General features: G+C 39.1%; 6 protein-coding genes across 22 annotated transcripts; 1 reads left to right on the top strand and 5 right to left on the bottom strand.

Moving 5' to 3' along the window:
• Positions 1-622: 622 nt before the first annotated feature.
• Positions 623-5,524, bottom strand: elp6 (elongator acetyltransferase complex subunit 6). Its single transcript, XM_012879120.3, has 7 exons — positions 5,250-5,524; positions 5,001-5,079; positions 4,843-4,913; positions 4,598-4,722; positions 1,985-2,192; positions 1,721-1,882; positions 623-1,062 (listed from the first exon to the last, which is right to left on the bottom strand). Exons 1-7 carry the CDS (start codon positions 5,301-5,303, stop codon positions 937-939), a joined length of 825 nt encoding a protein of 274 aa, XP_012734574.2. The 5' UTR covers positions 5,304-5,524; the 3' UTR covers positions 623-936.
• Positions 5,525-27,785: 22,261 nt separating this feature from the next.
• cspg5a (chondroitin sulfate proteoglycan 5a) lies at positions 27,786-109,481 on the bottom strand. Of its 10 annotated transcripts, none has more exons than XM_036135376.1 (7): positions 108,953-109,481; positions 79,466-80,414; positions 51,744-51,932; positions 41,918-42,074; positions 38,630-38,686; positions 31,623-31,724; positions 28,415-28,503 (listed from the first exon to the last, which is right to left on the bottom strand). In XM_036135376.1, exons 1-6 carry the CDS (start codon positions 109,047-109,049, stop codon positions 31,638-31,640), a joined length of 1,536 nt encoding a protein of 511 aa, XP_035991269.1. In that variant the 5' UTR covers positions 109,050-109,481; the 3' UTR covers positions 28,415-28,503; positions 31,623-31,637. The 10 variants fall into 10 exon arrangements, with proteins under 10 accessions (XP_035991263.1, XP_035991267.1, XP_035991264.1 ...); XM_036135380.1 differs by having other exon boundaries at positions 41,996-42,074; positions 108,953-109,479; XM_036135370.1 differs by lacking the exon at positions 31,623-31,724 and having other exon boundaries at positions 27,786-28,503; positions 108,953-109,480.
• A 19,533-nt stretch (positions 109,482-129,014) lies between these two features.
• On the bottom strand, positions 129,015-157,667 carry smarcc1a (SWI/SNF related, matrix associated, actin dependent regulator of chromatin, subfamily c, member 1a). 6 transcript variants are annotated; one of them, XM_036135364.1, is made up of 28 exons: positions 157,416-157,667; positions 154,174-154,293; positions 153,982-154,067; positions 153,596-153,677; positions 153,394-153,486; positions 153,211-153,280; positions 151,961-152,030; positions 151,675-151,750; positions 150,629-150,754; positions 149,915-150,033; positions 148,791-148,921; positions 145,967-146,026; positions 145,801-145,838; positions 145,422-145,540; positions 144,481-144,552; positions 144,252-144,365; positions 143,956-144,109; positions 143,744-143,851; positions 143,586-143,651; positions 143,170-143,428; positions 142,042-142,203; positions 140,954-141,009; positions 138,551-138,707; positions 138,178-138,353; positions 137,941-138,075; positions 132,593-132,947; positions 131,467-131,592; positions 129,015-130,181 (listed from the first exon to the last, which is right to left on the bottom strand). In XM_036135364.1, the coding sequence occupies exons 1-28, from the start codon at positions 157,599-157,601 to the stop codon at positions 130,090-130,092; spliced, it is 3,408 nt and encodes a 1,135-aa protein (XP_035991257.1). In that variant the 5' UTR covers positions 157,602-157,667; the 3' UTR covers positions 129,015-130,089. The 6 variants fall into 6 exon arrangements, with proteins under 6 accessions (XP_035991257.1, XP_035991258.1, XP_035991259.1 ...); XM_036135365.1 differs by having other exon boundaries at positions 143,586-143,648; XM_036135366.1 differs by having other exon boundaries at positions 149,915-150,009.
• An 18,069-nt stretch (positions 157,668-175,736) lies between these two features.
• LOC118562672 (macrophage mannose receptor 1-like) lies at positions 175,737-185,728 on the bottom strand. 3 transcript variants are annotated; one of them, XR_004930736.1, is made up of 7 exons: positions 185,642-185,725; positions 181,096-181,169; positions 178,398-178,433; positions 177,894-178,265; positions 176,959-177,175; positions 176,651-176,748; positions 175,737-176,546 (listed from the first exon to the last, which is right to left on the bottom strand). XR_004930736.1 is itself a non-coding variant. In XM_036135362.1 (7 exons), the coding sequence occupies exons 3-7, from the start codon at positions 178,429-178,431 to the stop codon at positions 176,439-176,441; spliced, it is 957 nt and encodes a 318-aa protein (XP_035991255.1). In that variant the 5' UTR covers positions 178,432-178,433; positions 181,096-181,169; positions 185,642-185,725; the 3' UTR covers positions 175,737-176,438. The 3 variants fall into 3 exon arrangements, 2 of the variants coding, with proteins under 2 accessions (XP_035991255.1, XP_035991256.1); XM_036135362.1 differs by having other exon boundaries at positions 176,831-177,175; XM_036135363.1 differs by lacking the exon at positions 181,096-181,169 and having other exon boundaries at positions 176,831-177,175; positions 185,642-185,728.
• pkdc (protein kinase-like domain containing) lies at positions 185,462-190,044 on the top strand. The gene is made up of 2 exons (XM_012857717.3): positions 185,462-186,044; positions 188,142-190,044. The coding sequence occupies exons 1-2, from the start codon at positions 185,674-185,676 to the stop codon at positions 188,731-188,733; spliced, it is 963 nt and encodes a 320-aa protein (XP_012713171.1). The 5' UTR covers positions 185,462-185,673; the 3' UTR covers positions 188,734-190,044.
• Positions 190,045-197,000: 6,956 nt separating this feature from the next.
• LOC118562671 (C-type lectin BML-2-like) lies at positions 197,001-203,645 on the bottom strand. The gene is made up of 4 exons (XM_036135361.1): positions 203,600-203,645; positions 197,544-197,888; positions 197,352-197,449; positions 197,001-197,247 (listed from the first exon to the last, which is right to left on the bottom strand). Exons 2-4 carry the CDS (start codon positions 197,842-197,844, stop codon positions 197,140-197,142), a joined length of 507 nt encoding a protein of 168 aa, XP_035991254.1. The 5' UTR covers positions 197,845-197,888; positions 203,600-203,645; the 3' UTR covers positions 197,001-197,139.
• Between the last annotated feature and the right edge of the window lie 6,727 nt (positions 203,646-210,372).

Raw genomic sequence — 210,372 nt, 5'->3', positions numbered from 1 at the left:
TTTAGCTGAAAGATGGAGAATTTATCTCGTTCCGCTCCAGGTTGATGCTGGTGTTTTTCTTCTGCGTCTCAATGTTATGGACAGTTTTTTATTTGATTAAAAATATTATGTTCCATTGTAAAGCATTACGTGGAAAAGCATTAATACTGCATGCATTTTTTTTGGCAGGAAATCAGAAACACACAAACATGCAGTTGAAATACAGGATCGTCTCGCTATCCAAGCCGCCAGATCACCAGTTCAGACCAATCTGAACGACACTTTGGAGTTTACCTTACTGCTGTCAGCCTGCTTCTTTTATAGTTATCTACGTAGACGTTACTAACAAGGAGCAATTACGTACAATTTCATAGTTGGTTTTTGTAAAGCTTACTGGATAACTATTTGAGTTACGCGTCACCTTTAATGACTCGGTGCTGAAAGGGCTTAAAGGAACTACTTCTGCCCAAATTCAGACCGTGAAATAAAGTGGCAACCAGTTAGTCAGTTGAAATTATGTCTTTTAACTCATAATACATTGTGTAAAAAAGTTTAAAAAACATTTTTCCTAACCAGACATAAATTAATTTCAGGTATACTTTTAAAAACATTGGTGAAAAAAAAAAAACTTGAACAGCTTTTCTTTTTTTTTGCTTTTGGAAGCAACAAGACTTTCAGAATTTGATGGTACATGTTTGCAAACCTTGTCAATACAAAAAAATTTTTTTTTTTTCAAGTAACTAAGCACTGGCTTCTACAGAAATCTGTGTTGTGTTCAGATAAATCCAACAACACAGCCATCTGGAACCAGACCGCCAGCTGAATAACCCAGGTAACATCCTGCAGGCAAAGTGAATCATCCTACTAGACTAAAGTCAGCACAGAGGCGAAGGTTCAGTCAAATCTGTAATGTCTCCGGATTTTGAAAAGTCCATGCAAAGAAAATGAATGGAGGGGTTAAAGAACAGCACTGGATGTCCCGCGGGGAAAAAACGACGCTCCTTTATCATGAACTTTATACTGAAAGAGGTTTCTCTGCGTGTGAGGTCCATCGCCTTGTCGCCTCTTCCAACAAACCTCCACCTGGAAAACAAGGAGCAGAGTTACTCTTTTGCATAAGCTGAGACAAGAGATATTTGGCAGAAAACTACTTTCTGATGTTTAAAAAAATGCAGCAACCAAAAGGTTTCTGGGGTTATTCATTAGCTTCTGAAGATATTTCACTTCTCCAGTCCTGACGGGTTACAGGTCAGAGGATTTTTAGACCAGAGGTGCAGAAAAACAACAATTCAAGACAATATAGGCCCAGCTACATCTTTGTTTAGCATTGCAGTGTTTATTTGCTGCAGTATATTCAGAAACCTGACAGATTAAAATAAACTAACCCTGCAATAACTGGAAAAAAAATTTTATTTTGTTTTTTTTTAAGCAATGCACTCTTTTTAGCCATTAATTGAAAGCATAGATAGAAAAAGCTAACTGTTTATTAAAGGCAGACATTTGTAAATCACCACGTTTTGAATACGAAACATGCAAGGAGGCATAAACTGGTCTCATTAGTACCATAGATGTTCATTGTTTTAATGGAGTTTTATAGGAATATATCTCTAAATGAGCAGAAAGTAAGACGAGTTTTTATGTTATTTATCATCTGTTGCTCAGAAACAGACAGATTTAGAAAGTGTGATTTGAAAAAACAAAAACAAACATCAAAGAATGAAAAGTATCCTCAGTCACTCACCTGGCCATGTATGTCCTTGCAGTAGCCAGTGGGAAGACCCTGCACATGAAGATTTAGACTACACTGGTGCGTCAGGCCCTTCAGGAGCGCCTCGGCTCCTTCCTCTCCATCCTCCTCCTCCTCCTCTTCCCCGTTACAGCGCACCAACATCACCATGTTCCCCTGCAGTGACAGAGACGGGACGACACGTTCACTTATGGCGACATTCACCAGAAACGTGCTGAATGAGTGACTGGAGACAAAAACGGTCCTAAAAAGCCAAACCTTCATCTGGGAGCAGACTGCAGCTCTGCAGTAATGGCTGAAGTCCAGAACGGCTCCAGCGTCGACGCCCAGACTCAGCAGCACGCTGACGTCGTCCACCAGCAGCACAGGTGGGCCCCACTCCTCCGCTCCGTCCTCCGCGCGGCCTGAGCCGACCGCACAGGAGCGGACAAACTCGTACAGGCTGCGCAGGCCGACAGGAGGGTCCCTGGAGTCAGAAGGTGATGGAGTAAAAGCAGGGCGGCCGTAACAGTAATGATGAAAATCGTTTGATTATTAGTACGACGGGGGCTTTGGCTAGCAGCGCCTCTGCATGTCTCTCCCATAGAAAGTACTCATGGCTCAGTGCTCCTGTGTCTCTTTACCACAGTTACATCGTCTGTTCTTTTCTCACTAAATAACTCCCAGACTAATTTCAGGTCAGTCCTGGTGGGGCGTTTGTTCACACTGTAGGTCTGGATGATTTGATTGAATTTGACTTTGTAAACTGCCTTGAGGTGACGCGTGTTGTTAACTGGCGCTATACAAGAATTCGGTTGAATTGAAGCCGTACATTTCCTCAGGATTGTGGCAAAGTCAGAAGCCCCATGCAAATGCTTCGGCTTCCTCGCATATTTGACTTTTTACATTAAAAGATCAACAGAATTTGACTTCACTGTGTCGTAACAAGGACTGAACTGCACTGTGGGTAACAGGAATCTGGCTATAAGACTGGATTATACGAGAAAGGATTGGGGCTGCACGGTTTTGCCAAAAATCTAAATCGCGATTTATTTAAACCATAACAGATATTTAATTTGGACTTTTCTCTGCATTAACCACAAGCAGCAAAAATGTCCTACAGATAGAGCTGTCACGATAATCCATAAATCAATTAATCACACAATAAATTATAATCACATAATTAAAATGATTGCGATAATTTGTATGCATGCTTTCTTTTCTTTTTTTACCCTTGTGTTTCCCTCTCCTCTTTATGAGACTGGATAAGGAAATGTTTCAGTACGATGCATCTACTCACCACTTCCTGTTTCCTCAGCTTAAGAGGAGTTAAATCTTGTTTCAGGTGGGCACATGCTAAACGTTTAGCAGGAGAGCCAGAGAAACGCTAGTTAGAAAAGAAAATGGAGCTGATGTCCAGGCTGAACACAACCGCTGCAGTGAGGAAGTATTTTGGATTTAAGGCAAACGATGGCGGCCAACCGCTTGATCTTTCTGAGCCGTTACGTCAAGACGATATACGTGCGTTACTATGGCATTATCATGTTAGTTGAATAGAAAAGCCTCCAAATGACCATATTATGGTTCATCACAATCATTTTTAGGAAGATTTATCGGGCAGCAAAATGTATTATCGTGACAGGCCTACCTGTAGATAAAGTAGTTTGTTGACAAGGACTATTTAAAACAAGAAAGGTTACTGTTTTTATTAATCAGAATATTATTATTCAAGATAATAGCTTGTTGAGTTGGACATCAATCCTTGTTGAACATAAAGTGCAACCAACAAACACGTCTATGCATTAAACAGTTTTACCGCTACTTAATGCTGTGGTGAGATTCCTGAAAGTTTCTGGTTAAAAAATTATTGACTATATAAACTCTAAAACAAATAATAGAATTAGATTATCTCACTGCTGTAACTCTCTTCCCTTCCACGTAGAGGCAAACTCACTTTAAACACATTATGACACCTAGAGGAGACATCTGATCCATTAATTGTTACATAGCCAAAAACTGCAGAACCTCTGCGATTTTGAAGTTGTGTTTATTTTTTATTGCGATTAGATTGCAAATGTGATTAATTGTCCAGTCCTAGAAAGCATTGGACTCCAGTGAATTGATTATCAATACGATTTGTTTGTCTGGGAAACTACCTTCGTTACGTTCCAAAAAAAGTAAAAAACATAAACAACTGGACTTGTTTTCTGTAGTTTGAAGATGTTTCGCTTCCTATCCAGGAAGCTTTCTTTTTTGGATAGGAAGTAGGGCTGGACGATATAGAATAAAAGCATATCGATAAAATAGAAACCATATTGATCGATATTGATAATTATCAAAACAATTCAAAATATACATTTTAAGTGCAGCCCCTGGCCATTAAATGCTGTTGCTTAATGACCTATTTTTAAATAAATGGATTCAAACAAAACCCTTTCTTCTATCAACTTTTTACAAAAACTGTAAGTCTTAAAAGAAGAAAAAAGAACATGTGCTCTCTGAACTCTATGAAGGCTGATAGAGCTTTCCTGCGTTTATGATTGGTTGGCAGGGTGTGATTACTGTATTATTAACCTACATAGGCTAGAATGCACTGTTCTTTTATTTTACTTTTTATTGACCCGTTTTTTTATATTGAACCATACGTCTATCGATCGATATATATCGTTATTTAATTACTGTCCAGCCCTAATATGAAGTGAAACGTCTTCAAACTACGAAAAACAAGTCCAGTTGTTTTGATTTTTACTTTTTTTTTGGAATGACAATGACCTGGATGACTGAGAATATTCACCAGCGTAGCTTTGTTACGAACTGGCAGTCTGTAAATAAACTGTAACAATTTATTTTATTTCTTTGTTGGGGGGCAGGGGGATATTTTGACTACCGTACCTGAGAAAGTTCATGGCTTGGCTTTCTGTGTTGTCTGCTTGTGGGATCAGAACAGACAGAGACTCCTTCAGTCCCTCCATGAAAACCAGCTGACCTTTCTCCTTTGCCTGCGTTAAACTGACACCCTGGGAGCAAAAAACAAACAAATGCATTTAAATAAACAACCAAACAGCCATTCCTGCCATTGTCAACTTCACACCTGTAGAATGATGTAGTATGAAGCACTAAAGGGGGCAGGAACTCACCAGCCTTTGACTCACTGCGCTGTAGTGGCGAAAGGACTGCACCAAGCCCAGAAAAATCACTTTGCATCGCGCTAGATCATAAACACAGACAAATTAATGATGAAATGTGGGTCAGATCATCCATTTTTTTTAGTCTACTAACAGATTTCATAACTTACAGCGCAGGTAGAAAGAAAGGAAGTGATGAATAAGGAAAGACGCGTCGCTCTGTCGATCAGAAACCAGGATAAATTCTCCCTGTTGAAGAGCAGAAACAGGACTAAATGAAGAAGCCAGGACAACAGCGACGTTGCTCCTGGCATCTGGACAAGTTACCGCAATTTTAAAGGACAGCCGTCGTTGCTAATATTTCCAAAACATTTAACACTCTGAGGCAATGTTTGAGGTTAGAAACGACACATTCTTACCGGCGTGACGGAGTCAGGAGAGGAGCTGAGGATGCTGTTGAGCTCGGTGAACATGGCTGACCTCCCCAGCTAAACCCAACTAGCGACGCAAGCTAAGCGGCTCCAAAGACGACGTCAAGCTATCATATCAAACTCACGTTCAGAGACTTAAAAATGACTCTCCCTGTCATTCACCTGCTACAAAAACGTGTAAATGGTGCAAAGCTTTCCTATCTGCTAGCAGAAGGACGCCAGAGAGCGTGCGCGTGAAAGATGGGTTTATTACAAACAGGACTGCTCACTCGCGGTCTTCTTCTTCTTCTTCTTCTTTTGATCGTGAAAGTAGTTACAGGATCAATAGCCGAGCATAATTATGTAAGAGTTATTTATATTATACTATACATTGAAATAAAAGTAAACATGGAAAAGCTAAGATGACATATTCTGAATCATGCGTTGCTCTGAAACAAAAAAAGTGACATTTGTGTCAAATATCTTCTCTTTCTGCACCAGGACCAATTAAAATATGTAATCACTCAACCAAAAACATCCACTAACAATCCCAAAATCTTAATCACAATAATGTACAATTATTGTGATCTAATTATAAATTGATTTTTTTACATTTGGTGCGTAAGGAAAAAAATCTTTGTCAGGATTTGATTTCAGAAAATAAAAATAAAAAATAGCCTGGAGCTGTGGCGGAGTGGTTGTAGCACAGTTCTGTCTTTATAGACGATCTTCGTAGACACATTGCAGCTTCTTCGTTTTCCTTCGCTGGTATGCGGTTGTGGACAGCGCCCTCTACTGACGTAAACAGATAAGAGCCCTGGTTAAAGTGCTGCAAAACAGACAATGCCATGTTGTTTTCAACCAGCAGATGGCGGTGTGTAGCTTTGAGATAAGGGTATTAGGGAATATGGAAACGCATTTGAAATTATTACTTTTATTACTATTGTTAGTTTTTAGTTTTATTTATTTATTTTTACATACTAGTGTCAGCTTAAAGTTATGGTGGTAATGTTTAATACTTTTACGATTGCATGTTCCACTTCAGTCATCTGCTTGTTGCTGAATAATCGGCGGTGATAGAAAAAAAAAAAAAAAAAACAGCAGCTAATGATGAGGATGGCAGGCGTCAAAGCCAAAACAAAGCAAAGATGGCAGAAGAACCCTGGTAGCGCAGATAATAGCAAGAGTAAAAAAAAAAAAAAAAAAACTAAGACTGTGCAGTTTATCCGTCTGAAACACAAAAACAACTTTTGTCATATATCAAAAAAGCATCAAAAACAAACCCAGCTCACCTTGAAGACAATAGTATAATTTTATTTGCTGGTGGAAAATGTTTGAGAACAGTTCATGGCACCACCACGGGGATCTAAGATGAATGATGCAGAATAATCCACTAATTTCTAAGCGACATCCCATTTGTAAAGGCTTTCTGCATCACTTAAAGCCTTTGTTTTTAATAAATAGAGGTTTCTATTAGGGCTGGAAGATATAGAAAAAAAAGCATATCGATAAAGAAGAAATCATATTGATCGATATCGATAATTACCTAATCAAAATATACATTTTAAGTGCAGCCCTGGTCATTTTATGCTGTTGCTTAATGACTTATTTTTAAATAAATGGATTCAAACAATTCTTTATTCAACCAACTTTTTATGAAAACTAAGTGTTGAAAAAGAAAAAAAAGAACACGTGCTCTCTGAACTGTTGATGGAGCTTTTTCTGGGTTTGTGATTGCTTGGGAGGATGTAATGACTGTAGTATTAACCAACATGATAGGCTAGAATGCACTGTTCTTTTATTTAACTTTTTATTGACCCCTGGTTTTTATATTGAACCATACGTCTATCGATCGATATATATTGTTATTGAATTATCGTCCAGCCCTAGTTTCCATTGTTCTTTAGACGTCCATAGGCAAAACCCAAGCGTGGTCAATTTAAGAGCAGTAAAACTAGTACTTGCTCTCAGATACTGTACTCCTCTCACACTTGACAATCTACTCGCTTCTAAACCGCTAAACAAAATGCTCTGGTTTCGAATCCTGCTTCTTCGGCTTTAACGTCCTCTGCCCGTTAGTAAACCCTTGGCACTCAGATTTGTTCTCTCGAGTGAGAGTGGCCCAATATCTGGGAGTAAAAATATAGAATCCAGCTATTAAACTGAAAATTTACAAGCTTCAAATATGGCAGAAATGAACTTAACGTCAAACACCAGTTTTTGAGAAGTACATAAAATCCTCACCACACTCAACAGAGTCCAATTTATTTTAGTTTGTCTGTTTACAGGACAATGCTGAAGACATCCAAACGTGAGAAAAATATTAAAATCACACAAAAAGCAATAAAAGCAGCAACATATGTTCAACATTTTTAACTCATCACGGTTGGAGCTTAGAACCAGAATGTTCAAGCACAAAAAGCCCTGTAAACAACAACAGACGACACAGATGAAAATAAAAACAAGTATTTTAGTTTCCAACGTCCACAATGTGAGCTTGCAGGTGAACAACAGCGAAAAATGCTTGTTTTCCTGAGGCAGAAGCTTGAAGAACATAAAATGTGCAAAGCTCAATTTTTAATTGTGTTTAAAAAACAAAAAAACGTAATCCTGTTTTTTTTATATTCAAAACAAAATTAGCATCTGCAAAATGTTATTTCATAATGTGTACATTTGTTTCAAAACAGAAAGTTTCAAAGCAGTTTTTTTACTCGCTTTCCATTTTGGAGGAAATGTTAGTTTTGTTTCATAAGACAAAGCTTAAAACTACCATTTGTTCTAATTGGTCAGATGAGCTTATTTAGGACAGATCATCGTGGTTGTTTGAAATGTGTAGTACCTCCAGCTGTCTGTGGAGGCAGTAGAGCACAAGAAGCCCGTTGAGGAGTATCAACAAATGTCCTGATTTTATGGATGACTCTAAGCTCCTCAGAATCATCCTCCATCTTAATCCACCACAATGACAGCATATCAAAGCATAGCAGTTTTTCTCTCTTAATTGCAGCATTCTTCCTCATGTTAAAGTCCATCTTAAAGCAACAAAACACAACCAGATCACTTTTTACTAACCTGCCAGGTCAGGTGGCAGGAAGGGGTCCATTTGTCAGAGGTTGCAGGGGTATATTGTCCAAGGTTTGGTCTGCGGGAGCCCGTTGAACACAGAGGCCGGCAGTGACCGAGTACTTATGGGGCGGGAAACGGAGCAGGGAGGAGAAGGAGGGTACAAGTCGTCCTCCCACCTTATAACTCGAGTTCTGCTGCTGGGTCCGTTTGCGGTCTTAGTTCTCGGCCCGTTTGGAACGCGGGGCTTGGCTTTCGGCACCCTGTAGAGGTAGACATCGTATTTTGCCAAAGGTCTCCCAGAGGATTTGAACTCGGACTTCTTGCCGAGGTGGAGCTCCAAGTCGATGGTCACCTTACAGCGCGAGAGGAGAACGCTTCAGTAAACCGACAGATGTACACAGATGCATGCGACTGATAAACAAACACACCCTGCTCCACATGTTGTGGCGTCCCTGGTGAAGGTGTGTGGAAAGCACAACCTCAGTCTGAAAATTTTATGTAAAATCCAACCTTCAATTTCAGAAAAAACTAAAATAAATTCCCACTTTAAGGAATAATTACCTTTACCAAAACCACTGATGCCACCTCCTAGAGAACAAAAGTTACCTAAACATCTCAAACATTGATACGCTTACTCTCCTTTTTTTAAAAAAAAAAGTGTTATTGAGCCTTTAATTAGTATTCTTCAAAATCAGAAAGACAGGAGAACAAGACCATTCAAGGCAGACATGTTATGATCTTGAAAAGTGAGAACAGCTTATATAGAAACATGTAATCTCCTAAACTTGTCCAAATCTATGTTTAGAGCAATTATTAAAAGAAAAAAACTTTGACTATAAGAACACTGAACAGAGTTTCACGTTTATATCTCACTCGGCACATTGCAGACGATGAAAAGGGAGGTAAGGGAGTTACTTGGATTTTGTCCAACTCCATTAGGACTTTAACTGAAACCAAGTACTTTGGTCAGATTAAGTTAGAGTCATTTAAGAGACCTGACTATAAGAAATCTACATATATATGTATATATATATATATATAATTTTAAATAATAAATTTTCTGGAAAAAAACTCCAATTGTGGATGGGTTCATTAAAACTAACATTGATTTTCCATGCATGTCTGGAGGACAGACCTTTATCAACTATATTTGGGATAATTGTGATTAAGGAAAAACATTATATCTGATGTATTATGTAATAATTTTTCAGAGAAGGATGTGATGAAAATATGCGTAGCATGCAGAAACAAGGAAATAAACTTCTCAATTGTCATGTTGCAACATGTTTGTACATCATATCTGAAGTTATACAGCTCTGTGGCTGTAGATTGAGGATTGGGGGTCCAAAGTGTGGACAAGGGGCCACATGTGGCCCTGAGAACAATTGTTACACAACACTGAACTAAACAATCACTTTTTATTCTGAATAAATTATATAAAAACCTTTTTTAAATAAATGATTTGCCACTTATGTAAATACGATTTAGTTTTTCTCAAGCCCCTGAACAATAAAGTAATTTTTCTGTCTTTAACTGTAGTTAAAACGCTGTGCTGAAAAAGCAAAGGTTGTTCAAAAACATACGTTGATCATCAATTTCTAATACTAATGTTTAATCCCTAAGACTGCTAGCAGTCTCAGGGATTGTGCAGGAAAGTAATTCTGCAGTATTTAGCTGTATTTAAAACACTGAAGTTTGTTCAAAGCACATGTTGTCGTTCCATTTCTGACTCTGTTCAGCTTTTATCGCCGTCTTCTCACAGCAAAGAACGGGACAGAAGACCCCGAAACTGTGCAGTGAAGGGATTTCCAGTAGTACGCATAATTCAAGCAAAATGATGACGTAAAAGCATTGCTTGTTCATAAACATGTGCTGTAACAGGTTTCCACATTTTGTTTGAGAAACAGCAGCATCAATGAAATCACATTTACATCTTAAGATTCAAAAACTGGGTTAGTGCCGTTAAATAGAAGTGTACCTAAATTTAAACTAATTGGCATTGCAATATTAAAACAACAATCTCTGTTTTAATTAAGGAGCTGATTGGTTGCAAAAACACTGCTAATATATTTTTTTTCAAATTTTGGTCGATAAGCACACGTATTATGTATGATGGTTGTTAGGTTAATATCCCAAGGGGTAAAAAAAAAAAAGCCTAAAGAAGGAAAACAGACAAGCAAAGCAAAGGCATGTTTCTGGGGGACTTTTTATTGTGTGACACCGGTGGGACTCCCTAAGCCTCAGACAAGCAGAGGGCAAAGGTGATCAACCTGGAAGATTCCATTGGTGCAACAAATGTGACTTTTCTCTAATTATCGAATGTTATTGTGTGTTACTGGAGCAAAGGGGTTACAAAAAATAGAGACTTTGAAATATCTGAGATTGATCATTTCTAAATTTCTTTAATTTTAATTTTGAAAAAATTACAACTTGCTTTAAACTTGACGTATTTTGTAGCAAATTGTTTAAATTAGATTTGTTTGAAATTACTACTGGAAAATAGTTTGAACTTTGGATTTGGCATGTTGAAGTTTAAGTGGTAAATGTTAGTTTTCTTTCTTTTATGGTTATCAACCCGATATTGCCTTCAGTAAATCTAAAGCTGAAAAGGAAAGACAAGGAGTCGTCCTGTGCGTTCTTCCAGGTTGATCCTTTTTGAACTTTGGTGCAGGGGGAGAATAAAGAACCTGACAATGGTCCATTTGCATGTTTCATTAAAAAGTAATGTGGTGGTAATTTGTGCCCAAATCTGCACAGCTTTTGGCTGTTGGGGGACCATCTCAGGAAGCAATGCAGGCTTACCACTGCAGCCGAAGATGAAATTAAGAAAAAAAAAAGTATTTTTCTAAATACATCAGGACAGAATTTGGTCACCAGGAGCCTTGTTATCCTCTTAAATCAGAGCGCATATTGTTTCTGCTGAGGCGAGCAGTTTGGTACCGCCGGTTTCAGCTCTCTGAAGCCATTGCCATCACTCTGCCCTGTTACCAAACCGGTGACTCGCACACATGTAAGACAGGAGGCTGGGAGAGATGGGGGGGGGGGGGGTACTCTGCCCTGAACCGGTAATGTATCACCAGATTTCCATCAGAATGGACGCCAGAGGCTCCCGTTCTGATCAGCAGCATTCCTCAGAGCCTCATTAGTAAACTAGACGATGCCAGAATGATTCATTTAGACTCATGTGGGAGTGAAGGTGGGGGTAGTTCAAGAGAAAAGAACAATCTCCTGCAGCAGCCCCCCTTCACTGGTTTATCTTCTGGTTTCAGTATCTGCCTTTCATCTAAATCTGCAAATCAGACGTGTGCCGCCATAAAGACGCGGTCGTGCAAGAATACAAGGCAAATTCAAGTGCTGCGTTTTGACTTAATTCCCACACGAGTGCATTTTGCATGTGTGAATACGTGTGTCTGTGAGTGTGTGCACCTCCTGCACGGACCACCGGCTGTTTCAGCCAATCACGGCAGCCACTTTGGCACCCTAACGCCGTCATTCCACCGCACCGTCGGCCAATCACTGGCTGCGGCTGAATCCCAGGTCCCATCTGGCTCCAGTCAGGGCATTAGAGAAAAATATAATCTTCACACGCCTTCAACACGTCTGTCTCTTTTCCTGTTTCCCTCTCACACACTTTAGTCTCACACTGCATCTTTTGTTTTATGAAAAAAGAAAAAGAAAAATGGAGTCGCAATGGGAAGGCATGCGAGAAAGACCCAAACGAGGTAAATGTGGAAATTGAAGGCTTAATTGAGGGGGAAAAAAATGCATCAGTCACGGAAAGATGGGATAAATGTATTCAGAATATCCAGAGCAATCATGGTAAGACCCAGATCAGGAGTATCCAAGCTAGTCCCTGAGAGCCAGGAGCCTGCAACAGGATGCGTCCTTTCTCCAACATGCCTGAATTTCCCCAGCTGCCCGTCCTTCAGAATGGCACAGTCCTGGTAATGAGACATTCACTGGAATCAGGCGTGTTGGAGAAGAGACGCAGCTAAAAGTTGCAGGATAGTAGCTCCAAAAGACTTAAGCATCCCTGATATAGATGTTTTTTTCTTTTCTGTTGCTCTGATGTGCAAACTTTAAGCGTCAGCGCGGAGAAAGGATGTCTGTCTTTGACAGCTGGACAGGAACCCCTAATTTTAGATGTTAATTCAGACTAGATCACTCTGACCAGTGCATATCATCCACAAATGGGTTTCCCGTCCACAATTATTATGGATACTCAAGTACACCTAAGTTTTAACTCAGCATCTTTACAAATAGAAAGCTATTCTCATTCTTTTGGCAGGTATTCTAGTTTTTAAACACTGGATTTAGCAGATATTATTTTTTAGAGATGGAACAAATGGTCCTCTGATCCTACACTTAAAAGTCGACTGACAATCAACCATACCATTAATTCACACATTTGTGTCATCGCTCTTACATTACTGTATTTACTAGTTTGTATTAAGCTTCACGCCTCCATTTCATATTCCTCTATTTAATCCGCTCACACCAAGCAGCAGCCTCTAACGACCCAGGGCAGGGGCAGTGTCTCCGATTTAAGGCTGTTTGCTTTTCGCAATGACCCGGAAAATTTTGAATTTGCAAAGGCATTCCTTATAGAGTTCAAGATCCACTTTAAAATGACCACGCTAAAATATAGAGCACTAAACAACCAGGCCCTAGATTACTCATGTAATCTTCTTATAAAATATACCGCTGCCCGTTCCCTTCGTTCCGTGGCTCAGGTTCTGTTAGTTGTTCCACGCACCAGATTAAAGACAAAAGGGGATCGAGGCTTTCAGTCCACGGCACCAAGGCTGTGGAAAAGTCTACATCTGCAGCTACACCTAGTTGACTCTGTGGACCCTTTTAAGAACCTTTATTTATGCGGGTATTCTCACTGAGATCCAAGATCTAATTTTCAAGACAGACCTTTTTGTTAAAACAAACAAAAAAAAGAAACAACACCACCGAACACCATCAGCTCCATATTTTATAGAAACATTATACTGCAATGAAAAATAAACGTAAAACGTAAAGTAAATGGGTACAAAAGTGGTTATGGTTATGAACTGAAAGTAGTAAAGACTGATATGGGGATGCAAATTTGTGAGGGTAAATTAACCTGGAGCCATTTGTTTATTAGTTTGTGTCACATGTGCTTTTTTTTGTCATGAATACAAAATATAAGATCCTCTAAGAATGGCTGCATGGTTGTTTCTCCTGCAAAATTAATCTAGAAAGAAAGAAACTACATACTGAGCACAAATAAATTAATGTATAAACTGGAATTAACATAGATTAAGGTGAAGTTTTCAATGTCCTTGCTTTACAAATTGCTTTCTATCTAATGTTCTCGACTGTTTTCATATCACAGTCTCAAGTAGGTTATCTTAGTTTCCAAATTATAATGGACGACACTCATTATGTCCAGGTTCAGAATGTTCTGAACATTTCAGAGTATTTTTTCATACCCCTTCAAAGATTTGGGTTCCTGTGAAAACATGCTGTATATCATTCAAAAAGATTAAAAAAATAATTAAGAAATACTTAAATATCTGTAAAACAATGAAAAATATTCCAGAAACAAAACAAAAAAAAAAACTAGCCTCAGCATCTTTAGGGATGCAAAGTTGGAAATCCTGCAAAAAGTATGTAGATTATTGTGACTTATGTTGAATCTTTCTGTCATGCAATATCATCATCCTGATTACTAAGAACCATCAGTTTATATCAGATAAAATTTGTCGTAGGGACCAAAATCTAAAATCTAACCCGTGTTATGATGAGGGCGGTTCTGCATGATAAGCTGGATTAGGGTGATTGGAGATTGAATGACGCCGTGTTGGGCCTGAAATGGAGTTGGGAGCAGTTTTAATTCTCTGATAGCCTCCAGTATATTACTAGATGACAATAAAGCTCTGTGAGACTTCTAATCTGCTTGGTCTGTCCATTTGTAATCGAGTGGCCGTGTGTGTCTGACGGCACAGGAGGACGGAGGTTGCAGAGTTTAGATTCAACATGATGGCTTCAAACTGGGTTTCCATGGAGATGATGCTGAGTGTCTAAAAATGCACACAAATCGCTGCCAAGAGCCGAGAAGCAAACGAGAAAACAAGAAGAAAAGTGGAGTAAGAGGGATGCGGAGCTTGAAAGCTTTGCATAAACTTCAAAACATTCTCATGCATGCGACATGTTCCGTTTGTGCTGCAATAAATGTCGATCAATGCATTCCTGACATCCTTAATATGGATATTTCTACATATCCTTTTAGTTATCTCTAACTAAAACCTGAAAATAATTGGTGTGCATCCATGCATCATTCTGCAAAGCTGCATTTAAGGAAGGATATTTATTACCTTTACACATTGTACTGGTAGTGTATGTCCTACACTACTGAACACCATCCATCCAACTGAGGGCTTTGAATTAGTTTTTTAGGGATATAGTTTTATGTAGCTATTTATACAGGTGATTGTTGGCATGCATTGGTGATGATTGACCCACTGGATGGAAGAAGGTATCACAGCTAAAATCCATGTGATTTTCTAGAGCTCCAGTCTCAAACTGAAGGCCCGTGGGCCAAATCCGGACCCTCAAGGCAATTTATCCGGCCCTCGAGAGCCAAAAAAGGCATATCATGTCACAAAGTAGAGGCATATATCTTTTTAAATTGTATAAAGTGGTTAAAACTGCGCCTCCTGTCGTGAATGTTTTTTTTTAACTGTGTAGTAACAGCATCCTGCCACTAGATGTCAGTTTTCCCACAACACATTAAACAAAACACAGAAATGTCCAAAAAGAGAAAAAGTGATGCAGAATGATGAGAGTTTAAAGTGTAACTCACCCCAATATCAACTTTTTTTTTGCAGATAACCTGTATAAACTGGGCCTGAGGGTGCTACTTTTATGTTACTGTGCATTTTTTAAATATATTTCTACATGAACTGAAATGAAATCAGTAGTGTCATCTATACCGGTGCAACAGGCTCTTTTAATGACATCATGATACCAGACTGGCCAAATGTAGAAATTAGTTTGACACCCCTGTTCTAGAGGTGTAAAAGTCTGAGCTGGGCAGAGTTTATCCTCTCTGCCCGCAGCTCTCCACAGGCTGCATCGGGGAGGACATGCACACGAACACTGGGATCTCCCTGGCAGAGTAAACGACTGCATCTATGAAGGAACCTTGGATCAAAACAAATAATGTCTGCTGTTTGCGTACCGACTGGCTTTAATACCAAGTACAGGCCTAGAAAACGGCAATTTAAATGGCTTATTTCATTGGGTTTTGCTTTTTTATTTGTGGTGCTTAACTGCTTGAACGCCAACAGGCATCTGAGTGTGATGCACAAACGTGTTAGGGTTTGTTTTCCTTTTATTTCCACTCACTGTCCTGCATGAAATTATGTCTGCACAATCATCATAAACGTGCTAAAATGCGTGTCCATTGTCCTAGCTAAAGCGCTGCCAATGTTTATATAACATATTTGCTTCGTTTACTACGGTGCCTTGCAAAAGTATTCACCCCCCTTTGGCATTTCTCATGTTTTGTTGCCTCACAACCTGTAATTTGAATGCGTTGTGTGAGAGCTTGCACCATTTCATTTACAGAACACGCTTACAACTTTGAAGGTGTGGTACTTTAAAAGAGGACTACATGCCAGAAAGTGTACATAACTATTAACCCCCACAGTACTTTGTAGAACAGCTAGAGCTGCACGCAGCTTTTGTTAAGCCTCTATGAGCTCTCTCCATCTTAGCAGTGGGATTTTTGCCCATTCCTCTACGCCAAACAGCTCCAGTTCTTTAATGCTGGAGGGTTTTCACTTATGAACAGCAATCTTCAACTCTAACCACAGATTCTCAATAGGATTGAGGTCTGGACTTTGACTAGGCCATTCCAAGACCTTTAAATGTTTTCCATTAAACCACTCAAGTGTTCCTTTGCCGTAATATTTTGGGTCATTGTCCCGATAGAAGTTGAAACTACAACCTAGTCTGAAATCACAGGAATACTGACAAAGGTTTTTTTCAAGAACATCCCTGTATTTAGCACCATGAATTATTATTTTGACTTGGACCAGTGTGGCAGCTGATGCTGCTAAAATAAACACCCCACAGCATGATGCTGCTGCCACCATGTTTCACTGTGTTATTGCGGATGATGTGTTGGGTTTGTGCCAGACATGCCGTTTTCCTTGGTGGCCAAAGAGGTCACATTTAGTCTCATCTGACCAGATCACCTTCCTCCATACATCTGGGGAGGCACTACATGCCTTCTGGCAAACTCAACATGTCCCTTTCTCAATATGGATGTTTTTCCATATCCAGTATGGAACACCTCAGATACTTCTCAAGAACTTTGTCCCTGACTTGTTTGGAGAGTTCCTTGGTCTTCATGGTGTGCTGCAGCCTCTGGGGTCGTTCAGAAAAGTTGTGTTCATACTGACAGATTGTGCGACACTCATTTCACTAATATGCAACTTTTCAATGCATTAGGTTTCACCATAACTTTCTAGACGTAAGGGGGAGGATACACATGCACATACCATTTTATTTATATATATTTTCATCATTTCACTTCACCAACTTGGACTATTTTGTGCAGCTCCATCACATAAAAAGAAGTAAATAAATTACAGGGCAGAATATAACAAAAATAGGCATAAAGTCAAGGGGATGAATACTTTTGCAATGCACTGTACGTATTCTGTTTGCACTGTGTATGAACTTTTATACATACATTAATATTGGTATTAGTGGTACCTATAGGTGCATGTGGGACTTGGGTTACTAACTAGCGCTGCAGCTGCTATTTCCTTTGTCATCAAGCTGAGTCAATAATTGTGGACTGGATATCATCACACCTCCCGTCCGTCGGCCAAATTGTGATTCTATATCCGTTTTAAGCCGGCATATTGGTAATCTATCCCTGTGATGGCTAGTTCAGAGTAGCCACCACTTTAGTATCGACAATAAAAAGCCGCCACATTAAAAGTTTGTTTGCTAATGCGTCATTTGTTGGCAGTGCTGTGAAAATGACACTGATTGTGCATTCCAGCAGTGAATAACGTCAATCTTTCCAGTCTCTTATTCTTTTATTCGTTTTCAGGAACGATGCTGACCGAGTTAAAGCAGGTGAGGGTGAGGTTTTCATCACTGGTAGCACATTTCACCTGTTGTGTAAATTTAGGCAGAAAAGATTTTAAGCTGGTCCGGTTAATCAAAAGGGACAACAGATGATGGTTGAAATGCCACATCTGGCCAGCAGTGACCGTTCTCCGCTGCTTTGAAGGGCCAGTAACAACCCATGGAGCTTTGCATAGCAGAGCTTATCAAAATAGAGCAGAAAACTAATTTAAACATAGAACATGGAAGATCTTAGTTGTTATGTTGTTATGTTATGAAATTATGAAATTCCTATTCAACTCTTTTATTGGTTTAAGAGCTAATTTGGTCTCAAACCAATTCCTCGAAACAAACATCTGTACTTGAACATGCATATTTACACTGAGCAGTGATTTCACTGCATAGATTTATTGGTTATAGGTTTATTCTTATTTTTTGTTACAACTCCCCCCCCCCCCCACACACCCCCGCTTCATTAGTTTTTGTTATTATTTTCATTTTGTTTAATAGTTTAGTTAAATGTTCCTGGTCCAGTTAAAGAGTTTGGGGACTAAAGTAATTAAACTTGAAGTTGAAGTATTTTATTAATATTGCATTTTGAATAGAAGCTGTTTGTATTTATTCTGGATTTGTATGCAGGTCTTGAGAATGCTAGAATGCACATTCACTAGAAAATTGAATTTTAAAATACTGCTGTTTGTTTTCAAAGCTTTGACCGGCCTGGCCCCTTCCGAGATGCTCTTAGATTATATCCCTGACAAGCCTTTAATGCAGGGGTGTCAAACATACGGATCCGGCCCGCCGAACAATTTAGTCCGGCCCTGTGGCTAAATGCATTATCAATTTTTTTTTCCAGTGTCCTGTCTGGCAATGTGGCAATAAGATACCACAAAGAGCTCATCAAATTTGACTTTCACAAGTGGAGCAGTACTGCTTTTGCCATAGTGCTCCGCTTGATTTATGAATGTGAATAGTTTTACTATGATTCATGCGGGGAATATCTCAAATGATATGGACACTACAATGGGATAGCAGGAGAGGAAAGGAAAAAAAAAAAGAAAAGGTGAAAGAAAGAGGAGATAAAAGGAGGAGAATGATAAAACAATTATTGAAAAAACATGTACTTGGTTTAATTGAAAATATGCAGTTCCTTTATTGTCCACGAGGGGCGCTGTGTTTTAATTAGCAGATTAAGCTTCAGGTGTGAAAAAATTCAAATCATTTCTTAATTTTTATCTGTTTGATGTATTTTGTCATGCAGGACAGTGTTCTTAAGTTCCAAAAAATGTGAATAAATGTTTTTCAACATTGTATAATCACTGTGATCAGTTCTTATGCATAATGCACAAATAATTGTTTAACTGAGTAAAAGTATAGTTGAAATTGCACATACTTTTCTTAAAAACGCTGAGGTTATTCATAATATATTGTGTAAAAGTGAAATTAATTTAATATAAAAATCTACAACAAGTCCACTTTTTTATTAGTTCTATTTAATCTTGCAATGAGTTTACTCGTGTGGCCCTCTTGAGATCAGATTAAGCTGTATGCGGCCCCTAAACTGAAATGAGTTTGACACCCCTGCTTTAATGTCTTCTAAGTGTCTCCTTGTTATATCCAGAATAAGCTGTAGATCAGCTCTTTGCTTCTTTAGTCATTACAGTCTTGTCCTCTTAAATTCTCTTTCACAATGCCTCGGATCAGTTTAGACAAAGTCTAGCGTTAAAAGCAAACTCAAAAAAATACTTTTTTTTTTTTTTACTTTTGTCATGCTTTTATTGGTTGTTTTGGGAACTTTTATGCTCTGTATCTTTTTTTCATTTCTATTTTTGTGGTACCCTATCCCCATCCATCCATCCATCTTCCAACACGCTTTATCCCTGCTTGGGGTCACGAGGGTTGCTGGTGCTGATCTCCAGCTGTCAACGGGCGAGAGGCGATTCCTTGGACATGTCGCCAGTCTATTGGAGGGCAACACAGAGACAAACAACCATTCACACACACACTCACACCTAAGGAGAATTTAGAGAGGCCAATTAACCTAATAGTCATGTTTTTGGACTGTGGGAGGAGTACCCGGAGAGAACCAACGCATGCACAGGGAGAACATGAAAACTCCATGCAGAAAGGCCCAGGGTAGGACTCAAACCCAGGACCTTCTTGCTACATGTGCCACCCACTTCTCCACAGCGCAACCCCGCCCTATCCCCTTTATCTTTTACCCATTTCTACTTTGTTCACATCCTGATTTTGTGAGATCTTACATTCAGGCTGATAACGAACAGAACAAACTTTTCACATTGATTGCTGCCGTTGGTCACTTAACCTTTTGCCTTTCTCTTGCAAACAATCCGTGCTGACAACAAGGCAAAATTTCGCCCAGTTCGCTTCACTGCGTCATCAAATAGGAGCAGTGTCTATCAGCTCGCTGGTTCCTCTTGTCTGTTCAACTTACCATGGCGAACATGGATCATACCAAGCAAGTCACTGTGCTTGGCGTGTTTGGCGAGTACCACCACGGTCGCTTCCAGCTGTACTTCTGTCCGTCCAGGACCTGCTGCCCCACGTCTGGGGAGGGATCACCCTCCGGGAAACCAACTACATGTGCGCTATCCCTGCTGGAGAGCACCTGTCCATCTGTCTTCCGTATGGAAGTCCATTTCCACCAATCTGATAAAAAAAATAGCTAAGTCTTTTAAACTTTTTTTTTCATCCGAATGACGGAAATGGGCTTCCATACTTCGATCAGTGAATCAATCAATGCTAAATAAAAATCTAATCTAACTGTACTGTCTAAATATGTCTTAAATAAACTTTCGTTTCACGTCCACCGTGCATTTTGCATTTTCGCTTCGCTCTATTTGCCCAATTTGCATTACACTCAAAACTCGTCGCTTGTATCGCCAACTCTTAATTCACTCCTCATCGTGTCTTTACGTAGGGATAACAAGTAAATCAATTGCTCCATTCACCTTGTTCGTGTTCTGTGTGAACGCGCCTTAAAGATATAGTGGATGAATTATCTTTGGCTTTGAGTTCTGAGGGGATCATCTTATCCACTAGTTGTCCCACATGCAAATCATTCTGACGCGCTCACATAACACCAATGTGTGCGTGCTTGTTCCTTGCTAATTTCCTCTTGCTCGCTGCGCACTTCGAGTGTTTATGTATCCGGTTAGCTTCAGGTTCAGACGTTCATTGTAGCTCCGCTGCTCTCACCGCATACTTTGCACATGGCTGAGAGCTGCAAGAACCAAACTGTCTTACAACTTTATGAGAAGAAGAGCAAATATAGGAATAAGACCAGAGCATCTTCGGAGGATTCTTTCACGTGATTCTTCCTCCCTTGTGGATGTGCAGTGATTCAAAAAGGGGCTTGGGCGTTTCTTACCCACATTTAAAGAAGAATCGTCCACTCTACCATTAAATCTCTATTTACTTGCTTTTATTTTGCTTCAATTGTTGTTTCAGGATGTATTTGTTTTTCTTCTGTTGTTGTATGAAATGGGCCCTATAAATAACACTGACTTGGATTGACTTGACTTGGCTTGAGTCCTCCAACTCTTGTTCCAAACAACAACGACGCCTAAACAGACAGGTATTCATAAAACAATAAACAAATTGCCTTCACTTGGTAATTTTGATCAAAATTACTTAAGTTTGTTAATAATTCCCCTGACCCTAGTCATTCATAGCCAAGCCAAACCAATTGTTGCACAACACCTCTATGAACAGGAACACGGGGAGGATAGCACCGCCCCCACTCCGTCTCACTTCACCCTGTTGGTAATATAATGCCCACTTGTTGCCATGGTGTCCTGTGTAACGTCTGGCTTCACTCATTTCAATTCAGCGGACTCTCTTTTAGCGTTATTATGTGTGCGTTTCAACTTGTGCAGTCATGTCCCAGCTTCAGAAATGTGCATGCGTGTTTGTGTAACAGACTAAAAGGAAATAAAGAGGATGATAGTCGTTGCTGTTGCTGCCTTTCAAGCCAGTGTACTGCTGTTTGCTATTCTGTATTCATAAAAAAAACGTCTTTTATTTTATCTTTTAGGGTCTGAAATGCTCTCTGAACCCCCTGTCTATTTATCCAAAGAAAAGGAAGGGCACCCAGACCTTCCCCCACCCTTCATCCATTACTCCGCCACCCTGGGAAGAATCCGCCACAATGCTGTTGTTCAGCCCGTTACATTCACGCTGAACCAAAGGAGAAAGGCGACAAAAGGCTGCAGGCACTGCGCCCTCAGCTGCCTGAGACACATTCATTACTGTTTATCAGCTCGGGAAGAATGTGCATGTGTTTCTGGGAACCGATTTGTGATTTAAGGAACATTTTTAAAGACACAAGGCTTGTATTTGGAGCTGAAACACAAACTTGAGACTTAGACTTGGGCTGTCAAGGCAAGTTAACCTAAAACAGCTCTGATGCAAAATTACTCAGAAGGTCTGGTGACAAGGCTGCAAAAAACTTAATTTACCTTAAAAAAACATTTTAATATCCTAGAAAAGGGAATAATGAAGAGCTGCTTCATCTTGGTCTTATGTTGAAGGTCTTGAGGTGTGACTTCAGCTAATCTTGGACTTGAGACTTGACTCAACTTAGATGGGATTTAGATAAAATCTGGCCTTTTCTAATAAGATTTGAGGCTCAGTTTAATTTTTTTTTTTAATGAACCCTAATGAACAATCTTCTGATCTAGGCTGACCTACTTTTCTGTTGTGTAGTTACTCTGGGCACAATTTACCAGTTCCAATTCTCAGGTGTGATGCCTCGCTTCTTCATTTCTCCTGTAAATGATCATCTATGACTGACTGCTAAAAGCAAACTGCATGATGGTTTCCTAAAATGCCGATTGCACAAACCACCACGCCTTCGAAATCAGAGTAACAAACCTGTTCGCTCTATCCTATAAAAACAACTAACGTGGATTTTACTCATGGTGCCTGGAGATTTGTCTCCTGCAGGTAAGGTATGAAGTCATTCAGGCAGAACCTTGCTTCAAAAATCCAGAACTGCTCTTTGAAACATTTTTGAGCAAAAAGCATATTTTAGTCAATTATAATGTGACTTCCAAGAGTGTTGGCCCAACATCTACATCTAACGTGCAGGATATAGTTAATAGCACACTACAATAAAGCCTTCTTCTTCAGAGCAAGTGTTGAATGCAAAAAAAAAGAAAAAAAAGTTGAACTCCTGAACTCCTCTACCAGTAAAAGGGTTCAAAACAACCCACTTGTTTTAATTTTCATACACATTCTGTACTATATGCCAACTTTTTTTGTTATATTTTGTGTACTCCGTATACAAGTTTGAGTATAGTGTTCTTAATTCCCACAATGATAAAGTGCAAATATGATTTCAGATAATTTTATATGTTTAATAACAGCAAATTTAAATCATTAATGTAATATTTTTTGCTAAAGCATCTTTGGCAGCAATGGCAGACTCAGGTCTCCCTGGGTATCACCACAGCAGGGGTCACCAATCTTTTAAAAGTTGAGAGTAGAGACAGCGCTGACTTGTGAACTAGAAGAGTCAGAGCTCACCTGTAATATAAACATGTTTTTACTGCATTTATCATTTTAAATCTATGTAAACACAAGTACGATTGAAAAGGAAGAGCAACTAAATAAAATTGTATTTTAGATGCAGCTCACTGCTATTTTTTTAACAGGCTCAAGGGCACCACTTATAGTTTTTGCGGGCCACCTGGTGCCTGACCTACAGACTATATATATGTTTTTTTTGTTGCATTTTCTCTTAATCTTCCCTGCACATCCTCCCAAGCTCAGTCAGACTGAATGGGTGACACTGGTAGACAGCCATTTTTTAGGCATTTAAAGAGTTGTCCAATTAGTCTAAGTGTGTGCTCTGAATGGGCCACTCAAGGACATTCAAAGTCTCCACTCCTTTGTTATCTTGGCTGTCTGATTTAATTCATCATACCGTTGGAGGATGAATCGTGTGAAGTCCAGAGCCCTCTGGAGCAGGTTATTTTTTAAAGAATCCTCCTTTACTGAGGTCTTCACACGTGGATTAGCCGAATCTCTGCAGAAGAAACAAATGTCCCCAAAGCATGATTCTGATCCTTCACAGTTGGCAAGGTGATGAGCAGAGCCTGTTTTTCTCCAGATCTGAAACTCAATGGGCCAAAACGTTTAGTTTTGATTTCACCAGACAAGGGAATTGTATTTCTCGGGTCTGACAGTCTCTGTTGTAAGTTTTCACAAAAGTTTATGCTAGCTTCCATGAGCCTTTTAGCGATGAGGTGCTTCCCTCTAGTCACTCTACAATAAAACGTTGATTAGTTGATTTCATTTGAAAATGTCGACCTTCTGGGTGGTTCTCCTATTTAGAGTAGGAAACAGTGGAATCTGGCTAAGTGACTATTGTGTTCTTGGGCACCTCTCTGACCAAGGCCCTTCTTCCTAGACAATTGGTTTGGCAGCCAGATTTGTTGGCTTCAAAAGTTTTCCACTTAATAATTGAAAACCCAGTACTTCTTTGGGATGTTCACGGCTGCCAACGTTGTTTTGTACCCTTCCCCTCATATGTGCTTTGACAAAATCCCATCTCAGTGGTCTATAGGATGATAATGGGAGAAATCAGATTTACTCCTGACTGTCATAAGAAAGTGTTCCTCCTTTACATACCTTTGGAGTATAGTTTGAAAAAGAAAACAATACACAAATTAGTTTTGTATAATGACAACGCATTGTATAAAGAGTATTGTGTATATAATAAAGCAACAAAATGAGGTGAAACCAAAGAGCTTCAAACGCTTTCTGGTTTCATGATAGTAAAGTACAGTAGTAGTCAATTATGATGTCAAAGTTAGAAAAGGCTCACGTAGGAGCACTTGAATCTAAGTGTTAGCAATCATGTTCAATTTCTGCAAATACATTGACATAAATGTGACTCACTGAAACCTAAAATTGCAAAAGTTGAAACTCATTCGAACAGATTTCAGACTTCCAAGCTTATCTCAAATGGTCCAACCATGCTGGATTTCAGTTGTTTCTGCAGATTTGAGATACATTTGAGATACAATTTTAACATGACCTGAACTGACATGTTCCTGCTTGGATCCTAGATTTAGGGAAATATTGGCATTGTTTTTTTTATGAGAAAAAGAGCTTAGATTGAACTTGAAAAAAATCTTAAAAGGCCTGATGCATGATAAAAAATCTTGCAGACTGCTAGCGCTGTCCTGTTTTGTGCTGACTCAAGCACTTTTATAACATTTTTCGACCTTCTAACTTGAGTCTTAAAATAACCTGAGTCACAACATTCTTCCAAAACGAGACATACAGAAAAAAATTGCTTAATTTATATTGTACAATTACTGGTTTATTACCTAAACTTGATCAACACACATTTTTTCTACTTTACATGACTGTAATTTTTGTTCAGTTTATGTCTGCAACCAACGCCTACAGAAACTGTAAACCACCTGATAATGTAGTGACTTTTTAAGACCGTCAGCTACAGATGTATTTTTCATCTCATGCTGTTTTTACACCAAATAGCACTCCAAGTAGCCTTAATTTGCAGGCAGGAGCATGTCAGCCAGAGTGTGTCCCACTGGAACCAGCGGAAGCATCCTCAGAGGCATGAAACATGCAGGAGCAGCAGACTGGTTGCTCGTCTTCCTTGTCATGATTTATGAGCTGTAAGGAAAGTAAAGGTTCGCAAATGGTAGATCTCACGGCCACATCATCAGCTAACGGTCTTTTTTATTTTCATACATGTTTCTGAGGGAATATGAGCGCAGATTCTGCTTTGACATTTACGTTACCAAGACTTGCTGTCAAGGCCAAAGCGTAGTGTGTTAAATGTTTCCAGGATTTTTCTCCTTTTTTCAGTCTTTTTTTTTTTAAATTTCTGCTGTCTAAGCCCAAAACAACTCACCCTTGAGAGGGCTGTCTTTATCGCACCATTGCTCCCACATTCAGAGTTGCTGTTGCATCAAAAATACTAACAAAACCTTAGATATTTAATTGGATCTTAATATTCTTACCTCACACCATATCTTCATGTTTAACCTTTCCATATGACTTATGTGAATTTTATGGAGCACAGTAAGCAGACTATAATGCTAAAGTCCTAACCTAGTGTGTAATTTACCCGGGAGCTTTTAGTCAGGGTCATACTTTCAAAAGTTCCCTTTTTATGTGGAATAGTTCAGATTTCCGATATTACCCAGTTCTGTAACTTTGATAAGGATGACCTTTGTGGAGAATTAACACATTCATTCAGTGATACAGTCTGATTAACTGAGTGATATTATACTTTAAAGACTTTAAAGAAACAGTTTATTTTCAAACCATGCTGCAGGTAGAGTGTTGGCCTGGGGGCTAGAGCATTGTGCTTGGGTCTTGGAGTTTCCGGGTACAACTCCCAGACTGCTATTCTGGGTCCCTGAGCAAGACTCTTAGAATGGTTCCCTGGTGCTGCACAGTGGCAGCCCACTGCTCCCCAAAGGGATGGGTTAAATTTTATAGGAATGTTTGTTGCAGTGACATTAAAGATGGTCATTATTTTATGCCTTAAAACTATAGATATGTAATCAAAACATTCATCACCTTTTCTTTTTTCAGCAGTTATTGTTATAGTGGTGCAACTTTAAATTAAATTACTTGAGACTTTCAAAATCAATTTCCTGTTGGCTGTTGATTTTTTTTCAGGGGCAAAGATAATGCTAAATCTCTTGTAATTTCATGTGGCAGCAGTAATGTTGCACTCTATACTATGCTATACTATACTATGCTGTGTTATACTATACTATACTATGCTATACTATGCTATAATATACTATACTATGCTATGCTATACTATGCTGTGCTATGCTATACTATACTATGCCATACTATGCTATACTATGCTATACTATGCTATACTATACGGTGCTATACTACACTATGCTATACAAAGCTATGCAATACTATGCTATGCTATACTATGCTATATTATACTATGCTATAATATACTATACTATCCCATATTATACTATACTATACTATAATATACTATACTATGCTATGCAATACTATGCTGTGCTATGCTATACTATACTATGCAATACTATGCTATACTATGCTATACTATACGGTGCTATACTACACTATGCTATACAAAGCTATGCAATACTATGCTATGCAATACTATGCTATATTATACTATGCTATAATATACTATACTATCCCATATTATACTATACTATGCTATAATATACTATGATATACTACACTATGCTATACTATACTATGCTATACTATACTATGTTATGCCATATTATGCTATACTATACTATGTTATGCCATACTATACTATGCTATACTATGCTATACTGTATTATGCTATGCTATACTATACTATGCTATACTATTTCTCTATTTTTCTAATTTACTAAATTACATGCTTTACTATGTGATGGTCTGTTACTTAAAATCCCAATCAAATGTTTTCCATTTTGTGCCTGCAAGGCAACAAAAGAAGTGCAAAAGTGTAGGATTTCTTTGCAAGGCACTGCATGTCAATGAGCTGGTTGTCAGTCATCGTGCGCCCTGTGATGGACTGCTGATACTGTCCAGAGCATGCCCTGCTGGAAATAAGAACCAGCCCCCATGCATCCCTGAACAGAAATAACAGAAAATTGATGGCTGTAGTAAATTATAATCGGGAAATAAAACAGAATTCACTATAAATCTGCATGAAACAGCAATGAACTCCCTCTTTAGCAAAGGAATGAACGGAGTGTGTTTAACTTTTGGCTGCGTTTGTGTCAGCATTAAGGCACGTGTAGGACAAGGACTTAAGAAGCTGCGTTCAATGCCATGCAGAAGAGAGAGCGTTGGGTTTGCAGGTGAGGAGAAAAGGGGAGGCGACACGGAGGAAAACACAGGAACCAGAGAGGTCATGTTAAAAAGGTTTATTTCGACAACTGTCTGAGTTTCATTTGTTTATTCTCTGTTTGAAGTCCCAAAAAAGTACAAAAAAAAAAAAAAAACAAGTACATCAAAGGATTAGAAATCACATCAATGAAAACCAAGACACATTGTGTTGCTTCTTTTAAATCAATCCGAGCAAATGTTTTTTTTTTTCCCCAATATTTATACATACTCACTGGATTAGTCAGACAAACATCAAAACCTCTCAGTAGCATTAACGTTTTTTTTTTTTGTTTGATTTTCTTTTTTACAACAACGTTTTCTGTACGTTTTAAACTTCTGTATGATTTCTCTCTTTTTACAAAATACACCAATGCAGGCAGGGAAAAGGGAAGCCATATGTGTGTGTGTGTGTGTGTGTGTGTGTGTGAGAGAGACAGTGTTCACATGAAAGCGTGTTTTTATGTCTTGGGAGCTTTTCACAGGATGTTTCTGCCTCTAACGTCTGTGTGCGCATGTGTACAGGTACCACAGACAGGAAAAAGTTAAAGCAACAAGGAGAGGGCGGGACTGCGCAACAGGGGCATGACTGAATGTAAGGGGTAGAGGAGGGATGGGGGGGTTAAAAGGGAGCTGTGGGGCAAAGCAGATCGGGGTGGGGGCATTCTTTAGCGTGGGCAGTGACGGGGCGGCAGATCTGGTGCAGGTTTCTTTTTTTTGTCGTTTTTTTTGTTTTTGCAGCGACTGGAGGCTGCCGGTGGCAGTGGTGCCGTGTTGGAAACAGTTGCAGACTGAGTTGGTTGGCTGGTGTGTTGGCAGGCTGGTTGGTTGGTTGGTTGGTTGACCGGTTAGGCGCGCTCGGCAGCGGGCGAACAGAGAGAAGCTGGGGGGAACGGGGGGGCGTCTGCTTCATTCCCGTTGCCGGCACACCTTGTCGTTTTTCTGTGTTTCGTTGTCAGGTTGCTGGGGGGGCTGTTGGTTTTTTTTGTTTTGTTTTTTTCCGCGCTTTGCTTTGTTTTCACATCATGTTGTTCTGCAGTGAGTTTACCTCCGAGGAGTTCTCCTCGCCCAGGACCTTGTGGTTCTCGTGTTTGGGGGTCAGAGAGTTGTGGATGTTGAGGGAGTCGTCCTCCTTGGGCGGAGCCTTCACCGGGTCCTCCAGCTTGTTCTGGGACTGAGGATCATCCTACATAAGAGCGGGTAGTGGTGGAGGGATGGGGGGGGAGGGGGGAGTAGAAAGCACAGTTAGAAGGGCAAAAAAACAGATGATGCATTAAAATTCAGCTGCAAATCTGACCCTGACGGTTAGTAGCAACCTTTGCTTCTAGTTTTTTTAAAGCCCTCTATAACATCTTCAGCTAAAGGCAATAATCTCTTTTTTTCCCCAAAAGCTCTAAGCAGTGAACAGTAGACAGTTGCAGCTCATATTGAGTGCCAACCTGTTGAACCAAAATAGATTTTAGACTTAGAGAACTCAAGTACGGTTTTGACTTATGCGATTACGCATCTGCTCATGTGTTCAGTTTGACACTAATCAAAGGCAATGTTTGCGATAAAAAGAATCTGATGTCCAAAAATCAAAATAGGAAAGAAAACTAAAGCACAAACTCTACGTCCTTAAAGCTTAAACCTAGCTTAATTTCCCTAAACAACATATACCAAACCGCCTATTTTCAAATAGTTTTAATTGTTTAAGTCTAATATTCCAGTTTTTCAGGTAGTTATTGAAATAAAAAAAAGAAATTAAAAAACTTTACACGGTGGCAGAGATGTTGACAGGAACTTTTTTTTCTGGCAAATGTCTAGTCTCAGGTCTTTAAGTCACATTCAAGTCTAAAGTCTCTAAAAATTGACATTAAATTTTTTTTTTATCAAACACACAAGTTCTAGTGCACAGCTAACCCCACATGGGCTTTTGGTTAGGAATCCAAACCTGTACTGTCTATCCTTTGGCCACAACATGAACATTTAATAATTTTAGGTCAATCTTTCATTATTATCTATAGTTATCTTTTAATCTATAAACATTTAATTTGCTGCCGTTGCTGTTGTTAAAAACTGCCACATAATTGTTTCGCTGAATGAACACATTGATTATTGTCTCTTATGTGCATTTGTCATCCTTTCCTTATGTTCTCCTGTAAGTGTTTTAGCACTTTAAGCCTAACATTGCTAACAATAAGAAATTGTTTTTAATGTTTTGTCTGGTGAAATGAAGGTTCATTTAAGTTATTTTGAAAATGAATCGAATGTAAACGTAATTTATATTTATCCTTATGCAAATATAAATATAAATTAACAGCTCTATCAGAAAGAGAGAAACCTATCATTGTTGAACTTCTTAATGAACTAAAAACCGTGTTCTGGACAATCAGATCCACAGATTTATTATTTTACAGATGCTGAAAGCTATCAAGTTTAATCTCTAAAGAGTGTTTAGCGCAAAAACTTGTTCACAGCCCCTAATGTAGCCGCCTCTCACCCAATGACCGCTGGAGACAGGCACCAGCTCAACATCTGCAGAAATTAACCAACCTTATTCTGTCACATTAAACGCAGATGCAGTCTGTAGCTCACATACCGGCTTCCTTCAAGTGTCTAAGTCAAGTCTCAAGTCTTTTTTTTTTTATTTGTTGCGACTTAAGTGCAACTAGAGTCGAAGCCTTAAACTCAACTCTGCTTGAAATTTAATCCCAATCAGCTGTCCCGTAGTTTAGCATTTTAACACTGATAAACGTGTAAATACTGACCTAACACACTAAATTAAACATTTAAAATCAGATAAAGACATATAGTCAAAATATCCCACTCATAATATGGAACATACAATCTGAGGATTCGTGTGGCGTCTACTTTCTTAAATAAATAGCGAATTAAAAGGTTTCTGAGTACTCTGAGATGCTTAGAAAGCTTGAGATTACCTTTTATCTAAAGCTGAACGAAATACATTTTGAAGGGACACAGGGGTAAATACTCAAATATTGATGGCTTAATTCTCTAAAGCTTCCTTCACAGTTTATTGTAATAAATATGGTCTGTCTTTTTAATGTTTTTTAAAATAGATATTGGGGACATTACATAATCCAATTTGTTTTTAATGGTAGCTGACAGATTTCAGCTACTAATTGTTAGCTAACAGGTTTACAAATAGTGGCCAATGGAAAACTAAAACTCAAAAAAGTAAAACTGTTAGAAGTGGCGTCGTCAACACCACTTCTATTTAACCTCCGGATTCCAGTATTTAAACGCAAAATCCACACAGGGCAGTTTATTTGTTTCTATGGGCATAACGAACGTTTAAGCGTTTTCTTAATATTAGCTATTTGTTTTATTATGCTAGCCTTTAACAAATAATGAAAGCAACACATCACCAGAGGTTAAAGAGAAATCCTAACAGAAAATTTTGCTTTTGGTGACGCAGAGCATATAAATTTGTAAATCTAGTAATCCTACAACAAAAACAGCTTTTGGGTGTTGCTGATATGGAGCAGTTAGCTCATGACAGCCAAAACAAAACAAAAAACAAGTCAGAAATAATTAACAACAGCAGCTAATTTAGTGATCTGAATGGTCCATTGTTTTAAAATCACCATGCTCAGCTGGCATTACGCATCGGTGAAGAGACATTGCGCGGAGCTGCATGAGCGACAGCAATCCCCCACCAGGCAACCCAGAAAGCACATGCACATCCACATGCAGGAAGAGAAAACAATGCACCCCGTAAACAGTGATGGTCGCTCATGCAGAACACCTTCAGTCTCCGCTGTCCTTTCACCGTTTGAGCGTAAAAAACAAACAGTCCTCCCAAAGCTTATTTTCAATGTGCACCACCATCATACATACCCAAGCAGTTGCTGGAGGGGGAAACATTGTGCTTTAGTTGTTTCAGTTTAAGTCGTCTGCATTTAATTAAGGTCAGGAGGGAAAAATTGATTATAGAGTCCATTGGAGCGCTGTTTTCCAGCCTCTTAGCCCCATTAATTTTGCACGGCTTTATTGACTTGGCTGCACCGAGGCTTTCCAGGCCGTCAGTCTGCACCTCTTTGTCACAATAGCAACCACACTGGAGAGTGTCCACCCACCCACACACACACACACACACACACACACACACACACACACACACACACACACACACACACACAAGCACGCAACCAGAGTATGGTCAGATATAGATGCTCTCGTTCACACACGCAATAAAGTCCAGACCCTGAGGTCTGTGCCTTTTGCAGACCCTCCCTAATTGAATGTTTGCATTTGAACTCAATGGTACTTTCAGAGAGGAAGAGCAGTGAGAGGATTTACCCGATGGCTGTTGGCCTAGATAGTAACTTCAGGCAGGACGTGTGGGTATGTCACTTCCATGGTTACGGGATAGGGGCCCTCTGTCCTCCCGTCAGCATGAAACTGGAAAATGTTTTTGTGTTTGTTGGATTTCATTGTCGTTGTGCATGGGTGGAAGGGTGCGGGCAGTGGGTGGGAGCACAGAGTCACGAGGACTTTTGTGTGGGAGTAAACTTTTGGGGGAGAGTGGGAACAGATATAAACAGGGTTCTGATGATGAAGATGATGATGATGGAGGCACATGGACGGTTCTTGATGTCCTTTCGTCAAGTCTGGGACTGTATGCTGTTTGGTGTACAGTACAGCCCAAGCATGAACAGACTGCCTTCGAGTTAACGTACATTTAGCGATCAACATGATTAGCTTCAGGTGCCATGGGTTAGGACTATTTGCTCTGGTGGTTTCTAAGCTTTTTAAACTGTTGCTTTGTCTTGGAAGTTACTGGAATATCTAAGGACATTTATACCGATTATTAGCTACTGCTTTATATGGTTGTGAATTTAACAGAATCCTACAAAATGAAAACATTTTTATAACCTCAGATGATAATCTCCTCCAAAAAATAAATTACTGACCATCCAGATATATCCAATAATACTACGAATAGAAATAAGTCTGTTGTGCAATGTACGTTTGGTAATTGTTGTATAATAAGCATCTCAATCAGAAACAAATTAATACACAATGTTCCAAACCTTTCTTTTGAAATAGCAATGTTTTGGTGCTTAATAGCAAATAATAGTTTGCATTAAGTTATGCACGTGTTTAAAAGCAACATTTTTAGAGGACCTTTTCTGTCATGTTTCGGTCACAGTTTCTTTCTATTAAGACTATTGGTAAAATACAGCTTATTTCACCGCACAGATACGTATGAAAGTCCCGAAACAGCACAAAATATTACCAGTAAACATGTGATTTGACTAGAGACTATTCTGGGATTTGTTGTCATTAAAGTATTTTTTTTTTTTTTTGTGCAGACATGGAAAATGTTAAAGTTTTAGGATATTATTATGTCTAAAGGCTATAACTGGACATTGCAACCAAATGAAAATTGGTAGAAAAAACAGAGTAAATTGTATGATTTTTTTTTGTGTGTGTGTGTGAATACTATAATAACATTAAATACTGATGAAAAATGCTTTGGACAGCACGTCCATTCAGATGTTAATTGGTCCTTCTGATTAGAGGAAAACAATATTAATTCTTATTTGCGTGCAACCCTCCTGCAAAAAAAAAAAAAAAAAAAAAAAAAGATTTTCTTAATTGTTGTAGAATGTATGCTGAAGCGACAAATTTGTCAATATTCCAACACGAAATAGATGTTGGTGCTTTAACACTCACTACTCACATTTAAGACCCGTGTTTTCCTCTAATCATGTCAGTGGATCATTCAATTTAAGCACCGAAAAACATGGTCAGGTGTAAGCATTAATTACTTACTAGGTTATTTTGGGGAAAAGTGTTTAACAAGACTACGTTTGGCTTTCTACTGTCATCCTTTTAAGTTGTTGCAGTAAAGTTTTGGGTATCACTAAAGATTTTGATAAAGTGATTGCTTTTGGAGCAAACGAGCCAATTCCATTTATTTCACACAGCATTGTGGAATAGGTGATAATTTTCTCCAAGCTTTTCTCAGAAGGTTCAACCTTGCTTTGCATTCACAAAAGCATCTGCAAAGAGAACTAGGAATCTTTTCAAGGTAAGTCAAAAGCTTATGTTTGTCATGCTCCTGAGGTGTTTTAAATTTCTTTTATGTCTCTTTCTTTCTCTACCGTTCAGGTTCTCTAGCTGAAGTAATTTTTGTTTATTTATTTTTGGTTCTTTAATTCATTTTTTGTTCTTTGTATATTTTATATTAGCTCTGTTTTCTTTCCTGTTTTTGATGCTTCTCAGATTCTGCTCATTATTCTCCTCCCCTCAGTTCCTCTGCCTGCAATAAGCTCGGCTGTTCTTCATTCCCCACCAGATTAGTATCACCTGTGTCAACATGCCTTTCTCCACTCTTCCCTCTGTATATAAGCTGTCCGGTCTTCATTGTTCAGTTGCTGGATTCTTCCGTAGGCTCTTTTAATTCACCTCATCACACTGCCCTGTTCTCCAATTATCTCCTCGACCATTGGTCAGTTTGCTTTTGAATCGTTCATTAAATCCTTGTTATTGTCATATGTGACTTATGAGTTCCTACCTGCACGATGGTCCTGCTAAAGTAAAAAAAAAAGGCAGTGTTGTTACTTAGCTTATTTCACCAGGCACAGTTCCAAGTGTTTTTAAATTGTGTCACTCTCTGATTGATGCAATATAAATCCCTTTACTATGTGAAAAGCTTCTGATGTTGTTAACTGATTCGAGTCGATACTCTCTAAATATCTTCACAGCTTTGAAGGAGAGTACAGAATATTTTTTTCAGGCAAAGGAAAGACATTATGTCCTCAATTAAAAGCTTGTATGTTTGTAGCTGCTACTCGCTTTGATCATGCTGGATGTGTTGGCTAAATCTGGGTAAATTTTTGTGCAGCCAAGGTGAATTAATTACTCATGGTCTATGGGTATGCGTCTGTCTCTGTATTTTCCTACCTTGTTGGTGTTTACAGAGTAAATGTTTGCCTGTCAGTGTGTGCATGGCTTCCTTAGCAGACCAGAGACCAGCCTTTATTTAATAAAGGGTTTGTGATTGTTTAACTGGCACAGCATGATCAGACATTCATGGATGTTTGGGACGTGACAAGGACTCCTGTCTTTGAGGATAACAAAAAATAGTTCAGAAGGATTTAAGTTTACTGTAAACCCCAGGTCAGCTAAACTGTGATAAGTCAACAAGAGCCAATACAGTCGATGGAAATCCTCTTAAAAATGACTGCCGACTCTGCCTGGGAAACGTGTTTCCTGCGCTGAATTTATTTACCGTTGACAGAAAACAATTCCCTTCCACCGTTTGCTGCAGAGGGAAGGATGCGGCTGCACTTGGCTGAATTAGTTTGAGGGGAAGATTGGGGACAAGTGGGTTCAATCCACCACCATGAATGAAACACAAAGCTTTCAATTACAGCAGAGAAACGACTGCTGTTTACGGCAAGCCGCAGAAAACAAGGACCTCGTCTTCACCTTCTCAGTAAACAGTCCTTTTCGTAAAAGGCTGTTTTCTTCCAATAAAAGTTGGGTGTGTGTTTTGTGTCTGGAGTGGAGCAGTGATGGGGTCAATGACTTCTTTCAGCACGGCTGATGGTTAAACCCGAATTAAGGGCAGGTCCACATCGTTCTAGCTCTTTTTGTGCAGAAACAAATTTTTGCAAGTTGGTTTTCTATCTCTAAATTGGAAGGGATACTTATACCAAAACCTATTCTCTTTATTTTCACAAATAAAGTTCAAGTTTTAAAGGGCCAGTGGACCAGGTTGGTGGCTATAGCGGTTGAGTCGTCACCTCATATAAAGAGGTTAATGGTCCTCGATGCAATCATCTGGGATTCCACTCCCAACCTGCATGTATTTCTCCTCTTCTATCTCTCTCTTTGCCTATTTGCTGTCAGAAAATACTGTGAATAAAGGCCACTAACATAAAAAAGAGTGTTTTAGAGATTATTCAGTGTAAAATAATGAAGTATTTAAAATTTTGGAATTAGTGATCTTTAAAAGCACACTAGTCCATTAAAAAAGGTAAATGTCCTTTAAAGCAGCACCGTGTAAGTTTTGATTTAAGTATTGGCTTAATTTTAGATATATCAAATGGTTTTTCAGGTGAAATAGAGCACTTCGTGTGTACCGATGCTCAGTGCGGGCAGCCCTTCTTAAAAACTCACCTATTGAACTTGAACTTCGCCGTTCTAGGTTACGACTGTCTGAGTTCTGACAAAACGAAACAGACATGACACTTACCTGATCAGACATACTGTATTTTTGGTTCTCTGATGTAGGATTTAATCTAGACACGGATGAATGTGGCCTTGTCTTTACTAATAACTTGATGTCTTCTCAATCTGCTGGTCCAAAGTGGTCTGCTATCAGATTCCAAAACACGGAGGGAGACTGTTTAATTTAGTGACAGTGCAGTGTTGCCAGTGGCCTTAAGGGGCACTAAACCTGGAAGTTACAGGTCTAGTGCCCCAAGTGGCTAAAAGTTACACGGCGCTGCTTTAATTATAGAGCAAGCTTATTTATGCCATAAATATGCTTGCAAAGAGGTGAGGAAAATTTAACAATGACAGGGCCATGAAAAATCATGGAAATAACAAAAGCTTTTTATAGCTTTCTTTCATAAATTGTTGATGCATTACTTGTTCACATAACAATGATATTGCAACTGCAAATTTAGAAACTAATATATTATTCATGTAGAGTAGTCCTCTGAGTACATTGAGTCTCTATGTCCCAATCATAAACAGCATGCCCTGACTTGATGAGTTAAAACTGCTAGGAATTAAAAATTTTGGATGAATTTCTAATGTATTGGGCTAGATTATGTTTCTCCTTGTACTAAAACGCACCGGTCAGGTGTTTTTGCAAGCTGTAAGTAGAAACAAAAGCTCATGACCAGGTTTACGGTATCCAAATTGAAATAGCATAATTTTATCTAATATAGTTCCTATGATTTAAAGTCCTTTTAAAATCTGGGATGGCAGAGAAAGTGCTGGTGGGACCAGAGTTTTTATCTGGCTGATTGAAGCATGCAATAATACAGTAGTACCCCTATTCTACCTATTGGTGCAGCATATTGGCTGAAAGAGTACAACTTTGTTTTTTAAATTTGTTTTCCAGAGAGAATAATTTAAGTTGTTTGGAAATATTTCAGATGGTAAATTAAACACAGTTAGCCATTGCTGGGAAATTAGTGGCACTGATCCTCATTTTACTAAAAGCTGCAAAAGTCACACCAACCCATGACACTCTCATGACAAATAATAAATATTATAATAATAATTGGTATAATACAATATAATATAATAATAATCAATTATTTGTTTTGTTTTTTTGGGGGGTGGGGTGGAGTGAGGGGATTAATATATTGACAATAAGGCCAACGATTTTTTTTTTTACCTCACTGACCTTACGTTTATGCAGTTTTGGACAATTTAAATGAAACATTTATAGTGCATGCTTATTATTGCTCACACTAAACATTTCAAGAGTTTTAAACAAACTGTTACAACTTTGAGATTTATTTTCTGCTTCTGTATTTTCAGATGTAAACCTTCACACGGACTAGATATGAAAATATATCCTCAGCTAAATCTAACATATGCTAGTATTAGTCTTTGCATGTATTAAATAGCTATTATTATTATGTTATTTATTTTATGTGTGTGTGTGTGTGGCCATTACAAAGTGTGTGAAGGGGAACAGGGTATGCCAATTGTAATATAGCTGAAAACAAATAAGTTACATATACCTGCGTGGAAGACACATAAACACATTTTCTCACTGTCTGACAATAACTCCAACAAACATTTTCCTCTTTAAGTTCGGTTATTATTACCAAGATTATTGCTCTATGCTAAAAAACTTGAATAAAGGGGAAATCTAATCTTTCAGGGTTTTTTAAATCTTCACCTTCTGCAATGATCCTGTATTCCTTAGTAATTGGCGACTTAGGTCAGTCGTTAGGTGGTTCACCTTTTCAGCTCACGACTTTTCTATGAGACTGAGATCAGGGCTTTATGACAGCCGCTCCAAAACCTTCATTTAATTTAATTTAAATAAATAAAGTATTTTTTTAACTTGAATTTTCTTGTCCCTAAGCCATTTTGTAGCCAATGTGGCAGTATACCCAGGGTCATTATTGATTTGAAAGACACATTTATATCATCTTAAGATGTTGCCTCAATATTCCCGTGTATTGCTTTTCCTTCTGACCCAATCACCTCTTTGAAGTCTTTGAAGGACCCCATATGTGAAGCTGCGCTGTACTTCACTGTTGAGGCGGCATTCTTAAGCTTGCAGTCTTCACCCTTTTTCCTCCAAATCTAATCCCAGTCTTTTTTGCCACACACATTGATTTTATTTGCACCGGAAGGTTGGACATGTCTCCGAAAATCAAGTCTTTCTCCTGGTTTTCTTTTGAAAATTGCAATCTCTTTTTTCATGTGTTGCTTTTGGTGTAATTGATTTGTTGTCGCTACATGCCCTTTCGGCCCAGGTCTGTAATGACTCCCCTACCGGCTTCAGCCAGCATCTTATCAGGGTATTTTGCTGTTTTTCTGGAGTCGAAACGTAAAACTTTGCGCCAAAGCACCATCATGTCTGCGACACAGGACCTCTCTCCTTCCTGAACTGTCTGATCGCTGGACATTGCCGTGTTCAATCATGTAACTGAACAGATGAACGTGGCACCTGAGAGCATCTGGTAATTGTACCCAACGATAAACCAGACAGGGTTAAAACCAGATTGATTTGTATAGATGTTTTTTTTTCCATGATGCCACGGAAGGACGCCGTGTGTTCGGAGTGTTTCCGTGAAATATATCCAGAGCCGTGCCTCGATTTGACCCACACATTGTGAAGCTCACAAAGACAGGACGTCGTCATTTGGGATATTGCAAATGATTTAAAGGCAGAGTGCTCTTGTTGCATGTATACTTCTGGATTTGAAAAAAAAATAAGCAATAAATAAATGTCAATAAAATGAGCAAATAAAGCACGAAACTTGGTAATCCTAACTGACCTAAAACAGGAAAATTTAGTCGAATTTAATGCAGGCAGGAAAAAAATGTGTCTTTGTATATAGTGGATGTAAAAATCTGTCTTCAGCTTCACTGTTTAAATAAATGTGTTTGAACAAATCTATCTACTCTCTCAGTTCTAGCCTTTAAAATCTTATTTTCTTTCCTTTTTTTTTGTCTAGACTGGCTGAGGCTTGGACTGATCCACTGACGGTTGAGAGGGGGTGACTGACAGGGCCACAGTAACAATGAGAGAGCTGTTTGGGAGGGTGACAGGGGGGTCGGGACCGTCTGACATGTCTTAAATTTGGTCTTACCTCGCAGTCGGACTCCTCTTTGGTCTTACACTCCCAGGTGTATCTGCTCATGGTTTTCTGAGGGGAGGGGGACGGGGCAAAGGGTTATATTCCTCAAAAAACAACCGTACAAGCCATCCTTAGAAGAAAGACATATAGAGGGGGGGACGGAGAAAGACGGAGAGAGATTGAAGCGGACAGAAAGGAGGGAGAGAGGAGAGAGCCAACGGATCAGAGACGATTAAAAGAAGTGGAGAGGGAAACAGGAAGAGACAGAGATAAAATAGACAGAGAGCGTTGGAGACGGAGACCAACAGTAGGAGTAACTGGACTTCCTGTCCGATGTCAGCTGATATTCCCAGCTGGATTCAGCTCTGTTCCAGCACAGACTCTCTGGTGCTGCTTGGTAGTTAGTATGAACCTGAGCAGGTTGTAAACCATAGTGGCAAAGAGATGTTGTTAGAGAGAGTATTTTATGGCAGGGTGTTTTTTTTTTATGGTTAATTATGAAATGATATCTGTTGTGCCCATTTGTGTTTTTAAAACTGGATTGAATAGTAGTGGGGTATACTTATTTGGATGTTGTAATGAAGAGAATGTGTCCCCCTCCAGAACATACTGATGCTTGAGCTATCTGAAGAAACCCTAAATGGATAATTAAAATTTATTTGAAAGCAGGGTTGAGATTGAATCTTAACGTGATGCTCTTCCACTTTAGTCATCGAAACCATAAAATAGTTTCTAGGTTTTTCTTCAAATATTTTTCCTGAGACTATGTAAGGCTTTAGCTAAATGTAAAAAATACTGCATTAGGAGAATACATTTTATGTTAGACATTTGCTCTAAATTCTAAAGTTTTAAATTCATTCGTATGTAGAAAACCAGATTGAAAGCAGAAACCAATTATACTGAATGAATCATTTTTCTTGAACTAAGCCATCTCTACAATAGAGGTGACACATTCTGTAAATTTAGGAAAAACAAATATTGAAAGTGATTCTATCAAATTGAATTATTACCTGTTAGCTGTTGGATTGCCAGGCACACCCACTGGTTTTAGGAGATTAGTACATTATTTCATGTCAGTAAACAGGAAAAAAACTGGACAGCAAAGCTGCGTCAGGCCCCAACCCTGCTTCTTGATTGCTGGTGTGTTGCAGAATGATCTATTTTTTAATATTTATTTCATTACAAATAATAGAGAAGGCACCAGCACCCCTCACGACCCCAGTAGGGATAAAGCGTGTAGGAAAATGGATGGATAATAGACTTGCAAGACATTCTTCTCTGTTTTGTTTAACCACATGTAAATATGTGTTTGTCTAATTTTGTAAGGCACAATGTTGACACCTTTATTTATATTTTGGCATTAATATCACTGTATTGTAAATGCTAGTATGGAATTAGCTGCAGAAATAACCGATGCATGAGACAAAGGCTTCTCTGGCACAACACACAGCCCCAGAAATATCCCACAGGGCATCTTTGGAAGCTTACAATCAACTCATTTGCATACCACAAGTACTATTCAGTCCAGTGAATGAGCAGGGTTGTGAGTTGTAAAGTGACATGTTTTGAGATGTTATTAGAAAGCGATGACGGATTTGTTTTTCGTTTTTATTTTTTTATTTTGTGTTTTGGGATTTAATGTTTATGAGGGAAAAACAGCTTGTACTTTTAGTTAGAATGAATTGGTGAGACTCGTTTGCACGTAGAGCAACTACATTTAAAAGAAATGAGTTCAAAGCCTACAGCCTGGAGCTTAAAGGGGTGAACAAACTACTGAAAGAGCTGTGAGAGGGTGGTACCACATCCTGAAAATAAATAAGCTTGTTGCTAGTTAAAGAAAAACAAAAAACTCAGTTGTAGCACTACAGCAACCCATGCTGCGACAACTTTGGTGTTAGCACAACTAGCTACCCATGCTTCGGTTAGTCAGAAACCTGTCAGCTCTACTGCCGCCTTCAGGCAGCAGCAAGGCATTGCATCCCAGATGTTTATCCTGATGACCGTCACCATTTTCCTCAACTATCCACCACTTTTAGCTTACCTGTTAGGATATCACCCCTCTAGAATATATTTTTTTTGTTTCCATATTACTTATCCCTCCCTCTTTCCCTACCAACCTTCAGGATAAACAAGTCAAAAAGACATTTTAATAAAAAGTAAAACAAGAGGAGCTGCAGTGGCTGATATGGCCACTAGGTGGTGCATATTAGCGACAGAGCAGTCATGCCATGACATCAAGTACAGATGCAAAGAGGTGATAAGAGAGAGAGAGAGCAGGTTAGAAGGACAGAGAACAGGCAGGGTGCACAGCAAGGTGTCCTTTTATTTTATATTTTTGGTCAAACTTCAGCCAAGAAAATCATTAAGTCTTCAACCCGCCTGGTTTCTGTGGGGAATTGAACCCCTAACCCCTCTTTGGCTTGTTTTCCGCTAATTGTTCATTATTTAGTCGGATGATAGCCAAATAATACACACGGCTGGAGATATATCATTGTCAATTAACACTTTTCTTTTCAACAGCTCCTAAACTGTTAAAACTTAAGAACTGAGTTTCGTGGTGCTGGTCTTTTCACTCCTTCACCATTAACATTTTTGGTAATTTTGGACTAGAAATTGAGCCATCTGCCAGGCGGTGCACTCTGAAGGATCTTTGGGGACGTTTGGTTGAATTGACAAATTCATTAATTATCCAAGAGATGATTCCTTCAGATACCAGCAAAGGCTGAATGGATAGAGGAAAGCTTGCCCTGTTTTCCTCTTTCAACTTCTGTTACAGAAATATTGTTAGATCTTTAGAAAGCACAGGGTTAGGAGAAGGATCTACATTCTCTTGCAAACACTCCGCTGTTAGCAGCATAATTGTGCTAAATGCAAATATGAGACGCTAAAGCTGGTTTAACAAGTCAACTCAAACTAATTTTATGCTGTTTTTAAAACAAACTTTGGGATGTCCCCTCAGCACCTAATTAATGGCCACTCATGGGAAAAATAAATATTTTAAATGCTATTTAATCATTTAGGCAGGTCAGCGTTTTACAAGAACAGATTGGAAACAAATCTCTCATAATTAAAAAAAAAAAAAAAAGAAATATTCAGGAAGTAAAGAGACATGATTATCAGCGCTTGGCACTTGGACCCCGCCCATTCTCCCTCCTTCAAGCTCATAACACCTCAGAGTATCTGAGAATACTCATGCCCATGCATTTAGAGGGGGGGGGGGGGGGGGGGTTCCCGAGCAGGACTCGGGTTGGGAGGGAGATGCAGAAAAGGGGTGAGAGAGAGAGGCGAGAACCACGTTACCTGACAGATAATGTTATCATAGTAAGCCAATGCACGGGCATGAGGGACGTTAGGAGGGGTTTCGCACAGTTTCCTTACATTTGGGTGGGAGCCCTCAGCGATGGTGGACAACGAGAAATTATCATTGTGCTGCTCCGATGAAGGCCGGTACTTACTGTTGGGCGCCGGTGGGATGGAAGGGGGTCGAACAGAGGGAGAAACCAAAAAAAAAAGAAAAGAAAAAAAAAAGAAAAAGAAAACAGAAAAATTTAAGAGATTTGAGGTAGAGCCATGAGGAAAAACAAAAATAAGGAACATGTGAGATGTTTAGGCGGGGAAAAAAAACTCCAGACATTTGTAAAAGAGACAAATAATGAGCATAAGGACAGTAAAGCAAGGATACGAGAAGTTGTTAAGGAAGAGAGATGATGTGGATGTAAGATAAAATAATTAGATAGCAAAAAAACAAACAGAAAAAGGTTATGTGGGGTTGCAGTAGGGTAATGAGGGGATGCGGATAGTATCACATTGTGGAAAAGACGAGAAGAAAAGCATAGAAGGGGGTAAAAAAGCACAAAAGCAGCATCAGTTAGACAGCTCAACATGAAAAATGAGAAAACAAAACAGAAATAAACATTTATCTGTGATGCAACACACTGACAATAATATATTAACTGGTTCTAAACACATAAAGCAGACAACATAACCTCTCTTTTGCTATTTTATTTACTACACAAGTTACGGTTACTTTTCATGTCTTATGTCCTGAATCAGTATCTGTCTCTGCACAATGTTTTACACACAATTTCATATAAACACCTGTAAGACGTGGAGATGCTGTGGTTGCTTTCAGAAAGCTCAAAGCAGTGGCGTAATGTTATTTCGTTTAAATCAAACGGCCTTTCACAGTCACTGAGCTGAATTGGTCGCTGTCAAGAATAATTTCCATCCTGCAGCAAGGATCCATTAGCGATACAACATGACCAAAGGCTTTCTCGTGGAGAGGACAGTATGTAAGCAAACTCTGGCAGTTATAAGAGGAACATATAATTTGATTAGGTTTATTTATATAGCGCCAACTCACAACACATGTCATCTGAAGGCTCTTTACAAAGTCAGTTTAATTGGATCGTGCAGACAGATTGGTTAAAGCGTTTTCTGAGGAAACCCAGCAGATTGCATTGAGTCGTAGAGACTGACTTTGCAGCAATCCCTCATACCGAGGGTAATTTATGTGACATTGTTTTAGAACGAGCTGAATATTCAGCGGGGTGTTTTGTTCTGGTAATTGTTTGCGTAATTCGAAACGGAGATATCTATGTTGCATTTATGTGTATTTTTAGGGTGGCTCTCTGCAATGAACAGCCTCACCTTCTGCGCGTCTATAACCCACCTTCCAGTCTGAAAGCATCTTTTTTTTTTTGGTTTCCAATTGTTAAAATCCGACGCAGCTTCACAGAAAGTTTCCCTTCATCTCACTCTGAGAGGAACCATCTTCGGGAGTTCTCCGTTCGACAACGACAGACTGAACTCTTTGAGATTCGTTCTTCGTCACGACTTTCTCAAACCCAAAGAGAAGTTTGTCTCGGCGACAAAAATCAAAGGCTAACTTTGTTAAGAGCGACATCCGTTTTGTTTCTTTCTCTTTTCTCGCTGTCATTTGGCCCCTCATTCAAAAAAAGAAAAACAAACAACTACTACTGTGAACACTTGAAGGCACAGAGAAACATCAGCCACCCCCCCCCTTTTTTTCTCTGGCGTCTAGATACAACGTTGCTTTTCATCATTTCCACTTCCCTATCATGTGTAGAGCTAAGGAGACTGCGGTCGTCTCTGATCTGCCTGCAGAGCTTTCACGTTAGATTTAACCAATGAACTGTCAGGACTGTCACAGATTCAAACAGTGATGTGGGAGATGAGTACGCTTCCCATCCCCACTTCCAGATTTGGTTTCTCTATTGACTCCCTCTGAACAAATATCAGCTGATCATCCTGTACATAAAAGCGCTTACAATATATTTTTTACGTTTATTAAGATTCTTGGTCCATATGATGGCCACTTCTGCGGCCACACAGTCGGTAACCCCACAAACAACCACTTTTTCACTTTAGGTTTTCACACATACATATACTGCAGCATAAATACGTCGGTTTGTTAATTTTTATTCTGACAATATTGAAAGACGTTAGTTCCAATTGTAGTGCACACATTTGGTTAACTTTTGTATATTTAATTTTGTCACATACTTAACATTGGTTTGTGCTTCCTTTTCTGGTGTTGTGGGGAGTACCGTCACCTGGGCTGAAGCAGAGGACTTTTGCATAATCTTCCTTTTGTTTTCTTGATTAGGTAATTTTGTTTAGTTATTAGTCATTTAAGTTTAATCCTTAAACTAACTGTGTTTAGTTATCCCTCTTCCTCAGTGTGTCAGTCTGGTCTGACCAGCCGTTATTTAAGCCCTATTTGTTTGTTGTGTGTCAGGTCAGTTTGGTTTGTTTGAGCAGTTAGTTTGAGGTTTTATTTGTTTAACTTTGATTTTTTTTTTTTTTGCCTTGAGTTAGTTTCTTTATTTGACCTCTTTTTAAGGGCCCTATAATTATTGTTTGGAATTTTGTTACTTTGGGGAAATAAAACCCATTTTCTTAAAAAAATCACCACTGTGTGCTCATGCATGTCTGGCTCGGTCCCTCACAGTCCAGTTAAACAAAAAAAAAAAAACATAAAAAGTTGTGATAAACAGGCTTTTGAAACTTGAAGAGCAGTTTTTAATAACCTATACTACTCTATTATTTGTGTTACACCTCTTGCACAATGGATGAAGACCCCGGGTGCAGGAACCGCACATATCCCAACTGTGTTCTTCCTTAATATTCTCAACTAGAGCTGTACATTATTAAGGAAATATTACACCGTTGAATACTGATTGAGACTCATACAGATTTTCTTTTTTTTTTTTCTTCTTTACTTTTATCACAATGTTCACAAATTTCTCTGTGAGCTTCAGCATCTTGACCACTAAGTTCTGTTTTAGATGTGGGCATAAAAGACAGTAGAAATCAAGCGTGGCACATGTAATGTTACAGCTACCAAAAATGTTAATATTGCACTTAGGATTGGAATTTAATATATTACGCAGCTTTCTCAGTGCCCACTGAAACGCAATGCTTTGAGGCCCTCTGTCATAGATCTCCCGTTTTCTACCCAGGATTCCATCGTCATGCTTCATCATTCTGTTTTCTTATTCTCTTTTTAGTGTTGCAGCTGGGTCCTAACTCAGCTTTAAAGCTGCATTTAAACTGTTTTCCTGTCAAAAGATAAAGTTTTGTGTCTATCAAGAGCAAACCTTAAAACAGGGATAGTTTCGGAGCCCCGCCGGGATAAACAAGTTATGAAGCGGCTAAAAATTGTTGCAGAGTTGTCAGTTACTGTTATTATTTGTTGTTGCGTTTTAGGAGAAGATCTGTCACACTGTTTTAAATATTTTAAAGTGATGCTGAGTGCGTTATTATCCTGTTGGAACGCCCAAACGTGTCAGACTTTTCACCATCTAGCAAAATGAAATAAAATAACGAATAGTCCTTTTTTATTGTTTTATCTGCTTTATTACAAAAGTAGTGCTGGCACCAAAATAGTCCAACAGCATTATGAGGTTCTTAAGTAGCTCCTACAAACTTAAGTCTTGGTATTATGGTCAAATCCATCAAAATTAACAGCTGATATTTTCTAAAATGACCAAAAAACACCTGACCAAAAGGCACAGAGTCATTTCAGGGAGCAGCAAAGTCACTGTGGACAGTGATGCTGCTATCCCAGTGGTCTTCATCTTGTGAACTTTCTAACTTAATCTGAGGGTAGCCGGTTAAATCTGATAAACAAAACGTGGACACAGCTGGATGCTCCATGAGGGTTTTGGTCTAAAACATGCAGCAAACTACTTTTTAGGAGGCTCATGAATATTCTGGATTCACTTTCTGACAGCTCTGACCCGAACTCTGTTGAAAGTCTGTGTTACAAAGATGGAGAGTGTGGGAGTTTCAAGTATTCATGAGCCTTTTCAGCACCAAACGCTGAGATTTTCTCCCCATGGCTGCTCTCTCGTCTTCATCCTTCGATCCCTGTTTCCTTCCCTCACGCAACACTTTCTCTGTCACTCCCCCATCCTCATCCTGCCCTCCTTTCTCATCCATATCCCCTTCCTCTCCTGCCTCCTTCTCACTCCTTATCGATTTCTTAAAGCCCACCACTTGATGAGGCAGTGTTTTCCCTTTCATGCAGCACCCCGCCGCTCACACCCCTCAGGTTGCACAGCTGTATGTAGGTCAACCCCACCTCCTCCGCCCGTTTTCCCCGCTCCCCTCCCCTCCTCCTGTTCAGACTGCCCTACTTTCGGTTGGATCCACAGTCCCAATGACATCACCCTCTCTTTCCCTTTTTTTTTTTTTTTATTTCTGCAAGCCAGCATTACAGATGCTACTCACTGCACCACTTTTCCTCCTTACCACCGACTTTAATCTCCACCACAGCTAGCATGATATCCCCTCCCTGCGGTCCTAAAAACAAACCACGCAGCGTGGGAGATAGCGTGGAGGTCCCGGTCCTTTGGTTCCTATTTGCATCTCTCGGTCGCCGGGCTGCTGCTCATCCACATCAACAGCTCTGTTGCCACAGAGATCGGCATCAAAACACAAAATAACCTCTACCCACTCCTTTTTTATATTCAGTCCAGCCCTTCAATCTGTCCGTTCTTTCTCCTTTTCTTCTCCCGCTACCTTTCTGAAAGTTTTTTTTTCTTTAGTATAAAGGGCAACGCATAAGAAGCAGGGTTTTTTTTTTCTTTTGTAGCTTTCTGCAAAGGTTCTGAGGCTACAGCACAGTAAGGTGCCTTTTTGAATTAGCATTGCACCATAAATGTAGACTTTTGTCTAAAGCAGGGGTCTGCAACCTGCGGCTCCCGAGCCAAAAGTGGTTCTCTGGACCTTCCACAATGGCTCTTAATAACTTTGGCCAAAAATGATAAGGAACAATCTAATATTAGATAGAGATATAATAACAAATGTAGGTTTAAGACGTTTTTCCATTTTTATAGAATGATAACGATTTCCGCAACAGAATTGCAATAAAACCATCAGTAATATATAATAATCTGTATGTTTTGTTTTTGTCATTGGGTTTGAAGCTGTGCTTTTTGTTTTAACGTCATTTTCCAAAATATCACTGTCCCATTAAAGGAAATGTATCCATCCTCTTTGTGCAAAAGTTTTGTTTTTCTTTATTCTAAAGCTTGAAAATAGAAATATAACGGTTATTTAAAAACGACAACACATTTTCCAGAATATATATTTATCTAATATTATAAGTTGTCTTTTTTTTTTCAAAAGGTCGTGTGACATTTTTGACTCTAAACAAGTTTTATTGGGCAAGATTGCAGACCCCAGGTCTAAAGGAATTCCAGTTCTTTGAGATTTTTCTCATTTTCTTCACTTACAACCGCAAACTTTCATGGATTTTATTGAGATTTTATGTAATAGACCAACCAGTTGCTTAATTGTATCATGAAAGGAAATATATCTATGATTTTTATTTTTTTACGAATAGAAATCTTAACATTATCGCAGGAAATAAAATATAATCAGTGTAACTAACACGTCTTGTCCGCCTCTTTGCTTTTACCTCTAGAATAAGTCCAGCTGCAATCTGAGGGCCTCAGGGGTTTCTTAATAAACATTAATGAACAAACAAGGGACACATCAGACAGGAAATGGATAAAGTGGTGGATAGGTTTAAAGTAGGATAATGTTCTAAAAAAAGAAAGTATGCAAAGCTTCAGAAATCTAACGAACTAGGATGAGTAGCTCCAAACCAAGACATGGACGTCCTCCTAAAGTGTCAGAGCGCTCAGGGAGAACTTTGATCAGAGAAGAAACCAAAAAAGGAATGCTATATATAGCATAATAACATATAATATAGGTTCAGTATTTTAATACTCAGGCACTGCTTTGTGTATCACTTAAAATTCCCATAAACAAGCAATATACACGGAGATTTAAAAAGAAACGCATTTCCTGTCTTTACATTCTTACAGCTGAGCCCCTTAGTGCCTACATTTGTTCATTTAAAGAAATAAATTTGTGTTTTTGCTGTCAAGAAGATTATACATTGAATAGAGCACATACAGAATATTTTGTGGCACATGCATCTGCAGGCATTAAGTTGAGTTTTCTCCAGCTGAATGCAGCACAGGGTTAAGCAGTGTAGCCCCTCCCCCACTAGTAGCTGCCCATCGTTGGTCAGCTGGCTGAAAAAAGGCTACAATATTGTTCTCATTTTTACAGAAAACACCAATGTGGCTCCAGGTTGTCATAAGATAAGGATCTCACATCAGCCATGCCTAAAAGAGACTTGTTTTCTGCATATAAGGTGAAGAAAATGCTGAAAGGTTGTCTCCCAGAAAAAGTTATTTAAACAACAAGATAACTGCATTTTATGAAGGAGTTATTTCTTTATTTTATGCAATCTCTCTGGTGACAACAAGCAACATGTCCTTAATATATTTTTAATATAGGAACCTATATTAGAAATGCTGCTACTGTGCAGCAGTTCTGCTAACGTACACCCCCCCCCCTGTTCTTCTAAATTCACTTTCTGAAATCATAAAATATGCAGAAAGAAAGTAGCTCTTATCTCTGGTGCTTTTAAAGGAAATTCATAAGGAATATGGGTGATTAAATAACATAATGAAAATAATGTTTTAAATATATGACCCGACTTCAATATCTACCATAATAATTTCTAAAGAGCCGTTGCCTGATAATTTACAGAATCAGCTTTATCTCCTCACATGTCTTTTTGTCAGGCTGATTCTTACTCTCGCTGCAGCCCTTCCCACTTCCTCCTCCTTGTTTTTTCTCTAATCCACCGTCCCTTATGATTTATGACTTGTAATTTCATAATTGGATTGCTAAAAACAAATCTGTGCTTTTGTGATAAACTGTCTTTAGAGGCTTGCTGCTTTATGTGTAATGCAACATATTACTGATATAAAAACAACTGGGCTGTAGAATAAAAACACTTGCTTCTATGTATGTGTCCATGTTTTCAATGTTCGCATTTTATTATTTTATGTTAGATATGAGAACCACATCTATAGCCTCTGTGTTGCAGCTGGTTGAGTTTCTTCTTATTATTATTACTGAGGGTTGAATCTCAGCGCTTTAATACTTCGGACTCATTCTTTCATGGAAATATAGCGGTGAAAAGTTCCAGCAGTGGAGAATGAAAGTGCAACAGACTCCAGCAATCTCTCAGCCTAATATTTCTGCATTTCTATGAAGGACACGTTCATAGTTTGTTACATTCACTGCCTTTCTTTTATTTTTCAGACCAATTTTAAGATTTCTTTCTCTAACCTCAGTTAACTTCTGACCTTTGTTACAAAAGCGCCACAATGTCAGATTTCTTTTGGTGGTTTCATCTTTCCCAAACATAAAAATTAAGCACAGTTTTAATTGCAAATGCAGTGCAACATGCATTTTCAAGTCAGATCTTAAGACATGCAGTGGCTGCAGTCGAGGGTCCAATTCCTCGTTCGAAGCTCGAAAACAGACTAAAGTTCATTTTCTGTGACACATTAAAATTCATTCAACTCTGAGATAATTGCATTGACTGCAATCAAATTTGGGGAGGGGGGGGGGCAAAAATCTTTTGCATGTCACTAACGAGACAGACAATCTATTTTCACAATTAACCGTCTAAAAGGAGTGTCCCTGTTGATGGTTGTTAACTTTGGTTTCTGTTTGAGAGTAAAAGTAGAGAGGGCAATTAGACTTGCAAAAGAAATGAGTTGACATTCAGTTGATGTTTATGCTTTAATTTTTCCTGAGCCAAACAAACAGCTTTCAGGTTTAATCTTTGTCACAAATAAAGGAGCAAATTACTGCAGCTGAGAGGGAGTGAGGCTGATAATCGGCGATCACTTCAGTTTTATACTTATTTTCTGACCTACAATAAGAAGTGTGGGGCTAACAGGGTACATGAAAATAAACAATGATATCTGATTAAAGTTGTACCAACGTTTGTTTACTTCTTTATAATTAACATTTTATTCTGTGAAAATGAGTTTTCGTAAGTTATTTCAGATTCCCTAAAATAGTTTTTTAGTCACATTAAATTCAGTATTCATTATGATGCCCTCTAGTCTGATAGATACAAAGAGAAAGTAAAACATCATACGCTGATTTTTTTTTGGCTGAGTTACAGTGAAATGTCCGTCTAATCTGGACGTAGATCCTCCTCAACTTAATTACAACCAATTTATATTAAAAAAAATGCCGGCGTGTAAGTTTGCAGCAGCTACTCTAACTCCAGGAAAGGTGTGTCAGTGATCTATGACGCAGGGGCCTTTTTTTGTTTTGGGTGGAGATTGGGATAACCTTAAATGAAAGAAGATAACAGACAGCTTGTTGTAAAGTTAGATCTGCAAAGACGACTGGTGAGAAAGAGGCTGGGCAGCAGAGCCGTTAGCCAAACAAGTCTAAAGGCTGGTTCACACGGCAGGATTTCAGCTCGATTTTTGCCCCGATCTTCCCCTTCCAAGAGGCGCTGATTATCTGCGTGTCTCTTAAAATAATCCTAAGAGATATTCCTGCCATGTGTGGTGTGTTAAGAGCGATCGGGTTTACTCGTTAGAACGTCAGGACCGTGCCAACCTCAAATCAGGGATGTTCAAAATGTTGGACAAACGAGCATGCGGCCTGCTGGATCTGACGTGGAGCCAATCAGAAAGCGACGAGGGATTCCCCGAGAGAAAGAAAATCACCAACTCGCCTCTATTTCATGGTGCAGCAAACGTAGGGCTCCCGGCCACATTGTCTCCGTTTCTTTAACCAATGGCTTTTCTTTTTTTTAAATGTTTTTTCTCTGTGAAAATTAGTCCACAAACTATCGCCATTGTTCTTCCTGGTCGTCCATGTTTATTTACTCTGAACTCACGTTTGATCTTGAGAGGATTGGTAAGATTTCCTGTCTGATATCTGAATGATCTTAAGCCAAATCTGTTTGTGTGTGGTGCGTTGAGCTTGCCGTCTGACTGGACACCACTGACTGTACGAAAAAACATGTTTTATCTAAGATTTTGTTATCGTTACCTGTGATGTCTCTCAGGCTTTAAAATTTTGGCCCGACTATTTTAAAATCCTGCCGTATGAACCAGCCTTTAGCTAACCTGCGTGAAACAGCTGCATCTCTGAATTTCCTCTGCTAATGTTTACTTCCCATATGAAAATGCACATAGAATAAACACATGCAAGAAAAACACTGCTGTGTTTATTTTCTGCTGTCTCTGTAGTATAGTATCTGAATTTTGCTGGATAAACCAGCCGGGCTAACAGCAAACAAAGCCAGCTGGAGATACCGCTGGTCTGCTGCAAAACTCATATCCTGATTCTGTGCTGCATATCTGTACTAAAAGCTGACATTATTATAAAATAAAATGTATAATGGTTAGAGAAACTCAAACACTGTTGCCGTCTTGGGTAAAGTTGGGCCCACTAAAATGGTGAAAAGGATCTGTTGTTGATGCATCTGCTTATTCAATGCATTATATTTTAATAGCTTTAGGGTCTTTCTATCTGGGGGCAGGATAAGGAAGTGCATTTAAGTAATAGTAATAATGCAGTTTGAGCAATAGTAATAATAATGAAGGTTAAAGCCTGTTTGATTCATAGGCTCAAAACATGATACCAAACACAATTGACTGAAAACTCTTTAAATATCTAGGTACAAAAGGGGGGAAAAAGTCTTCATATCTTCTATTTTATCCTTTGTTAGAACCTTACAGCCTCATCTCACCTGCGCCTGCGCAACTTCTTGTTCTCCGTCTTGAGCACATGGAGCTTTTTGGCGAAGCAGACAACGATCATGAAGAGCAGCAAGACCACCAGAGCCGAGGCGCCCACGGCGAGGCACATCACCTGGAACTCGGTCACCACCGACTCGCAGCGCGCACCTTTGTGCCAAATGTAATCCTGGACATTGCACCTGAAACAAAGAAAGACATGGGGAGCATAAGAAAAGAGTAAGATGAAAGCAAAAGGTATAAATAAAAGACAAAAAGAACAAAGCAAAGTGGTCCAGATAGATTTAAGCATGTCCTTTGCACCTCTTTGTTTTATAGGTATGACTGTTCAAGTATTTTAATACTTGAACAGTATAATACTTAATAATTACACAGACACACACACAATATATATTATATATATATATATATATATATATATATATATATATATATATATATATAATATATATATATAATATATATATATATGTACATATATATACACATATATATATATATATATGTATATATATATATATATATATATATATATATATATATACACATATATATATATTAGGGCTGGGCAACGATTAAAATATTTAATCGCGATTAATCGCACTGATTAATCGCGATTAATCGCGATTAATCGCATTGTATTTACAAACTCCAAGAATGAATTCAAAAGTAGTGTAAAGAGCACTTTTATTTTAATGTTCTGCTGCCATATGAACAAAAGTGTTGTAACATTTGTAGCACTTATCAGTAACACATATTTAGTGTAAAGCTCAACTTAAACATGTAAAACAAAAAATAGCAATAATAATAAATTAAAGCTTATTGCCACTGACAGGGAATTCTCTTTATGGGGAAAAAATCTACCAAAAACAGGCAATTTCTGAGGTAACAGCAGGGAGCAGCATTACCATTTTATGTTCAATACCAAAGTTTAACTTGGCAGTGGTTCCAACTAACTTGTTTCTGTCATATTCCATGCTCGATATGCTTGCGTTTATTTGACGTTAACACGCGTTTTTTTGTTGTTGCTTTCTCGCGCGCATATAGTGAATGGCAGGGGGAAAACAGGCAAAAACACATGGATACTTTGAAACGAGAAGCGACTTCACCGACGGCGTCGATGCAGACCCCCCCCGCTCCGCTCCGCTCCGCTCCGCACAAAACTTGTTCCGGCCGCCAACTCACCGCCTCGCCTCGCCTAAGCTCGCTCGCGGTACCTGCGGGAAACACCGCCTTCCGCATGTCAGCTGTGTTTTTTTCCGGCCAGCACCTTTCTTCCTCTTTGAATCTGAGGCTGGGCTGACAGCGAGGTTATTGGCGCATTATCGCCACCTACTGTTCTGATTCAAACCCCTACACCGCAGCAACAGACCTTCACAAAATAAAAGCATGTGACCAACATGCGTTAACGCGCGTTAAAGAAAATATCGCCGTTAATAGTCTAATGAGTTAACGCGAAATTAACGCGTTAACTTGCCCAGCCCTAATATATATATATATATTTATTATCAAGGACACTTGAGTGTTGATACTAGTACTCATTTCAACCAGATCAAGAAGTAAATTTGCAATCAGGTGCTTGTAATAACAAATGCCTCATTATTTGGTCATTATGAGTATGACCACCGCAATAAAAAAAAACAAGATATTTGGCAGTTTGCTAGTCTGAAGAAAACACATATATATATATACACAATATACCAAGGCGAAACGACACAAGCTACAACCGTAGAGAAACAGTTATTGTGGTCCATCAGTTTGGATGAAAGGCCAAACTTTGGACGCTGCAAGCCTCAGTTAGCATATCAATTGGTAAAAGGACAGAACAATTGGAAACAGACCGAACAGGTATGCATGTCTGCAAGGGTTACCAGATAAAGAATATTGCAGCATGAATTAGGTTTGCTAATTCCCCCTCTGAATGAACCCTAAAATTTCTAGAAGCAAGCCCATTGGACAGATGAGACCAAAGTGAAGATGTTTGACCATAGTGCACATTATTTCAGCACAGAAACCTTATGCTAACTCTCAAACACGGTGGGGGAGGGCTCATGATTAGGTCCTATTCTGTAACCTCTGGACCTGCTCACTTTGCCATCACTGAGCTCTAAGTGAAGTTAACTGAGGTATTGTAGAGTCAAATGTGAGGCAATCTGTCGGAGAGACCGCCTGACGTTGAAACAAATTGTTATCAACAGAACGATGGTCTCAAACGCGGCAGCAAATCTACGACAGAATAGCTGTAAAATAAAAATAAAAACATGGTTCAAAGACCCAGTTAATGTGAAGAAGTCAACTTAAAATGCTGTGGTAGGACCATAAGACGGCAGAAAGAAACTAATCTCTGCAAACCCCAATGAACTGAAGCAATATAAAAAAAAAAGAGTTGGTCAAAATTCCTACTGGTTGTGTGAGAGACTGATAAAGTTATACAGAAAATGATTACTGAGAATCATATTTGCTAAAGGCGGTTCTACAGTCATCTGGTCACCCTGGTTAGGAATCCTGATGATTATCACACTGCTGTGATCTGTAGCTGCTTTGATGTAGCATAAAAAACCTTTTCACATGCTGGAGAAAAATATTATTTTAAGATTAAACATATTTAAATAAGCCTAGACTCTAAAAAGAGAATGTTGTAGCAACTTAAATCAATTGCTTCAATTGGTAGCAAGTAATTGAAATAAGTTTACCCAACTTAATTTACTTATTTGACAACTTATGAACTAAATAAAATGACTTGATTACTTGTTACCAACTGAAGCAATTCATTTTTTAGAGTGTACCTACAAAGTAATTCACTGCAGGAACTTTTGTCCATACGGTTTGATTAACGTCTGATCCAGAAAACATTAAGACTTTACTTTGCCTGGCTGGTAATGGAGAGTGAACTGGGAAAAAAAAACACCTGAGGAGATTTTCCAGCAGAGGCTTTCACTCACAAATGTGCACCCAAGCTGCTGTCGAAAACACTAAGCAAGAAAAGACGTTCATTGGATTTAACGCAACACACATGTTGATTCACACACAGACGCCATTTGAGTCCCGCGCTCCTTTCATAAGTGTGTGGTAGAGTACAGAGTTCGCCTGGGGACAGGAACCACAGAGGCAGATGGCTTTGTCCAGCCTCTGCTTCGTCATGAGAAACTATCTCAATACTTATACCAAAGCCCTACTGAGCAAGCTGCCCAATCTGTAAAATCCATGTAAGTGTGTGTAGATCGTAACGTCACAGTCTGCAGGACTAATGCCTTTTTGCGAGTACATTTGCTGGATTGTCTTCGACAAAGCTGTATCTGCCATTACATTTGTGATATTTTTTGTCTGTTCTTCCACAGAAAGTCTTCCTGGCAAAGTGCGTCCATGTTTAGCTGCATCTCTTTCCTGGAAAAAGCCAATGACGGAGTTACTGGTGTCAAAAGTCTGTACTTTTTTTTGTGTGCCACATTACAACTATGAGTATCACTTCATTTTATAGCCATTTTTTTAACAAACCTACACAAAGTAGTCCAATTTTGAAGAGGACAAACTATAATACATTGGGTTTAGATTTTTTATATCTATATCTATATATATCTATATATCTATATATATCTATATCTATCTATCGAGCGAGCGAGCGAGCTAGCAGGAGCGATCGAGCATCTAGCGATCGAGCTAGCGAGCTGAGCGAGCGAGAGAGAGAGAGAGAGAGAGAGAGAGAGAGAGATGAGAGAGAGCGATCGGAGGAGCGAGAGAGAGAGAGAGGGAGGGATATACATCTATCTATATATCTATCTATCGTATCTATCTATCTATCTATCTCTTATCTAGCTATCTATCTATCTATCTATCGATAATCTATCTATAGGAGATATATATATATATATATTATATATATATATCTATATATATATATATATATATAAAGCATTTGGTGTTGAATACAAAAGTGTGCATTTGTATTCAACACCAACTCTTTAATTTTAGGATCATACTTATCTGCAATTACAACTTGGGATGTTTTAAGGTATTTTCAATCAGCTTTAGCTTTAGAGATGGAATTTCTTTAAAATACCTCTGACTGGATGAATGGAAAGTGTCTGTGAATGTCAGTTTTGAATAACTGCCTCACACTGTCATTTGGATTTAGGTCTGAAATTTGGCCCATTTTAACACATGAATATTCTTTGACATAAGCTATTCCTTTGTAGCTGTGGCTTTTTGTTCAGGGCCCTTTTTCTTGTAGAAGGTGAACCTCCACCCCTGTATAGGGTCTTTTCTAGCCTCTAAAAGGTTTACTTTCAGGATTTCTTTGCATTAACCTCGTTCAATTTCAGCTTCCTCCTGCTACATGTTGATGTCCCGCTGGGCAAGGCACTTAACCCCAAGTTGCCTACTAACCTGCATGAATGTGAGCACATTTCTGAGTGCCATTGGGCAAATGTTGCTAAACTGTAATGCTGCGGTGAGAACAAACGCGATTTGAGTTTCAGGGGCGTCGCCTTCATATGCAAAGTCTATGACTGATGCTCATGCAGGCGTGTTGAGAGGACCTGTGGCATGTGTCACCCATCAAGTGTGCCGTGTTCTGAGATTCCAAGCGTCTGAATGTCCAAAGCGACAGACTAGAGTTGGAAAATCTGAACTTTTGCAGCTGGACACAGAGCATCAACCAATCAGAGATGTTTGACGTAGTGCCGCATTTTCTGATTGGACGGAAGGACCATGAAAAGCTGGGAAGTCGACAATGGAGGAAAAAACTGGTTGTTATTGTTTATACCCATCCTATTACCTACCTATGATAATCACTACAGAGACAGTAAAGGACCATGTCCGGAGGAGGATTAGCGAGGAAGTTGGCATCTCTGGTAAGTTATCAAACCATATACAATGGTGAATATTTCCCCGCATTTGAGGAAAAGAAGAGTGTAGCGTGTCAGACGAGTGTGTCCACACTTTGCTCAGAGCGCCAAAAAGCTCTGCACAAGCGTCCAAGTTGAGTTGTTGGACGCCTTTAAGATGCTCAAATCGCGTTCGGTCTGAATGCAGCATAAAGTGCTTCAATTGGTTGATATGAACAGATAAGCGATGTATAAATTTACTTTATTGTTTAGCAGGAGTTAGTTTTCTTGGGGAAGCCACTAAACTATTGCTGCCATTAACTCTGTCAACTGCTAGACCAAGGCTGCTCTGTCTGTCCTCTGCCTTCTCTGAATCTGACTAATTGATAGGCTCGTCCTGAGTTATTTGGATTGACGTGAATTTAATTTGGATCGAATTGGATTCAGGAAAAGGTCGGATTGCTCAGGGACCAATTTCTGCCGTCAGCAGAGGAGTTAAAGTGCCTGAAATGTCTTGTTCACTAATGGCAGGGTGGTCTCATCTGTCACAATGCGAAACCTGCTCCAGTCTGTTGCGGTAAAGAGAGGTGTAGCAAAACGTCTAATGCACATCTGCGGTGTTGTGATGCTGCTCGTGATCAAAAGAACAAAATCACTGAAAATAAAAATGACTGAAATGAGCTTTCTCTGTAGGGTCAGCCTTAGAAATAGGATTAGAAGCTCCATTATCGGCTCCTCCACTGCTTCTTAAGAACTCAGCTGAGGTGGTTCTGGTATCTGTTCTGGATCCCTCCCTTTGCAGGGCACCACATATAAGTCTTATTACTCCTAGTTCCAGCTGTGTAAATACAAAAAGAAATAAGTAATGGATTTATTGCTGAATTGTCTTAATGTGATTTCAAGTTCAAAAGAGTAAAAAAACTATTTAAGAGGCCAATCTCATGGAAAAAGTACTTGTTTGAGCTTTTAACTATGTTGTGATGCTTTTCCTTGATCAAAATCCTGCTCAAAGTAGATGGATTCATGCATGTCTGAGTAATCCTGATGAATTCTGCCCTCTGAGCAGCAGCAGCCCCTCCCTGTCCTGGAAAATGAGCGGTTCAATTAAGATGGCATTTTTCAACAGTATAAAAAAACCCACATTGATCTTAAAAATGAACAAAAAATATTTGCGCAGGATCAGAAAAGACAATATGGAGAGAATGTAACACATTCATCTCGATGTTTTCTTTGTAATACGTTTCAGATAACTTTTCGTATAGTTGTACCATAGATTTATTTGGTCTCTTGGCATTTTTTGGAGGTGTTGCAGCAATACGCAGGAGACAAGTTGTTGAATGTGTATTAAAAGCTGCGGGCTTTGATACATTAGTGATGCAACAGTCCACTAAGCATAAATAAATGCCTCCCAATTAATTCAATAACAATATATAATCGATCGATAGACGTATATTGATGATAGATAAAAGAGGGTCAATAAAAAGTTCAATAGAATAACAGTTTTCCTTCCTTATGCATTCTAGCCATGTAGGTTAATATTACATCCTCATTACATCCTCCCAACCAATCACAACGCAGACCCAGAAACCAAGCTCCGCCCCCTTCAAAGAGTTCAGAGAGCACACTTTTTTTTCTTTTTTCAAAACTTTCAGTTTTGGTAAAAAGTTGGTTGAATAAAGGGTTGAGTTTAAATTCAGTGTTTGTGTGTTCTGTATCTGAAAATAAGTCACTAAACAACAGTATAAAATGGCCAGGGCTGCACTTAAATTATATAATTATTGATATAGATTAATATGATTTTTATTTTATTGATATGCTTTGTATCTATATCGTCCAGTCCTACTCCCATATAAAAATGACATACCTAAATGCAAACAAGCCCAAAAACATTTTAAAAATAGAATGTTATGTCACAAATGTTAGATTTTTTTCCAATTTATTTAGAACTTTGACCAAATCAAATACAAGAATCTAGACAGCCTTGACCATAATGACTTCTTAAAAATATTTTTGTCACAATTTTCACTGATTTTACAGGTGAAACAGGGGGGGTTTCAAGTGAAAACTGAGCACTCTCTGCAATATTTCTCTGACAAAGGGTAAGGGTTATAGATCTGTAAAGAGAATGAAGAATTCAGGGTTTGCTGATCCTATGTGCCTTTTTCACATGCAAGCGCGTTCCCCTCACGCTTGGTTTCCTTCCTGAATATCCTTCTTTCATTTGCCAGCTGAGAGGAAACGCTGGCGAGGAGCCAGGAGACATTTTGAGTGTGTGGGCATGTGCGAGGAGACGAGAGCGGAGCGATGGAGCCTGATATCACATTTTCAAGGAGACTTCAGTGCACTCTACCTCTGAGTGTTTCTGTTTGTACAAAGGAAGAGGTTTATGTAAGCCGGCGGGCGGGAGGGGGAGAGTGGGGTAGGGAGGGAAATAAAAGGAGGAGAGAGGGATGCAGAAAGGACGAGGAGGGACGGTGATGTGCTGGTCACCACGGCAACGCAGCTGAGCGACAAACAGAGCAGACGTGGAGTTGACGTGTTGCGCCTTCACAGGCGAACGAGCCGAGCCAAAAATCATCCTCAGCATCCAGTTCAACATTCTTCTTCTGTCCTCTTCTCCTCGTTTCTCTAATCCTTCTCCTGCTGTTTGCCTTTTGGAACATTTACTTTCCTACTCACCGGCTCTTATTCTCCATCCCATTTCTCTCCTCATTCGTGCCAAAGAGCTCCAGCTGAATCACATTTTATGTTGTGCAGCCTAATATTTTTCCCCCTGTTCTTAGAAGTCCAAGGTGAACCTTGGGTCTGTATTATTACTAAAGTGAGGACGGTGGAGTCATCAGTGAACTTTATCGTCATTCCTTAATGACCCACGGTGCTTCTATTGACCAACCGTTACATAAAAGACATTGTTTGCAGTCATCTTTGCTGCAGGTAATTCTTATGATTCAATTCTGAAAGCTTCTTCAAGCCAGAGCAGGTGTAGCTTTAAAGATTTTCTTTATTTATTTAAATGTTGCCACTGCTGATGGAGCAGCACCAGCGCACGTGATGCCAGCGGGATCAATGAACGTATTCACTAAGTCGACGTAAATCAATAGTTACAACCTGGAGTGAGGAGGAGGAGGTCAATAAACAAATGGCTGCTCGTCATAAACAATGACGGGCAGCCATCCTTTCTTGCTTTTACCAACATTTTCCAGTAAAATTAATGTCTGTGTGGATTAACACTGAGCACACGTGGTATTATGCGAACATTTACTGCTTTACTGTACATTCTGGTCTTCCTGGGCGGCAACTTTTATCGCCAAGAATCACAGTTTTCACAATCTTTTTATTTCCCGTACACCTGGAAAGTTCAAATTCAAAGTATTTATTTGATCGTTAATGCATTAATTGTCTCTGCAGATCAGGCATCATAGCTGCCATGTTATTAATCCTTTCAACATCGTCCACTCTACCCTGTCTGCACCGCCGTGCTGGTCTCTCCTGCACATCCTCATATTGTGTTGTGTCATCATGCCACTGTCACAAAAACAGGATTCCTGGCTAATCCCCCACCTTGTGCCCTGCTGATTAAGGAGAACAGAGACATTTTTTGCAGCATTGCATGAAAACATTTTCAAAGAAACAATATCTGGTGTCCCAGTTAGAACAAAGGCAAACTTTTTGTTTTATTGATAGTATTTGTTCTTTCATTTTGCTCTAAATTGGTTAATTAGATGGTGAGCTGGGCTATATGACAAAGAACAGGCATGAAAAGGTATGTGTTTGTGTTTTGGACTAAAGTATTCAACACCTTAGAGTTAGGATTGTTCCTTTAAGAGCTATACTTAAAAATTTTGTATATACTTAAAATATATACAAAAAGAATTAAAATAAAAACATAAGTCTCTAGCCTTCATCTGGCCATTAAACACTTCCATTAAAAGCAGAGGTGAATTTATAGAGTTGTAAAACAGGTTTTATTAATATTTTTTAAATAAAGACAATTAGAGAGTTGACATTTTGAACTATTTTTCATGATTTGTAAGGTTATAGGAAAAAAACGCAGACAGGAACACAGAAGCCACATAATGAATTTAAGGATTGGATGAAAGAACAGACAGAAAACCTACACTGCAAAAAGGGAACTAAAAGTAAGTAAAATATTCTTGAAATTAGTGTATTTCTACTTGATTCGAGCAGGTAAAAAAAAGACTACTTGGCAATGTAATAAGATTTGTGCACTAAAACAGGAACAATTCATCTTGTTTCAGGTACAGGATATCTAATTATCTTATTTTAGGGGTAAAATACTCATTGTGTCATAATTTGGAGTTGATGCCTGCAGCAGGAGAGACGGTGTAATGATGAAAGTTTAATCGATAACTGACAACTTACACACTCATGTGACGGGGAGACAAACAGAGAATCCGGCCATGAGGAAACAGAAACCAGGAACTTAAATACGCTGGGAAGTAATCAACAGGATGAAAATCAGGTGAGCAACAATCAACAGAATATCAAATGGTTGGGGTGAAAACTGAGAAACTGACGATGGCACGAAACAGAAGTAAACTATACACAAAACTTAAACACTAACTGAAAGCACAACACAACACCTTGGGATCATGACAAAATAACTACATATCAAATTGGCTCATCGCTATTTTGATTTGTGCAATATTCCAGTCGTAAAAGGACTGCTTTCTGCTGTCTTATTTGTTTGCACATAAGAAAATACATTTCACTAAATAATCAGCTTACCACTTTTTCACTGTTAATACGTAGTTGAAAATTGCATGAAACTGTTAAAAAACATTGTTCTCTGCACCCACATTTAAAACCAGAGACTAAATTAGCGGACCGTGCCTTTATTGCTACTGTTGAACAGAGGTTCTGTAACTGTTGTCCGGAGGGAACAGAACCCCATTTGTCATGCCGCTGGTGCTTTCTGGACGTAGTGCATTGCACAGATCTACATTTTGGAAGGCTTGGGTCCTAAATTCTGTCAGTTTTGCACTAAAATAGTTTTTAAAAGATGCTACTTGCAGTTTTAGTCCATCTTATACGTCCGTCTCGATCTTTCCTTTCTGCCGTGAAATTGTGAGGAGTGAACATATAGATTAATATTTGCTTCATGGCCAATGAGGTGCTTGAATGTATGTGATTTAGTATGTGATCTTTTTTATTAATATTATTATTACAGGCAGTTAAAGATCTGGATAAAGCATCAAACCAGGTCTAGAATAGGAACTGATCCTGTGGGAAACCCTATTGAAGATCTGGACCCTTTAGAATTGTGACACCCTATTAATTGTAGAGCTTTCTCTTTGCTTTTTGCTTATTGATTAACTGTAGGAAAAGCAGTATTTCTTTAAAACATAAAGTAAGAACATAACAAAGTCTTAAGAAGGTGAATAGGGGAACAGCCCAACAGAAGGTAAGACCAAAACGAGCGGGATCCGAAATGACAGGCGAGGTTAAACAAGGGTGCTGAATATATTAGCATAAAGTCCGGATCTGCATAAGAAGTAGCACTATTTTTAAACATGTCCTACCTAAGGGTAATATTTTCCTATGCAAGGATTGCAAAGATGGAAGAAAAAAAAAACCTTTGTCAAGTATCCAGAACAGGCTGGGTGTGTGGCTGAAAGGCCAGCAGAGGACAGGAGAGACCCGGATTCTCCTAAAGAAAAAAATAAAAACTAAACAACATGAACAGGGATTCTGGCACTGAGATCCACATTTAACTTTCTGCTTCCAAATAAAGGGCAACTTTCTCATTCGCTAGGGGCTTTGGGAGGGAAAGGGAAACCACGGGTCGAGCTGAGGGAAGGATTAAAAAACTGGGATAGATTTTACAAGGTTGACAGAGAGGAGGAGGAAAGGCTGGAGTTGGATCTCATCTGATTGGACATTTAAACAAGACAGATGGAGCGTTTTAAGTTTTATTTTCACAAGAAGAGATGGGTCCGTGACTGAGTCAGAATGAGGTCAAACTTATGGGAAATAGCTACATGACTCGATTGGTTGCCATTGCAAAACCTCCTGGTTTTAGACTTTACATCACTGGGTGGAGGCCTCTCTGATGGAGCAGTGCATCATGGTTGGGGAGGACAAGGGAAAACATATCCAGTAAACATGAGTTAAATGTTACAGTTTTAATGGAATGAGAGAAAAAAACCCACAAACTCTTGGCAGATTAAGGCAAGCTGTTGATGATGGGGGCTTGAAAAGTCTGGATAAGGTAAATCAAATAAAAACCAAGATCGATATATTTCACGTCTTCTGGCTTTGCACCTGTTTTCTCTTAAAGGTACAGGCAGACTTAAAGGTAGGTGTGGGTTCAGACTACCTTATGGGGAATTTACATATTCCCTGTCAACTATGGTTGCACGTTGAAGGACACTGGCTTAAATTTGGAGCTCCTAATTTGCATTAAGGCAAGGTGAACTCGTGAGAGTCAAACAAGGACCCCTTCACTTCTGAAGAGTACAAACAAAACTTTTAAACATAGTTATTGACCTTAAATGAAGAGCATTTAGGGAGAAAAGCAGCAACACAGCAGCTTAAATAATATCATCGGATTTTGTTCTGCAGATGGCCCATGATAATCAAATTATCAACCAATCAGTCAGTTGTGCTTAACCCTTCAGTCTGAGAACTAAAAAAGGGGATTTAAAAGCAGGGCAACATATTTAGCAGTGCCCTGCCGGCATTGGAAGAATCCAACCAGTTTACTGATAATCGTGTTCAGTAGTTTTAAATTCATGAGTTGAAACCTTTCGTTTTCTAGGTGCAAATCATCACAAAAATCTACAAACTTAAAACGGTTTGCTTGCTTTCGAAGCCCATCAGCAGTGTCTTCTAAATGAGCGCTGCATTTGCAGCATTTACCCGAGCCTGGTGCGTACTTGCATGCAGTTTTTGACACCTGGTTAGCAGAATATAAACACCCACTTTGGCTGATTTCTGTTTGCTTGTCACAGTTACACGCCGTTTTCCTGCGGAGCCGTCTGTGCGACGCGGCTATATACCGTCGCTCCTGCTGTTTAATATGTGCCGAGGCTACTAATGACGCAAGTGACTCATTCAGCAGAGATCTGCCGATCCGACTGTACCCCAACCCTATTTGCATAAACCTCTGGATCCCTGGAGAGCAGTCACGACACCGTAAACTGCAAACTAATTACCGATGCACAGATGGGTCCCTTGTCACACTTAACTGCAACCATTCAGTGAAGCTGAAAGGGATGTTTCTCACGTAACTGCTCCGCTTGTGACCCTGACAAGAAGACAGTAAATCAGCTCGGCAGAAACTCAGTTTGCTCTTAGGAGGTTAAATACAAACATGAACTCCATATATTGCAACAGACAATCAAATATATGGTGATTGCATGGGCTTTGCCAATCAGGGGATAATTTATTTTGCAATCACTGGAAGAAATGTACGATGTTTGGGAAACACATTCGCAGCAGAGCCAGTTTCCCCCGTGATTTATGTCTCATCATAGCTTTATGTCATTTATTTGACTCCAATTATCACAGTTAATAGTTTAAACAACTGAGACACAGCCATTTAAAAGTGATGAGTCTCATGGAATCGAACTGAATATTTAAAAAATGTTATTTTTAAAAATTTTCCTCACTTATATCTTTTTCAGCTGTTCTTTCAACACTCATTGTGACCTTTAGGATCTTTTGTAATCTGTCTCAGACGGGGTACCTCTATGGAGCTAAATTGGGGCCAGAAGTTTTGTTAATTAAAAAATAATAAATTTAATTGGAAAAACTAAAACGTGAAACTGAAAACTTAATGTTTTGTATAAAATGTGTAAAAAAATACAATGAGAATCCGCCAACAGGCCAAATAACATCTCAGCATGCAGAATGGGAAGGGGTGATACTTGGAATAACTTTTATTTACAATTGTTGCGTGAGATCATATTTTACCATATTAATATTGCATGCACTGATACTGTGATGAAGTATATATTCGTGATATATTTATGGCCCTAAGTTTGACCTCTTATGTCAAAAATTAGAAATCAATCCACCCTGATACCTAATTTGCACTGTCTCTAGTAGTCCGTATTTCTTTTCACTGCGATAAACCAGAATATTACCATACTCTGTTATCACTAATTAACTAAAACAGACTCAAAACAAGAAAACTGATTAGAGGGATTCTAGCTAATGATCCTATAATGACTTGAGAGAAAACTGGACTAAGTGTTTCATGGGAGAAGTTCTCAAATACTTTTAAGATCAAATGTGGACATAGAGGTATGGGAGGCTCCCCTTGTGGTTGTCAGTGGTATTGCACTTTAACAGACTCGCTTTAGTTTGGAGCACAAATGATGTAGATCAAGAACTGCGTCTGTTAAAAATGTAAAAATGCCAGGTTTTTGTGATGAAAAAAGCAAAAATAAATTTAAACATTAAACACAAAAAAATTATTTGTTGAATCATATTTGGATTCAGTTTCAGCATTCAGGCTTCTGGAGTTAGCACGCAAGTAAGCAAACTTTATCTGTATAGCATCTTTCACAGATCAAAACCCACAAAGTGCTTTACCATAAAAACAACCATAAACAAGATAAAATCAATAAAATATCTGTAACATCATACAGCCTAAAACTAGGTAAAAGCTTCGCTGGTTTTTAAAGAATCAACAGAATCAAAACGAGGCAAAGATGGAGGCAACACCTTCCAAAGTTTTGGGGCTGCCACTCTAAAGGATTTATCCCTTCTGGTCATAAAACATGTTCATCTAACCATTAACAGCCGTTGACTGGAAGGTCTCAGACTGCGAGAAGAGCCTTAGGACTCTAAAGACCAGAGATTTGGGCTGGGGCTTGACCACTCATGGCTACAGAAGTAAATACAAAAACATGTTATATGAACTGTAAAATGTACCGGTAGCCAACGTAAGGAGATTAGAAGCTGGACTAAAGGGCTGTCTCTTTTGTGCGTTTGTTAAAAGCCTTTCAGCAGCTTTCTGAACTGACTAGAGATGGTCAAGATCCTTCTTATTCAAAGACAAAAAAGGTATTTATACAATCAAGACAAAATTAAATAAAAGCCCAAATAATCATCTCCATTTCAACGTTTGACACCAGAGTTTGAAGCTTAGAAAGATTTCTAAGCTGGAAAAAGCAGTTTCTGATTGATCCATGAGAATGGCACTCCATTCACACCTGCAACCAGTGAAACTGAATCTGAGTACCCTGGAATGAAGTTCAGTTGTCCTAGTAGGATTTTCCTCAGATCAAAAGCTCGCGTAGTTTTGGGAAAAGGTTATGAAGGATCAAAAGGATGTCATTCTATAAAAATCTTGGTCAGGAGAGAGGTCTGAAAAGAAAATCAGCATCATTGTACACCATGGCACAACGAGGGAGTGACTGGTAAATGAAGGAAGTATGGGACGACATTGTCATGACAAAAAAAAACAGACCTTTCTCCAAAGCCGATGAAAAGACGAGACCATAACTGGTGAGAGAGGCTGCCAAGAGGACAGTAGTATTACTGACCTGCAACAGTTTCCAATGAGTAGCGGTTGTGTTTCACATGAGACCGCACTCTGCTGTGTTCTCCGTTTGTCGAGGAGCAGGGTTGCAACCCGGGATGCTTTTAATCTGATGAAAATATCCACACCTGACTAAACTCTCCCAAAACGGTGCAGGAGTTATGAACTAATGAAACCAAAACTGAACTGTTGGGGTACAATTCCCAATGGCGTGCTGGAACAGACTCAACACTGCATGTTCACCAATAAGAAGTCGATACTGACAATGAAAGGTGGCGGTGGCAGGATATTGCGCTGACATCAGTTTTCTACTAAATGAACGTGGATTTTAACAAAGGGGATAATATCAAGAGCAGTTTCAGGCGCTAGTCTTTCTAATATCTGCTGGAAAGCTGGAGATCAAGAGAACCTTGAAGTTTTGGGGTTGCAATGGTAAATGGCTTGTACTTTGTCAAGTTCGACGTCACTAAAGCGCTTTACTCTACATTCACGCACACTTTCACACCCTGACAGTGGTGAGCTACGTTAGTAGCCACAGCTGCCCTGGGGCAGACTGACAGAGGCGAGGTTGACATACATCAATGCCATTGGTGGCACAACGACTGAGATAGTCGGAGCAGGGGATCTAACCGGCAACCCACTAATTGCAGGACGAGCACCCCTAACTTTGCCACTGTTGCCCATAAACCAATGCCAAGAGACGTTTTCACAGTCTAATACATTTGGAGAACATTAGGAAGACAGAGAGGGAAAATATTGTCAATTCAAGATGTGGTTTACTGACAGACTCCTAAATGCTGAGATCAAGCCAAAGGTTGCTTCTGCAAAGCACGGTTTTAGAGTTTTCATAAATCAGCTTTTCAGCTTTATTTATTTATTTTTTATTTTCTTATAATAGATTTTTGTTAAATACTTTATGTGGAAAAAGGTTTTTAAATGTTAATTTTTTATACCATAAAAACCTGGCATTTTTAACATGAGCTGCTCTGCCGCAAGACTCGGTCTGACGTTGTGCACAAAGTGTTTCTTATATCACCTGTGTCTCTTTCTACTGTCAAATAAATAAATAAATCTGGGGACAGTAAAAGTTGAGTTAAGTCAGTGGAAACGATTTTCATGCCCATACGAGCCAATAAAACATCAGTAAAACTGGGGAAAAATGTATTGAGGAAGATAAAGATTATGACTACTTTTCTAAATTCACAAAAATAGTACAAATTTTCTAATCAAATATTTTAGAGAAGTAATAATAAAGTGTTTAAAGAAAAGAAAATACAATTTGGCAGCAAAGATGAATCAGTCAATTACAGGCCGGGCGCTTTATACATTTATCTCGACAACACATTTTATGGCCTCTTAGTCTAAATACAGTAAAGTTTGGAAACTTTAAAGCATTAAATAGATATCTCTTTTTATAGAACCGATTCAAGATCTAATAAATTCCTTCAGCATCTGGTTTTGTTCTGTGGAAAGGAAAAAAAACAACAACAACACTCCAATAGTTTTTTTTTTTTTTTTTTTTTTTTTTTTTTTTTTTTTTTTTTTCCCAGTGTCCTGTCTAGCAAAGTGGCAATAAAAATTGATATCTTAATGCCAAATAGAGCTCGACAGATTTTACTTTCACAAGTGGAGCAAACAGCTTTCGCCATAATGCTCCGCTTGATTTGTGCGTGTAAATAGCTTTATTGTGATTCCTGCAGGGAGAATTTCAAATTATATGGACACTACAATGGGAAAGTAGGAGAGTAAAAGAAAACAAGAAGAGAAAAAAAAGAGAAAGAAGAGGTGAAAGAAAGAAGAGATAAAAGGAAGAGAATGATAAAACATTTCAAAACTATTGGAGTTTTATCACTCCAATAGTTTTGAAATGAATATACATCCGATGGAGATGACGTTCCGATTTCTCTTTCAAAATAAGAGAACAAAGCAGTCAGAGGTATTTAAAGCGGACAGAAAGCAGAGAGCTGACCTCATTAAAGCACAGCGACACAAAGCTGGGTGGAAAAGCAGCGAAGATCTGTTTTCACACGCAAAACAGGTTTACGATCTCAGCTGTGAAATTCAGAGTCAAAGCTTAGGTTGACCTGCAGAGAGGCACGCGAAGCCAAAAGTTAATTTGCGCAAATGTTTTTGTGTGTTGTCAGGGATGAAGTAAGTCCACAAGATCTGTCTTGGCAAAAACAAACGGTCCCTTAGCATGCGTGTTTGTGTATGAGAGCATGTGTGTGTGTGTGTGTGTGTGTGTGAGCCCTGGCCTACGCAGCAGCTGTAAATCTCCCCTGTGTTTGACCTCCGGCCTGGCTCCGCCCCTCGATGCTCTTTGACTTAAAAATTGATCTCTAATACACCCATAATCCCGCATGTGTTTTCATGGTGCAAACATGAAATCCAAAATGGACACAAACGGCTGTTGCTGCTCAAAGCTTTTCTTAATTACATCAAGCTGCAGGACGCACACACACACACACACACACACACACACACACACACACCAATAAATTCGACCTGGCTCGCCTGAGCCGTTTCCATGCTGGCAAGCATTAAGAGGTTCTGACTCATTCTCTCACTCGGTTTCTCCTCCACCTCCCCTTCTTCTCCTCTATCCACTTCTCACTCTGCTTCAGTACATCTCCTCACTTCTTGTTGATAACTTTATTTTCTGACGCTTGATTCGTCAGTATCGCTTTGCCTGCCTCGGTTTCTTTATGAAGAAGCGTCTGTTGTGTCAAAAAAAAAAAATTACCTCTTTGCAGGCACAAAGGATCCAAAAAAAAAACCCTTCATGTTTAACATAACTACTCAAACTGACTTTGGACCAGTGTTTTGGACTGTTTTGGTGAACAACAGGTGAATCAGATTACATAACTGCTCATTACGCAGACATAAAATAACCAAACTCCCACTTCATGGGACCTTCTCTGCCTTCAACACAATACAAATGCCTTCTCTGTGTCTTTCCATGCCACACGCCCTCTGTCGTCCCCTCCCTCGGCTTTCTCGTGTCTCTCTCCGAATATGGTCCTGATTTCTGCAGCGCCTGAGGTGGAAGCGGTTTATGACACTGTCAGATTGCATCTGTCTGAAGGGACAGCGGAGCCAGAGCCGGAGATGCCCCACATACTTTAAAGAATACGATCAAGTCGCGGTGTACTTGTATAAACCGACTGAAGTTGGGAAGCTAAAATGTTTTGCTAAAATGAAGTCTATGAAAATGGGGGTTTCAAAAAGGTGAACGTTTTAGTAGCTCTGAGAATGTCTTGCAACTCCAAATAGTGTCCAGTTGCAGGCTGGTAAGTTTATCTTCAGAGTTTTTAATAGTTGCTACACGTTCACAGCAGCCTCTCTAGCTCCAGGAAAATTATTGTTGTTATTAAAACTTTATTTATACAGTTAGTTTCTTTGAGACACAAGTTCTCATTTATAAAAAAGATCTGTTAGAATAAATCCGGTCGGTTACTTAGACTACAGTCATGTCTTGATGACATCCAAACCTGGATGACTTTACATTTCCTGCTTTTAAATCCTGATGAGACAGAAGTTGTCATCTTTGGACCAGAGTCTTTAAAAAATAAACTTCTTAATCAATCACTTAAAAAAACTTGGTGTTATTTTTGACCAGGACATGCAGTTCTTACTTCGAGGCTGGACTGTTTTAATTCTTTACTATCAGGAAGTCCACAAAATGCAGTTTGAAGCCTTCGGCTGATCCAAAACAGCAAGAGCTATTATGAAAATTAATAAGAGAGATCAAATTTCTCCTTTTCTAGCTTCCTGTTAAATCAAGAATAGAATTAAAATTTCTCCTTCTCATATATAAAGCCCTTACTAATCAAGATCCATCATACATCAGAGAGGCAGATGACCGTTTGCACTGAGCCTGGTTCTAGTTCTGCTGGAGGTTCTCCTCCCTGTTAAAGGGGAGTTTTCCTCTCCACTGTCGCTTCATGCATGCTCAGTATGAGGGATTGCTGCAAAGCCATCAACAATGCAGACGACTGTCCACTGTGGCTCTACGCTCTTTCAGGAGGAGTGAATGCTGCTTGGAGAGACTTGATGCAACCTGCTGGGTTTCCTTAGAGAGGAAACTTTCTGACCAATCTGTATAATATGATTGAATTTGACTTTGTAAAGTGACTAGAGATGACATGTGCTGTGAATTAGTGCTATATAGACCAATTTAAATTAAATTGAACGTAAAATCTAATTCAGAACAACGATACAAGACTTACTGAAATACAGTGGCATAATGTTTAGAACACTAAATAATTAAGAAGAAAATAAATATTTAAGCACAAGAACTTTATGACATTGTTTTAAATGAGTAATAAAATCAAACGTAGGTTCCATGCACACGATTCTGTGGAGTTAAGGATGGGTTTTGATTATCAGTAGAGGATAACGGATGGCTTTCTTATGGCGAGGTTGCTCAGAAGGTAACCAGGGGACAGAGTTAACTGAGTGAAGATGCACACAGCGCGGTGGGCTTGTAGCTGGAGGATAGCAGGCAGCCTGGAACTGAGCAGCATGGAGCAACTGCAAGGCTTTGTCTTCCTGCCAACATTCATTTAGATAACAGGCTGGTTTATTCACAGCTGCAGTTAACCACACAGCAGGCTCACTGCAAGCAGAAGACTGCCTGGTCCTTCCAGCTAGTAAATCCAGCTGGCTTTACTAGAGGTGTTGGGACCTGACATCTTTTCTCATCCAAATGACAAAGCATCCTGATGCTGCTGTGCGTATATGAGTTAAAATCCATCCATTGGAGCATCCGGCCGTTGATTACTGGGGAATTGCACTGATCTCTTGGGTTGGTCAAAAGCTTCTTCTGAACCAGGTGCTATTTACTCTCCTACATCTGAAGGAGTATGTTGCATCGTGACTATCCTCATGGCAAGAGTAATGCAATTTTTTTTAACTTTATTTTTAATTTATATGAAACTGAAATAAATTACTTGTTACTTTATAGGAAAAGGTGTTCAAGTTTTTAAATAAAAATAGATAATTTTCACACCGCATCACGTCTTCCTCTGAAATCAACTGGAATCCTCCCCAGAGAGCCCAACCTGCTGATTTTAATCTATTAAAAGTTAGGCCTGCTGTTTGAATGTTCGTCAAAAAAACAACAACATCTTGAACCTCAAGCTGCACTATTACTTGGAAATGGTGCAGATTTCTTGCATGAGGATAAAGTGTAAAAACTGTTGAGCCAACCTAAATTAGTTCATGTAGACTTCGTGCAGGGACTCATCCTGGCTTGCTTCCAGGGCAGCAGAATGTCACGCATCACTTCACTGACAATGCTCACAGTCAGCGTGAGTCCACTTTCACCCATTGCCCCCACCGTTTAGCCTTTACCCCCCGAGGTTTTGCACATTCATGCCAAGGGCTAATTCTGAACAGATGGCAAAGAACTAAAAAAAGAACAGTTATTGCAGATATGTATCTATAAAATGACATGTAGAAATTGTGGTTTATGTACTTGTATGCTGTAAGTTAATTCTGGCCTTAACATGTGTTGGTATCATGGATTCCTCGTTAATCTAATCAACTTAAAACAGTAAATTGTAGGAAATAAGTACACTGACCAGGCTATCTCTTAAAACTAATCAAATGGCATTTTACATAATGTTCATCGTCTACAAAACAAATAAACAGCCAGTTAATGGTTAGTTTGTTCCTAGGAGGTTAAATACAGACATTAACTCTTCATAGGGTGCATGCAGGGCCCTTACCTATGACAGGATAACTCTTTTTTTTTTTACCTCTAAATAAAAATTATAATGTCTGTGTGACAGATCAGCTGGAAAACCAGATTCCACCCAGATGTACGTCTCACAGGTTTGACAGGTTTATTTGGAAAAAAATAACAATATCACAATTAGCATTTTACATCCTGACTGAAACAATTGATCTTTTCTTTAGAGTCTGGAGTAATCTGACACAAATGCTTGTTATTAAATGGAACTGAATGTGTTCAAAGCCAACTCTGTAAAGTATCAAATGCATTCCTCTCCTGCCTATTTTAACTAGGGCTGCATCATGTTAGAAAAAATATTCAGAAAAAATTGTGATGGCAGGATAATTTGCGATAAATCCAGTTTCCTCACTGCTGCATTTTCAGCCCTATTTCCTATAAACTGTGTGATTTGTGTACGGTGTGGACATCTACTGCGGTGAGACTCCATCTAACAGGCTAAACATGTAATCGAAAGCAAAGTGTGAAGTTGAGATACTAGGAATATAGTAGCAAATGATAATTTAATGCAAACAATCCTTTGCAATATTAATATTGTGCACACTGATACTGATGACGATATATATATAACCCCGGCATATTGTGCAGCTCTATCTTTAACCTCTTATTTTATATTTTAGGCAACAAAAATCTGAAATCAGCCTAAACGGCTACTTAAGTTATAAGATCTCACGCAGTGTCTATTTATTTTCTCATTTTCCCGTAATTAACCAGAGTATAACCATTATCTGTTATTATCACCTAACTACCAGAACAGGCGACATAGAATCCTACCTAAAACTACTGGCTAAGGATAAGCGTAAATACCGCAAAATTGTTATTCACGCTGGCGGTAATGACACCCGGTCACGCCGATCAGAGGTCACCAAAGTTGGTGTTGCTTCGGTTTGTGAGTTTGCTAAAACTATGTCGGACTCTGTAATTTTCTCTGGTCCCCTGCCTGATCTGACCAGTGATGACATGTTTAGCCGCATGTCATCATTCAACCGCTGGTTGTCTAGGTGGTGTCCAGAAAACGACGTGGGCTACATTAATAACTGGAGAACTTTCTGGGGAAAACCTGGTCTGATCCGGAGAGACGGCATCCATCCTACTTTGGATGGTGCAGCTCTTCTTTCTAGGAATCTGGCCGGATTTATTAGTTCTCCTAAATGCTGACAACCCAGGGTCCAGACCAGGAAGCAGAGCCGTAGTTTAACACACCTCTCTGCAGCTTCTGTACTGTTACCTACCCATTATCCTATTGAGACGGTGTCTTTCCCACGGCCAAAACTTAACAGATCAAAAACTGATCTAAAAGGAACAAATCATAAAAACCTAATAAAAATCACTATGGTTCACCTTGAACCTAAAAATAAAATAATAAAATGTGGTCTATTAAATATAAGGTCTCTCCCTCCAAAGACTTTGTTAGTTAATGAATTGATTTCTGATAATCAGATTGATTTGTTTTGTCTCACAGAAACCTGGCTACAAGAGGACTACGTTAGTATAAATGAGTCAACCCCCTCCAGTTATTCAAATTTCCACATTCCCAGATCTGTGGGAAGAGGAGGAGGAGTGGCAACTATCTTTCAGTCTGATTTATTAATTAGTCCCAGGCCAACTAATAATTACAGTTCTTTTGAACATTTAACCCTCAGTTTCCCTCATCCAAACTGCAAAGCAATAAAACCTCTTCTGTTTGTTGTTTTGTATCGTCCACCAGGCCCTTACACTCAGTTTTTGGATGAGTTGTCAGATTTCTTATCTGATTTGGTATTAAACACTGATAAGGTTATTATAGTGGGTGATTTTAACATCCATGTTGACACTGAATGTGATAACCTTAGTGTAGCCTTTAAAACTATCCTAGATTCAATTGGTTTTGCTCAAAATGTGCATGAACCGACGCACTCTCGGCTCCATACTTTAGACCTTGTTCTGACATATGGCATTGATTGTGAAGAATTAACAGTATTCTCTCACAACCCTGTCCTGTCTGATCATTTTTTAATAACATTTGAGTTTAATCTAACTGAATTCTCCACCCCCAAAAGAGGGTTCCATTATAGTAGATTTTTATCGGATAATGCTGTATCAAAACTTAAAGAGTCTGTCCCCTTTTTAATATCCTCAGTATTGCAGAAATGCCCTGTAGATGGCAGCATTGCTGTTTCTTCCCATTCACAAATCTATACCTTTGCTAGCAATGTGACTTCCTCATTGCGTTCTGCATTAGACAATGTAGCTCCCTTGAAAAAGAAGGTGATTATTCACAGGAAGCTGGCTCCTTGGTTTAATTCAGAGCTGCGTTCCTTGAAGCACAATGTTAGGAAATTGGAGAGAAAATGGCGCTCTACACACCAAGAGGAATCCTACTTAATCTGGAGGGACAGACTATTGTTGTATAACAAGACCCTCCGCAGAGTTAGAGCAGCATATTTTTCATCATTAATTGAAGAGAATAAAAATAATCCTAGATTTCTCTTTAGTACAGTTGCCAAACTTACCCAGAGCCACAGCTCTGTTGATCCATCCATTCCCTTAGCTCTCAGTAGTAATGATTTTATGGGATTCTTCATAAATAAAATTGATGCCATTAAAAATAAAATAATTGGCATCCTCCCAAACATGATTACCTCGTCCTCAGTAAGTGAGGCAGCATTGGAGGAATCTTTAGAATCTGCGCAGTGTTTGAACTGTTTAGAAGCAGTAGAGCTTTCTGAGCTATCTAAAATTTTAGCTTCATCTAAACCTTCTACCTGTATGTTAGACCCAATCCCAACCAAGTTGTTTAAGGACATATTCCCTTTGATCAGTGGCACTATTTTAGACATGATTAATCTATCCTTAGTAAATGGATATGTACCACAGGTTTTGAAAGTAGCTGTTATTAAACCTTTACTTAAGAAACCTTCTCTTGATCAAGATGAGTTAGTAAATTACAGACCTATATCTAATCTTCTTTTCTTATCTAAAATTCTTGAGAAAGTAGTTGCTAATCAACTTTGTGAACATTTACAAAGTAATGACCTACTTGAGGAGTTTCAGTCAGGCTTCAGAGCTCATCATAGCACTGAAACAGCTCTGGTGAAGGTCACTAATGATATTCTCATGGCCTCAGATAATGGACTTGTGTCTATACTTGTCCTGTTAGATCTCAGTGCTGCGTTTGATACAGTTGATCACAATATTCTCCTACAAAGACTTGAACATACTGTAGGGATTAAGGGGAAAGCATTAGGCTGGTTTAAATCTTATCTGTCAGACAGATTCCAATTTGTTCATGTTAATAATAAATCTTCCTCAAACTCTAGGGTCACCTGTGGAGTACCACAGGGTTCAGTCCTTGGACCAATTCTCTTTACTATATATATGCTTCCGATAGGCAAAATTATCAGACAGCATGGGATTAATTTCCACTGTTATGCTGATGATACTCAGCTATATTTATCCATAAATCCTGATGAATCCAATCAATTACTTCGACTGCAGTCATGTCTTGATGACATCAAAAGCTGGATGACTTTAAATTTCCTGCATCTAAATTCTGACAAGACCGAAGTTTTAATCTTTGGGGCCAGAGTCCTCAAAAAATAAACTTCTTAACCAATCACTTAATCTGGGTGGCATTAACCTGGCCTCTGGTAATAAAGTAAAAAATCTTGGTGTTATTTTTGACCAAGACATGTCATTTAAATCCCATATTAAACAGGTTTCCAGAGTTTCCTTTTTTCACCTCCGGAATATCGCCAAAATTAGAAACATTCTGTCCAGGAGTGATGCTGAAAAACTGGTCCATGCATTTGTTACTTCAAGGCTGGACTATTGTAATTCTTTACTATCAGGAAGTCCACAAAATGCAGTTCGAAGTCTTCAGCTGATTCAAAATGCTGCGGCAAGAGTTCTGATGAAAATCAACAAGAGGGATCATATTTCTCCAATTTTAGCTTCCCTTCATTGGCTTCCTGTTAAATCAAGAATAGAATTTAAAATTCTTCTTCTAACGTATAAAGCCCTTCATAATCAAACTCCATCATATATCAGAGCTCTGATTACCCCGTATGTTCCTAACAGAGCACTTCGCTCTCAGACCGCAGGTCTGCTGGTGGTTCCTAGAGTCTCTAAAAGTAGAATGGGAGGCAGATCCTTTAGCTATCAGGCTCCTCTCCTGTGGAACCAACTCCCAGTTTTGGTCCGTGAGGCAGACACCGTGTCTACTTTTAAGACTAGGCTTAAAACTTTTCTTTTTGACAAAAATTATAACTAGTGACTCATGTTACTCTCAGCTACCTTTATAGTTTTACTGCTATAGGCTTAGGTTACTGGAGTATATCAGGATCTAATTTTCTCACTATATTGAGTTCTACTGTTCTTCAATTATGCATTATGTGTTGTCATTTCTGCTTTAACTTTATGTTCTCTCTCTTTTCTCTTCATAGTAGGTACACCTGGTCTGGCGTTCTGTTAACTGTGACATCATCCAGAGAAGACGGCTCACCCGCTACTACCATCTAATGTAGAACAGATTACTAGATCAATGTATGCTTCTGTGCTTTTTTGTTTCTCTTGTTGTGTCTCTGTTCTGTCTTCTGTAACCCCAGTCGGTCGAGGCAGATGACCGTTCATACTGAGCCCGGTTCTGCCGGAGGTTTTTTTTTCCCGTTAATGGGTGGTTTTTCTTCCCACTGTCGCTTCATGCTTGCTCAGTATGAGGGATTGCAGCAAAGCCATGTACAATGCAGATGACTCTTCCTGTGGCTCTACGGTTCCCCAGGAGTGAATGCTGCTTGTCGGGACTTTGATGCAATCAACTGGTTTCCTTATATAGGACATTTTTGACCAATCTGTATAATCTGACCCAATCTGTATAATATGATTGAACTTGACTTTGTAAAGTGCCTTGAGATGACATGTTTCATGATTTGGCGCTATATAAATAAAATTGAATTGAATTGAATTGAACTAAAACAAATACTTCGTCATTTTATTGTAAATTCTTGCTTAGCTGGCTAAAATCCACTCCTCTAATAAACCAACTTCTAAACGCTGTCTTTATAACTCAGAGACAACATAGAAGGCATTATTTTTGCAGCACAGTTTAAAGTGCGACACTTAATGTGTTTCTTTGTCTTTTTATGAAAGTTAATTCTTCAGTTTTACCTGGTATGTCTGCATTAAGCTGTATCTGAGAAAAAAAAAAGATTTGCATATAATTTGTATATCTACGGAGGGCACTGTACGTGTATCTCAATGCTCTAAAGGGTTATAGTGAGCTGCTTTCAGGTCAGTACACAATATTGCAAACATTTATCTCATTCTAACAAAGCAGCTTAAGAGCAGCTAAAAGTGCCAAAACACACAACACACACACGAAACAAATGAAAGTTAGAACTAAACCAAATGGAGGTGACAAAGCCAAGTCACGTGTAATCCTATGCGGACTCATGGCTTCATCCACAGAGGAGCGTATTGGTCCTCATCGGTGCCAGCGCTCCATTGACCCATATCTTGCTCTTGCCCAGAAGTCAAATGCCTCTCAGTGGCTCCCTGACTCACTCTTCATTGTTATTATCTGCTGAATGAGGCCTAAAAATACGCCTGAAATATCTTGATCACAGCGCTTAAACACAGGCAACCTTTTTTCATTTTTTTATTTTTCTGTGCAGATTAAAATTGTCATTCTCTGTTCATTTTTTCTAAAAATGACTTTCTGTATATTCTTTCATTTCAAACACAAATTAAACCGATACTGAATGTGAGAGTGTTGGATCCAGAGTTTATGTTTGCGCTGAAGTCTCTAAATTATTTATTTGATATATGTAGAAGGAAAACGTAGATCCATATGAGTGCTGTAGGTCATTCCACATGCGTTTAAGGCCACATCAGCCTGTCACAGTGAAACTACAGCTGTCAATAAATTCAACCATATACAGATCATACAATCTGTATGATCTGATTGAATTTGACTTTTGTAAAGTGCCTTGAGATGACATGTATTGTGAATTTTGAATTGTGAACTGAAATAAACTTGGACCTGACTGGCCAGACCGGTCAGTCCGGTTTTGAGTTTTTATGAGAATTATGTAGGCAGGGAGAACTAATTAATGTCTTTAGTATCGGTTTCAGTCTGGAAGCCATTTGCCGTTGTGCATAAATCTGCATGCCAATCTTTGCAGCTGCTCACTAATTGGAAATCTTCTTTTGATGACTGGTTGGTTCATCCATTTGATTATTATGGGGATTGCATGCTAAATCATTTTCTAAGCTGATAGGCCCCATTACTATCTTCTGTGATTATACGTACATGGTTCTGCATTTAAAACAAATATATTACATTTGGATAACTGGGTACTTATGAATTATTCAGTTTTATGCTTTCCTACCTGTTTTTTTTACAACATTTTTACCAATTATTATCCCAAGACAAAAGGTTTAATGCAAAATATTTTCTATTTTCTATTCGGTCACAGTCTGAGGAGTGGATTATGTTGGCACTCGAAAAAGCTGCATTTAGAAGGTTGTTTTGAATATCCCGACCTTCAAATAGCAGCAGTCCATTTAGAATGTCTTACCAGATATATCACATTTATTGATTTTCCTTAGAAGATTAGATCAATACAAAAAAAGAGTAACAGAAATCCAAGGTATGATGTATATGAAATAAAGTATGATAATCCTACTACACACATCTTAAAAATTATTCCAGAGAAAGAAAAATGTAAAAGCGAAGGTTTGGTGCAATCTAGAGACAAACTCAATGGTGATATCAATCAATTTCTAACCAAATGCTTAGAAGGTACGACTCTTCTTCCGTTAAATGCATATTCTGGACAGCAACCCTTCTTTAGTCACGACTCGAGTATTAGAAAACCCTCACAGCAGACATCACCTTCCCCCCAATCTGCCGCAGCTCTAATCTAGAATGTGTTGGACACAAATTGAGGCGGTTTGATCCACTCATTGTTAAACCCAAGCCTAACCCGTTACTGTGCTGTCTGGGGACTCATGTGCAGAAGAGGTGAAAACTGTCTCGGATCACAGCATATTTGTATAAAGGATTCAACTTTTGACCTGCACCTTGATTCATTGCTGCTGTGGCCCTGAAAAAAAAAGGCATCACAGGCGTTCATAAGAAATGCCTGTAAAGCAGGTCCTACTGTAACTGGACAGAAGTGTTCATGGACAAACCAGAAAATATCATCAATTTACTGATTACTTGAAGTCTGCAATTTAGTTCTGTGTATTTAATCTAAATTACTGTAAATAAAGTACGATTTATTGAGTGGCTGCACAGTGGTGCAATTGGTAGCACTGTTGCTTTGCAGCAAGAAGGTCCTGGGTTTAAATCCTGGCCTGGTTTGTTTCTGCATGGAGTTTGCATGCGTGGGTTTTCTCGGGATGCTCCAGCTGCCTCCCACAGTCCAAAAACGGGGCTGTTGGGTTGGGTCCAACCACGCACACAGACACTCCTAAAGGTCTTTAGGAGTGTCTGTGTGCGCGGTTGTTTGTCTTGTATATCTCTATGTTCTTCCATATATGAAATAGCTCCAAGAAGCCTTGGAGCTGATAAGACAAGCTGAGTTTTTAGTTCTTAATGCTTGTGCTTAAGAACCAATTAATGCTCTTTTTTTTTTTTACCTGCAGAAAATCTCCTCGCCATCCAGCTGGTAGCACTGTCCTCCGTTGAGGCAATAGTTGGGCTGAAGCTCACAGGCGGAGCGGCAGCTGCCGTTGATCATCTGGTAGCCCGGTCGGCACCCGTTGGGCGAGAGGTTTGGCGCCACGCCGGGATACGATTGGCCAGGGTTGAAGGATCCAGACCCCGGGACGCGGGGCCTGGAGCGAGCAGGAGATCCCGCAGCCTCCCTGAGGTCGTCGTCGGTCTCGTAAGCGTCGGTCGTAGTGCTGTAGCTGTACTGGTCAATAGTGGGAGTCATGCCGTCTTCGTAGGGCGTAAGGTAGTCGTAGTTGTCTGACATTGCCCAGGAGGTTACGTCACCACCCTGCAGCTGGTGGGGCAGAGATGACGGAGAGGGTGGGTCTAGGTCTAGGTCTCGCCCACGAGAGGATGGATCAAAGAAGTCCACGTGAAGGACCTCCGGGTTGGAGGGGTTGGTGGCAGCGACGGGCGTGGCGGTGGTGGTGGTAAGGTGGTCCAGGTCAACCATGGACGTCTCCTTGACATGGATCCAAGGTGGGTCGGTATGTGGCAGATGATCCTCCTCTTCATCCCCTCCTTCCTCTCCTTCAGCTGCGTCCTGTCTGCGTGGGATGCTAGGCAGCAGGAGGTCCGTCTCGGCCGAATCAGGGATGATCTGGGGCGTCGTTGCCGCTCTCACTTTCTCCACCGTGGGGAACACCGTCTCGGCAAACATGCCGCTGCTCTGATCGTCCTCCCTGTCGCCGCGCGGGACGCGGCCCGCCCTCTGGGTCACGGGGATGATGGGAGCAGAAGTCGCAGAGGCGCCCAGCCCAGCAACCGTGGCGACAGCATCGTCGAACTTAACGGGGCCAGCCTCCTCGGTGAGTGGAGAAGTTACGTTGACCTTATCGTCCGGCTCAGTAGCATTTATCCCAAGAACAGCCCCTGCAAAGAGAAGAAAAGGGTTTTGGTATAAATGAATTCTCTGAATTATTTATGGCTTTAGTGAGACCATAGAACTAAATTAGGACAACACAACAGCAAGACTTGTAACGATTTGTAAAGGCAACCAAATGTATGCTGTTTGAGTTTTTAAACTTATTCTAAGAAAGGTTTCATTGTCAAACACTGCTGTCTGCAGAACAGTAGCGCTGGATGTCAGCAGCATGGAACAAAAGCATGGCGTGGTTACATGTGCCTCACTTTCAATTATTCTTTTTAATTGTGTGGCAACTACAGACACATAGTGGCAGCTTTGGAAGAGGAATCTGATTCTGCTCTCGCCAGATACAAAATCTCGGCAGCTCGTCAGGTGGTCGGGGAGGGTTGGTCTGCTTGTCTTCTCCAGGGGGCTTCATCCATTTTTAATAGGAGAGAGACTTGAAAACACCCACGCTCTGTGCAGCGAACAAAGTCTGGCACCATCAAGCTGAAATATCGACAGACCCTCCACAATAAAAAGACGCTGGCGCGATTGCAGTGTTTGCCAAGTTAAATTTCCACTATAGTCAACCACATTATTTGTATCTTCACTGGTTAGAGATTCACTGAATCACTTCTTTTTTTTTAGCTAAATCGTCCCTGAGCAGTAGTGGGGCTGCTCAAAAACCCCAAAATTTTGTTATTTTCCAATCAGGTTCAAAGTTACCTGTTTTTATTATCAGTGGTGTTTTCAATGAAGTCACGGAAAGCTATGAGGTGTAAGAAGCTATTTACAAATGAATCTGCATTGTTTAGATCTAAACATGCATGCAGTTCTCTCAGGCTGCAAGTAGGCGGGAGTGAGAGAGCAGGAATTATACCAGATAACAGGAAGGCTGCATGGATTACAGCAAAGTTGAGCTTTGTTTTGCACTTCTGAGCTTTGAGCCCCTGTTCGCTATGTGGAAACTGCTAATATAAGATGCCAAACACAGTATATATTGTGAACAGCATAATCATGTTGAGTTTATTTTTTAAAAGAACATGTTTTACAGAAACTGCTCTATTTCACAGTAGCATGACATTATGTCTGGTCATAATGTAAGCAATTAATTAATCTTTCTTCTTATAGTTCATAAAGTGAAATCAGAATTAGGAAAAATAAGTATTGGCAGATCTAAGCTTTACAAAAATCAAAGCTCAGAAATTTGCCTCAAAATTAATCTTTATAATTAAGCTACACAAATGCAACCCTCATACCTTTGGACCCTAACTCTTGTCTAATAATAACTTTTATGGTTGTTCTCCTCTTTGAGAACTCAGTCAGATTTTCCCAGTAACCAAAAAAAGAGACAATTTTTGTCTCTTTTTTTGTAAATTTTTCTACACCGGGCATGTATACACTGTCTTTCTGGAGAATCTGAAAGATTATTAACGGAAATCTATTTCTTGTGAATGTCTGGTATGATTTCAAGACTCAATCAAGTATGTGTACGGCTGCTCTGTTCCAGTTTAATCAATACCAGAGTCATGGATGCCCGAAGTACATTCCTGCAGTTCATGAGCGGCGAATTAAAACCTTAACAGGCTGCCAGCTGTTGACAGAACCAAACACAGACACAAGCATGAACACGCTCATACCTAAAGTCAGTTTACAGTAAACAATTAATATAACATGCGTCTCTTTTGACCTTTTGGAACAAAACCAGAGAAACCTGACATGAGCAAAGCTAAGAACACGCAAACCGCAGAGCAAGATGAAGATCAGAAGCTCACCGAACATATTTCTGTTCAGTCATCTGTCATTTATAAAGCCGATCCTCAAACCACCAGCGAATGTTCAAACATCGTTGTATTCAGTAATGAACTTGGTAACAAATCGTGAAAAAAAATAAATAACATGTTTTCATCTGATCTGATTCTGGAAGCTAAATCTGAAATCTAAAAATTAAAAACAAAGCAATTCATAAAAAGAACTTTAAATAAAAATAAAAACTGTATATATCGGTAAAATGGTTTAAAATTAGAGAAAATTGTTCACGGTTGTTTGGTTGTAATTTTTTTAATTTCATTTATTCCTTATTAAATTAAAACCCTGATAAAAAAAAGTGTATATATCGGTAAAATGGTTTAAAATTAAAGAAAATTGTTCACGGTTGTTTGATTTTATTTTTTTCTTATTTCATTCAATCCTCATTTTAAAACACCTCCAGTCAAGCATCACCAGGGCTTTACTGCCTCATTGTTACTTCATGCTTTAAACTCTTGCGCATTAGAAAACCAACAGCGTGAGCTCAAGGCGTCTGGGGGATGAAACAAATTAAAATGACTCGATTGGCTGTATCCTCCAGTCGATTACTTCATCCGAAGGCGAACTGGTGGAACCCGTGCAAAAAGCAGCTTTAAGGTCGCTCCCTTTTCTGGATTAAAGGAATAATTCACTAATGTACTTGAACGGCGTGTATCTGGGATTAGGGATTACTGGTTTGAAGATGGGCTGGATTTCGGGGTTCACTGCAGGGGTGGGGGGTGCAGATCTCAGACAAAACAATGTCTGGACAGATGTAAGGAAGCTGTAGCCTGAATAAGTAACAATGAGACTAAAGAGGCTGAAAATCAACAGACGTGGCTGTAACAACTCTCTTTAAGTATGTGACACCAGAAGTGACTGGAGAGTCATCTCTCAGACATACAAGCTAGCTCTGTCATTCCTTTCACAAAAATACAGAATTTTAAAACGTGTGCTGAAGAAAAGAATGGAAATTCGGCATTGCATGCTCACAAAGTGGGATTTGCCTGATTGTCAGCGAGACCCAGGTTCCAGCTGGCAGGAGCAGTGGATGAATCAGTTGGATTTTACCTCCAAGGTATACCAAAGATGAAGAAGAAAACTACAAAGATCAGGAGAGGATTGTTCTTTGTGTGTTATGGCGGGTTCACCCGTACTCGATTAGCTTAAGGTTTCACTTTGAGAGCTCCCTAGCCATGAGACAAGGCTGACAAAGACATTGACTGGTAACAAGTTTAAAACATTCTGGTATGAATTTTGTTTTCCATCAGATTGAATTCCATGCATGTTCACCTCCAAAGATGCGGTATCCTGCTCGTATAATTTAAACAAGGGATGGCCAACCTTTGCGAAGTGGAGAGATACTTAATTAGTACGAAGGGCTACCTATACTGAGCTTTGAACTAGAAGAGTAGGAGCTCACCTTAACTTTATGTAATACAAACACGTTTTTGATGCATTTATCATTCTAAATCTATGTAAATACGAGAGCAACTAAATAAAATGACATTTTAGATGCAGTGCACTGAAGGGCTGTGCTGGTTTTATAACAGGGTTAAGGGCGTGGCATGTGGTCCCTGGGGGCTACTTGGTGCCTGTGGGCATCATGTTGGTGAAACCTGATTTAAACTATGCCAGGGCAGCAGTGACACATGCAGTATCAGCAAAATCCAACACAGTAAATGAGAAGGGATGGGGTCACTTTCTTTCTGTAAACACTTGAACCTCCGTAATCCCCGCGCTATATTCAACTCTTTTGACTCGGCGGTCTTAAAACTCCCAAGTGGACTTTTTTATTTTCTATCACGTTTCACTTTGTTTTAGTATCACTTTGAAAAACACAGAAAATGTGTATTGTTAGTACTCAATCTACTTTCTGTTAACACTGGATATCTATTATCCAGGGTTCTTGTGAAAGCCTTTTTCCATACATTTTTGTAACAAAACAAAAACAATTTTTTTTTGTTTATCAGAGGTTGTTCTGGTTGTTCTCAGAGGTGGCGGCGGGTCAAGCAGCAGTTCTGCAGTTGCCGTGACCCAGTTGTCACCGAACAACGGGATTGTACATCGTGGACAAGCACAGACCGTCGCCCAGCCCATCACAGGACTGACGCGTGGAAAAATAAGGTGCATGTTGCCTGAGTGACCAATCTGAAGGAGTGTGGGCTAATCCTCTGTATTCTCCAGGCAAGATACTGATATTAAGTTAATCTCTCGCAGTAGCTATCTTACAAGGCAACTTAACCTCGGCTCAGCAAAATCAGATTAGTCAGAGCGATGAAGAGAAATAAAGCACTGGGAGATTGTGATCGAAAGATTTTGTTGCACTTTCATTTCGCTTCTTTTTGTCCTCCATGGTTTGGCTAAGTTGGCAAAACCTCTAAAGAAAATGCTTAAAAAATAATGAAATAGATAAAGACACAGCATTCCCATTTAATAGCCTCAAAAACGTATATGGGTTTGGAAATTGTTCTAAAGTGACACATAAGTTTTCTAGAGATGTTTAAGATGGACTGCAGAGTATTTTCCTTTTTTTCTGAATGATTTGTCCACATATTAGCAGCAATGACCTACTAAGACAGGTAAGAAAAAACTAACGGCCTCCGGTGAGATGGCTTAAAGCACACACCTGTAGCTTGCCGGCTTCAAATTTATTCTTTTTCATGCTGAGCTAATTGGCTTCTTGTGCTCTGAGGTTAAAAACCCTGTGAACATCAGCCACAATTTGGACGTTGAGTCCAGCTGTAGTCTCAAATATCTTTGCCTAAATTCAGTACATATTTAGCTTCAGCAGCCCAGGCTCTCCATCTTACTTGTTTAAAAACGCTGGGGCTCCTTGGCTCAGTGGCCAAAAAGCAGTTCTTGCACAGGCACAATCTTAATTTTGTGTACATAATTATGTGTGCCAGTGCTAGTCAAATGGTGGATTTATGCAAACATAAACATCTACACACCTGACTCTATATATTAATTATTAATTACCGCTGTGATTAATTAATCACAGCAAATAGGAAGCTTGCAAAAAACAGCTGTTGGTGTTGTACACTGAGGGACTTAAACTGATTTTTAACTTGGGCTTGGATCATAATTTTAATATGTTTTTATCAAAAATAAGGGAAAACAAAATATTCCTCCAGTTGCATAACTATCGACTTGGCCCTGACAGGCTGAGTATGATTTAGGCAACAACAAAGGCTGGAACAAAAACAAAAAAAAAACTATAAAAAAGATTTCGGCAATAACAGATGTAACTTTACTCTTGGAGGTTATGTTAATAGGTTCATTTGTATCTGCAATGAAATATTGTAATGTTTAATATTAATAAATGTTATGATTAGTCGGTCTACAAGATATACAATCCAACAAATGCAAACAAGGAAAAATTGCTACGTTCCTGTTTTAGATGGACAAAAAAAAAAGAAATCATACTAGAGGTCAGGGTTTCTATCCCATCGTGATCTCCTGCTGTGAGTTGTAAATGCGCTGCTGCTCCCATAAGGAGCTTTGCTTGATAACCTCCTCTTAATGGCATATGTGTGGATGTCTTTGCTGACTGGAAGTTTGGTCTTTAGAATATGCCCGACTATGTGGGGCCGCTCTGTCGGACAGCTGACTGAGTACAACCTTCAGTGAGGCTAGAAATGCGTGATGTGATGGATTACTTTGGGGCAGATTAATATACGTAGAGGGGAGGAAAACTAGCGGAGCTTTCTGAGGCTTGTTAACTGCAGTGTAGTTTCCCTTGTTTTGTGCCAGTCACAATAGTTTATATGAATTCGCTGGTAAGAAATAATCAATTATTAGCATAGGAAGTGGCAGGATGGCCGGGTTTAAAGTGATGTCTAAATTTCACTCATAAAAAGATAAAGAAACAACAAATAAGCTTATAGTTAGAATGGCTTATGTTACCCTGAGCTACCTCTATTGTTATGCTGCTATAGGCTTAGGCTGCTGGAGGACATCAGGGCCTATTTTTTCTCACTACTGATTTCTACTGTTCTCCAGTTTTGCATTGCATTAAATTGAATTGACTTTTGTCATTTCAGCTTTTAACTTTTTGCTCTCTCTCTTTTATCTTCATAGTAGGTACACCTGGTCTGGCGTTCTGTTAACTGTGACATCATCCAGAGAAGACAGCTCACCCGCTACTACCATCTAATGTAGAACAGATTACTAGATCAATGTGTGCTTCTGTGCTTTTTTGTCTCTCATGTTGTGTCTCTGCTCTGTCTTCTGTAACCCCCAGTCGGTCGAGGCAGATGACCGTTCATACTGAGCCCGGTTCTGCCGGAGGTTTTTCCTTCCCGCTAATGGGTGGTTTTTCTTCCCACTGTCGCTTCATGCTTGCTCAGTATGAGGGATTGCTGCAAAGCCATGGACAATGCAGACGACTCTCCCTGTAGCTCTACGTTTCTCCAGGAGTGAATGCTGCTTGTCGGGACTTTGAAGCAATCAACTGGTTTCCTTATGTAGGAAATTTTTGACCAATCTGTATAATATGATTGAACTTGACTTTGTAAAGTGCCTTGAGATGACATGTTTCATGAATTGGCGCTATATAAATAAAATTTAATTGAACTGAACGTTACAATAAAAAAACTTGTGTTTATTTATTAAAATACATTTTTACGATACTGAAACTGCAATAAAAAAGGCTAATTGATCGATTGCTGAATAGCAGTAAACTTTCTGTATGGGGATGTCACAATCACCAGAGAGTAAAACTAATTAACAATACCATGTGGGATAATGAGGTGAACGTTTGTTGTATGTGTTAACTTCATTCAGGTCTACATTTCAAGGTTTTTAACGGAGCTGTAAATTATGTCCTTGATTTCAGAGTCAGTGAAGCACAACAGTGATGTGATCTCTGGCAGAGGTAATTGTCAAAACTCTCCCTGCAGCCTCTAGGAGAAATTGCTCAATCCAGGGAGCTTTTAGGACGCCGTGCAACAATAACACTGAGGTATCCCAGCTTGAAAAGGATGTGTGCATGGGCTATTTTTTGACTTTGGGATAGACATTTTCCTTAAGGGGAAAATACATCTTTTTAGAGTATAAGATGAGACTTTTAAGGACAAGATTTGTCAGTTTGCAACTATTTCTTCTTGATCCGTTACAATAAATATGAGAAGTCAAAAAACAGAGTTTATTCAAAATATTTGGGGTCATCCTGAGGCTAATCCATCCAGCAGTCTCCCAATCTACAGCTGTTTAACGCATCAAGTGAACAGCCAGCAGATAAAACACAAAAACAACTCTTCCTCTTAACGCTAACATGCATACAGAAAACATTTGCTTTCAGTAACTGTGTTGACTTTCAGTCACAATATTGATTCTGCTCAGGGGGTGAGGATGGAAGCCTAAAAAAGTAGTTTTGATGCGCACCTAAATATTAAGGCTACCCAAAATGGATAGTTGGAAGTAGGGCTGGGCAATATATTAAGATTTTAAAAATATTGCGATTAAAAAAAAATAGATATAAGAAGAAACTATATAATATATCGAGATGGTCTATGTTACGTTACAATTATACTTTTATGTATTCCAGTAGGTTATTTTTCAGCCGTTTCTCATATTTATCTACAGCTGTTTTTGCCTTTGAGACATTTTTATCATTACTTTATGAAAAGCAAAACATATCGAGATAAATATCATAAATCGGCATCCAGCCAAAAAATATCAAAATATTATTTTTGGCCCAGCCCAAGATGAATGTGCCGATTACACTTGGCTTTTATGGAAAGTCATTTTAATTAGATTTTCACTTATTTTCGGATGTTGATGTCATTGTTAATTTACACTGACGCTTATGCATGTATTTTATTTTTAGTACTTTACTGTATTTTACAGTATTTAATTCTCCTTTTACGTACAGCACTTTGGTCAGTGCCCTGCAAAAACGGAACTAGAAATAAGTAAAATGTTCCTTAAAATTTGTGTATTTGTCCTTGATTTGAGCAAGTAAATAAGATGATTTGCCAATGGAATAAGATTTTTGCACCTAAAATAGGAACAATTCCTCTCCTTCACCTTCATTTCAAGTGCAGGATATCTAATTATCTTATTTTTGGGGTAGAAATACTAATTCCATTGGCAGATAATCGTACTTACCTACTCAAATCAAGGATAAATACACTAATTTTAAGGGCATTTTACTTATTTTTAGATCTGTTTTTGCAGTGTGCTCGCTGTTTTTAGCGGTGCTCCGTAAATAAGGTGGGCTCGGATAATGCCGTGGCCTTGATCCCCAAACCCAGCTGCCAATTTTCCTTCTGCTGCTTATTCTGCAGCTGGAACCAGTCTGATGAGAGCAAAACAAGCAGAGACTGTAAGCTAGTCTAGGAAGGTCTGCCATACATTAGAGAGGGATCACAGAGGGTGATGGGAAGAGGTGGAGCTGACAGACGAGGAGAAGAAGCAGAACATAATGACACAGAGACAGCAAAGAATAGAGACAGTAACATAAAGAGATGGAGTGGGTGACATTTGCTATGATTGATGGGAAAAGAGACTGACTGGAGAAGACAGAAAGAAGAGGAGTCTTTCATGGCCCTCTGATAAACTCTCTGACTTTAACTCTCACCGTGACAGTCTGTCAGTCGCCAGGAATGAATCATTCCCTGGAGATCTTTTATCTACTCTTCTGCTGTTGCTGAAAGAAGACACGTTCCCTCAGTGTGATTGGATTACGGCGTTGTTCCAGTTCAAAGGGAACTGCACTTGTTGCTAAAAGATGCTGGACACACACAAGCCATTTCTCATCATCTCTGGATCCCATTTGCACACAAAAGCAAGCCTAATCTAGAGAGTTAGTATACAGCGGACAACAGATGGGACAAAGGTTTTATATTATACCACCAAACTACTCTTCAATGTAAGTTTGACTCAAGTTCAGGATTTGTTTTGTATTTTATTTGCAGTTATGTGTGATTCAGGGTTTACTTTGAGTCAATTTGAAGAACACTGATGTCATCTGATTACTGGTCTACAACTGTGCAGCTCATCTTGTGGTTTTTTTGCTATTTTTTTTTTTTTTAGGTCTGAAAAATTAAGGTTGATGATGCATTTCATTAACCAATTTTGTTATTGTTACTATCATTACTATTATCACTTCTGAAGAAAACGTGGAGTACAGGACGGGAAAAGGACCAGCAGCGGAAAATTAATTGCCGAAAAACTATACAACCACAAGCCAGGAGGGATGGCTTTGATTCCATATTCCCTACCCATCTGGACTGATTGCACAAGAATCCTCTACATGTTGTTTAATCTCCTCTGTGCTTTCAACTCACTCAAACCTGTTTACAATGCACAGGCGATCAGAGCTCAGGTATTTATTTTTTTATTTTTTTGAGCACATAGTGGTGTCATTCTGCCAGAATCCTTACAGTGCATCACTGAACTGAGCTCCAATTAATTGGAGCTGTCTCCCTTTCAACACCTCGTTAGCTTAATTGGATTAACGACGAGAAACCTTTTGACGGGCAGCAGATTTTAGACCTGCATGGTGACTCTCTTAGAACTGCAGAAAGTATTTGCTGCAGCACATGGGTGCTTTAGCTTTCAGATCTTATGGAGAATGAAAATTAAAGTGTAAAATATGCTACTTAGACTTACTTATTATTGTAAAAAGTTGTAGCTGCTGTTGTCAAGAACACCTAAACTGAGACCAAGTCCAAGACCAAGACTAGAACCAAGACCTTACCACTTTTTTAGTGCTTTTCAGAGCTTTGTGGTAATCATTATACCAGACATGTTGCTGCAAACATTTAAAGGAAATCAGCCTCTGGCAGCTTAATAACAAGATTACCTAAAACAATAGTTCAGACTAAATATTGCCACTGATGCACTTTGGTTTTTCAGTTGGGTTAACTGTCAATGCATTTATGTCGACATACATTTGTATTAAGCGGACCCTCAACTAAATGCAACTGCAACAAATACAACTAACTGGTTATAGATTAAACAGAAAACCAGACCAATCTGAAGAGTGCACACATCCAGCTACCATTAAGTGGCTGAGCCTTAGCTGCAGGCAGATTGAGTGGAGGTGAGAGGTTAAGGTAGAGAAATTAACTTAGCTTTATTTTTCTTGTATAGCCAGAAAACTATTTAGATTTTTGCAATGGAAACATTTTTTACGTTCTTGTTCTCATCTTTAAATCCTTAGCAGGTTAGGGCACAGATGGCAACATTGAAGTTTTCAAATAAAAAACTTTATTGGCATCATTTGAACGCAGTCAGGAGTTTTGCACTATGTTGCAATAAAAAAAAAAAAAATTGGCGGTTGTGGTCTTTACTGATCTTTATCAAAAGCCCCATGTCCACCATGTCCAAGACTGAGACAAGAGGGAGTGACAAGATCAAAACTTTGAAGATGTGGTCTCAGGACCGCTTATGCGTAACAAAACACTCGACACAAAAGATGTCCATAAAAATATGCTTGATAAAAATACATTTTTCATGCAACTGTGCCTAAATTGCCTCATCATCAAGTTATGTAAATGAATGGGATGTGCAGCAAACCCTCCACCTCAAACGACTGGACCGTGGCGTAACTACCAGCATAGCTCTACTTTCTCTCCATGATTCAAAATGGCAAATCAAGTTTACGGCTGCTTGTAGGCATGTTGCTGGTACCAAACAGGGCTTGTGTGAGTGTTTCAGAATCAGCTCATCTTGCTGGGATTTTCACCCACAGCCATCTCTCGGGTTTGCGGCGAATGCTCCGCAAACAAAAGATCCAGCGAACCTCTTATCAGATATTAGTACCTTTCTTGTGCTTCTGCTGGAGAAACGAGCGGCTGAGACGAGACAACAGGACACAGAGACCCAAAGAACAGTTTGAACACAAACCCTTACCCACACCACCAGATCTGAGGGTCTTTGGCCCAATTGAAGTCAGGGAACTGACAAAGTAGACCTGTGTTGACAGGATTCAGAATTTCAGACTTCAGACTCTGGCTGAGTTTATGGCAGATGGGACTCAGGATCCAAAAAGACAAAAAAGAGACTAAATAAAAGATTCTTTGTTTGTTAGCCTCCCACCTCAGTGTGTTACATAAGAAGATTCTTCGCTCTGTTAGCGTGTGTCTATCTGCCAACATAACCCGGCGGTGATTGTTGTGGCTTCCAGCTCCTTTGGTGAAGGTCCTGGATCATGATGATATGAAAAGTTCAGCTTCACCTAATTTTGCTGTTTTAATTTTAATGACTGGGCGGGCGGGGGTCAAAGTGGCCGTTTGGGGGTAATGGCGTCTCAGGGCCAAGGGCTGGCGTACCGCCGACCCCGCCGGGCTTTTTGTTTAAGCTAAATCACTTTGGAAAGGGAGTCCACTCACCCTCCCTCAGACCTGAGGCGCTCTGATTGGTTATGACAAACTGTAAAGAGGACGATTATTGGTGGTGACAGCTAGGGACCTCCGGCCAGCTTGGTGACCCAGACTGTGGGGAGGGGGGGGAAAGGTCAGCCAGTAGACGACAAACAAACAAACGATCAAAGGCTCACACAGAAACAATATGGCAGTTCTGTGGAAGCGGGTCAGGCTGGGATGTACCGGAGCCTTTTTGTGCGTGAATGCTTGTGGCAAACCCATCATTTACATGTTTTACACTAAAACTGTTGAGTATTACAGAGTCAAATAGTGAAATAATAAAACATTGTGACACAATCAAATAATTTTTTTTTTTGGTTTGTTTAAAGATGAAAGTGAAAGCAGAAGTTGAGTTTGCGGGGTGTTTTCTTAAGTAGTTTATTTTATGTAAATAAAAACAAAGTGAGACTAGTTTGTCAGCTATGGTGTACACAAATTTGTGCATCACTTTGTAGGTTTGGGAATGATAATTAAAAGTTTAATTTATTTCCATATATTTTATGTACAGAGCCCCATCAAAAAAAGATAACAGCACTCCTGGTAGAATAAATGCATATTTTATTACTATGTTATAAACTAACCCTAATAAGACTGCTGCAGCTCTCTAACAGCAAGATAACCCGTCGCCACATTTCTAGTTAGTTTAAACATTGTAATTATTGCTCTGGATGTGAGTAGGCATTTTTTGTGAACTCTATGATCTGAGTGGCATGTTCTCTTGTCTTTCCTATTTTAAGAAGTGTTCAAAAGAAGTGAGCCTCTATGTCACATCATATTAAACCACTTTTTTTTGCTTACCTTTTTTTTTTTCTTTACTAAATAAATGTGCTCAGATCGAAACATGGATTCTTCTTAGGGTGTGCTATTGCAAAAAATGTGAATATATTAGAATTTAAGGAATGTTGATAAAACTGAAGGCCAATTGGTGCTATATAAATAACAATTAATTGGATTCAATTCAATTTAGACTGGTTGAAAAAAATAGAATGAATAAAAAGCCTGTGCCAGGTGAGTTAAACATAAAAAATAAAGAGGTACTGATGAGGAATTTTTTCGAAGCCTGAGCAGCCAGTTCTGTTTATGGCCTATTCTATTTTCCTATGTGTGTAAATAAACAGTTGAATGTAATGTTGCCCAAAAAATAAAATAAAATAAAATTACTGAAGACTCCTCGAGTCCCTTTGAATCATGATTTTGTTCTATGCCTCAAATGAATGCATCAAAGCGTGTCGCCCCAAGTGTTATCTGATCTGTAATAAACCAAAAACAAAATGCATTACATTCTAAAGGGCTGTTTATTGATGCAGGACGACCAAAGTAAAAGGTTTTAGCATTTGATTCGCCGATTACCGTCAAAGCTGATGAAAGAAAGAAATTGTTGATTTTCATCACTTGTCGTATTACAGATGCAATTCATGTAAAGTTGTTTCTAATTAGCATTTTTATGGTAATGGCGATTTCTCCACCAGAATTGAGTGATTTCTGTTTTCAAGAGGATATTTATGCCTCACCCCCCCCCCCCCCCCCCCCCCCCCAACATCATTTAACACTACATGCACGTCAGAATGCTTTCAAGTTATTCTAGTTAAAGAAAACCTTTGTTTATCCTGAACATGTGGATATTAAATTTAAAGCCCTTAAATTTATAGCCCTGTTATATTATGCTGTGTCCCATTTATAATTAGGCAGCATCTAATCTATTCCCTCAGTGACGAGGTTGACTGCAATAAACAACACAACCCGATGACAACGTATTTCTACTAATTTCAAGCTTTAAATCAGTGGTCAAGCACCACTTTATCTAATAGAGATTATACAGTATTTAATTTATGATCTTTTTAAGGGAATACAAACCATTTTATCGCTGCAGCTAACACGGCCAATATGGCATGGAATCAGGATATGTAGCCACTAAATGACGTGCAGTTCTTTCATTATTGTGGCAGAGTGCGTTTGGGCTTCTTGCTCACACGAAGAGATGTTTCTACTGATGGTTGGAAAACATTCAAACTGAGCTGACCATAGGACAAAAAAAAAGAGAGGATGGGATATAAGATGAAACCAGCCTCTGGAACTTAGTTTGGAGGATTTAGCTTCAAATACCTAAACATCAAGTGAACCACAGAAGCACGCTCATCTTCTTTCCCCATTTCCGCTTTTACTCAGCCTAATGAAAAGCTCCTGAAGCTTCTTTATCTTTCCTTCCTCAACGCTGCTCATTAACGTCGACATAAAGCAGAGATGTGCAGGTCTGCGTTTGGCAGCGAGTCTCTAACACGTTTCTGTCCTTCTCGCACTGATTTCCCTCCCTCTCTCTCTCTCTCTCTCTCTCTCTCTCTCTCTCTCTCTCTCTCTCTCTCTGCCACCTCATCTCTCCTCTTTCCTCTTCATTATTTTTTTTTGAAGATTCATCCTCTTTTCTCTTTCCCCGCGTTTCCCTTTTCCTTCGGCTCCGGTTTTTCCGGCGCTTCAGCATCTGCCTTTTGTTCTCCATCTGTGACATAAGAGCTTTCAGTTCTGACTCCACAGGTGGTGGGATGGAGCGAGGATGTGTCGCCATAGAAACGATGCTGCCCCTGCTGGTGCTGAAGCGGCTCCGCGAACTCAAAGCGATCTACAGGCGACGCTCGAGCCGAGCGCCGAATAGCGTCGTGTCCATCTTTGAAGAATCATGGTTTGCGTGAGGTGGGGAAAATAGGATATTATCTGTGTTTGGATCTCTCTGTGTGCAGGAAAGATGGCATTTTGTCTGCCTGTGTTTACGTAACTCTGTAAGTTTAAATGTCAATCAACATAACAACGGTGTTTTATGTGATCTGGCACAACAGCTCTCTGCTGCATCGAGAAAACGTTTTTTTCTAAATGAAACCTTCAAAAGAGGATGTTAAAAAGAACCTCTGTCTGGATATGATTAAATGCGATCCAATTGTTCAATCGTGGAGAACAAAGGACCATAACACCTCTTTTCCAGAAGTATACAGTAAATAACTGAAAGGGAGGCTTTCAAAAATGCACAAAAGTGAACAGCAATGTATATTCATAGTTACATGAACTAAGGTTTATTTTTTTGCACATTGTAAAATTAAATAGTTGAGTATGCTAGACGATAAAAGAATAGACCTTAATATGTTGCAGCAAAGTGTTTTTGTTAAAAGCAGGAACATTTAAATCTTGTATGTACAGAAGTCCCAACTTAGTGGTGCTTTGTGCTATGAAGAGGTTTTCCTCTTTATGATCATGGATATTTATGTTATTTCTCATTTAATCAGCATCAGTATCTTCTTGTCTGCATGAACCGGCTCTGAAGTAAAACAGTGGATGCATTTCCAGTTGTATTCCTGCCCTTCCTAATAAAGTCATACATTTAAACAGAAGCTGTGTCGTGTTAAACACACATTATATACAGACAACCCCAGTAACATTTGGCCAAGTGTTCCCTAGCAGGTTGGACCTAAATCACACACTCTTTGTAGCACGCTTCTGTATAATTCTCTCTGGTTATATGATCCCTCCTCTTGTCAGAACTGGTAAATCTCTTTTAAACTTGTTAGTTTGTTTCCATGGATCTGGCTTTGATCAAAGCTCTTACACTTTCAACAGGGTTGAGGTTGGGACGTTAGAGGTAACTCCAGATGCTTAATCATCATAGACTGCTTATTCATTCAAAAGCAGTCATGAAATATATTTACAATTTTCATGCCAAAACATGTCAGAGTTTCAGACTTTGTTCCAAACTGTGACCCAAGGGCTGGGCGATATGGTTTAAAAATAAAAATGTCCGATTTTATCATGCCAAATCTGATTAATCAATTTTTTTTCCCTTTTTGTGTCTACTACGGATAACAAGTCCAGTTGCTTTGTTTTTTACTTTTTCTTGGAAAGTCACATAAAGAAATTACTTTAAAAACTTGCTTTTTTTTCCCAGCATTTCATCTGGGAGTTGACCTGAATTCAAAGTGCAAATAAATAAATAACTGAATACAAGCTGTGAAACATGCCTGTAAAACAAGATGGCGGCCCTCCCACTGTAAACAGTGGAAATATAAAAAGGTTTGCTGCTAGTGGTTTTACACAATGAGCTAACAACAGGCTCCACTCCATTTGTGCAACTTCAAACTAACTTAAAAAACCTAAATTAATTACTTAAAGTGCCTCTAATGGTAAAAATAAGTTTCCTCTGTCCAATATTCTGACAATATATTTTCCTAAACCTATGTTCAGCATCGCGGCTTATTCTCTTCATTGTAGCCCAATAAGTGCATTGGCAGAATAAAAGGCAGATTTTCCAAAACTTTAATCTTAAAAAATTGTAAATTCAAATTAATCGATTTATCAGTCATCCCTACCTAAAACAAAGAGAAAATGATTGGTATGATCAGAAAGCTCAAAGAAAGTCGAGCATAACCTAGGTCCGGGTTTTACAACAACATTGACTGAGAGGGTGTCGACTGAGAAATAAGCTTCAAAATCTGCACCTTTAACCTCGTCTGAAATATGCAGCAGATGACATGCAAAGCCCAAATGCCTTCTGGAGAAACGTTTTACGGTCAGCGAAGAGAAAGACTGACACATTTGGCCACAATAACAAGTAGCAGCATCATGCCGTTGGGCCGTTGTGCTGCCGGTGGGACGGCTGCATCGCACAAAGCCGATGAAGAGCGCCTCAAACTTCTTCAACTCGTCAAATGCTCAAGGTGAAGCTTTTGGATTGTGTTATGTTCACACAATAATCCCAATCACACAAGTAAAAGGAGGCTAACATTACGCTTGGGGAACGGCACCTTCTGTCTCAAATCTATTAAAAATTAAAGGACTTTGCATAGAAAATTGAAGCATACCAGGAAACCAACCAATTAAAATGAAGAGCCCTGATAGGAAGAGTGCTCAAGTATCATAAATATCCTAGATGCTGATTTTTTGCAAGTAAAGGAACGTGGTTAAGGTGCAGTTTAGTAAGGCTCATTTAGCTAAATATTAGTGGGAGTCTATGTATATATCCAGTCATATTCTGTAAATTATTAAATATTATCAAAAAAGTACATTTGTTTCATTAACCAAATCAACTTATATAAACACTTTAAATAGATTATTTACTTACAGTTTACATAATTCTGTTACTTATACTGAAAACACAATATTTAAGACTAGAATACTACATCAAACTGATAAAAAAATACATTTTTAAAACAGAAATGTGGGCTTAATGAAAAGTATGTTTAATATTTGCCTAAAGGTCGCTCATTTTCAACTTTACCTTTAATGTGACAAATGAGCCTCTTTGGAATCCATATTCTAATTTACTGAGCATGACAGTATTACCCTTTATAAATACTTCTGACTGTGTATTGATAGGAGAAAATCCACCAAAAACAACAACTTATGTCTCAGTTCCTGTTTTGTAACGTTGTTAAAGTTGCGTGGAGCTGCTTATAACAACTTGACCACAAAAGGTCAAACTAATAAAAAGAGCCTATTAAATATGACGCTGATGCCCATGATGAGTGAATTATTTCTCATCTGTAAACTGTGACTGGACAATCACTATAAGGCGTCTGATTGAACTGTGAGTTAATAGGTTCATTTTGTTAGGAGATAATTACATTAAAAGAAACAGAACTGATGGGATATTTTGCAGTAAAACCTCTCCTCCCTTTTCCGGTTATTCCATCAAGCTTTTTTTTTTTTTTAATAATATAACTGAACAATTATCTTCGGACATCTGTAAAATATCTATCTACATTACATTAGAAAAAGCTTTGCTGTGTCATCCACATCTGCATAGTGTTAATAGCGATAATTCACCTTTAAATACACACGCATGAGCAGTCATTTAATTGTATTTGCTAATTAACATATGCACATAATGAGACCCATCGGACCTCAGAGTAGAAGAAGCGGTTTCTATGCTGTTGTCTCTCAACGCGGGAAAAACTCTGCATTCAAAAGAACCAAACATACCCATCTGCCTAATTATGTGTCTACCTGTTAAATTTGGTTTGTTGCCGTGACAGGTGTGTGTGTGTGTGTGTGTTTATGTGTGTGTGTGTTCATGGAGGAGTGTGATGAGTGAGCTGAATGCTAATGTGACAGTCTGCAGCGGAGGAGAAAGCGGGCACAGCCAGACGAGAAGAAGGAAGCACGAGCACGAGCATGAACTCAATGACTGGCTTCAACAAGGACACGCTGACACACAGGCGGTGCGGCATCTTACAAATGAAATAAGGCGAGGGAAAGGCGGCCCGCGCACACAGAGACGCACGTGCAGCGGATCATTTATATCAGAAATATTTGCATCCTGCAGGTTTATCATATGCCCTCACTTCCCGTGTCACACGTTAAATTACCATTCAAGGGCATCAAGAGTTTGAGAACGTTGCCAAGTCAGCATTGCTAAAAAAAAATAAAAAGCACACCCACAATGTTTCATCTTTTAGACGGAAGAGCAGAGCCGTCGAGCTGCTCGGGAAACTCTGCGAAGGATGTTTCGTCACCTTTTTAAAGCCATAATGAAAGAAAAAAAAAATTCTGGAGGATAGGGCTGAACAATTAATCGCATTTTCAATATAATCGCGATTTAAAAAAAACGCAATTTCCAAATCGCAGAGTCTGCAATTTTTGGCTATGTAACAATTAGGGAATCAGACTCGTCCATTAGGTGTTATTAAAATGTTTAAAGTGGATTTGCCTCCACATGGAAGGGAAGACAGTTGCAGCAGTGAGATAATCTAATTTTATTACTTGTTTTAGAGTTTATATAATCATACATAGCATTAAGTTCTGGTCAATCAGTTTAATACATAGACTTGCTTGTTGGTTGCACTTTATGTTCAACAAGGATCGATGTCCAAATCAACTAAAAGCTGTTCTCTTGAATAATATTCTGATTAATAGAAACATTAAAAGTTCTTGTTTTGAATAGTCCTCGTTTACAAACGTCTTTATTTAGAAGCCATTTTTGTTGCTTGTGGTTAACGCAGAGAAAAGTCAAAATTGCAATTTTGGTTGAAATATATCGTAGGCAGAACGCAAACATTTCTGCTCTGAGTTTAGATGCTGCAGGTCTTTTAGCAACTAATCTGCACAGCGAGGAAACAAAATGATTTGTTGTTTGTATATGTTTAAAAAGACATGATAAATTAAACTGGGGAAAAAAATCGCATTAAATCGCAATATTAAGAAAAAAAAATCGCAATTAGATTATTTGCCAAAATCGTTCAGCCCTACTGGAGGACCAGCATCAGCGTCGACCAGCGCAAACAAAAGTTACACCCGAGAGTCAAAGCAGGAAAACAACACCAACACCACCTACATGCTGCAGGAGATATACTGGAGCAGAGACACAATGTTCAGAAAGTGGCAGACACAAATGAGTTTTAGAGGAAATTAGACTTTCTAAACTCCAGCATTCATCAATTATGAGGCTCTGTTTTCGAGGTTTCATCAGCAGGATCCAGGGATCCACGTATTTTAACCCGTAAAACTGACTGATCAGATCATTATTTGGGATTGAAAAGAAAGCATGATGCGTTGTTGTGCAACAACCTCGCCCATTAGCATATAAAGGATTACATGAGCAGCCGTCAATGAACATCAGCAGCTTGAATCACTGCGGAAATGCCAGATGTGGGCGGTAATTCGTAGAGGCATGAGAATGAAAAAAAAAAAGAGAGGTGTAGGTGGATTCTGTTAATTCTGCAGCGTTTATCAAGGTCTCAGGGCTTTGAGTGGATCTCCTGTAGAAAATGATGAAGGGCACTGAGGGGGAGGCACTCCGGGTTAAAATAAGGGAGGCATGGGAGGAAAGGTTTCGAGAAAATGTGCATTACAGCTCTGGTGCGGCTCTGGGAGGTTTTCTCAGCGAGACGAAGCTCGGCTCAGGCACAGAGTGTGCAGAGGGTGGCCAATTTCCACCGAGTCATTAGATCTCCAGACTTCATGAGGTCCTCAGATTAACTCAAGAACATTGCAAACAGAGCTTCGTGTAACACGGTGGCCATGCCAAGCCTTACATCTCTAAGGTCAATTTAAAAGCATTGGATGCAGTGGTGTAAAGCATGCCACTACTGGCGTTTAGCGCAGTAGACGTGGGTTTTCTGTAAGTGACGAATCGTGCCTTTCTGCCTGGCAAGCCGGCGGACGAGTCTGGATTTGGTGTAAAGTTTAAAGTTTGGTCTAAAGGGGATTGTGGCGTAGGAGCTGTTATACAGGAGTTGAGCCAGACCCATTTGTTCCAGGGAAATTAACTCTTAATCCCGACCGTAGCTCGGGGGCAGAGGTGAGTAGAGAAGCCGAAATTGGTAGTGCTTCAATAATTTTACTCAAGCAGAAGTTACAATCATCCAAGCAAGGTATTGGTAAAAAGGGTAATTGAGTGCTAGATTGTGGTATTTTAGAGAATAGAATAAAAAATAAAGCAAAGATAAATAACATAATTGTTTTTCGCACTCTATCGAGTTCTACTGTTCTTCAATTATGCATTGCTTGTTATCATTTCTGCTTATAACTTTTTATTCATTCTCTCTTTTTTCTTCATAGTAGGTACACCTGGTCTGGCGTTCTGTTAACTGTGACATCATCCAGAGAAGACGGCTCACCCGCTACTACCATCTAATGTAGGACAGATTACTGGATCAATGTGTGCTTCTGTGCTTTTTTTGTCTCTCTTGTGTCTCTGCTCTGTCTTCTGTAACCCCAGTCGGTCGAGGCAGATGACCGTTCATACTGTGCCTGGTTCTGCTCGAGGTTTTTCCTTCCCGCTAATGGGGAGTTTTTCTTTCCACTGTCGCTTCATGCTTGCTCAGAATGAGGGATTGCAGCAAAGCCATGTACAATGCAGACGACTCTCCCTGTAGCTCTACGCTTCTCCAGGAGTGAATGCTGCTTGTCGGGACTTTGAAGCAATCAACTGGTTTCCTTATATAGGAAATTTTTGACCAATCTGTATAATCTGATTGAATTTGACTTTGTAAAGTGCCTTGAGATGACATGTTTCATGAATTGGCGCTATATAAATAAAATTTAATTGAATTGAATTGAATTACAAAACAACTAATTTAGTTAAAAGACATTTACAAATAAGTAAATAAATCACAACATATTTATAGCAATATTTGTGATAAGTGGTGGCCCAGAGGTTAGAGGAGTGCACTTGCACTCTGAGAAGGTCACAAGTGCCCGGTTCGATCCCTGCAGACCGCCACTATGGGTCCCTGAGCAAGACCCTTACCCCCCAGATCGCTCCCCGGGCGTCACTCAGTGTAAGCAACCCACTCCTCCCTGAGGGATGGGTCAAACGCTGAGACAAAATTTCCCCTCTGTGGGACAACAAGGGAAAGCCTTAAATATATGTTTGAACAGTCCAGAGTATTCCCAGTGTTTTTTTTATTAAATATTCAAATGGCCTGCAAATGACACAGCAGCAGATAGAAAATAACATCAGATCGTTTGTGAACAAACAAGTCTAAAATAAACCGTGCAGGTGTGCCTTTCTATTACATTTTTGGTTAAAACAAATTTTCTTTTTATTCAGTGAAGCAACTAGAAGTGATAAAGTAGCCAGAAATTGGACTCAAGTAAGGGTAGCATTACTTCGAAATACTATTACTGAAGTAAAAGCGAAACAAATTGTGCAGTAAAACTTATTCCCACTCAAGGAAATGTATCTAATTCCTGCCTACCTCTGCTCAATGCAGAGTGTCGTTGTGGAGCAAGTTGTGGGTTTGAGTCTAACATTCTCCTGCCGCATGCTGATGTGCCCCTGGGCAAGGGACAATTTTATGCAATAAGCCAAAACAAAATGGAGCATAATTGGGAAGTGGAAGGAAAAAGGATGGCAAACTAACTTTGCTTTAGATTTCTCTACAACTTTCCTCTCCTGCTGCTTGGTCAGATCTCTGAGGCTGAGTGGAAGCTACACACAGGTGGACCCTTTTTAATGAACAGGTGACTAGAATGATATTTTATCATAGTTAAGGGTCCGAAATACAAATAGATAATAATTCTCCACCCACTTCACAGGTATGGTCAATTTAATGTTGGTCTGTCGCACAAAATCCAAATAAAATACCCTGAGCATGACAAAATGTATAAACAGCTGTAATAAAAAGGAGGAGGCGAGGGTGCAAATGCTACATGAGTTCAGTTCATGCACTGAATCGTAAAGTTTCATGCTGAGAATTGAACATTAACAATATGAAGTAGTTTGAAATGTTGGGTGACAAACTATAACTGTGACTTCATTAAATGTTAACTTTGTCTGGCAGTCAGAAACGTGTGGGTTTGATTCGAGCGTGCTACCCAACCATGTGTTGAAGTGCCCCTGGGCAAAGCATTTAACACCAAGTTGCCGACCGATCTCTATGAATGGGTGCACATTTGTGAGAGGAGCTGGGGGAGTGTGGCTGCAGCGTAAAACAATATAAGCAACATGTAAGTTCTGTCAATTTACCATTTGGGAACAAAACAGAAGAATTTTTCTCCTTTACGCATTTATTTGGTTTTTGTTTCTCTTGTAACACTTGGAAGTTTCAAACCATCACACTGATTTGGATATCAGCTGCAGGTAACAGAGGAGTGAATCCAAAATATATGTTTTTAAATGAAGATTAAGATAGAAAAAAAATATTCAAACCAGCTTAGCTCTGTGGGAAAAACTAATTGCCAGTCATGTTAACTCATTAATTAACTTTCATAACCCGCTTCTTTTTCAAATACACTTCACTAGCCGCACCGTCAGACATCGCTGAGAACGAAGCTGACAGCATGAAGTAAGATAAAAGATCTCAAGAGGCAACAGTCAAGGGAAAAAGTCATTGACATCTATCAGTCTGGAAGCTTTTTTCTTCTTTGGGTCTTCAGCCAACCACAGTTAGGGAGAAGGGTGCATCTGCAGGCTGTAAGTTCAAACATTTAGGCGCTTCGGACTCACAAAAACTGATTCATTCATCAGCTGGACCTGATCTGGAGGCCAGCTGCTCCATTTTATTCTGCTTCACCCTTTTTTTCTTACTTTCAGCGGTACACATAGCTTTGGAAATTGTGGTCATGTTTGTAATTTAGGTGAGGTTGAGTTGTTGTCTAGTAGCTAGAGCGAAGCGCTTGCATCCTGAAGAGGCTGCAAGGGTTCGAATCCCACAGACTGCCCCTCTCTGAGTCCCTGAGCAAGACACTGGAATGCTCCCTGCACAGCAGTAGCCCACTGCTCCCTAAAAGATGAATTAAATACAAAAGACAAATTCTATTACGGTGTATGTTGCAAAAAAATAAGAAGATTATTGTTAATGTTATCAGTACTACTGATCTGTTTTAACAATTATTTGGTAATAGTATTACCAAATAATTGTTAAAACAGATCTTCTGTACTGAAATTGATACAGAAAAAAAAACTAACTAAATTGTCTGGATTTAATCAGTGTAATCGTGCAGGGTGACATGGACATCCAATCCAATCTGCTTTACTTCGGTTACACTTTCCTTTAACTAAGATACACCTTCCCTTGTTGCAGATGTACCTACACTGAGTGAGAGAAATTATCTATAAAATGAAGACAAGACAAAATAGTGATCAACTTTCCCAATCAAAACTACTGTAAAAGGGAATCGTAAACCTATCCTGCGATGATGTAGCATGACTAAACATCACAAACACGCTCAAACGCCCTCAAAAGTTAGCACACAGCTTCAGTCGCTTCAGCTAGGAACCACTAATCAGGCCCGAAATCTGGGTGTAGTGATGGACTCAGACCTGAACCTCCAAAAGCATCTAAAGACAGTTACAAGGTCAGCTTTCTATCACCTGAAGAACATTTCTAGGATTAAAGGACTGATGTCTCAGCAGGATCTAGAAAAACTAATCCATGCGTTTATTTTTAGTCGAATTGATTACTGCAACGGTGTTTTCCCAGGTCTGCCTAAAAAGTGGATCAGACAGCTGCAGCTGATCCAGAACGCTGCTGCCCGCATCCTCACTAAGACCAAGAAAGTAGAGCACATCACCCCAGTTCTAAAGTCCTTACACTGGCTCCCTGTATCTCAGAGAATAGACTTTAAAATACTTCTGCTAGTCTATAAATCCCTAAATGGCTTAGCACCTAAATACATCACAGACTTGTTATCAGTGTATCAACCCTCCAGACCACTCAGGTCTTCTGGCTCCAGCCTACTCTGCAGAACCAGAACCAGAACCAGAACCAGAACCAAACACAGAGAAGCAGCATTTAGTTCCTATGCTCCACTTATCTGGAACAAACTTCCAGAAAATTGTAAAGGTGCGGAAAGCCTGAGTTCCTTTAAAATTTTAAATCAAGATCAAAAACACATTTGTTTAGGATTGCCTTCAACTGTTCTAGTTAACTGAATCACCACTTTTTTGTTCTTTTTTCTATCTACATTTTATTCCTACTTGCTTTTATTCTGTTTTAATTTGCTATATTTTAATCATGTAAAGCACTTTGCATTGTCTTTGTACTGAATTGTGCTATATAAATAAATTTGCCTTGCCTTGCCTTATGTGTCTGAATTAAGGCAAATCTGCTTCACAGAGTGGCACAAAACAGATGAAATCTGCAAGGAGGCAAATACTTTTCCCCCTGAACTCTAGAAAACACGATGCTCCGTCTGAAGCGACGTCACTCTCGTCGTTTCTGAAAGATCCGGAACACAGTAGGAGCAAACGAAATAAAAAGCTAAAAAAAAAAAAGAGACAACAGAATCTATAAATTCATCAGGATGTAAACGACGACCAAACACACAAACCGTTAGCGCCATGCAGCGCTAACACACGCACGCTCCCGCCCAGTTAGACGAAAGATGCCCGCACGCGCCAAACTCCAAACATTCTCAGCTTAATTAAATTCTTCGCTCAAACGCGTCGTGGCGGCGATGCTGAGCGGCTGGCCATGGGATGTGCAGGGTTTCCATGGAGACCCAAAGGAAGAAGCCAAGACGACGAGCGCGTCGCTATTCTTCATCAGTGAGCATAAGGAGTCATTTTTAGGGCTGATGTCATTTTCTTTTCTTTTTTATCTTTTATGATAAAAAAAAAAGAGCCAGACTGGGTTAGTGGACACATGGAGGGAGGATTTGGCTTAAAGATTAACCAGATATGTGTGTCAGCGGGACAGAGGAGAAACCACAGAGAGGAGAGGAGGAGGAGGAGGAGGAGGAGGAGGCGGAGAGGAGAGTGCATCCACGAGTTTTTGTCCAAAAACAAGCAGCACACATCCTTGGTCCAGCCTTCACCCATCCACCTTAGCTGCTCATGGGGGATGGGGAGGAGGTGGAGGTGGAGGAGGGCGGCTGCATGTCATCGGCACTAAACATGCTGAGGGAGGAGGATTACAAATGGCCACAAGAAGAGCGGGAAAAAATGGATCGAGGGAACAAACAAGCAGATGCTGATTGTCCATTGTCAGTTCAGGACGGTTGGATTTTTGTGCTTCGCAGATGTGGGGCAAGCTGCCGCCTCCGCCGGTGAAGCGAGATGTGTTGATGGGTATGAAGGGGGGTGGAGGCAGGGGTTAGCCCAAGGTGGCTGTCTGCACCAAATCTGCCAGCTTCTCTTTGCTGTACCCTACATGCACCTGAGCTGGAAGATGACAAGTGACAAAAACACACGACTGGGAGAAGAGTTTCTGCTCAAACTCACGTCGAGATGCTGCCGGTGAATTTTATTACATTCATATGCTGCACCGTCCCTGAAGCGGTTATCTCCATCTCATTGACCCGGATTTTAACCAGCCATGCACAGCAGCGTCTGCCTTTCTGTCAATTTCTTCCATTAACGCAGTATTTCAGAAGCTTCCTGCCATGTTTACTCATGGACCCAAGAAGGGAAATTTCAATACACCTGTACCTTCAGGCAGACTAGTGAAGTGGTATTTGTAAAAGTGCTGGTTTGTAGAATCAGTTTTGCGACCATAACAGATTTGAGCTAACAGAAACGTTATCTGGGCTGCTGATGAAGCCAAATCTTGATCATCTCTGGCTAAAGATACCAAAATATAATCAAAATTTAGAGTTTAAAAGGTCATCACTTTCAAATAATTGAACATTTTAGGTCTGATTTTAACCATTTGCAGACTATTGTCATTAATTGCCTCTCTCACAGCCTCCAATATAAATGCAGCCTAAGTGTATCATGTATCCCACTAATGCCTGCTGATGCATTTCCCACACATACCAAGCAGAATATTGGAAGCGATTTGCTGCCATGTAGCACTCAGGATTATGCTGAATTGCGCTCAAATTATCAAATTTTCACAATAACGATTTATATCTATTGCATGTTCAACATTCACATACCACTTTTTACTTTGTTAAAAATATGCTTGACTTTAAAAACACAGGTTTTTGTTATTTATGAAATGTAAATAATTTAGTAGTGCGAGCTTTAGGATGATTTAGAAACACATCAAATTTCTACACCTGCTTCAGCTTGTTGATGTTTGTCTGAACTGTGTTTGAATACGGTAGAGAGATTTGCTACTTTAGCAACTTTAAGGCTCTAGCATCTCTACTGCATTCATAGTTAGCTCAGCAAATAAACCAGGCGGCCCAAGATTCTTCAGACTTTATGAAACTTCACTTGTTGAAACACTTCGGGCCACGTACCGACTGCCTTTAGAGTGTTGAACATTCATCCCCAGATGGTCAGACATTTATTGCATATGGAAAGAACATCTACAGCATCTGACTTTTCGATTGCAATGCAAATTGTAATTGACAATAAAATCTGATTTGATTGATTGATTACAGCACACTACAGTTTCTGCCCTTCATTCCAACAAAGATGCAGGACACAAAACAGCGCAGCAATGAGTGACATGCATCCTTCGTGACGCTTTTTTTCCTTCACATCCAGAGCAACATAAAACGCATTTTTAAATACGACTGCAAAAAGTAAAGATCAAGCGTGGCAATAACTCAGGATCAGTGTTGACGTGATTACAGTACTAGCATGCAGAAATAAAACAATACCATAATGTGGCCTTCAGACACATTTTGCATGTGCATTGGAAGCTTTGGCGCTAACATTAGGATCCCTTTAAAGTAGTTGGCAGCAAAGAGGCCTCCAAGTTGCACGGCGTACATCTTAAACCTGAAAGCAAAATACGCCCACAGCCCTGTCTGACTTTACAGAGCAAAAACAGGTGAAGTTCATTGAAATTTGCACCAATAAAAACAAAAGTACCAGTTTCTGCCTTAAGTGCTACCTCTTCATTGAGATGGAATTAAAGGAGGGGTGTATGGCTTCAATAAATCTTGAGTTTGCACTGTTTGTTGAATGTTGCAATGATAATAAAGGAGTCTACTCACTCCTCTCCGTCTCACCTGGGATTCCCCTGACTTAGTATCTTGGGCATTGTTATCTGGGTCAAGCGTAGGCATCTACTGCAGCCAAACTGCATCCAACAGGCTGAATACATTATTAGCGGGAAATGTTAATAACAGCTGAAATGTAACTTTTGTTAGATATTACATTTTAATGAATGTTTTTTTGCAATATTAATACTGCATATGCTGACCCTGCATCTCAGTTTAAACCAGCCAGGCTTTCAGAAGCCAATCAACGCCCTGATTAACCCTGCCATGTTTCACCTGTGAACTGTGCAGAGCAGCTTAAATTTGGGGAGGAAAACATTTGATATATGTCCTAACCGTATTTTAATGACCACATTAGTTCAAATCGAGTTGATAAGAACACTTTAAAAAAAAATCACCAACTATAATTTGAGGTATTATAAGATCTTTCCATCTTCAAACGGCCTGTTTGAATAACTACATGAGTTACAACTTTTAAAACGCACCTGTCTTTTTAAGATGAAATACACACATGTGGAAAATCAATGTTTTAAAGTAAATTAAAGAAAGGCCTTGTTTTACGATTGATTCGGTGGATGTGGATGAGATGTTGAAGTGACAGGGAAAGCGTCTCTTTGTTGCACCAGATGAACCAGACACAATGACAAAAACACACACACATCCCCGTGAATTTCAGCTGCTCAGACGAATCAGTGAGCTTTTATTTGATTATAACGGCAGACTGATTTCACCTCGTGCACGCTCCTGCATTATTAATCTGACAGCAATGTGGCCGGCGTGCATGTGCAGCAGACCTCAGACAAAGAGCGACGGACCCTGTGTCGTCTTTTTTTTTTTTCCTTTTCTCCTGTTTACTCGACATTTTCTCCCTATTTTTTTTTTTCCTGTACGGGTGTATCAGAATGTCCTCTCAGACCCCTTCGTGAATTATTCATCAGCAACCCCCCCTCCCCTCCCCTCCTAGGCTCTAATCCTCGCCTTTTGTGAAGCCGTGGTGCCTGTGCGCCTTCGGGGGTCCGGTTTACTGCATCTGCTGCTGGACGCTGTCACTGTCACACAAATCTGAGGGTCCTTCAGGGAGATTTGTGAGGAGGATTCTGTGGCTGTGGCTCTGCAAGAGTTAAAACACTGACCTGATTTGAAATGCCACCGCTTTTTTTTCTCCCCCTTATTGGTGTTCCTCTAGATAGGAAGATTTAGCAGCATTTTAGACCTCACATGCAATGAAAGCATCTGCTTGACTCAACACAGAGTTTATAGAGATGTAATTATATGTTTTAAGGTGTTATTCACATATTTGGAGAACAGTTCAGATCACAATGTCGATTGAGATAAAGCCAGATCTTCCTCTCTAACAGTCTTTCTTCTCCATTATAAGGATGAGTCCACCACTCCGTCTGAGCTTTCTGATCCATCCATTTCAGATGTTGGCACAAAGAGCGGCGAAGGAACCCTCTGAGTAGACTGGACGGACGTATATTTTTACGACATTTGTAAATTGTGATTATGCAGACGGGGATGTTGTGATTCCATATACAGATCCAACCACATTGCTCCTCTGGTGTCTATTGTGTGAACCTGACCTACTTTGTGATTTATGTCAGCTTGTTGACACCGGCACTATCAGAGAAACGGTCACCCTTTTTTTTTTGCCTCCTATCGATCAAGAAAATACCTGATATGACATCACTATACTCTAACTATCTGTTATTGGACAATTTGTGCAATTTTTACTGATAAGAAATCTCTGAGAACTACGATTAAGGACTTCTTCTTATCATCCGGTATCAGCTTAAAGCAGATTAAATACGTTAGAATTGAAAGAATTCAGCCGATTTTACCGAGACGTGATTCGGTAACATTATCAACAGAGCGGAGAGCTTCCTAACCTACAATCTGAGCCTCACTGACCTCCTTTCTGCCTGCCCTGTGGGAGTATGTTACGGTACCCTGAATCCACTGAGAGCATGTGCTGCTGCTGCTGCTGCAGCAGAAAAATTAAACTAGTTAGTGCGAATGTTTTTTTTTTTTTTTTGGGGTGATTGCTGTGCACAGTGAAAGGGCCAGCCTCTTACCGTGGACACACAGCGGGATCAGGTGCAGAGCCAGGACGCACAGCAGCATTCGCCTCCAGCATCCCGTGCAGACGCTCGCTTTCTCCTTTCCCTGCATCCTTGTTGTGCAATGTTGTACTCAGACGATCAAGCGTGAAATAAAGGGGGAAAAAAATAATAAACACCCTGGATTTAAAAAAAAAAATTGACAGCAAAGTTCAGAAGGCTTGCAGAAAAGTATTCCGGACAGATGGATCTGCAGGTTTTGGTCTAGACTCCAGCCTCTCCGCGCTTTTCCTCCATAGCCGCTTGGTCTCTGCGTCTCCGCCGCGGGTTGACTCGCTCGGCTCAGCTCTCTGTGGCGGGCTTCACGGCTCCATTGCTGCTAAAGGTGCTGGAGGCGGGGGGTGGGCGCAGAGCAAAGTTCTGCAAAGGCTCGGATCGTTTCTGCTTGGACCTCTTGGAGAGGCTGAGAGGGAGACTTAACGCACGGCGGTCTGCAGCGCGCTCGGCGACCTTCTCAACGTCTGAGGAGGAGGAGGAGGAGGGGGGGAGAGGGACTGCTGATGCGCCTCCTTCTCCTCCTCTTCTCCCCCATCCTCATCTCACCTCCCCCTTTCTACCCTCCCTCATTTTCCCAAGACGATTCCCACCTCCTCATATTGTTATCATTTGGTTTCATTAAACTTTACCAGACTTTCGCACCCCCCCCCCCCTCAATAAATGTCCACTTTTTTCTCTCCTCTTTCCTCATCCTTTAAAACCTTTTTATCCACCTTTATGCTGTGAAATTAGATTTTGTTTCGCATAAAAGATTAGGCATTGAAATTATACATCACTTGTATATAAATATATGATTTTTTTTTTTGATTTTTTTGTGTTCTTTTTGTAAACAATGCTTAAATTTTAACTGAATTTATTTCAGTAGCAAATCCCATGTAAACATTTTAAATATAGTTTATCTGAGGATGCTGGTCAAACCTTATACCTTTTCCATTCATAACTGCCCTCATGTACTCCCTACCACTGGAATTTTTCATACTCTGTTTTAAAAACTGCTGTTATCTCTCCTATGGTGAAGAAATCTGACTCAGATCCTCAAAACCACAACAATCTTTACTCCATTTCATCTCCAAAGAAAGAACAGTTGCCTCCAAACTTCATTCTCATTTAGCTCATAATGAACAATTCCAGTCTGTGTCCATCCCCGCCACGCCACAAAACCACCCTATTAACAATCACCAATGAGCTTCTGATGGCAGCTGACTCAGGTCTACTTTTTATTCTCATTATTCTGGATCTGAGTGAAACCTTCGATGCAATTTCTCACTGCATCCTTCTCGACAGATTATCTCCAGTTGGCATCACTCACTAACCTAACTTTCGCCAGATGGATGTTGCTCCACACGGCTCCACACATCCATCTGGAATCGCTGCCATTGGGAGGGATTTCAATACCACATAAAATGGACGAGCCAATCAGGATCGCCGGGTGGGATTTTTCGTAGATGTGACGTATCAGAGAAGCGACTGTTTGGATTCAGACAACAACGGCGGCGGCAAAACCCTCCCGACCGGGTTTTGCAAGAGCTTGACCTTCCCTAACGTCAGCGTCACGGGTTGGTTTTGATGCGAGTGGTTGAAGTAGCACAACAGTAAAGATGACAGCCAAGTGGTTTATCCAATAATATGCAAGGATTTTTAAAAAGGCCCCTCCTTCTGAAATACATCTCCAATGGAGCGATCCCAAACGGATGTGTGGAGCTCTGTGGAACGAAATCCATGTGGCGAGAGTCAGGTTAATCCCTAACACCCCCTTTGACAGATTTCATTCTTATTTTACTTATTTTACAGTCCTTTAATTCCCATCCATCCCCAGTCAAAACCAGCGTGCCCCAGGGCTCTGTTCTGAAACCCCTACTTTTCATTACTTTACATTATTCTGCTGCTTGAAGCTTATTATTATTATTATTATTATTATTATTATTATTATTATTATTATTATTATTATTATTATTATTATGTCCATGGCTTAAACAATCATGGATGGCAGCTGTTGACACTATTCACAAGCCTCAAAAGGACATTGCCAAATAAGATGACTGTTCTCAAAGTGCCGTATTGTAATGGAAGATTGAGTGGAAGGATAAAGTTTGATAGAAAAGGCTTTATTGTAATGCTTTGCGGAGTAGGACCAAAGCGGCAACCAGACGATGGCAGGCGCATGCTCAAATGATAATATTTAATGGAGGTAACCTTCTAGATATACAAAGGGGACCAAAAGCATAGCACAAAAACAGGAGAACAGAAAAGGGCAAAAATGGGACGAAGCAACAACGGAGGAACAAAAACCTGGAACTTAAATACAACGGGGAATCAGCTGAAAAAATGCTCAATGCAGGTGATTCAGGTCAACTAATTAACTCAAATATTCAAGTATCCTGACATTCATAGGCAACAGGAATGGTTGTTTATATCTGTCAATATTCATTATTATGGCTTAGAGCTTATAAATTAAAAATTCACTTTCTCAGAAAACCAAATACTTACATAAAGCCAATAAAACTGATTTTTTTTAAAGCTGAGATCTAGTGTGAGGATTGGCCTACAGTCATGCAAAAGTCTATGGATCACTGACAAGCTCAACAAGGGGGGTAATTCACAAAACGGCATTGCTAAAGAAGCTGACTGCTCAACGAGAGATGTCTCCAGCCACGTTGAGGGAAAGTTGAGTGGAAGGAAAACTGGTGATGGCAAAACTTGCCCAAATCAGAAGAATACCTGTCGATGTTAATGTAGATGATTATGGCTTCTAGCTAATAGAAACTAAACCAATCTAGTCAGAAAATTAGAACATTGAAAAAGACCAATGAAAATTATTTTGAATACAGAAATATCTGCCTAGTCCACTCCAGCTCCAGTCCACACCTTGTCAGTCTCCCAAAACTCTTGAATGGGATTACTTTCACAATGTGTGCAAGGCTTTGGTTACACCTGTTGGTTGTGCAATACTTTCTGCAACACTTTTTCCTTCCACCGAACTTTTTTGTGATGTTCTTTCACACGACATTATGTAAATAGCCATTTGTTTTTGCATTAACCTTATGAGGCTTACAGTGCTTCTGGAGAGTGACAGTACTTAACTTACACTAAGTGGATATATTTATCCACAACAAAATAAACATGATGAACATCAGGAAAATAGAATATCATCAAAAGGTTATTGATTACACTCATTAAATAAAAAATAGGTAAAACCATTAAATATATACATTCGTTAGCACCATAGTAATATAGTTGAAGTTATCTCTTATTATTTTGATGATTATGGCTTACAGATCACAAATAACATAAATACCTTCCTTAGAAAATTAGAGTATAAAAGAAGACCAATAAAAATCATTTTTATCACAGAAATGCTATATTATAGGCTACCATAATGGGGAACACTGCTGACTTGACAGTTTGTCTGTGCATACAAAATGACAATAAAGAAAGTCTAAGTCTCTTCCAGCAGGCACCCTCTACCTAGAGAGCAAGTCACCAAAGATTATTGCTAAAGAAGCAATGGAATTGCTCCAGTAATTTTATTGATTGAATTCTAAGCTGGTTTTATTAATTTTGTTTATTTAAAACATTTTTAAAAGCAAAGGTACAGACTTTTTTAACCTATTTCTCCCGTTTTCATGCTTTCTTTGTGTCTCAATGCAGCTGCAACAGTTATTGAATCGGGTCCATAGTTGCAATATCAACGTGTGCAATATCCCAATTTCAAAGAACTGTTTGGGTGCAAAATACGGCTGCCTGTAACATTTTAGGTGTCCTGCATTAAAATCTGCTTTGAAATGATATATTTGATCACTTGGTGGACTTTTATTTTGCCTTGTACACACAAGATCCTACGGCAACCACAACCAGCATGCTCAATGAGAGGAGTTGTTGCATCTGGATGATTTAAAAACAAAGACTACAGAGAGAATGCAGGTTTTTTTAATTGCAATATTAAACAAATTTGCAACATTGCATTTTACTAATATTGTGCACTCCTACAGCTAGAAATCTTCCAAAGCCAACCTATTTTATTTCAGAAACCTTATTTTTCTTGAGACTGGTACATTTCTTCATCAGATGTCCCACTATAAACTTCTGCTACGTCCTGAATGTTTTTCATCTACAGAGACTGTTGTTAATTCTTCTCTCTTCTTTGTTTGGGAAACATCCATTTTTCCTTTCTCTCTATTGTCTTCAAACTTTTATTAGCTTCATTCCAGGAACCATTTTCTTAAGGCTTTCTCCAATTTCCGTCACTTCTACCGAAACTATTTCCATCCTCTCAGTTTACAAAAAAAAAAACCCTGCTACCTAGATTTGGTTTAACCCACTCCCTCAGTTGTGTCCCCAAAAACGTGTCCCTTATTTAAGTGCCGGATCTTAGTGTACTAATTGCTCTCTCTAAAATAATTAATTCTTTCTCCTTAGAGTAAATGAGAGGGAGGAAGCTGATATTTTTCGAATAATAATAATAATTCAGGCTATCCAACGTCATAAAAACAATAAGGTTTGTTTAATGGTGTGACCGAGTGAAGCAACCAAAGAGGAAGGGTAGGAAGGGGGGGGGGGGGTTATTGGGGTGAGAGGGGGTCTGCTCACATGGTGATGAATGCTGAAGAGCCCGGGGTAATGATCGCAGTGGGGGTCGCAGGCATTCTTCCACACAGAAAAGCAAAAAAAAAAAAAAAAAAAAGAAGAAAGGCCGTGCAACGGGGGATTTTCTAACCATGCATTTGCGTGTGTTTGCATATGCATATGAATTGCAAATGAAACATACTGTGTGTGTGTGCTTATTGTCACAATTACCTCTGTGCGCTGACGTGTAAACTACTGGTTTAGTTTTTGAGTAAATCGTTTTTGCAGAAAAGAAAACAAAGAAAAAACAGGTTAGCAGGAGAGTTCTGAGGCTGAATTTAAATCATATCAAACCGAGTCATAAAATATTGCCAGAAAACAACGTTTGCTCTCTTCCTCTCTTCTGTGCTTGGACTGAACTCTGGTCCCTTTTGATGTCTTCTCAGAAAATGTCCTCATCAAGAATCATGCCTCAGCAGCTCACTGATGGGAGAGGTCTCAGGACAGAGAACAACTCGCAAATATGTGCATTTATAATTTAATTTAATGATTCACTCTGTAATTTAAGATGCACATTCACTGACACTTGAGGTAAGCGTTTCATCTTTTTAGAACCTGATAAAGACCGGATCACTTTTATTTCTGTCCCAAACTGAGCGACTGTTATTCTGACAACCCTAATGCAATGGCATCTTTGGGGTCGCATCAATGAACAAATGATTTGACAACGACTCCGAATCATATGATGATCGTTTTGCTGTCAGGAAGTAATGCATTCTGACACGCCTTCAATGAACATGAAAATAATCCTAATGAATCTTTTATCCTGAGTTGGAAAAGAAACAACACTTGTGACAAATTTGCAAAAAAGTGACATTTTCTTTCCATTGTTGTGATGATGTAATATTTTTTTCATGAAAGAAAAGAAAGGATATCCTGCTAAAAATATTTATAAAATAAAATATATGTTTTTGACACTAATGGGCATTGTCAAAACAATTATAAAATGAAATACAAGGGCAAAATGTGCCTAACCTGCTTTTGATTCTGTTTTTTTTTTACTCTTGTTTTTTTCAGAAGCACAAGCAGGATGATACAAGCATTTAATAAGTTTGAACAAACAATGAAAGAAAATTCTCTACGGCTGAAGCAGATATTACTTGTTTTCATGAAAACAGAAGCTGAAAAGTCTCCATATAACATAAGTAGCTGCTCAAAATTAACATAGGTTGTATAAAATTATGTTGCTCTTGAAAACAACACAAATGATTTTTCATATGAGAGCCTGTAAATTAGACACATGTGTCCAATATTGTTTAAATCTATTGTTCATTTAGTTTACACATCTAAAAAACTAAAACATCATGAAGTGTAATAAAAAGTGTGTCATCACAAACTGTATGTTTATTACCCATAAAATGTATATATCAATCAGAAGTGACAGGATCATTCAAAAGCATTTTGCTCACCCATTATTTTTTTTATATTTTTCCCTTCTCATCGTCTCTAAAATTGATTTAACTTTTTCCACATTTCACATTAAAACAAAAATACAATCACAATAAAACAGACTAACATTTTAAATCGTTACCCAACACAAAATTCAGTTTGTATTTTAGAAAGGTCCTGTATAACCCTCGGCTTCTTCCCCTCTCATTTCAGTCTAGTTCTTGACCGACCAAGGAAATATTAATTCTGAAGTGATGGTAGGAGATTAGGAAAGCAAAAAATAAATAAAAAGACAAAAGACGATGGGTCCAAACCAAAAGACTCCATCAGATTAGATGCTTTTAAGTAACAAGAATTGTTTGAAATACTGAAAAAAACACCTGAGAGATACGTCATTTTTCATTTAATAATGATCTTAAACCCATTTTGTATATTTGTTTTGTAAATTTTAGACTCATAGACTTGATGTAATCTGCTGGGTTTGCTTAGATAGGAAACTTAATTGGTGTTATATAAATAAAACCAAATTGAAACAGAATTATGTATACTGCATTTTGGATATTTATATTGAATATGTATTTATATCTTGTTAGTTTGGATTCAGCTAAATAAAATGAAACAAACTGCATCTTTATGAAAGGATGGTGGTAGTTAGTTCTGTGTGGACCTGTCTTATCATTTGGACCCAACCCTGATTCCGCTCTTGAAGACAGGATTCCTTTAATGACTGGCCAATTCATAGATTGAAATCAGGTGGCTTTAAAAAAACAAGAAATACATCTGAAAATAATTGGCCTGGACTGAAAATGAATGGAAACACATTTGAAACAACTTCTGAAGGAGCAAATATAACCAAAATCCCAAAAACACAGAAGATTTGATGCTCAGAAAGTTTACTTGACTCTGATGCATCCATCAGTGCATCCTTACGGCAGCTGGAAAGAAGTCAAGAATAAAATGAAGAGATGAGGAGACAAAAGAAGTGCAGAAAGGGAAGGGAAGGGGGGGGGGGGGGGGGTCCCATCCTGCTGTGAACCCCTGGCCTACTTTACTCTTCTCCATATTTTATGACACTCACACACAAGTATTAGCACACGAGCTGCACTCACATGCACAGAGCCATCTCAATACTCCATTAGGTGCACACACACATAGACGTGTCTGCAACACACACGCCCGCATCAGCACCCAGACACAGCAGTGACATGTCAGCCATTAAAACACACACACAGTTAAACATTCATCTGGAAAACAGAAAAGGATTGTGGTTGGCATGATTTCACAGTCAGTTTGCCACACGCATGCCGGCCCTAAATGTATTACACCCACTTGCTGTAATAGAATGCATTTTCTTATATTTACATTAATGAAGCGTGTCATTATGAATACAGGCAGATGAAGTGACAAACATTGATTATTCTCCCCCACAACAGCACCTGGCAGCTGCTGGGACGCGTTAGTCAGGAGGATTCTGTATTTAAAGTTACGAGCCCAACAGATATTGACGGCTGGATTATACTCTCTGTAACAGCAGCTCCGTAGGGATACGCTGTTGCGGTTTTGAACATAACAAAAGCAGTTTGTTTTTGTTTTTTTGTTTGAGACTGATCAGCCTCCTGGTGTCTGCATCCAAATGTGCACACGGTTGGAGCTGAAGAGCTACTTCTCACCCTGCAAACCAAATCGTGTAAAAGGAATAGTAACAGATAAGCTGCAGCTCACAGCTCCAAACAGTGGAGACTGCTAATGGAGGTATAAATGGCCGTTATGTAACCACACTAAGCATAATCGTTACATCGACGGCCTCTGATGAGAGCGATCTCTTGATTGTCCCAACATCTTGTCAGGAATTTAGACTCTGCCGAAGGTGAGATTTGTGTTTTGTTTTTTTTATATATATTAATTTAGTTGTGGAGGTGGTGTAAACATCTAAAACAGAAGCTGTCAGCGGCCTCACCACTGACCTGCCAGACGCATCCTGAGTGCTGCAGGCGGCGTAACTATGGAGCCGTCGTTATGGCAACAGCCTCCTCCAGCAAACGAATGTGCTGCAGGTTGGGCTGCACCCGGAACGTCAACACGCACCAAAAATGCACCCCAGCTCGCTGCACAAGTTTAAATTCACATTTCAAATGAACCTGATGAGTGACACATGCAGTGGCTCTATACAAATGTTTAAACTTTAGGATATCAGGACAAAGAGAAAGTAGATAGATAATAAATCATCTCCAAACTTTCTACCTTTAATTTAGCTGAGATCCTGCACAATTCAACTGAAAACCAAACAAACCCACGAAAAACATGTAATTACCTGGCTGCATAAGTGTACTTTCCTAAAGTACCATTTGATTAGCTGTCGCCACTTACTCGTGTTTGGTACACGCACGCCATCAATTATGGAGATCTGATTAACCTTAAATAAAGTTTGGTCGTGCAAGTAGGATTTTTTTCTTTTTACATTTGCATATTTTAGTTAATCCTTTGTTTGCGGAAAGGTCAAAAGCATCTCACGACACCAAAAGCGTCACAGTTCAGGCATGGATGGACGCAGAGAGTGAGCAGTTGGCAAGGATGGGTTGAATTTATTTTGTGGATCTCTTGGTCAGTCAGGCAGCGGTCAGGGCAATCCTTGTATTCAGTATCAGACAAGCAGGAGGTGGAAATCAGGGAATCCTTGGTGGCAGGTGAGGAAGCAGGTTCTGTAAAAGTGCTAAAACCACTACGGAGTTCCCTAAGGGACATGGGGATTTTTTTATTTACCCTTGCGCTCCTTTGCAATGACCCAGCAGACGGTTCATGCGGCATATTGAATACTAAAAGTCTTTCTGCTTCAATGTAAGGTTCAATTTAGAGTTTTAAAAACTTTAAAGAGCCTCAGTGGAAACGTGTTTATACATTCTTAACTCTCTGGTGCAGAAAACTGATCTATTAACATGTCCATATTCATGTTTGTTTGCGTAAGGTTGAGAATGGACAACGCATGAAAACGGATGTTTATTAGCCAGACTGCCAAAACAAAAAAGGCACAATCAAAACTGTCAGATGACTTTATTAACCCACATAAAATAACTAAAAAAAAATAGTCCAAAAAGCTTGAATGTATTTTTTCTTTCTTTACTTCTTACAGAAAGTCTATGCTGGTCTTAGAAGTGATGAAAAGAGATGGAAAGCTCAGATATTTCACTAACATACATGGACAAACTTTAAAAAAAAAACATACATTGTAGCAGAAAGACTGTCAGTACTCAATATGTCACATGAAGTGTCTAATAGCTTATTGGCAGGGAACGCAAAATAAAATTAAAATTCCCATGTCTCCTCGGGGGACTGGTTTTTTTTTTGCTCTGTGTCAAAGTTGTGTCAAGTTCCCTCCTACTTCCAGCGCTCCATCATCCCAGTTGCCAAGGAACGCACCATCATGGTGGAACTTGAGCTGTGTTCATTTGTGGCGGCAGTAATATATTCAAACATTTAAACTCACGACTATGCAGGGACTGGAATTTGCATAGAAGCATTAAATTCCATATTGTTGGATGGACAAAATAGTATTTTAGCTCCACAAAGAGTTGTTAACTGTAAAGTAAACATGCAGAATATGTTCAGATGAAAGATTCATCATTAAGGTTCTGTTTCAGGGCTTTGCTGGACATTTTCTTTGCATCATGACTTTCAAATTTTAGTTAATTGCTTTTAGGGACTCCCCCTTTCTCTAATTGTCCTTCTCCACCTGTCCACTATATGAATATTTTAAGCACATTCTGCACACAATGATGACATGGTTAGGCGTAACGATCGGACAGAAAGCAGCCAAAATCTAAAGAAAAGCTTTAAACTATCTCAAATCTCAAGACTAATTAAAAAGATTTTTGTCAGAACCAAAATGTAAAGAATTAATGTATCAATTGTTTGCTAAATGTTCTGTGATTATTTATTACTCCACAAATTAAGATTGTAGGTTTTTTCCAAAATATTTCTCTGCTTTTTAGAATATTAAGAGGGAGTGTGCGTGGTTTTAAATCAGTTACGTACAAGATACAGAAGAAAAGGATTACCAACTATATCTTTAGGTCTGTGGCTTATTGACAGCAAGTCATATACATATAGATACATATTTATATCATCACGAAACTCCTCAGATCATAACCCCAACTTTGCTTATCTCTCAGCAATCAGGTGTTTAATCAAAAACAACTAACTGAACAACATCCGTCAGGATTTGGCCCAAAACTAGATATCCAACATAAAAGATCAAACTGCACAAGCTGTACAATAGAACTATAAATGTTTGTCTTTGAATGCAATCCATGTAAGTTATCGTAACAGCTTTTAAAAAAGTATGGACCGTTTTAGTTGTTCTTCAACACACCTTAGAGGCTCATTGAAAAACTCAACATTCCCAATTCAGTGTAAGATCGAACTTTTCAATCCCACACTGCAAAAAGAGAACTAAAAGTAAGTAAGATTTTCTTGAAATTAGTGTATTTATCCTTGATTTGAGCAGTTAAATAAGAGGATCTGCCATTGGAATAAGATTTTTGGACTTAAAATCGGAACAATTCATCTCTATGATCTTATTTCAAGTCCAGTTTGTCTAACTATGTTATTTAAGGGGTCAAAATACTCATTCCATTGGCAGATAATCTTATTTATCTGCTCAAATCAAGGACAAATACACTAATTTCAAGAAAATTATACTTATTTTTAGTTCTGTTTTTGAAGTGTATCTAGTCAGGAGCCCTGAAAATATTAAACTTTTACATTCGTTTAGTGTTATGTTTGTTATTTATTTGATCTTTTACAAGTACTTTAATATGAAAGTTGTACATTTCCGTAAAAAAAAGGAGTCCAGTTTTAAATCCTTTACTTCTTCTCAGTTTTTCCCAGATTTGATCCAATTAATGTTGGGACTCCAGTCACTTCAAGTCGGTTAATAGTTTCAAGATTAAATGTGAAGGTGAAAAAACAGTTAATGTTTCTCAACCATTCGTCTTCAGGGTCATCAGCACTGTCTCTGCCACATTTAAACCCGGGTCCTAAAAAGTGCCGAGCTTTTGATCACACATGGGATGTTTAATATGAAGCATTCCTCCAAAGATGTTTTATAATTAAGGCGTCGGCTCCCTCCGGCCTCCTACATCTGCGCTGAATCTGCCACAACTGATGAGCGTCACACTTCACTACTCAAGCGTTGTGTCTGTAGCTGTCCCTGGATTCTATCTGTCAATACCTCCAGTGCCTCTTCTTCTACGCTAATCCTTTTTGACACCAACATCTTCCCCTTTACAACCTTCTTAAATTTACCCTTGCATATTTTTTTTTTTACATTTTGTAATGCTTAAGGATCTTAATTTGTTCTTGGTTTCCTTTTGATTTTAGCCATATCATTTCAGGAAATCTAAGTGATATTGGCAGGATTATTGATTAGAAATAAGAACATCTTCTGATATGGATCAACAATTTTATTTAAACAGTAATAGTCAGGATATTTACTAATTTCTCTGAGTGGTTTGGTGCAACACTTGGGAGGGGGAGAGTTCCTGAAAGGGCGGTTCCTGCTCAGTTAAAACTCTTTTTACACAAAAGAAAACACCCTTTCATTTATTTTTTTCATATATTTAAAACATTAAATGTTTTTTTTTATTATTTTGTTTCGTTTTTTGTCAATGTAGCCTGTCAGCCCTGCCCTATTTGTTAGGGGAAGGGAGGACAAATGTCCAGGAAATGAAAAAGTACAACTTAAGTTCCTACATCAGCAGTATTTCGTGAGACTTTTGAATAGGCTGCTGTGTCAGGAAAAGGTCAGTCTGCAAGTGTTTGGGTCCTTGAGTGAAATCTAACCTTTCCTTTTGTGCTCTCTGTCAGATATTCTGAATAGGCTGCAGCTAAATGCAAACTCTAGTTTTTACTGCCTCGTCACTAAGCAGTTGGTTTGGTATATTATAGTCAATACTGCCATCAATGTTTAATTATTTAACTCAATCGTTTTTTTTTTTCATTATTTAGCAATAAGTCGCATGTTTTTTTTTTAAACATTTAAACCTGCATTATGAAATAAAAAAATAAATAAAAAATAAAACTAACGATGAGATCGGAGCAGCCAAGAGAATATACAGTGAAAAATTAAAAGGCAGCTTCTAGTGTAATTATGCTACTTCCGTCTGAAGGACCTTGAAAGACTTTACAAGCTGTAGGATTCCATCACCACACTGACTGGTCGATGACCTCAACAGCTTCTTCTGTTGGTTTGAAAACCAGCCATTCACATCTCATTCCTACACAAAAGGACCACTTCCACGCCCTACTAAACCGACAACACCCTCCCTTCACCCCTCTGACCCCCTTTCTGCACTGAAGATCACTGAGGAACATCTGAGAGTCCAAAAATGCTGCAGGACCAACCAGCTCCAAACTTTCCTCAGATCTTCTACACGTTTCTGGAGCTGTGTGAGAATCCCTCCTTTTTTTGACGCTTCATCATAAATAAAATAAACATTCCCCTTTATAGTCCCCACAGAGGGGAAATTTGTCTCTGCATTTAACCCATCCCTTAGGGAGCAGTGTGCGGCCAAAACCAAATGGCACACAGGAAGCAATCTGTGCTTAAAGGTCTTTCTCAGGGACCCAGAGCTACATACTGAGTTTCAACCACCAACCTTTGGGGCCTCTCTAAGACTCAGACACCCAGCTCCCTAACCGCTAAGCCACCCACCACAAACAGACATACTCTGACTGGGAATCAAACAAGCGCCATTAGACCGCCAGGGAGCTGTAATCATCCAGGTCCCCAAAGTGACGCTCCACCACAGGGCAGAGTTACTGCAGACCTGTCCAACATCTGCGGTCATGAAATCTGGGAAGCATCTGAAGGACTTAATGGGCTGCCTGCTGCACCCACTGCTGTTTGCCCACCAGGTAAACAGGTCGGCTGTCAACCTGGGATCACACTTTATCCTGCACCAACTCATCCGTTCAGAGACATGCGTCAGAATCCTGTTTGTTGACTTCAGCTTGGCCTTCAACGCAATCAGCGCCTTCGTCTTCTTCCACCAGAAGCTAATCCAGCTCACAGTACCGGCCTCCATCGGTCAACGGATCGATCACCAGCTTCCCGACTGACCGGCAGCAACAGGTGGGGCTGGGGAGCATCTTCTCCTTCTTCTCATCAGCACTGGCGTCCCCCAGGGGGGTCTTCTTGCAGTACACAAATGACGTCACCTCAGCGGATCCAGACACCACTGTCCATTGGTTGGATCCAGGATGTTGACGCATACAGACAGGAAGTGGATCGGAAACCACCTGGAGCTAAACCCGCTCAACACTGTGGAAGTGACGGTGGAGATTGTGAGAACTTCCCCCACACAACGTGTCTCCAGTGGATTTCTGCAGGTTCCAAGGAATCAAAGCAGAGACTGTACTTCCTGTGGGAACTCAAGGAGTACAACGTACCGCAGGAGCTCCTGATCACCTTCTACACTGTCCTGTGTTCGTCCATCACTCTGTGGTTTGACTCTTACACAGAAATGGACAGGTCCAACTGCAGTTAGATCCACAGAGAGGATCACTGGGGTTGACCTTGCCCTTCATCCTGGACTTGTGCAGGTCTAGGGTCGGGAAAAAGGGAGCTAAGGTCTCTGCAGACCCCACACATCCTGCGCACAAACTGACTTTTACCAGCCATTCAGCGCTACAGTGCGATGTTTGCTAAAACCAGAGACAGTTTCTTCCCCCAGAATGGAAATCTGATGGACATAGTAGACACCGGACTGTGTCTGCTTTTGAGGTAGAAGGTTAAAAATCATAAAATTACTTATTCCTGTCATTCAGATTTATACCAGAGAAGTTGATTTTAACAAATGTTGGTCTTTAATTACTCTTTATCTTTCTGATTTTGTATGCAAACAAAAAAAAAAACCCGATTTTCTTTGTATTTTACTTCAAATATATATTACTTTTTAACCTTAAACTGTTCCTCATCTACTGTCAGACAATGCTAAAATCCTTAATAAAAAAGGTTAATTATCAAAATGTGATTCTAGATAATCTTTTATGATCTAGTGACGATTAGGAAAATGCATCCATTATATAACAGTAGCCGTTCCAATTTAATTAAAGACATATGATTGGACCTCCTGATGGACGCTTATTGTTACTGGTCACAAAATAAGAGTCCTGCCCCACATCTGAATGGGGGATGCCGGTCATTTTAGATGTCCTTTCCCAGCTCTAGCAGTACCAATCTCTTTCTACCCTCCCGTGTGGGTGAGTAATCTCTCTCTGGCCCTTCATCCCACTCAATAACAAACTCATGCTCAATCTGCTGGACACTGAAATCCGCCCTCACCAGATTACAGCACCAGGCGGCTCGGATTAGGTTGGAAATGGCATCAGGACTCACTTATTCTTCTCGTTTCTGCTTTGTGTGTACCCACAGATGCTACAGGCAGAGCTTATTGCAGCAAGAAAACCGCACAAGCAAATTTCCCACACAACATGGGTCTCCCAGACTGGCGATTACCAGAATAAATAAATGTTCAAAGTCAATAAAAAGCAAAAGCACAGAACATAAGATAGTTCTTGTAGACATCTAAAATGTTTTTTTATATGCATACATACATACAGTGCCTGGAAAAATGTGTGTATATATATATATATATATATATATATATATATATATATATATATATATATATATATATATATATATATGGTTACTTATCCCCTTGGCTTTTTACCTATAGTTTCAAATATTTGTAATTTAAATGTTTTCTTTTGAATTTTTATATTATGTGATGAATCTGCACAGAATAGTCTAAGCTGGTGATGTGAAATAAGATTTTTTTTTTTTTAAAGAATTTAAAAACAACACTACAATTTGGCATTTGTAATTTGTAAAAGGTTCTGGTGCAACCACTTACCTTGAAAAGTCAGATAATTAGTGAAGAGTCACATGATCTGTCAGTAGAAACACACATTTTGTGAAAGACCCCAGACGCTGCAGCACCACAAAGCAAGAGGCATCACACCATGAAGACCAAGGAGCTCTCAGAACAAGTCAGGGTTAGGTTATGGAAAATATTCACATCTTTAATGTTCCCTTTGGAGAACCATCAAATACATGATCTTCAAATGGAAAGCACCTGGTACCTTAACAAACCTGAGAGGGCCGCCCACCAGAACTGACAGACGGGGCCAGGACGGCATTAATCAGAGAGGCAGAACATAAACCAGAGGTGACCCTGAAGGAGCTGCAGAGCCCCACAAGACCACAATAATTCATGCTCTCCATAAAAAAAAGATCCTTTTCAGCATCAGGGATTGGAAAACTGGTCTACGTTGTGGTAACGATGGATGGTGCTAAATATTCCTGACCAAAACAAGACAGGGAAGGCGCTTTAGCTTCCAGCAGGATATGGACCCGGAGCAACACTCAAGTGGTTTAAGGAGAAACCTTTAAATGTGTTGAAACGGCCTAGTCAAAGCCCAGACGTCAATTCAGTTGCAAATCTGTGGTTAGACTTGAAGAGCGCTGTTAACAAGCAAAGACCCTCCAACATGAAGGAGCTGGAAGGGTTTTACTTCCCTTCAGGAACTGGCAAACATCCAGTAGCAAGATATGGCTCATGGAGACTTAAACAGTTTATGCACACTGAGGTTTTCTGTCATTTTGTCCCATTTATTGTTTACTTCACAATAATAATAAAAAAGATAAAAACATTGGGGGAAGTGCTTTTGAAAGGCTCTATAATTATACCTGCTGTTTAGTTGTGAGGATTATAATTTTATCCACATACATTTTAATTGTTGCATTAAAAGCATATTCATCTTCTTAGATACCCCGTAAATCAGCATTTTCCTCTTAATTAGTATTTGTTTGTGCACCTTGTCTTGATGACACTGTGAAATTAACACTGTTGTTTGCTGATGGAACCTGAACACAAAGCTTTGAAGAGGATTGAAAGTAGTCTGAGGAAATCTAAGCAGTTTTTTTTTTTTTTTTTTTTTTTTTTTTTATACAATAGGCCGGTAAGCCACCAGCCGTGATTTGCTCAACGTGAACGCTCATGTGCAGATGTTTCATAGCATTGCCCCTAATCCCAACACAAAGGCAAAACACAGATAATCCACCTTCTCATTGTGGATCTGCGCTTTTGTGAAAAAAACACAAACAGTGAAAGGAAATACTGTAACGATCCCCAACGTCACAGAACAAATCCACTGATTCACTTTTCACCTTTTTTGTTGTTTATTTGTCCAGAAAATGTTGTGGTCGCCAACCTATTAGAAATAATAACCAAACGCGGCTGGTTGTTTTTCTTCGAGGGCACAACAAGGATTAGACAGCTCTTGTTGGATGAACCAACACTGAAACAAAGGAATTCACAGAGTTTCTGAAGGATTTTAGATTTCCACCAGTCGGTAAAGTCTTTGGGAGGCATTGCTGAACGTCTGCACACACTAAGATAATCAGTTCAAACAATTGTACGCAGGTACAAGTTAATCAAACGTGTTTACACTTTCTAGAGATCTGGAACGAGACCCGAACAGTTGATACGGACATCCAGGAACATTTCAGGTACTTCCAAAGCTTCAACCTTCCTGGACCCAGAAGATGTTGAAAATTGTCCTAATTTTAGGCCGTGCGTTATTTTTCTGAAAAAGGCTCGAATTAGTTTGAAACCTCCTTAACGTGTGCTGTTTGTATCAGGCATTACTTCAAGAACAGGTTCTAAAAATTTATTTTTAATGTGTTCAAATTCAACATTTGTTTTTGCCTACCTTGATTAGCTTCCGTTTTTATCTGTCTGAACATTTGAGTAGAAATCTACCCACATGTGTATTATGTAGCTAGTTTTATCATCTGTACAATACACACAGTGGGTAAAGAGTTACTTCAAAGCATTTTTGATATGTGGACCAACTTTGATTAGTTGTATTTCAAAACAAATAATCGGGAAAGACAGAATTTGTGACCTTTGATACCTTGATTAAAAAAAAATAAAGCTATTTGGAAGACCAGATCCAGGTTAAAATCCTGATATAAAGGGGTTTGAAGGCAAAAAGAATTGTCATAAAGAAGTCAAAATGAAAATGTTGGTGCCTTCGGCTCTGAACGCACACACAGACACAAATCACAAACATCCATGGAAAAGCAAAAAATGAACATTCCTACAGAAGAGTCAGAAAAGCAAAAAAAAAAAAAAAAAAAACCCACATGAAACGAGCTAAATTTATAGTTAAGCCGTACAAACGAGGAGAAAAACTCATCAGAAGTGGAAACATACTGTGTTGGTATGGCCCTTTCTCCATTTCTAACAGAGTTATGTGTGTGTTTTCTGTCATTACACAAAGAACAAAGCAATAAGACGGATAAAACCTCTAAAATCCTTTTTGGTCCAAGAACTCAGATTTTCATCCATTTATACTTACACTGAAGCGATCTGCCATGTTTTAAATATTTTTATTTCCAAGCCACTTTGGCAGTTTTAAATGCTTATAGCTCAAGTTTCTACATTAGGATTTAATATTGTAACACAAGTTTTCAGCTTTTAAGTTTGTATACAAGCTGGAGCTACTTTCTCACCTTTCTTACTGTAAACCTTTATATGTGTCTCACTGTTGGGGATAGACATTCATCATGTCTCAAAGAAAAAATCCTCAGAATCCCCCAAAAAATGACAGTATTGTTGTTTCAATTACCATTTTTCTCCACTATTAGATCCATAAGGGAATTAGAAATATCAATAAATTAGAAAATCTGATTAAATGCAGTCACTGTGTGCTGTTAGGTGGTAAAAAAAAAAAAAAAAAAAAAGCATCCAGTTTATGTTGCCGGTGTCATGGAGCCCATTTTGTAGCATGTTTTTCAGAACAACGTTTGTGCTTGTAGGGCAGCCATAAAGTCGTAAATACCTAGAAGTTGTTTCGGAATAAGCAGCAACGTGACAAATGTAAGAATTTTAAGGGCACATCCCTAGTTGATCTGTACTCGTAGGGATAATGGACTACATTAACAAAAAAATACAAAACAAGAGGCGCTACCTGAACATACAGGCCTAAAAAGCACTTCTGGACTTGAATATTTCAGGCTGAAGTATTAAAAGTGTGACCAATTGTAGGGAAAAGAATGTGATGTTTTTAGGGCAGATTATAGAGTGGAATTTCTGTCATGGAGAAAGTGAGTTTTTCAACCTGACCAAAAACAGAAAATGAAATTTTATATATAACCAATAAATTAATTAAATACTAACAAAATGCCAAAGGTGCTGCTGGGCAAAATTAGTTTTAAAGGACTGACTTGTTCAGCAGTTTTTGGGAAAGCTGACCTTTTTGTTGAGCTTGTCCAGCCCGAAATGACTGGAAGGAAAAGCATTATTTATTTCTCTCAGGGCCTAATAACTAAATGATTTTATTTTTCAACTAAAATAAACATAAGTCAACTTATTTCCCTTCAGGTATCGGCCAAATTTGTCTTTCATTTGTTTCTAAAACAGACACTTTTTAGCAGTTTTTCTATAAGAAAATATTCTCTCCTTGGGGACAGAATGTGAGGATTTTAAAAGTAGCCCTTAAGGTTTACATAAAGAATAAACTGCAAAATCAAACAGTTTTTTTTTATATTCCATTTCCTTTTTTCATATTTATCCAGATCTGAAACATATTGAAAACTACGGTGAGAAAGAAACTAACCAGACTTGCGGATATTGTCTTACACTTATTGGACTTCTAGTGACTTCTACACTAGACACTTTTTTCAAAGTGATGAGGAAACACCGAACCGTTATTAGAAAACACAGTTTATTTGACAGTGTCTAGGTCCAAGTACCAACAGACCTCATACAAAATAAAAAGAAAACAAAACAAATGCTACAAACAAGAGAAAAACTTCCATCTACACAAAACTTCGCCTTAAAAATACATTAGCATTAACACAAAAAAAAAAGCATCCATGAAAGATAATATGTGTAAGAAGGGAATCATGTCGTGTTTAAGTAAAGATAAATCACACATCTAGTTGATTGTTAACAGGAAAAAAAAAAAAGGGGGTGGGGGCACGGTGAATGAGAGCACGTGTGGGCGAACGTTTGCGTTTTCTTCTTCTTCTTCCTGCAGCCTGGGAGAAGAGGGCAGCGGTGCCGGCAGTCATGAGGGCAGCACTCAAGAACAAAGACTAAAAAAAGGAAAGGAAAGGCTAAACGAGAGGTAGCTACAGGGTGTGAGAGGTAGCAGAGAGCAAGAGGAAGATTGCTAGAAGAGGAGGTAGCTAGCGGATGAACGAGGAAGAGGTAGCAGAGACACTAACGGCGCTGAGAGGAAGGAGGGACAGTGGTCAGGTTACGGTACCGGTTTTTTGGGTTTAGTGGTGAACTGTGTGAACATGACAATGATCTATAGGAAAGTTTACATCTACAGGCTTAAATATTGTCAACTAGGCCACTGTTCAGGAGGAAAAACAAAAAAACAGAAGGATTGTTAGGAAGTAAAGCCCAAAAAATGTTTTCAACCAAACCCGATGGAACAGCAGTGTGAAGGATTAATGCGTCATTTAGTTCCACGTTTCTCTTCGTTTCGTCCACCCGTGGGTCCGACTGCTGAAGAACGCTACAGAGTTTTAGAGATTAGCCGGCGGAAAAGCAAGAAGCGGGAAGGAGGAGGAGTTAGCGAGGTAGGCAGTGCTAGGCGTGAGCAGAGGAAGAGGGGTTTAAACGGCTACAGTGTCAGCACCTAAAGAGAAGCCCACAGCGCTGAGGAAGAGCTCGGTGTCGCTCGAGCAGAAGCGCAGCGTCTCTCGCTGTGTAGGTCAGCAGAGGATGTGTGTGTGTGTGTGTGTGTGTGTGTAGCCTCCAGTGTTTGCCTGAGCGTAGCTTAGCATTTCTCTGTGTGTGCGTTGCAGCGCTCTGGATGCTGCGACGGGAGGAGGAGGAACGTCTTTTTGAATCGTTCTGTGGCCGGATCAGGTCGGAAACAGAAATGTTTGGATTCAAAGAAAAGGAAAATTTCATGTTTTTTTTCTTATATGCTTTATCCAACTTTAGTTGCTGCTGCTAATCTATTTTGATTAATCCCACAGATTTACCGGAGAGCTCGCGCCTGAAAGGAGTTTTCCCCACAGCGCAATACATCGGAGCAACAAGGCAACAGGAGGAGCGCTGCTTCCTCTCCGTGGCGTCTAAAACAAAAACGTGACGCGTCTAATAAAGCATCACTTCCTGATTTTTCTCCTTTGATCTGCAACAAAAAGCCGTTCAGGACTAAATAACTTCCAGCGCTTACCGGCATCAGAACCATAACAGTCTTTCCCGCAACACCTGACCCACTGGGCTTTAAATCTGTAACTTTTAGTCTTTTTATTTTACATTTTACATTTCTGTAACTTCAGCAGAAGCTCGACTCTCTCCTGCTGTCTTCACAGACGCACACACACACACACAGAACTACAGTGTATCATTTAAAGAAGAGCGAGAGGTAGATACTCAGCAGGAGTGAGGCCAGGCTGGGTCTTCTGTGTTTTATCCCCCCCCCCCCCCGGTACGCTCTAAATCTGATGACCGCCTCACATGTCCACAGCTGAGGCTACTCAGCACAGACTGGCTGCCTGGTCTCACAAGCATCCCCTTGGGGTTCATATATTAGGGAAAGGATTACAGGTGAGCATTTGTTTTTGTTTTTTTTTCCTGTTTCTTTTTTTTTTTACTCTGGAAAGCGTTACAGTGTCATCTGAAAAAAAAAAAAAAAACGCTGAGAAAGGAGGATTTTTTTTTCTTCAAAAATATTTTCTGTCTCCTTGTTTGGTTTGCTATACACAGGATGGTTGTTTTCAGCCTCGCTTCTCCTCCACAGAGTGTGAAACAGTGTTTATTACTAGATGGACCTCGCCGCTGTGCCCTGAGAGGAAGTCTGCGTGTGTGTTTGTGAAGTCGGCTCCTTTTTTTTTTTTTGCCAAAGGAAGCCACAGTGTGGGTCTGTGTGGCAGCGGGGTAAAAGTTTATGGCTGCTTTGGATGTGAGGGAGGAAAACTTAGCGACAAGCAAAGGTCAGACAGAGTTTTAGCTTTATGCACATGTGCTTTTTCTGTTTGCGCGCCCTCAGTTGTCGGACACTCGGCCACTCGGGGGCGCCGGAGGAGCCACGGGAGCTGCAGGCAATGCCTCGGGCTGTGCGGGTGGGGGGCCGGGATCTGCAGAGAGAAGCGTGGCGGCGTTAGAAGAATGATTTAAGATGCTTCCTTGGCTAAAGTAGCAACTTTAGTTTTTAGGCTTCACTGAGAGTCTGTTGACTGGAACAACCCCAGCTTAGATTTTTACAAATAACCATCTGAAAACATTTGAACACACAAAACCCAAATAAAATAAAAAAAAATGTAATATGGCTGGAATCTTTAAAGGTGCATCACGCACCTTTTGAAGTTAAATATTTATTTTCTTTCCCATTTATGCCCTTACAGTTGCCCGACGCGTAAAACAAGTTCTCTTCCATTTACCGCGGTTGCCTCTATAGGCGCCATTAGTCAGTTTGAGGGACTAATGTTAGAGAACATCGACTGTTTTATAGAGATGGACCACAAAAATACCAGCAACAAGCTCATCTCAGACCGCATCACAAACTCCACACAAGAGTAAAGATCTGTCTGAAGTTTACGGCTACTCTGCAACATTATTTTGCACCGCCACGTTGCTGAACTTTTATAATCAATTTACATTTAAAAGTCCACAACTGATCGTTAACTGCATTTTTGCACCATTGGTATTTTGAACTTTTTCAAATTAATGCCTTTCTTGAACCATTATCTTTGCACTATAAACATGGTTGAATATTCTTCTGCACTTTATAAAAAAAAACTGCTTTTCTCCTGCACTGTACATTCTTATCACTGCTGCACTTTATATTGTAATGTTTTATTTTGCAATCTCATTACATTAGCTATTAATAGGGAGTTTTTCTTTCCACTGTCGCTTCATGCTTGCTCAGTATGAGGGATTGCTGCAAAGCCATGGACAATGCAGACGACTCTCCCTGTGGCTCTACGGTTCCCCAGGAGTGAACGCTGCTTGTCGGGACTTTGAAGCAATCAACTGGTTTCCTTTTATAGGAAATTTTTGACCAATCTGTATAATATGATTGAATTTGACTTTGTAAAGTGCCTCGAGATGACATGTTTCATGAATTGGCGCTATATGAATAAAATTGAATTGTCATAAGTAGTATGCAACGAAATTTTGTTTTATTATATATTCACTGAAACATCTCCGTTCAAAATAAAATATTATTTCCATATAATACTATAAAACCAAAATAATATTTTTCTTACCTCAGAAGACTCTAAAAAACGAAAAACCCTGAAATCCTAGCGATTAACTTTTGTTCTTCTCTCATGCGCGTGCGACTTGCGCAACGCACCTTTAAAGCAACTTTGCACAACATCACAGTGTCAGCATAATGACAGGATGGTTATTTGTACTCACACATGCCATTGGGGGCTCCGGGGTGACGTGGGGGCATCATGGGAGGCATGCCCCCTGGAGGAGGGCCGGCAGAGGGTGGACCGGACAGCATCCGCCCCGGGATCGGCTGCACAGGTTCCATAGGTCCTGTGGTGGAAGGGTTGTTGGCAACACAAGGAGACGTCAGGGGAGAGCATTAAATCGTTTTATTGTTGATCCGTTTCTATTCAAGCTCAATATAACAAACAAAAATAATGTTTTCAGAGTTAAAAACAGGGTTCCCACACCTTGGTGAACATCAAATTCAAGGACCTTTCAATGACTTTCCAGGACCAATTTCCTCAAATTTAAGGACCACACGTGGCGGCATTTACCTACTGTGACCGCTGAATTAGGTTATCATATTTTAATACAATGCAAATTCAATAAAAGACTAAACGGCATAGAAGTTGTTGGGTCAGAAGCAATGCAAGAAAGTGGACTTAATTTATAGCCTACATTGATATTGATCATATTCATAGCCTACATTTATATCCACAGTACATGGCTATGCCATACTACATTACATATAAGATCTACATTAGTCTACCGTTTCATGGAATTTTATGGAAAAAAGTGCAGCATTGAGATGTTCAGAATTATATCAATTTGTTTCACTTACTTTCATCTTTGATTAAGCTAGTTTTTGACTTTGACTCTGAAAAGTCGCTAAATATAGCGACAAAGTCGCTGAGTTGGCAACACTGCTGTGAATGTAACCTATTGGACGCACGTAGGCCTAAACCGTAGCCTACCAACTAACGAAGAGGAGCGAACGTACTTTTGCAAATTAAAAGTCTGCGGAATCAACATAATTTTAAAAGATCGTGTGGTAGTAAAATAATGACACGAGTCGTCATCTGTGTGAACTTTCAACCCCACAAAAAATTCAAGGACTTTCAAGGACAAGGTGTTTTTTTGGCTGTTTTCAAGAACTTTCAAGGGCCTTGAATTTATTTTTTCAGATTCACAAACTTTCAAGGATTTCAAGGACCCGTGGGAACCCTGTAAAAAGTGTTTTATGGATTTATTAAAACAGTAAAATTAGATAAAAAAGTTTTACAGAAACAAATTCTCCACGCAGGCAAAGACTCAAATTAAGTCTCACCTGTCTGTCCTGGGTGGTGGGGGCCCATGGGGTGGTGGCCGATTGGGGGAAACCCAGGATGCATTGCAGCGCCCGGTGGGGGTCCTCCGTGGTGGGGTGGGGGTCCTCCGTGGTGGGTAGCAGGAGGTCCTCCGTGGTGTATGCCGTGTGAAGGGGGACCAGGGTGGGGCCCTGGAGCAGGATGGGGTCCTGATCCAGAACCCTGCCCTTGTGCCTGGGCGGCGGCGGCGGCGGCGGCAGCAGCGGCGGCAGCTTGCTGCTCCATCTGTTGCCTCGCCTTCATCTCGGCGTATTTCAGCTGCTCCATGTGGAACGCCTGCCGCTCGGTGAGGAGCTGCTGCCTCTGAAGCTCCAGCTGCACAAAGACCAACCCAACATTTATTAACAAAGGTCTTCATCCAACTACGATTAAAAGGTTAAAATAGTAGTAGGTGGGTAACAGGGATACAATCAAGAGCCATTTATTCCCACCTTCCTGTATCCATGCACTGAACCATTGCATATCATGTTTGTCATAATGGTTTAAAGGTGCATAGCCACATTATTTGACTTTTTATTTAGACATCAGTATTAGTATTAGTTGGTATTATGGTGTTTTATGCTTGTTTTTTGCTAAATTTCTTAGTAAATAAAGCCTTTGATGTTTATTTACAATTTTAACGGAAGAACATGCTGCGCATTAGCAGCAGGGGTTAAAACAAAGAAGTGGCTAACGGCTATTAACATCTCCAGGCGAAACAATGAATAAACGTCCAAGATCTAGTGGAAAAGAAATATAATTCCAAGAGGGGAAAACCTGGAATGTCTCTGGGAATATAGTCTGAACGTTGGTGTTCACTGAAGCGGACGCTAAACCTGCCGAGACTCAGATGTGACCTAAGAGTTGATCAATGTGAGTAAAAGTTCTGATATGAGCCTCTAAAAGTTGCTGTAGATTGGTTTATTTAATTAAAAACAGTTAGTCTTCCATCATTTTTTTTTTTTTATTTATCCTTTATTTAACCAGGTAATACCCATTGAGATTAAAAATCTCTTTTGCAAGGGAGACCTTTGCAAAAGACGCTTTACTGTAAGGCATTGCAGAGGGTCAGGTGTTATTTAATTCTGATTTATTAATTAAGCAACCCGGCATTATGGTAGTTCTATGATACTGTCGCTAGATGGCGCCACATTTGTTCATATCTGCTAATCGCACCGGTGCAGGGGTGATATTTATCCACACAAAGTACCCTCAAAACATCATCAGGATGGAGGCTTGGTGTATGTAACCTTATTTTATCAAGTTCAAACAGTTTTTGTTCTTTTTTTATGTATGTAATGTAGCTATATACCTTTTAAATATTGGATGTAAAATAAATCATAAAAATTATAAATTCTTCCTCATTTCATTTAGACTGAAGAGATCTGTTACCATAAGAGCTTTAAACTAATAAACAGTGAGTAGCAGGTTATCTGTAGCTCAGAGTGCTGCACATCAGAGAGTAAAAGCACCTGTACTATATTTTAACTAAAAAAAAAAGAAACCTGGGTGTCTCTCACTATAATCTACACCGCATTCTGCATCCCAATAATAGATCCCATCTTTTGGATCAACTTTCGCTGCCTTGATGTCCACACTTGATGCGTTTATTAGGAGCTTAGACTTTAGAGCTCACTAAAAGTAACAGGGACATTTTGATGACTCCAAAAATAAATATGTCACAATCAATATCTTCATTGCAAAACTGAGCAATTGCACCGTTATTCTCTGTATTCCTGACATCATCCAGCCCTACCTGACAACTATGCCAGATGTACCAGCTTATTAAAGCGCATACTGTAGACATTTTACAGTTTGGGTTTAAAAAGGCAACTGAAAATCACAATAAAAACAAAACGCAGTAACCCTCCAAGGTGGACATACTGGTTCACTAACGGATAAATTTATCTAACACTTACAAATATTTAAATATTTTTTCTAATGATATCCCAGAGAGTGTCCCAGGTCACACTTTTTACAGAAGCTAGTTTTATCCTTTAGCCTGACTATGTTCATGTAGATAAGTAAAACTTCACACCCGGTTTAAAACCATCTTTCTCTGTTGTTCTGTGGATTCTTCACAACCATGAAGTTTTATAACCGCAGCTCAGGTTTGGTTTCTCTCCAGCGCTACACGAACTTCTTCAAACACTTCTTTTCATGGAGTGTTTGCATCTGTGAAACTGGGCTTCGCTCCAAACGCCGCCGCCATGAAAACACAGTTTTCCACTCCCGCCAGCGTCTCCGGGACACAAAAACTGAAACGAGCGAGCTAAATCCCTCATTTGTCCCATCAAGGCCAGTGACAACTGCTTTGCACTTGGAACCTTTATCTCCCGCTTAACTTTTGTTTCTGTTTCAGCGTCTGTGAAAAAGCTGAGACTGGCCCAGACATACCTCACTGGGCGAGAGCATCAGCTCTAGATTTCCTGGCTACACCATCAAAGAACTGGGATTGTAAAAACAACGATTACCAGCCATTATGCTAGTAGCCACCTTCCTTCCACAAACACAAAAGGTAAAAATAGCATAATACCAATTATTAATTTAAATAGGCCAGAAGACATAAATGCAAGATTAAAAATTGAAAGCAGAAGAAAACCAAGAGGAATATTTCTCTTATGGTCTCCCATACAAAAATCGAAGCAGCTGCTTTATGACCATCTGAGTAATTTGTCTTTGGGAGGCGGACAGAAGTCGGTTCAGCCCATAAATAGCAGTTAATCTTGCATCTTGTAATATTTTCTTAAGGTCAGGCTCAGACATTGTTGGACATATTTCTTTTTCAATACGTTGCTGTGTGTTGTGGGACGTAGAGGAGGAGCATCACGGGACCCATCTTTATTATCCTTCATCGCTCACTCAGTGAACGATGAAGGATAATAAAGACAAGCGCCTTAAGTGGTCGACATTCTCACAGAACAACAACCTTAAATCAAATAAAGAATTCTCCATTTAACAGTACCATGGTATTTAAAACCTACATATCCAGTAGGGATGCACCGATCTACATTTTTTCACATACTACTCTGATACCAGAGCTGTTTTTGCTCTAATTTTATTATCATATCATGTTTGACTTTTTTAACAGGCTGTAATAAACTCCTTACAATCGGCAAGTATGATATGTTAGGGCTAGATTATATTTCGTTAATATATATCGATTGATAGACGTATATCGGTGATTAAGACAAAGGGTCAATGAAAAGTTCAACAGAAAAACAGTTTTCCTTCCTTTTGCATTCTAGCCTATCATGTAGGTTAATATTAGTCCCTACATCCTTCCAACCAATCACAACACAGCCCCAGAAATGCTCTGTAATCAAGCCCAGCTCCCTTCAAACAGTCCAGAGAGCACATGTTTTTTTTCTTTTTTAAAAACTTTGAATAAAGGGTTGAGTTTGAATTCTGTGTTTGTGTCTGTATCTAAAAATAAGTCGCCAAGCAGCAGCATAAAAATGACCAGGGCTGCACTTAAAATCTATGTTTTGAATTTCTTGATAATTATCAATATCGATCAATGTGATTTCTATTTTATTGATCTGCTTTTTATTTCTATATCGTCCTGCCCTACAACATGTATGAATGTCAGCAATTGACTATTTATGAAAGAGTCAATTTGACTGCTATAATAAATATACCATATGGCTACAAACATAGCTCACCACAGTCAGGGTGTGAATGACTGACTGGTGTAAAGCGCTTTGGGGTCGTCGGACTAGTTAACGTGCTATAGAAGTTAATTAGTTAACTTTACCATTTAATGCTGCTGTCTATGTCATTTATGCCATTTTTAATATATATTTTAATACATAAACTTCCAGAACAGCTGCTTTTTTTAGTTTTTAAGTAAACGTGTTCATTGTGCAGAACACTTTCATTTTTTGGCCCATGGCTGCTTATATGAGCAGGAAAATCCATCAGGAGGACATCCTCCTCAGTGGCAAGCATGATTTACTGGATTTACAGTATTAGATCCATTATGTTCTCAATCATGGCGGAAAATATTTCCCCAACAATCAAATATCTGACTTTCTTCTAAGCAATAGAAGAGTGATGTGTGGTCACCAGTGTGCAGCAACAGGTGGGGGAGAGGCCGATCTGCGCTGCTAAAAACCTGCTACGCTGTAAGTCCCTTTGACATCTCAGGATGATACGAACGGTAGAACCACAACCTTTAAAGTCTATGTACCACACCAGTAACCAGAACTATAATTACTTAAAAACAGCCAAGGAGGCTCAGAGTCTTGCCACTGCTGCTATATCGCGAAAATATCTCGCAAATAAGATAAGATAAGATAGTCTTTATTGATCTCACAATGGAGAAATTCACTCGTCACATCGGCTCATACAAGAAGGTGCAGAGTAGGGAAGGGTTTACGGACCATTTACACTAAAATACTTTAGTGTAAATGGTCCGTTTCGCTCCTTGTGAATGTATCTCTCCAACGGTCACACCTGACTTCAAACTGAATTAAATAATTACAAATGCTGCATAGGGCTGAACAATTAATCGCATTTTCAATATAATCGCGATTAAAAAAAACTCAATTTCCAAATCGCAGAGTCTGAAATTTTTGGCTATGTAACAATCAGGGAATTAGACACGTCCATTAGGTGTTGGTAAAATGTTTAAAGTGGGTTTGCCTCCACATGGAAGGGAAGACAGTTGTAGCAGTGAGATAATCTAATTGTATTACTTGTTTTAGAGTTTATATAATCATACATAGCATTAAGTACAGGTCAATCAGTTTAATACATAGACTTGCTTGTTGGTTGGACTTTATGTTCAACAAGGATTGATGTCCAAATCAACTAAAAGCTGTTCTCTTGAATAATATTCTGATTAATAGAAACATTAAAAGTTCTTGTTTTGAATAGTCCTTGTTTACAAACATCTTTATTTTGAGGGCATTTTTGTTGCTTGTGGTTAATGCAGAGAAAAGTCAAAATTGCAATTTTGGTTGAAATATATTGTAGGCAGAACGCAATCATTTCTGCTCTGAGTTTAGATGCTGCGGGTCTTTTAGCAACTAATCTGCACAGCGAGGAAACAAAATGATTTGTTGTTTGTATATGTTTAAAAAGACATGATAAATCAAACTGGAAAAAAAATCGTATTAAATCGCAATTTTAAGAAAAAAAAAAAAAAAAATTGCAATTAGATTATTTTCCAAAATCGTTCAGCCCTAATGCTGCATGACTTTACCGAACATGAGAGAATTGGTATGCATGTAAAATCTGTTCATCCTCAGGCTCAAAAACATCTTTTTCCCCTCAATTTTTCACATTGAAAAGATTGTTGTTTTTTTTTCTTCCTCTGACTTACAGCTTCTTTCTCACGGTCCATGATGGTCTCCAGCTCTTCAAAGTGCCTCAGCTTGATTTCCAGCTTCTTCATCTGGGTCTCCACGAGCAGGGCAACTAAAGACTTAATTTTCCTTTCCTCGACTGCTGCCAAGTGCTGAGAAGAATAAACGGATAGAATAAACGGACAAACATCCAAGTAGCGGTAATTAACTGGTGCAGAGCAGCACAATGGGAAGCTCTGGTCTGCAGGTCTCACCTTGGCCTTGGTGGCAGCAGACGCCAGAGCAGCAGCAGCTGCTGTTGCGATGTTTCCCTCTCCAATGTCGTGTTCCAGCTTCTTCTGCTTTTCCTCTCCCTCCTCCGTAGCCGCCTTCTCCTCCTTTTCCTTCTCTTGCTCTGAAGATGAGGTCTCCATAGTTTCATCTTTATCTGACAGAAACACAGTTTTAAAGAGTTTTTATGCGCTGCCTCCAAACAAAAAGAATGTCGTGTTAGTAGAAATATACTGAAAAATAATAAAAATAATTGAGAAGTTACCATTTTAAAATGTAAATGGGCTAAACAGACTAAATGGGGACATTTCAATGTTTTAGTTGCACATTGAAGAGATGTGAAGACTTCTTTCTGGGTACCTGCTGAAGGCGTTTTAGCCTCGCCTTCCTCCTCCTTGTCCTGTTCGTGCTCCGACGTCTCGGCTCCCTCCTTCTTCACCTTTTCCGTGGCCTCCGTCTTGTCGTTTTTCTCTGCAGACTCACTGGGCTTTTCTGCCTCGTCCTTCAGCTCGGCCTGAACAACAAACACAAGACATTAACGTGAGACAAAACGTTCCAGGTCGGGCAGGTCTGACGTTTTCTGATGTTTTTTGAACATTTTATCAGTGCAGTCCTTTTTTTGCAATTTGACAAACGGAACAAAGTGACAATACGAGAACATCTGAAATCCAAAGTGGGTGAATAAGTCTGCCGCACCAAGATCTACCGCCGGGAACATCTCCAGCTGATCTAAAATAGTGCAACGACACCTGTGATCGTCCTCACTAAGACTAAGAAAGTAGAGAACATAATCCCAGTTCTAAAGTCCTTACACTGGCTCCTTGTATCTCAGAGAATAGACTTTAAAATACTTCTGTTAGTTTATAAATCCCTGAATGGCTTAGCACCTAAATACATCACAGACTTGTTATCAGTGCATCAACCATCCAGACCACTCAGGTCTTCTGGCTCCAGCCTGCTCTGCATGCCTAGAACCAGAACTAAACAAGGAGAAGCAGCATTTAGTTCCTATGCTCCACTTATCTGGAACAAATTTCCAGAAAATTGTAAAGGTGCGGAAAGCCTGAGTTCTTTTAAGTCAAGATTAAAAACACATTTGTTTAGGATTGCCTTCAACTGTCCTAGTTAACTGAATCACCACTTTTTTGTTCTATTTTCTATCTATATTTTATTCCTACTTGCTTTTATTCTGTTTTAATTTGATATATTTTAATCATGTAAAGCACTTTGCATTGTCCCTGTACTGAATTGTGCTATATAAATAAATTTGCCTTGCCTTGCCTTGTCTTGTGATGACAATACAGATCAAATTCCTTAAAAAATAAAGTTCAGAAAAATCAAAGATTGGATCGTTCCATATATGGTCTTATTTGATCTTAGACTGCAGGTTTAACTGTGGCTTTAAAAGTAGACGGGCAGAGAGATCCTCATCATCAGGAAGCAGCCCGCGGTTTGGGTCCGACAGACCACTATTAACTATAAGCTTCATAGTAGCGTGGCTTAGCTTATCCTGAGTTATTTGCAAATAATTGTTGTCATTTCCCTTCCAAAGAAAACACATCTGGCCCATGGCTTCTGGTAATTTCTTGTTCTGATGTTGTCATCTACTGCCTGTCACAGCAGATTGCTGCTCAAAGTGAGTCTGGGTCTCCTGGAGTATTTATCCATTTAAAAAAAAAAAAGTTACTCCTCCCCATTTTCCTCCAATGCTAGTTCAGCACGAGGAATTGCTGCAAAGTCAGGGACTTGATGCAACAAACTGGGATGGGATGGATCAGTGCTTAGCTACCGCCATTAAATAAGCTTAATTTGATTGTCTGCAACTTTAATTAGGACTGAACTTGGAATGTGTACAATTATATGTGGATGATTGTTTAGGAATGAACAGCATGACGTATAGAATCCAGCTCAGTTCAGACCAGGTATTAAGAGAACCTGTTGGACTTAAATTACAATTTGCGTCGCTATGAATGGGCATTTTTATGAGAAAGACAACATTACTTTTAAATGCAGTCATGTTTAAGGGCTGAGTTTCAAATCTTCTCTCCAGCGATCAGATCAAAGCGCCTGACACTTGTTACTGAAGGGTAAAGAGGCTGACGGACAGCGAGCTAGCCCGCAGACGCCACAAGCATTTACGAAAACTATAGCTCCTTCTATAAGCAGGAGACGGGAACTAGATGCAGATGAGTGGGAAAATACCCCCCCCCTCTCCCCCCACAACCTGTGAAAAAGAGAGCCCTTATGAAAGAAAAAACGGATGGCTGCCAAGAACTGCTTTACACCTCAACCTATTTAAACGATGTATTGATTTCCGTGTGAGAACATAATAAATGATCCTGACTGCAGATGTAATGAAACATGATTTCAGCCTCCTATTAAATAAAACATCATTCTGTGAACTACTGGACAGAGAAAACTGTGTGGTAACCGCACCGACGGTTTAGGTGATCAGATGAGTTTATGTTGTTTTAATAATACATAAGGTCAGTTTTTTATTTCTTTCAAAACTGGCACATGTATTCCTTCCCTTATATTATCTTTTCAACCAAGAACAATTATAACTATGAGCATCAAAATTGGACAACGGTGAAAGGAAGAAAGATGGAGGACACGGCATTTATAGATCCGATGGTGATTTCTAGTGATCTCGATCGCTTGCAGTGTTTTCTACACTTTGTCTTCCTGGAGATGGTGTGCTACAATGTTCCCAAAACGGATTTTATTTCTCCTGAAATACACATAAAATTTTTGTCTCACCTTATCAGCCTGCTGGGAGTCCGAATCCGTCTCCATCTTTTCTGGTTCCGCGGTTTCTGTGAGTGAGGCAGAAAACCAAAGTATTTAAAACACACACACATCCCTTTTTAACTAAAACATTCTTTATTCCCTTAGATAAAGGAAGAATAAATCAGATGTAAATGATCGTAATATGATGATGTAGCGAGGAGTGAACACTGCAAATAAAAGACCTGAAGCATTCTGCTAGGAGAAAACGTTTTAACCAATCTGTCTGGATGAGTTGACTTTTTAAAGAGCCTTGAGATGATATGTAGTGAAATGGTGCTATATAAATAAATTGAAGGAGAAGAAAAAAATGGGCACACTGTTGACCAGCTGAATATGTTTACAGCTGAGAGTTAAACCCTGCCACGGGTGCACTTAGGCGAATGTTAAGAGTCTGAGTATTGATCGCGGGTCAGGCGAGTGCTTCAGGCCAAGTGAGAACTGGAACACATTTAGGCTTATCGATCATCCGTGTAGTTCAAGAGAGCAGCGATTCAGGCACCGGAGTCATTTTTTATCAGGGAGCATCTGTGCAGTGGCGACAGTAAAAGACGCATTTCCAAGACGCCGCTCAGCAAAAATCAAGAGAGGCACAAAACGATGACCCAGTTTTCCGTTTTCCCTCCACCCAGCCGCTCTGTCCCATCTGCCACTGTTCTTTTAATCCACCGCTTCCCGCGGCCGGATATACACGCACGCCGATATCTGCACTGCTCAGCAGATGCAGATCAGATCCTTCAAATTTCATAAAAATTAAAGAGACATCATCTCTTAGTGGATTTGTGTGGATTCTTCCAGAAACATTAACATATTCTCAGAGCACTAATCTGCATCAAAACGCCCAGTTGCATCCACTGTGATATTGTGACTGTGTGCTGCCCTCTAGTGGAAGTTCTTCTTCAGTGGCTCGTTTTATGCGGAGGACATAAATTTTATTTCATATAGTATTTGAAAAATAAAAATAAAAAAAAAAATATATATATATATATATATATATATATATATATATATATATATATATATATATATATATATATATGAGCTGCACTGACGCCATTTACCTGTTTTTTCCGGCTCCTCTGGGGCGGTTCCGGCGATGCCGCTGCTCTCCAGGCCGAAGGTGGGGTCCACTTTGCCTGTGTTCCTTGCTGCCTCCTGCACCTTCTTGACGTGAGCTTCCACCAACTCAGCTGGAACTTCTTCACGCACACGAGAGAACTCCTCTGCAAACAGAGAAAGGCCTTTTTTTTACCCTCATGTCCTACAAACATTACCAGGACTAAAAAAAAAAATATATACACCAAAATTGGTTTGAACAACTGGAAACACTGGCTAATCCTAGCGTTTTTCCCCTCTACCAAGTCTTTGCTTATTTATTTTACAGCATAAAAGGGTGAAAAATGCGGCATTGCGGACAAAATTCTGACATAAAAAAAATAAAAATAAATAAATAAATCACTTCAGGTTTAATTGATTCATCTAGTTAAAAGAAGTCGGATAATTTTTCCAATAAACCTTGTAGTTTTGATTTAACCCATTATATATCGGCTACATTTTCTGTTCCGCCTAACTCTATAGGACCTTTTCCAGTTTTTTCTCTATAAACAGCTGGCTGTAAACTCTTAAATGTCTGAATTTTGTCAGTCCAACTTCATAAATATACTGGCAATACACCAGCAGCACCAAATCTTGTCTTTTCAGACCATAAGGCGCATTAAATATTATTCCCAAGTGTGTAATATCACTCCGCCCCTCCGCGTACACATGAACTCTGTCTCTGTCGGGGGGACAGAGTAGTTGGACTACACCGCCCTGTTTCAAACCATAAGGGCAAAATAAACTTAACTTTTATATTGAATTAACCTACTAGGTTTATTGTTGCTGGTGCGTACTCCGATCGCACTTCTAGTTTAGATATTACAATCAGGCAGTCTTGTAGACAGCTCACGGATCCGATCAGGTAATGACACAGTGTACCGTAATGCGGAGCGACTTCGTTGCTAATCAAAGTCGTACGTACACATTTTAACAGATTTTTTAACGCATTGTACCACATAAATTCAGTCAGTAAGCACAACATTAATAATATATAAGGCGCACCATCAATTTTTGAGAAAATTTAAGGATTTTACGTGAGCCTTATAGTCTGAACAATACGGTAGATATGGTTTTTTTCAACCAGTTCTCACCTAAAGCTGCCTTGGCTGCAGCGGAGGCCACTCTGGGATCCACCACAGACGCCAGGAAGGCTACGGTGCTCATTACAGGGTTCCCAGACTGACTGAAGGGAATAGGCTGGTAGGCCAAAGGGCCCAGGGACGTTTCTGTGCTCTCCAGGTACGGATCTTCTATGGGCAGCCGCAGAAAGTGCAGGATACATTCGTCTTGAGTGCGAGAACCAACATGCTCCGACACCTTGTTCCAGTCGTCTTTGTACATCTCCAGCGCCTGTAAGCGGCACAGAGACACAGGTCTTTGGCAAAAAACAGTTTGTTTCAGAACCAAAATGAATACAGGAAAAAAAAAGGGGTCCAGGTTTACAGATGTAAAGCTTACATGATGCAGGAAAGTGATGGAAGGATGTCAGATTGTTGGAAAGACTCACCTCAAGCAGCAGCAGAGTTTCTTGCTCAGTCCATTCTCTGGTGGTGGTGCTGCCGCCTTTACCCTGCTGCAAAAAGACATACAAGGTTAGACGATTTACTAGTACTTTTTAAAAATATACATTTAGTTTCATAAGGAGGAGTCAAGTAAAGCTCTCACCTTGGCGTTTTTCTTGTAGAGGTCAGGGCGGAGGCCAAAGTTCTGCAGGTCAATTGGTTTGTCTTTGGCCTTGTCTGCAAAGTTGGGCATTGGCTGTGGAGGAGGAATCTGCAGAAATCAAACAACACATCATTAGAGCTGAAATCTTTACCTTTCTTTTGCTTTTAAATATTTTTTTCCAAGAAGTGACAAATAGACAAGGCTGTCCTTACAGGCGGAGGTCGGTGGTTAAGGGGCATGAGGCCTGAGGGTGTGTCGGCCAGCACAGTGAAGTGGGGTGTGGGAGGGGGGCCCATGGGTAACGGGCGACTCTCAGCATCCACCTGGTAATTTACCAAGCCCCACTGCTCCAGGAATGCATGAACCCTGCAAAAGAGCGACGAAGGAAGAGCGATTTTAAATTCTACTTGTTAGAAGTGCATTCATAACATTTTTTTTAATCTTTATTTGCAAAGAACTAAAACAACTGGGTCCAGATGAAAAGCCAAGAACCACAAATCTAGCACACCTCATGATGGCACAGACGTCCCCGGTCAGGTTTCTGCGACAGGAGGTGGAGGTGAGGTACTCCTGAGGGTTCAGCCGATACGTGTCGATCATGAAGTTACGATAGGCCAAGTATCTGTGCAGGGGTCACAACACATGAACACGACAGGACACGTTTGCATGAATACAGGAGTCGTGGCAAAAAAAATGACATTTTCAGCTCTCTGTGCATCACTGAATCACAAACTCACATTTCTGGAGTTTTGGACTTGTTCTTCCCATTAAAAAACTCTGGAAGAGCTCTTCTCTCAATCTCATGGATGCTAAACAGAGAAAAAAAATATATGTTAAAGGTGCATTTTAATTTATTAGTTATTAGTTATATTAGTTATTTTGGTGTGTTATGCTTTGTTTTTGCTCAACTTGTTAGTAAATAAAGCCTTTCGTCTTTATTTTTAATAACAGAGGAAGCACAGCAGGGGATAAAACAAGGAAGTGGCTAACAGCTATTAGCATCTCCCAATGAAACAATGAAGAAAGGTCCAAGATCCAGTGAAAAAAAAAAAAACATTAAATAAAGGAATCCACTTGTAAAATTACCCTTATTATGCCGCGAAATAAAAAGGGGTATAAAAAAAGGGTTAGAATGAGCTGCATTTTAAACATTTTTCTCCTAAAAATGACTAAACATTAATTTAAAGACATTTACAGAAGGATAGTATATGTAAAATACCAGGTTATTAGATTAGATTAGATTCAACTTTATTGTCATTACACAGGTACAAGGCAACGAAATGCACTTTAGGTCTAACCAGAAGTGCAATAGCAGCAAGTGCAGGATAAATAATGGTTCAATAAGTACAGGACATGGGTTTTTACTGAATAAATATAGAGATGGATACTATTATAAAACAGAATTTTACTGATAGATTTGTCCTATAAATATAATATATAGATAACTAGTATTGTGAACTAAATTTACAGCTGGATATGTACCGAATATACAGGTGGTATGACTCCTTTAAATAATTTAAAAGAAATTTAAAAGAAAACGACAAACTAACTCAAAAACTCAATTTTCCAAATACAACTTTATTTTTGACTCTCAAAAAGTCCGCAGCTTTTCATCTGTGTCCGGTTGATTGATCAAATCATGTTTTTAGACTAAATGAACCAACATTAGAGAACTGACCTGTTGTAGTCGAACCAGGCAGCGTAGCTGGGAATGATGATGTGGTGCGTCTGCTCAGTTACGTTGTCCTCTCCGGCATCCATCCTACAGATTTCTCCCTTGCCTTGTTCATCGTCATCCTGCAGACAGAGACGGCTTTCTAAATTATGATGCTACATTTAGTTTCTTGGTGTAAATTTAACATCCCATCCAAGCCATAAAAACAGAAGAACCAGTTTAACACAAACTTCCTAGCATAGATTAAAAATAGGGATTTTATTAGAGTTTAAATTTCATTCACAGGAACTGAAAACAATTATTTTAAAAAGGTACTGATTAATATGTTTACTGACAACTTTAAGTTTAATATGGAAAAAAAAAAAAAAAGACAAAAACGGACCTTTCCTCCGGACAGCACAGAATCATCTTCGACGTCGTCTGGGGAAAATACAAATACATTTTACGTTAGACACGCAGCAGAGCTAAAGGCGACCTTTTAAAATGATTAAACTCAATTATGTTATTAAGTACACGACTAAGCATGCAAATCCAGTTAGGATACAAACCCAAATCTGCCATATTCCCTCCCTTGACTGGAGTATTTTCACTGTCTTTTTTTGAATTAGCTGTGCATGGAACAGAAGTGAGAAAGATGAACCAAGTGAAACACTGGGCTGGGAGATAAAAGATTAAAATAAAAAATAAAAAAAACCTTCAGACAGCATAGTTCAGCCGCGGGCACGGAGGTATTAACCAACATGAACCGAAACGGGAAAGAAATAAGAGGAGCCTAAAATAGAACAAATTAGTGTGTGCTCAGAGAGAAAAATTATTTCTTTTTTTTTTTGGGGGGGGGGGGGGGGGGGGGACCAAAGTGGGACACCACAACTGGGATTTGGTTTAACAAAAAAAAACAAAAAAAAAACAGAGGAGCATATTAAGGTGTGTGTGTGGCATTATAGTGAATCCTGAAATCAGACATCAAGGGAGAAGACAAAACAGCTTTGGGCTGCAGCGCAGACTTTGTCAGACCTAATCTTGGAGTTGGAGGATGACATTTTTAATCTCCCTCCTACAAGGTGATAAGGTTTTTATTTCTTTCTCAAAAATGAAGGATAAAGAGGTAAGAACAAAAAACATTGATAAGCAGGTTTGGAAACCCAGAAAAATAAATTGTCCCTTGAATAGAAACTAGTGCGAACATTTAACTATCCGTGCTCAAAAACCCAGTTATAGAATACCAGCTTTCTGAGATGTAGACAAAAAAAAAGCACGATAAAACATTTTACACTTTTAAAGCGCCAAACATCATTTACAACTCAACTGACAACAACAACAACAAAAAAAGTTAAAAGCTGCAATAACCTGGTTTGCATTAGCGTACACAACATTAAAGCAATACTTTGTTAAAGCATGTTTTAATTTAGTCTTGGAAGGAGTTTATCAGCATGCCACATGCCATGACTTGGCAGCATTTATAGTCTTTAGCTCGCAAAAGAAATCTTTAAAGCTGCCAAATTAAGCCAGTGACTTAAAAAAAAGAAAAAGAAAAAAAAAAGCTCACTAAGCTAATAAAGAAGGCCGGTTCTGTTCTGTGGACTCCTCTAAAACCTCTGCAGATGATTGTACAGAGAAGGACTATTCATTAAACGAACAACATCACAGACAACATGGAGATCCCCTTCGTCAGACTGTCATACAGAGTGCCTTCAGGCAGAGGCTTACTACTACAAGCCTATGAAGAAACCTGCATAATATGAGTTACAACAACATTTTAATTTTCCTTTGGGATCAATAAAGTATTTCTGACCATCCGAAGAGGACCCTGCAGTATAATGCTGCCACCACCATGTTTAACTGTAAAAGAGGCGTATCTTTGGGGATTTTTAGCGCCGTTTGTCCTCAACATGGCTTTTAAAACTGAGCTTGCTTCTTTCAGCTCAGAACGACCTATCTACCCAAAAAAGCAGCCAAGCGTGAGTGTTTTCTCCAGAAGAACAGGCTTCTGTACTGACTATGGGCTCCTTTTTGTAAACTTTTCTGTAAACTATGGCTTTGGCTAAAAAATGCTAATCGTATCAAGAGTCAACATTATTTTATGTTCATTGGAGACTCTAGAGTTGATTGAAGGCATGAAGGAGACTGAAGGAAATTTAACCATCAAAGTATTTATTTACTGGAGGGGCACACTTTTGTAACCAGGTTATTGCACTTGTTTGTATTTGACGTGTTTTTGCACCACCGCATATGTTTTGGGGTTAAGTTGTGAAGGATTTAAGTTGTATTACATGAGGAATCGGTTCGGAAATTACATATCATGGTTAGAAAGGATTCAGGGCCGCCGTAGACGTAGCTCTAAAAAGAGACGACTAACTTCGCTCAGATATCAGATTCCTTAGAGCCTAAACAGGTTTCAAGGACCGTTTTTGAAACACACAGCTAATATTTTGACCTCAATTGCGGTGGACAATGTGTAAAAATATACAAACAGTGGAACCTCTAAATACAAAGGCATAAAAAAAATGTTTTTCAGTTCCAGTTACAAACTGTCCTCCTGATACAAATGTGTAGGATGTCATTAGTAAGCGTGTGAGCCGGAGCACAAGGCTGAAAGCCTCTGACTTGCCTGGCGTGTAGGAACACAGAAGGGCAGGCAGCAGCAAGGGTCAATGAAGTGGGAATTTTTTTAAATTTTACACCAACATAGTGACGCAAGCTCTGCAAGCGCTTTAGGCAACCAAGCACGGGATGCCAGCAATGCCAAAAACTTGTGACTGTGTTGGGTTTTGGATCCAGAGACAAAAGCTCTAGGAAGGAGAAGACACCATGTTGTCTTTCCTTCGATCACAATGGAAGTTAATAGTCCTGTCACGTTTATGGTTTCATTATCATTTCACAATTTAAAGCTTTAAGCAACGTTATAATGTTGGATTACTAAAACTATTAGACGGCGACACGTTTGGGAGCCGTGTGGATGGAGGTTGGAACAGTAAAGCGGCACAACACTTTAAATCTCGGCATGGCAACATCAGAGTCCAATACTGCATTTACAAAAGACGGTTTAATAGTTAAACTGTCATTCATCCTCTGCATGTCAGTAATATATAGATAATAGCCAAGTGGGCGGACCGTAACTGGCCTTGCTGCCCACATTGGACCTGATATTTTTTTTTTTTAAAGGAGCCAAGATGCTCAAGGCTCATTACATAAAACACTTTTGTTTTCTTATAATAAAGGTCGGCTAGAGTATCAACTATGCGACAAAACAAAATCAGAAAAAACAAAACAAACAAAAAAAACTTCCTGCCATTTATATCATGGCTAAAACAATCATGCGATACAGAAACCAGAGTCTCTTGTTTTTATGCTGCCCTTAAGCAGCTGACATACCGTTCTTGGACACGCAACCATCCTCCATGCTGGCGCCGGCAGAGGAGTCATCCATGTCTTTGGTCATGTCCTCCTCGGTGTCCTCTTCCTCTCCTCTGTGTCCCCGTCTCTTCCAGTGAGGCCCCGGGTTCCTGAGAAAGATCAAGGGTCAGTCGAAACCAGCTGCAACCTTCTGAGTTAGTGATGCACAATATTAAAAATTTAAACCAATATCGATAACTGATAATTTTCTGTTTTTCATGGCCGATACCGATTAGTTCATATTCAATATAGTCATTGCTTAATCACAGCTTGAGCTGGATGTAGCTATGAAAAACAAATTATTTAGTAACTCTGGCTTATCTATGACAGCAAACAAAATGTTTTGGCTCTTTAAATGTTTATTTTGTTATGCCATCACACAAAAAAAGTGGGAATTTGCTTTAAATAACAAAAGACACAAATCAATTCAGAATACAAAGAGCATCCCTTGAAAAATACTGAACAGATCTATGGCTTAACTCCAAAGACATTTGTGAAGTCAAGAAGTAAAGTTCACCCTCAAACATAACCACAGCAAAGGTCAAAAGAAAAGTGCAAATTCTTAAAAAATGTTCAGAAGACTATTTGCAAAGGTATTTGTGGAGTCAAGTCAAATATTTTGCGAACATGAAACTATATGTACCAACATACCATCTTGGGAGAGATGGTACGTTTGTTTATTAATAATCAGGCAATAACGGAGCCAAGCCCGGGTCCTGATAGTAAGGAACGCAAAACCCACAGGTCTTGTCCCGCTTTGGGGCTAATCTGCCTGAATAAAATTCCACCAGATTGTATTAATTTATCGGCTATTTTTAAATCGAAAAAATTTACTAAATCGGGCCGATAAAAAAATTCCACCAAATCGGCCGATATTTTATCGGCCCGATAAATATCGTACATCCCTATTCTGAGTTGTCCAATTAAGCGTTAAAAGAAGCTTAAAACCTGAGCTAACCTCACCATTACAGTTCAACCATTTAGTTTATTTTATTGACCAAAATCAGTCGAACCCCATTCTGCAGGCGCTTTTAAATCAGATGCTCATCAAGCCACAGAAAAACATCCAGACTGTAGACAACTCATCAAAACGTCTCCCTTACCCCTTCTTTCCTCCTTTTTTCCGGGACTCGGCGGGGGTGCTGGGCGGCGAGGGCGAGCGCCTCCTCTTCTTGCCAGCAGAGTTGGCCTTGCGCTCCTTGCGATCGGGTGTACGGGAAGACTGATCAGACAAACCCCGTGCAGCGCAGGGAGCGAGGGATGGAGGATGAGAGAAAGAGCGGCAGAATGAGAAGGATGGAACGGTCGCACACACAAGGAGGGGAAGCGGGGGGAGAACAACAACAGGGTGGGGGGGGGGATGCTTTGGTGGGTGGTGGAGGAGACAGACAGGGTTCCTGTACACTGCCCTACCACAAATTAGTCCCCTTTATTGTCTAACAATGGTTCTGTAGACAGGTTAACATTCTGCAGCTAAGTTTGGTCCATTAAATCCCAAGAAAACTGAAACACAACGAAGTAGTTAGCCAAGCTTTTAATCACCCCAAAATAATAATAATAATAATAATAATAATAATAATAATAATAATAATAATAAAAAGAAACATTGAATGCAGCCTGTATTAACGTGGACAGGAACCCTGAACTTAATCACAAGTGGACGACGTGCGAGGAAAGGCTTGAAAAAAGGTGAGCAACAGACAGAAACCGGATGTGGAGAAGGACGACGACGAAGAGCGACGGCAAGGCTACAGGCAAAAAAAATATCCAAGCATGCTCTGAAGCTTAATGCCTTAAAAACCGGGACATAAACCTACCTCTTCCTCTTTGGGGTAGATTCTCTGTCGGAAGCTGACGGGCTTTTTGTTCTCGTCCACCTCGTAATCCTCTTCGTTCATCCACTCGTTGAAGGCGTCCGTGTCTAAAACCCACTTGGCGTGAACCTAGTGAGCAGAAACAAGACGTAATGTTTAACAAATTAAAAACAACCACAAAACCGTTATTAACAAGTAATGAATCTGATAAGGGATAATAAACTCAACCAGCCGACATTAAAGTATTAATGAAACTATTTGACTTTGTTGTTGGATTTCAACAGCTTTTAGAATCCAAAACGTTTTATTATCATCATGCAGCCATAATTAAGTTTTGGTGGGCTGTGGGCTCTGAATGTACATAGACATTAATCAGAAACAGAATAAGCAAGAATGAGCGTTCCTAGAGCAGACTCCCAGAAATGCAAAAAGACAAACATTTAAGATTAAGCTGAACAACCTATCAGAAGGGGGAAACATACGGTCCAATGGTTGATAATACAGCATATTCAGATAATATTAATGAGATGTTCATGTTAAAAAGAGGAGAAGCAGCAGGCGATTCACAGAGCAAAGTAAAAAATAAATAAAACAATGTAATGCACAAATAATTCCCTGAGATGCTAACATTTGTTTTAGAATAATTTTGCAATTCTTTGCAAAAGATCAAGAAAAAAAATACAAATAAATGGGTTCAATAACTTTTGTACATTTTTATATTTTGATTGTATGAATCTTTACCATATAATCCAGTTTTAATATTTTCTCTAGTGACACACTTAGTTATACTATAACAAAAGCTGTAAAATGAGACAGCAAACTGGTCTACTAAAGAACTTTTTCTGTGCCACTTAATTTTGTGGAGGCTGTAATAAAATTATCTGTTGCAGGAACTAGTTTGACTAAAACATGTTTGATAGCATGAAATTACTTTAAACAGGACAAAGAACAGTTTCTATGTACAAAAACAACTAATTTGACACAAAACAGTCAGTGAATTAATATCTCTTTGTAAAACTAAGACGTGTTCATAGAAGGTGAGATCTCACCTTCCAGGGCTTCTCGGTGCTGGGAGGATCTTCCACGTCGCCGTCCACCTCACCGCCCGACACCCAGGTGTCATAGCTAACAAAACATTAACAGTCTTCGGTCAGGAACGCAGCGAAAAGTGCTTGTCAGGTGTTTAATTTACATATAAAAATCAACGTGGACTGAATAATTGTTTTAAAAAAATAAATCCCACTTAAAATAAATATGTGAAATATGATCCAGAAAACATGGAGGTGTGGGGATAAAAAAAAGTATCTGATCTTCTCAGTAGCCGGTCTTGTTCACCTGTCTGGGTAGAAGCCCCAGTGAACGAGAACCTGCTTGTCCTTCCTCATGACGGGACGCAGCCACTCCTCTGAAAGACACACAGAAACCAGCGTTGAAACTCTACAAGTACAATTATTCTTTTGTAACAAGATTACCGTATTTTTCGGACAATAGGTCATCTTTTTTTTCACTGTATGAGTGATCCTGCGACTTAAATGTCAATTTTTAAATGTGCTGGTCAAGATTCTCAGTCCCCCAGGTCATGGTCATTACAAAAAAAAAAAAAAAAAAAGGTAAAAAACAAAGCAACTGGACTTGTTTTCCGTAGTTGAAGACTTTTCGCTTTCGAAGCAAAACGTCTTCAACTACAGAAAACAAGTCCAGTTGCTTTGTTTTTTACCTTTTTTTTTGGAATTTTTAAATGGTAAATCATACTGACCAACATGAACCAAGGAGTAAACATTACTGCTTATAGACACAAGAAGGCGCTCTAAGCTTTTCAAAACTATATCCTGCATCACTTAAAAATGTATTTTTTACATTAAATTATAGACAACAAAGACTGAACACGTTTGTATGTTGATTTGCTGTTTCAGTCTGCATTCACGCAGCAGAGCGTTGAGCGGTGCCGCTTGAAAGGAAAGCCCAGACTGAGACAGAACTCTGTTATTGGGCTGTCTGTGAAGCTAATTACAGCTAGCGCTAGCTTACAGGTCTGTTGTCCGGGTGGTTTACAACGTCGCTGATGAACGTTAGCATTATGTTGCTCTGAAACATCCGTGTCGTACTGTTAGCTTAGCACGTAGCACCGTTATGCTCATGGTCTAATTTCAGTGTAAATTTGACACCTTTCACGCTCTGAACGAGAACTTTCCAGGTTGGAATTACTGGCTTGTTATGCTAATTTACCCAATTCATCCTCCCAGGTATGTTTCCTGTTATTCAGCTGGTTGTGGATGCAGTTGTGTGATTGAATAAATTGTTTTACCAGATTAAATGTCATTTTACAGTCTTGGATTTTGTGAAATAAATTTCTAAATAAATGTGACTAATATTCTGAAAAATAATGCATCTATGCTGGTAAAAAAATTACATTAATCTACTTTTAAACCACTATTAGGTACATTTGTTTGTAATTAAAGACACACATTCCCTGACATCTTAAAGCAGCTGAGTTGTATAGAGAACAAAAAATTATTTTTAACATATCTAATACATTTTATTCAATTAACTTGAGAATCTGGGAGCCAGGAAGATTTCAAACCAACCATCTTCCTGCTGTGTCAGAGAAGGGTAAATGTGATGAGTTGCCTTTGCCTTATCCTCAGTGACTGAACCCTGCAGAGATGGAAAGAAAATAGCATTAAGATAGAGGCTACAAGCACATCAGCCTTTGGTTTTAAGACTTATTTCCCAAATAATTAGCATTTCCTGCTTTGACCCAAGCTCACCTGGTGCCTTTTGATGATGTCTTTGAGTTTGTTGGCTTGTTTTTGCTCAACCTCTGGCGACAGGTAGACGAGCGGCCGGGTCAAGCAGTTATTCTACAAACAAGCAAACAGTTTTTAGGAAACCAAACGCTAAATGAAGACACGTTTTCTGTAAACAACACGCGCCAGCCAGTAGCCTTTGTCCACACTCCGTTGCTCTTACCTGAACCAGATGTTTTTCTACATTTAAGAACATTTCCACGTTCCGGTCCATCCGTGACGGGTTCTGCAGATCAAATCTCCTCCTAATGGTGGTTATCAGAAGAGATTAAAAATAAAAATAGTGGGAGAAAAAAAAAGTCAGCGGGCACAGAAATGCTCGCTTAGTCTTTTGAATTCTTGCAGGAACAAACCGTCACAGACAAATAAACGAATTAGACATCAGGATTGTTTTTATTAGCAGTTCCTAACAATGTAATCCCAACGTTTAGAGCATTTATCAGCAAAAATGCATCAACACCCATCAAAAGCCACATGGATCACAGCAACCCCTATGGATCTGGGTACGTTGTGATCTGTTCCAGTTCGTGAAGTGAGCTGTTTACTTACCAGCCCTGTTCGCTTTTGTACTTGTAGACCGATCCCAGGATGTGGCAGAGCGTACCTCCTGCCTTGAAATCGAGGAAACACTTGGCCTAGACAGGGAGAAGGAGCATGAACAGTGCTGTTTTCTGATACCCAGGCTACAGGTGTCTGTGGCAAGCTAAGGTTTCTTTTCACGTGGAGCGCGCGTGTGCTTACAGGTAGCTTGGTAAGAGGGGGATTGTTGACCCTGCGCCCAAACGCATCCTCTTGAAACTGGAGCAGCTGGACCACGAGGCCAGCCAGGGATTTACTAGACGGGGAGTCATTTTGGACATACTGGTGGGACACAAAGACAAACATATTGAGAATCAAGCAAACATAGCTTGTATTTATAATTTTTTTGTAAAAAAAAATAAAAAAAAATGCATTCACATGTTTCAAGTAAATGCGTCAATAATCAAGGCAAATTAATCTGCGATAAAAACATTAAGACAACAAAATTCAAAGGAAGGCCAACCAAAGCCATACTGACCTAAATATTGTCTCTTAAATGGTAAATGGCTTGTGCTTTTATAGCGCTTTAACAAATCCGATGACCTCAAAGCGCTTTACACTACAGTCATTCACCTGTTCACACCCCGACGGTGGTGAGCTATCTTAGCAGCCACAGCTGCCCACACAGTGTAACACCCAGTCCTCATCTTCTCAGCTTTCAGTGAAAGTTTAAATAGCGACAGAACAAAAACAAAGCGCGACAGATGTGAAAAACCCACAAAAAAGGGTCCAAAAATTGTGATTTTGAGCAAAGAAAGCAATTAAAGGAATGCATGAAGAAACCGACCACACCATCATTTCTAAAACTTTTTTTCTTGCCCAGATCACATGTATAAACCAGATATTAGGAGACTAACAATCCTTATTTTATAACTAAAGCTCAGTTTGAATCCAGAATGCAGGTGCAAGCTGATCAGAAAGCTTCAGTACGAGTGTAAACAGCGCTAAAACACAGAGTTGGGCCATATATTGTGTTTTTTTTTTAAAGGGGATTTAATTTATATCGAGATGGTCTATCTTATGTTATGTTTATACTTCTACGCATTGTAATAGGTTATTTTTTTTAGCTGTTTCTCATCTGTTTATCCACAGCTGGTTGTTAAAAAAATGTGCCTGTGGGACATTTGGAATAAATCTTGGATTCAGAGATGCCTTTTTAATGATTACTTTATGAAAAGACAAACATATCAAGATAAATATTGTATAATAGGATTCAGCCCAAAAACACATTTATTATTTTTGGACCACATTGCCCAGCCCCACTGAAACACATGAATTTTGAAAAAATATTCCATATTTTCTTCAGTCACCAGTGAAAACCAGAGATGTTCTGAGAAAATCAGCTGGATTTTCAGTTAGATCCGCCCTGACCGATGCAGCCGATCCAAAGCAGCCAGCCACAAAGTTAAAACAATCCAACATCTTTGTAACCAGGTCACCCAACCAACCTCGTTCTGGACGCCGATATGAGCGACAAACACTAAAGCTAGACCATTTAAGTATCGCTGATGTGTGGGTAACAATTTTAACAAAAATAGTAATTTCAACAATATATCAAGGCATGTTTCAAGTTCATTCAGGCTGCAAGAGCACAGGGGCAAAACTTTATGCAAATAACAGGGAGGCTGAGCAAAGCACTGCAATGCTATTCTGTTTTTATCCATTTGAGTGTCTCACCTCACTTAATGAACGTGCTGCGTTATAAACTCTTGTCAGACATCACAAATCTCTAATCTATCTGGAATATACACATAGAGACAGATATATCAAACCTCTTCTTTTAAATCAAGATTTAAAAACACATTTGTTTAGGATTGCCTTTGACTGTTCTGGTTAATCCGTTTACTCAAACATTGGTTTAACTTTGCAGTCTAGCTGTTTTTAAAATCATTAATATTTGCTTTTAGTTTCCATTTTCCCCATGTTTTATTTGGTTTAAATTTTTCTACATTTTATTCCAACTTGCTTTTATTCTTTTTTTAATATCCCTAGGTTACTTTTAAGCATGTAAAACACTTTGACTTGCCTTAAAGAGAAATCCAAATTGGCTCAAATTTGTTTTAGCAGGTCGAAGATGGGTTACAAACCCCAGATATCTTAAATCAGCCACTAAATTATAATCACTGCGTCACTAACCCTTCACAGCAAGGTTATTACTATTATTAAGTGAGAGAACCATATATAGATCTAAATAGCAAAATATGTGAAAACCTTATTTTTTTTTTTTGGGGGGGGGGGGGGGGGGAAACATTAACAGATGCAATTAGTAAAGCAATAACTCTGATCTGGACATTTCTTCTTCAACACTTTTCAATTCATAGGACAAACCACTGTCTTTAGAATATTTGTCTGCATGCACAAATAGGTCAACTAACAAAACAACATCACTGTAAAAGCCTACTGCCACTTGCTCAAGGACACTTCAGTAGGCTGATTTGACTGCGTTGCGACGATAAATTGCACCAACTCCACCCTGTTTGTCAAGGATTATTATTTTCCAGGTTTGAGATACAAGTCTACATCCACATATTACCTTTTTTTGGGGACAAATATGACAAGCAGACCTGTTCATCGCAAAGGAAACACTTATATTTCACTCCCGGGGCATGAGCAAACGACTTCCTTATATTATGTTTTTGTTTTGCAGCAGTAAAAGTTAAAGGAGTTAAAGGAATCCAGTCAATTCCGTGTGTTGTTTAATTTAAATATTAGATTGTTACAATGCAGGTTTATTGATGCGGAGCGTTATGGAGGAAGACTCTTTGTTTGGCTAGCTGAAGTGGGGGAACCGAGCCTATCAACTGGGGTTGTCAAACTGTGCAAATTGATCTGCGGACCGGATTTAATCCCGGGTTTTATTTATTTTAAAAAATGGATGAACGCACATTTTACCCATTCGACGTGTATGCACGCTGTCCCGTGACTTTTCCGTTAGCTCCTGGGGCCTTTTGACACACGTCGTATTGGATTTGTCGTATTCATTTTGGATTTTAACCAACTAAAGTGTCCAATGTGACTTTCCATAATAAAACCCGACAGGCAAGCCCGGGTACCGCACGTCTTTGAAACATTTCTCCAACACCGTGTTTGCCGTTTAAAATAGACCGCCCGAGCAGGTTGGAGAGCTAGCCGTAGCTATGCTAGCTTAGTTCATTTGCAGCACCACTCGTGTGACTACAGCGCGTGTCTGTTATTCTGCCGTAATATTTATTTATTTATTTATTTTTAAAAGAATTGCGCACACTGCACACAGTCTTTAATAAGTTGGTGTGAGCACAAACAGGGGAAACTTGGTCTGGAGTTAGCGCCAGAGAGGCTAAACGTAGAGGATACAGCAGCGTCCCATTGTGCCAACGAGCCGCGGGCCTTCATAGAAAGCACTGAACCCAGAGCAGCTAGCTCACCTTCTTGTAGTGCTTTCCGATCCAAAGTCGCACCGTCTCAAGCTGAGAGATGGTTTCGGAACTTTCCCAAAATTTCGTCGAAGGGCCTCCGTCTTTCTTCCGCGCTACGGCGATTCCGCCGCCAACCGGGCCCGCGGCTGATCCGCCCGAGCCCGTCCCGCCTGCCGAGGTCGCCGCCGTCGCCATTGTGTTTAGCTCGCTGCGTTACCTTTCTCCTCCAAAGCGCTCCTCACCATGCAAGTTTTCAAATGATATTGCGCAGCCGCAAAACTCAGCAAAGGGGCTTGTGGGAAATGTAGGTCTCCGAGAAAGTTTCCGCATAGTAATTCAGTCTCACAAAAATTCAGTGTTACGATTCTTTCCCCAAGACACAGTACATATTCTACATATGCAATTCTTTTATAATATATATATACATATATATATATATATATATATATATATATATATATATACTCTTCTAAAGACTTTCTGCATGTTTGTTTTGGGTTCGAAGCCAACTGTTGTTAATTTTATGAAAATAACATTGAAACTACTGGCCATTTATTCTTTCACTGTTTGTTCTCAGATGCTTTTCGGCTGAAAATTGTCTTGTGGTTACATCCTAAAGTTTCTCAGCTGGGGAAATTCCGTCTGAATGACATTATATACGGACGGATTGTGGAATGCCGGAATAACTCTTTCATGGTGAAAACTATTCATATACTTGGGGGAAAATTTTATACACAAGTCCAAGTTTAAGAAATTGACTAAAATTTTGTGGGAGGTTTTCAACAAGTTTCTCATCTTTGTTAATGCATTTAAAGTAATGCAAAACTCCAAGGCTATAAAACTTCTCAATATTATCAATGAATACAATCTGGTTGCATTAAAACAGGTAGCCGTGTAACTTAATTTATTTTAGTAATCTTTTATTCTTTGTTTTTTGTTTACTTCTCCTCTTTTTGTCATCTGTTTTGTTTTTTTTGTTCTACCATCTTACTCCACCTTTGCCTCTAAGTATTTTTTATATGGATAATTCAGATGTACAAATGCCTTTTTGTTTGTACAAGACTGTTTAATAAAAATAATAACAATAAAAAAAGAGTCAGAATCAACATTTTGATTTTTTATTATAACGCTCGCATAGTGTAAAAAATAAAAATAGAAAAATATAGGCAGAGAAGCAACAGCAGGTAGAAATGCAACCACAATCTATAACAGAAAATATGTTATTCAGGATTAAAAAGTAAGGGGTTGCAGGAGTTTGTTCTGCCGGAACAATCCCCCGCTCCGACCATCTCAGTTGTTGTGTTCACCTGATGTATTGCAGCCTCAGCTGTGGCTGCCCTGGAGCAGACTGACTAACATAACTCACCACCATCTGTGTGTGAATGACTGATTAGTAGTGTAAAGCTCAATGGTGTCGCTAGACTTGTTAAAGCGCTATACAGGTGGTCCATTTACCATTTTACGAAATTTAGAACAGCACAGCACACATGCCTCACAGCCTCACGGCCTGTGTGCTGCCATCAGTTTTCCAGGTGCTCTAACAGAACGGAGTGATCAACAGCATCGAATGCTACTCTAAGGTACAATAATACCAGCACTGTGGTTCTTCCATAGTCTGCATTTATATGAATATCATTTAAAAAACCTTGACAAAGGTGGTCTCCGTACTGTGGTGAGCACGGAAACCTGACTGGAAAACGTCAAAGCGGCTGGTCATTGTTAAGAAGGTGTTTAATTGTGGAAACACAGCTATTTCAGTAATAAGTCAGAGAGAGAAAGAAAGCGGGTTCTCACAGACCCCCTCCCTCAAAACCTAACATGGCTGCAGCCTGTTTGAAACAATGTGATAGCAGCAGAAATAAGCAGTTTATTTGCATTCAGAGAAGAGTGTATCTTTGTAAATCTTCACCATGCATAAATAAAAGTCTTGTGAATGTTCCTTTCCCATTTAAATTTATAAAATGGAGGGGGATACTTAGAGACTTAGACTTTATTTTCATTCAGCTGGAGCTGCACACTGTAAATTTTTAATTTCAAGGTTCTGAATAAAAGCAGAAGACACAGAAGAAACTTCATAAACCTAAGTATGTGATACATTACTAATATCTTGTGTTTAGAGGTGGGCAATACTGGGAATTTTTAATCGATCCGATAACAAGTGAATACAGGGTCAGTATCGCCAATATCGATACCGATACTTTAATTTAATTTAGTTTAAGCTTGATGTATCATGAAACTGTTGACCTTTCGGTGTTTTTGTGATTTTTATTTTATTATTACAATTGAATAATAATAATGTTATGTTCATAGTGTTTTTTTTCCTAATCTACCTTATATTATATCTTTCATCCGTATGTAATTTTGTCTGTGTTGTGTGCACCTGCCTGTTGCTTTAATCCTATAATTTTCCCCGGTGTGGGATAAATAAAGGATTAGCTAATGTTATCTTATCTTAAATAACACTTTTTAACAGGATTTATGTATTGGGTTCTTTCAAGGTCTTAATTACATTTTCTGTGTGGGCTCCAGTAACATATGATAGATAATATCTACTTTGAAAGTTAACATGAACTGCTGCTGAAGATGACCACTCTTATCTACCTGGATGTTCTCTGAGTCTGGAGGACTGAAACGCCTCAGTCAGTGACGTCAGTCTGTGGCTCTGGGTCTGTCGGGGCAATGACAGAAGTCTCGTCTCCTCTCTTCAGTTTCTGTCGCTCGACGTTTTCTTGCTCATGGTTTTTCATGTGCTTATATAAATTTGTTGTGTTTCCATTGCATTTAACCTTTACAAACCATACAGCTTGCTGTTGTTTCATTTACGGCATTAAAATATAGCCAAACCAAGCTTCTTTCCCTCTTCATGTTTTTCCGGTCCTGTGGTCTCTCTCTCTCTCACCGAGTCTGAGAAGCAGCAGCGCAGTTGTTTGTGTGTCAAGCAGAGTGGCCGGGCCAGGCTGAGCCTGCGTACTGATTGGCTGGCGTTGCTGAGCCATGTGACAGTACAAGAGGGGAGGAGGAGCAGCAGAGTGCCATGACACAGATGCTGACTGGTGAATCTGCTGCAGTCAGCGTGCGCGGGAGAGAATAAAAAATATCGATCTTGTTTAATGAATATTGTTCAATATCAATACCAGCGTTGGTATCGATAGTATTGATCCTAGGATCGATCCGCCCATCTCTACTTGTGTTATTTAACAGCTGGACAACTTGGAGGCAATTTAATGGGGTTTGATATTGGTCTGGATCCAACTCTTGGCTTTAGAGGTGCCAGCATTTGGTCCTGGTTCACTTTTTGGAGAAGTTCTTGAAATAATCTTCATTACCACTGAGTAAGGATGGTTAAAAGAAAAGTTGATGTATTAGAAGCACTCATCTATTTTGGTGTTTAGGCTTCTTAGCTGAATCCATCCATCTTCTATCATGCTTGTCCCTTGTGGGACCTCAAGGGGTGCTGGTGCATTCAATGGGTGAGAGGCAGGGTACACCCTGGACAGGTTGCCAGTCTGTTACAGGGCAACACAGAGACAAACAACCATTCACACACACCTAAGGAGAATTTGAGAGGCCAATTAACCTAACAGCCATGTTTTTGGACTGTGGCCAGAGTACCCAGAGATAACCCTCATATGAACATGCAAACTCCATGCACAAAGACCAGACTCAAACCCAGGACCTTCTTGCTGCAAGGAAACAGCACTACCCACTGCGCCACTGTGGAACCAATTGAATGGTGTCAAGACAGCATGGAACTTATATCAAAGTTTGAGAACAATTGTTATTGTATTTAATCCTATGGACCAGAACATTATAGTAATGACTGAAAGTCATTTTAGTCTCATGGGTGCAAATATTTACTTATACCTATATGTACACAGGAAGCTCTAAATCCAATGAAAGGTAAGGTTCTCAGGATATACTGGCAGACTGTATGCGGGGATTCCTGCTAAAAATGAGCCTTGTAAAATCTAATAAGCACACTGCACACAGAGTTATTGAAGATATTCGTCACATTACATCCTAAACGTGGTATTCCAAGTCAAAAACAAAGCTTCATCTAAAACAGTTATGGTTTTTTTTAGCACACATCTTAGTGGGATTTTACATCATCAAGACAGATTCTGAGCAATTCCCCTGTGGTCTTCTTATGGATTGTGTTCCTCAGCATCCACAATGAAAACTCTTCCATCAGAGTGTTTTTTCCACTGAAGACCAATGACACCATTTACATTTTCACTTAGCTTTTGTTTCATCTGGAATAGAAAAAGCATCAATATCTTTAAACCAATGTATACATATATTTTATGCTGATTGAAACAATACCTACACTTAACTTATAAACATTTGAAAGACTTACTTGTTCCAAGATGCTGTTTTGCACAGCAGGGTCATTTAGATCCAAAAGTGAGTCCTGCTGTATGATCCTCAGTTTTATGACCTGCAGTTTAGTTTCTTCTAACAGGCAAAATAACAGCAATTTAAAATGCTTCTTCATTTTGCATGTTTATCCATAGCTATAAATTTGCATTGGTTAATTATTTTTACTTACTGCATTTGCAAAGGAAAGGATGCACTTCTGTGCATTTCCTGTCTCCCCATTTACCAGAATCAGTCTTCAACAAAGCAACACAATATTCATTATTTACGGCATTTACCGTTTGGTATTCCCTCCAGTACCTTAGCGAGGAGTCAGTCAGGTCTGACCATTCCCAGGGATCTCTGAAGAGACCAACATATACTGCCTTTCCATTGGCCAGATCCTGGACTGTCTGGTATTCTGTATCATTCCTCAGACTGACGAGGTCCGTGTAGCTTTTTCTGCAGAAATCTCGAGCAGCGGTCCAAGTCATTGGCTGTTGACCAAGGATGTACTGAGCTTTTCCTTGTTTTGTTTCTGAAAGGGGAAATTGTACAATTTTTCATGATTCTTACAACAAAAACAATAGTATTCACCAAGTAGGCAGTGATGTCAGTGTTTTTGTTTGTCTTTGAATATTTAATCATCCACACAGATATGCCATCATGTGGACAACAGGTGCAATTTCAGCATTTCCCGTTCATCCTTCCACTAAGTCGTTGTTTAACATCATCTTAGATCAGGTCGCAGGAGTAAGGTTCAGAAAGAAAACTCGGAAATCTCTCTGCTGATTAACACATTCTGGGGGGACTTTGTTCAGGGAAGCTAACTAGAGAGTAGATGCTAAACCACGACTGCATCACGGCCTGCTTTTTCTTTTCCCACTGACCGGTGCTACTCCAACATTGATCAAAAACATTGATTATCACATGAGTTTCCTTTCTGCCTTTACACTCAAAGTGGGTGTTTATTTTACAAAAATTACTGGTGCTGTTTGAAAATTATTAAGCTAATCAATATGGATTGCTTGTCTAGAAAGTGCTGGTCCACATGTATAATTTTTCAGTTGCTCCCTTATTTTTAATTGATTGTTTTGCATTGTACATTTAATTATTAGCAAGTAGATGTGTGTTTCTAGTCATTCAAGGCGTTTGTGATTCAAATATATATATATATATATATATATATATATATATATATATATATATATATATATATATATATATATTACCTGTCCAGGGTGTACCCTGCCTCTCGCCCAGTGAACACTGGAGATAGGCACCAGCAACCCCCGCGTGGTCAGAAAATGTATATATGTTTTGCTGTTATAATTTATTTTTTTTACTTTGTCTGAGGAAATATTCTAATATTTTGAGATAGGAATTTTGAGTTTTCTTCAGCTGTACGCCATAATCAGCGATATTAAAACAATAAAAGGCTTGCGATATTTCAGTTGATTTGTAATGAATCCAGAATGTATGACATTTAAAGTTTTTTAATATCATTACAGAAAATAAAGAACTTTATCACAATATTCTAATTTTCTGAGACAGTCCTGTATATGTGTGTGTGTGTGTGTGTGTGTGTTGTGGATGATTTTTGTTCGGGGTTCCAATACAATTTTTAATTAGAGTTTCCAAAATCATAATTAATAACATGATTAAACATTACATGTTATTAGGACAAAAAATTCAAGAGTATTACTCACTATCAAAGCAGACTGGGAGTTTTGTGACAGCACAGGAGATTGTAGAAAGTTTTCCATCACTGTAATCACCACAGTTAGAATCACCTAATGAGCCCCATTTTAGGTTATTTCTTTCTCCATCCTTGTAGAAATCTTTGCCTGTCAGAGACCAGTGCCACATTGGCTTGCTTCCTTTTCGCAGCCCAATCCACACCGCATCACTGTAGTTATCTGCAACAGCTTTCAGAACCCTATCCATCTCAACCATGTCTTCCATGGTGGCCAGGTCAATGCATGTTTCTCTGCAGTAGCTCTGGGCCTCACTCCAGATTTTTGGAGTGTCAAATAAGACGTACTGGTGCTGATGCACACAGAGACAATGAGAACATAGTCCTGTGGAAGAGAAGTTAGAAGTTTACAGATAAACATTAGCTGACGTTTTGGTGGGATCCCACCAAGAAAAATGTGCTTCAGAGAAAATTACATTTGACACAGACAGTTAAGACATGAAGAAACACTAACCTGTGAGTATCATTAGCTTTTTGAAATCTTCCATGGCTGTTATAAAGTTAATGAGAGAAGAAAAAAATGAGATTACCTTTTTATATACGGAAAAACTTTACATAAATTCTGACTGGTGGATTATAAAAGAAGTGGAGAGATGTGGATGTGGGAATATGGGATGGGAGTGGTAAATGCAAATGTTTTTTTGAGTCTGTGTGTTGTGCGTGGGGGCACTATGGTGGGAAGGAGGAAGGAGGTTTGGGTCTGAACTGCTCCTTCTCCCAAGGACATCTCAACTCTCCACTGAGTGTGGAGCCCATCACCCCCATCCTGCCCCAATCCGCTGGCTGGTGCCTTGACCCACTGGTGCATAGGTGGAACTTGATGTCTGGGGGCGGAACGCCCCAGGGGCCTCGGATCCCTAGGGCCCAAGGCCGGTTCCACTCCAGCGCAGCTGGCTGCTGGCGGAGTCCACTGCCTCATCCCCGCGGCCTCGTCCACGTGGCTCTTGTGGGTTTCGGCATTGTGCCGGCTGGGGGGTTTCATTGGGGCCGTCTCTCCTTTTCCCTTGCTGTGTGTGTGTGTGTGTGTGTGTGGGGGGGGGGGGGCATATTTCCTGTGTTGGCCCCTCTTGGGCACCTTTACTTTGGAGGTCCCTTTGGGAATCTGGGACCTCTCTCTAAGACCTCTCTCTCAGAACTGAACCTCACCAGGTGTAATTCCAACAATCTACTGATACTGTGGACAGAGAATGTCTCTAAAAACAGCTGTTGTTGAGCAGGGAAGGTCACCGTCAGCCTGGCTGGCATTGACCCTCCTTTCACTGGTTTCTGAATTTCTCAGTGGGTTCCTTAGAAGGCAAGGCAAGGCAAGGCAAGGCAAGGCAAGGCAAGGCAAGGCAAGGCAAGGCAAGGCAAGGCAAGGAAACTTTATGTGTAAAGCACAATTCAGTACTGATGGTCCTATGTGAGTCAGTCCATCACTGTCCTACTCTTCATCAGACTCAGCATCGAGCCCTTACTCAGTAGAGAGGAAACAGGGGAATAAATAGACTCTACTTATTTTTAAAGGCTTTTTCATGTTGTCAGAGAGGAGAGCCTCCCAAAACCAATCACTGACTTGTAGCAGTCTCTTCTAGGTCTACTTGGAAGAAGCAGTTCAGTTTCAGCCTAAAGGTTGTAATTGATCATAAATCAGTAATAAATCATTTAAAAAAACCTGACTGAGAACCAGTAGAGTAAGATTCACTGTAAATAGTATTATTTGACATCAAACTAGATAAAAACATTTTAAACTTTTCCACATCAACTGTAAAATAAATAATTATTTTAACTAAAGCTAATTAAGGTCACTCTTACCAAGGCTGTTTCAATAGTCATGGTGAAAGTTTAAATTATGGGTTTCTCTGTGGGCCGTATGTAAAAGTCAGAGTTTTGAGCGTCTCTCAGCCGAAACATCCTCTTTGTTCCAAAAACAAGTAAAAAATATATGATGAAAAAACTTATCACGATAAATTTTAAAAATTTCGAAAGAGTCTTACCTTTTGTATTCTGAAGCCTATATTCAAGAATAACACTGGCTGCTGAAATTTTGCTTCTGAATGAATCTTTTGTTACTTTAGCTGTACAAAGGCTATTCCAAGTTTCAACTAAGTAGTGTGTGGTTGATGCTCTGTGACACTCACATCTTAAATGATTAGTCTTCCTCTTTATGTAAAGCAGGATGAAAATTACTGGTAGGACCAGGTATTTACATTTACTATGAAACATACATTACTTCTCCTCTCTGACACTAAATAAAAATAAAAATGTCCAGGTCTTGTAATGTTTCAATCCGTTTGTTTTTGTTTTTATGACTCACTTTTCAGTCAGCAACCAGTTATTGACTGTTAGCATCTCTGCTGTCACTCAGCTGTGCTCTGCTCTATTTCAGCTACCTGCAGCCATTGTTTAACACAATGGTGAAATAGCTAAATATGTCCTTAGACAGAAGATGCAATCTTATGGAAATATTGTTTACAAATATGCATAAATAAAGAACTTAATTTCTGTGGGGTTTTATTTTCATTAATGTTGAGATGCACCCGTCTTTGTCTGCACTTCAACATAGACTGTTGCTGAACAGTGATCCAGACATTTGTGCAACTACAACGTTGTGTTGTTAGATTCAAAGATTCTTTATTGTCACCGGGTCTTACCATAGTGAAATTTCTTTTTGGCCACTCTGGCTAAGAGTACACATAACAGACAAACAGGCAATGAACAAGGGTTACAGTGTTTTTTGTTTGTTCTTTCACATTAAAGGGTGCAAAAGATTAAAAAAAAGTAAAAAAAAAAAAAAAATCTGAATTCAAAAATTTGTGTCAGAGTCCGAGGGCTTTGGTATCAGTCCCTTTGCGAGCATTAGAGCCATTTTACATGAACTAGTTGTCCTTCACGAGTCACAGATAACAGATAATGAGGTAATAAGGTTTATTCTGGTATCCATAATGACCACAGTAAACCCTGGTCTCACTCTGCTATTTGCATTCCAGGATCGTTTGATTTACAAATAAAATAATAATGAAAAGTACCTTGTCTGTGTATAATGGTTGCACATTTAAAAGTAATTATCTCTGATTTGGCTATAAGTCATGCCATTCTTTTTACTACTGATGAGATTTTTCTAAGCACAAGGCAAAAGGGAGCGCTGATAACCAAACAGTGACATGACATGAATGTGAGTTTACATAGGATGAATTTTTTGGCCACTTGTAAATTCACTTCTTACAATAAATTATTGCTTTAGTTTTCTCCTGTCCTTCAATGACTTTGTGTTTTACGTCCCTTTTATGTAAATATTTGCAAAACAAGAAACATCAGTTTCTGGTGTCATATTTAGCTCTTCTCAGAATTAAATAACGTGTTGTTGTTCATGGTATTTATCCTGTCTGAAAACTATGTGTGTCGGCAGAGGTTTTTGGTTCTTATTCAGGAAATTTTTTTATTGTGATTTGCAAATCTTTTGGATAATTAAAAACCTTAAAAAAGAAAATACCAAACCAGGACAGAAGATCTACTCTTGCAGCTTTTATTTCGAAAGAAATCCAAGCGAAAATAACAGAAAGTAGTATTATATGAATTCATTGAATACTATGGTACATGGATAAACTTTTTTGGAGTTTGATGTGCATTTTGTGTGAAGATAAAAAAAATAGAGGAATGTATTAGTGGTATTAGGATGTTTCATTATTTTCCTTTCCCTACTCTTTCACCAATGTGAATGGGATTGCCCTCTTCTTCTTACTGGTTATGTACCAGTGACTCCATTTATCCCCCCAACAGTATGCTCCAATGAGTCGAGATAATAAACAAGACCTCCATCATTTACAGCATTACTGTTTTTGTGCCCAACATCATAAAACAGTAAATGTTAAAGGTATACTATGCAACCGGGGTTGATTTTCCAGCGAGGCTTCCCCCAGAGGGCGAAAGTAAAAGTGCACTGTTATAAAGATGCTCAGCTGTTCTGGTTTCTCCATCAAGACAGGCGCGGTTGTTTTGAGCTTAGCAGACAGGCGAACGCAACGAAAAGTGGAAAAAACGGCAGTACAAACAATGACTAACACAGTGAAGGTATGAACATCAAGCTTCCTGCAGCGCTATCCGCCGCCTCGCCAGTTTTATTATTATTATTTTTTTTTTATGTTGGCGAGACGCTACCGCCGCCGCCTCGCCAAGCCGCAACCGCTGCCGCCGCCGCCTCGCCGCCGTTGCTGCGGTAGCGTCTCGCAACATAAAAAAAATAAAATAATAATAATAATAATAAAACTCGATATGCTTGCATGTTTATTTGACGTTAACACGCGGTTCTTTGTTGTTGCTTTCGTGCGTGCATATAGTGAATGGCAGGGCAAAAACACATGGAGTTCTCGCCGTAAAGCAAGACCGACTCTCGCGGTCTTGCATGAGACTTCTGAGCCTGTGGGTGTGGGCCGAGGGCTCCTGCAATTGCAAGTACGGTATTTCCCCCCACAGACCACCAGGGCGGCCGAGAAAACCTTTGTTCGACCTGAAATGACTCATTTAATCATCCAAAACGGTATGGAGCACACTAATTAACTGAAAAATGTTGCATAGTATGCCTTTAAGAATTGACCGCCTCCAGTTGCCGTCACCCCAGGCTCTTTGCCCGAATAATGTGGTATTCTCAATTTGTAGACTTCTGTAGTAATAAAAAGACTCTTGAAATAGAAACTATATTTTAACATATTTAATCTAAAAGGCAGAGGGATGTTTACAGCTTCAGTACTTGACTCTTATACACAACAATGCGAGACGTATAGATTTCCAGACGCCAGAGAATCCCCACCATTAATACGGACATTACTATTCCATATTAATGCGGTAATAACGCTCATAGGACTAACGAACGATGGCGGAGTGAAACGAATACAAACCTTGTGTTTAAAACAAACCGTAGTTGCGTGGTAGCACGAATGTTATCCAGGAAGCTAAAAGCAACAGTTGCTGCTAATTTAAAAAGACATTAAGCTCCTTTTTGGTCGTAATGAGCGGACTGGAAAATACAAACATCATTATCCCATGAATGTATAAAACCCTTATGGAAATAAAGTTTGTGGAAGCAATGACCTCCGCTCGACTTCCCTGGTGTAGCTGCTCTTGTGGGGGCCTGTGCCGGTTGCAGCCACTGAGCTATATAATACACTGGAGTGCTGATTTTGCCGAAAAACTGAAGTCACTGGCCGCCATCTTGCTCCTCCCTACTCTCACAGAATCCCATAGGATTTGCTTGCAACAACAAGCACTTTTCTGGCTGAGTGAAAACGTTTCACAGGTAGTTCTACAGTCAGTGGATGTACTAACACTATCAACTACTGGGAAATTAGGTGCTGAAATATTTTACATGTTATTAATTTTTAATATATATATATATGTATATATAAGTATGTGTATATGTATATATATGTATACACATATGTAAATACATGTTTTTGTATATTGTTATTTATATATTTATAAATGTTAAACATATATATTTAAATGAATAAAATGCTAAATATTTCAGCACATGACTTTCTCAGTACTTTATATATTTTTAGAACATAACATAAAAGTATATGACATTTGACATATACTTTTATATGTCAAATGTCCCCCTGAATATGAGAAAATCCTCGTTATTCGATGCTGTAGCGCACATATTCCCTTGTTACTGGGGGGAAATAGGGAGTACCAATATGGCGGCTGGTGGCTTCAAAGCGACTCGTTCAAACAGACGGTGATTAGCACTCCAGTGTATTATATAGCTCAGTGGTTGCAGCGGGTGCCTTCAGATTAGCTTTTCTTCTCAGCTTGCCGTGGCCGCAGAAGAGAAGATCGCTCCACATCGCCTCAACTCAGCCTTCCTTTTATTAGCTGAGAAAGGTTACAAGCAGACCGTCTCCAGGACAGTTGGGTATAAGTTCCAATGTTGGTTTCTCACAAAACAGACTACTTAGCCTGGCCAGCATTGCAAATGTTCGTGGGTGTCCGAACCCATTCGGCCCCAGGTGGCTGTCCCCACGGTGTCCCTCCAATGCTGCTGCTGAGGAACTTCGGGCAAAGAGGAGCAATTGTCTGTGGACAGCAAGTCTTTAAAGAGTGACTGACAGAGAACTGACTCAGCTTTCTCGGTTCTGACCCTGTGCCTATCGGTCGGCCACCGAGCACCTGGCGATCCCACGTGTAAGATCATTCAAGTTGCTCAGATCAATCTCTGGATCACATTGAGCTTCATCAGTGACGTCCTCCATCAACAGGAGTCTTCATTCTCATTCGACCTGCAGCAGTTTTTGTCTCAATAAACTCTTTCTTAACATTAGCTGATTTTGTCTGGCCGAATTCTGGGTCCTCTGATTTCTGTGCACTACAAAAACAGAGTAAACCATGTTAGAAATTATTTTCAACCTTATGCTGGAGCATGATAGGTTTCGGGGTTGTTTTTGGATTCGATCAGTTCGCTGTTTAATTTTGTTGAACACGTGGTGAACTCCATTAAAAAAATCTCTGCAGATACTTTCAAAGTTTTCCTTTGTGATCATTTCTTGGGAATGGTTCCACTTTTTACCAATGTTACCTTTCGGTTTTGTACTTTGATAAGGTTGATTTTTAATCGGCTGCTTAGGCTTTTGTGGCAGCCTGTTTCTCCACCCCTTTCGGTCCGTTTGATCACTGGAGAACTTAATTTGTGCCTTTTCTTAGACCTGTTTCCCGTTTGAAGGTTTAAGACTCTAAGCTTACTTTTTCTTTTGTCTAAATGCAAGCGAGTGTTCCAACGAAACTGAGCATTTATGCGTGTCTCCTGAATGGAAAAGTTGTTTTCCCTGCAATGCATGTCTCTTGGTGTTTCATTTTCCTTTTAAAAAACAGCAAAAGTGTGAAGAGTTACAGAAGCCTGACCCCTGTACACAGAATATTCTTCTCTTAAAGCTTTGCAAAGACTTGAATAACTGTCACAAATATCTGTAGGAAGTGCTTTAATGAAAACATGAATGCTCTTAGCTGTTGTTTTCCAAATAAGCTTTAGTTTCTCACGAGATGATGTCAAAAAAACAGCGTTCAACTTCCTGCAGGTAATCATGAATATTTGAATTGTGATTATCTGGGTCAAAATGTTCTATGTCCCAAGCAAGGGACTCAAGTTGGGAAATACGGATACCGTAATTATGAAGTGGACCTGGACCACGTGGGAAATCAAGTTGGTTATGTTCATGAACTGATGGAGGCATTTGAACTAACCTTTGATGATGTAAGGAAGACTGCTCCTGATCTAAGTGAGAGTTTTCCATGGTGTGAAATCTATTCGTATAGCACAATTCAGTACAAAGACAATTCAAAGTGCTTTACATTATTAAAATATATGAAAAAAAAAACAGAATAAAAGCAAGTTGGAATAAAATGTAGAAAAAAATTAAACAAAATAAAACATGGGAAAATGGAAAACTAGAAGCAAATATTAAAAACAGCTGGGCTACAAACTGATATTTATAATGTCTCAGTAAAACAGTTTAACTAGAACAGTCAAAGGCAATCCTAAACAAATTTGTTTTTAATCTTGATTTAAAAGAACTCAGGCTTTCAGCACTTTTACAGTTTTCTGGGAGTTTGTTCCAGATAAGTGGAGCTTAGGAACTAAATGCTGCTTCTCTGTGTTTGGCTCTGGTTCTGGTTCTGCAGAGCAGGCTGGAGCCAAAAGACCTTTAGTGGTCTGGAGGGTTGATGCATTGATAACAAGTCTGTGATGTATTTAGGTGCCATTCAGGGATTTATAGACTAACAGAAGGATTTTAAAGTCTATTCTCTGAGATACACGGAGCCAGTGGAAGAACTTTAGAACTGGGGTGATATGCTCTACTTCCTAGTGTAGACTTCTGTAGTAATACAAAATACTCTTGAACCTGAAACTATATTTTACCATATTTAATCTGAAAGGCAGAGGGATGTTTTCAGCTTCAGTACTGGGCTCTCATACACAACAACACAACGGGCAGATTTCCGGAAGCCAGAGAGCCCCGTTCATTACTCATACCGACCACTTGTGTACACCTATTCAGTGGCGTGCACTGATATCAGTGTTCCGGTCATCACATTGGTGGAGAAGATCATACTGTAAAGCAGACGTGTCCTAGTTGACACGTCTTCCCCTAATCAGTCAATCTGTCCAGTCTAAGTATGTCAGACTCTGTGCCTCCAGAGTCCGTTGTCTATATGTAATTTCCATGGTAACCGGCTTTGCAGTCCAGTCTCTGTAATCTCATAAACCCTAACACATTCAGGACAAAAACACACATGCAGGCCTGTTTTATCCTTATTCATTTTTACACAGATCTGTGATGTTTAATTTTTTATACTTTTCGACTAAGAGTCAATGCCGAAATATATATTTTTTTTAATATCTTAAGCGCATCACTTACTTCAAGAAGGGGGTGGGGGGATTTTCTTCCAGACTGTCGGTCTTTATTCAACTCACAAGTAGTTATGCTTCGGCTCCGGAAGGATCCATTTCTTTATCTTGCAGATACTTAGACCCGTGTTCCTTTTTTTTTTAACAGTTTAATGTCGGTTTCCACAGTTGATTCAATAGTTTACCCCACTGAGGCTATGAGAAAGTGTTCAGCCAAAACGCGTCCCCTGCATAACGCTGCGCCTCTTTTTTTGCCTCTATGTCACATAATCATCACAGTTCCTTATTTTACTTTTGTGTCTGTTTTCACCCTTTATACACTTTCATATTACTGCTTTACACTGGCTATTTTCTTTTAACATTGTTTATTTATTATGTCTACTAATCAGATTGGTGGCTGTTAAGCTTCTTTATGAAAAAACTAGGGAGCCATCTGAACCCCCCATTTAACCTGGCTGGGAGCTTTTTGAACATTTTAAGAATGTTCAAGAACTTTAAACTAAAGCCAATGTGGTGCCCGCTTGTCAGACAGGCAGCTTTAATATTATATACAGATGAATATCCATATTTGTCTGTATATTATGAGGGGACTCTAAACCCACATTCTCAAGTCTACAGTATTTTTTAAGGGACTGGCGCCGCCCCTCAGGTGGCGTGTGGCTACCATTGTAGCCACATGCCACCTTTTACCAAAGGTTTGCAAACTATCCTGAAACATTCTTAAAAGTTACAAAAATTCTGCTCACGTAAGATCTGAAATCACCCCCCCTAGAGATTTAAAAACGGAAATCTCAACCTATGTTCTTTACAGCTACCACTGTGATGTCATCTCCATCTGTGGACCCTCGCCAAAAAAATATGTGATGGATTGAAATGTGCTCATCATAAGTCAGAGGTATATTTACTGTTTCTGGTTAAATCTGCACATTTTATTCATTACAGACTTAAATGTTATTCTTTATATATACAATGTTTCTTACCAGCAGTTTAGGTCACAAAATGCAGTTCAAAGTCTTCAGCTGATCCAAAATGCTGCCGCAAGAGTTCTGATGAAAATCAACAAGAGGGATCATATTTCTCCAATTTTAGCTTCCCTTCATTGACTTTCTGTTAAATCAAGAATACAATTTAAAATTCTTCTTCTAACGTATAAACACGTTAATAATTAAGCTCCATCATATATCAGAGCTCTGATTACCCCGTATGTTCCTAACAGAGCACTTTGCTCTCAGACTGCAGGTCTGCTGGTGGTTCCTAGAGGCAGCCAGTCTCTATCATATATGATATATATGTCTCTCTCATATATAAATATGAAAGAGACAGAGAAACAGAGAGATAAATATATATATGTGTTATAAATATAAAAATCTAAAAAAAATTGTTAAATCTAAACATTGTGGTCTTCATTACTTCATAAAACCGTGTGAACCTTTTTTTAAAACCTTTTATCTGGTATAGACACAGATTAGCAACAGACTTTTTGGGGGAGTATTAAAGAGATAAAATTGCTAATATGAGAAAAAATCAGGAGAATAAAGTAAAAAAAAAAAAAAAAGTGCTAATATTATGAGAAAAACGTCATATTATGACAATTATGGGAGAACATTTCCAGAATAGTCACAGTTTGCTGAACTATCTTAGTTCTGGAGTAATAGGGCCAGGTTAGATTTTTATAATTATTTTTATTCTTTACAAGAATAAAGTCAGGAGAATGAAGCCAAATGGATAGGAAAATAAACTTGTAATATTACAACAATAAAAATATTATGAATATAAAGTATATTCTGAGATTAAAGTCCCTCTGATACTGTTTAAGTGACTAACGGCAGATTTGCCACATTCAACATGGCGGACACTCTGACACATCCGCAGCATAGGCAGACCCAGCCCAATGAGGCGTCTACGTGTATAATGTCTATGGTCCAACTCACAGCCATGTCAGCTTGTATGGATGAGCAAAGCCTGCTTAGGATTGGTTGATTACCCCAAGTTGTCTTCCACGTCACCATTACACTGAGAGCTTGGCTTCAGGGATAACTGTCCATGTGTTTGCATGCCAGACGTCCTTGGGTTCGTTTCCCTGGTAGCTGTCTTATGCAGCCCCTGCTTCTGTCATCTCATAATCCGTAACAATGTAATTCTAGACCTGTTTAAGGTTTCATTCAATACAATGATGCAGTGGTTCTCCCACTACTTACAAAAAAAACCAAGTTTTCCATCATACGGTTAACGTGTTTTAAAACTGGAATTGGACTTTTCCCTATTGTGTCTTATTTGAAAAATAAAAATCCCTGCATGCATGTTTGAATTAAAATCCTTCATGTTAATAGCTGGAAAGAAACTGGAAGATTCACTTAAGTTAGAAGAGAGAAAGACAGAGGGTTCTCACAGTCCCCCTTCCTCAAAACCCAACATGGCTGCAGTATGTTTAAAACAATTTGATAGCAGCAGAAATAAGCAGTTTATTTGCATTCAGAGAAGAGTGTATCTTGTTAAGTCTTTGCCATGCATAAATAAATGTAAAACCTTAACTTTTGTACATGTTCCTTTCCCATTTAATGCATAATGGAGGGGGATACTTAGAGACTTAGACTTTATTGTCATTCAGCTGGTACTGCACAATGTACAATTGAACAAAATTAATTGCAAGGTTCTGAGTAAAAACAGAAGACACAAAAGAAACTTCATAAACCGAAGTATTATGAAGTTTCATTACAGTAAGAGATTATGAGATAACAGACTGGATTGCAAAATTGGTTGCCATGGAAATTACAGATAAACCGACTCTGAAGGCAAAGTTTCTGACATACGGACAGAATGACTGTTATCAGTGATATGTGTCAGCAAGGACGTCTGCATTACTGCATGATCTTCTCCACCAATGTAATGAACAGAACACTGATATCATACTGTGCCCGCCCCTGAATGGGTGTACACATGCTTGATATTTAATGCCTGTTTGTGAGAACAAACGGGGTTCTCAGGTACTGGTTGCGTTGTGTTATTATGAGAACCCAGTACTGAATCTGTAAACATTCCTCTGTCTTTTAGATTGAATATGGTAAAATATAGTTACGGTTCTTTTTATTACTACAGAAGTCTACAATAGAGACACCATATTACCAGATAAAAGAACCAGGGGAGGCCGAGAACAGGTCTATAGTATAACATTACGAATATATTGTGTGATTTAACAGCTGGGCAACTTGGAGGTTGATCTGGATCCAACTCCCGGCTTTAGAGGTACTGGCATTTGCTCCTGTTTCACTTTTTGGGGAAGTTCTTGATAAACTCTTCATCCCAAAGTTTTCTCAGGTCAGACTACCAATAAATGGTGTCAAGACAGCACCAGTGGAACTTGTACCAACGTTTGAGAACAATTATGGTACTAAATCCTGTGGACCAGAACATTATAGTAATGACTGTGTTGTGCTATTACAAACTGTAATAAAGTTATTTAATGTTTAATAAAGAACACTTGTCTGATGAATATCAGCCCAAACAGCTGATATTAAATGGTAAATGGACCGAGCTTATATAGTGCTTTTCCAGTCATGCTGACCACCCAAAGCACTGAACACTATAGCCACATCAACATGTGTTAAGGGAATCAAACCCACAACGTTCTGATTACCAGACAACTACTCAGCCCATCAAGCCACAGTTGCCCTCATATTAGGACAATGGTTGAAAGGAATGAGTCGAGCACTAACGTTCTTTTAACAGCAATCTCTGCACACATATAGAATAAAGGAGTGAAAACCTCTCTTCAAGTTCAAGAATTTATTAACAGAAATAAAATGAACATCCAGAGAACATCACTAAAGAATGCTGTTTATCTGAATTAACACTATATTTCAATCAACAAATCCTCTCTACTAGGCTAGTGAAACGTAATTCAAACTATGAAGCTAAATTAAGGTAAAAAGAAGCTAAGGAACTATGTACACACAAAAGAAACAAAATGGACAAAATAAAATGGTTGATCACCGTCATCTGAATGATTCAGAGAATCCTGCTTCAAAACATTATTTGGTAAAATACCATTTTAAAGAATGATTTGCTCAGTTATCCTGTAAGCTCCTGTAAAGGAACCGGAGCTTACAACTACATGAGCTTACAGGGTAGATGCAGCACCTGTGTGCCTGCAACAGTGTCATGTTTCATGTTGTTTCCAACTCAGTCTGATTTTATTCCTCGTGGCTTGATTGCACAACAACTGAGAGTCATTTTAGTCTCATGGGTGCAAATATTTACTTATACCTATATGTACATAGGAAGCTCTAAATTCAATGAAAGGTAAGGTTCTCAGGACATACTGGCAGACTGTTTGCGGGGATTCCTGCTAAAAATGAGCCTTGTAAAATTTAATAAGCACACTGCACACAGAGTTATTGAAGATTTGTCACATTACATCCTAAACGTGGTATTCCAAGTCAAAAACAAAGCTTCATCTAAAACAGTTACGTTTTTTTAGCACACATCTTAGTGGGATTTTACATCATCAAGACAGATTCTGAGCAATTCCCCTGTGGTCTTCTTATGGATTGTGTTCCTCAGCATCCACAATGAAAACTCTTCCATCAGAGTGTTTTTTCCACTGAAGACCAATGACACCATTTACATTTTCACTCAGCTTTTGTTTCATCTGGTATAGAAAAAGCACCAATTTGTTTTAACCAATGTATACATATATTTTATGCTGATTGAAACAATACCTACACTTAACTTATAAACATTTGAAAGACTTACTTGTTCCAAGATGCTGTTTTGCACAGCAGGGTCATTTAGATCCAAAAGTGAGTCCTGCTGTCTGATCCTCAGTTTTATGACCTGCAGTTTGGTTTCTCCTAACAGGTAAAATAACAGCAATTTAAAATGCTTTTTCATTTTAATTTAATTAATTTGCATTGGTTAATTATTTTTACTTACTGCATTTGCAAAGGAAAGGATGCACTTCTGTGCATTTCCTGTCTCCCCATTTACCAGAATCAGTCTTTAACAAAGCAACACAATATTCTTTATTTACGGCATTTACGCCCTGGGATTCCCTCCAGTACCTTAGCGAGGAGTCAGTCAGGTCTGACCACTCCCAGGGATCTCTGAAGAGACCAACATATACTTTATTTCCATTGGCAAGATCCTGGACTGTCTGGTATTCTGTATCATTCCTCAGACTGACGAGGTCCGTGTAGCTTTTTCTGCAGAAATCTCGAGCAGCGGTCCAAGTCATTGGCTGTTGACCAAGGATGTACTGAGCTTCTCCTTGTTTTGTTTCTGAAAGGGGAAATTGTACAATTTTCATGATTCTTACAACGAAAACAATAGTATTCACCAGGTAGGCAGTGATGTCAGTGTTTTTGTTTGTCTTTGAATATTTAATCATCCACACAGATATGCCATGAACTGCTTTAGGTATGTGTTAGTTTGCTTGTGGACAAGAGGTGCAAATTCAGCAGAAGAGTTGTGTCTGTTCGTCCATCTTTCCATTCAGTCATTTTTAAATGGTCATGTTAGATTGGGTCACAGGATTAATGGTCAGGAAAAAAACTCAGACATCTCTCTGCCAAACTACACATTCTGGGGGACACTGATGGTTGCTCCAGCCCAAAGAGACCTATGGAAACCACGTCTACAGATACCGCCAGGATTAATAGATTTTCCGGGAGAATACACACACACACACACACACACACACACACACACACACACACACACACACACACACACACACACACATATATATATATATATATATATATATAGATAGATAGATAGATATATAGATAGATAGATAGATAGATAGATAGATAGATAGATAGATAGATAGATAGATAAGTGTGTGTGTTTGTTTGTGTGTGTTGGGGATAATTTCTACTCGGAGATTCAAGTTATTAATTACGAATTTTAATTAACATTTCCAAAGTCATAATTATAAAAACAAATACACAACAAATACATGTTTTAAGGACCAAAATCAAAAAGTATTACTTACTGTCAAAGCAGACTGGTAACCTTGTGTAAGTACAGGAGATTGTAGAAAGTTTTCCATCACTGAAATCACCACAGTTATTGGCATCTATTGAGCCCCATTTTAGGTTATTTTTTTCTCCATCCTTGTAGAAATCTTTGCCTGTCAGAGACCAGTGCCACACTAACTTGCTTCCTTTTCGCAGCCCAATCCACACCGCATCACTGTAATTATCTGCAACAGTTTTCAGAACCCTATCCATCTCATCCATGTCTTCCATGGTGGCCAGGTCAATGCATGTTTCTCTGCAGTAGCTCTGGGCCTCGCTCCAGGTTTTTGGAGTGTGAAATAAGACGTACTGGTGCTGATGCACACAGAGACAAAGAGAACATAGTCCTGTGGAAGAGAAGTTAGAAGTGTACAGATAAACATTAGCTGACATTTTGGTGGGATTGTTTCTATTAGAAAAATGTGCTTCAGAGAAAATTACATTTGACACAGACAGTTAAGACATGAAGAAACACTTACCTGTGAGTATCATTAGCTTTTTGAAATCTTCCATGGCTGTTATGAAGTTAATGGGAGAAGAATAAACTGAGATTAACTTTTATATACGGAAAAACTTTACATAATTCCTTACCGGTGGCTTATAAAAGAGGTGGAGAGATACAAATGCAAATGTAATGAGTTGTTTGTGGTTTCACTTCATTAGGCATCATTTATTGTCTTAGTGTTTGATTAATTTAAATACATTAACAAAATGCAATTTGTATTGTATTCAGCTGACTGCATACGAAAACAAAATAAAGATCAAAAACAAAAATCATGAAGAAATTAGAAATCACTTTGAAATAATGTATTTTCTGGTATAGTGAAAGAAGATGATTAATAAAGTGAATAACAACAAATGTAGTGATAAGCCACTTAAATATATTAAAGTTTACTTTAAATTTTTTAAGTAAAACATAAAGGTATAAATCAGTCATAAGCACAAATCTACTGAATCCTTTAGCTCTAATTACAAAGTTAAAAAAGAGAAACATTTTACATTTTCAAAATATATATTATCAGAATCATATTATGTAATGATTGTATTGACTCTTATCAATATTAACCCATTATAAAATTACAGTTAAATATTTTAATGAAGAAAAGAAACTAAATTAAACATGAAATTTAACTAAAAGGGAACCCAGCACACAACTGAGAATAAACCTTCAGAACATCTTCAAGTGATGAAGATCAAACTTCATCAAAAACATCAAACTCTCTCTCTGACATTTAAACATGTCGTTTTCATGTACTATTGGGGGATTTAATGACCTCTCGTAACATTAAGCAACATTTTGAGATGAAATGAATAAATTTTTTCAACAGATCCACCATCGGCTTTGAACTCCTTGAACTACCACAATAAAACTGATAAGAAAGGCTCATTACTTTGGTCTAAAATAAGACCTCTCTCTCAGAACTGAACCTCACCAGGTGTAATTCCAACAATCTACTGATACTGTGGACAGAGAATGTCCCTAAAAACAGCTGTTGTTGAGCAGGGAAGGTCACCGTCAGCCTGGCTGTCATTGAACCTCCTTTCACTGGTTTTTGAATTTCTCAGTGGGTTCCTTAGAAGGACTTCTGGAACGGATTGTTACTGTGCAAAAGTAATCTTGATGGATATGCTGGGTTATGGTGTCTACAGTAGATGGCACAAAGGAAAAAAAACTTTCTGAAACAACGTGGAACAAAGATAAAAAAAAAAACAACATAAAATAATGCTACTTAATTTGCAGGCTAATCACCCCCAAAATGTAGAACTAGCTCAGGAAAAAATATCTGATGCTCCTTTGTGAGTCAGTCCATCACTGTCCTACTCTTCATCAGACTCAGCATCGAGCCCAGACTCAGAAGAGAAGAAACAGGGGAATTTACATCCTTTAAATAGATTATACTTATTTCCTAAACCCTTTTTCATGTTGTCAGAGAGGAGAGCCTTCCAAAACCAATCACTGACTTGTAGCAGTCTGTTCTAGGTCTGCTTGGAAGAAGCAGTTCAGTTTCAGTCTAAAGGTTGTAATTGATCACAAATCAGTAATGAATCATTTCAAAAACCTGACTGAGAACCAGTAGAATAAGATTCACTGTAAATAGTATTATTTGACATCAAACTATATAAAACGTAAACGTTATAAACTTTTCCACATCAACTGTAAAATAAATAATTATTTTAACTAAAGCTAATCAAGGCTACTTTTACCAAGGCTGTTTCAATAGTCATGGTGGAAGTTTAAATTATTTGTTTCTCTGTGGGCCGTATGTAAAAGTCAGAGCTTTTAGCTCCTCTAAGCCTAAACATCATCTTTGTTCCAAAAACAAGTAAAAAACTTTATGATGATAAAAATTATCAAGATACCTTTTAAGATTTAGAAAGAGTCTTACCTTATATTTTCTGAGACCTGTATTCAAGAATAACACTGGCTTCAGAAATTTAGCTTCTGAATGAATCTTTTGTTACTTTAGCTGTACAAAGGCTGTTCCAAGTTTCCACTAAGTAGTGTGTGGTTGATGCTCTGTGACACTCACGTCTTAAATGATTAGTCTTCCTCTTTATGTAAAGCAGGATGAAAATTACTGGTAGAACTGGGTATTTACATTTACTTTAAAACATACATCACTTTTCCTCTCTGACACTAAATTAGACTAAACATTTTCAGCTCTTGTAATGTTTCAGTCCGTTTGTTTTTGCTTTTATGACTGCTCACTTTTTAGTCAGCAACCAGTTATTGTCTGTTAGCATCTTTGCTGTCACTCAGCTGTGCTCTGCTCTATTTCAGTTACCTGCAGCCACAGAGACCTCACTAAATTATAAATAGCAATGCTCACAAATATCCTGGTGTTTTACCCTTTAGAGTCGAGCGTACCGGTTGCCTATGTTTCTTGTGACAAATTCCAACATTTACCACTCTTCCTGCCAGTGGGAGGAATGGTGGAGTGGATAGTAGCAAATTTGATGTTTCCTCTCCAGCAGGCCCCCACTGCACACAGCTCAGTGCAGCACAGAGTGGCTGTGACACTGCTTGGAGCAGTTTTATGTGAAGACTTCTTTCCACTGAGCAGATAAAAGTGACACTGTGCATGCAATCCTAAAATCTGAGCTCTGCAAGTTTCTGTCTGTGCAAAGTTCGACTCGTACTCATTTTGGCAGCATGTCATTGCCAGTTCTACTTACTTCTCAAAACCCCAGTCGGTCATGGAAGTTTTCCTCTCCACCGTCGCTACTTGCATGCTCGGTATGAGGGATTGCTGCAAAGTCAAGAACACAATGAAAGCGACTGTCCACTGTGGCTCTACGCTCTCTCAGTAGAAGTGAATGTTGCAAGTCAGTGACTCGACGCAATCTGCTGACTTTCTTTAGAGAGAAAACCTTTTAACAAATCTGACTGGACGATATGAATGAACTGACTTTTTAAAGTGACTTGAGGTGACATGTGTCTCTAAAATGGGGCTGCACAGTGGCACAGTGCCTTGCAGCATGAAGGTCCTGGGTCTAGTCCACCCTGGGTCTCTCTGCATGGAGTTTGCATGTTCTTCTTGTGCATGTATGGGTTCTATTCGGGTACTCTGGCTTCCTCCCACAGTCCAAAAACATGACTGTTAGATTCATTTGGTTCTCTAAATTCTCCTTAGGTGTGAGTGTGTGCGAGAATGGTTGTTTGTCTTTGTGTTGCCCTGCGATAGACTGGCGACCTGTCCAGGGTGTACTCTGCCTCTCGCCCATTGACAGCTAGAGATAGGCACCAGCACCCTTGGCGACCCCAGCAGGGATAAGCGTGTCGGAAAATGGATGGATGGATTCTTTTCAAATATGCTTAAATAAAGAAACTATTTTTGTAGATTTTCTACTTCTTAATCTCTGTGGGGTTATATTTTTTCTTCAATTTGAGATGCGCCCATCTCTGTCTGCGCTTCAACATAGACTGTCCCTGCACAGTGATCCGTGCCCACACAGTACATTGAATCAGAGGGAAGAGACATGAATGAGGAACTCAGAGAACTGTTTACAGCTGTGAGTACCATCCCCATATCAAGTGCAGAATGTGAACGTGGCTTTTCACAGATGAATCTCATTTGCACCCCAAATTGAGCATCTCTACACACTACCACCATCTCATCTCTGACCTGCTCTTTTTCAATATTGTTGGATCTCCTTTGACCAAACTTTAAATCCGATCCCTTATGTGAGCTCATCGGTGGCTGAAGGACACAGGAGAGCTACGGAGACACTGAGCGAGGTGCGGAGCAGGGAGGAAGATGTGGAGGCGCACCTGGTTGTTTTGTGGTTTATACTAAACAACTACAAGGTAAGGAATCATCTTACACTTAATACACTTGTAAATATATATTTCTAAATCACAAAGCGGTTCGAAGTAATGTATAATTTGAATTGACTTGGTATGTTGACGTTTGTGCAACTACACTGGTGAGTTGTTAAATTCAAAGATTCTTTATTGTCACCGGGTCTTACCATGGTGAAATGTCTTTTCGGCCACTCTGGCTAAGAGTACACATAACAGACAAACAGGCAATGAACAAAGGTTACAGTGTTTTTTGTTTTTTTCACATTATAGGATGCAAAAGATTAAAAAAATAAAAAAAAGATGAAAATTCAAAAGTTTTTCTCAGAGTCCGAGGTCTTTGGTATCAGTCCCTTTGCGAGCGTTAGAGCCATTTTACATGAACTAGTTGTCCTTCACGAGTCACAGATAACAGATAATGAGGTAATAAGGTTCATTCTGGTATCCATAATGGTCACAGTAAACCCTGGTCTCACTCTGCTATTTGCATTCCAGGATCGTTTGATTTACAAATTAAATAATAATGAAAAGTACCTTGTCTGTGTATTATGGTTGCGCATTAAAAAGTAATTATCTCTGATTTGGCTATAAGTCATGCAATTCTTTTTGCTATCAATGGGATTTTTCTAAGCACAAGACCGGCAAAGGGAGCTCTGATAACCAAACAGTGTCTGACACAGACACTTAAATGTGAGTTTACATAGGGTGGCTTTTACGGCCACTTGTAAATTCACTTCTTACAATAAATTACTGCATTAGTTTCTCTTGTCCTTCAATGACTTTGTGTTTTACTTCCTTTTTATGCAAATATTTACAAAACAAGAAGAGTCAGTGTCTGGTGTCATATCTAGCTCAGAATTAAATAACATGCTGTTGCTCATGGTATTTATCCTATCAGAAAACTATGTGTGTCTGCAGAGGATTTTGGTTCTTATTCAAGAAAAAATGTATTGTGATTTTCAAATCTTTCGGATGATTAAACACCTTTAAAAAGAAAATATCAAAATTAATTGCATGGTTATGAGTATTTACCATGTTAATGCTTGATCCCTATCGCCCCTTGAATCCTGGAGATAGGCACCAGCACCCCCCGCGACCCTATGAGGGATAAGTGAGTCGGAAAATGGATGGATGCTTGATCCCAAAGTTTTCTCATGGAACCATTAAATGGTGTCAAGACAGCGCCAATGGAACTTGTACCAAAGTTTGAGAACAATTATGGTACTAAACCCTGTGGATTTCCAGAACATTATAGTAATGACTGTGTTGTGCAATAACATGCTGTTTAGGTTATTTAATGTTTAATAAATAACTCTCGGTCTGTTGGGTATTATCTGATGAATATCATCCCAAACAGCTGATATTAGGACAATAGTCTAGTTCAAGCACTGCCGTTCTATTAACAGCAAACTCTGCACACATATAGAATAAAGGAGTGGCAACTTCTCTTCAAGTTCAAGAATTTATTAACAGAAATAAAATAAACATCCAGAGAACATCACTATAGAATGCTGTTTATCTGAATTAACACTATATTTCAATCAACAAATCCTCTCTACTAGGCTAGTGAAACGTAATTCAAACTATGAAGCTAAATTAAGGTAGAAAGAAGCTAAGGAACTATGTACACACAAAAGAAACAAAATGGACAAATTAAAATGGTTGATCACCGTCATCTGAATGATTCAGTGAATCCTGCTGCAAAACATTATTTGATAAAATAACATTTTAAAGAATGATTTGCTCAGTAAAGTCCGTAACTTTAGGGCGCCTGATTTTTATTAATGAAATTATTCCTCTGGGAAGTTAGGTATCGCTGTAGTGATAGGTCGCTAAATGGGTTAATCCTAATTAACATTAATGTTCCATATTAATGGAGTAATAATGCTCATAGCACTATTGAATGATGGCAGAGCGAAACAGAAAAAAAACCCTTTATGTTTAATACATGTATACTTCCATGTCTGGTCGGACAAAAATGAGCTGGAGCTAACTGGACCATGCATGGATCATGCATAAAGACGCAGCGTGAACCCCAAGTGTTGCAGCTGGATCTAAAGATGATAAAGGAAAAGTAGGTATAGGAGTATATATTCCAATGATGAATGTAAGCATCGGTAGGAGACTACCTGATCAGATGTCAGTATATACAGCAGAAATGATGGCAATAATTATAGGATTACAATGGATAGAGGAAGTAAAACCTGATAGAGTAGTTTGTTGTGTTGATTCTTTGGCAGCACTTTACATTATACAAAATATGAAATCAGAAAGAGAAGATTTATTATTAGAAATACATCAAAGTTTGTTCAGAATACAAAAAATGTATATAAATATAAAGTTTTGTTGGGTTCCAGCCCATGTAGGAATAAATGGAAATGAAAAAGCAGACCAAATAGCTAAAAAATCAATTAGAACAAATAATATTATAAATATACCGTATGGGAAAGGAGAAGCTAAGGCAATAATTAAAAAAGAAATTAAGGAAAAATGGCAGGATAGATGGAAAATGGATAAAAGTGGAAGAAATTATTATATGATACAGAAATCTATTAATGCCAAAGGTATGACAAGGAAAAATCGAAGAGAGGAGACTATGTTAACTAGATTAAAATTTGATCATACTGGGTTAAATAAAACATTATTTTTATTAAAGAAAAGTGAAACAGATGAATGTATAGAATGTAAAGTAATAGAAAATGTAGAACATATTTTATTATATTGTAGGAAACATGATAAAGAAAGAATAAGATTAAAACAAAAGACAAGACAAATTGGAAGGGAATGGAATTTAAAAGGATTAATAGGAACAACAGGAGAGGGGATAAAGGAAATGCAGAAAACTGTTATTAAATATCTTAAGAATACAGGATTATATTATAAGATTTAAAGGTATATGTATATATGGATGTATGTATATTTTGTATGTATATATGTATAGGTATAGATAGATAAATATATAGATATATATGGATATATAGAGATATAGATATATAGAAATATGGATATGGAAATATGGATAGAGATATATAGGTATATAGAAATATGGATATAGAGATATAGATGTGTAGAAATATGGATATAAATGTATATAAATATAGAAATATGGATATAGATATAAATAATCATCACATTGATATGGCCCATGCTACATACTCCGGTACAGTAGGTGGCGGTATGCACCTAAAAGTTAAGGTTGCAATCTGCCATTAAACAAAAAGAAGAAGAAGAAGAAGAAGCCGGCCAACAGGAAGCAAACAGTCCGTCCTGCTTTCTAGCATTTAGCTTCCTTTAATGTCCTTCATCTGTTTTGTTTTTTCGTGTTTACAATAGCCGCTTTAATTGTTTCGCGGTTTTGCGATGCTATGATTTATATGTTCAATCAGATCAAAACAAATGTAAACACGCTGTGATTCTTACCCCCGTGGTCCACGCCGGACGTGTCCGCGCAAATGAAGCAGGAGTACCGGGACCTCGTCCTGCACACATGCGGCGCTTCGTCCCTGCGCGTCGGCGCTAAGATCCAGACTCTGTGGAGCGGCTACGGCGAGATCGTGCGGCTGCACCTTGAGGGCTGTGGGCGGCCCTCCGTGGTGGTCAAACACGTCCAGTTCCCCCAGGAGGCAGAACACCCCGGCGGCTGGAACACGGACCGCTCCCACGCCCGTAAAGTGAGGTCCTACCAGGTGGAGACCCACTGGTACCAGAACTACGCCGCCGACCGGAGCTGTCGCATCCCCGCCTGCCTCGCCGCCCGGTCCTACGGCGACGAGATGCTGATGGTGCTGGAAGACCTGGATGTGGCGGGCTATGACCAGAGGAGGTGGCACAAATTGTTAAAAATTGAATCTGCAGCAGATCAAGTGTGCTGTTATTCACCATTATCTGTTCTGAAATTTTAATCATGTAATCTATGGAAAAACTGCATCAGGGCTCTGTTGTTTTCATCTCACTTATTCCTTCCTTCTCTGCCTCTCAGGGCTCAGTCCCCTGTTGTCACACCTGTCAAATATTTTTTAACCATTAATTAACAACTCCAGCTCACTAACAACGCACTTTACACTCTAAAATTAAGAAACTGAAATTTTATCAAGTGGTGTTTGAGCTGGGCAAGTGTCACATACTGTTTTATAATTTTTATAAAACTATATCAAATATAGTTTTATAAAAAAAACTATGTAAATGCTTAAAATAGCATTTATATATAGTTTTTATCATAATTTTTACATCTTATTTACAGCAGAACGTTTATCAAACTTGGGAAATGAGGGTCAGAATGACAGGTGTTTTTTTTTTTTCCTTCCTAATATTTTATAACCATTAATTAACAACTCCAGCACGCTAACAACGCACTTTACACTCTAAAATTAGGAAACTAGAATTGTATTAAGTAGGGCTGCACAATTATTCACACTTGCAAATAGGGCTGTGCATAAAAATCGATACAAAGAATAATATCAATGTTTTTAAAAATGATTTAATATCTATACTCTGGCTTTCAATATCGATATATATCCCAACCCCTAGGGGGCGTTATTACAGCGCACCATTACTGTTCACAGCGAGAAAGTGCAAGTGAGACGAATTTGCAGAACGGCAGACAGGATTTTAGAAGCGCCTTCATTTGGGCACATTTTTGGTTTCTGTGATACAATAAATGCATTGAACCAAATTTATTTTCCTGTTAATATATCAGTGTTCAATAAATTGAACAAAAATATAATATTTGGCTGGATTGTTGATTTGAGCATTCATTTGAATGCAATAAATATTGATATTGGAGTCAAATCAAGCTGAACCATATCGAGAATTGTATTGTATCATGAGCTATGTGTCGAGAATCGTATCGAATCGGCTCATCCAAGATGATACCCAGCCTTACTTGCAATATAATCGCAATTTTAAAAACGCAAGTTCCAAATCGCAAAGGTTTGCAATTTTTGGCTATGTAACAATTATTGAATCAGACGCCTCCTTTAGGTGTCAGTAACATGTTTAAATTGGGTTTGCCTCCACATGGAAGGGAAGACAGTTGCAGCAGTGAGATAATCTAATTTTTTTTACTTGTTTTACAGTTTATATAATCATACATAGCATTAAGTACAGGTCAATCAGTTTAATACATAGACTTGCTTGTTGGTTGCACTTTGCACTTTGTGTTCAACAAAGATTGATGCCCAAATCAATTAAAAGCTGTTCTCTTGAATAATATTCTGATGAATAAAAACATTAAAAGTTATTGTTTTAAATAGTCCTTGTTTACAAACATCTTTATCTTGAGGCCATTTTTGTTGCTTGTGGTTAATGTGAAGAAAAGTCAAAATTAAATCGCAATTTTGGTCGTAATATATCATAGGCAGAACGCAATAATTTCTGCTCCGAGTTGAGACGCAGCGGGTCTTTTAGCGCCTAATCTGCACAGCGATGAAACAGATTGATTTGTTGTTTGTATATGTTTAAAAAGGCATTATAAATTAAACTGAAAATAAATAATCGCATTAAATATCAATCGCAATATTAAGATAAAAAAAATCGCTATTAGATTCTTTTGCAAAATCGTTCAGCCCTACTATTAGGTGGTATATGAGCTGTAACTGTGTCACATACTGTTTTATACATTTCATAAAACAGTATGTAAATGCTTAAAATATAATTTATCATTATTGTTACTTTTTATTTACAGTAAAACATTTATCAAACTTGGCAAACGAGGGTCAGAGTGACCGGTTCTCGAGTACCAGCATCGTCCTTCGTGGTGTATTAAAAAAAAATAGGATTTGATCACTTTCAAAAAACATTTGTTAAAAAAGGATACAATGCAGAGCTAGTTATAGATGATGCATTTCATTTTCCAAATCTCAGACACCATGGCTGAAGGAAGGCGGTTATTAATAACAGATGTTAATGTTTTCATTTACAGGACCAGCGTTGAGGTGGAAGAGATAAAGGCGTGCCTGAGCTGGCTCGCCCACTTCCATGCTCTCTTCCTGGGTGTGGCCCCAGAGGGTCTGTGGCCCGTCGGCACCTACTGGCACTTGGAGACCCGGCCGGACGAGCTGGACGCCATGGACGACGGCGAGCTCAAAGCGGCGGCGGGCGACATCGACAGGGTCCTCAACGAGTGTCGCTTCAAAACCATCGTTCACGGAGACGCCAAGCTGGCCAACTTCTGCTTCTCCGGGAGCGGACCGGACGTGGCTGCCGTGGACTTCCAGTACGTCGGCGGTGGCTGTGGGATGAAAGACGTTGTGTATTTTCTCGGTAGCTGCATGGATGAGAAGGAGTGCGAGAGACGGGTGCCAGGGTTGCTGGACCACTATTTCACCGAGCTGGAGGCATTTGTTAAAAAGGACGTGGACTTTAATGCTCTTGAGAAAGAGTGGAGGGAGATGTTTGCGTTCGCATGGACGGACTTCCACCGTTTCCTGCTGGGATGGATGCCGGGACACTGGAAAATCAATCGGTACAGTAAGCAGCTGACCAAGGAGGTTCTGCACAAACTGAAGCACTAATAACGACGACTGTCACTGGAAAACTGGGAAAAGAGACTCCCAAACAAGCACTTTACTTCACCCTGTGCTGTTTAACATGCTGTCGGTGACTTAATTGTTCAGCAAGACTATTTCGCATCAAAAATTGCTTTTACACAATTTTGAAAAAAATTGTTGTACCCGTAAGCTTAAAGCGTTTATTAAACATTTTTATTTTCAACATTCACTTTAGCGCTGTTGTCTTGCAGCAAGAAGGGCCTGGGTTTGAGTTTGCATTAATCTCGTGGAGCAATAACACTGCAGGGTTTGCCGAGGATGTGATCATTTTCAGAGAAACCCTCAGAGAGACCGCACCACAGAGCCAAAGCGTACAAATCAAATCATTTATTTCCCAACGCATGAAGCCTCATTAGGGAAAATGAATGCTGTCAGGTGTAAATGTTTCCATTTATGCGACCAGTATCAAAGATAACGAGATGCTAGTCATGAGTTTACAGACACTCATCCTGGCAGTGAAATACAATTATTAATTTGTGGCTTTTAATTACTTATTTTAACCATTCTTTGGTTGCTTTTGTCTGGCTTGTGATGTTTTGGCAATGAGCCGTTTTTCCATTTTAACTTGACCACCTCTTTATCTTTTCAAACTTTTTATGTGGCATCAAACTACAAATGTCACCAAACATTTTACTGGGCTCTGAGGGCCTGGATGCACGGCGCCTAACTACTATTGCACACCAGGCGATTCTTTGCAACATGCATGTAGCGATCCATGATATTGAGACAACTTTTTTGATATATTGTGCAGCCCTAGTGACCAAAAAATATATTGTAATTCAAAGTTGTACACCCGTTTTTTTTTTGTTTGTTTGTTTTATCATTGAAGGTTTTAAGTCAGTCCTGTTCACCTTTAAAATGATCAGTTCAATTAAATCAAAAGTCCTAAATGTATATGCTGTTCATGTCAGTGATGCTTGCATAAAAACGTCAGACTAGTGCTTGCCAGAGCCTGCCCTCCCCTCTCCTATTCCTGAGGGCCCCTCACTCATCGTTACCTTCTTCCACCTGGAGACCGAATCACGTTTGCTGATCCTGAAGTCAAAGAGGCAGCTATTAATGTTGACTGGATACTCAACAAATCTGCCACATTTAGACATTTAAACACTAATAAGGTGATCTTAACAGTGTTTGGGGGAAATTAAACATTGACAGAGGACAGCATGAACACTTTTTTTTTTTTTTTACAACCATAGGACACAGAGCACTGGCCATACCTAAGGAAAACAATTATATTATTGAGCAAGGTAATAAATGTTATCCCTTGTATTTTCACCATTCAGTCAAATTCCTTTAATTTTAAAGCTACAGTATCTTTCCTTAAAGTTCTGTTTTCTTCCATAAGTCTCTTTATCTCCATCTGCATTATATCAATAGATTGGGGTAAGATTATTCCGAGCCTTAACCGATTATCCGTGTTTGTCGTTTTCTTCATTGTCTTCCTGAGCAGCATCGCCTGGATCAAGCAGTGCTGAAGCAGCAACTTGCTCCAAAACCTTTTTTTTCCTGCAACGCTCCCTTTTGCGTGTTTGGGTTGCAGTCCGTGTGACTTGTTGCCTCATCCGTCCTGTCATTGCCCAGCTTTCTAGAAGGTAACCGGTCTTTGTTGGAGTCGTCATATAGAGCAAAATGCCGGCCTGGAAGGAAACACAATTCCCCAGTACATGCTGCTCTGATTTTATGTCACCGTTTTACCGTCAAAATAAGGTTTACTAGAAAAAAAAAAAGATAGGTCCTGTGTGACAATTGCCTTTTGTAACAAAAAACTAAATAAAAAATTAAAACTGTCTCAGACAACTCCAGTGTGGAGACACGTGCCATGTGATCCGCTGGCGATATTGGCATCACTCATGATATCTGTGTAAGACGATGGCTATACTATTCAATTCAATTTTATTTATATAGCGCCAATTCATGAAACATGTCATCTCTAGGCACTTTACAAAGTAAAATTCAATCATATTATACAGATTGGGTCAGATTATACAGATTGGTCAAAAATGTCCTATCTAAGGGAACCAGTTGATTGCTTCAAAGTCCCGACAAGCAGCATTCACTCCTGGAGAAGCGTAGAGCTACAGGGAGAGTCGTCTGCATTGTACATGGCTTTGCAGCAATCCCTCATTCTGAGCAAGCATGGAGCGACAGTGGAAAGAAAAACTCCCCATTAGCGGAAAGGAAAAACCACCAGCAGAACCGGGCTCAGTATGAACGGTCATCTGCCTCGACCGACTGGGGGTTACAGAAGACAGAGCAGAGACACAACAAGAGAGACAAACAAGCACAGAAGCACACATTGATCCAGTAATCTGATGGTAATAGCGGGTGAGCCGTCTTCCTTGGATGATGTCACAGTTAACAGCACGTCAGATCAGGTGTACCTACTATGAAGAGAAAAAGAGGGAGAGCAAAAAGTAAAAAAAAAAAAGTTATACTACTCTGGAAATGTTTTTTTTTTTCTTTCCAAGAGCGGTGAGGGCTATCATCCCATGATAGGAGACTGCTGCCCAACACGTTAAAAAAAATCACTCCACTGTTACTAGCCCATCATATGTTACAATGTTATTGCCTACCTGCACACTATCATCTCAGAATATCTAAATGCACATTTCTGTAAACGAAGCCTGAAATCATCATTGCACAATAAGCACCTTATTACCGCTATAGCCCCATTTACACTACCCTTGTTAAACCGATCCATGCCGAGACCAGTCCGAGCTTGGATCAGTTAACCAAGCCGAGCAGACCGTTTACACACCAAGCTTATCTCGGTTCCTTGGTTGCTCCTCGCCTCCTAGTGACGATCTGCGGTACTGCTGCTCTCTGGGATTGAAGGCGGAAGCAGCAAAACAAACGACGGCGCCCGTAACATTCAGGAAGTTATGCTTGATATTGTGATATTTCGGTGTTTGCGGAGAGTCAGGGGAAGAAGGCAACCATTGGTGAATTTACTTGAGAGAGTCGGCTTTTGGGAAGTGGATGAGACAAACGAACGTCTAATAAGGATTTACAGACGTCGGAAACAATGACAGACCGCTGAGGTTCATCACGCTGCTAAGCAGAATCATCACTGGAAACCGTGTGGCACGGTAAGGAAGCTAGTATTATTATGAATGTCTGAAATTTGTCTGAATGGAGTGTGAATCGGGACGTGCAGCCAGACACGCCGGAAGAGACGCGGACAGTCAGCTGACTGTAAGGGGATGACTCGATCTGCTCATGCACTTTTTGTTATCAGATAACCGGGATAAAAAAAACAGGCCGAGACCTACTCAGGAACTGGTCTGCAGTTAGCGCGGTCCGGTTATGTTTAGCGCGGTCCGGTTCAGTCTGCTGACCATTTACACACAAGATTTATCTCGGTTACCGAGCTCGGACTGGTCTCGGCTCGGTTAAAAAAGTGTAGTGTAAACGGGCCTATTGTTTGTTATGTGCGTCTCGCTGTCTCGTCAAGTCCGCTCTTGGTAAGAACACATGAAGATCGGATTTGGGGAGACCACGAGCACACATAACCTATCTCTATGTATTGGAACAGAAGCGTACTCGTGTACTCATGACGTCATCACACGCACAGTTCTTTAGTCTTTTTTTAACATTCAAAACTATTTATACACTACACCATCATACCTTATTGAAAACATTTTTAAAACAATATTTTTAATATCTAAAAAGCGTAAAAAAATACAGAATTGTGGGTATAAAACCAGCAATGGCAGGAATTTCTTCGTTGGGGGTGGCACTAGTCATAGTTGTAGAGGCGTTTAAATCTTTTAAAAAAAAATCAGCCCTTTGTAGAAGCAAAATGAGCAATATGAGCAATATTGCTGTTGCTTCGGTCGTTGGTCAGCTTTACTACGAGGCTGAACAGGAGGTGGCGCTGTTGAGGACGCAAATCCGAGCAAGGAGAAGGTTGGTGAGGCAGAGGAGGCTCAGAAGGCAAGCTTTGCTAACCCATCTGTGCCAACTGGTAGGGAGCTCTAATAACCAAACGGTGTCTGACATGAACACTTAAATGTGAGATTACATAGGATGAAATTTTTGGCCACTTGTACATTCACTTCTTTCAATTAATAATTGCTTTAGTCTTCTCCTCTCCTTCAATGACATTGTGTTTTACTTCCTTTTTATGCAAATATTTAAAAAACAAGAAGCATCAGTTTCTGGTGTCATATCTAGCTCTTTAAATAAATAACATGCTGTTGTTCATGGTATTTATCAGAAAAGTACGAGTGTACACAGAGGATTTTGGTTCTCATATAGGAAAAAATGTATTGGGATTTTCAAATCCTTTGGATGATTTTCTTTAAAAAGAAAATATCAAACCAGGACAGCAGATCTACTGTTGCAGCTTTTATTTTGAAAGAAATCCAAGAGAAAACAACAGAAAGAAGCATTAGTATATAAATGCATTCAGTGCTATGGTAGATGGATAAATATTTTTGGAGGTTGATGTGTTTGCTGTGTGAAGATTATAGAAAAAACAGACATCCATTAGTGGTTTTATAATGTTATTTTCCTTTCCCTACTCTTCCACCAATGTGAATGGGATTGCCCTCTTATTGTCACTGGTTCTGAACCTGTGACTCCATTCATCCCCAACCGTATGCTCCAATAAGTCGAGATAGTAAAAGAAAATCTACATAATTTACAGCACTGCTTGCCCAACATCATAAAACAGCATGTGTTTCTAGACCTGTTAAGGTTTTCATACAATACAATAATGCAGTGCTTCTCCACCTACCTACAATTAATACCAAGTTTTCCCAAGTACCATCATACTGTCAACATGTTTTAAAACCAGACCTCAGCTGGAATTGGACTTTTCCACATTGTGTTTTATTTGAAAAATAAAAATCCATGCGTGTATGTAAAATGAGAGGTGTTTCAGTTTCGTTGTCCAATCCCTGTATTATTACGAAACGAACATTTACATCTTGACTTAAGTATATATCCTAATTTTTATTTAGACAACTATTTGAGTAGAACAATGACCAGTGCAAAATTAAGTTGTATTTACCGGAGATGAAGTGTAGACTGCAAATTCTGTCATGGTATGATGGCTCCCACAGTCGATTGGGACTGTCTGCCTGCATCTTTTTCATTGAAATTATCCATTTCTTTCTTCGTCCTTCTGTAAACGAAAGAAAAGTACCTCCGACGGTTTGGAATGCCTCTGTGTGCAACCGGGAGCACAACAAGAGGTAGGCATTGTTTAGATTCCAAAAATAAGGCAAGGCGAGGCAAATTTATTTATATAGCACAATTCAGTACAAAGACAATGCAAAGTGCTTTACATGATTAAAATATAGCAAAATAAAACAGAATAAAAGCAAGTAGGAATAAAATATAGATAGAAAATAGAACAAAAAAGTGGTGATTCAGTTAACTAGAACAGTTGAAGGCAATCCTAAACAAATGTGTTTTTAATCTTGATTTAAAGGAACTAAGGCTTTCTGCATCTTTACAGTTTTCTGGAAGTTTGTTACAGATAAATGGAGCATAGGAACTAAATGCTGCTTCTCCTTGTTTGGTTCTGGTTCTAGATATGCAGAGCAGGCTGGAGTCAGAAGACCTGAGTGGTCTGGATGGTTGATACACTGATAACAAGTCTGTGATGTATTTAGGTACTAAGCCATTCAGGGATTTATAGACTAACAGAAGGATTTTAAAGTCTATTCTCTGAGATACAAGGAGCCAGTGTAAGGACTTTAGAACTGGGGTGATGTGCTCTACTTTCTTAGTCTTAGAGAGGACGCGGGCAGCAGCGTTCTGGATCAGCTGCAGCTATCTGATCCACCTTTTAGGAAGACCTGTGAAGACACCGTTGCAGTAATCTATTCGACTAAAAATAAATGCATGGATTAGTTTTTCCAGATCCTGCTGAGACATCAGTCCTTTAATCCTGGAAATGTTCTTCAGGTGATAGAAAGCTGACCTTGTAATTGTCTTTAGATGCTTTTGGAGGTTCAGGTCTGAGTCCATTACTACTCCCAGATTTCGGGCCTGATTAGTGGTTTTTAGCTGAAGCGACTGAAGCTGTGTGCTAACTTTTGATCTCTCCTCTATTGGTCCAAATATTATTACTTCTGTTCTGTTGTTATTCAACTGAAGAAAATTTTGGCACATCCACGTATTGATTTCTTCTAGGCATTTACTCAGTGCTTGAATTGGTTCATAGTCACCTGGTGACATAGTGATGTAGAGCTGTGTGTCGTCTGCATAGTTATGGTAGCTGATGTTGTTATTTTTTATTATCTGAGCTAAAGGGAGCATGTAGATATTGAAAAGGAGGGGACCCAGGATGGACCCTTGGGGAACCCCACATGTGATTTTTGTCATCTCTGATGTAAAATTACCTACTGATACAAAAAAGTTCCTGTCCTTTAAGTAGGATTTAAACCAGTGGAGAGCTGTACCAGAAAGGCCAACCCAGTTCTCCAGGCGTTCTAACAGGATGGAGTGATCGACAGTATCAAATGCTGCACTGAGGTCCAACAGAACCAACACGGTGGTTCTACCACAGTCTGTATTTATATGGATGTCATTAAACACCTTGATAAGGGCTGTCTCTGTACTGTGGTGAGCACGGAAACCTGACTGGAAAACGTCAAATCGGCTGGTCGTTGTTAAGAAGGTGTTTAATTGTTGAAACACAGCTTTTTCAATAATCTTACTGATAAAAGGGAGGTTTGAGATGGGCCTGTAGTTCTGGAGTAGAAGTTTGTCTAAATTGTTCTTTTTCAGCAGTGGTTTGATAATTGCTGTTTTTAGGGACTGGGGGAAAACACCTGACAGAAGGGACGTGTTTATTATCTGGGTCAAATCAGACGCTATGACAGGTAAAACTTTCTTAAGGAAAACTGTTGGTAGAACATCAAGACAGCATGAAGAGGAACTTAGCTGCTGAATGATCTGCTCTAAGCTTTTGTGGTTTATTTGGCTGAATTGGGACATTTTGTCAGGATAAATCCCAGCTGAATACGGCTTTGGTTCTAGAGTTGGTGTGGATGTACAAACTGATCCTCTAATTTTTAGGATTTTCTCAGTAAAGAAGTTAGCAAATTCATTGCAGGCCCTGGTGGAGTGGACATCAGAAGCCACTGACACAGGAGGATTTGTTAACCTGTTGACTGTGGCAAATAAGACATGAGCGTTATTAATGTTTTTCTTGATGATCTCTGAGAAGAAAGATTTTCTTGCATTTTTCAGTTGTAAGTTATATCTGTAAAGTCTCTCTTTATAGATGTCATAGTGAACCTGGAGTCTATTCTTTCTCCACCTGCGTTCAGCTTTCCGACATTCCCTTTTTTCACTTCTAACTGCTGGAGCATTTCTCCACGGAATAAACCTTCACTTTAACTGGAGCAATGCAGTTAATGATAAGTTAAAAGTATGGTCTAATTGTCACGGTGGTAGGCGAAAACACTACTGTTTTTGCCTACCAGCGTTACCTGGATGTAGCGCGGAACTGGTCTATAGGGAAGAGGAGGAATGATGGGTCTGAGCTAAAACCGCTGATGTTAGAAGTTCCTTAAAATTACCCTTAAAACTGCTGATAAAAGCACCTGGGTCCGGGGGAAGGGATGGAGAGGAGCACTAAGAGCGTTGAGGCACACAAACACTGCGCATGTAGTTAAAAAATGCTAAATTAATAAAAACAAAACCTATAAACAGAATAAGTAGCTGTATCTGGTTAGCAGGACTGTTTTCTGATCCAGCGTGCAGCCATGACTGAAGGCTCTGACCGAAGGCTTTATCTGGACCGCTTTTCCCCCCTTGCCTTCTGCATACACAGAACTGGATGGTACTGGCTTACTTTCACCACTGGTTAAGACCAAAATTATTTATAACTCTAATTGCCACAAGTTGTGAAAGTAACTGAAACAGCTCCGTAGAGGCAGGGTTTAAACTGAGCTCTGGATGGACAGAGCTGTGATCGGATCATCCGCAGCCCATATGGGCTTTGTAATTTTTATGCGTGAGAAATGTCATGTGTTGCGTGTGAAGTCAGTGAAATGCGTGTCACACGGTTAATGCTTGAGAGTTGAGAGCCCTGCTCAAGGATGCAAATATTTAATTATATCTATATGTACACATGAAGCTCTAAATCCAGTGAAAGGTAAGGTTCTCAGGACATACTGACAGACTGTATGCGGGGATTCCTGCTAAAAATTTGCTTTGTAAAATTTAATAAGCACACTGCACACAGAGTTATTGAAGATATTCGTCACATTACATCCTAAACATGGTATTCCAATTGAAAAACAAAGCTACATCTAAAACAGTTATGTTTTTTTTTTTTTTTACCACACATCTTAGTGGGATTTTACATCATCAAGACAGATTCTGAGCAATTCCCCTGTGGTCTTCTTATGGATTGTGTTCCTCAGCATCCACAATGAAAACTCTTCCATCAGAGTGTTTTTTCCACTGAAGACCAATGACACCATTTACATTTCCACTCAGCTTTTGTTTCATCTGGGATAGAGAAAGCACCAATTTACATTAACCAATGTATACATATATTTTATGCTGATTGAAACAATACCTACACTTAACTTAAAAACATCTGAAAGACTCACTTGTTCCAAGATGCTGTTTTGCACAGCAGGGTCATTTAGATCCAAAAGTGAGTCCTGCTGTCTGATCCTCAGTTTTATGACCTGCAGTTTGGTTTCTCCTAACACGCAAAATAACAGCAATTTAAAATCTTTCTTCATTTTGCATGTTTATCCATAGCTATAAATTTGCATTGGTTAATTATTTTTACTTACTGCATTTGCAAAGGAAAGGATGCACTTCTGTGCATTTCCTGTCTCCCCATTTACCAGAATCAGTCTTCAACAAAGCAACACAATTTTCATCATATCTGGGATTTACTTCTTGGGATTCTCTCCAGTACCTTAGCGAGGAGTTAGTCAGGTCTGACCATTCCCAGGGATCTCTGAAGAGACCAACATATACTTTATTTCCATTGGCAAGATCCTGGACTGTCTGGTATTCTGCATCATTCCTCAGACTGACGAGGTCCGTGTAGCTTTTTCTGCAGAAATCTCGAGCAGCGGTCCAAGTCATTGGCTCTTGACCAAGGATGTACTGAGCTTCTCCTTGTTTTGTTCCTGAAAGGGGAAATTGTACATTATTTCATGATTCTTACAACAAAAACAATAGTATTCACCAGGTGGGCAGTGATGTCAGGGTTTTTGTTCATCTTTGAATATTTAATCATCCACACAGATATGACATGAACTGCTTTGCATATGTGTTAGTTTGCATGTGAAAAACAAGTGCAAATGCCGCAGAAAATATCTGTCTGCCTGTCTGTCCTTCCATTCAAGGCAAGGCAAGTTTATTTATAAAGCACGTGCTGTACATAAAAAACACAAACAGAGGAACGGAAGCATCACAGAGACATGAAAAACATTGCAGAGCCAAGCACGATGCATTGGAATAGTAGGTCAGACATATAAAATAAGCTGGACTACAAACTTCAAGATCAACATTTAAAGGCAATTCTAACACAAATAGGTTTTTAGCCTTGATTTAAAGGAACTCATGATTTCAGCATTGTTATAGTCCTCTGGGAGATTGTTCCATATAAGTGAAGCATAAAAACTAAATACTGCTTCTCCGTGTTTGATTCCTGTTCTATGTATGTAGAGTAGGCTGAGGCCCGACAACCTTGGTGTTCGGAGGGTTGACACATTGATAAGTAGTGTATCAACTCCCCAATGTGCAGGTACCCATAAAAATGCAACCACAATATCCATCATATTAATTTGATACAATTCTTTTTTTATTTCTACTACAATATCTAACCTATCTGAAAAACTATTTTCTATGCTAATTAATGACGAACTTGAGTGTGAACCAATAAGTGCTCTGATTGGTCTTACTTCCTCTATCCATTGTAAAGCAATCTGTATTGCCAGCAATTCTCTGGTATAAACTGACAGTTCATAATTTATTCTTTTGTTCACTCTAATATTGAATTCTGGAACATAAAATTCAATTCAGTTCAATTTTATTTATATAGCGCCAAATCATGAAACATGTTATCTCAAGGCACTTTACAAAATCAAGTTCAATCATATTATACAGATTGGGTCAGATTATACAGATTGGTCAAAAATGTCCTATATAAGGAAACCAGTTGATTGCATCAAAGTCCCGACAAGCAGCATTCACTCCTGGGGAACCGTAGAGCCACAGGGAGAGTCGTCTGCATTGTACATGGCTTTGCTGCAATCCCTCATACCGAGCAAGCATGAAGCGACAGTGGGAAGAAAAACTCCCCATTAACGGGAAGGAAAACCTCCGGCAGAACCGGGCTCAGTATGAACGGTCATCTGCCTCGATCGACTGAGGTTACAGAATGCAATTCCCAATATGTCACCTAAACTTTTTGATGCATCTGTATATATGTGAATATCACCATGGTAACTGTTGATATATGCCTGTATTTGTTTATAAAGATTACCTTCTATTTCTTGTCTACCCACATAAAATACACTGTAGGATCTGCAAGAATCCAGGGAGGAGCTATTGGTATCTGAAGCGTTGCACTACAATTGAGTGGATCTAATTGCATATCCCAAGCCAATAACAACTCTAACGACTCCTCGTTACAGAGGAGTGGTCCAGTTTCGGTCCATTCTGCTGACTTAATGGCTTTAACGACCGCCCATTACTAAGGGGTGGTCCTGTTTCGATTGAATTTGCATGTTATCTAAGCCATTACAGGCCTTTGTTTGGTAATGGTATAAAGCTTGTTACTCATCATTACTCCAGACTTTTTGAATTGAGAAAGCTTCCGGGAGAGGAAGCGAAACGTCTTCAACTACGGAAAACGTAGTTGAAGACGAAAAGTCCAGTTGCTTTGTTTTTTACTTTTTTTGGAACTAATTGACTGTTTGCTTCACCCACCAGTGTTAGGCTTCCCTGATTTTAGTCGACCATTCGTTGTACACACTGATGCATCACATCAAGGCTTGGGAGCAGTATTGTATCAACAACAAGTCATTGCTTATGGCTCTCGCACCTTAACAGCAGCGGAGAAGAATTACCACTACCACGCAGGTAAACTAGGATTTCTAGCACTGAAAAGGGCAATCACAGAGAAGTTTCGCAACTACTTGTATTACACACCAACCTTTACTGTGTACAGCGACAACAACCCACTAAGCTACATCTTGTCTACAGCAAAACTGAAGGCGACCACCTCCAGATGTGTTGCAGAGCTCGCTGATTTTCACTTTACAATAAAGTACAGATCAGGGAGAGCGAACGGTGATGCAGATGCCTTGTCCAGGATGCCGCTGGATGTAGAGTCAATGATGAGCGAATGTTGTAAGGAGCTGCCACCTGATACTATCACCGCCATGGTTCAGGGGGTTGAGGTACAGAAAGAGCCTCATGTAAATTTGTCACTTTCAGCTGTATCTATGTCAGTCTCAGTTGAAGATGATAAAGACCTTGCATCAATCAACCCCATACCAAAGGATCAGTTAAGAAAGGCACAAATGTCTGACCCTGTCATCCATCCCGTGCTTGATTGTAAACAGTCGGATTCAAAACTGTCACTGCAGGAACTGAAAGCACTCAGCCCAAAGACAAGATGCCTTTTTAGAGAATGGGACAAACTAACAATAGAAAGTGACGGTATTTTATACCGGGCCACAAGTTCTCGCAAGCAGTTGGTTCTACCAGAGCAATACAAAAGAACAGTGCTTGAAGAACTGCACAATAACATGGGACATCAAGGTGTAGACCACACAGTTTCTCTGGTACGTGATTGCTTCTTTTGGCCGTATATGCATTCTGACATTGAACACTATGTGACTAAAGCCTGTACTTGTCTCAAGCAAAAAAAAAAAAGCCATGCCACAAAACAAGAGCTCCCCTAACCAATATTGTGACAACACAGCCCTTTGATCTGATCTGTATTGATTTTCTCCATCTTGACAGATGCGAGGGTGGATATGAGTACATTCTCGTAATCGTTGATCATTTCACACGCTTTGCACAACCTTATGCCACCACATCAAAGTCAGGAAAAGCTGCTGCCAATCTCATCTTCAATGACTTTACCCTGAGGTTAGGGTTCCCCTCCCGTATCCACCACGATCAAGGAGGAGAGTTTGAAAATTATATTAAAAAAAACTTGGCCGTGTCCAGGACAACATCCTATCACCCCATGGGAAATGGTAAAGTGGAGCGAATGAACAGGACATTGTTGCAGATGCTTAAGACACTGACTGAGACACAGAAATCAAACTGGAAGGAGTCTCTGAACAAACTGGTGTATGCCTATAACTGCACCCGTTGTGAAGTGACAGGTTATTCACCATTTTACCCTCTGTTCGGTAGATTGCCAAGGCTTCCAGTTGATATGCTTTTTGGTTTGTATGCAGACTCAAGTTTCAGCAACCAGCGAGAGTACGTGGAGAAATGGAAACGAGGGATGGAAGAAGCATATGCTATTGCAAATGAACATGCTCAAAAGGCTGCTCAAAGGAGTAATCAACATGGCGGCCACGCAAAGGAATTACGTCATGACGCCCACATCCTATTAGAGTAAAAGTTCTCGCTGAGGAAACATCTCTTTTCATTGTCATTATTCCTCCCTATTTTCAGGGGCATAAACATATGCAACTTTCAAAGCAGTCCTATCTGCTCCCCAACTAAATGTTTAGTTAGATGTTTGCCTAACTAAACATCTCATATTTAAACCTGTTTTACACGTTTCTCAAACTTTCTGGATGTGAAAACTTCATGCAATTCTTTCATCAAACCATAAAGCTGGAAATTTCAAATGTTTAACATCCTAGTTCTTCATTTTATAATTTAACCTTAAGTTTGCAATTATTTTTTTTTCCATTTGAGGAAAATTACTTTTTCTTTCATGACACACTCAACATTTCTACCTCCCAGCCAAATTCAGAATCAGAATCAGAATCAAGTTTAATTGCCAAGTAGATTTGCACTTACAAGAAATTTGACTTGGTGTTGATGGTGCAGACAAAAAATAAAAATACAATATTAAAAAATGGATATATATACAGAAGCTATATACACTCAGTAAACTGTGCTCCGTCATCTGCAAAAAGTGAACTACAAAATCCATCTTCTGTCTCTAAAATCATCATTAAGCAAGGGCCTTATTATGCTTCCCTGGGGTGTTCCATTTTCAATATAATTTTTTCTTGAATAGTTCTCCTTTATTTTGATATGTTTATGTTTCCCTACTGAAAAAAAACATTTTAACATCCTATCTTTAATACCCATGATGGATATTTTAATCAGAAGCCCTTCTTTCTCCACCATATCGTAAGCCTTCTCTTTATTAGAAAATACAACTACAACAGTTTCTCTGTGCTTTTCTATTTTCATGGTCCAAAAATAGAGCAAGTCCCATAGTTAGAGTTGCTTTCGGCAACAGGAACACTGTTATTATGGGCATATTAGATGTTTTAACCTGATAAAATTTAACCTTTGTTACTCAAAATCAGTGATCATTTCAATGTGTTTATGAATTTTTTTATGTTTTCATGATGTAAAGCACTATGAACTGCCTTGCTGTTGAAATGTGCTACAAATAAACTTGACTTAACTTGATTTGTCAACTGCTGTTCAATAATAATAATCATCTTTATTGTCATTACAACGTAGATTCCAATGAAATTTGTTCTCTGCATTTAACCCATCCCCTTGGGGAGCAGTGGGCTGCCACTGTACGGTGTCCGGGAGCAATTCAGGGTTAAGGGTCTTTCTCAGGGAGCCAGGGTGGCAGTCTGTGGGAATTGAACCCAGAACCTCCGGGATACAAGCACAATGCTCTAACCAATATGAAATTGGACGAGTCTGCAGTACAATGTTCACCATTTCCCAGTTGCTGTTGATAGTGTGCATTGTAATTGTGAAATACCTTAATATACCCCGGAATGTCCAGCCATCAATCTTTATAGTGAAGCTCTCTGCCTCCTTCAGGGTCTTAACAACTTTGGCCTTGGACTCGTCGTAGAAAAAGAATCAATGTGCAAGCAAAATGCACACGCAACGGATTGCTGTACGCGATTCTAACATCTGAAGAAGTCTCCTAAATCCCCAGTCTTCCACAACAGAAAACAGCCTTATATACTGTAAGTTGCAATAAAAATGGCAATGACTCTTATTATTGTTGCAGCTCTTGCATATGAGTGTAGAAGCGGAGGTCCAAATGCTTTTTTCACCATTGTCTGTCCTTTCGGTAGTAACTTCACAGGTGGTGCTGATTAAGCACAGTGCTGTGATGGTTCTGAACGTGTCTTTACATTGTGCTAGTGTTAGCAGCTGTTTAAGGTAATATTATCCTGCATCCATCCATCCATTTTCTAACATGCCTATCCCTTGTGGGGTCGCAAGGGATGCTGGTGCCTATCTCCAGCTGTCAATAGGCGAGAGGCGGGGTACACCCTGGACTGGTCGCCAGTCTATCGTGGTATTTTCTTGCAGTGCTTACATATTGTCCATGTCTTGTCTGTCACTCTGTCGCCATTTCTCATTCCTACAGGAAACCCAAAATGCTGCCAAACAATTGGTTAAAAAGTTGTTGGGTTATATTCTATTGCAACTTCATCCAGCAAAGCCATTCCAACCACAACTGACTGGGTAGTGCTTGCGAGACAGCAGTCGTGTTTGTTCTTATTTTATATAAAAGAGATTTGCTGTCCAACGGTTAGAGCAAATTATTAATTACGATTTTTAATTAGCATTTCCAAAGTCATAATTAAAAACATAAATACACAATAGTTACATGTTATTAGGACCAAAATTCAAAAGTATTACTTACTGTCAAAGCAGACTGGAAATCTTGTGTTAGTACAGGCGATTGTATAAAGTTTTCCATTATTGTAATCAGTACAGTTATAATCACCTAATGAGGCCCATTTTAGGTTATCTCTTTCTCCATCCTTGTAGAAATCTTTGCCTGTCAGAGACCAGTGCCACATTTTTTTGCTTCCTTTTCGCAGCCCAATCCACACCGCATCACTGTAGTTATCTGCAACAGTTTTCAGAACCCTATCCATCTCAACCATGTCTTCCATGGTGGCCAGGTCAATGCATGTTTCTCTGCAGTAGCTCTGGGCCTCGCTCCAGGTTTTTGGAGTGTGAAATAAGACGTACTTGTGCTGATGCACGCAGAGAAAAAGAGAACATAGTCCTGTGGAAGAAAAGTTAGAAGTGTACAGATAAACATTAGCTGACATTTTGGTGGGATTGGTTCTATTAGAAAAATGTGCTTCAGAGAAAACTACATTTCACAATTAAGACATGAAGAAACACTAACCTGTGAATATCGTTAGCTTCATGAAATCTTCCATGGCTGTTATGAAGTTAATGGGAGAAGAAAATAACTGAGATTAACTTTTATATATGGAAAAACTTTACATAATTTCTTACCAGTGGTTTATAAAAGAGGTGGAGAGATATAAATGCAGATGTAATGAGTTGTTTGTGGTTTCACTTCAGGGTTCCTTTTTATTTAGGAATGTATCAATTTACAAATGTAGATTTTTCACTATTTATTGTCTTAATTTTTTATTAATTTAAATACATTAACAAAATACAATTTTTATTGTAATCCGCTGACTGCGTATGAAAACTAAATAAAGATTTTAAAAAATTGGATGAAAGGACAGACGAAATTAGAAATTGTTTTGAAGTAATTGTTTTTCTGGTCACATGTTTTGAAGGAAAGCTAATAATAAACTAATTAAACAAAATTAATAAACAGATGACCAATAAATGTAGTGATTAAGCCATTTTAATGTAATAAAGTTTACTTTTTCTTTTTTAAATAAAACATCAATTTACAAAATCAATCTTAATGGTAATTCTTCTAAACCCTTGATCTCTAAATGCAAGGCTTCAAAAAAAAAAAAGATTTAAAAATGCATATATTTTACACTAAACATTATCAGAATAATATTATTCAATGGTTTCTTCCAAAAAAAGTAAAAAACAAAGCAACTGGACTGGTTTTCGGTTGTTGAAGACGTTTCGCTTCCTCTCCAGGAAGCTTTCTCAATTCAAAAAGTCTGGAGTAATGATGAGTACCAAGCTTTATACCACTGCCCAAACAAAGGCCTTGTAATGGCTTAGATAACATGCAAATTCAACCGAAGCAGGTCCACCCCTTAGTAATGGGCGGATGTTAAAACCATTAAGACAGCAGATTTGTCCGAAACTGGTCCACTCCTCTGTAACGAGGAGTCGTTAGGGTTGTTATTGGCTTGGCTTAAAGGAACAATGTTTTGATCACCCATATGAGGGTGACAGTTAAGGTGATGATTGGCCGGAATTAATCCTATAGCTGTATTGTAAGTAATTACAATACAGTAATAGGATTAATTCCGTCTTTTTTGGAATGACCATGACCTGGATGACTGAGAATCTTCACCAGCATATTTATTGGTTTCATTGAAACTACGCATCTAAAGCAGGGATTCCCAAAGTGAGCTGCCGCTAGGGGGTGCGCAAGATAAAAAATGTAATGGCGGTCTCACAGTGTTTTTTCCCCACACCAGAAAAAAGTGTAAATAAACATTTCCTTTTGAAAAAAATTAAAATCAAAAACTGTAAATTTAATAAATACAAAAAATGCATTCACACGAAAATGTATTTATTTAGAAATCTTCTTCTATGCTTCATTTTAAGATGAAACAGAGGAAGTTATCTTCTTCTATGCATTGTGCTGTATATTCGCACGTAGCCTGTGGCCTCTACTTCATTCATTCTCACAAATATGCTCAATAGGCTGAAATCAGAGAAACTGTCATGCAGGTGAGAGATCTAAAATCAAAGTTAGTGACGAAGGACGAGAGGAACCGATAGAGAGAGAGAGAGAGGAATCAGAGGCAACAGAGGAGAGAATTGCTAAGGATCCCAGAGGGAAATTACAGCCGTTATTAAACAATTACACAACAAGTTACAATAACACAACCATCTTATGATGGTTGTGTTATTGTAACTGCAATTTCCTTTCTTTTTTTTGTTTTTGTTATGTGTGTTCTGGTCATTTGAGCATTATTAAACATGCCACCTTTAACATGGCTATAAAAAAGCTGCTGCTTTTTTTTGTCTGATTCTTTTCTTTTTTTTTTTTTTTTGAAGATTGGGGGTGCTACCACCCAGTTGGGAAGGGGGTGATCTAAAGAATTAAAACTGATAAGAAAGGCTCATTAATTTGGTCCAAAATTAGGACCGCTCTCTCATAACTGAACCTCACCAGGTGTAATTCCAACAATTCTGATACTGTGGACAGAGAATGTCCCTAAAAACAGCTGTTGTTGAGCAGGGAAGGTCAGTGTCAGATTGGCTGGCATTGAACCTCCTTTCACTGGTTTCTGAATTTCTCACTGGGTTCCTTAGAAGGATTTCTGGAACGGATTGTTACTGTTCAAAAGTAATCTTGATGGTAATGCTGGGTTATGGTCTCTACAGTAGGTGGTACAAAGTAAAAAGCTTTCTGGAACGACATGGAACAAAGATAAAAAAAAATAATACAACTCAATTTGCAGGCTGCTCAGGCCAAAAAACATATCTGATTGTCCTTTGTGTGTCAGTCCATCACTCTCCTGCTATTCGTCTGAGTCAGCATCGAGCCCAGAGTCAGAAGACTGCAAACAAGGGAGTTTACTACTTTAAATAGATTCTTCCTATTTTCTAAAACCCTTTTCCATGTTGTCAGAGAGGAGAGCCATCAAAAACCAATCACTGACTTGTAGAAGTCTCTTCTAGGTCTACTTGGAAGAAGCAGTTTAGTTTCAGTCTAAAGGTTGTCTAAAGGTCACAAATCAGTAATGAATCATTTCAAAAAACCTGACTGAGAACCAGTAGAATAAGATTCACTGTAAATAGTATTATTTGACATGAATCTAGATAAAACGTTAGAAACTTTTCCACATCAACTGTAAAATAAATAATTATTTTAACTAAAGCTAATGAAGGCTGTTTCAATAGTCATGGTGAAAGTTTAAATTATGTGTTTCTCTATGTAAAAGTCAGAGTTTTCACCACCTCTAAGCCTAAACATCAACTTTGTTCCAAAAACAAGTAAAAAGTGTATGATGATAAAAATTATCAAGATACATTTTAAGATTTAGAAAGAATCTTACCTTATATTTTCTGAGGCCTGTATTCAAGAATAACACTGGCTGCTGAAATTTAACTTCTTAATGAATCTTTTGTTACTTTAGCTGTACAAACAGTATACAAAGTTTACACTATGTAATGTGTGGTTAATGCTCTGTGACACTCTCGTCTTAAATGATCAATCTTCCTGTTTATGTAAAGCAGGATGAAAATCGCTGGTAGGACCAAGTATTTGCATTTACTTTAAAGCACCCCCAGTGCACATGTCAGTGCAGCACAGAAAGCAGCTGTGATGCCTTGCGACTGCCTACTTGTAGCAGCTCAGTTTATTAAGCTCGGTGTCACATGAGTCCACCTCTATTCCGCGGACATGCGTGGACTCATGTCCATGTGGGAGCCTTTAGCGTTTCACCATTGGCCTGGTCCTGGTGGAGGTTTCTACCTATGAAAGGGAGGTTTTCCTCTCCACTGTCACCATATGCATGCTTGGTATGAGGGATTTATATAAGATGTTTTACATGTAATGTTTTGTAACTGTTTTATATTTGTTCTGTTTATTTATTGCCAAATCTCCCTTGAAAAAAAAGACGATTAATCTCAATGGTGACTTGCCTGGTTAAATAAAGGTTTAACGACAATGGTGAAACAGTAAAATATATCCTTGGTTAGACAGTCCTTATGAAAATAATGTTTCCAAATTTGCATAAACAAATAAATAAAACAGGTTTTGTAGATTATTTACTTAAGTGAGGTTTTATTTTTATTCATGTTGTGAGTTGGCCATCTTAAAACCTTTTAAAGATCTTTACGAAAAGTTGTGGAAGTCTTTTATTCTAAAATGTAATATTCAAAATGTCTTAAAACAACAGCATATAAATTAAAACATGGGTTCTGATGAGGCTGTTTTTTAAATTTAAAGTAACTTTTGGAAATTATTTTATTTAAAACAGATATCAATAAAAAGTATGTCCACATTTCTGTATTAAAAATGTGTTTTTATTGGTCTCATGTAATAATTTACTCTTGAATGTCATGTTTTTCTAGGATAAGCAGAAAAACTATGAGACATAATGACTTTAAAATATCACTCTGTGTCTAATTATTTGATATGATGTATTTTACCAGTTGAATTGTATTACAAGGATAAATAAACTTTTCAGTCATTTTCAAACATATTCTTTCCGTCTATAAATCAGTTATGCAGAAATTATACAGTTTATGAGGGGCTGCTAATTTATGCAGGACTGGAATCGCCTCATTCAGACTTATTACAGACTTCAACAGAAAGATCCAGAACGCTGAAACTTGTTTTATTAGAATCGGTTATGGACTGTGTCTCATAACCTGCATCTTTAGTCAAAAAGTTGTTTATAGCTGCTGTGGTTAAAAACTGAATGTACACTCAAAGCGTTGGAGAAAGAAAACTCTAGGACTTAAAGGGGGTTCATATTCTTTTTTACTATGAGTAAATACCATGTGAAAATGGATTTATCCAAATCAATGCAAGCTTTTCAAACACCATCCTGGAAAAATTCAAACTTTATTCAAATTGTCTTGCAAAGGGAGCTGAAGGTTAACAAGAATACTCGGAGGAGTTACAAGGCCATTACAGAAGTGTCAACTGTAAAATATAACTTTTCATTAAAACTACTCAGGTTCCCTGTGGATCAAATGATTTTTTGGAATAACATTTTGGATACCAGTTCAGAAAAAAATCAGTTAAATTGTTTGTATAGTTCCACGGACATATTTACTTTAGTAAAGCTCTGAAGACATGCTTAGAACCTCTGACACAAACTATTGTTTTTTCTTTTCTCTACTAAATCCACCCCATTAACCTGAGACAATCTTGATCCAGCATCAGATGTGGGGCTGCGTGTTTTATCATCAGTTATCTCTTTTGTGAGTAAATAGGATGGCCTAGAATTTGTCAGGGTCATAATAAATACATTTTGGGAATTTTGCATAGATCCAGAAAAAATATATATGTTTCAATTACACTACAGACCAAAAAGGTCAAGTACTAGCACTGTAATGACAAAAAAAAAAAAAAAAAAAACACATCACATGTGTGATAATTATTTCACAGCTATTGCTTAGTTAAAGTTATATGACAAATTCCTCATGAGATAGTGACAGTCATGTATCAGTGTGTTGCCAAAAGTGTGTTTGGGTCTCCTACTTCTAAACCAGCTCTGACCCATGGAGGTAAGGATTCATCTAAAGGTGTACTAAGGTATCTTATATCAACTTGATAGTAATAGATTATTTCAGTCCAGGATGTTGTGAGGTGGGCCATCTATGAATTGGAGGTGTCTCATAAAGGCGACATGCAAAATCTACTTTTTTTGTTGTTGCCCTAAATACATTTTGTTGTGTATTTGGAGTGTCTAGTGGAGCAGAAATTAGAATTAAGTGAATCCAGGTACAATATAGATGTCTTAATATTCTGTTTGGGTTCAAATTTTCAAGCTCCTCAGTTTTTTTCTTAAACAATTACATGACAGTATTTGCTACACAAGCTCAAGGAATTTCGGCTGACCAATTTTGCGAATCCACATTTGTTTTCCCTCTTTTTTTCTTTTGTTGTCCAAACTGACGGATGCCGAAGCTATCCGTCAATTTGGGAGGGGGGAGTGGAAAGCTGAGCAACCTGGTGGGGAGTGGAGTGCCTCCTTTGCATTTAAAGAGACCGCAACAAAAGGAATTGCTCTCAGTTGTCCCTAAAATCTGATGTTTGGGCACATTTTTGGTTTCTGTGACACATTAAATGCATCGAATCAAATGTATTTTCCTGTTAATATATCAGTGTTCAATAAATGGAACATAAATATAATATTTGGCTGGATTGTTGATTTGAGCATTCATTTGAATGTAATAAATATTGATATTGGAGTCAAATCAAGCTGCACTATATCGAGAATCGTATTGTATCGTGAGCTATGTGTCGAGAATCGTTTCGAATCGGCTCATCCTAGATGATACCCAGCCCTACATGCAATATAATCGCAATTTTAAAAACACAAATTCCAAATCGCAGAGGTTTGCAATTTTTGGCTATGTAACAATTATTGAATCAGACGCGTCCTTTAGGTGTCAGTAACATGTTTAAAGTGGGGTTTTTTTTATTTTATTTTTTTATTTATTTCTTTGACAGGGACAGAACAATTAAACATTGCAACCAAACAGGTGGCCGATGTCCAAGTACATAAGGCTTGTAGCCATGGGCTAATTTGCAGCCTTCGTCCCTGGTTAGGCTTTTAAAAGGTGTAAGCATTAAGGGGGAGGGAGGTTAGTAACGACACACAAATGCATAAAAAACAAGAGAAGTTAAAACAAACAATACAATACAAGCCCGTTTAGTACCCTCCACATGGAAGGGAAGACAGTTGCAGCAGTGAGATAATCAAATTCTATTACTTGTTCTCCAGTTTACATAATCATACTGTTTTACCAGAAACTTTCAGG

The sequence above is a fragment of the Fundulus heteroclitus genome, chromosome 3 (assembly GCF_011125445.2).
Source record: "Fundulus heteroclitus isolate FHET01 chromosome 3, MU-UCD_Fhet_4.1, whole genome shotgun sequence".
In the NCBI taxonomy this organism is placed as follows: Eukaryota; Metazoa; Chordata; class Actinopteri; order Cyprinodontiformes; family Fundulidae; genus Fundulus; species Fundulus heteroclitus.
The sequence above is the reverse complement of the archived record's forward strand: the minus strand, read 5'-3'. Positions and strand labels throughout refer to the sequence as shown.

Bases quoted from the DNA above. Each gene is read 5' to 3' on its own strand.
- elp6 (XM_012879120.3), bottom strand. From the start codon at position 5,303: ATGTTCACCGAGCTCAACAGCATCCTCAGCTCCTCTCCTGACTCCGTC. The intron at 4,914-5,000 runs GTAAGTTATGAA...TTTATGATCTAG, and splicing joins CCTTTCTTTCTACCTGCGCT to CGCGATGCAAAGTGATTTTT. The intron at 1,883-1,984 runs GTTTGGCTTTTT...CTGTCACTGCAG, and splicing joins CAGTCTGCTCCCAGATGAAG to GGGAACATGGTGATGTTGGT.
- cspg5a (XM_036135370.1), bottom strand. From the start codon at position 109,049: ATGCAGGGAAAGGAGAAAGCGAGCGTCTGCACGGGATGCTGGAGGCGA. The intron at 38,687-41,917 runs GTAACGTGGTTC...CCCTCCCCTCAG, and splicing joins ATGATAACATTATCTGTCAG to AAAACCATGAGCAGATACAC. The intron at 28,504-38,629 runs GTAAGACCAAAT...GCTCTTATGTAG, and splicing joins AAGAGGAGTCCGACTGCGAG to GATGATCCTCAGTCCCAGAA.
- smarcc1a (XM_036135364.1), bottom strand. From the start codon at position 157,601: ATGGCGACGGCGGCGACCTCGGCAGGCGGGACGGGCTCGGGCGGATCA. The intron at 144,553-145,421 runs GTCAGTTCTCTA...TTCTCTGTTTAG, and splicing joins GCCTGGTTCGACTACAACAG to CATCCATGAGATTGAGAGAA. The intron at 132,948-137,940 runs GTAAGTCAGAGG...GTCTTTGTGCAG, and splicing joins TGGACCGTGAGAAAGAAGCT to CTGGAGCTTCAGAGGCAGCA.
- LOC118562672 (XM_036135363.1), bottom strand. From the start codon at position 178,431: ATGGAAGATTTCAAAAAGCTAATGATACTCACAG. The intron at 176,749-176,830 runs GTAAGTAAAAAT...TTTACCTGTTAG, and splicing joins TCCTTTCCTTTGCAAATGCA to GAGAAACCAAACTGCAGGTC. The intron at 176,547-176,650 runs GTAAGTCTTTCA...TTTCTATACCAG, and splicing joins AAAACAGCATCTTGGAACAA to ATGAAACAAAAGCTGAGTGA.
- pkdc (XM_012857717.3), top strand. From the start codon at position 185,674: ATGAAGCAGGAGTACCGGGACCTCGTCCTGCACACATGCGGCGCTTCG. The intron at 186,045-188,141 runs GTGGCACAAATT...TTTCATTTACAG, and splicing joins GCGGGCTATGACCAGAGGAG to GACCAGCGTTGAGGTGGAAG.
- LOC118562671 (XM_036135361.1), bottom strand. From the start codon at position 197,844: ATGACTTGGACCGCTGCTCGAGATTTCTGCAGAAAAAGCTACACGGAC. The intron at 197,450-197,543 runs GTAAGTAAAAAT...TTTGCGTGTTAG, and splicing joins TCCTTTCCTTTGCAAATGCA to GAGAAACCAAACTGCAGGTC. The intron at 197,248-197,351 runs GTGAGTCTTTCA...TCTCTATCCCAG, and splicing joins AAAACAGCATCTTGGAACAA to ATGAAACAAAAGCTGAGTGG.